The sequence below is a fragment of the Phalacrocorax carbo genome, chromosome 1, assembly GCF_963921805.1.
Source record: "Phalacrocorax carbo chromosome 1, bPhaCar2.1, whole genome shotgun sequence".
NCBI classification, from domain to species: Eukaryota; Metazoa; Chordata; class Aves; order Suliformes; family Phalacrocoracidae; genus Phalacrocorax; species Phalacrocorax carbo.
In genome coordinates this window covers 87,351,731-87,640,088 of record NC_087513.1, presented here as the reverse complement: position 1 = coordinate 87,640,088, position 288,358 = coordinate 87,351,731, and the positions used below count along the sequence as shown (strand labels likewise).

The 288,358-nt window shown below is 41.4% G+C and overlaps 3 protein-coding genes and 1 long non-coding RNA gene across 10 annotated transcripts; 2 read left to right on the top strand and 2 right to left on the bottom strand.

Moving 5' to 3' along the window:
- Positions 1-24,650: 24,650 nt before the first annotated feature.
- On the bottom strand, positions 24,651-51,516 carry GDAP2 (ganglioside induced differentiation associated protein 2). Of its 4 annotated transcripts, none has more exons than XM_064465252.1 (15): positions 51,373-51,516; positions 49,652-49,898; positions 47,981-48,120; positions 43,637-43,790; positions 42,035-42,123; positions 39,604-39,680; positions 38,357-38,516; positions 36,504-36,654; positions 35,494-35,570; positions 34,033-34,109; positions 33,343-33,482; positions 32,703-32,757; positions 32,241-32,333; positions 26,147-26,290; positions 24,651-25,453 (listed from the first exon to the last, which is right to left on the bottom strand). In XM_064465252.1, exons 2-15 carry the CDS (start codon positions 49,825-49,827, stop codon positions 25,406-25,408), a joined length of 1,581 nt encoding a protein of 526 aa, XP_064321322.1. In that variant the 5' UTR covers positions 49,828-49,898; positions 51,373-51,516; the 3' UTR covers positions 24,651-25,405. The 4 variants fall into 4 exon arrangements, with proteins under 4 accessions (XP_064321322.1, XP_064321333.1, XP_064321325.1 ...); XM_064465263.1 differs by having other exon boundaries at positions 49,652-49,888; positions 51,369-51,507; XM_064465255.1 differs by lacking the exon at positions 51,373-51,516 and adding an exon at positions 50,474-50,550.
- A 55-nt stretch (positions 51,517-51,571) lies between these two features.
- WDR3 (WD repeat domain 3) lies at positions 51,572-73,777 on the top strand. Its single transcript, XM_009513010.2, has 26 exons — positions 51,572-51,888; positions 52,894-53,103; positions 53,526-53,644; positions 55,279-55,357; positions 55,693-55,788; positions 56,219-56,329; positions 57,373-57,474; positions 57,594-57,691; positions 58,621-58,716; positions 59,042-59,272; positions 60,107-60,200; positions 60,573-60,674; positions 63,001-63,086; positions 63,533-63,668; positions 64,239-64,295; positions 64,982-65,082; positions 65,232-65,343; positions 65,459-65,593; positions 67,176-67,226; positions 67,903-67,968; positions 68,835-68,927; positions 69,516-69,563; positions 70,837-70,880; positions 71,363-71,491; positions 72,285-72,378; positions 72,978-73,777. The coding sequence occupies exons 1-26, from the start codon at positions 51,718-51,720 to the stop codon at positions 73,131-73,133; spliced, it is 2,817 nt and encodes a 938-aa protein (XP_009511305.2). The 5' UTR covers positions 51,572-51,717; the 3' UTR covers positions 73,134-73,777.
- A 1,842-nt stretch (positions 73,778-75,619) lies between these two features.
- Positions 75,620-191,118, bottom strand: SPAG17 (sperm associated antigen 17). 4 transcript variants are annotated; one of them, XR_010375159.1, is made up of 49 exons: positions 190,684-191,117; positions 181,949-182,089; positions 181,493-181,552; positions 166,726-166,857; positions 162,754-162,958; positions 158,519-158,713; positions 150,137-150,318; positions 147,231-147,386; positions 146,432-146,513; positions 145,948-146,066; positions 145,063-145,200; positions 144,872-144,985; positions 143,241-143,391; positions 141,355-141,585; positions 139,391-139,479; positions 138,612-138,728; positions 136,906-137,060; positions 132,272-132,351; positions 130,408-130,502; positions 128,917-129,153; positions 126,157-126,268; positions 125,470-125,598; positions 123,399-123,512; positions 119,484-119,692; positions 115,179-115,299; positions 112,122-112,492; positions 111,039-111,168; positions 109,612-109,832; positions 109,170-109,314; positions 107,891-108,045; positions 105,881-106,057; positions 103,572-103,699; positions 102,373-102,503; positions 100,770-100,897; positions 100,195-100,377; positions 97,844-97,957; positions 95,664-95,709; positions 94,001-94,103; positions 93,503-93,556; positions 89,975-90,077; positions 89,303-89,399; positions 87,131-87,229; positions 84,654-84,805; positions 83,997-84,163; positions 80,782-80,842; positions 79,452-79,606; positions 78,112-78,239; positions 76,733-76,799; positions 75,620-75,757 (listed from the first exon to the last, which is right to left on the bottom strand). XR_010375159.1 is itself a non-coding variant. In XM_064465217.1 (48 exons), exons 1-48 carry the CDS (start codon positions 190,792-190,794, stop codon positions 75,732-75,734), a joined length of 6,531 nt encoding a protein of 2,176 aa, XP_064321287.1. In that variant the 5' UTR covers positions 190,795-191,118; the 3' UTR covers positions 75,620-75,731. The 4 variants fall into 4 exon arrangements, 3 of the variants coding, with proteins under 3 accessions (XP_064321287.1, XP_064321296.1, XP_064321308.1); XM_064465217.1 differs by lacking the exon at positions 76,733-76,799 and having other exon boundaries at positions 78,130-78,239; positions 190,684-191,118; XM_064465226.1 differs by lacking the exon at positions 76,733-76,799.
- Positions 191,119-209,929: 18,811 nt separating this feature from the next.
- LOC135315581 (uncharacterized) lies at positions 209,930-214,454 on the top strand. Its single transcript, XR_010375068.1, has 3 exons — positions 209,930-210,109; positions 213,792-213,933; positions 214,203-214,454. It is a non-coding gene; the product is annotated as an uncharacterized LOC135315581 (long non-coding RNA).
- The last annotated feature ends 73,904 nt before the right edge of the window (positions 214,455-288,358 follow it).

The window sequence follows — 288,358 nt, the reverse complement described above, 5'->3', positions numbered from 1 at the left end:
CAGGAGAGCTCAGAGAATGGAGAAGTGCAGACTCTTGGAGAGGTCTGGCCAAGACAGAGCACAAGGAAGCTGGCCAGGCTAATCTAATCTGTAGCAATAACCCTCTTTTTACTGATATACCCCTGTAGCTGGCCTGCATGCTTCAGGAGACCCAACAAACATCCAAGGCCTGAACGGCTTTGGGGAAATAATCTCTCGCTGCACTCCCAGCAGGCAAGTGACACTTTGGTGCTGCAGAGGTGGTCTCACTCTCAAAGCTGGAAAATTTCCTTTCTGATGTTATGTAGTTTATTGTAGTCTGTGTTTCAGCATGCGAATGGCATGACCAGGCAGTTCATGTACTCCTATACCCCTGAAACATATGTTAACTTTATTCTACCTTTTCTTGTAGCAAATCTGCTTCAGAAAATTGTGAAACTTGTGCTACCCAGGGATTATACTGTTTGCACCTCAAGCAAAGGGAAAATTGTCTCCCCTGCAAGCGAATGGTTGAAGTGTGAGGCTTCTGATTCAGTCACTGCCCTCGTGCAGCAAGGCAAGTCATCTGAGCGTGTCAGATGTGTGGCACGCGAATTACACCCACAGGCTGGTCCCTTTGGCCCTTCTTGCTCCAGAATGGACTGTCCACTTGCAACAATTCCCTTCTCCGCCCCCTCTCTATCACTTATTTGAATAACTTATTTTGAAAGCTATGTATCAGTGTGCCTCCCAGGTCTTACCCTAAAGGTGCTCAGTAGTGGCAATTCATCGTGTACTTGGAGAACCTGTTCTAACATTTGGTTGTGGTCATTATTGAGAAATTAATTCATATTTCCATATCGGTCTTTGAACTTCATCTTCAACCTGTGGATTGCTGTGTCCTTATCAACAAGGCTGAAAAGTCACAGTCTGTCTCGTGCTATCCACTAATCCCTTCAGCTCTTGGATGAACTGTGGAAAATGAGCACTTGAAGCTTTATGTTGTATATATTGGATTCAGAAGCTGGAAACCTTTTCTCTGGAACTTTGTGGTTCCTGTGCATCTCACAACCCAGCACCAGTTGCTAGTCCAGTGTTCTACATACCACAGATTAAAAACAGTGCTAAGATTGCTTCTCAACCTCTTGATATTTGTGTCCACAAACTGTGCCTGCTGTTTTTAACATGGTATTACGGCATGCCTAGGGCTCATGCTGAGTCAGTTACTTGCAGTGATTTTTAAAGTCCATGTGCTGCTTCTCAAGGCAGTCTCTCCCATCTGGTACTGACAACATCTGTGCTCCTGGTTTCCAGATGTAGTATTTTGCATTTGGCGGTATTAGAAAAACATTTTGTCTGAATTCTGTGGGCAAATAGTCACAATGTAGATGGACAGAGTAACTCATCCTTGTTATTTACTACCTGACTAAGTGTTGTGTAGCACCTGGAGATGACAGAAGTGCTCACAGTTTTGCTTTGTTCTTGCAGACTGAAGGGTACACAAGGTTGTTGTGGGCACATTGAAACCAGCAGATGGTTTAAAACCAGCGTCAGCACAAAGTCCACAAAGGTACTGGATGCATGTTGTTTTGGGAGTATCTTTTTTTTTTCTTCTGCAAATACAGGGTAGAGACAGCAAAGAAAGCTTATATTCTGTCACTGCTTAACAGCAGCTCCTCAGTCCTTTCCTCTGCACCCCTGCATCTTAAAACACTATGGTGGCAAGTATCCCTGGGACACGAGTTCACAACATAACCGAAGCAAAGAGCTCCATGTTTCTGCTCTTGCCCTCACATCTGCTAGTCATCACAATCATCTGCCTGTCTATTTTACTGCTTGTGTGCGTCTCCCCAAATGTTGTGTAGTCCTGACTAATTGCCAGGACTGATATAGCTCTCTAGGCCTCATGAGCTCCTTTCCACTTTCTCCTCCTGGGTAACTTTTCTGAAGACTGGGGGAAAGTAAGTTATCTTTGGGAAGAGACCCTGCCACCACTCCCACCACCTGAATTCCCTGTGACACCGGTGGGAGTTCGCCAAATGCTATGAGGGATTTGCTAATGCCTGGCAGACCTGAGCGACTAGGGCTCCTGCATTAATGGCTGTTCTGCTGCCCAGCTGTGCTGGAGTATGCTTCCATAGCCCTGTTTGATCGGTGGGAGCAACATGTGCAGATGGGGCTCAGCCTCTGGCAATGAATCCAGGGAGTTACTCCAGAGAAATGTTGCTCGTAAAAAAAAAAAAAAAAAAAAAAAAAAAAAAAAAAGTGTGTGTTTTGGAGCAGAAGAAACTTTGAATGTGGAGTAATATTCCAGCTAAGTATATGCATGCTTCAAATTGGTGGTTAGCCTCCTTCCTTGCAGCACTTCTCTGACAGAAGGAGGATTTTTATTTACTACCATTCCCCAGACCAAAAAATGAGCCCTGAGGAAGGGAAGCAGCACACTTAGGTAATGCACGGACTTGCTGGCAGGGCCAGGAGTAGCTATTTTGGAAGCCCTTGCATATTGACGGGTTGGGAAGGGAAGGTGGAGTGGATGGTACTGGGGCATTTCAGAAATGGAATACAAGGATGTGGGTGTTTAGAATGCCACACGGATGAACTGGGGAGCTGCAGTTTTGAAGTAGAGGTGTACCATCTTACAGGCATGTCCGATTTAAAACTGCAGCAGTGAGCCAGCAGAACTTGCAGAGGGGCTGTGTTATGCCCATGTTTAGGATCCCCTGTACATGTAATTTGTAACTTCTTGAAATACCCAACTGCAGTATAAAATCATGGTGGTAAATGTGCTTTTTGTTCTGCGTTACATACATGGCTCTCCTCAGCAGTTACAGTTTGAACTCTGGCCTTCGGGATTCTCAGGCAGATTTTTGTTGTCTGGTTAGAATTAAAAGATGGCTGTATGGGTATAACTGCAACTACAGTCAGGGGTTTCAGCTGACCAGAACTTGAATTTTTCTTTTAATTGAAGTACTGGTTGAAAACATGGATTTAGTTGAAAAATTATTTCATAAATAAGAATTCATTCCCTAGCAATGTGACATTTGACAGAAGTGCTCTTACCTTTAACTGTAAAATTTCTTGAGAAGTTAGGGCTTTTAATTCCAGAACAGCAGCTTTTACTTTGAAGGTGCTTACTGTCTGATTACTGATTTTACTTACTGCTAATAAAGAATAGGTAAGTAGTGAAAGGGTTCATCTCAGGGATCCTTTGACTGACTTGCAGTACTATAACACCAGCTCATTTTCAGAGTTTGTGTCCACTGCTGAAAAAACCTCCAGATCACAGACTTCATGGAAAAGTAGTAGTAGTACTGCTATAATGCATTATACTGGTCTGTACTTGAAGAAGAGAAAAACTGCAGAAAAAAATAAATTTAAACCCAGTTTCTTTATGATGGCTGTTCTTGAGGCTGTTTCAGGCATGCTTGATAGACTACAAACAATGTTTAAGTTGTAAGAGGGACCATCTCAGAGGAGGCTGTTCAGTGCTATATATATTACAGTGTAATATATCACAAACAGGCTGCAGTGTAATAGCACTGACTCATGGAACTGTTTGAAACAGTCTGACCTAGATAGCTAAATTTTATACCCATTGAAGTGACACTACTTTTAAAAATTACATCAGAGGACTGAGAAACCTGTAGAAAGATATTTAGGGTTTGGGTGGCCAGAGCTGTCTGGAAGCTAGTGGTGCCCGGTCTGCATCTTGAGGAGAGGATTTCTGTGCTTGGGCCATTTCAGAGAGGACCTGGGGCAATGCTGAGGGCTGAGCAGCAGCATGGGGCCCTTCAACCTCCTGCCGTATTCACTGCATAATGATGTGAATTTAGCGGGAGTTAAATCTTACCTCCAAATTTAATCGGGCTCCATGGCAACCTAACATACTTTTTTCATTTTTCCAGTGGTTTAATTTCCTTTTTATTTCCGTAGCGATGGATTCTTGAGAATCCAGACATGCCGGACTGCTGGCACATTACCTAGACTTTAACCAAATCTTCATTCTCACAGTATAGAGTTAGTAGAGAACTGAAGCACTGAGAAAATAAGGTGTAATTATTGTACAAATGTTGTAAACAAATATTTGAAGAACTGTTTTTAAAGCTCAAATGACTCTTATTACTGAAAATATTTTAAAAGAACTAACATCTTTTATTATGTAGTTGCCATTTTAATTTTTCTTTGGGTAGGTGCCAGCTGTAGCCTGGCTCCCCAATATCACCTGGAGGTTCCTGTTGTTCTTGATAAGGACAGAAAACTGTAGGTGTGAATGTTATTCAAGCTGATGTTTTGCTTCTTATGATCTACTGTGAAGACCAATTTTTCTTTAAAAAATGGCGAAATATTGCACAGGCTCACAACAATATTTTTCTTTCACGAAAGACCACCTATATAAATTCTTTTCTAAAAAAAAAAAACACATTGGAGCAAGCATAGGGGTTTATTTTGGCCAAGGGTTCCTGATGCACAGCTACCTAAAATAAGCTGCTGATAGCATTTCACGCAGTGTTGCATCCTGTGCCCAGGGGGTTACTGTGAGATGAGGCAGCCTGTGGTGCTGGTGCCTGGCTGCAAAACCTGCCTGGTGCTTTTTTGCTCATTGACGCTTTGGGTTAGCTGGGGTCCAAACTCAGCCTCCAGTTAGTCTTTACAGCATTGCTTCTACAAGGGGCTGATGCACCAGGCATTGGCTGAGGTCAATGTGGCATGGGAGGCACGAGGGTCTGGGAAGAGAAAAGCTGTTTGTCATGTCAGGCATACCAGGACAAGCCGTGACTATGTTAGGGTTTCTGTGCATGTCTTGTTTGTTGGGAGTATATTTTTGAAACCTTTGCTCAACCCTGTCTTCTCTTCTGACAAGCTGTGCTGTAGTGTGAGATCACTGGGCTCTAAAAATGTCCATGTGTCTCCAGCAACTATGAAGAAATCCTGGAGCAACTGGCCCAGGTATCTACAACTAAAAGGATCAAGTAGAGTCTTATCCTGAATGGCTGGAAATCAGACAAAAATACCGGGGATTTTCTTCCAAGCCCACTGGAGCAATTTCTTCCTTTCTTGTGACTGTTTTTGTGATGACAGTGTGGGTCTGTTCTTGCAGGTTACTCGAGTGTCTTTCTCCACTACATGGCAAGCCAAGTGTTAGCAACTTTTCTAGCCAAAGGTCTGCAGGGAGAAGGGTGGAGACATCTCTTGCAGGGAAGAGAAGCCTTTGCATGGTCTTCCACTCTCCCCTAAGGCTGAGTGACCTCCTTGTCTCGGCATTTGTTTTTCCCACATCTGTGCATGTGCCAGGAAGCCCTGCTGCGATGGCAGGAGCAGAGGATTCAGGTGAAAGTCTGACTGAGAAACCAGAGCTTTATTGAAGAACAGTTCACATCTTTTGAGCATGTTTAACCCATGCTCTTAACCATTTTTCTCCAATTATCTTTGGTCCACAGTTGGATGAAGTCATTGTCAGCCCTGTGGACTTCAAGGACTCCCCTGTTTCCATGTGAAAAAGACTGCAAAATTACTCCAAAACATTTAGGACCCAGCAGGAGAAAACCAGTCAGTGCTGAGAGGTGGCTGGTGACCATACAGATGAGACTGGTTCAGCCAGGACGGGGTTCAGGGTTCTGGAAGCTGGACTTGGACTATCCAAGCAATAGCCTTTAGGATGTGAAACAGGGTGTTCTTGCTAGTGGTTTGATACGTTGTGGTGTGTCTCTAAAAGCCTAATATCTCAACAGAAGGAAATTCTGAGTAAAACAGACCTGGAAGAAAACTTTTCAGAGGAAAAATTGTTTTGAAATGGGGAAAATTTGTTAGGAAGAATGTATTAAATAGCCAAAAAGCTATATTTCCACATTCGAGAGAGATGATAGGTTTAGCTAAAAGCTGTTGTACTGAACTACAATGAAGGCAGCAAGTAGAAGCAGATATGCAGAACATTAGATACAGGGGGAAAAGCAGTAATAGGTGACATCTGATGAAAGTTAGACTTCTGAAGTACAAAAAACTGTAGGGGTGTGTGCGCTAAAAAACAGCTAGATACATTTTCCTTGAAGATAACAGGAAGATGTTTCAGTTTTGGAACAAAACTTAGTGTTGAGGGTATACTAAAAAAAAATATGTGTAAGTCTGTTAATAAAGATTCAGAAAGATGGAACTGCCTATTTTTTTTCTGATGAATGTTTGGAAGGGAGGGTTTTCTGCTTAGATGACAAAATACTCTTGAGCCCATTAGCAATAGGGGGAAAATATTAGAAAACAGCAACCTGTGAGAGGAGTCGGATGGAGAGCATTCTGGTCTGCTGATATTAATGTTAAATCTCAAAATACTGGGTAAATTCCAGGAGAATGAAAACATATGGCTTCCATCCCAATATTGTAAGAGGGGATCTAGGAAGAATAATATAATTCCTCAACTCTGACTCAAGGTCTTCAGGTTAGTGCAAGAAATGCCTTGTACATGTGAGGGAGTGGTCCTGGCATGTGAGGTGAATAGGGGACTCTTTCCCATAAGCTTTTTAACATAATATGAAGTGAGGTCCAAGGTAAAGCATCATATTTACCATAAAAGATAAGAATTGGAAAGATGTCCCTTCTTTTTCTGCCATGGGCTTCTTGAGGGTGTTGTTTTGGCTGCAGGCAAAATGACCTTCCCACCGCACAGCAGAGCAGTCCTCACTTGATATAGCCACATGAGAGGATCTGGAACCTAGTTGATGAGGTTGATACAAGATATGCCACTTCATCTTGTGGCACCAGTATAACGGGTTCAGTAGCTATGACTGGCCCTCTCCAGTTTTGGCTAGCGAATGCATGTACCCCCATCCAGCCCTAGTTAGCGCTCAGGAAAAGTCCCGTAAACCCACCCAAACTTGAGATCACACACTCCATGTGGCTGAGAACAGGAAACCTGGTGTCAGCTCTAAGAACCTTTGCATAGCTTTGTTGGGCTGTAGGGCTTCACCCACAGTAGCCCACTCCCATTTATCTCTGCCCCATTTAGTAGCAGCAATTAGGGTGCATCCAATAGCAGGCCAGCCTCACCAGTCCCAGGAATCATCACAAGGTGCATGGTGCCTCTGCTGATGTAAGGCAACTTCTTTCTTCTTTAATTCCATCCTATGTAGAACAGACCTTCATGGAGACAAAAATAATTTTTCTCTAACAATCCTTTAAAGACAATGGGAGTCCTCAAGAGACCAGGCACTCTGCCTTAATGGAAAGACAGGGTCTTTCTATGGGTGTCCTCACCCTACCCACTAGCAGCTATCCTGGTGGACACTACTGAATGAAAATCAGAGAGTCATTTATGTTGGAAAAGACCCTTCAGATCAGTGAAGGGTCTGAACCATTAACCCAACATTGCCAACTCCACCATTAAACTATGTCCCGAAGTGCCATGTCTACATGCCTTTTAAATACCTCCAGGGATGGTGACTCACTACTTCCCCGGGCAGCCTGGTCCAATGCTGACAACCTTTCTGGTGAAGAATTTTTTCCTCATATCCAATCTGAACCTCCCCTGCTGCAACTTGAGGCCATTTTCTGTCATCCTATCACTTGTTACTTGGGAAAAGAGACCAACACCCAACTCGTTTCAACATCTTTCACATTGACCCTCCTGAATGAAAGAGTGACACCTGAGGACCTTCACAAGTGTCTTGATGGATGCCAGCCTTTCACATATGAATGGTGTTGGTGCATATTTGCCACTCAGTTTGATGACTCCAGTTTTGAATGTGGCTTGTACAATTGGAGATATTAAAAAGCCATCTGGACATAGTCCTGGGCAACCAGCTCTAGGTGTCCCTGCTTGAGCAGGGGTCTTGGACCAGATGACCTCCAGAGGTCCCTTCCAGCCTCAACCATTCTGTAATTCTGTGAATCTTGATAGCTTGACTGAGTCCCATTGCTAAAGAAAAAGTGTTCCTTTATGGCAATGAAAAAGTGATTGTGCATACTCGCTACTTTTTACATGGTGTTAAAGAAACACAGGGAAGTGCTCCTTAGAACAGTTCTAGGTGGACAGCTTTAAATAATTATGGCTTTGCAGAAGAGCTTTCTAGACCCATCTTTAAATATGAGAATCTTTTTTTTTTTTTTTGCCTTTTGTTCCTACAGCAAGGTTTTGGTGCTGGGGAAGGTGAGGCATAAATGTTGGGAAGGGGAGTGTGTTACTGTAGTTCCTTGAATTACAGTCACCTTGGCCTCAAAGCTTAAAACTGTGGTGGGCTGCTTGATCTTTTTCTTCTGATGTAATCTCTCATCTTCTTCTCACTTACTGCATTCCCTGCCCCACATGGAAGAAACAGGACATAGTAGATCACTGCACTGAGCAATGAGGCTGGTACATGAGAGAGACACTGCCTTACACACTCAGCTTTCTCTGCCTACTTGAGAAATAAACTGGATTTGGAGCACAGAAAGCCTTATTCTAAAATTTTGTAAGGCAAGAGTCTTTGAAAATGCTTCAAGTACATGCTGCCTGTATTTTAGGCTGACAAAGTGCTTTGGAGAATGTAACTCAAGGCTGTAAGGGCAGTGTTCCCATTAGGAAATATACATGACACCATTTTTTCTTGACCTTTTGTCTTCAAAGACTATTGAAGAGATTTCTTATGTGTTTAGTGCTGTGGGTACTAAACATCAGTGATGATGCAGGCTTTTTCAAAGAGAAAACAAAACAAAGTTGTTGATCACTGATGTTCAGATCCATGATCCTGTCTGTAAAAGTGGGAATGTATGCCCTGTGATTTAAATCCTGCCCAGATTAGCCAATAAACTTTATCCCCTGAGGTTTCTAAAACAGTTCCTGCTCTCTCCAAACCCAGTGCACCTCACCCTAAATAAATATTACTAACAAGGAAAACTTTTGGTTTTAATTTCTCATTTTGGAGAAACATGGGCTCTACAGGTGAGAAAGGGAAGAGAGGCAGGTATTTAAATGCCCATTTTTAGGCTCAGAGAAGTCATTCCCTTCTCTGTTTTGCCTTGGATTAATTGCCACAGTGAACGAGCTGTGACTCAGTCTACTTGTGCATGTCTGCTGTGTTCTTTGGGTGAATTCCTCAGTCATTTTCTGTTACTCCCTGCCACCTTATATAGATAGCACACACCTGTTCAGCAGCTGCACGTGTCTGCTTGGGACAGCCATAAATGGTCCGCCACTGCCATGTGTCTCATTTTATGATTTGTATTCATTCCAGGTGGGAGAGAGGCCTGGAAGGACTGTAATGGTAAATGTCTGTAAAGAGGCTGGCCTGTTGAAAGCTGTAAGAGCAATTAACTATGTATCCTTACAGAAGCAGTTTTCTGAAACTCCTCAACCTCTACACTTTTCCCCTGCTTTTCAGGCTGCTGCAAAGTTCAGCAAGGCACCCTCTCCTTCAGTGGCTAGGGAATTTGGTTTGGAATATGGCTTGAGTATGTTGTGAAGTACATGGAGGACTGGGTCATAATAATCTTTTGCTTTTAGGCTTGGATGATGACGATACCCCTGAGCCGGTACGCAGTGGAGAAAGTCATGCTGTAAACTAATTTTCCAATATTTCATTCCAACCCTTGTGTTGTTTGTTGGGTTGTTGGTTTTGGTTTTTTTTCAGTTTGGTTGGGTTTTTTTCTGGATTCCCTCCTCACTGTCACCCGGCTTCACCCAAGGAACAGACACTTCCCTTTTGCCGGGTGGTACCCCGGTGTTGCCGTCCCCCAGAAAGCCGCGCCCAGCCCCGCGCCCGCCCAGCGCCGCGCTCAGCACCGCGGACAGCGCCCGGGCCGCCCCCGCCGGCGGCCGCCGCGGGTCGGGGGGCGGCGGCGGCAGCTCCCGGGCCGGGACCCCCCCCGGTTCTTGGCAGGGAAGGGGTTGCCAACCCCCGGGGGCACCCGCCGGAGGCCCGGGATGGCCCCATGAAAGCTGGCGTCGTGAGACAAGTGGGGTCTCGAAGGGGTGTATGTGAAGTTTGGGTGTTGTGCACATCCTCGAGGTAATGAACTCTTTAAAGAACTTCCTCTTCTGATGGAGAAATCTCAAGGGGCAGAGACACTGCGGGATGGTTAGCTAGGGAACAAGAAGATGGGGAGTTCAGCAACCTGAACCGCCGTGTTCCTTGTGATCCTGGTCTGAATGGAAGGCTCTACAGAGGGAGCGCTTATTCTCCAAGCCCTCTTCCCACCAGTTGTTCTGAAGACAGACTCCTTGAGCTCAGGGAGGGCACTGATCAGATAGCAAGTAACTGAAGCTGGGTCTTTGCTTGCTGAGCTAGTACCAGCCTACAGCTAATGGAAGGACTGATGTTGGAGACTTTCCATTCAAAGCGTGTCTGTAAAAACCTTCTCCTGAGCTTGCAGATCATCCTCACATTCTCCTGTGATTAGAAGTATGAAGGCAAGATGAAGGCTCATTTCCAACCCTCTCAGGGCTTTTCTTGTTTGTGCTACCTCGATGAATACTGTGCATCCATCTACTCACAGCTATGGCTCATGTATATCAGCCCCTTAGTCACAAATGGTTAATTCAATTTCATGCAGATCCTTTCACTGTGAGAGTTTTACAAGGACCAATTAATTTGCCTTTTGGCATGAGAGAAGGAAGTATTTTAATTCCAGATTTATTGGTGGAGACCTGAAAAGAGAGGGAAGGAGAAAAAAAATTGAAATAGTCACACAGTAAAGTCCCTTTCTTTGGCACCTTACTGGTTTGTGTCCCTTCAGGCTCACCTCTGCACTTACTGGGAAACACTCTTCCCTGCAGCATGGGCTTGCAAGGATTCCTTCGCTTCTTCCTCAAAAAGCAGAGACAAGCAAAAGTCTCAAGGAAAATCCTGTTTAGTAGGCAGAAAAGATAACTCAGTTCTAGGACTATAATAGAAAAAATATGAGAACAAAAGCTTTTCCACCTCACCCCTAAGTGACGGGACTTAGGTGTTGGCTTGAAAGCCTAAGTGGGTTTGAGTGCCCTTTGACTCCTAGCAGAATTAAAGATCCCTTCAATGGTAGAAAAATAATTGGAGAGGAAAAGCTGCCATGAGATGGGATTGAAGAGAAGAGGGGTCACGGTGTGGAACAGCCTTCCCCAGGCTGGCAGGTCTTGTAGAGTGGAAAATCATTGTTATGACCCTCAGGAACAAGAAGATGCTGCTGATGGGGTACAACAGGGAATTCAGGAGCCCAGCCACACAGGATGGCCTGGGGCTTAGTGCCCTTCCTTTCTTCTCCCTCGTCTCCCAGAAAGCCCAACCCGTACAGCTTCTGCTTGCTTCCCCATGCCTCCCCCTGCATTAGCCTTCCCTTCACGCCCCTTTGCAGGGGCTACTCTGCATCTGGGCTGACTTTAGCTCTGTGCTCTCCCTTTTTATTGCAAATCCCTCTGCAGGACAAGGGCCAAAACCCTCCATCTCTGGGCACCTCTTGCTGTGCAGCATAGGGTGGGGGGATTGGATTGCATGCCAGTGCCCAGCATGGGCTCTCAGCAGCTCCTCTCCAGTTCCATGTGCAGTGCAGAAAGCTCAAGGACAGCATTTGCATCCTCCCCAGAAGCCTGTGTCCCTGCAGTGTGGGGGGATCCTGGCCACCTGCGAGTGCTCCCTGGCAGCCGGAGGGTGGCACATTGTGTACACAGGAGCGTGTGAACTCAGTCAAACTTCACAAACAAGGATAAGAACAGACCCAGGATATAATCAGTGTTCAAATATAGCAACTCAAGGTTTCCTGAGAGGCAAGTGAACAGTGAGGCAGAGCAGGTGTCATGGTCCCTGTGGCTTTCGCTTCCCCTTACCTTGGCTTCTCAGCAGTGAAGCTGGTGCTGGCCACAGGACCCAATTTAGACTACGAGTAGCAAAACAGCCCATCACAGGCAGCCTTGTTTCTATGCAGAACAAGAGTCTTACCGTGCCCTGCATGGTGGCATGTCCCGGTTCTATGCAAGTCCCTTGCCTCTGGCAGAGCTGCTGCAGCCAGCCCCTACCTCCTCCCCATCTCCCTTGCTAGCTCCAGCACCACTACCAAAACAGCCGATTGTGATCCCAACCGCAGTTCTGAGTAGCCTCCTGGCTGGCTCGTGGACCAACAATTATGGGGCTGTGCCCCTCTGCTGCACGACCCCTCCTCCTGCTCTGCAGAATGGGCCAGCAGAGATGGAGCTCCAGCAAGGAAGACAGCTCCCCATACCACAGGAGACAGCAGTGCCTGAGAAAAGGCAGGGTGGATTGAAATAAAGCTCTGGAGCCTGGAGGTTCCCCCTCACCTCCTGAACAAGAAGTTATGCAGCTGGAGTTCTTATAAACACCGGCATTTGACTTGCATTCAGCCCATTGCTTCTTCAGTGAGGGGATAAGTAACTTTGCAACACAGCTACTAGCCAGATTCAGCCTAGCTTGGCCTCTCTGACAGGTCTGGCCACAGCTTTCAGGCAGTGGAAAGATGGGCTTTGTGAAGCATGCTGTGGGCTGGGGGCTCTAGTCTCTCTGTCAGCCCCTGGAAGACGTAATGGGGAGGGTCACAGCTACCTGGCATACCCTCCCTGGTGAAGCGTGCCTTGCTGAGTGCCCACCAGTGCTATCAGGGGTTGTGCTTATGATTGCAACTGATAAATTGCTGCCCCTCCAAGCCCTGAAGGGAGCTGTCATAAGAGATGAGCTCGTGCTCCCTGGCCATCCCAGGCAGGCTGCATGAGGAGAGCCACCTGTAGCTCCCTGTAGGCTTGGGCACAGCTTGAGATGAGGTAGCTGTGTGTCGGCCATGGCCTGAGAAAATGGAAAGGGGAACCTCTGAACCTAGGGCCAGGCTTAGAGCTCTCCTAGGGCTGGATATAGGCAAAAGCTGGCTTGTGCTCAAGAAGGGACCACCAGAACATCAGCAGCCTCAGAAGAAGACCCTCTTTGTTGGAGGGTCTCATGCTTGGCTTTTCTGTTGGTGCAATGGCAGCGTGTGCAGCAGGTACCATGGCCATCAAGGCTGTGCCATTGCCCTGGAGTAGTGGCCAGGTTTCCTGGGGAGCTGGAGCCAAAAGCAAAAACATTCTGAAACAGGGGTGTCCTGGTAACACGGAAGCCACTTGAGGGCTGTCAGTGTCCTGTGAAGCACATCCCTCTCCTGACCTGCTTCGTCAGCTGGGGTGGCCATTTTTGAGCCCGGGTGGTGGTACACAGCAGGGCTTGTGACTGGAAATAACCATTCTCTCAGTGTCCTTTTCTGACTCAGAACAGCAGCTATATGAGATGACACGGCAGCTAAAATGGGACAAAGTCGGAGGGCCAGGTGCAGCCTGCACAAAAGCTTTTGCCGTGTCCCAGGTGCCAATAATGTACTGAACAGGGAAGAGAGAAAAGGAGAGAGAAAAGGAGAGAGAAGCCAGCCGCATCCTCCTATGCACGCACTGCAGCTCAGGCTCAAACCAGGTGTTTCCTGGGGTGCATGGCTACCCCCTTTCTGCCAAATGCTTTGGTCACCATCCTCCTCCTCTCCCCTCATGCCTGCACATGGCATGGGAAGCAAAGCCACCTCTGTGCCCCTGAGATAAGAAATGCATCCCACTGCTTTCCTGTGCTCCTACACCCCACAAAACCACTCCTGTCCCTGGTTTTGTGCTCTGACCTGAGCACTGGTGGGTAGATGGGGGCAGTGGTCAGTGCCGTCACAGCAGGGCTGTGCTCCGTCTCCATCCGTCGCAGTCAGTGTGGTTGCCTGCAGCCACAGGGTTTGATGCAGGCAGGTGAGGGGACCTGCACCCAGGCTGCTGGCTGAGCTGGGTGAGGGTCTCTATGTAGAGGTGGTGTATGATGCCTTCAAACCCTCCAGCTCTCTGGGGAGCTGGTGGTTGACTTGCAAGTGAAATGCCGCGCACCAGCAAAATGCCACATGTGCTGCTGTATCCCTGGGTCAGCCTGGTGATGGACTGAGCCACTGTCCCAATGCTGGATGGATGTCCACTGCTGGAGTGGTGTCCTGCAATGGGGTCAGTGGCTTATGCAGCACCTGCGCCATACACAGCTCTTTAGTGGCCTGGCTGTGCCATTTCCCAAACCTGAATCCAGTCCTCTGTGTGCCCAGTGCTCCCCACACCCTGCTCTGGTGGTGTTCATACCTCTCCCACCCTGGGAAGCCTGGGGCTGGTGGGTGGCCAGGTGGAGATGTTCATGTCCACCCTGGAGGAGCAATGTCTGGGTGTGCATGGGCCTAGTTACCAGCTTAGGAAGTTTCTGAGCTGTTCATAGTCCACCCCAGTAACTGATCAGAAGTATCAGGGTGCATGTGGTCCCTGGAGGTGCTTGCTCCTTTGGGAATGCAGAACAGCCCAACTTGTGGTCCTACTAAAAGGTGTCTGTCAGGGTCACAGGAGGGTTTGTGCCCCCATGTCTAGACAGTACGGCACAGTGGACAGAGCAAACACCACGCTCACTTGGCAGACCCCTTGCAATGGGAAGGGAGTCTCTGAAGAGAAGTCGGAGTTTTTTCAGAGAGTTTGGCAGCTGTGGGTGGCAGCCATGGTGCATCTAATAGAATTCACAGTGCTGGCTGAGCCTCTTGGCTGCTCTGCCTCACACCGGATGCCAGTCCTCTGGTGTTCCTGGCTGGAGCAGCACACGGGACCCCGGCAGCTGCCTCTCGGCATTGCAGGGGAGCCAGCGCTAGTGTGAAGGGCATGCTGTAACCCTGCAGCTCAGTCACTGCCTGTGAGCTCCACTGTGTAAAATGCCTGAAAGCCAGCGATCCCTGCGAAGCAGCAGCACACTGGAGACACAGCAGTGAGGTCGGTCTAAACATCAGCTGTGCACAAGGTGGTTGATGTTTTGTCAGGCAAAGATCCTGAGAAGACCTTGAGGAGGCAGTGAGGCGAGGCTGCGTGCCAAGATGGGACCCTCTCCCCGGCGGTGGCCTTTTTTGATAGATCCTTGGCACATGCATCTGACCACTGGCACTGCTCGCTGCCCCGGCGTATGTCCCCAGGCTTGCGTGACCTGGGTATTTATCCCAGAAAGAGGAGGCAAAACAAGCCCTGAACTTGTGCTGTAGCTCGAGTCATGTTGCATTTTGGGATGCTGCAGAAGCTGTGTCGCCAGGGAGGCAGCAACTGTACTAACCATACTTCTGAGCACCAGCATCCTGGGCTGTGCCTGCAGGCACTGCTCAGGCTGTGGCACCAGCTGGGCAGCCGTCAGCCACCTCTGAATGCACTGGCTCCACTGGTTGCCTCCAGCATTGCTACTGTGGCAGATTCTGCTGGGCAGGTTTTTGCTCAGGCCAGTGCTGCAACTGCACTGCTGCACAAAAACCAGGAGCGATGGTACATCATGCAGCCTGGTGCATCTGCTTCTCACATGAAAGCGCTGGGCTCCAACGGGGCTCGTTCCCAGCAGCTGCTGGCCTGGGCAATTAGGACCATCAGTTGAAATTGGCCAAAAATAATTTTAAAAAGGGATCTACTGAGCTGCAGGGTGCTGCTCCTGCGCTGGAAGAGGCTGGTTCAGTTGGCGCAGCATGAGAGATGCTGGGGTGTCGAAGAGAAACTGCACGTGGTGCTGTCATGAAAGGGCCGTGGGTGTCCCTCCAGCCATGCTTGAGACTGTTCATTTCCAGCCTAAACCAAATCAATCCCATCTTTAGGCTTGCTACCTTAATCACTGCCCTGGAAGCCAAATATTCCCACCCATGTTTCTACCCCACCGCCTCGTCTTGAGCCATGCCAGTGCTTTGCCCCTTGTACCGCAGGAGGCAGGGTGCACTGGGTTTTGCTGTTCCTCAAATATATGGGTCAGGAGCCAATGGGTAAAGTCCCTGTGGCCTTCCACTAGTAAGGAAGGTTTTAATATCTATTTTCATAACCTTTAGGTTAAACAGTGCCAGGCAGAATGGCTAGAAAGGAAAAAAAAAAAAACCCCATGACCCTGTAGCCATACACAGTATTTGCAGATAAACTTACAAAAAAATCTTTGAAAGTCCAAATAAATGTCAGTTCATTCCCTTTTAGCCATTTTTCGCTGACTCAGCTGAACATCCTGTTGGGTTTGTGAGATGTTGTCATTTGCTCTGCAGCAGGCATCCCCTGGCTGCAGTTGGTGGGTTTATGATTTTCAAATGGGTCTTTGCTTCTCCCTTATTTATTACCTCTGGTGATTTGCCAGGTAGAGGTATAAGCCCTATGGGTCTGCACTTCTTTAAAATGGTGGGCTAAAGCTTTATGGAAGCCTCAGTGCAAATTGTTGGCATAAATTAGCCTGTTTCATCCTGTCTCCAACTTGAAAACTTCCTTCTCATTTGAAAAGCAGCATTAAAACAGAAAGGAGGGTTGGCTTTCTAGCCCATCTTGCGAGGGAGAGGAGGGAGGACAGTTGCTTTGTTTGGGAGATGGTTTTTCGTTGTTTGTTTCTTTATAAGCAGACACAAATATCTGCAACCTTGGCAGCCTTGGGTTTCTTATTGTTGTTTGTTTATTTTTTATTTAGGAAATTAGATTTTGATTGCTCTCTTTTTCCTGGAAGACTTTGACTGGTGGTGTAGAAGATGGGTTTGACACAACCCAAGCAAGGGCAAAAACCAAGAGCAACCAATAGGCAAAAATATTTTAGTCAATCAAACAACTCAAAACCTACATGTTTTGTGTTGGTTCCTTTTAGCAGTCATTTGTCTCCAGATGTCTGGCGAGTGGTTGGAAGTGTTTTATGTGAAAATTCAAAGAGCATTTGCTGCTTCAGCTAGCAGTGGAGGTTTCCATTGCTGATTATCCTTATCTAGCTGTCTTTCTGTGGGAAACAGAGAGGGGACAGTGGATGTTAGGGAAAGCAGTTCATGCAAAGAGAATCCAATTCAGGATTAAAAAGCAAATCTGTAACTAAAAAAAAAAAAACAAACCCAACCCAAACCCCTTCTTGGCTACCTTGGGTTCTTATAGACCAGAAGGCCCTGCAACAAATAAAACTCGCACAAAGCCACAAATTGCCTGTGACCTTTTGGAGACTGTGTCTGTCATCACCGTGTCTTTGCCCTGGGAGTGACGTTGCAAAGGGCTGACTCACTTCACAGCATGTGCCCTTTTTCTACCGAGGGAGGACACTTTGGCTTCACTGATATGGTTTGTATCTTGGGAAAGAATGAAACTTCCTTTGAAAAACCTTCTGCCTGTTTGACTGCTGACTTTACCTGGCCAAGGAGCTTTTGCAAAATGCTAACAGAGCTTTGGCTGCTAGAACTCTGGGCGGGGGAAGGGGGACAGCTGTATTGCTGCTCAAATGGTCTTGGAAAAAGAGGCAATTGCATTTGCATGCCATGGGCTGAACAGCTTGAGGAGCCCACTGCAAAAAGTCTGCCCGCCTTGGGGTCCGTGTGGCCCATTCCCACCACCCTCCACAGCTCAGTGCCTCACTGCAGTGCAAACAGAGATGCCCTGGGCATGAGGCCAGCCAGCGGGCACGGCCGGACTCACGGTCACCCCTATCAGTGCTGCCCACCAAAGCAGCAGCAGCTGCTTGGCTTCCCTCTGCCTCAGCCCTGGGGCTGCCCAACCCAAGCCTGGCTGTGCCAAAGCCCGTCCCCAGCAGGTACCACAGCTCCTCATGCTGGGCCAGTTTGGTGCCAAGGGTGGGGATGAGGGACAAAATTCAGGACCATGGTTCCCCATTCACTGTGCTGCCTCTCCTGGCAATTTGGCAACTGATGTCCTTGGGTAAACAAATGGTTTTGTGATAATTTATCTCCCCCCCCCCTTTTGTTTTTTTCCAGAATAGAATGTCAAATCTGCCTTACTTGGCTTGGAAAGTGGCAAGAATAGGATGGGAGGAAGTTGGCTGCATGTGACCTTTCAAAAAGGTGTCTGCCAGCAGGAAAGCAAATGCTGAAGGAAAAAAATAAGGGTTGAAAAAGTGAAATATTTAAAATTTAAGAAAAGAAAAAAGGAATTGCATGAGTATTGCAGTTTGGGCCATCAAATAACATTCTGAAAATCTATTCTTTGGTTGAAGACAACCCTGTGCTTTCTGGCTGGTTTCTGGGCAGTTCCAAGAAGCTGCCCAGGACCTGGCTGGCTGTGCCATAGCAGTGTTGCCGGTGCTGTGCCTGCCCACACTGCAGGCAGGTGGGTGTCTGTCCTGGGACACAATGACAGGTCAGTGCATGGCAGCCCACACAAGCCTAAGTTAAAAGATGTAGGGGAATAGACAGGGATCGGCGACCGGAAGATCACGGGATGTGACGGAAAGATAGACTCCTCCCCATAGGAGTGGCAGGAACAGGAACCGCAAGAGCTATATAAGCGTGTGACGCAGCTAAATAGAGGGACATTTTGTATCCATCATATTGGTGTCTGTGCATCACTGTCCCCAGGGTGGGTAGAGCCCTGTGTCCCGGAGGTATGCGGCCCAAGATAAGTTCTCCCGTAGAAGCGTACCGCTACAAAAAGAAAAATAATAATACAGCCTTTTGGGCCTGGGAAGCAAAGCACCCTGCCCCCCCCCCGCCCCCCCCCTTCCCACATTGCCCCAAAGGGGCCAGGGGAGTTTCTGTGGGCTCCACAGGCTCCTTGTTGCATTTCCTGGTGCTAGGGTAGGCAGCCCCAACATTGCCCCATCCTCCCCACTAGTCCTCCCTGTGTGAGGTTTCTCAACTGTGCTTATGAAAATAACTCGTATGTCCCAGTTTATTCTTACTCCTGAGCAGATGAGGGTTGGAGGCTGATCAGAGCAGAGGATTCTCCTGGTGAGTTCATTCTTCAGAAGCTCGTGTGGGCTGCTTCCTATTAGGGCTTGTTATATTGCCAAGAGAAAAGAATATTTCTCTTTGGACTCATGTGCACGTCCCTCTACCGCTGTCCTGGAGCTGCTACAGCTGCTTCTCTCTTGGGATTTGCCAGAAATAGCAAGCACCAGTGCTGTTTAGACTGCATGGGATGCTGGCAGCTGGAGGTGGAGGGCTTGGAGCAGCATGAGCTCCCAGCTGTGCAGCACTGCCATGGGCACAGCACCCATCTCTCCTGTGGTGCCTAGGTACAAGTACGTGCTTCATTCGTGGACCTTGTGACACATCAAAGAACAGCTGAAGAGTCTAGGGAGCTCCTAAACAGCTTCATTCCTCCCCATCCAAAAAAACCCCAAGCCAAAACCCCAAAACCTTCAGAAGCATCTGGAGGATGGGGCAGGAGGGAGCAATGGGTTTTGCAGGGGACAGCCCCAGAGCCTGATTTTAGTGACTCACTTTGAAGGCTCGTTGCTAACTGTGAAATGTTTCTGCACTGTTGCTTCTGTAATGATTAAGTAGTTTTGCTTGCTAATGATAACAACAATGAACACAGCGCATTGAGTGAAACATTTAAATATGATGCAGCAGAGAATGTGCCTAACTGCATCAATGGCCCTGAAAAGTGTCTAGAAGGGCACTTTGCCCACGGTCACTCCTTCTGCACAAACTCTGCCATCTCCCTCCGGTCTCTGTAAACTCAGTTGTACTGAGTACCCATCCCATGCCCCGAGGCTCTGCTGTCCAAGGCTGGCACAGCAGCAGATCCCACTGATGGCTGCTACTGCACCAACCACGCTGCAGAACATATCTTACATATTGTGTTTTGGCATGATCAGTTGCTGGGGTTTAAAATTGTATTTTAAAAAAAAAAAAAAAAAAGATATTCCTGGATCAGTCCCTTGAGAGTGCTTTGGTATACTGTGTAACAGAGATAAGCTCAAAGAGAGGCTCACGTGCAAACAAAGCTACCACAACAGGACATGGATCGTTTCCCTTTAACGTAACCTCTTAATTGGGATCTGCCAAAAGAAGCTATCCCACCATTACCATAAAATATGTTTGCATTTTTGAAACAGAGGTATACAATGCTTTTATCTGGTCTCATAACAGAGCAGCTCTTCTGCTTAGTTGTCTTTCTTATGGCTCTGGACTTACAGAAATTCCTGTTTAATGTTACTGTTGACTGTGCTGTTGACCACCAGCTGGTCTCTGCTCAGTAGCATCTTAACAAGTTTCATACCGGCTTGTGTACAAGCTTCTGGATGCATTTTTGTAACAAATCAGAGAGGCTCATGTTCCTGAAATGTTGTACTGTCCAGCCACCTTTAGAAGAGCCCTCTGAAGTCCACTGGCAACAGAAAAGAGGTATTGCCCCTGGTGTGCAATGCAGAGCACTTCCAGGGGGATTTTCAGCTATACCCAGCAGGTTTTTTATCAGTTTTCACCACCCTTATAAACTCAAACAGTTTGACAGGCTGGTTGGATTAGGCTTTACTTCCTGATGGCAGCAGATTCAAGTGACCTCAGGGTCTGAGGTTTCTTTCTCCACTCTTCTGTGCTCAGGTGAACACTTGCCAGGCTGGTTCAGTCACTCTCTTTTGGGATCTCCTGTTGCTGGCTTATCTCTGAGTCCTTGCAGCTTGCTGAGAAGGGGGCCCAAAGACTGCTAGGGATCCCTGAATCCACACAGGATGTATACAACTCAGGGCAGAGGTTGGTTACACTTTGCCTGTTATTGTTCCTGGCTGCCACTGAGAAGAGTAGGTTGGTTTGCTGTGGATCCACCTGCCCCAAATCGCACACTTTCTTTTGTGTGCTTCCACCATTTCCCTTGTGTTCGATCCCGCAGGCACATGGTGGCTCACTGCTCCGGCAGAAACCCAACTCAGTAAGACCCAATGAAAAGGATGCCAATGGATCGGTGAGCCGGAGAACTAGCAGAGATAACAAATCAAACGGCTTGGCCAGCCAGCCAAGGGGCCACGTTGCATCTTCCCTGTTCTTTGATGATATCCACTAGTGTTAAGTCTTTGATATGCAAACCCACCTTTGAAATGCCCATTCCGGGCAGACAGGGTAACATCTTACTCACAAATAAGCAAACCCGTTCAGTTGATGTAAATACATTTTTTCCTGCCAAACTATTAGCAATGCCTAAGTGTGTCCAAGTTGTAACACCAGCCAGCTGCTGTGATCACCATGCAAGTGATGAGCTCCTTATCACGAAAACATTCTGGTGAGAATGAGAATTTGCTATCAGCTCTTTCTAGAAAATAAGCACGGTAAACTGCATGGACAACACCAGGCATGTTCTGCAGGACGGGCACCTAACCCCAGCACAAGACACTCACCTACCGATACATCTGTCTGGTTTCGTGCAGGGTTGCTTTATGGTAGGGGTGAGTTTGTTACAGTGTCATGCTAGAAACCAAAGCAGTCCTCCAAACAAGGCTCAGTTGTGACTGATGCTGTTGATAAAGTAGCTCTACTTAGCACTACAGCCATATTTGAAACTTCACCTCCACCTCTTTCTTCAAGCAGAAGGCTGGATTACAGCCCAGTTGCACTAACTACTCAGGAAATGGTGTATCCATGTGCCAGGTAAGAACTGCAGCTCAGGCAGCAGCTCAGGATGATGGTAACCATGAAGACCCTCCCACCCAACGCACTGCCCAGTCATGCCCAGGAACCACCTTTCCTGAAGGTACAAGGCACAGGTTTTTATGGAGGAAAAAAAGATGCAGAACACAGGACATCTACTGCTCTGTGACAGGCCACACAGTTGAGCCCAGCAGAGGTGGTGAGTACATCACCCCAGGGCTTCATTAAAAGGTCAATGATTAAAAAATTCTCCTTATCAACTACTTAAAAATTGCTTTTCGCTGCTTCCTGAAAAAACCCAAACAACCAGCAAGAGCAAAATCATCATGCTAAGCCCTTCTTCTCAGTGTTTGCTATTCATGTACGTTCTCAGAGTTATAGGACCTTCACAAAGGACTGAGATTCAGCCCATCACATTTTCCCTACAGCTTCCTTAATGGGGGATCTGAAAATCATATATGCAGATAGCAATTCAGCTGCAGGCACCAGGCCGAGATGGATCACATACAATGACTAACGTAGGCACAAGGTAGATTTGGGGTGTACACTGCCTTGGGTCTCTAGTCCAGGTCCATTCCCTCCAGACCACCTCTCCAGGACCTGGCTCAGGCTACTCATGCCATTGCTGACTCCCTGGCTACAAAGCCACATCTCACTTCTAAAACCTGTTCCACTCTGAAGCATCAGTGTTAGAGGACACTGAACTGTTGCTTGATGACTCACATGGTCCTCCTCCCACAGCACAAGGGTGGGCACTTAACAATTTTCCTTTTTCTCCGCACCCCCCAAAAAGGAGAGAATAAGACTTCTCCAGTAAATGGGAAGAATGAAAGAGAAGAGGCTCTGCTGCCTACATGTCCCTTAGAGGCTTCTACTCCTTCCTTCCTTCTTCTCCTTTCTTAGGCTTCTACTCTTAACATTTTGGTGAAAGTGTTGAGCACACGCTACACTGAGTTTTGCTGATATTGTACTAGCCACACTGTAATTGCAAGCAGTCCTGCCTCATCTGGACACAGAATCTGGTTTTCAAGGGAAGCACAGCTGAGAAAGGCTTCAAACAGGATCTGATTAGCCAATTAAAAACAGATGCTGTGCTGGCAGACAGGCCACTGTGGAGCATCTGATACAATCCCCTTCCCCTCGTTTTTGTACATAATGTCCTTCCAAGCAAAGCCACCTCCCCCTTAGCTATGTCTAAATTGCATTAGGAATCTTGGCATTTTTTCAGTTATACATGTTGTGAATGGTTTTGCCATTTAAAATATTTTAGAGGGAGTGTAGTGTCAAGTAATTGAATGCTTATCAGAAATGCACCTGGTATTCAAAGGAGGCAGAGGCCATGGGGCTGTAGCATTTTAATCTCTGCAGGCCTTAACATTTCCCATGGGAGAGAGAAGAAAATCCAGTGGGCCAGTTGCCTTAGGAGTACAAGCTTGGCATTGGTGTTTGCCTGCCTTGGCACTGGAGGATCACAAATTGAGTTGTTCCAAGTAGACCAATTCTTAGCCTCTTCCCCAAATGCAGCTGAAAGTTTTTTGTTCCACTTTTTTGCATATTAAACATCTTAATAGCAATGAATATCCTGAGCACTTCAATGATTGCTTGGGGTTTTTTTCCCCCCTCTCTCTCCCCCCACTGGCATGTTACATTTAAAAGTCTCCATTAAAAAAATAAATTGGTCAATTGCCACAACTCCAGGCTCACTGGAAAATGCAGGATTTTTGTAGCACAATGCAGGTCTGTCTTACCACTGAGATTTGCGAGACTTGGGTAAAAAAAAAAATTAAAGCAAAGTCTTTCAAGGGAAAAATATACACAATAAGATGCACAGTGCCAAGATCTCTCTTTTGCTTTGCAAATTCTCTGGAGGCAGTTTCGCACTTCACTGAGCCAAGTAATTTCTTAAAATGACTGGACTAGGGTTTGAAAAACGTGCAGACAGAGTCCTAAGAAGAACAGTTTAGGTTTTATGACTGAGCCATCTGTGAGCTAAAGGGACAGAAACCGTCTAAAAACTGTGAAGCTGAGAGTTTGGTTTTCACGATATGCTCTGAATCACCTTTGATCTGCCTATTAAGTGGACACAGCTATTCTGCAACAGCTCCACTGAAAATGCCATGGGTGTGAAAAACAGCAGATGGTTCCTGGGGGTGGAAAGCTATACAAATCGTTAGAGAAGCATGGAAAATTCATTGCTGGCTATAAAAGTTGCTAAAAAAGGGCAGCTGTAAACAGCTAGGTAAAAAGAGGAGGTAGGGACACGTAGGAGCTGCTCTGTATAGACTGCTGCTATTTCCTTCTCTCAAAAACCACTAGAAACGTGCTGAAGGGAGGGATGCACCTTATGGTCAGTTCACCTGATCCTAACTATTAAGACCAAGGTGGTTTTCCATTGTGTTACAGTTTCCAGCTTTCAGCAGCACCTTGGATCTGATAATGGAATCACATGAGGACCTTGGGGGACACTTAAAAAGCAAAACCACTCGCTTTTTGTATGTTGTATAAAGCATCACTGTTAAACCCCAGCCAAATGGTTATCTTCATCTGTAACTGGCATACCAATGTGCTGAGGATATATGGAGGATAAACACAAAATTAAGCCGGGAGGCCAAAGTAGGAAAGAAAGGAAACTCAGTATGGCTTGTCTTTCACTGCTCTCCTAACTCACAAAAGCCCAAACTCTCAGACTGCAAACACAAACTGTGACATGCAATTGGATGACAAAGACCAAGGCAGGATTTTTTCCCTGTTTATCCCAACAGTTTACAGTACCTTTAAAAAGAAGGGAGATATCTATTTCCGAATGAGTCAATGGGTATGAATAACCACCTTCTAAGATATCTCACGATGACTTCTGCTTATGCTTAAAACAGGTAGTTATTGAGAAGCACTAGGACAAGGAAAACTGAAGTTTGGTAAAGAGAGAGTAGCAGATACAAGTCAGGGCAGGAAAGCAGCTAGAATGAAAACATGAGAATCATATCATCATTTTCATATTCAGTACTGTGGTGATATTCTTCCTAGAAAGGATTCCGTCCTTCTGTATTTAGGACTGCCATCCCTGACTATGTTTTACAAGGGAGCCTTCTCCCTCATCTTTTAGCTTTCCATTGGCAGGCTGAAACACTTTTCACAGCCAGTTCTATAAGTACCCTGTGGCTGAGCTCTCTTACATGTATTGTGTCTGTCAAAAAAATCAGCGTCAATTAACAGGAAATAAAAGGGACACTGATATCTCTAAGAAACAATCTCTGCCACCAGAGGCTGGGGTTGGAGTCACTGCTTCCCCCTCCCCTCCATACATACTTCAGGCAGATGGCATTCATTTCTCATACAAACACATCTGGCCATGTCAAAGGAGAACATGAACAACTACAGTTAGAGAAAAGAAACCGCAAATGCTTTTCAGTTTTATTCTTACTGGGAGGGTAGTGGCATCCTGACATGTCACATCATCCAATGATAACTGACAGGGACTTTATCAAGGCTCCTAGCTCACCTAGCATTTATGGTGCTAAGTCTTGCAGTAATGTTGGCTTGGCTGTAGTGCTTTGTTCAGCCTGCAGACATGGCATTCCCAATTCCAGATACTTTTGCTGGGTCAAGACCAAAGTAATCAGCACTAACAGAAAGGGAAAAGTAATCAGATGTGAAACACAAGAGACCACATGATGAGCAATGCGTCAGGCTGGCACTGTGCAATATTCATACAGACCACTCAGAAATGTGTATTACAAACACAGCTGGAAAATGGTAATAGTTAAAAACGTGATCGAGGGCTTTTGATGGGTTTTCCAGAAAAGAGAAAGTCTGTTCAGAAATAAACATAATAGCTTCAAAAAAGCCCCACCAAACAACCAAAAAAACCAGCAAACCCAAAATAAAATGCACCTAGTGATCTTTAAATCAATTTTTGCATTGGATAAATATATTTGAAATAGTTGTACAGTTCACAGTGGCATAAAGTTCTCTGATTGCTTGAGTGCTTGAAAATATCTCATCAGTAAAAAAATACCAGAGCTGGGGGAGGAAAACCCTCTCTCTGAATTCTGTACATGGGCAAATGCACAGGTTTTGGCAGGCATCAGGTCATTGGATCCACGGGAAACCAGCAGCATCACAGGACTGCAGATCACAAGTCAGGAGATGGAGGATAAGAAGAATAGTAAGGCCCATTTTCCTGCAATAAGAGCAAAACAAGCAGTTGAACAGAACTCTTCTCCAATACACCTTGGTGCAATGGATGATGACACAGGATCACTCATGGCTTTGTCTTCCATGAGTACAGCACATCCTCTTTGAATGTGGTGTGCATCGGCTAAATCATCCTATTCCACTATTTGGGTGGAGACCTGGGATGGAGAAAGGAGGAGGAAGAGGGACCAACACCAAAGGCAAGACACCCTGCTACAGTTCCATTTTTCCCCAATATTTTTTTCCCCCCTCCTCCTTCCTGCATGCTTGTTGATACACGGGGCAGGGAAGATGAAACACAAATAGCTTCCCCTCCCCGTCAGTGTAAGGTATATAGCAGGTATATAACATGAATTTTATCCTGTCCACAGGCTCTTAGTGTGTTACAGCTCTTGGCTGAAGAAAGGTAGTCTGCCTTCTATGCACACAGGAGACGGCTGTATTGGGAAAGAAGTCTGCTTTTTGGCCAAGCCCTCTACTTGGGCTGATGTAGAAAAAAGTTTGAGAAAAGTGTTACTCACAGAAGAAAAACTAGACTCTCCAGGAACCCTCCCTTTCTTCTCCCCATTCTTAACATGTGGAAGTCAGGCCCTTTAAAGGTCTTGCAGAGCAGAATGGGACATGGACAACAACTACACTTAGGAGCAAAGACTGATGCTTGCCACATGAAGTCACTCACCCTGGCATCGTACTCAAGGACGAAAGGGGGAAGATCAATCTGTTCTGGGGATATGGCTGTGAATAACTGCTGAAGGCTTTCCACATAGTGGATTTTGTCCTTTAGCCCTGAGACTGTAAAGGTTGTGAAAAACCATGCCGAGACCTGAAAATAAACCCCAACAAAAACAAATTAAGATGGTGCTGTTTCAAAACCTTCAAGTTCAACATAATACTCCGTAGTTAAAAAGGCTTGAGTTAAACTTGAAACACTAATATCATGGCAATAACGCAACAAGGTCAGGAAGTACACACCACTCTTAGCAAGCACTGTCTTGGAAGCTTTCAAGCTAATGTTTTCTGACTCCACACTCATGTGTCCCCAGTTGCCAGTTTAAGGTCCCTTTCTACTGTACCAGAGTGACAGCCATTCTAATACTTCTCTTCAAAAAACCATCTGTAGAGTGGCACGTTTTCACTTCCAGTTTAGCCAGCTCAGAATATGACCGATTTGACTCTGTATCTGACAGAAGCATTTTCAACCCTTTGCCTTCAAGTTTTCACAGAAAAGGCAATTTGAGGGACAGAAAGAGAAAGACTTTCACCTTTTCAGGTGTCCTAGTGAAGTCTTCTCTCTGCTTTGGGTTGACTGAGTGAGTTCGTCCTTCTGTTTTACCACATTTCTTAACAAAGCCTTATTAACTTATCCTACAAAAATAAGACTTATCAACTTACTCTACACGATTTTATTTTAAGTATGTATACCTCTGTCTCTTTTGGATGTAAACAGGATAAGGAATTTTTGTTTTGCAAAGGCCAGTAAGAGACCATTGATACTCCTACAAGGTATCAAATATTTCTGTTTAGACTGACGGCACAAGCTTTTACTTTTCAACCCATCTTCTCCAAAATTAGGCACTATACTATTTTTTGTAAATTTATTATCTAGTCTTTTCCAGGCAGCCTGAAGGGGAAAAAAACCCAACCAACTTGTAAGAACCTGAGGTTACAGTTCTACAGGCCACAAATGCTCATATTAGGGACCACTCAGATGGTCCCGGGAAACCAGCACTTGCTAACCCTGCTTGAGCAGGGGGGATGGACCAGATGACCTCTAGAGGTTCCTTCCAACCTCAACCACCCTGAGATTCTGTTTGATAGTTGTGTTTTGACTGCAGTAAGATAACAGAAAAAGAAGCAACACCACAAGAAAAGCCTTGAGGGAAGTGGGAGCTTCAAGTAAGCTAAAACTTTAGGTCAATAAAAATGATCTGTGTGAAAACATTTAAAGTTGATGCCTAAAAACTGTCCTAGAGTAACTATGCTGCCCCTTCAACACAGCATAGTTTCATGAGAAAGGAAGAATGAAAAAGAGAAAAGCAGGTAAAAACAGGACAGAACATTTAAGATCAGTTCATTATTTTAAGGGCAGAATTAGAGATTTGCATTAGCATAAAGCAGGGAGACACTATTACTGGCATCCATTATTTACTATACTTTTCTAACAAGACCTCTGAGTGACACTAGATGACAGTTTAATGAGTGAAAAATACCCTCACAATCCTATACCAAAGTAGCATGCATTCTAAGGTCTATTATGAATGATAATCTTTAAACATAATTGCTATGAATGTTTAATGTGTAGAAGTCTAAGAGGGAATATTACTGTAGCCACCACAAAACCTGCTATTTTTATTTCCCCCCCCCTTCTCAGTATAAAGCCTTTGCAGTTTGACACATCTTACCCAGTAACACAGAAAAAAGGGAAAGGGCCAGAAATGTTTCTAGAGAACTATTCTATTATCTCCATTCTCAGTAATCACAGGTTATAGAAACAGAATAGGAGAGCAGCCATCTCCTTATTGGTAAGAGGACAGAGAACTTCAGTTTAAACCAAATCCCTGTTAATGTACAGACAGTAGAAGTTATACCAGAGCAGTCAAAGAAGTTAAAAACATAGTAATCTGCTGAAGTTTTCCTTCATTTTTCTTGTATTGCAGTTCTGAATATGAACAAAAGGCTATCAAACTTACTCTGCCAAGCTAGAAAAATCACAGGGTTAAAGTATCATATGTCTTTCCCTCAAAAATCAGCACATGACAGATAAAATGTGTCACCAATATTCTAACTGGGTCATAACCCAATGAGAAACTTACTAAAATCTGGGAAATTTTATTCAGTTGGAAGGGTCTTGTGTAGAAAAAGCCGTAAGTGATTTGCAACTATCTTTATAGTGGCATCTGATCTCCAGAAACTGCTTTTATGACTTAGAGTCACAGAATCATTTAGGTTGGAAAAGACCTTTAAGATAACCAGGTCCAACAGTTAACACTGCCAAGTCCACCACTAAACCATGTCCTAAGTGCCACATCTACATGACTTTTAAATACGTCCAGGGATGGTGAATCAACCACCCCTCTGGGCAGCCTGTTCCAATTTTTAACCACTCTTTCAGTAAAGACATTTTTCTTAATATCCAATCTGAACCTCCCCTGATGCAACTTGAGGCCATTTCCTCTCATCCTGTCACATATTAATTTGGAGAAGAGACCAACACCCACCTCACTACAACCTCCTTTCAGGTAGTTGCAGAGAGTGATAAGGTCCTCCCCCTCAGCCTCCTCTCTCCAGGCTAAACAACCCCAGTTCCCTCAGCTGCTCCTCAGAAGACCTGTTCTCCAGACCCTTCACCAGCTTCGTTGCCCTTCTCTGGACACACTCCAGCACCTCAATGTCCTTCTTTTAGTGAGGGGCCCAAAACTGCACACAGTACTTGAGGTACAGCCTCACCAGTGCTGAGTACAAGGGGACAGTCACTTCCCTACTTTTGCTGGCCACACTGTTGCTGATGCAACCCAGGATGCTGTTGGCCTTCTTGGCCACCTGGGCACACAGCCGGCTCATGTTCAGCCAGCTGTCTACCAACACACCCAGGTCTTTCTCTGATAGGCAGCTCTCCAGCCACTCCTCCCCAAGCCTGTAGTGTTGCATGGGGTTGTTGTGACTCAAGTGCAGGACCCAGCACTTGGCCTTGTTAAACCTCATACAACTGAGCTTGTCCAGATCCCTCTGCAGAGCCTTCCTGCCCTCGAGCAGATCAACACTCCTGCCTAATTTGGTGTCATCTGCAAACTTACTGAGGGTACACTCAATCCCCTCATCCAGATCGTTGATGAAGATATTAAACAAGACTCGCCTGAATACTGAGCCCTGGGGAATACCACTTGTGACCGGCCACCAACTGCATTTAACTCTACTCACCACAACTCTCTGGGCTCAGCCATCCAGCCAGCTTTTTACCCAGTGAAGAGTATGCCCATCCAAGCCATGAGCAGCCAGCTTCTCCAGGAGAATGCTGTGGTAAACTGTGTCAAAGGTTTTACTAACATCCACAGCCTTCGCCTCATACACTAGCGGGTCACTTTGTCATGAAGATCAGGTCAGTCAAACAGGACCTGCCTTTCATAAAGCCATACTGACTGGACCTGATCCCCTGGTTGTCCAGTACATGCTGTATGATGGCACTCAAGATGACCTGCTCTATAACCTTCCCTGGCACAGATGTCAGACTATAGCTCCCCAGATCCTCCTTCTGGCCCTTCTTGTAGATGGGTGTCATATTTGCTGACCTCCAGTCCACTCAGACCATCCTGGTTAGCCAGGACTGCTGATAAAGGATTGAAAGTGGCTTGGTGAGCACTTCTGCCAGCTCCCTCAGTACTCTTGGGTGGATCCCGTCTGGCCCCATAGACTTGTGTGTGTCTAAGTGGTGTAGCAGGTCCATGATCATTTCCCCTTGGATTGTGGGGGCCTCATTCTGCTCCCCAGAAAGACAAACCAAAAATTGTTCATTGTAAATATACAGATTATGAATATCTATTTTGTGTATTCAGGTATGTTTCAGTTTTGAAACATTCTTGATTCACAGCCAACTTACTAAATTTATGAAAACACAATTTCTCTGGGTGAGGTTTCAGATCCAGCCACTGACACCTCACTCAGAACACACCAAGGTCTATAAAGCTTTGTTTGGAGAGCTCTCAGAAGCAGGGAGCTGAGAGGCTTCCCATGAAAATGCCTCAGAGAGCCCTTTATTTATATATTGGCAACTGTAGCAACAACAAGCAGAAGTACATTTACATGCAAGAGTATGAAGGAACTTGTGATAGCACTTCAAGTTATCTTAATCTAAATCCTGGCAATGACATGTTCATACTGCAAGAGTTGCTGCCAGCCTAAAAAACTGCTGCTGGCCATGATGCAAATCCATCATAAGAGATACATTTCAGCAGCACTACAAGAGAATCAAGGTCACAAATCACATGAACGCTCACATCGAAGCATGAATCGAAACAGATTGTGCAGTGACACACCCTGCTTTAGTTACTCTGTGTCTTAGGACAACTGCTGAACTCTCCTCCCTGCCTACTGAAAACCATGTATTCTAGATAGGCAATTATCCTCAGAATATACGTAATTTAAAAGTGTCACATTTAGAAACCAAAGAATCATCATTGGCGCTATGAAGGGCTTTCAGAACTACTCTTGTTTTCTAGAGGCACAGGAGTTTCCAAGAGGCATGATGAAAAGCCTCTTGATCCCTTTTAGCCCAGAAATAAGCAATGTAACTCTAACAGAAGGCAGACATCCACTGTACCAGAATTTGATACCACAGTAAAATGGACCATTTATATCAGAGATTTAAGAATAAGATACATGTATAAGGGTGATAGATTTGGGAAGCTGTATGAATGCACAAGCCTTTCTCCTGCATTTGAGACATGAGGTATTTTCCACTATTTCTAGGGAAGGAAGTCAATGCTCCAAGTAGGAAGATGAATGTGCCAAACTTTTTTTTTTTTAAAGAGATTTGAGGCTTCTGGGCTATCAATCTTCCACAGGGACAACCCTGAAATAGCCAAAAAAAGGAGGGGAGAGAGAAAAACAGGGAAAAAAATCCCTCTTAGCAGCCACTTCTCCACCAGGACTTTCTCTAGCACATTCCCCATCATGTTTCATAAGCTGATGGTCTCTGCAACAGCCAGCAGCAATCCCACTTGCCTTTCAGTTAGAGAAAAGGCTTGGCAGAAAGACATGGACACACGTTCTCTTTTGCCTCCAGCTGTGCTGCTAGAATAGGATACAAACCAATTCCATTTCCAACAAGTTAGAGTGCCTTACGTCGCTCAACCTCCCTGCTTCCCACCAACTATCTATATTCCCCACAGATCTGTGGAGTCCCACTGCAGTTCCCAAAGTGACAGAGAACATGGCAATGGACTGGTAAGCATGAGTTCTCATGCTCTAACAAAAAACGTTTCTTAACAAACTAGAAATGCATGTTAAGAGAAGAGGGAGGTAGAGTGCTGCTGCAAATCTAAAACACTAGTACTTCCTAGCTTCAACTTCTCCATTCACCTTTGTGACCTTAGTAATGTTCTATGCCAGCTCCTACATTTTCAGGAGCAGAGTTAGAAGCTCTAGTTCTAGCACTCAGACTTCAGATCTGTACCCTGTGGGAATAATTAATATCCTGACAGAAACTGGGAGGTATGCTGTTGGGAAGACCCAGTCTCATCTACATAAAAACAAGGAAGCTCTAAGTCTCATGCTGTCCCAGCTGTGCACACAAAAAGAAAGGACTCCAAAAATTTAGCAAAGAAATTTTTGCTGAACATGTGCAAACAGATGTTTAGATGTTTTTTTGCAGGCATATAATTTTCTCAAATTTGATGTCCACAAAAAGCAGAATAAACACAGAGGTTAATCTGATGTCAACATGGAGGATCACATTTCTAACTGTTTTAATAACAAAAACCTTAGAAAGGATTGCTGCTGACACTTAGTTCATCTGAAGTACTCATACTGCTGCAATATGAGTAGTGTGTATAGAGTACACAAGGGAGTGAGCTCCATCTTCTGTTGCCCAGCACAGATCATGGTCAAGCATAACATCCTACTGCTTGAAGAGTTCAGTTTTTCATCTCCTGAAGGCTTAACAGAATTTTTCTGCACTCCATGTCGTGGAGGCACTCTTCCCATCTTTCTTTGCTACTCTACACTCTATAATCCTGACTAATCTCATTGCTGCTCAACATACCACCCTCTGCCCTTACCAGGGTAGCTCTTAAGTGATGTGCAGCACGCATGCAATGCCTCATGCAACACTTCTTCTGGTGAGAGAGAAGGTGAAACATCCAGGAAATGAGCTACACAAAAAAGAATTTTAAGAGTTTTTAGTCATGGTTGGTCATCCTGCCAACCAGACAGCAGGAAAAAGGACAAAATGTTTCTTCGAAAGAGGTGAGATCCAAAGCTTCCATCTCTCTGTTAAGAGCAATGCAAAACAAGGCACAGACAGTGGTACTGCATTGGGGTTCAACTTATCACTCAGGTTGGAAGACTACAGCTAGATCAAAGATGGGGATGAATTTGAAGTTCTGACAGAGGATCCAGAAGATACTGCCTTATTTTGGAAGTCTTCTATATACCTCCATGTTCCTCATACTGTGGTCTTACGTGCTACCCCACCAACACCCAAAACACTTCTTTTGTGAGAAAATATATATGCACCTCACCTTTGAACGAAATGTTGGATGGACAAAATACAGTGCCTTCAAGTTCCTCTTGTACCTGGTTTAAAGAAATTAAAAACTTTAAAAGTGACTTCTGATTAAGCTCATCTACACAACATAACCAAAATGATTTATGTTTTGACTGTTAAGTGCCTGTGAGGTAATTTCACGAAGTTAGATCTAATATAAGGGCAGATAACAGAAAAGTAAATGTAAAGGGAAAAAGGCAGAATGATTATTTTTCAGGGAAAGACATCAAAGCCTGCAGTCTTTTATGTGGACAGTGAAAGTTATGGGCAAATTATGACTACCATCATTACCCGAGCCTCTTCCCTCACAAGTAGCAACATACTTTTAACAATGCCAGGCTCCAGAAGCTCCACCTCTGAACTCAGACAGACAACACACAGAGTATGCCTCTCTAACAGCTCCAGAATGGAGACTGCACAGCACAGAACTTCCTGGTTTGATAGATGGTTCTGTGAAGGAAAGAAACATATCTTCCTTCCTATTGCCTTTGCTATTTTAGGTCTTTGTCCCAGCAAAACTCTCACAAATAAATGGGAAACCTGATACAGGGAATGATAAACATTTGCATAGCGCACAGGAAGACCAGAAGGGTTCTTTTCCTATTGACACTCACTTGGCATCAACAACATCATAGAGTTTCTTCAAGAAATTAGAGTCTAGTTGATTGTAATCATTTGTGAGCGTATGGAAGTACACCAGGACATATTCCTTCACTGCAATATGATCCATGACATGGATGAAATACAGAAGAGCCTGAGACAGAAAGAAATTAAATTTATATTCCCAAAGAACACTTTCACAGCTGCATTACATTTTAATAGGCTTCCTTTAGTTCAGTCACAAATCAGGCGATGTTTCAGCTACAAAGGCAAGGTGAACATTCCAAATCTTCAACCCGACTGTAGTAATCTAGACGTCTCTTGTCTAGCTGGCCTCACAGATGGAAATAGATTCTTGCTGTTTCCATGAAAAATTAACTTGACTTATTACGTTTCACCCTTCATGTTTTGGCAGTTACAGAAGCAGGGCAAGGCTCTTTCTTCTTGAGAAGAAAAAGGAGTCCATGTTAGACCTGTTTTTCTAAAAATAGTCCAGTTCCTCCTTGAAAAAAAGCTACCCCAACATACACAAAGCTTTATAACGGAATACATTTTTATCTGCCTATAAAAATAGATTTTCTTTAAACTCTCAAGTCTTCTACAGATAATGTCTCTAGTATTAACACTGAATTACCCTTATAATCAGACTCTTACATCCTCAACATTCATATTCAACCCACACAACTCTAGTTTTAAACCCTTACCTTTTCCATGTCTATCAACGTTACAGGGATATTCCTTCCAACCACCACCATCACTGTGCGGCCACAGTTATCTACACCTACAAAAGAAAGAAAATGTGTCTCTCAATTTCTCTCAGTCAAGCCAGATTTTGGAGTTGGTCCCTTTCAAACCAGAAAGAACCGGTCACAGTTCAGAATTTTTGCGAAGTACCTGGTTTGCATCTTAACAACAGAGGAAATACACCTAGAGTTACGGTTCCTACTACACCAGTAGCTATTCTGATCCAAAAAAGGGTGCATCGCATCTGAGAAACTTAAGTCTTAAGGAATGCAATTTTACGTTGCCTGTGCACTCCACATTTACCTAAATCTCAAGTAATAACATGCTTCTTATTTAAAACAAGCAAACAAAAACCTTCACTTGCAGTTCTATCACCAAAGCACACTTATTCCTAGAAACCAAGCTCTGAAGTCTCTAATGCACAGATTTTCAGAGTACACCTTATGGACCTCCTGCAGCCTGCAAGGGCCTTGTCTAAGGCAAACAAAAGAATTTAAAATTGCTGCTACTGAGCAGAAGGTATCACACAGCCTTGGTAGTTGCACAAAGGTCATTGTAAGTATTTGGATGTTCAGGAGGCCAAAGGTTATCAGCCAAAGTGCTGAACAGACTTTCTCTGCAGAAACACAGCTATGCTTTTAAGAGCCTGACTACTTGCCTGCTTGTACCTGTCATGGTGCAAGACAGCAATAAGCCAGTGGAACTATGGCAAGTTTTTATGTCTGAGTATGATGCTACCTAAAGTGCAAAAGTGAACTGAAGAGTGCAGGTTCTCCATCTCTGCTTTCCAGGCTGCAAGGACCTCACAGCTATTTTCTTTCACTGAACTGTCCATTGCGCTGTTGAATCTCTCCCTAATCTCCCCATCTACCGAACTCAAGGTTGCAAGATGTGCTGGCCATGGTACTCAGCCAGTAGTACCAGGCAACACATACAGAGGAGAGCAACACATACCTAACCTGGGGGAAGTAAAGCAAGCCATTTTGTTCAGGACAGCGGTATTAAGACTTGCTTAGGTAACCACGTATTCTCTATATTAATCACCTGAAAGCAACATTCATTTCTTTGAAATGAAAGGGTGGAGACAGTTCTTTTGGTCAGAATTACCTCATACAGAGCACTTTATGCATTGGCTTAATCTGACAGTACCGATTTACATCTAAAGTCACAGATAATTCAGAGTATGTATAGTATCCTCAGATTGTTAAAGCAAAGCAGTTTGGAAGTTTGTCACACAGTCTTTCAAAGCCAAGAGAGAATTTCTGCGTTACTGCAGAGATGTTGCCTAGTCCTTGGCTGGGCTTCCAGCTCAACAACATGACTATATACTGTATACTCAAGTCCAAAGAAAATATTACATTTTTATTTTGTATTATTTACTTTAAGACAATATATATCAGTCATCAGTATCCTCAACTTACCTGTCTGGTACAAGGCTTTAAGAGAAGCAATATCAGAGAGGTCTTCAGCTCTTGCCTGACACAGCCAGCGATTATAACTAGAAAGTTAAAAACATCGAGTCATCCCTTTGGATTAGCATTAGAAGCCTGAAGAGGTATATGGGAAGGGAAGGGAAGGACAAAACAAGCTCTTTCTGACTGAGCCCTTTCTCTAACTTGTGGTATTCTGACCTATGGAGCAACTATCAAGATGTGACAGAAAGAAGCGTTGCGGGGCAGGAAGAAAAAAGATTTTAGTATTTTAGTTACATACCTAGTGATTTCCACTAGGGCAATGAATACACATCAACTAGGAACTATAGTGGCATTGCATTTGGGCTGAGAAGATCTGAGAGTATTTTTTCCATTTAAATACCTCAGTGTAAGTGTTTGAAAAATAGGAGAGGAAAAAAAAAAATCTTTAAAGCATTATGCAGCAACCAGTGTCACATATGGAATCTTTGTTTCTCCCCCCTTTGAACAGCGAACAACTTAGTGCCTCATCTAACAAAACAAGCCAAGCATCATGCCTCAAGTGGACACCAGCATGGAACTGGCTTCTAAGGAAGTGATCATGCACATTAGAGTTAGTGGGGTGGAGGCAGGGGAGATAGAGACACATTTTTGAAAGACACAAGAAAAACGTTTTGCTATTTGCCCAGAGCCTCAGAGCAAGTAGGCAGTATTGAAAGCCGGTGACTCCACTACAAAAGCAGTGACAAAACAGTGACATCTTGTGGCAAAGAGATAAGGCAGCTAGTCAGATGCACTGGGTATGCTAGTGAATTCATCACTAACTTCCCTTTTCCTCCTAATGCCCCTTCCCTTCTCCCTTCAGGCCAAAGATGCTACCACAGTGACTCAGGGTGACACCAGGTTTTAGCTGTATTTCCTTGCCAGAAGATTAGGCTTTACAGATAACAAAATCATCATAAGGGTTGGTCCTCTGAACAGCTAACGCAGAACATTCACACAGACAAGGAAATTCTCACTTCCTCTGATGCTGTTTTTGCAGTGCTGCCTCTGACAACTGTCCCTGAAGAATAAGGCGTCTCTGTTTATCAACATCTCCCTCCATGCGGGCAAAAGCATGGGAACCAATGAAAGACAAATCTGCCTCCAGACCCTCTTCATCTGAAGCATCTGCAGTGGAAACAAAGGTAGTATAAGACGTTCAAGCTGCGTACAAGACAGCAATGCTACTGATGAATTGCTATATAACTCAGTGAGCCAACCCAGTCATCAAGCTATAAGCTAACGCAAAAAACCACCATGTACCATGACATGGCTCTGGTATTTCATCAGTACCACTGACAGATTATAGCATATGATTCATAACTATGGACTTTCCTTACCTGGAAACTAACTGGGCAAGTCCTAATCATCAGCTTGTAACAAAGGGATAATAGTCAACTCTCTCAGAAAATAAGGTCTGGAGAGAGAGACATGGGCTTTACAGTTGTCCTACTTGTCATAGGGGGGGAAGAAATAAGCATGCAGAAGGACAGATGCTGCAGTTTTACCCAGTTTAGCAGCTGTTCTGTAGAACACTTTTTTGTATCACTGACACTGCTTGAACAGATACTGTAGAGCTGGTGGTAACCCAAATTTGAATATTTTTATAGTATTGCTCACAACATGACTGTGTTATGAACTACAAGAGCACATACTTGCTTGCTGATGACAATACCAGAATGCTCCGCTGAACTTAATGCCATCAAGGTATATTGATAAGGCTTCTAGCACTACCTCCCTGGGCAACCTGGATGGGAACTGAGTTTCCCAGTTTTACTGGGACATGCTGTAATAGCAATGGGACAAAAGTGCAGGATTCCACTATACCCATTCATTCCTACATATGCAACACCAGTAATTTCAGATTATTAGCTAGTGGTTGAATGCCTCACACTGATCAGCCTCAGCTGCAAATACCACTCTAACCAGCAGTTTGGACAGGGACAAAAAAAAGAAAAGAGAAAAAGATTGGAGTCTCATCAGCAGGAGTAGGTACATCAGGTATCAAACTGCGAACAGGAAAATTAAGTTGTCTGTATCCTCAATGCATATTCAGCCTTATCCCATCTGGCCATGCAAAAGTAGAAAACCTTTGAAACCCATTCCAAGTTACCGGCTTTTGATGATTTAAGGCTTCACCTGAAGAAGCGTAAAATTTTCACAGCACTGCTTAATAAATAAGGCAGAACATGCCAGCCATGCCCATTTATATATTAAATTGTTTTGCTACATGTATCTCACCTCCTCATCCCTGACATCTAAGCAACCTCTTTACAAACAGGCTTCTTTTCATTGAGCTTTGACAGCCATTTCCCAAACACTGATCTAGTTCCTCCATCTTTTAGGGAGTTTCTGCTAGTTTTCATTGAGCATCTACTAGTTGGATGCACATGCTATACCAACAGAATCTTACCATTTGAGACAACATTTGCTAATATATAAGCAATATTTTCCTAATATATAAGATAGCCATTAACAAAAAAGGTCTTTTTCAGTTAGGGGCTCCACAAGATTCTGAAAAAACCTGCAAAATTCCTTATGACCTTGGGAGAAAATTTGCAAAACTACCCCACGTCTCCCCCCAAGAAAGGAAGAACACAGAACAACAGCTCTACCACATCCTCTAACCACACCACTCTACACAATGAGGCAGAAAGCAGAAGTTACTGCTGTGGAACACATGAAGCAAATAAGGCAGCTTGATAACTCTCTTCTTCACAGCCTGCCTTGGGTGCGGCAGGAAGACATCTCTGCTTGCCGCGTGCCTTTTCTGTTCTGCCATTGACTTTCACACACAGATACTTATTCCAAGGTTCAGATAAGAACTCACCATCCGGAACACCTGGCTTTTCAGTAATCCTGATCTGCCGCTCTGGTACTACAGGCTCCCCTTCTGCATTGCCAATATCTGCAGGGAGGTAAGGCAACGATTGTATCTCTTCTTCCAAGGATCTTGGAAAATACAGAGGCAGCAACTTCTGGTAAGTGGCCTACAAATAAGAAAAATGCGTGAAGGTCTATCACGCATCCTTGCTCTTCAGTTAAGTAACACCTGCCCTTGTAGCAGGGATCTTCTCAGGGGTTTGGAGGCTAAGTACCGCTTTCGTCAATGGCTTATTTTGGGCTGCTACCTTGCAATAAAGGCAGATCACTTTTATCAAGGTTAATTTTCCCCTGCCCCCGCCACTGGCAAACAACCTTGAGAGGACTGTGCTTTAACCTGCATGAACTCAGGTAGATTGCAAATGCTTCAGCTTTGTAATGAAGTTACAATATGCATGGATGACAGACTTCAACAACGGCTGCTTATAAAGTGCACCACTACACAGATCACCTTTAGTGTTCTGACTGGGAAAAAAGAAAAAGCAACAACCAACAAAGAGAGATCCTCCCCATGTGGAGGAAAATAGTGAAAGTCTCTACTGAACATTGCAATACTTCATGTGTTCTCTCCAGCTGATTAGCAGTTTTAGAACCCCCAACAAGTTAGTTATTTTCCTCATCCAGATGCCATAGAACCTGAACACAGTGTGGGTGTTCTGCCCAGGAACAGCCATTAGCAAGTCCAATATACAACAGAAGTCAACATTCAAACTGCTAACATTTGTCTGAACACAAATCATTAAATGTCAAACTTGTTATTTCAACAAGCCCGCAAGCAATGTTTAAGATGTTTGCAGGTCACCTGTGGGCATGATAAACTGGCCTTTTTAAAGCATAAGGGAAGCAGCACTGTGTAAGGAAGAAATCTTGTATGAGGAATTTCCCTTCTGGCTGGCAGATACCATCCAGCACAACTGCATGCTATAACCTCTATATTGGTCCCTCTTCGTGGTTCAGGAACATGGAAGCCAGAAGTGGAAAGATTCTGAACATGTTCATAGTGTCTCCTAAGAACATAAATAGTACTGGAAAAGATGCTATACTAGTAGGAAACAGAAGGATGCTGGGAGACTAGAAGTCTATGTGATTTGAAAGGGAAATCCAAATCCAGTTCTACAATGCAGGAATTAAAACTGCTGCAGAGAATATCAAACATGCCCATGAACTTTGGTGGAATGAACATCAAAGAGATACCTCTTCAAGCTCAGAGACTGCAAATACCACCTTCTCCAAAGTCTCTCCATGAATCTCCAGGAACCTTCTAACTGTGCCTGCAAGGAAGACGATTAAAGGTAGTTAGCAAAAGAGAAGGAGAAAGTTATGCACAGAAGTGAGGAGGTCAGACTGCAGAACAGAGACATCTCTCCCCTCATACAAAATAGCTCCACAGGCTGTATGCAAGTGTGGACTAAGTGAGAGTTTAACACACTAAATGGGTTGTTGGCCATGCTGGAAGTTTCATCTCCACTCTTCCCTGCTTCTCACTTTAGAGATGGATACAAAAAGAGAAAAAGTCTCTGATTTTAGCTTAGTAGGTATTCCTCAGTCTGTGGCATGTGATTCTATGGCCCTGCAAAATCAAGCCAAATCCTTGCTTTACAAAGTCCAGTACAAACTGCCAAAACCAAGTATTCCTAGAACAAGTCATTGTGCCCTCAGTTACATGGAAAGCAGGATGATAAGCAAGACATAGCAGAAGCTGGTACAAGACAATCAGCCACACAAAACCTCTGGGGACAGCTATGCTGAAGAGGCATATAAAAATTATATTTGTAAATCATGAGAGAATTTATTTCCTCTATTACTTTTTTTTTACTCCCCCAAAGCTTTAGCATAATCCAGGGACACAGTCCAGTTCCTAAATATTTGCAGCTGAAGGGGAAAAGAAAAAAAAAGTTTTGTAACCAAGCTCTCAGTCAGACATGTCCTTGTACAAATGAGTCCCCTGAGCCACAATAATCTTGACACATTAGGATTTTCAAGTGCTTTCCTCTCAGACTGTCAAGAGAGAGAGTGTCCAGACAAATATGTTGAACTAGCAGTATCTTATCAAGCAGCATATAGCCCCACAGAGACAACAGAAAAGAGTAATAACGGAAAGAAGTCTACTCTACAGAGAATATATTAGTGAGGGTTCTTCAAGAAACAGCAGTTCAGAGAAAAAAAACAAACCCTGCTATTTTCAAATACTTCCTGTACAGAAAAATCACGTGTAATTGGGTTGACCTGCAACACTACTTTACAGGACAAATGCAGTTGTTCAGTTCCACAGCAAAAAGTTTTCTGAACCTCTGTGAGCAGATGTTCTCAGATGTCTCACTCAACAGGCAGATAGCAGAGGAAACAACAGACAAATCTATTTCTCCAGTGTCAGCACCTCTGCTAAGCAGAGGGTAAGAAAGACTTCTCCAGTCAGCTTGCACAGCAAGAGGAAAACCCACTCCTTCCATCTGCAACAACTTTTCCTATTGTGCAGGAATACCATGCAGGAAGGTCCAGGGACTAGGTGGTGGAAAGCAGACAGGAGCAAGCCAACAGAAATGAAAAAGTCAAAAGAGAAAAGGGAAAAGAACAAACCAGGCAAGTATATCATATTCTTCTCTGAGCACTTTTCTAGTCTAAGCATTTTCTAGGAACTTTTCCTGTTTTGCTTTCTGTAACCTTTTTTTCTTTAATATAGTTTCCTCTTGAACCCAAACAGGTTTGCAAATTTTTAGTATCTACAATGCTTTTTGGTAATAAGTTCCATAAACCAAACAGTGTAAGCATGAAGAACTATTTCCCCATGTTTTTTCTGAACCTGATTCATATTAATATTTTTTGAAGGTTCTTATTTTAGGAGATAGTGAACAGCTGATTCCTATTCACCATTACCATACCACTCATGAGTTTGTAGACATCTATCACACCCCCTTCAAGTTCTGTGTATCCTAGTCTGAAAAAGATTTTAGCTCAGTTGTTTCTTGCCTACCCCTATTCTAGCTGACCTCCTCAGCTTCTGGTTCTACTATATTCTTTTTGAATGTACAGCTTTAAAGGGTGGACAAAACACAGATTTTTAGCGTAACATTCTCAATTTTGTTTTGTCTTCCTTAGCTTGCCGTTTTGAACTCCAGTGAGCTGTTTTCATGGAACTATTATAATCTCAATATTTTGCTCCCCAGGATTAGCCAATCATTTTGCATGCGAAGGCAGAAGCATATAAGGGTGGGTCAGCAGGGGAAGAACATCACTTTACATTTGGATATACTGATGACACTAGAATGGCAAATGTTGCTTGAGGTCCCTCTACAGCTGTCCACAGTAAGGGCTCATCTTTGCTATTCTGAACAATTTTCTATTACCAGTTCATCTTTCCAGTTTATTAATGACTATATTGAAGACTACAAAAGTTCCAACACAGATTCCCATAGATCTTAACTGATGGCCTCTCAAAGAAAGGATCAGTTGTTTTTATCCTTCATTTCCTGACCAACCATGGCAGGCCTTGCCTTTTTACAGTCTCTAACAAACTACAGTCCCCTATGAAAAGAAAAAGGTTTCCTCACATCAACAGTCTGTCAGAGAGATAAGCAATCTGCTGAATACTGCCATCCAGTTTATGTAACTTTCCCCACAAACTTACGCAGTGCTATGTGGGTTGCATCCTCCAAGGGGTAACATCTTTTCAGAGAGTTAATGACACAAAATCCTACAGAGCACATTGCCTGCTCCCTGAAATCCAGAAAAAGAAAAACAAATGAATAAGTCACATGAGAACAGATGTCTGTCAGTACAGTAGGAAAACCTCAGTATTTTTTTCCTGCATCTGTGCTCCAGCAATCCTCTTTCAGGTTTGTGCAGAAGGATTCTTTCCTGGCAAGATGCATACATGCCCTCGTTAAGCAGATAAGGAGGGAACCATTAATGATTCCACACTGTTTCCTCTTGTGTTTGTTCTCAGATTTCTCCTACCTCAGCTACGTTGTTCCTGCAATTTCTCATATCCTGAATGAAGAAGTTCTTCCCTCAAGCTTCCCACAATCCTTTCCAACATACTTTCCTTCCTGTATAGGATTGACAGTGAGGAGAAGGAGGGGGAAAGAAAGGGCTCTTTATTGCAAACATTTTCCTGTTCCTCCACCTGACCCATCACTTGTTTTGTTAGAGGTCTGGACACAGAGGGGGCTTACTCAATCTTAGGTATGATCAGACAATCATTGGCCTGGAGTAAATACACACTTTAAGATCAGTAAGATGTTTCCAGCAGAGAGCCACATTTTTAGAAGAGTAAGGCAGAGGTGTTGCCAACAATCAGAGGAGTTTGAACAGGCTCAGAGTTGGTAGACAATTTCACAAGTGTCAAAAGTTATTCTAGAGAATAGATTGACTGAAAGGCACTCAGAATTCAGTAAGCAGACTTATTAAAAATATTTAATTGTTTTCAACATGTTTCAATCCAGAACTAACTTTGCTTGTTACTTCTGAGGTAGAACAAAACTGACACATACTGGAAGCCTTAGCTGTAATCTTGATTATGAAACAGTTACTATTGCACTGTAACACACAGTCCAGACTTGGAAGAACTGAGCTTCCCAACCCTAAGAAATTAAGTATATTTTCTGACACTGCTCCTATTATTCTCCTGTCATGGCTATTGTAATAGAATACAGGAAAGAACACAGAAAGATAGAAAGAAAAAAAACCTTAGCTAAGAGGAAGTAGAAAAGACCACAGATGAAAGTGGAAAAACTACAAACCCATCTACAGCAACTGTGGATTTGGAAATAGCCTTGCACCCTAACTCAGAATTTTAGATGGCTGTTGTACGAAGGCAAATATATGAACTGATACAGCAGTCAGATCTGCCTGTGGGTATGTCCATGTGGCTGCAGAGACACATGAAGTTGCTGCTTGAGCAAGCTCATTTAAAGCTTTTCACAGTGCGGAACCCAATATAATTGTCAATGCTGCTTCTCCTCACAGTAACTGAATGCTGCACAGCTCTAGCCGTGCTGTTTCAGGACTTAGAACCAGCTCAGATCTCTCTGCACATTTTATCTACACTACCACACAGATAACAAAAGGCATGAAGTATACCACGAAGCCACTAACGTTCTCATATCCTTAACCAAATCCAGTATACATGAGAAGATATTCACAGCCATTTGGCCTCTGTGCAGACCCAAGCATCTAGAAGATATGTGCCATGGATAGCAAACCCTCATGTAAGTTGTTGTGCACTTACTTTGCAAGCTGCAGGACGTTGCGGTAACAGCTGTATAGAGAACTCTCGGCTGCTGTGCGATACCGGCTTTTGTATTTGGGTCCCACTGTGTGAATGATGAAACGTGCAGCCAAATTAAATCCTTTGGTGAGTTTAGCCTCTCCTGTCCTGCACCCTGAAAAAAAACCAAAAAACCACACCACAAGGATAAATGCCAATGTCATGATAAGCTAGAAGTATTCAAGCCCTTGACTTCCTCCAGACTCAGCCAGACAGCTCCACTTCTATGAAGTCAGTGTTTTAGACATCAAATATTAAGGATAGCATTCTATGAGAAGGTGAGAGCTGTGCTCATTTCTCTTAATTTTAAAACTATGCATGTAAGGACAAACCAGAAATTGCTAGAAATGCTGTCTTAATTGCAGTGCTTACTATGCTACACACAGAGCCAAAGGAAGAACTGATTTAACAATGTGTAGAGAACTGATGCACAAATATGCTATAAAACCAGCAATAAAAAGTCCTTCTGAATTTAACAAATTGGTTTGGGGAGACTGCTTTTTGGATAAAAGGACTATGAGGCTCCTTAAACAAACCCACCAGTTGTTGGCAAAGCTATTAAAAATAAACAGATCAAGCGCTTGTTTCATCTATGCTCCCAGAACAAGGTAGCTTTCTTTGTTTTGCAAGTTTCTTCATATCCACGAGGCAGAAGTATGATTCTCATGGAGATCATGCTTTCTTGACAGACTAGGTGTCTAGTCTCAAAGCAAGGAAGTTCAAACAGTACATTTAATTCTTCCGTTCACAGCACCCTCCAGTTATATACTCCAGGATCACTTACTACATGCTAGCATACTTTACATCTTTACCTCTTTTTGGTTTTGACTGCTCTTTGGCTATCCCATGCAAGTCACTCGTACATAACTCCTGTAATTTTTCACAAGGGAAGTCAGTTTGTCAGAATCCTTGATGACATCCATAGACCTCTCTCTTCCACTATCAGAAATGTATTGACAAACTGAAAGGAAAATCCAGGAACAGCTACACTGTTTGAAGTCTGTTTTTTCTTCAGCACCTGGAAGAAAAAGTCTAACTCTCCCCTTCCTCACCCAAATCTAGTCCACTCCAGTTCTAGGCAGCTGACGAAGTACTTCTAGTCTTTCTCTTTCCCTACCCTCAAAGACAAGCATTTTCTACCTTCTTCCTTCTGCTTGTACAGCTGCACTTCAGCTTTCTGATCTGGCTGAAAACTAATATTTTCACTGGATTAGCTTTCAACCTGATCTTATAGGTTGTTGGTGAAAGGTTGTTCATGAAAAAGGAATGAGACGCGAACAAGCGCCTGCTACCACTCTTCTGGCAGCAGCACTGCAGTAGCTTGGCATAAGTCAATCACAAAGCTGCCCACTGAATAGGAGCATTCACCTCTCCCACTCCGCTCTGTTCCTCGCAGTGCTCAGGCAGGCTCTCAGCATGCATTAAAGTATATTTTACGGCAAGCGACATTCCACGTTGACAGTCTCTCTTACTCAAAACTTGAAGCATGTCTTCTTAATGACAACAACACATTGCCTTTAAGCCAACATCTTGTAAACTTTCTGATCCGATAAATCACATCATTAAGTTCTATAGACCTCCACCTTGTTTCTTCTGGATTAATCAGAAGGAATAATAACAGCATACTAGAACTAAGCATATTCTTCCAAATTACTACGCGTCCTCTAAGACACTTCAGTTCAAGAGAGCAACTAAATAAGCACAATACGGAATAAGTAGAAACTAAAAGTGAAACACTTAATAGATCAGATTATCAAGTTACTATTCTTCCTCCGTGGTCCATCTAAGTCACACAACTTGAAAAGGGCAAGCAAAGACCTGTAGGAAAAACCGCCTTGCAAAAAAGAACGAAGCAAGTTTGACTGAGGTATAGTTGTGAATTCAGTAGGGAAACTAATAAATTCAGACAACCAGATGTAGCATCAGTAATCTCTAACTACACTTATATCACACTTAGTACTTCCCAATGCCTTCTGCCTGAAGATCACTACAAAATTTATAGAACTAAAGCAAGCAGGCAGTATTATTCCTATTTTAACATACAGGGTGAGGTGAGCTAGTAGAGTGAGCTGCACAGGTCAAGATATTGACTGTGTTCCCAGTTTTCCCACAGACCTTATTTTTTTTAATCCAATGAGATTTCAAACATTAGAACAGCTTCTCTCCAAGCATAAAATGGAAAGTCTGAAAACTCCATATAAAGTGTGCAGCAGAGAAAAAGTCTCACTGGAGTTGGAAGACTACTATGTATTGCTGTTACAGAAGGTCTTTATTAGACTGCAACAAGTATGTGTTGATAGGCAAGCATATATCAATAGCACTTCATTTGCAAGCATGGACCCTTGGCTGTAGTATTTGCGTTAATCAAAATGACACACTGTTCCCAGGAACGCACAAGTTAGCTGAGCCTTAAAGAAAGCACAGGCCTTTGAAAGGTCAGCACATCACATGCTTTAAGATCATGATTTTTCTTGGAGTCCATGAAATATGAATACATACACCAAGCAGTAGGAATAAAGCAGGAGAAAACTAACTGAAAATCACCACTGCACCTATTTTACAGCTTTAGAGTAAAGACCATGCATTTTTACTTCTTTTTATAGGAGGACATTTTTTGGGAAAAGTTCAAAGTTCAATGTGAAAGAGCACAAAAAGGAGGCAGAGGTGACAAAAGAATCAAACTTATTTCTTAACTAAGCTCCCTTCCACTTCTGCTGCTGTGACAAACACATTAAGGGTGCACAAAAGCCAAACTGTAACCCAGCCTCTCTTTCCTCCCCCACGCAACACGCCAGTAGAGTGTCACAGAATAACTGATTTCTGAAAAGCTCTTGTCACAAGATTAAAGGAAACTGTCATGCATAGGGACTCATGAACCTGCAGAATGCATTACAGAGAGAAGACATCAGTGTCATCACAGGGTGGAAGATGCAAAACAACATATAACTGAGCGTGGTAAAGGGGCATTTAGGAAGCTAAGCCCAGCTTTTACAATTAACTCCCTGTGCAGCTGACAGATTTCAAATTTTAAGGACTTGAAATGTTGTCCCTCTCCTCCCACCTCGCAGTACACACAAGAAACCCAAGTGTATTTTAGAAGAGTTCTGGCGTACACAGCAGGGTCCTAACTATTCTGTAACATTAACATTTTAACAGTTGTTTCCACTCAATGGACACACTGATTTTTCCCTCTCCTGGTTACTCTTCCTCCTGTTTCACTTCCAGGTTAATCACAAAAAGCAAGCTGAATCAGCAAAATATGATTTTATAAAAACAGGATGTCTATTCAACTGCAGTTTAAGCTATGGAAAGTTGTTTTAGAAGTATTACGGCTCTTCTATCCGTTTTGTTACTACATGATAAGGAGATAGAGCTGTTACCCAAGAGAGTAAGCAGTACTAGTCAGGGATCAGTTGGGTCTCAAAATTCAGCTCAGTACCATAGTTGCTAGAAATATGAATTCTTAGCTGCAAACTCTATCAGACTTTTGTATAACCTTAGATAACTATAAACTCTTTGTTCCTCGCACACAAAATAAGGAGAGTCTTCATCTAACAGGGACTGGAAATAAAGCTGAGTATTTGTAAATTTAATTATCATCCATAAACCCTGTTAATAAAGAATCTAGGTAAAACAAATCTCATCCATTTCCAAATAGCCTTCCATTAGGGATGGTCTTGTAACCTGCTAATAAAACCTTTTGTGGTGCAAAGGAGGCAAATGAACTGAACAACTTAAGTAGTCACTAAGAGTTTATTTAGACATGTAGTGTTTCATCATCTATTATCACCATAATAGATGGCAATCCAGCCATCAGGATGACAGTCCTGAAAGACTGCGTATGTATATTAATAGCCTGACAGAGGATAATCAAAGTGTATATTAGAAACCACTTAATTTCTGTAATGGTGAACTTCAGTTTCTGTCTTCCACAGTGTACACACACTGAACAGGATAAGAGCAAAACCTAAAGATGTACAAGACTGGTCCCTTGAGTAAAAGCTCTGATAAGCTAACCCCTTCAAGTGGCTTCAGATAACAACAGGAAATATTGTACCACAAAGTAAGGGCTCAGCAACTTGAATATCTGCCACAGATTTTTTTTAATGATCTGTAACCTGAATAGCAAAAAGAGAAGACACTAGACTGGCAAGCATTTCCTCCATTTATTTCACATTAACACCAGATGTTGGGGGAGGGAGAGAAAAACTATACCTTGATTTTAGTTTATGCCCAAATCCTGATGCTCTGTACTATGCAAGGACAGTAGATGTCAATAAGGTAAAACTGTCTCCAGCCACTTACCTCTGAGCTTCTGGAGTTCATCCCTCAGGTCAGGCCCAGCATGCATGAAAATACTTTCAGATACTGGATTCTTATCAGTGAGAGACTCATTACTGGTATTTACTATGGCTGTGCAGTTCAATAATGCTACATCTCCTTTCCTGAGGAAACAGGAAACAGTTTATTGCAGGCTAAATGTAAGATTAAGCAGGATATTCTCAAATAAGTACTGACAAGCAAGGAAATGCCCAGTTAAAGGACAAGCATAACAGTACTCCAGGGCCTACATAGCAAAGTGTACCCTGACATGCTCACCATGCAGAATCATCCTTTGCCTCTAACTGATGAAGGAAGACCACATGCAACCCACCATTTCCTTAAAACCTCCCAGCCTCAACAGTAACTTAGAAAAGACAGCGTTGTAGTTGTACATAGGGCAGTTTAGCTAGCAGAACATGCGAAGCAGTGTGCTAAACTGATGGAGTGTAATGTGTTAAAAAAAACCCGTGTATTCTTTCTTGGAGATAAGAAAAGGACAGTCCCTGTGGTACGTTACTTTCAAAACTTCAACCTTTTTGCAATGTACTTTTTTCAGTTTGCATCCACACTGCTCTTCCTCAGACCACTGAGGATCTAGAGCGACACTGCAGCTAGACAAGTTTTCATTGCTTTTGTTCTGAAACTGTGAACCCACAATTTGATCACATTCATTCTGCTGTTCAAGGATCAGACATGCAGAAGATAAACAAAGCAGAGATGCACAAGAGACAATGCAGTACCAGAACTCTGACCTGCTTTTTGTCACAGTAGCAGCCATTATAGATTTTGGGATCAAAAAGCATAGGAAGGGAAATAAAGATTCCCACGCACAGAGAGATATTCAAGTAACAGTTTAAATTGCACGCATTTACTGTACCCAAGCCCAAGTCATAAGAGATGTTTAAGCTTTTACTTTTTCTTTACTTAATCAGGTTCAGGAAATCCATGAACAGTCCCATTTCCTGCATGTATGAACCAGAAAGAGGTTCAGGCTGATCCCTGAATCTGCGTCCCTGAGAAATCCTCCTCTCTTCTTATTAACAAAGAGTTCTAGAGAGCAGGTTCAAGTATCTGAGCTACAGGAAAGAAAAAACTGGTGGAGTAAGTTCACCTCAGCACACTGTACTTTATCAATAGATTTTGGTAGAAAACCATGGAGAGAGAACACAGAATGGAGAGAGAAAAGGGGGGGGGGGAGGAACCAACCAAAAAAACCCCAGCAAACCAAACCCAAAGCAAGCCACAAGAACCACATGAAAGAAATACTGACCTAAACTGGAAAAGGAAAAGCAGAATAAAGCCAGCAAAGAAAGAAAAAAGCTGGTAGTCAGCAAGTATATTTTTTAAAAATTTAAAAAATTGTATCAAAGTGCCCAATTAGGTTTAGATATTAACCACAGAGTATGACAGTATGAAGTCCAGCATCAAGGAATACCAATGAACATGCAATTTATAACCTACAATGGAGCAAATCTCAGACTTGTAGATTTACAGTGAACAAAACTATTATTTTCTTTCCAGACCTGTAACGTTTGATCAAGAAAAAAGGGCTTGAAGGCTTTATTCTATAGCAGCAATTGTTATATGAGGCAATGGCATCCTGCAGTAAATGGAAAAGTGCTGACAAACACACCAGAGCCACATGGAACTCACCATAAGACTATTTTCGCATTGATGTCTTTCCTGTATGGAAAAGGTGATCTAACACCAGCTTGAGCTTTTTCAACAGGATTTTGGTGAGAGTCCAGCTGCTTAGCCTCATAGGCATCAGCCCAGCCTGGCAGACTGTCAACATCCACAAATTGGGAAGGAGCACCCAAGGGATCCATGAGATGGAAACAACAACTCCTTTCCTCTGCTAACTTGTCACACTCCAATTCTCACTGGAGTCTTCCAGGTGCTTTAGAGGAAGAAAAATCAAACCAGGTCACCAGCTGTTCACTAAAAGCAATTCCTGTCGAGCCAGACATTTCACAGACTGCAATGCAATTACAGCTAGCAGAAAACAGAACAGATTTCCAACTCAACCACACTCTCTTTCTGTTTTGCTATCTGTACACAAAAAGGCAATGCAAATACTTGCAAGACAATCCTTTTCCAACAGTGCAAGATGAAAACCTCTATTAAATCAGTCCAACTGACTTGTCTTGCATTTTGAAAATGCTGAACACAAATTCCCAAGTATAGAAAGGACCTTGGTCTTTTAAAAAAAATTTATTTCTTTATCTAAACAAAAAGCACATTTGTAGCAGGGTACATATAGTCTATCCCTTCAGAGATTTTGATCTAGCCCTGGGTAATACTTTCAAAACAAAAAAACAACCCCCAAAAGAAAATACACCATCCTCCAAACAACCGTGAATCCTAAATGCAAAAAAATCCTTACAAACAAACCAATGAAAGTATCCTCCCTCCTCCCAAATCGTACAACCCTTGCAGTTCAGTGAATTCCAAAGCACGGCAAATAAGACTTACAGTTGCTTAGTTCTTACAGTCGTGCACTGAGGTACAAAACCCCTTCACCCAAATACGTTTTGCAAGAAAGAGAGCAAAGTCGTAAATTTGAACGCTGGCCCAATGAACACACAGACTGAACTCCACCACCTGACCTTTTTCATTTTTTTAAAAGGCTGACATGACATAGCTTACTAGATTAAGACTCAGGCTTGCCAAAACGTACTGTTCAACTGCCAGCACTTAACACCCCGACTACTATGTTTTTATTGTAACTGCTAAGCCATGCTAGTGAATTAAGTTAGAACAAATGCACACACATAAGTAACTTCAGTTTGTTACATATTTAACCTTTTTCAGAAGTTCACAATTAATAATAATTTTGAAAAGATAGCATCCACAACCGGTAACTCCGAAATGTTAATTCTAACATATATTGAATGTATGAGTAATACAAATATAATATTCATTAACTAGGAAAAAAACCCCACTCAACCCAAACAGCTGAACTCAAACTGAGGGGGTCATAAAGGCCGACACTAGGACAAAGACAGCCAAAAGAGCACCTAAGTAAGAATTTTGCCATAAAGAGCTGGGAAAAAGGGAACGAAGAAGGTAAGAGCAGCTAGAATGGCTCCAGCCACGAATTCATCTGCAACAGTGCCTTCTCTCCGATGAACAGCCAAAAATAAGCGCCGGAGTACGCGGGTAAGAGGCAGACAGAAGAATGGGGTGCACACAAGCTCTGCGCGCTGCCTCTCCCGCAACCCACCGCCCGCACCCACCCGGGCTGCGGGTGACCCGCGCCGCAGGGGCGAGGCCGGCGGGCGGGCAGCGGCTCCCCCCGGCCCCTGTCAGCGCCAAACCGCCAGCAGCAGAAACAGCAGCCTCTCCCCTAGAGCGGCCGCGCAGCAACTCACGGGCAGGCCCCGCCGCCGCTGCCACCACCAGCCCCGCCCGGCCAAAGGATCTCGGTCGGCGCCGGTTTGGCGACATCACCCAGAAAAGCGGAGCCGCCGCCGCCGAGCGCTTCCGCTTCCTGGAGTAGCCCCGCCCCGGGCTGCCCGGCCGCCGGCTTCACTGCCTCACTTCCGGCGAGGGCTGACCCCGCCCGCTCCGACACACTTCCGGCCTCGGCGCGAGTCGGGGGGCGGTCGCTCAGCACGTGTGGCGGCCGGTTGTAACGGGCGGGCGGGGCGGGACCGGACCGAGGTTCCCCGTTGCCTTCCTTCCCCCCGCAGCCCGGAGTTCCCCTCGGTGCCGCCATGGGCCTCACCCGGCAGTACCTGCGGTACGGTCCGGCCGCGCTCTTCGGGCTGGTGGCCAGCGCTAGGGGCAACGCGGCCTTCGTGGCGCTGCGAGGCGAGCGGGGCCGCTGCGTGGCCGTGCCGGCCTGCGAGCACGTTTTCGTGTGGGACACGCGGAAAGGAGAGAAGGTGAGAGCGGGGCCCTCCCTGGGGCAGCGGGGTGTGTGGGTGTGTGTGTGCGGGAGGGGGTGGGGAGTGGGGCATGTTTTTGGACCACCTGAAGTAAAGCTGTCTGTGTCACTGGGCTGCCTTTTAGGGGAAGCATCACCTCTACAGCTTCCCCCCTTTCCTGTAGTCTAAATGCACCTTGAGGTTTGCTTGTGGTGCGAGTCTGCAGCTGTGGGGTGTGCCCTGGCTGAATCTCGCTGTTGATCCTTTGAGATTTGCCGTTGGTGCCTCAGTTGGGGAAGAGTATTTGCTGCCACGGTGACTGGCAAGCTGTTCCCTTTTTATCTCGTGACCGGTAGCAGTACTATGTGAAAGTTCTGGGATGAAACAGGGATGTTGTGGAGTTTGTGTTTTGGCTGTGGAACCGGGCTTCCCATGTGAAAGTTGTATTCCATAGTGGGTTTGTGAGCTGTAACTTTAAGGACTTTGCCGCATGTTTTCTCCTGTCAGATTCTGAAATCATTGTAAGTACTACTGTCCACCACAAACTGAATTCAGCATTGGCTTTATGGCCCATAGACTGGTGACTGCCAGCATGTTGTTTCAGAGATGTTTTTATCATTCCCAAGCTCTTGTGCAGTCTGTTGAAAAGCAGCTCTGTTCTGAGACAGTCCAAGCAAGAGAGGATGGGTCAGGAAGAAGCTTTCGGACTTTACTCTCAAACAATGTTCCTTGCTCTCTGGAACTTAAAATGCAGGGGCCTCTGAGTTCCAGGCCTCATTCTGCACCAGTTTCCTGTTTGATTATGAGAAATTACCTCCCTTTTAGCTGCTGTCTGCCTTGTAAAATGGGGCTAACGACACTGTATTCGGTGTAGGAAGCTGAAAAATGAACTTCTAAAGTGGCAGAATTGCTCAGTTGCAAGTTCAGTAGAAGAGAAGAATATAGTCTTTCTGGTGCGTAAGTATCTGGCTCTGACATGCTATTTATCAACATTATATGTGTTTTGTCTCCTAAAAATTGCAGGTTCTTATCCTTAAGGGTGTCAAGCAGGAGGTCAGTTGCCTCTGCCCCTCTCCAGATGGGTTGCACTTGGCTGTTGGGTATGAAGATGGATCAATCCGTGTCTTCAGCCTCCTAAGTGGAGAGGCAAATATCACTTTCAATGGACACAAGGCTGCAGTTACAACCCTGCAGTATGACCATCTGGGTGGACGGCTGGTATCTGGCTCAAAGGTGAGGGTTGCACATCTGGAGGACAGCCCTTTCATAGACACGCTCTGTGGAGAAGGCTGACCTGCACTAAAACGTTCGGTATTTTAAGTGGGTTATGTGGCCGCTGCCTGTAGTCAGAGGATGGCAAGGAGAGGAGTTAGGGCTGCAAGATGGCAATGAAGCTGGGGAGCCCAGGGCTGGGAGAGCAGCGGGGACCACAGGGCAGGAGTGGGGAACTAGAAGACCTGTTAAAGGTGAAGAAGCTTGTGAGGCAGGGCAGAGGTGCACCTCAGGGGAATGAACGTCACTTGCATTAATCATCCCTAACATTCAAATTCAGAGTGAGAAACCTTGCTCTCAGGTAACCTTTTCCATCTCATAGCAGAGCTAGATATTTTGCAGAGACAAATACCAGTCCCTTGGAGACACTCTGTCTGTTCCAGGATACAGATGTCATCGTGTGGGATGTCATCAATGAGAGTGGTCTGTACCGGCTGAAAGGACATAAGGATGCTGTAACTCAAGTCCTTTTCTTGAAGGAGAAGAACCTGTTGGTCACCAGGTGAGCAAGGTTAAGTGTAGTGGTCAATCAGGAAAGTAGCTGTGGTTTTACTTGCAATTCAGACATCCTACATGCCACAGCTGTTTGACTCATGATATCTCGGACCCACTAGCAGCTCAGAATATGATTTTGTCACGGCTGCATATCTCAAAAGTCTGGTGTCTGAATCCAAATGTGTTAAGCGGAACTGAAATGGCTATCCTGAAAAACAGTGTTTGGAAAAAGGTTTAACTTGCTGGTAAATGTAGTAACTTAGAATTATTGTAACAAGGCATAGTGATATGTTCGTTATGTATGTAACCATTTTTGCTGTTTCTTGAAGGATTAAGCAGGCTTACCTTCTGTGCGTGTAATTCACACAGCAATGTGACAGAAAAATTGCTTCCTAGCAGGCTGTAATTATAGGCATTAATTAAAAGGTGATAGGGTTTTTTTTGAGTTAGTTTTTAGTTATTCAACATGAGCTGCTGGTTGACTGTATTCCTTTAATAATCAACAGTTGACAGATGATACTCTTGCTCAAATATCAGTCAGTTCAGTGCAAAATTATAACATTTTTTGGTGCTTTTTTGTTGTTTTGAATGGAAAAAGTAGTATTTTGTTGGCTTGATAGGTGATGCCTGTTTCTTAATGCAATTTCAAGTTTTTGCAGGTCAACTTTAGAAATGCTTCTTAATTCTCTCAGTAACTAAATTGAGATAAAGAATTCCTCTTTTTTGTTAAGAGTACAGATGTTATACTATTTTTCTGGAGATGCAAAGTTTTTTTTCTTACTTAAGATTGGGTTTTATCCCCAAGCAGCTAACTGCAGTCCTTTGTGTACAGATTTTTTTTCAATATTTTCATATGTCCAATTTACAAGTACCTTTGGATCCTGTGTAATGAAAGAGATGGATTAACAATAAGTATCACTTGTAATCAGATTTTTTTTGTACTGAGGCAGCTTAGTAATGGAACAACAAGTTTTATATTTTGATTTAGTTGAGACTTATTGAGGAAAATAGGCTCTGACAAAGTTACCAAAATAAAAAAAAAATATTAATTGTTGTAGGGTGTACTGAAATAATCTGTATAAATGTTCAGATTACTTTTCTCAGATGTTCTTGTAGCATCGGGGTAGCATAATATAGCCAGAAATACGTTTTCAAGGAGGTCTAATCCTATGGGGACTTAGAAGGACTGAAATAGCTGTAATTCTCCTTTAGGAGGAGCAGCTCCAAATCACTGCTCAGAATGAAGGCCTCTACTTTTCTTGTAGCCTGGTCAGTGCACAGGCATGGCACAGGTTGAGAATGCGGAGAGGGGTTTTAGAAACAGCTTTAGAATTCATCAGCACTTTGCTTTTATTGTTCTCACCCTAAATAAGTGAGAAAGGAGGCTGTGTGACACTGGGGCTTGCAGCTGAATCCAGAAGAGGAAGCAGTTTTCAATGACTTGCTAGATACCTTTTTGCAGCACCTTTGTATTGCTACACTTTGTCCTTGTATAGCTTGTGGAATTCAATGTCTGAGCAGCTGCTCTGTGATATGTTGTGGCATCTTTTAGATTTTTTTTTTTTATTTCTACCACTTTTCTAAGCGCATGAGCTCTGGCAGTCTCTCCTCATGTCTTGAGTTCTTTCTCCTTTGTTCCAGCGGCAAAGACACATTGGTGAAATGGTGGGATCTGGACACCCAGCACTGCTTCAAAACTCTGGTTGGACACCGTACTGAGGTAAAGAGGATGTGTGGGGAGGAGGGACTTTGGATTACATGTCATGGCTCACTTGGTGCTTTCCCTGCTCTCAGGAGTTGTAAACTGGCACTGTGATATATTTTGCTTGTCATTAGGCTTTAGAGATGAGCAAATAAGAAACTTTCAAACTTTCCAGGAGCTGTCATCAACATGCAGTGGGTGACAATTCCAATATGGATGTCCCTGGAGGAGGTCCCAGCTAGATTCAGTCTCTTCTTGTTTGCTGTTTAAATAAATCAATCAAAGATGCTTTGTTTTTGTTACGATAGTTAAAGGAGCTATAAGCCAATTTTTCACATTGTGCCTCTGGACAGGTTTGGGGGATGGCTTTGGTATCTGAAGAGCAGCGTCTGATCACTGGGAGTGCTGACAGTGAGCTGAGGGTGTGGGATATCACTTACATCCAGGAGGTAAGATATTCCCTCTATAACCTCTCATAGTCTTGTCCAGCTGCTTGCCTTTGGCTAAGATGGGTCTGGAACACATTAAATCTGAGTGACATTCTAGGAAACAGAGCTGAAGCAATGTCTTTGCTGTCTGAGGGGTCCAGAAGCTGCTCTTGGGATAGACGTTGCTGTTTTCTGTGTTTTGAGCTTTCAAGTGAAGCTGCGAGCACGTCCAGAACAAGATTTCCAGAATGTGTCAGAACTTACTGCCTTCTAGGTTATGGCTAGAGAAGGCAGTCCTGTGGTTAGATGAGAAGCAGGGGAGGACAATGGAGTGTTTGGTGCCTACAGGCATGCTGTAGGCCACTCCTTTGTTGCCGCATACGTGGAACCGTAACACTGTAGCTTGTGTGTTTTAAGGTATTCCTTATGGGTTTTTTTTGTCTGTGAACAGGTAAAAGACCCTGATGAGCCAGAATCCAAGAAAAGCAAAGGATCTTCACCTGGAGCAGAAGAAAACACTGGCAAGGATGAGACCCTAGAGTTGGATGAGAGTCCCGAGGAAGTAAGCTCCGTTTTCCATGCTGTCTGTGGGATGGTGTATCTAACCCCATTTACATGGTGCTGCTTGCAGAGCCAGCAGGAGTTTGAAAGTCACTCACACATTGCTCCTCTGCATTGGGTTTATACCCTGAGTGTCATATTTAGCCTGTTAGGGAAAATGTGGTAATTCTTGTCTTGCTTCATAACATCTTCCTCAGCAGCAGTTGCTGCCCCATCTACCTACAGAACATCATCAGAAGTATGTGTGCCAAAACACATACATGTGTTATTGTCCACTGAAAGCTTTTTCTTTGCCTATGTTTGGGGGGAACTAGCAAGTGTTTAAAGTTCAGCAGTGCTAACAGTGCTCTTTCATTGAGCAACATGGAAATAGAATAGTCACTAGCTGGCTGGCAGCTGCTGGGTTCAGTGCTGATGCCCAGCTTTGCAGGTCAGTAGCAGAAGCCGAGAGGTCAGAGTAACCATAATGAAATATGGTGTGAGATTAAATTGCGGAAAACCGTCCCCGCTTGTGCTGCTGGTGGAGACTTTACTGAATCTGTCTTTCTGGTGCAACTCTCTGGGGTCCTTCTCAGATTTCAGATTGCTTGTAGTTATAGTAGAAGATACCTGACCTTATAAATACGTTTCCAACTTCCTCTCCGGAGGATTTCTGTCCCTTCAACGACCTGTTTAAGAGTCTCTGTTCTCACCTTCTCTGCCTCTTCTAGCAGAAGAACTGATCTCTGCTGCCTTTGTAGCACAAAAATTCATTTCTGTCTCTTAAATGGCTGTGGTTTGCCAATGAAGTTAAATTATTCTTCTGCTGAAACTGTCAATGATTATTTTCAGCTAAAATGCAACAAAACATAGTGAGATAAGCCTGTAGCTTACACAAATGCTTGTTTTGACCCTAGATTATCCTTGCTAGCTGTTCTATCAGGACCCTGAAGGTTCATTTCCACCTCTTCCCCTCTTGACTTCCCTTGCCAGTAGATTTCTCAGTTTGCTTGAGAAGATCACTTGACCTTTCAGACTTAAGTTCTTCTCCTTCTTTCCCTATAGCGCCTCATAAAGTGCAGCAAAGTTGGATCCATCATGCGGGAAGGGAGAGACCGAATAGTTACTCTTGCCACAGACCGAACAGGCAAGATTTTGGCCTGCCATGTAAGTAATGCAGAGCTTTGCTATCAAGCTGTAAAGGAGGCTGTTAGACACCTTCTGTAGTTTCTGTAAGGGCCAGCCAGGGCTTTGTGTGCCTTTGACTTTGTTTGCTCTGTCTCTAGGGAACAGACGCTGTTCTGGAAGTGTTCTCTATCCTTTCTGGAGAGGAACTCCAAAAGAAATTGGAAAAGAAAATGAAGAAAGCAAAGAAAAAAGCCAAGTAAGTAGTCTTTTTGGATGTATTTGGATGCTGTCTGTGTCCAGAGAACAGATAGGAAAGCCTTTCAGCAGCATGACACAGTGGTTGAACTCCAAGCTGCTGGGCATTCTGTCTGTGCTAGCTGTTGTATTTTGAGGTCGCTGTTCCTGTGCATTCTTGGTGCTTGTCTGAGCAACGCTGCTCCCAGAGACTGAGGAAGTAACCTTTCTTTCTGAGTCTTCCCCCTGCAAATAAACCTAATGTGTACAAAGGAATGGACATAAAATGGGTTTTTCAGAGTTGCTCACTTCTACCTGACATTCATATTTACACTGCTTGGTGCATCAAATAAAGTCCTTGATAGGACATACAGGAATGAGAATTTCATCTGAGAAGCCAGAGCGACTCTGATACTTCGTCTCCTGTTTTACAGTAGGCAGAGATACAGATGAAAGCTTTATTAATGCTTACTTTGTGTTAAGTGTCTCTCTGGGTATCCTGGCACTTAACAGGTGCCTCACAACAGCCCTTAGCGAGAGGTCTGGATCCATGGTAGAAATTGATGTACAGGGCACATAAATCTGGAGATGCATTTTGGCAATGGCTGAGGACTTCTGGTCAGTGGTAGGACATAAGCAGAAGCTGATTTTGCACTCAAATGCCGTTTTCTGTTGTCTGTTTTGTATCCATCTTTCTAATGTGCCTTGTTCAAGTGCTTTGGCTGTGGATGAGGTTGCCTTTTTTAGGACAGTTTGTCTCTTTAGTAGTCTGCATACCAGCATGAACTTTGCTGTCTCACCCTGTTTTTAAATGTAGTTAGTACTGCTGGGCAAGAGGGCGTTTGTTTACATCAGGCTAAGCGGTTTCCTTATGTTATTCTCTATCTTTGTATTAGTTTGTTTTGGCTGTGCTGGATTATTTGTCTCTCCTCTGTCGTCTGACGTTTTTAGACAGAATTCTGAAGAGGAGCCTGAAACCAGTGTGGAGCTGAGCCTGCAGGAGGAGATTCAGCGGGTCACTAACATCAAAGCTTCTTCTAAAATCAAGTGAGTGGAAAGCCTGTTGTAGAGGCTGATCTGTGGTTATGCAGCTACCTGGGGAGAGCTCTGCGCAGCTCAACGTGGGGAGAGATGGAAGAAGTTTCCCCCTTAACATCTGTTCAACTTGGAGCTGGGGAGAGGCCTGCCATGATCTCCATTCATACCTCTTCCACAAGAGTTCCCCTTTGTGCACACCTCTGGCTTTGTGTGCACTTGCTTGTGGCATGCCTCTGTCTATATTCCTCTTTCTCAATTGTTCTTGATAACTGATCCCTCCTACATTTTGTGTTATTGTCCCTGTGTACAGCTCTGATTTTGTCTAATCAAACAGGTCATTTGACTTGATTCTCTCTCCAAAAGGAGAGCTGAAGATTGTACTACTGCTCCAGAATAACATCATTGAGTCATATAACCTGAACCTGTCCGAACAAGTCCCGCAGGCTGTCCGTACATCCAAGATAACCATTGGAGGCCACCGCAGTGATGTCAGGACATTGGCTTTCAGCTCTGACAACATTGCCATTCTCTCAGCAGCTGCAGAGTCTGTAAAGATTTGGAACAGGTAGACAGTCCAGTTGTGTACGTCCCCTCTACCCTATGTGTGTCAGTCTCACAGAACTCGGGGATGCTGTGTTCAGAGAGGCAGTGATAAGGAAGAGGGGATGATGGAGAAATATAAAATAGTGAATGAAGTAAAGGAAGTAAACAGGAAATTATTTTACTTCTTTCATTGTTAGGGAAACTGAGAAGCCATAGAGCTAAAACTGCATATTAACTCATGGAGTTTGATGTTGTAAAGCAGCACTGAGGCTAGGTTTAGTGGCAGGTATAAAAGACAAATCTCTAAGCAAAGATCATACATAGCCGTCCAGTATATGGACTGTATTTTGTTGTGGGTTTTTTTTGCTTTTTTAATAAGGGCTAGTAACTGTTACCCTAAACTTGCTACTGCCTGTTCTGTAGGGAACACCTGGGTTTCTTGGCATCTTATCTGAACGAGCTGGTATTAGACTGAGTAGGCTACTGTTTTGAGCTAGAGTGTTGTCCCAGTGTTTCCTGAGTGGCGCTGATTTCAAGCTCTGTTTCCTTTGAGTGTGCTATCTTACACTTCTCCCTCCTCTCCTGAATGACAAGAATTGCTGTTGGAGAATCAGAGCTCTGTCTTTGCTCGTAACAGCAATAAGTAATTATGGCAAACTATGTAACTGCCTGTTTTTACGGAAAATGTTCTTAGCAGTAATGCTGGATAGCATTTGGGTTGTAGAATGGTGGTGGTGTATCTTCTAGCCCCAGCTGAAAAGACAGCTGCGGGCAGAGGCCACTCTGGAGCACGTATCACTTAGCAGGCCAGATTTTGTGTGTGATAAGAGGTTTTGGGCTCTGTCTTTGTCCACAGATCGACCTTGCAGTGCATCCGGACAATGGACTGTGAGTACGCACTCTGCTCGCTCTTCGTCCCAGGAGATCGGCAGGTCATTGTTGGCAGCAAGGTAAATGGTGTCGCTTCTGCACTCCAGACTGCCTGGGTCTGGAAATGTTCTGAAAATGCAGCCTTACAGAAAATGCGTTGTGTCTCCTGATCTGGAGCACTCTGTTTTGGGTGTAAAACCCTCTCCAACAGTTAGGTTCTGCTTTGTTCCCAGATTCTTTATGTAGCTCCTTTGGCTTAAGCTGGACATCCGGGGAGAGCTTTGGGAAGTCCCTGATGAGGAATAGGAGTTTGGCCATCTGTATGTAACAGCCACCTAATGAAGCTGGCTGTTCAGGAGTTGGGCGGCAGGGTTGCTTTCTTGCTAGGAGCTGTTGTGTGTTGCAAAGGTGGAGGGGGTGATTTGTCCTCTCTGATGTATCTCTCTCTGCAGACAGGGAAGCTGCAGCTTTATGACCTGGCTTCTGGGAGTCTGATGGAGACACTTAATGCTCATGACGGGGCGGTGTGGTCCATTGCTCTTTCACCAGACCAGGTAACTCAGCCACCCTTCTAAGCATCATCTATTGCATGTTTTTTTCATTTAGCTTCTTCCTATAGTGCTGTGTTTGCACTACTGATTGGAGCATGGGAACCCCTCATCCTGGGAGGTGGAGGATGCAGCTGGTAGCGTCTAAGAACTTTAACTGTGGATGCATGCACAGCTTGATGAATAAACCCTCTAGTTATGTGGCACATGGCAATGAGTCTTTGGGCTAAAGTGGGACCATCCTCATCTCCTCATCTGGCTTCTGCATGATTGAGAACACTCGGACAGCCCTGGTGGAGTCCATGTGTGCAGCAGTATGTCTTGTGGATGTGTTCCAGCTGTGGAGAGCTTCAGCCCCTCATAACAGGCTGCAGTGGCTGATTATTCTCCTTGTTAAATTTGCTGCTTGTCTGCTGGATTAAAGATCTCATTAACATAGTGATGTTTTTTCTTCATATTGTACTCTTCTTGAGTGACCAAATCACCCTCCTCATCTATCTGATGGTCATTAGGCTGAACTTCTAGTCCCTGCAGGATGTGTCTTCCAGGCTCTTAAATGTACTTTTTAAGTTACTGTAGTCTTTTTTTTTTTTTTTTTTTTTTTTTTTGCTGGTGGCCCCAGGATCTGCATGCACTGTGGGATAGGAATTATGCCAGTGCCTTTTGAATCCATCCAAGGACTTAAATAGCTCTTTTGGCGATAGCTCTGCAGTGAGAATGTGCGTTCACATAATAATCCAATGTGTCCCTCAAAACCCATTTTTGGACACTGCTTTGCAGAAGTCATATACGTGGGGCTTGCATCCTTGCTTCCTAACATACAGATTAATGTTTTGGTTCTGTTTGGGCACTGTTTTTCAGAGAGTTTTAATAGCTCTGACATTATATAGATATATTTAATTGGTTATTTTTCTAGTAATCCGTAAAATCTGTAAGCAGCATAGTGTCAAGTTATTAGGTATTTCTCATTTAAAATTAAGCTTTGAAGCCTCTTAGCTGGTCTTTAATCCATGGAGTACTTGCTCTATTGAGCTGTATTATCCTTGTTTTGTAATGAAAATGTAACACAAGGCTAAGAGGCATGCCTTGCTTGAGCAACACTGTTACTATTATCAACTACAGCTTTATTAAGGGAAAGGATAATCCCCATCAAATTAATTTCCTGTAAACTCTTCCTATTCAGTTTAGTTTGGTGGAAACTGCAATTATCTGTTACTTCTATTGACCATCCTCATAGTTACCAGGCCTGCCTGTTTACCCTGTTTGAATTATGGTGTTAAACGTACTTTCTTCTTGGATCTCCCTCAGTATTTTTGAAGTTGCTGAGAATGGACATCGACAGTTTGGAGAGTACATCATTCAGCTCTGTAAAAGTCTTGGATTTAGGGGATCTGAACCATTGATTTATAAATGTCTGACATAGGTAGCTGCTTTTTGACAGCCTTGTGAGTTTCTGGAGCAGTTTTTCATCACTGTCTTGCAATGTGAATACAGTATGTAGTTTTCCCCTGAGCAAAACAGATGAGAAATGTTTACTGAGCATTGCTGTTTAATAGTTCTCATACTTCCTTGTAGAAGTGGGTCAGTACTACTGAAATGATACTTTTTTTCCTAATGTTCCCGTTTTACACGCACATACTAACTCTGTTTGGCCTAACCACCTTGGCTGTAGAAATCTGTTTGTGTCTCTTACTCCTTGTATCAGTTTTTCTCCATTACCACAGTTCAGGTTCATATTGGTTTCCATCAGTTTCCACTTTCTTCTGTTGTGTGTGCTTTTCTTATTTTTCTTACATGGTAATGTGCTAGAAGCTGGAGTGGTTTTTAGTGGAATCTAAACCATAGCAAGTAATAACCTGCCTGAGATTCATTCACCCTACAGATTAAAACATCTGAGAGAGACTCTACCCCTGTTCTTAATGTAAAAGGGATAATGTTGAACTGCTCTTCCTTTAGAAGGCTGTGCTTGTGGGCTGTTGGTAAGGTGTGTGTGTGATCCAGTAACAGTGAGAGTGTCAACTTGCCCACAAAACACAAACACATCATTACCTGCAGCTGAGATGACTTCTTTCAGCCCCAGAGTTTCAGCCCATGTCTTGATTTACATTTAGAGTCTTTGTCTTAGACCTTCCTGCCAGAACTTTTGAAATAATTGTTGTTGTTGTTCAGCCAATGCTCCTACCAGAGCAAGTACTCTTGGTGGTGTCTGCTTAATCATTAATACTGTAGGAATGTGGGAGATTTCAAAAGCTTCCTTATGTGTTGGCATTTCCTGAAGAATTTCTCTGGGTTATGGCAAAACTGGTTTCACAATTTTTGTTTTCCCCTGCAGCGTGGCTTTGTAACAGGAGGTGCTGATAAATGTGTCAAGTTCTGGGAGTTTGAGCTTGTGAAGGATGAGAGCAGTGTTCAGAAAAGGTGAGAAAATAAACCTTTCTAGACTACATTCAGCTGCGGTATCCATAGTCATTGATGGATGCTTTGGCCTTTGCTGTGCACAAGTGCCCATGACATGTATGTGGAACACGTGGAGAAGAGTGTGAGCTCAGTGCTGTGCTGTGAAGGCCTGAGCTTAGCTGGGGAAGAGTACTTGCCATTTTCTGACCCCTTGCTTGTGTGTGAGTTTAGCTTCTAATCACAGGATGGGCCTCCAGATCATTAAGCAGTAATTCAGTAGTGAAGTTTATCAGCCTGCAATCCCTGCTTATTTCCAGTCCTGTCTTGTTCAAGTCGTAAGGAGGAATGAGATGCTGTGTGTTAGAATTAACTTGCTTTCCCAGGGTGCCATGTGGGAGTTGTATTCATACCTCTTCCCCACTTGTTTGTTTGGGATAACAGTTGTTTTTCCCTCTTTCTGTTGCCAGGCTCTCCATGAAACATGTGCGCGTTTTGCAGTTGGATGAAGATGTTCTTTGTGTGCGGTACAGCCCCAACCAGAAACTGCTGGCTGTCTCCTTACTGGATTGCACTGTGAAGATTTTCTACATTGACACGCTCAAGGTGCATGACCAAATGGGCAGTGAGGCTGTGCAGGGAGTGATGTAACTGTAGCCTGAAAGACCAGTAATACACAGGAAAAATGTCTGTCTATTGCGTGACACTAGTAAGAATCAAGGAGAGACCACGCATCCCACTTCAGGTGTCCAAATCTGACAGACCATGGCTAGCCCACACTTTCATTTTTCAGCTGGGAAGTATTGTGAACCCGCAGGTGGCAAGGTTCATTCTAAACACTGCAGGCATGGTGGTACTCCAGAACTACGAGGCACTGTAAGGCATTAAATAGGGCATAGCAGAGGCAAAGCCTGGGGGAGGAGAATCTTCCTTGTGAGCAGTGTGTGGTGGTTTTGTGGGTTGTGTGTTAGCATGTGCCTGTTAGAGAATGACACAAGAAAGACCAGCACTGACAGGCAAAGAGAAGTAAACTCCATAGGCAGTGGTGGTTAGCACCAGAGTTAGCAGTGCTAGAAAGACAGAGCTCCTGAGGCAGAGCAGAACTAGCCTGGAGCTTGAGATTTTTGCACACCTCTACCGAGCATGTCTAACCAAGACACCTTTCTTCTGCTTTAGTTTTTCCTCTCTCTGTATGGACACAAGCTGCCAGTGCTGTGTATGGACATCTCCTCTGTAAGTATCATTAGAGCTGTGTGTTAGGTGGGACCGTGGTGATAGGGATGACTGTGAGAACCTCTGCTGGCAGTAAGGCCTCTAGGGCAATGCTTTCTTGTCACCTCCTTCCTCTCGACTTAGCAGTTTCTTGATGGGACACAGCAAGCCCCTCTTTATCCCACAGTCATGGGAGGGGTCGTAGAGTAGTGGTTGTGACAGAACTGAACAGGGCGTTTTGTGAGTGAGTGGAAATCAAAATGCTGCGGTGGTTCCCTATACTCATCTTAAGAAGCACAGCCTGCTCTCTGCTAAAGTTACTGTGTGAGAGAAACCTGAATTCTTCGTTAGTGGCAGCAGAGAGCAAGTGCTGAGGTGGAGCAGCCTCTTCATGCCTGTTCATACTTGGGCTGCATCTTGCTCTGGGCTGTCCTTGGAATGCAGCTCATTGAAAGCCAAAAGTGTCCAGATACAACTAAGGTCTTAAGTGCCTGCAGAGGCTCAGAAAAAAGCCAGGATGCTGGCAGTGGGCTGTGCCAGTACCACAAGAATGGGCCACCCTGATGAGAGGAGGTGCAGGGATCAGGAGGGCATGTTTCAGGAGCCAGATATGTGACTACTCAACACTACTTAGCCACTGGTTCAGCAGCAATTCCTCATGGGGCTGCCAGCCAGCTTCCCACACCCTCCTCTTCGTTGCTCTGTAGGATGGGACTCTAATTGCAACTGGCTCTGCTGACAGGAATGTGAAGATTTGGGGCTTGGATTTTGGGGATTGTCACCGCTCTCTCTTTGCCCACGATGACAGGTCAGTCAAATCCTATAGCATCTCTGGGCTGTGGGCTACCTTATCTCCAAGGGGTTGTGATACAGCAATAACCCTTTTGCCCAGCATAGGATGGGGGGAGGTCTGCAGTGTTCTCCAAGTGGGTGAATTTGAGCCTTTTTCTCTTCCAGTGTGATGTATCTGCAGTTTGTGGCAAAGTCCCATCTCTTCTTCACAGCTGGGAAGGACAGCAAGATTAAGCAGTGGGATGCAGATAAATTTGAGCACATCCAGACACTGGAGGTAGGAGGCTGTGGAGGCTGTTAATAGGAAGCATTATCCCTGCATGAGCAGCACTTCCCTCGGGGGCTGGGAGCTGGGTGGTGGTCGTGTCTTACCTCTTCTGTCTACCATGCAGGGGCATCACCAGGAGGTGTGGTGTTTGGCTCTCAGTCCCAATGGAGACTATGTGGTGTCAGCATCCCATGACAAGTCCCTGCGCCTCTGGGAAAGGACGAGGGAGCCACTTGTTTTGGAAGAGGAGAGGGAGATGGTAAGAGCTGCATCCTTCCTTCCTGTCAGAGACAACTTTCAGACCTGTTTCTTCCTCAGAAGGCACATTCTTCATTTTTCACTGTAGAAGTCTGGCTCCACACTTGGCAGGCTTCTTCATTAGTAACTGCAGCCTGGTGTTGAGGTGCCCAGGGTTGACTGGCATTTCTGCATGATGGGGCTGTGGCCTGAGCTGTCTGGAAACAGCACTGGAGATGTTGCCTGTGCTTGCCTGTCTGTACTGCATTAGCCTGGCTAACTTGCTCTACGTTTTGCTCCTCTCTTGCTTCCCAGACTTTCCTCTATAGCTGTGTTTTTCTACAGGTCTGTTGGCTACAGTCTTTGGCCTTCTCTTATTCTCTTGTGCTCTTTTCAACTCAAGTGTGCTTTGGAGGCAGTTCAGCAGGTGACTGCTGTGGGGAGTGATGGAGAGCATTGCTCCTGTTAAATGCAGTTTGGTTTTATTTCCTCTTTTCCAACTGTGAGAGGTCCATTCTGTCTCAGGAGCAGACCCCAGAGCTCAGGGATACTGGAAGACGCCCCTTCTACTCCATTTGAGTGGGATCCATATTGTGTGGGATCAGACTCACAGAAGGTCTTCAACAGGAAGATAACTAAGGGTCTCTAGTCCAACCCTTTGCTCACTGCATGATAACCTTAAAGCTGTATCAGGCTGCTCAGAGACTTGTCTTGATACATGAACATCTCCAAGGAATGAGATTTTCTAGGCTGTCTGAGCACCTGTTCCAGTGCTGAACCACCCTTGGGTTTGGCAGATGCACTTGTTTCACATATCCAGTTGGAAATTTCCTTGGAACAATTTGTAACTCTTGTCTTTTCACTATATCCCTCAGAGGAGTCTGGCTCTGTCTCCCCTTTTTAAATTGGTTCTCAAACCACAGTGGGGGAAGCATGTAGAAACATGTGCAGAAGCAGGAGTGGATGAGAAACCTGCAATTTATTTATTTTTTTTTTGTCGCAGCCTGTTTGCAGAGAGCTGAGATGACCCATAGGCAGCATCTTGATGGCCAGTAGTTGGTGTGCTAGGAATGATGGTGGCAAAAGGAGAGATGGAGATAGCTCCTTTTCCAGATGCAGAAAAATGTGATTTGGGTGAAATTTGAGTATTGAGATGGGCATGAATGCACCAGTAGTGAATTGCACACTGGTGGGGCCCTATTTGTGTGAGAGATGCCAGACAGGAGGCTCTTCCCTCTTGCAGACTAAGACAACCCTGCGACTTTTCTAAACTTGTTTCTTCTGTGCCATGTGCCAGGTGGAAGGCCTGGTGCTGAACTGCTGTTGTCTGTGTCTCAGCTTTGTGGGCTGTCTAAGGGCTGTTCCTGCATCCAGACAGAGACCTTGATTTCTTTCTGGGAGATTCCAGAGTTCTCCGTGGGGCTGGGATCAGGGACAGTTGGGCATTTTGCACTGGCATTGTTGATCTCTGCTGATTTGTACTGGTTTTGCAATGGGCTGCATGAAGCTGCAGGCTCCCTTGCTCAACCAGTATGGAACGGACTTGTACCCTTGCTTGCTGCCTGCTCACCTGTGTTAATATGTTGTGTTCTCATCCACTGTAGCAACGAGAAGCTGAATATGAAGAGAGCGTGGCGAAGGAAGAGCAGCCTGTGGTGAGTTGCACCATCTGAGTGTGTGTCAGTCTGACTGTACAGAGTCTGGAATAACTGTAAAAGGCATAGAAGAGGTGTCATAGAGGACTGTTTTTTTTGTTGCTTTGAGGAGGTGCAGGGGGTAAGGTGCAGCTGAAGCTGTGGTTGCCCTATGGTGCAGATGACTCTGGTACTTCCTATAGACAACTTCAGGAGTGTGCGTGGAGCTGGCCAAACTGCTACCCAGTAGCTGTGGATGCTAAAACCTTGCTGTGCTGTTGCCCTTCCTATCTCATCTCCCCAGTTCATGTCCACACCAGCTCTGTACCAAGGCTGGGCTGCCTTCTGACAGCTGCTTCTAGGTCCACATAGTGCAGGACAGGTGGGGAAGCCTGATCCCTCTTGCTCAGATGCTTGGATTGTGTTGTCGATAGTTTTGACACGGATTGGATTACTCAGTCTCTGTTGGTAGAACAAGAGCTGTGTTTACCCTTCCTCCCAGGGCTCAGTATTAGCATGGTGCCTCTGTTCCTGAGGAAAAGCTGTGCCCTTGGGAAATCCTGTATTTCCCCACATAAATGACCAGTTCAGGGAATGGAGCTGATGGATTTTCTTAGTATGGAGTGTGATAGGATGCAGGGGGCGCCTACGTGTATCAGCTGCTACTGGAGAAAGCTGCAAACTCTGTATTTTGTAGGTGGCTGGAGAGATGCAAGGAGAGACGGGGCTGGCAGGAAAGAAGACTATAGAAACCATCAAAGCGGTAAGATTGTGTGGGTCCCCCAGCATTGTTTTGTGCCTTATCAATCTCACGAGGAGGGTGGCTGCCACAGGGTTGGAGCATCAGTTTGAATAGAAGTAACCTGTGCTGTCACATAAGGGCAGAATTGCCCCTGCCTCCAAGAGCAGTCTGTCCGGCTCCATGGCCAACAGGGAGGGGTCTGACTCTGGAGACTCACCCACCAGGAATTATCTCCTCCTGAGATCTCTCCAGCGAACAAGGTGTGAGGTTCCTGTAGATATTCAGGCTGCAGATTTCTCTGCCTGTCATGCGTGGGAGTGACAGGGCTGCTCTTGCCCTTTGGGTTTTGCAGCCCAAAGGAGCCCAAGGTAGCTGGATGTTCTCTAGGCAGCAGGCCTCCTTCCCAGGGGCTTCCCTGTCCCATGGCATCTGTGGCAGGTGGAAATTTATTGCAGTGCCTAAGGTGGGAGGTATACCAGGAAGGTGTGGGGGTGGGTAATTTCATGGCCACAGATTTCAACAGTCTGGTGCTCTTGTAAATACAGAGGAAATCCTCAGTCTGAATACTCAAAATGGCCTGACCTTGGCTTGTGCCTTGAAGGGGCACTGCTTGCCTGGGGTGTAATTCAATGTCAAGGCAACAACTGAAGCTGCACTGGAGAGCATGTGGGGCAGTGGGGGAACGTGGATGGTGTTTGACATCTTCAGGACAGGACTGATGTGCTCAGAGTAGTGCTGCAGTGTGGGGTAGGGGTTACCTTTCTGAGTGAGATGATATGTGATGCTCCGTGTCAGCCCTCCTGCTTCGCCCTCTGTTTGTCCAGTTGGACTTGAGCTTTGCTTTGGCTTGTCTGGTCTCACTGATGTGCCGTTCTTGTGCTGCACAGGCTGAGCGGATCATGGAAGCTATCGAGCTGTATAGAGAAGAGACGGCAAAACTAACGGAGCACAAGGCCATATGCAAAGCTGTGGGAAAAGAGGTAAAAGACTGAGGAATGTACCAGTCCCAAAGTGTGTGGGTGTTTCCTTCCAGCTCTGTCATCTGGGTGGAAAGGCTCAGCATGCAGATAAAATCAGGACAGCTGGACGTAGCAAAGATTTGCTGAAATCTTTTGGAGAACAAGATGGCACTGTGCCCTGGGGCATGGTTAGTGGTGTGTTCATTCTAACAATCTTTACATTTAAAGTCACAGTATAGGATATAACTTTTGTCCCTGGAAGAGCATGCTGCTGCGCATTCATCCCAAAGCTTATTCTTTGCCTTCATCTCATCACTCCTTGCTAAATAAGGGGCTGTGATATAAGTGGGAAAAGTGACAATTAAGAACTGGAAGAAAATTCATACACGTTTGAATTAATCATATACATCTGAGAATGAGATTGTGTACTGGCTGCAAATGAGGCCTTCAGTGACGTTCTGGGGAGGGTGGAGAGGTGTGGGAATTGCAGAAAGACACTTGAAAAAAGCTCTCTTCTACTGTGGGTTAAAGTTTTCTCTGGGAATATGCATTTGTACACACACACACACACACCCCTCTGCCTCATTCTAACCCATTCTGTGTCTCCAGGTTCCCTTTCCTGTCAATCCCATCCTCCGTGCCTATGGAAATATTACAGTAAGTGGAATGCCCAGGCCACAGAGCCATTCTCAACTGTAGTGGGGCTGTTCGGTTTGCTGGCTGAGCTGAAAGACTAGGTCGCTGTGGGGAGGAGGACTACTTGGTTCAACCTGAAATGAAAACTGAGCAGTTTTGCTTGTGCAAAGTTAGCACAGTTTGGGCTTTTTTTGTTTGGTTGGTTTGTTTTACTTTTTTCCTTTTTTTTATCTTGCATATGTGTTACAAAAGTTTAACCCCATCAGGGTTAAGCATAGCCATGATCTTATCATGTACCTTATCATGAGCCAGCGGTTTACGGTATTCTCAGAGATAGGGGAAAGCTAGTTCAAACCTTTCGTGTGCCTAAGGGCACATCTTCCCTCTGCCAGGAGGGTGCACTTGCCATGCTATAGTATATTCCAGAGGAGCTGTGCCATCTAGCACAAAATACCTGAGCATCCACTGGAATGGGCAATTGAGAACCCTTGTCACTGTGCCCCTCACCATGTGACATGGCTAAGCATTTAGCCAGAGCCATTCTCTCCCTTCCTCTGTGAATATAGGCATATTTCATTGCAAGTTGAATAGACTGAAGAGGGGTAAATGAAATCCTATGGACTAGCAGCTAGCAATTTCTTTGGAGCCAGGTGATGTTTGATTGAATCCCACTGTACAGAGAACGGATTTGAACCCATTCCCAAGGTCCTGGAAGAATGCCCAAGTGCTAGGCCATGGGGTAAAAACACAATGGCATGTTATTACATGTCCTGTTACATGGTGAAATGGCCACAATGGGCATTTAGTATGTCAGACCATGAACAAAAATACTTTGTGCATTGACTGTTATCCTCTTTCTTGGGAGAGACTTCCCATCTGTGCTCTGCATGTGCCAAACACTTTCAGCAGATAAACAGGAGTAGCAGGAGATGAGATTGTATAAGGTTTTGTATGTATTTGGCTGTGTCACCAAATTTTTTATCCAGTTTGTACAAGATTCATTGAACTGAATATGAGATAATTTAGCTGGCTGACTATAAATTAGACTTTTCACAATATTTTTCATCAGTTTAGATTATTCCAAGAAGGCTGGGTTTATGTTTTGTGGAGGGATAACTTCCCAGACTGGCAGCTGATTGAAGCTGAAGGGGTTTCCTCTTTATTATATTCAGCTTGATATGTCCATCTCACAAGACGTGATTGCGTGTTTCTAACTGGGTGAAATGGGCCTTAAGGCATATGATTGCGTTGGAATGTTTCTTGATATGCAGAGCTGGTGTCTCCTCTGTTACAGCCTTCTGCATATGTCCTAGAAGTTTTCAAGAAGGTCAAGTCGAGGTGAGTCCCAAGAGCCTTACTGCTGAACAGGTTTGTGATCGAGTATTGGATTTCTGGGCCCAGGACTGGCAGGGTCCTGGGACAGTCTCCCGTGCTGGATATGGGCAGTGCTGGGGAGTCTGGAGCTACTGTTCCTGGCAGCCACTTTTGGACCATGCATGGAATTGGGGAATGGAAATTGTTCCTTCCATGGGGAGCGTTGGGTGAAGCCTGTGTATGTGTATGCACATGTATTTGAAGAGCAACTTGGGGATGCTGAGGAGGGAAGATTGTGTGCCTGCTCCTTGTGCCAGAAGATGTCAGCTGGCCTGGGCTCTGGTCTGTGCAGCTATGCTGTGCTTTGTGGGCAGTCACAGACCAGCAGTGATGAATGCTTAGCACAGCTTTTATACCAGAGCCTTCCTATACAGAAGTGTTTTGTGGTCATCTGTCGCAGTGTGGTGACTGAGACTAATGCTTCTGTCCCTTCACTTTCCCCTTAGTGAGTTGGAAGAGTCTCTCCTGGTGCTGCCATTCTCCTATGTCCCTGACGTGCTCAGACTCTTCAATGAATATATTCAGCTGGGTTTGGAGGTAGAACTCCTGTGCCGAGCTTTGCTCTTCCTGCTCAAGTGAGTCTTTCATCTGCCCAGACAGACCTGCTAGTCATAGCTCAGCTGCTATTGCTGTCTAGAATCTGGACCTGAGGAAGCCCAAAGAGGGCTCTGGTCAGTAGTAGGCCTGCTGGTTCCTCTGTGCCCCTCGTGCTGGTGCATGTCATGAACTCACTTTGCGCCAGTTACGTGAACAGAGAGGTACTCCTTGCTCCTGTGCTGCGAGACAGTGCTTTGGGACAGCACGGAACTGAGGAATGTACCCCATCATCTGGAGCTGCAGGAATGGTGTTGCTTACCATGAACCTATGTAGCGTAAGAGCATGAGGAAAATTTGGGCATTGTCATATGTCTCTGGCTCTTGGGAAGCATCTTTGGGAATAAAGATATGGTCTCGGCAGGAGATAAGTAATCAATGCAGCCCACAGTGAGTGGTGTGTGGGAATGGACTGATCAGATGCAGAGTACTGATATGCCCAGATGGGGTTGCTAGTCTTAATCCCCGAAGTCTCATCGGTATGAAAGATCCTGCATCAAGGCTGAAATGATGCCTTTCACTGGCACAGTCACTGTAGAGTCCGTGCCCTCAGAGAGAACCCAAGAGAGACCTTCCCCTTGAAGCACTATGTTAAAGAGAAGCTTCAGGGAATAGCTTTTTCAGATAAATCTGCCCATGTCTGGTGTATAAGGCTGATCTGGGGAGGCCTAATTTAAAAATCCTATGTCCAGAACATACAGAGGCTCAGGAGAGGGGCTGTCTTATATTTGTAAGAACAATGCTGCAATACATCACTGCCTGCTTTGTTCCCAGGATACATTTTGGGCAGATCACAAGCAACCACATGCTGGTGACAGTGATAGAAAATCTGAAGAAAACCACCATCTCCAGAGTCAGTGAGGCCCGGGTGAGTGTTGCGGCCTCCACTTCTCCAAGATCTGGAATAACAGGATGGCCCAGAGTCTCGGAGCATGTGTTGTCTGTGGTGTCCAGTTGGTTCTGGGTTTGAGCCCATTTCACCTTCCTCCTGTGCAAACAGGTTGCCTTTTCCTTGTTTTTCCTGATGTGAGACTACCCAGTGGTGACCCTGTGCTCCCTCCCTCATTTACTCTAGTTTTTTTGATATACGAATTTGGGCTTTGGTTTCTAAATATGTAGGAGGTAAATAAACTCTATTTCTCTTGGGCTTTTCTGTGGGCCACTAGTTTCTCAAATAATGCAGACTGTGCATCTTCCCAGAGGCAACTTCAGGTGCCTGCCAGCAACTTGTCTTTCAGAAAATACAGCAGATTACAGCTGCTCTTGAGAGAGAACTGTGGGGAGCAGAGTACAGGGCTGATTGTTCTACTCAGATGAAGTTTACATTTAAATAATGTTGCTTTACTTAAATCTGTGGATTGTTTTCCTTTTATGACTTCTTAGTAGAGGGTGTGGCCAGTGCAGGACCCTTTGCTCCCTAACAAGCTTGAGATGTACCCAACAGTGTGGTGCTGGCTGTCTTTACAGGATGTGCTGGGATTCAACATGGCAGGGCTCCAGTACCTGAAGAGGGAGATTGAGGCCAAGGATGAGGTGATGTTTTTTGCTGATGCTACTGACCGTTTTGAGGAGAAGAAGAGGAAGAGGAAGAAGAAAGAGAAGATGGTTCTTGCAGTGCTCTAGAATTTGCTGCCCAGGACCCAGAACACCTGGATGGGGTCATGTAACCTCAGTGCTGGCCATGGAAGTGTTCTTGTGGCTGAACATTTGTGATGATGTCTATTGACTGGGATAAAGTCTGGCCCCTCCCCATGTGGTATAACCCAGCACATAACCCCAGCTCAGAATGGTTGTCTTGAGATGAACTCTCTCTAGTCTGCTGCAATTGTATGCATTTGAACTATTTGTGAGGTGGCTGTCAAAGGTACATGCTTTTCCTCCAGCAGAACGCCCGTTGGAAATGGAGTCGATTTTCTCCTGTGGAAGAAGTCAGCTCATTCTGGCAGTGTTTTAACTGAAGGGAGTGAATCCAGCGCATGGACTGCTCATGGGATTGCGCCTTGTCCAGGGAAGGCAGCTGGCAAGATTTTATCTCTCTTGACACCTGCTGGTAGTTTGTTACAGTGCTCAGAGCCTCTGGGCAAAGGAACGTGAGTTCTGACAAAGTGTGAGAACTTGGTCTACAGCCACTTGTTTTTTAGTGGGATCGGGAAAAACATGGCTGCACTCTATTAAAGGTGTATTTATACATGCTTTATGAGACAACTTTTTTCATGGAGTTTTGTCCTGATATTTCTCTAGTAAAGCCTCTATTGCCTTGCCCTGTGTGTCGGTTCTCAAAGGATTTTTTTCTTTCCACTGTATAAAATGTGTGGGAGCAAATGAAGGGGCTGCTGTCCAGGATTGTGCTATTCCATAGAGTTGGCAGAATGGGCATGAGAAGTGTGAGCTTGCATTGTACTTGCTCGTTCTTAGAAACTGCACTGAATTGTTGCAATGTTGTACTTGTCCTGTATCAGAGCATGTGATTTCACAGTGGGGACAGTGGGGCAGGCTAAAGTGAGCACGTCTGGGTAATTTACAGCAGCACTTCATGCTGCAATTCCAGATGGATCTTGGACTCTTTATGGAAATAGCAGTCTTTATACAGCTCTTCCAGTTGTTTCTGGGTGCCTCTATAATTTTATATTTGTCCAGATGTGGATGAAACTTGTGATCAAACAGCTCCGCTCAAACCTGTCTCTATCCTGTCCTGTTCCATCTTTTCCTCTGTGTCTCTGATTTATATCACTTGTGACCAGTCTGTACCAGCAATAGGGCTTGTCTCAGTGCTCAGAATGCACTGCCAAGGGGATTGATGTCAGGCTGTTGCCTCTGTCTACAGAAAACCGAAAAGCATCAGGGCAGAAATCAGCACAGTCAGTAGCAAAATCATTGGTGTTGAAGAATCCAACACTGCAAGAAGCAGTGGGTAGGGCTTAAAGTGTCCACAGCTGGGTATCTGTTTCAGCAGCTTGTGGTCTGGCTTTCAGCCTTGATTAACAGGTCAGCTCTGACTCAAAGAGCTAATGGACAAATAGTCATTTCTGGTGGGGCAGTGGAAAATACCAACGAGTGCTCAGATGGTTACAGAGGGTGGTCAGCATATGCTTTAAGTAGAAGAGGCCTGTCCTGTGCCAACAATCACTGATACACCAGAATTCTGATATCCTTAGGTACCTCAGCTTACCCTTTCTTAGGTGAAATTCCCTGGATTTACAAACCTGAGCAGGAGAGCACTTGCAAGTAAAGGGCCAGCTTAAAATGTTTATAATTAGAAGATGTGTCTCACCTAACAGTGTGGGTGGGAGAGTCCAGAACTTGCATCCATATTTCACACTGGTGAAAGCTATTATTGAATCCCTAGTCATGGGATTCTCAGTCATCGTAAAGTGTTGAGAGACTAAGTCATCTGCATGTATCACAGAAAATTCCCCATCAGGATGTCATATACTGGAAAAAGGATGAAGCACAGAAAGCAAAGGACAGGAAAGCACCTTATTGGAAATGAGTTCATAACAAGAAAGCAGAACTGCACCTGGATATACAAATACGGTGTCTCACAGGGAGACTGGGATGTTTATTTTAGTCACTACTGTGCCAGTAGGAACAGAGGGGGCAAAAAGGTCACCTCTAAGTGGCTCAGTCTTCCACTACGGAGAGAGATGTGCACATGAGCATTTGAAGATGATGTGATAGTGAACAAGAGGATATAAGCAGAATCCCTCTCTGTCAAGCGTAGCTTTGTGTACTCGTAATCCCCCTCTGGTGTCTGCAGCTAATTAAAGGCAGGTGAAGACACAGAAATCTAAGCCTATGACTGAAAGCAAACAAACTTAGGAATTAGAAGACCAGAGCACATCAGCAGCTCTTTCTTGAAGAATCACAGTTGACTTCGGTGAAACCTGTTGCATGGTCAGTACTTAAAAAAGATTTCAGGTGCCTCAGCACAGGTTATAGAAACCTAACCCCTTTTAACAACAAAATAAACCTGTCGGGAACCATTCAGCATTCTTCTGAAGTGCAGAGTATCAAACATTGGGGTTGAAATACAGTAATTTTTCCACTGTTTGCATTTCAGACAGCCATGTCAGAAGGCTCTGCAACTGTTGGACCACCTTTCCCATTAATAGGGGACAAAGTATTTATTCACGTTAATCTGATTAAATAAATGAAAAAGTCTACATTGGGATGTTTCCATTACATTGGACAAAAATTCAGGTATTCCAGTATTGCTTATCTTCATCTTATTCTTCCAGGGCTCTGACCTGTAGTGAAAGAGGAGAGAAAATTAACATGAAAGGAAAAAAACAAACCCCAACTCTACCTTTGTACAGTTGTTGAAGCAAACCAAGTAATTCTGTCCAGATTCTTTGCAAGTGTTTCGTGAGCACTGTGATTGCTGCAGACTGGCTCCAGCAGAACTAGCCTCTGCTCTTGCTGTTGGAAGGGAACAACATGAGAAAGAGTTCTTACATGGGTTTCAACTAGAGAAAGCATTTGTTTTTATTTCACAGATTGAGTGGAATAAAAACAACCACTAGTTCAGGAGGGGCAGTCTACTTAGAAAGCTGCCTGTGAAAGCCTTCAGTATCCCTATGCAGTATTTAATTTTGGGTATACTAAGAGAATCTTTGTGAAATGTTTTAAATATAAATGAGAAATAACTAAGAAAATATACATGAGAGAAGACTAAGTTCAGTCAGGTGATGTTTCATCAGTGATTTTTGCTTGTTGATGGCTACTATGAGGTGTGGCAAATTTGTGATAGATCCTAATGTTGCAGGGAAGTTTCTAGTCTCAATGGAGAGAATCACTGGCTCTGGTGATAATCACCTGGGAAAGGTGACACAAACTTAAAAAGTTGTCACATGCCTCTGCAAAGATTCAGCTATTTCTATTCTGGATGGCTGAACAAGACTATTTAATCAAATACAGGACTTAACCTAGGAGTGTCAGTGTTTCATGTTTTGAGAGACTAAACCAACCAGTCCAGAGTTTCCTGACGTGTTTGAGGTGGACATGGTTTTGAGTCCAGAAGATTTTGTGGGGAGGAATGTTCAAAGAGGCATTTGAAAGAGTTGCTTGGGTAGCATGGGGTAGCTGTAGCCAGCTTCAGTAGGAATTATCAATCAATTCACAAAAAGACACTGTCAGAACAGAAGGGAGATTTGGCTATGGCAATGGCAACTAGGGAAGCAATCCCCATGATTAGCTGGATTAGCCATGTAGGAGGAGAATACCATGTAGTTAATTCCTCTCAACGTGGAGCTTCTAATGGGAGATGACATCAGAATTTCCAGGACTTTCCTGCCAAAAAAATAGACTGGTGTATAGTCAGTGGACAGAGATGATCCAACAGCCGTATCTTAGTGCAGGGCTGTAGTAGACCGAATTGGGACAGTGGGGTGTCTCACTGAAATATGAACTGACTGTGTGAGTACTTACTTATCTTCCAGTTCAAAACAAAGCAAGAGAAGTTTGTCTAAATTGCCTTCACTGATGAGCTCCAGGTTGTAAGCCCCTAAGCTGGAAGGCATTAAATTTTTTGTTCTTCTAGACTATAATTGTCTCTGGGGATAAAATTTCACACTGGAAAAGGTAGGATGATACTTAAACAGGAAAAAAAAGCTACATTTGAAGTACTCTGGGCAGTCGTAGAGCAGATGCAGCAGTCAGAGGTGTGTGTCTCTGCTATGTTTGAGAACTGACTGATGTGGGTGCTCTTTTTCTCCAGAGGAGAGGAAAACAGATAATACAGCAGGGATTTCTTTACTGCCTTGTTAGATAACGTGGCAGAGTTACAGATGTTAAAGTTGAAAGAAAAAGTTATGTCAGTGTTACGCATATGAAGCAAATGTGGACTCTTCAGCTGAGGAGAGAAGGAACATCCATAGGGTTCCTGTTTATGGACTGTCACCATTGATTGTATTGTAGAGCACCAGGGTTCATGTCGGTGAGGTGAAACACCAGCCTAATGTTAAACGTGATGGCTGGTGGTTTGAGGAGAAACTCCCAATAAGGCTTTCTTGTTGGCAGGGAAGACTTATCCATTCTCTCTATAGAGTCTGATTCTCTAAAGTTACAGAAATGTGCTGTATGAAACAATGTTTGCAGAGGGTTGTGTGTACTTGAACTTATGTTAAGGTTGCCCTGTAAGGAAGACTCCCATCCCTTGTTAGACTTCTTGTCAGTGTCAAAGGGTCAGCAGTAAGACTTGGTTTCAGAAAGTGAAGAGTGTTAAAAAGAGGCTGATTTATTAGGGCTTAACTGCACTAAATCTAGCCTCCTGCAGCCAGGAGGCTCAATGGCTTGTTTAATGTGGAGACAGTTAAGTGAAGTGTTTGGGGAGGACTGGGGAGGCTCTTCTGTGCCTGCCTCCACTGACCTGAGCAGTTGCAGTGATCTGTAAATCTCTTGCAGTGAGCCCTTTGCTTAATGTCATCCAGTGCTTCCCTTTTCTTGTCTTAGGTCTGGGTGTGCGGGTTGGACATGTGTGTGTGATGTGTGCATGACAGCTTTCCTGTCAGTTGCATGAGGTTTGTTGATGATGCGGACCACAAGAGGAGGTAAAACAACAGTGACTTAATTTACAGCTGGTATCACTGCATGCAGTACTCACATTAATTAGAAAGCTTACGGGGTAGTGTAATCCGGAACCGTGGCTTGGGGCTTGTAGGAACGGCCTGGACTGTTGCTGCCATCCCACCCTTAGGGTACCCTTGTGGGCGGCACTCGTAAGTGTCATTGGTTAACACAGGTGGAATATCATGTTAAGGATCTAACCATTTCTGTACATTTATATAGCTAGAATAATATGTGTGGAGGCTGGAATGAATTCTGGAAATAAGGCTGTGAAACAACTTGAATCTGGACAACTACCCTCAGTTCTAAGATTAAAGATCAGGTAAAATATTGGGGAAGGGTATATGTTTTAGAGGCTGGTCTGCAACTGTGTTTCTGAGGGCTGGGTGAGTGATAACAGAGCAGGAATTGGTTTTGCTGCTATGTCACCAGCCCTGTCTAGCTCAGCTCTGCAATAATGGGCATGAAAGACTTTTTTGGGTTACTGTGACGTAAATTTGGGGACCTTCAATGTCACTTCCAGAGCATATAAAGCCTCAGTGGAGTTGCTGTTAGCTGTACTCTGGTCAGTCTCAGAGGACCCTGAAGTTCTTCTTTCTTTGGTAAGGGTGGCCTTTACCAGGAGTGGAGTTTCTGTTGTGGTAATTAAAAAAAGTGTTTGGATGCCCTTTGCCTTGCTACTTTTTCTATAGGTTTCCAGAAGACTTCTATTTCCAGGTTTTAAAGTGTAAATTTGATTAAAAGTCAAACAGAACTCCAGAACTTCACCCTTTCTTCTGAATTTGCCTTTAAAAAAATAAGCCTGTAATTTTATCTAAAAAATAATTACAGTTTCTGGAGCACAAGGGAAAGAGAAATAATAGTTCTTGATTTTGCTGTTTTCTTTTACTCTACCTCTGTCCTCAATTAAACAACTGAAAAGCCCACTGAGAACCCACACAGCGTTCATACACTCCTGTGCTTCTGTCTCATTTGTCTGTTTAGTACCCAGGATGATACATGATTTTGTTGCTCATAAGGCTGTACCATCTGGTGCTACCACAGGTTCAAAAATGTTATAAAGGATTTCTATTGGGGGTGGTGGGAAAGAGTTCCTATTCTTTTCATTTATTCTTTAAAAGCCACATCTTTCTGGGCTTATCATTCTTCCTTTCCCCACTTCTCAAAACCTTGTTACTGTGATGTAAATTGCTTTTGGGGTCAGAATCTTAAATTTTTCGTTTGTTGTGCTTTTGAAAAGGCCTGTTTGTGTGTTTCTGAAAAGGACAGTGAAGCTTGCTACCTCAGCAGCCTGCTCTGGAAACAGTGCTTAAGGCTCCCAACAGGTGGCTGGTCCCCAGGGTTGATGCTAGAAGCTGTGTGTGGGAAGGAAGATAGCAAAGGATATTTGCTTTCACAGGCAGGAGAAGAGTCTCTGTTTCTGTTAATATTTCAATATCATGGGAAATTTCTTCAAGGCCACCAGTATCTTCCCCTCCAATTACCATGGCAAAAATCTCTATCTCCAGTTCAACCTGCAAGCCTGCTGCCACCTAGGAGAGACAGAGGGTGACTCACAGGTAAGGTGCATGTTCCATACATAATCCTCTCCAGCACCACTTGCAGCTGGTTCTTGTTCTGCAATGTAATTGAAGACTTAGTGCCCAGCACACGACTGTGCTTGCCAGTTACCCACTATCTGTTTCCCTAGAAAGGTCTGTACAAAACAGTGTCTCTTCACATTGCAGTTTGAAAGAAAACTGCCAGGTGTTTCTATTTTCTTCCCCATAAATTTCCTTTTAGGTTCCAGAAGGAAAAGAGGAATTGGGACAGTTGGGAGAGAATAAAAAAGAGAGGTGGTTGATGCCCCAAGCCTGTCAGTGTTAAGAGGCATTTGGACAATGACCTTAACTTTAACTTTTGGTCAGCCCCAAAGTGCTTGGTTGGACTTGGTTGGATCGTTGTAGGTCCCTTCCAACAAAACTAGTCTAGTCTAAAAAGAACATAGAGGTAGGAAGAAAAGGGAGATCCAAAAGGGATGGATGTGTGGAGAGGAAAAGAGAATGGGAATTATTCCAGCCATTTTAAGTGCTGGGTTTTGTCTGGGGCTCTGGACTAGAAGGTTTAACTTGCATTCTGGCATTGCCTCCTTGCACAAGTCATTTGTTCAGATATGATGTGCAGGTGAAGAGAAAGACCGAACAAAAGCAGGAAGCATGAAAGCTTCCTACTTAATGGGACAGTTATAGTGCTTTACTAGCTAAAAGACTTAAGGTGGAGAATAGATGCAAGCAGAAGAAATGGTTGGAGCAAGAGTTTACTAGGTTCAACTCTTGAAGGTATCAGGACAGGAGAGAAAGTCTAGGCATAAGACAGAGCACATACAACAAATACCCTAAACGATAGGAAAACTCAGAGTTAGTGGTAGAGTATCCTGTTTGCTTCAGAAAAGCTCCCTTTAACCTCAGTGGTTGAACTGCTGCTTTCCTCTGAACTTAGCACGTTTATCCCTCTGCATTCTGGTGCAGGCTCTGAGACTCAGAGTGCATGGGGTGTTTGGTTGAATGCAGCAGAGGGACAGCAGAAGGCAGCATCACTTTCAAATAATTTTAAACAAATCAGGTACCCTGCCAGCTTTATTCCCAGACAGCTGGTGCAAGAGGACCCCTAGACAGCCTGAGGGCCAGCTGAGTCTAGCAAAACCCAAAAGATCATCTGTGTAACCTACAGGTCCTGGTGTGTACGTCACTCTCAGCCCTGTGTGAGGAGGTGGTTGTTTCACCCGAAACCTGTCAGAAAGAGAAGAGAATTAGTTTGCCAGAAACCGTTTCAGGCAGGCAGAAGGCACTGCTGGGAAGCAGGCTGGCTGCTCCTCCTCTGCTTGTACAAACAGCAGCAGAATTTTTTTAGCTCATCCTTCCCGTCACAATGTACAACTTGGGCTACAGCAGTATTCCTTGGCTTTTAGCCAAGGCTCAGGTTTCTAGCAAAAAAACCCAAAGGAGCAAATTAATGGGCCAAAGTAAGTCTCCAAAGAGCCTGGTCCTTACAACAGACTGTGAAGCATCAGCATTCTCAGCCTGCATACACGAAGGAAGCTGAAGTACAAACTACATCTTTTTGGCAAACAGCTGTGGGTTGCACACCCAGCAGTCCTTAATGATTTTTTTTAATGTCCTTTGCTATGATTCTTTTGCAGAAGGCATGATACTGGTATAAATTTTGTGTAAATAATCCTCTTTCTTTAATGTCATGGTACCCACTAAGGCAGTAGTTTCACTTCTTCATTTCTCACTGATTGTTTCACATCTGTACAGTCCTTTTGTGCACACAACTTCCACTGTTAAGATCTCTAAAGATCATTAGAGCAGATATGACCTCTATTTTTGCATGGCTCTGCACTTTATCCTGTGATTTTCATTTCTACCTGAAGAACAGTTACCATCATGCACTTGCACCAGAAGCTGTTAAAGGAAACGCAGTAGCATTCCTAGTATATGGCTCCATCTTATGAAAAGCTCTGGCAGAATTATAAATGCTGTCAGAATTCCTGTGCTTTCTCTGGAATACTGGCTGTTATGAGAAATTGGACTTGATATTTGTCAGGTTGTCCCAACATGTGGGACATGGTACAGTACGGGCAGTTTGGAAGGCGCATAGTTAACTACTGACACTGTCGTGGAAAAGTTTTGGCTTCAGAGTGAGGTAGACATGGTTCAGAATTGCCCACCATTGGTGTTACCTCTGCCCTCAGCATGTTCTGCTGTCATTCAGCAGCTAGTCACTTAGCTTTCCTCTTAAAGCAGCTAATAAAAGGCTTAAAAGAAAAGCTAGATTTGTCAGAATCATGGTGGTATTTTCCTTGACTGGCATGAAAAAATAATTAAAAAGAAAAAAGTAATGTGTAAATCTTGAGCTCTAGGATGCTGGTATGGGATCTGCTGATTTATCCTGGCATGTGCCATGATGTGCATTAAAGGAAAAAAAAACGTCTCTTTCAGGCCATATCTAACTGTGCTGATTTGAAAAACAAACAAACAAACAATTATCTCTGCCATCCATCCTGATGGAAGAAGATGTACAGTAGTCCCTCAGCTGGCACTTTAGAAATCTGTTCAAGACCTAGCTGGCTGAGTACTCACAGAGATCATGATGATCCCAGCAGGGTAAGTCTCCTGTGAGCTACTCCCTTGATGATAATTAGCTACCCAAGGAGGGAGAACAACAAATGTCAGACATAAATGTTTATTTCATTCCAGCACTGTGGTAGCATAGTAAAGGGATGCTGTGACTGCTGATGTAATGTCACTGTGACAGCCCTCTCAACTCTCTTTTTAAAGAGGCCACCTGCATCCAGAAGGGAATTTTGGCAGGTGCTTCCTCATCTGAAGAGCGCTCCAAAGAAACAGCACCCACAAGCAGCACCACATCAGGGTCATGAGACTTGCACACTTGAGCCCAAGAATCTTTAATGCCCTCCTTACTGTTTTCTTTAACTATTGCAAGTGTTGCAGGAAAACCCAAAGACCATTTATCACCAAGAGGAAGAACCACCTTTTTAATGACCTAGGCAACATGACAGTATTTCCATGCTTTCAGTTAGCCTCCCTCTCCTGGAGCCTGTGGTCTAGCAGAAAGAAGGCCCATATAACAGGAGTGGTCCAAGCCTGCCTGGCTTACTCTAAGTTTCTGAGAGAACAGTATATAACTATCCATTAGGATAAATGGATGAGATTGGCCTAAACAGCAGCTTTCATTTAACTCCTAAATAAATGAGCTGCAGGAGGTAATTGAGGATAGGTGGGATTGACAGGCTGGTATTGGAAAACTTTGGTGGGAATAGCTATCTTAGAACACAGGAATTTTGAAAGCTTGGTTTTAGCTTTTGGGCTTTTGAGCCATCTGAAATGAAAGCTTCCCATGAAGTACTGCAATTCTTGAAACCATCTGGTGGGATTTTAACCATTCAAATGAAGGTCTTTGAAGTGACAAACCTTAGGTGGAAGCCCAGAAGCTGTAAGGACTTAGAGACTGTTGTTGCAGGCTCTCCTTTAAGCTAAAGAGCAAGGTACATATAGCACAGCTAAGGGAAGTGCTGTTGAGCAAACCAAGTGGGAGGAATCTGCTTTGCCCTCTTTTCTGTCACATGAATGGCACCTGGGAGGACAGGGGTCATAAGCACACCTGCCTGAATATCGCTAAAGTAAAACCGCTGGAACTGTGCTGGTGCAGGAATGACTGAATGAACATCTGTTCAGTCATGTGAAAGGGGAATCGTAGCACAAAAGAAAGAGCAGTCACAAGTATTTACTTACTTTATTTATATATTCTCTACACAGTGGCTGGGTTAATGTGATAATTCCTTGTGATTAGTCTTGCAGTGCAAGAGACAATCTGCTACACTGCAGACCTAGAAATGGACTTACTTATGCTCACCACATTGGAACATGTGTGCATAAATAAATGCTTTTTTTCATCCTCATCCTGTGCTTGTTCCCAGTGTCAACACTGAATCTGTTTTTCAGTACAGCTAAAGACATGTGGCTGCCTGAATACAGCTGTGCCCACCATTTAGCTTGATTGGCAGCATTCAGCAGGATTTCCCAAAGCCAAATATAATACTCATTACCATGAGGGAGTTTGGGCCCTGAACCTGAGAAGTTCAGTAAGAACCAGTAAATAATCTGCAGTGGACCAGAACTATGCATATAGGACCTCCTGTTCCTTACTGGTTTCCATCTTCCTAATAACACTAATATGCAAATAACGCTGAAGTATTTCTAATATTATCTCCTCTTCTATATCTTGTCAGTCATTATCAAATTATTCCAAATATAAAAATACCATTTGTTATTTCATGTCAACCTTCTGCTCTGATTAACAATTAGCAAGCAATGCGTATTTGGACAGTTAAAAACCAAGGCACGAAGAAATAAAACTAACCTGGAGAAGTTCACACCAACATTCTTCAGGATCACAGTGGTTGCATAGGTACAGCCTTCCTTCAGTACTCCAAACATCACTCTGGGTGGAATGAGATGGAAGCCACTAAGATGCTGTCTTGTTGCAAGAGAAGATGTGTTGACCCTTCCTGCTACAGGATCTTCTATCTTTGGAAACAGAATTAAAATATTAGACAATAGATAAAGCTGGTGGCCATCAAGGTAGGTTCAGAGGTATTTAACCTGTATTTGATCTCTGTCCACTCATCCTGAAGGATTACAAAAAGACATCCTAATTTGAGTAAAAACCAAAGAGGCACTTTGAATATTGTCTGCAAATTTATACTGGTTTGTGTTTTCACATATATTAAGCCATTGAGATGTATCAGGAAGAATGGGGAAAGCTCTACTCTTTTAGAAATCAGAGCTTTCATGTGGGTGTCTGGTGCAGAACTATGCTTTTGGCATATGAGTTTGTCTGAGCAGTTAAGAGGAAAGGGTCTTTCAGAATTGCCCGTAAACTTACGTGTAAATTGCAACTGCTATTGTTTCAGTAAATAGATTCAAAATACCTTATGGTGTTGCTTCAGAATGAATATTTCATGCAAAAGAGATGACTGAGAGAATATTAGCATCAACAAAAAAGATGTTATTTTACCTTTTTATTTGGTATGGAGTTTGGTTTTCTCCCCTGAAGGGATGATGGTAATTTCACTGTCTCTTTTCTTGGCTGTCCTGCAGCATTCACCAGCAGATTCTGAACTTTACGTTGAAAGGGTATCTCTTGTGACCTTGCAGCCTTGTTTAGGTCTGGGAAGGAAAGATTTCCAAAAGCACAAAAATGAAGCATTATATTCAGCCTAATCCCAAAGTTCTTAATCAGATAAGACTTTTATTTTCTATGAAAGCATTTGATTAGCACAAGGACAGAAGAACTGGCCTCATTTTTATTTAAGAGGTTAAGAAAAGCATTAAGAAACTCCCTAACAGTAGCAAGTAATTAAAATCTAAGTAGTAAATAAAGCTGTACTATAATTATTAGAACTAATTAGTTGGAAGTACCTCAGTGGAAACTTGTAATGAACATATAAACACCTGCTGAAAATTATTAAAAGCAGAAGAGGTACAAAACCCCCAGCACTAAAATAAAAATCGAGGTCATTACTGTTCCAAAGGCATGCCTGCACTGCACAATGATCAGTTTTGCAGAAACACCAAGGCTGGTCAAATCTAATCTGTATGTCCATGTAACAACAAATGCCAGTCCAGGCGCCAAAGCAGTACAGCCCTGCCAGCACAACGAATTAGGAAGCCCTGTCTCTGAGCAGGATTTATTGTCCTGAATGCAATAATTCATTCATACCTTTGACCTGTACGCTTCTGATTCTGGGCTTAAGATGATCTTAGCTACCTTATCATCTTTGAAATGTGCTCCACTGTATAATGTAGACAGACTGAGCAAAGGGATAGCCAGAGCAACTTGGATCTAAATACAGCTTCTTTTGCTTGACACAATTAGCTTATTGTAAACTCTGATAATATCCATAGGGAAAACACAAGACAATTATGATGGTTGTCTTCTCACCAGGAGTCAACCTCTAGATCAATGTTTTTTACTGAAGGGAATTGTTTTTTCTCAGTTTGCACTGCAGGCACTGTCTAGCAGGAATGCTAAGTCTGGTCAGTTAGTCATTGTGAGGAGGCAGAAATTTTATTTGAGAATAGTATCTTCTCTAGATTCCCCCTCTTATTTCCAGACAACAGAAAGGCAGGTGGTAGAGAAGGACTTCCCACCTACACAGCAGATCATAGAATCATAAAGGTTGGAAAAGACCCTGAAGATCATTGAGTCCAACCGCTAACCTATCACTGCCAAGTCCACCACTAAACCATATCCTCAAGCACCATATCTACACTTCTTTTAAATACCTCCAGGGATGGAGACTCCACCACCTCCCTGGGTAGCCTGTTCCAATGCTTGACAACCCTATCAGTGAGAAGTTTTTCCTAATATCTAATCTAAACTTCCCCTGGCAAAGCTTGAGGCCATTTCCTCTCGTCCTATCGCTTGTTACTAGGGAGAAGAGACCGACCCCTGCCTCGCTACAACCTCCTTTCAGGTAGCTGTAGAGAGCGATAAGGTCTCCCCTCAGCCTCCTCTTCTCCAGACTAAACAACCCCAGCTCCCTCAGCTGCTCCTCATAAGACTTGCTCTCTAGACCCTTCACCAACTTTGTTGCCCTTCTCTGGACACACTCCAGCACCTCAATGTCCTTGTACTGAGGGGCCCAAAACTGAACACAGTACCCAAGGTGCGGCCTCACCAGTGCTGAGTACAGGGGCACGTTCACTTCCCTACTCCTGCTGGCCACAGTATTCCTGATACCAAGCCAGGGTGCTGTTGGCCTTCTTGGCCGCCTGAGCACACTGCCGGCTCATGTTCAGACGGCTGTAATGACCCAGAGCATATATAAAGAAAAAACCCTAAGCAACAGCTCTTGCAGAGCCCCACTACTAAGAAAGGGTACCAGTATGTGTGGAAGGGAAAGAAAGGGGAGAAGGGAAGATGTAACCATGGGTGCAAGGATAGATTTTGCAAGTATGCGCTGCCAAAGCTCAGCTGGTGTGGCATTATGTGAGAGTCAAAGGTTGGGGCTAATTAAAGCAGACCAGTGTTCTCCGGTGGTGATCACCCAAGGCTGTCACCACAAGCAGATGCATAAACACAGTGGACGACAGCAAACGTAGCAAGGAGAGCAAAGCTGAACAGGGATGTTTAAATGGCAAAGACCATTTAACCACAGCAAACTCTGTTCTAGAGTCTTCTGATACAGACCTTAATGAACAGGAAAAATTGACTTGTCCTTTTTTTTTTAAGTAGAGAAATTACTTCTTGGCTTTGTCTGCAGTTCTACATTCATCCCCATGTTGTTATAGCAGTCTCTTAGGGTGAAGGAGGGAATCTCTCCCATTACTTTTACACCTCCCTCCATTTCTGCCAGTCTTGCATTCAGATGTATTCAGAACACGGAATGAGGTAGATGGATTTAAATTTCTATTGTAAATATTTTGTCAAAAGTTATGAGAAGATAGATATTAACCTGCTCCAAACTACATTCTGGAAGGCAGCTTTACCTTTTGTGCTGCTGGAACCTTTGTTTTGTTTGGAATGAGCCTGCAGCAGAAGGCCAGGTGAAGGTGAGGGATCACTCATGGTATTGAGACACTCAGATGCTAAAGGGAAAATAATGGAATACTGTGACAATTGTTTTTCATGATCATCATCATTTTCATAAACACATTAAAAAAAAAAAATCACAGTCTTTGGCACTTTAATTTAGACAACCTTTCAAAGCTGTCTATGTAACCAGGAGAAGCTAGATAAATTCTGCCTGTGACATTTTGCTCCACTAGGTGACAGGGATCAAAAATGCACTTCTTGTGATTAGTCATTTCTTGTTCTCTGGCTAACTGAGCAATACGCCATAAAGGGCTAATGGACAACCCAACACAGGTCTTCTGGTGATTGCAATATGGTGATTGCAAAATGAGGAAATATGGGAATTAGTGGGGGTCTGATAAAGCCCCAGGGAGGACTGCTTTCCTGATATGATTCTTTGCTGTGTATGACTTTTAATCTCTGTCGGGGACTAGAAACTTGTCTCAACCTTGTCGGCAGGCAAGTTTCACTACTAAAGCCTGATCACTACGGCAGCTGAGCGGAACAGTTTAATCACCAAGGTTGACCCGACAGGAATGTGCGCCCCATTATCTCAGAGTACTCGTCCTCCGTGCATGCGCCTGGCCCAAGGCCGACGGGCAACATATGGGTGGGGGGCTTGGACCCTCTAGAACTTTCGGGCAACCCCTAGTGACAGTACTGGGCATGCGCCCCACCGCCGAGTGGGGGGCAGGGGTGTGCAGACTGTTGCCGGCTATGCAAGATAGTGACCTTATAAAAGGGGAAACCAGCAGAGACGACGGGGGCCACGTTCTGGAACAACCCCACCCTCCATTGGCTTCAAAGATGCATCGGACACCTGGACTCCCCCCCGGACCAGATGGACTGCCGCAGATTCGTGGTGATAGCTATCATAACAGTGCCACTCTCTCCCTCCCTCTCTCCCTCTTGTTCCCTTTTTCACCTTTTTTTTTCTTTCTTTCTTTCTTTGCTTTTCTCTCCTGTACCTATTTCTGGCCAAATAAAGTGACTTGGCACTGGACTCCGTTTTGAGTCTTAATTCTGTTTCCGAGAATGAAAAAGGAACCAAGCCATGATAACATATTGGAGTTAATCAGAAGTTAAGTCCAACCGTCCCCAACCTCCCACAATTATCTGAGGTTGGTTGGAAAGCAAGGGGGTTTAACCTCTGCCAAAATGTTCAACCCAACAGTGGATTGTGACAATCTCACTATGTGATTTCAATAACTTGTCAGGGCTGCTTTTGAAACAGAACTGAAGTATTCTTCTCAATGCTGTAAAGCTCAAACCTAAGATGATGGTCCATTCTTTCACTGCTTCCTGTTGTCCAGTCACTGCTTTCCTCCTATATCCTCCAAACTATCCTTAGCCTGCATGTTCCCTATTGCATATCGCTTTTGCCACTGTCTCCAAGATGCCCCTCTTACCACTGAGTTTCAGAATTCTATCTCCCATTTTTCCTCCTACAATCATACTAGTCTTTTTCTAAACTTGGCCTCCTTAGTTCTTGCTTGTCCACCCCTAACTATTGTTTATTCCATTTAAGTTCTTCTTGAGCGTTTTGCAGCCATCCACCCTTCGTTCATAGCACAATTCTTCAGCCTTGCATCCAAAGCCAATGGTGCTTCCACATTCAGTGATGTCTGCAAAGGCTCCTTTAACACACTAAATTTAGAAATCTTACAGTCCACATTGATATTAGTGCACTAAACAGGACCATTCCCAGATACTGGAATATGATAATCTATACTGTTAAATTGTTAGAATCCTGGCATGATATTGGTTGTACCACCTAGCAGTCTCCCCAAAACCACTCTCAGGTACACAAGTTTTGGCCAGGGGAAAGGCCATTTTGTTTTGGGAGACAATTTACAGAGACTACTCCATATTGGTGGATCTCAATGTCAGGGAATGCTGCTGGGTATGTTTCTTGTATCAGGATAGATATAGCCATTGTGGTTAAAGCAGTTCATGTGTCAAAATGACTGGGAATACATGGGGTCAGATAATGTAATCTTAAATTTAACTGCAATATGAAATAAGACAAGTGGATGAAACAATGAAGAAGATGCTAAAATGTTACCAGGCAGAAGAGCTCAAATTACCTCTACTGGGTGTTTTCATCATCTCTAGAGGGAAATTCCTGCTTTGTTTTTTTTTAAGTGGAGGAAGTTCCATAGACAGTGCTTCCACATCAGGAAACTAGAAAAAAGTTAGAAGAGGGCTTAGGTCTCCCAACTAAATACTTAGGAAAAAAAACCCAGCAGACACCACCCCCACTCCCACCTCCCCCACCTAAAAAAAAAAGAAAAGAAAAAGGGGTGCAAAGGAAACAAATAAGCAGTAACAAAAGAAAAAATCTAGATAAGTATACCTAGCATTCCAAAGTACATTTCTGAGTATGCTTTCTGCACTTACAGCATTTATCAGGAAACAGGAAAGTTCCCAAGGCCACCTTTAACCCTCTAGTTAGCAGACAGAGGTTTTTGAGGGGTAAGTGAAAAGACCCAAGGTTCAGTTTCTGCTCTGGATCAGACTCTCTCCAGATTATATGTAAGGAATCTACAGTTTGTACTCAATAAATATACACCACCTTCAACATATGTTTCCTTTGACAAGGGCATATAATTTCCATTATTAATTCTGCCACAACTGTCCTCTGTAACGATTTCTTGAGATAAGTTGAGGCTGAGATGTAAACCCACAACTGTTTTTGTGGGAGTGTGGCAGAAACTACCTGGTCTAACACAAACTCATCCAGTTTTCAGCTACATTACCTTTTTCAGGAAAAACTGCTTGCTGAATTCTGATTCAAAATATGGAGGAATTACTTTGTTTCTTATTGCCATTAAGGATTTCTTTTCTTCATCAAGTTCTTTCCTAAGAAATTTTTAACATGTTGATGTGGAGAAGAAAGAAAAAAGCATTATAACTGAGTTAACCCAGCTTTTCAGTATTATGTCTGAAACATGGAGGAATGGAAGGGGTAAAGGTAATTGGCTTTTTCTTTCTGGTTAATCACATTAAGCGATAGTCTTGTAACAGGCAATTTTCTCAGTGATAGATCAAGAATGGGCTGGTCTGGCATGCAGAGAAAATGTCCTCCTCAAATACTGATTTATGGAGGAGCTGATCAAAATGCATATTGACTGGGTTGGCTGCTAGAAAGAGCTCCTCCTCAAAACATGCTCCAGTTCTCTAAACCTTGTGGAACATGTCTGAGACTGCCAATAGTGTCTTTCCAACCTTGCAACAAATATTTAAATCTGAAAATTGGTATTTCAGATGCATTGCTAAAATTTTTAATACAAGATTAAACTAATTTCCTTATTTTATCACAGAAAAACTTGATGGTTCTGTGGATACAGAAAAAGCTGTTCAAACTTCTGAAGTTGAAATCCACCACAGTAAAGATCGGTTATATTTTCAGCTTGATTTAGCCCAGTTTTACACTACTATAGTTTCAGTGGCTTGCATGGTCTAATCCCAGCTATGAAATTATCACTCTTAATCATATTGAGAGTTTTGACACTGGCTTTAGAGCCAGAATTGCACATGATGTTCTTGGGTGCTGCCTACTCAGACATATATATTTAAAGTCATTCTTTAAACAGTATGCAAAACAGTGTAAAATACTGTATTAAAATATAAATCTGAAATTATGAAAGTTTTTTTTATCTCATGTAAGCCAGAAAGTAATTAAGAAGTAGTATGGAAGAGAACTTAATTTTCAATTGCTATTTAACCTTTCACAACAATGAGAAAGAAAAAGCAAGTTTCTGGTCATAATATCGGTTATATATAATAATTATGTTCATAACCATTTCAGGTTATTCTGTTCAATCTAAGTAATAGTGAATGACCTAAATAGTTGTCAATATAATTATTTTAATTCCATCGTGAATGAATGTATGTTACTGATAACTTTCTCTGTGTTAATCCTAGCTCATGTATCAGGTTTTCTATTTCTACATAAATTCAATGGATATTTTTAATTATTTAAATTCAAACAGTCATGCTTGGATTACACTGAGGAATTTGACAGTCTATCAGATCCAGAAAGTCCTTTTCTTTAGAACTGAAAATTATATTGGTTTTAATGCACAATGCTTAAATAAGAAGTTTTTTGAGTGGTACTAAAGAATTATATAGTGCAGGAATATAATTATTTATCTCCACAGAATAATTTACATAATAATACTATATAATAATAAAATATAATAAATTTACTTCTCAAAAAATCATAGTTTTCTCTCACTTAATAGTGACTCTGAGATTACTCGTATTTTTTTTCAAACGCTTTTGTGACTTGCCATATCTGCAGATTGAAATCCAGGGACTTTTTTGATTTACACCTGAGTAGAAATTCTCCTGAAAATTCATCTATCTGGTTGTGACATACACATTTTAAGCAATGTATGCTGTTTCAAAGCATCTATATAGATCTTTTTCTTGAACTCATCAAACAGCTTCACCATTCATCAGTGGGAGATAAAGGGCAATTTTTTAAAAACTTGGAAGCAAGTGAAGTAAAGGGGATTAGAATCAAAGTTGAGGGTCAGCCTTAAATACAACTTTAAGGTTGCAAAGATTTTTATGTTTATACACATACACACTTCCTCCTGTAAAACCACTTCTAATCTGAAGATTATAGCACCTTCCTCAGGACTCCCATGAGAAATACTTCACAAACAGGAAGCTGAGATACAGGTAAATCCCAAAGTAGAATGTTCAAATGTGGCAAAATGGGCCTTGCTTTAGTAAGGCATTGATTTTTACAATAACCCTAATCTTAAGGCTCTTCTTAAAGATAATGAGTTCACCTACTGTCCACATGTTTTACCTCCTAAAAACATCCTTGGAAATGCAGCTGCATTTCCAAGGTGTAAACCATGAATGCATCCTGCACTTTATAGTGCACTCCACAATGAAGTGGGGAGGGAGAGAAGCCTCAACAATCAAGTGAGAAAGCAGTGGATGTGGCAGGCAAGCAAAGGGCCTGGGGTGATGTGAACATAAGGGACACCACTTTCAACAGAACAGGGCTGAAGTGGGGCTCACACCAAGCATATGAATATAAATAAGGAAATGCCTATGGGATGGCATTATGGGGAATCAGCATGGCTGGGTGCCTCTCTGAAATGCCTGTACACTGCTGCATGCAGCACAGGTAACGAAGAGGAGACGTTAGAAGTCTGTGCACTCACAGGGCTGTGACCTCACTGGGATCACAGAGAAGTGGTAGGATAGCTCACATGACTGGAGTGCTGTGATGGATGGATACAGGCTCTTTAGGAAGGGCAGGCCAGGAAGGCAAAGAGGGGAAGTTGCCCTGTATGTAAGAGAGCAGCTGGAAAGCATGGAGGTTTGCCTTGGCGTGGATTCTGAGCCAACTGAGATCTTACAGGTTAGGATTAGTGGGCAGACCAACATGAATGACATTGTTGTGGGTGTCTGCTATACACCAGCTGATCAGGAAGATGAGGTAGATGTGGCCTTCTTCAGACAACTGGAAGAAGCCTCACATTCATAATTCCTGGTCCTCATGGGGTGCTTAAGCCACCCTGACCACCGATGGAAAGCAGCCCTGCAGCGAAGGACCTAGGAGTCATGGTGGACACCAAATTGAACGTGAACCAACAGTGCACCCTTGTGGCAAAGACGACCAGCAGAATCCTGGGCTGCATGAGGAGGAGTGTCGTCAGCAGGTCCAAGGAGGCACGGTGGTGAACCTTCCCTTCTACTCAGCACTAGTGAAACCACATGTAGAATACTGTAGCCGGTTCTGGGTTCCCTGATACATCAAAAGACATGGACGCAAGTCCAGCAAAGGGACACAAAGATGATTAAGTGCTTGGAGGATCCTTCATATGAGGTGAGGCTGAGAGAGCTGGGACTGTTTTGCCTTGAGACACTCTGAAGCACCACCATGTGCTATGGTTCTATTTAAAAAATCAGCCGGGATTTGTGGAATACCCAAATCTCGACCTAAAGCATCAGCATTTGAAAATATTTATATAAATTATTTTCCACAATGGTGGCAAAATTAGAAACCAGAACACATGATTTCTGACTTCAGCCTTGTTTTAAATAGCATAAGTTAACAGTAACATTGCCTAGTTTTGAAAAAATGACAGAGAATGAAACCATCCATTCAGCATCTCTGTTGCAGAAAACACATGATTATTTGCTAGCAAACCACAAACCATTACCCAAGACCTGGTGAAATCAGGAACAGTCTTTCCAAAAACAGACTTAAGTCAGCTTTTAAAATAATTAACTTCCTGTCCTACTAATACTATTACCTGTACTCTTCTAGTCTGCTCTGCCACTTGGACACTGGTGTTACTCCTTCTGGGCTAAATGATCAGGGAAGAAAAAAGTTGTGAAAATGAGAAAACTAGTATAATGTTTTATAAGCACAAAAATATTTACAAGATAACCCTGGAAAGAGAATGCTTTTTATGAAAGTATTTTATATTAATATCTCAGGTGACTCCTGACTGACTTGTATGGTTTGCAGCAAAATTGTTGGCTCATATCTGCATTTTTATTATATTATTCAAAGAGACCCTCAAAATCCTTTTCCAAGAAACTTTGAAGTGTCTTTGAGATAAGGAAAGATGAGGCACAGAGGGACAAAATAATAACAGGAAAAGCCAGTAAAACATGGCAATATGTATCTAGAGATCTAGGTAACCGGTCCTTAATGACAGTCAGTTTAGTACATTGCCTTGCCTGCATGCTTGGTTCCATCCTTTGCGTTACTTACATTTGTATCAGTTCTCACTGGTCTGTCCTACCTGAACCTCTGCCGTTGGTCCTCTCTTTGGGTAGCGGTTGTCTTCTCTGTGTGACACTGGTGATGAGAAGCCACTGCCTGTTCATAAAGCTCAGTTATGTGAGCTGCAAGATAAAAAGTATTATTGAATGTGCATGTCCTGCTAAGCACTGCTAAGTGTTATGAATAAAAACCATAAAAGGATATATTTTTAATGCATCTTTCTGTCACTTGATGAAAACCTAACAGATTGTTACTGGGAAGGAAGAGGCAGAATCAAGCTCAGAACATTAACAGATAGGAAATTAATTCAATTCAATGTAGAAAGAACCAGAAGCAGATTAAGTTCATACCCCTACCCTCTATTTCCTGAAATATCTTGATGTTCTTTTAAGATACAAATCTGTGAATAGGAAAAGTTGCTGACGTTCAGCCACTTTCTGACTGGGAAGCAACATTTCAGGTCTCTATCTCCAGCCAAAGAAAATAATGTGGGCTTTCAGGGACCTTTGTTACTTTCAGCTTACTTAAACTGTGCTTAATTGTGGCTGTGAATGGAGAAAAGACAATCTTTCCATATTTAAGATGGTGACCAGCCTTGGGGCTTTACTAAAGAGCTTCCCTGTCCTCTATAAAATGTGTCGCTTGTTTCATGCCTCACACCTGAACTGTGAGTCCAAGGAAATTTCCTTGGTTGAAAATAAATTTCCATGGGAAAATTTAGGAGATCTGAATACTTAAGATATGATCTTATTTGATTATGACATCTCTTCGTGTTTTGGGAACGATGTAATTGCAAACTTAAAAATTAATTGTTTGGTCTGTGTTTTTTGTAAGCTTTTTCACCATAAAATATACTTTTATTTTCCATCTTTTTCTATTTTTGTCTATCTTAAAGAGCTTCTTTTTCACACTATCTCCTTCATTACTAGTGGTATGTTACAAGTACATCTCCATTTTAATTACAGTTTTAAATCAGGAAAGTGTGTAGTATGAATTTGTTGCAGCAGTTTCCATTTACTTTGCACAGTATGCTTTTTTTATCAAGCAGAAATACTCTTTACAAGGCAGGAAGGGCAGAAAAATAACGCTTTAAAGGAAGCATCACTATGGATTGAATACTATGGATTTTTCTATGGAAAAGACTTACGGATTTTAAAAGAAAAAAAATCTTAATTTTTTTGGTACTTATTGAAAACATTACTAAATGTTAAAAAGTATCTTATGAAAGCTTCAACAGAAATCCACAAGGAAAAACAAATACATTTTTCCATCTTTCCCTCAAGCAAGGTTAATGTAACCAAAATACATGATTGTCTGAGACCGGATTTTCAAGTGTAATAAATAACCAGGACTTATCTGGTTGCTTTGAAAACTTGTCTGAAAAGTTGATACTTGTATAAAAGTAACCAAGTACTGTCATAGTTCTTATACCCAAGAAAACTCAAAATGTGAAAATGTGAGTCAAAATGCCAGATATACATGCTTAAATACAGGAACTGTATTTTAGAGGTACTGAATCATTGATGCTAACAAGTTCTAATCACGTGAAAATCACACAGAAGCACATACATAGCACGCAGATGAATTCACCTTTATGTTCCTTCTTTAAAAATAACATTACAGTACTTAAAAACTTACTATGATATTTTACAATTTTAAGATAGATATTCAGTTTTTATTACCTCTATCACTGAGATTTTCACTTGACTTCTCTCTGTCAGGAAAGGACTGCAATGAAGAAGGAATAACTGTGACCATGTCAGAAACAGACCTCAGACCAACAGCATCCTGTTCAAAGGATTTCTATCCTAAGCAAGTGTTATTTTGCTACCTGACAATGTGAGCACAAGGATGGAGGTGTTTCAGTGTGTTAGAAAACATGAGCTGGTGAAAAAGGAAATGAAGTATAATTTCCAGGGTCTAAACTGGTATTTGTTTCCTTCTTGATGACCTACTTCACAGATGGCTTCGTATTTTATATGGTTGCTGTTTATTAAATCAACTAAGACAGTTAATATTCAAACTCAAATCCTTCTGCAAAGGATTTGAACCAGATATAAAACTTCTGGTCATAACAAGAAGTCAAACGGGAAATATGTTCAGGAATTTGTAGGCTTCATTACTGAGGAACTCTCTTGTGGTTGGTTTGCAGTGAAGTGTTTGAAGGGCCAGAGACTCTAAACTAAGCTGTTTCCTTTATTCTTATGCTGTCCCTGTAGCAGTTAACTGGCAACCAGAGTTCCTGTGACCAGGCAGTCTAGGTTCTAACAGAGCTGGGGAACAGGGGAAACTTGGGAGGAGTGTGACACTATTCCTGGGTTGCAGGAGGTCCACAGTGAAGCTCTACTGCTCAGAAAGATAGTTGTCAAATGTGAAATCTGTACTTGGAAATGTGCTTATGGTAGCTGGTACAACCAACAATATTCACTAGACAAGTCCATTGGAACTGAGCAGCATGTGAGATTCAGCACCTGGATCTCACCAAAGCAAATAATAGTCTGCCTAGAGGATAGAGGCAGATGGAGTTACTGATAGATCACTTCTCTGTGTTCCTCTTTCCAGAAAGGTTGTGAGTTCCTTCCTGGTTTTTTTTGCTAGATATTTCTTTATTCTCTTTTTAAAACTTGTATGTCTCTTGAAAGTACTGAGCAAGAATATATACAGAAGCTTGTTATATATAAAAAAGGCTTTAGTTGAGCAAATGAAAATGTCAACTGGGCTAAAAAGTCCAGAGACAAATTCTAGAATTACGTGGGTTTTTTAAGCTTGTAAGGAAAAAATAGTAAAGTTATAGATCTATCAAGAAAGCTAGGAAAGGAAATTAACAACATTTACAACTGGAAAGATCTCATGCCTAATGTTTTTGCATGTTGAGACAAGGTTTAAAAGATAGACTTTAAGGCTATGATGATGTTTCCTTAGAATGCACTCACTTTTGAAAGGTGGATAGATCATCTGGTACTGAATATTCAAATTAACATGTCTAGATCTTACTTTTCAAATGACAGGTTTTTTAATTCTTTATGTTTGAATTCACTATATGCTTCTTATTTGATTAAATGGCAAAAACCCTATTTCTTAAATGAGACTAAAGAAAGAAAACAGTGTTCAGTAACTACTAAAAATCTAGCGTGTGAATTCACATCACACAAGGTACCAAATGAAAGGAAGCTGTAGGAAACAATTTAAATAACTAAAATAGAACAAACTCATCACTCTTTACATAAGATGTAAAGTGTTTCTCTCATTCATCCTAATTCATCCCACCCACTTTTGCTGTTTGAACTTTTCTAATGTTTTTTACCATTCACCTCCCACTAACTTCACTGTTTCCTGACCTCTACCCCAAGTCCCTCTTTCCCTATTTTCCCACCTTTCCCATTCCCTATTCCCCCCCTTTCTTCTCATGCTCTAATAAGCAGTAATAACAATATGCTGCCAGATTGGTTTTGGAATATCCCAAAAGCAGGGTTTAAACTCTCACTATGGAGGTGGTTGTGGTTGAAATACAAGTCATCCAGCTGCAGTGACAACAGACTGGAAATGGTCTCGTCTTAATGTTGGGGGATATACACATTTCAGTAGTTTTGTCCAGTCTGTTTGGGAATGTATCATTCCATAGAGCCAAACTCCTAAACTGTTCTGAGCACTGCTTCCCCAAAATGGCAGTAGTGCCATTCAGTAGCCAAGGTGAATGTTGAGTGTGGCTCTGCTTTACCATTAAACTACAGCAGAGCTGGCACTGTGCTACCCTAACATTTGCTATTTTAGTAATGGATAATGCTGTGTTTCGAGGCTGACGCTTCCAATTCAATACAAGGGTTTTGCTGGAAAAAGTAGTTAAAAACTGTATTTTTCTCACCGTAACCAGTTCAAGGAGACTTGCAGCATTCTCCTTTTCCTCTTCTGTTCTTGGTTCTTTTACATTCATCTCTTCCAGCTCATTTTCCTGCTTTAAAGTATTGTCTATATATTCCTGGTGGAACAATGAAAAAGAACAGGAAAGATGCAGATGTTTTCTTTGCAGAGGTAGACTTAAGTGGCACGTATATAGAGAAAAGAGTTTGTAGAAGTAATGGATGTATATGCTTCTTCTTAACATCACAAAGGCCCATTCTGTGAATTTGTGTGAATGGGTTATACAGAGACTATATAGATAAACCTTATCTAAAGGTTTGCATGGAGAAATAGTTTTTTAAAAAACCCAACAGATCAGAGGAGTACTTGTGGAGAAGGTAGCAGGTGAAAGCTTACCAATGACTAATCAACTCTGAAGACTATTGAATCTCCAAGAACTGATACACTAAGTCTGCTGAATCTCTACCAGGCCACTAGCACACATGAGCATCCACAATGAACTGTGACTTGGACCACATCCAAAAGCTATCTAGACGCCCCTGCTGCCTCAGTGTGACCCCCTGCTTCTAGGTAGGCAGGTAGGTTTGGCCTCCCACCTGCTGCACCAGTTGGGCAAGTATGATTGAGCATGCAAGTGTCTGAGTAAACTACGTGAGTGCATGAAGGAATGTGCTGAGTAAATAGCTGCTATTAATAATAATCAATTATATTATTAAGATCAGCTTAACGAATAATAAAAGGTGTTCTAACAAACATTGTGATCTGTATCTCCCTCCTGATGATCTCTTATTAGGGAAAAGGAAATTTACAACATCATAATTGAAGAATTAGGTTCAGAAAAAAATCCAATGCTCTGTTTTTAGACAGATGTTTACTTTGCCAGAATCACACTGTTACAGAAAAGAACATTTCCCCACACTTTTTTATGCTTTAGAAGACCAGTTGGATTAAAAAAAGGGTCCTTACAGAAGGACACCACTCTGCTAGAAAGCTACATCCAGTACCAAGCTTTATGAATAGACAAGGTTTGCAGAAGCAATCTGTTTCCCGTTCCAGTTCTTTTTCATTCCTTTATAACTCTTAAATCTTAAAGGAGATGAGGGGAAAGGGAGAATACCTTTTTCTTTAGATCTTGATTTAGTTCTGACAAAGTGAATATTTGGCTAAAGACTTAACATAACTCATTCTGGAAAAATCCATTAATTAAATATTGATATATAAGCAATGAGGATTTTTCCATTGCACATTAATGCAATTATTACAAATGTTTTCTCAGTGTCAGTAATTGCAATTCTGCCTTCCCAACGTAACAAACAGCATCCTTTCTCTAAAAGCCAACAACAGATCTGATCAATGAAGAGGCTTGGATTTTGGTGTGGAACTTTTTTGATAGCATTGCCTTTGAAAGATCAGTATGCAAATTAAAGAATCATTTAAATATATTTACAGACTGTAGAAGGGTAAAATTTAATTCTTATGGACTGGCATGTCCCAAACATGCCAGGGTTGAACAGCTGTCAATACTTTTCTACTGCAAACATGTCTTTGAAATGTAATAGGGGGGTGGGGAATCTAACTGAAGTAGCCTACAATACGCCACTACCTTCATAAATGTCACATGCTGTTAACTTTCAAATTCAGTCTGCAATGTCATCATCAAAATATGTTAAATGAATAAAATATAGAACACATTTATTTTGTAATTCTTTAATTGGTAAGGAACACCGAGTTTTTACCTCTAAAATCTCTTCTACGAGCATCTCCACAATGTGAATTAAATAAATCAATCTTTTATACCAAAACTGAGAACTACAAGGCTGCTGACAAGGATCAGTTGCAGAACTTTCAGATTCCATCTCAGAATACTTGCACATGAGATGCAGCTTGCACCACTCATGAGGGATGGACACACACTTTATCAGAAGGTGACATAGCTATTTGCTAGACATGGACAGAGTCCATGAGTTATGGTGAGTTAGAAATTCTTGTACAACTTTGTAGATTTATGTTTTTAAGGTTTTGTGAAGGAAAACAAACCCTAAGCCAAGTAAAACCAAAGTAACAGATATCAATATTGACAGAAATGAAACTATTTGTTAGTGTACTAGCTGTGATGTGTACTAGACTGGAACCCATGTGTTTGCACAGAAAAGTAGGTTCAGCAAGTGATGAGTAAAAGCAGCTGAGCTGCTTCAGAAATACACTTTTCTTAGAGCACCCGCCTATGTATGAAATGCTGGTTGTTTTTCAAAAGTAGCAGAATTTCTTTCTCAGGCATATACTGCAAATTCATGTCACCCAATTTGTCTGTTCTCTGTTGCCTACTGGAAGAATGAAGAAATGTGATTCTACTACCTTAAGGGAAAGCCACAGCTTTTCTCTTAGTTCATCACCGAGAGGCTCATACTGGAATAGCTGACGGATTTGCAGTTTATTAGGACATTTTCGCACAGGTACTGGCAAACACGTCTGCTCTTTGGATCCAATGCAGAGACCCCTCCAAATATGTGTTCTGACTGAGGGACCTGTGATCTTCCTCTGAACAGAGACAAGAAGAAGCAAAAAGAACAAGAGGCTACTTAGATTACTGACTAAATGCAGATATTGGCAATATGCATCTCAGCTGAAAAGCACCTGCTCTCCTTATAGCATCACTGATCAAGGCAATAAAGTCAATAGATTCTCAGGCACAATTTATCTGTTCTAAAACTTCATCTTGCAAGACAAACTCCCCTTAAAATTGCTACATCACCTTACTAAGAGTAGAAGCAGCCCAAGGTGACTACATTTTCCCTGACACAGCCTGCCCCTTGCTTTGCTTGCTTAATAAGCTGGACTTAACAATGTCACATTGTTTAGAGCTCCATTTCCCACCCTGTGACAAACACCTATTGCTTAAGCAGCAAAAGACAATTTTGAGAAAATTATACCTCAAGAGGAGCAAATGTGTCCCTGGTCCTTGACTGAAGATTTGGAGGAACAATACTCTCTGGTTCTTTCTTCATTACCCAGGGGGAGGCTTCAGCCAATGGGCGGAGGACAGTAATACTTAAAACACCTGGTTCAAAGACAGATTTTACTAAGAATCAGTTTGAATTGAAAAAAATGCTGGACAAGTGTCTCAAGCCTCCAGAAAAATATACTTATCTAAGTATAAAAAAACCCTTATTACTAGGTGGTACAACTCCATGTGAAGATGCTCATGGCTACAGACAATATTGGGTCACTAATATGATTATAGAATTAGTCGGACAAGTTCAGATTACTCAGACCATGTTTAACAACAGACTGTCTATGCTACTTGCTTTGACCCTTGGGTAACAGCTCAGTTGTATAGTTTATGGAGTATCCCAAACAAGGAAGAACAGATCCATGTTTACTACATACTAATTTCAGAAGTACATCATATTCAGAACATGCATAATTCTTCACATTATTTTATACTTTACAGTCTGATCACTGGATAGATCAGAGATTATTTAATTATTTCTTTTTATTGTTCTGATTAATTTTAATGTTCTTCAAGATATTTTTTCCAACCCAACCCAAAGACCTACTTAATCTACCATTCTACCATTATCTACCCCACAGGCAGCATTCAAAATGGATCACTGAAGTACTTTGACACAATGATACAAAATTGTAAAGCCTTGGTGTCAAGGCAAATAGAGCCAGTACTGAGAAAGGTAGAGTATGAAGTCTGGAAAAGCAGATGTGCTACTATTACAAATGACTTGTGAGCAGGTTTTCTTGACTGGGATTTTCACTGGGTATGTATTTTCTCCATCTTCCCTATATTTCTGTCTCCCTCAGTGCCCTTTCTCTTTTCCTTTTCCCTTGGAAAAATTGTTTTATTCAGTTTATTCAGTGGGGAACCGGTCATTATTGTGAATAGAAGCAGCATTTAAAAACGTGGAAAACCTGATAAGAGTAGTAGGTGGGAAAGCTGTTCCCCATGCTTATGATACAAATCTTTGAGAAGAATGTCTTTGTATTTTATGGCTTGAAGCAAACTATCCTTATAACCCCTGGTATCCAGGGGAACCATACATTCCTGTCTTTTTAAAGATATATTTATTTTCTTAGGATTTACCTGTTACACCACAGTGTATTTTATAGAAACACAGTATCTCCAACTAACATTACAATCATAACCTATCATTTCAGATGTAACTTCTTGTATTGTTACTACAGGCTGGTTGGTGCCATGTACTTTTGACATCCCCTATTTCAGCCGTATTTTTCCAGTTTCTTAATAACATATATTTATCCTTCCAACAGCCAGACTAAGGGTCAACACCAGAGTATCGTCTTCACTGATAAATAGAACTATATGATTAATGAATACTGTAACAGATTCATTTTTGATGGTAAATACACAGAGAATCTATGCATTTGGTAATCACTTTTGTTTGCGTATCTGAGAGCGGATAAAGACAGTTTTTTGTTCACATATCCCTTCACAGTGTCATTCAGTTAATTCTTTGCTTCCCAGAGTTTTCTTTTGTTAGCAAAGAAATAAAGTTTTCCTACCTGGATGTTCTTGTACAGGATCCTGCAAGACAGCAGCAGCAGGATCACCACAGGCTTCGGCAAGATACTTGTGTACATCCCTGCTCCGCAGGAGCTCAGTTCCAGAACCATCTGCATAGATGATGAAGAACCTGCAGAGTCAGTCACACACACAGGACTGTATCAGGCATAGGAGGCAAGGTCTTGGCAGTGGGGGTCTGCAGGGTGGTCATTGCAAGGAGAGGCCAGGGGCTCCCCTGTACTGGACGTAAATGGTCCCAGCTGGCTCCAGCAGACCTGCTGCAGGACACAGCTGAGTCCCTTGGCCAAGATGGTGGTGCCTCAGGGAAGTGTGTGTAAGAAAGGGCAAAATGCCACACAGGCAGTGATGAGTGATGGAAAAGGTACAAGAAGCAGCCTTGCAACACCAAGGTCAGAGAAGGAGGAGGGGGAAGAGGTGCTTCTGTGCCAGAGCAGAGATTCCCCGGCAGCCTGTGGACAGGACCATGCCAGTGCAGGCAGGTATTTCTTGAAGAACTGCTGCCCGTGGAGAGCCCACGCTGGAGCAGGTTTAACCAAAAGAACTGCAGCCCATCAGAAGGACCCACAATAGCGCAGGGGAAAAGTGTGAGGAGGAAGGGCCAGCAGAGAGGAGCTGTTATGGACTAATTGCAACCTCCCATCCCCTGCGCTGTGGGGTGGGAAGAGGTAGAGGGATCAGGAATGAGGCAGTGATGTTGAGCCTGAGAAGACGACGGGATGGGGGAACGTGTTTTAGTTTTCATCTTTTGTTTCTCACCATCCAACTCTATTTTAATTGGCAAGAGATTATATTACTTTTCCCCAAGCTGAGTCTGTATTGCCTGTGATGGTAACTGGAAAGTGCTCTCCCTGTATCTTGACCCATGAGCTTTTGCATCTTATTTTCTCGCCTTGTCCTGTTGAGGAGGGGGAGTGACAGAGTGGGTGGGTGGGAGTTTGGCAGCTGGTTAAGGTCAACCCACCACACTGATTAAATCCAATGGATTTCAAATTACATTCTTCTCTAGATGACAAAAATGAAAAAGTACTGTGATGACAAGTAAACGGAACTCCAAGATGACGACATCAAACGTGCAAATACAGAGGACTGAACAAAGGAAGGGCAAATCTACAAACCCTGTACAAATACAGTGTAGTGAAGAAAGAAAGTGTAAACCTATGAATCTGGTGCAGTTTACCTGGGGACATGCTCATCATAAGTGATAGGTTTGTTAACTTCCAGAAGTGCTGACGCTGAACTTCTGTCTTCCTTGTCATCAGAGCCAATGCTAGGAACACACACAGATGTGCTGCCATCAGCCATGACCTATAACAGAAATTATATAAAATTACTTGAGTTACATGATACATTAAAACAATAACTTGCTGCTGAACTGTAACATGACCTAGCCCAATGAAAGAGACAGAAAAAACATATTTCAGGTTGAGCAACCTGGAATTCCCAGGAAAAAGAAATGAAGGAGAAAACTGAAAAGACTGAAAAAAGCAAACCAAACATTTCTAGAATGACATGCCTTATCATAAATGCTAGTATTTAATAAATGCTCAAGGATTGTTAGGTGTCAAATGGGGCCATCCATGCTTGTGCTCCCTCTTCAACATATACATCTGTAGGCATCAACAGGCAACTTCACACAAAAATACTCACTTGCTGGTCAAGCCAGGTAACTGCATACTTAGGTACTGATGTACCTCTGTGAGGTATATATGTATTTCTGTATACACACCTACGCACACAGATACACACAAATATATACATAATTATATATGTGTCTATATGCTAATATATTACTTAATAATTACATAGTGCATACATATATACTCATATATAGGTGTATATTTAAATATAAATGTGTCTATATATATAAAAATGTGTATATAGATACAGGTGTGTGTATGTATATAGGTGAATGTATGTATAAACACATGCCCCTGTATATACACACACTTATATACATGTTGACATATGAAGAGATATAATTGATGCATATATGCATTATATATATTTCTCTACCTATATATACTTGATGTATATATGCATGTATAAATATACACACACATCTATATATATGTTGATACACAAAGAGATATAGATAGATATAGACACAGATTGTACCTATCTACCTATATATACCTATAGATATATATACAGGTATACATGTATAGAGGGGTCCCTTTCAGGCATTTTTTCACTTTAAAAATATGGTCTCAGATAATCTTATGATAATACTGAGTGAATTTCTTTCTTGTGTATTGAGGACTCCTCCTTGAGTATCTCCTTCTTGTGGTTATTAACTTGCATGTCATTGACACATGCACAGAAGGTATAATAATGCCTCTAATTCTTAGTGTAGACAGTTGAAGGACAGATGCCTTTGGAAGATACAGTTTAAACCAGAGCGATTCAAAGGGCAGTCCATGAACTGAATCTGACACACGCAGTCCACGCTCATTTCACTGTAGTCTCAGGTGTGACTACGACACAGGAAGAACCAACCCTTTACACCTGTACCTGGTTGCCATCCCTACCAACCATTTATCTCACCCTTCTAACTACACGCCCCCATATCGCCTGTGATCACTGCTCCCACAATACCTTCAACTACTCCACAGCCTCCTCAACCTCCTTCCTTTTTTCCCTAAGTGTCAGCCGAGAAAAAGCAGGATGGGCTGATGCCAAGCAACTTCTGTGCTGCTTTGAATTGCATTGATTTTGTAGGAACTTGATATCTTTGAAATTTTTAACCCCCATTGATTAGTTCAAGATCTGTTACGGAGAGATTGACCAATAGCTTAGATTTATATAAGCACTGTTTCTGCAACCTAGGAAACCAGGTTAAAAACTGTATTGTAATGCATACGTCCAGTGGAACCTCAGTGCTGTTTCACAGGAATCTGGGAAAATGGTAATAATTACAGTTGCAACAATAGAAAGTATAGTCTACGGATGTCACATTTAGAATCTGTAATTAGAACCTTTAATTAGAAAACAGTAGGTGGATCACAGATGATGTTTCCTGAACGCAAAACTAAGTAGCAACCTAGTTCAAAAATATCTCTTGGGTGTGAATGGGTCACAGTACAATCAGCATGACCGTAAAGACTTAATAATTCCTTTTATTACGATATTTGCCTTACCAGGCAGATTAGAGTGTTTCTATGGACTTTCTTAAAAGTCAATATCTTCTCATTTTTAATCCTCATTTGCAGAGATGATTTTTTGCTATAAGACAAGTCAGTTTACAGGTGAGGTAAACTGTAGACCATGTATTTTATTTCAATCTCTCTAAAAGAGAGGAAATACCAAAAAAGGGAAACCCATCACTTCCTTAAGAACATTTCAGAGACTTGATTGGGGAGCTGCTCCTTCTGGCTAGCTAGGCTACTTTAAGAATAAGTACTACAAGGCTACAAGCTAACTTTGAGATATTTTTATATGACAAAATTACTTAAAATGCAGAAACTTGTTTCCTTCTGTGTATTTTACCTTGAAAAGATTTCCTTCGGGATCCGTCACCTCACAAATAGTGCTGGAAGTGTGTTTCATAATGTATCTCCCTGCTTGTTTCTCTTCTTTCTTCCTGATAAAATTGTAAACATCATGGGTATAAACTGCTGAGCAATCTTCATCAATGAAAAGAGAGCCTGTTTTGATGGGTAAAACCTATCACAGTAAGAAGAGAAAAGGTTCAGTCCTGAAAGGTGAAATCTTCAGTTTAGAGGTACCATGAAAATGAAGAACAGATGCAAATCAAGAGGATATCTCTCAGACCTTTATTACTGAATCATTCAATTTTAAGAGACTAGAGGAAGTGAAAGAAGATGAGGTCCAGGAGTTAGACTGATGTTAGGCTCTATAATATTTTCTTTAACTTCAGGAAATATATATTTGTGATTTAAACATACTGTATAGTTGTAAGGAAATATCATAGAATCCTAGAATATCTCAAGTTGGAAGGGACCCATAAGGATCACCGAGTCCAACTCCCTGCTTCTTGCAGGACTATCTAGAAGTAAACTATATGACTAAGAGTGTCGTCCAGATGCTCCTTGAACTCTGACAGGCTTGGTGCTGTGACCACTTCCCCGGGGAGTCTGTTCCAGTGACCAATCACCCTCTCAGTGAAGAACCTTCTCCTAATGTCCAATCTGAACTTCCCCTGATGTAGCTTCATTCCACTTCCTCATGTCCTATTGCTGGTCACCAGAGAGAGGAGATCAGCACCTCCCTCTCCGCTGCCCTCCTTGAGAAAGTTGTAGGCTGCGATGAGGGCACCCCTCAGCCTTCTCTTCTCCAAGCTGAACAAATCAAGTGACCTCAGCTGCTCCCCTTAAGTCTTGCCCTTGAGACCTTTCACCATCTTGGCTGCCTGCCTCTGGACGCACTCTAGTAGTTTGATGGCCTTCTCATATTGAGGTGCCCAAAACTGCACAGTACTTGAGGTGAGTCCGCACCAGTGCAGTGGCGGACAGTCACCTTCCTCGATCAGCTAGCTATGCTGTGCTTGATGCACCCCAGGACATGGTTGGCCCTTTTTGCTGCCAGAGCACACTGTTGACTCATATTCAACTTGCCATTCACCCAAACCCCAACGTCTCTTTTCCATGGGGCTACTGTCCAGCCTCTCATCCCCCAGTTTGTACATATAATCAGGATTAATGCCTCACAGGTGGAGAATCTGGCACTTGGCCTTGTTAAATTTCATACAGTTGGTGATTGCCCAGCTCTCTATCCTTATCTCTTTGTAAGGCCTCTCTACTCTTGAGGGAGTCCACAGCTCCTCCTAGTTTAGTATCACCATCAAGCTTACTTAATGTACGTTCAAGTCTTGCATCTATTAAAGAACATTGGCCCTAAAACTGATCCCTGGGCAACCCCACTGCTAACTGGCTGCCAGCCTGATGTAACCCCATTTACTATAAGTCTTTGAGCCCAACCCATTGGCCAATTGCTCACCCAATGTATTACAGACTTGCCTAGCTGTGTGCTGGACATTTTGTCCAGAAAGCCACTGTGAGAGACAGTATCGAAAGCTTTGCTAAAACTAACAAAAAAACCCCCACATCTACTGGCTTCCCTTGGTCAACCACATGGGTGACGTTGTTGTAAAAGGAAATTAAGTTAGTTAATCAGGATTTTGCCCTTGTGAACCTCTGCTGGCTATGACCAATGACTGTGTTGTCTATCGGGTGTTTTTCAGTAACTCCTAGAATAATCTTTTCCATCATTTTATCAGGCACTGAAGAGAGACTGACAGGCCTGCAATTACCAGGGTCTTCCATCTTACCCTTCTTGAAAACTGGGACATTTTCCAGCTTCCAGTCGACTGGAACCTCTAATATCTAAATAATGGCAGAGTAAAAAAGAGATGGAATCATAGGATTTGTGAAGGCTATAGAGAAGGGACTTAAAATACTCAAGGTGAGAGACATTTATGGCAGGGAACTTGGAACACAAAGATACATTTCACTGTCACAAACTACAAATAATTCTCACCTGGTATGTTCCCTGTGGCTTTGCTATAATAGATGTCCCATCTCCAAAGATGGTACAACAGGTACCATCCTCACAATTTATTATAACAGTAGCGAACTCAGGATTCTCTACTTGTATGCATTTCACCTTCCTTGTGATGGCTTCTGAGGGTTCATCTAAGAATTAATACAGAACAACTAGACAGGAGCACATGAACCACGGAAAAGTCTTAGGATTCAATTTGCTTTTTCTCTCATAAGGCTGGACCTTTATCTCCTTGGTAAAAGACCCTCAGACTTCATAATGTCCTTTATAAAAAAAAAGTTATGTTAGGTAAACAATATTCAACCTTCAAATTTTTGGACAGTGCAGTGACTATAAGAAAATCCAACAGCAAAAAGTGCCTGTAACCATCTGTGGCTGGTGTGGTCAGGAGAGTACTCTCTAATTTATCAAGTACAGTACTAACTGTAATGATCTTGATATTTGTAACATACAAGTTGGACCACTGAAATTTTTTATGCCTGTGATACAAGCTCTAGGATGTGAAGAAAGTAATTTTCAGCAGCAGAAGTCAGGAAAAATAAATCAAACTGATATGTTAATCTGGCCATTGCCTTCTCATTGAACAGACAGACCAGTTCAAGGTCATTGTTTTGATTTTTAAAAACTTACAGGGAAGTGTTCCACAACCAGAACTTTATATTGTGTTTGAACACAACAGTTCTGACACCAACACAGTAAAACACTTGATGTTAACTACAGAACTTACCCAGCAACTGAACTAAGCATGCAGAACACACTGCCAGCCAGAAGAAACACAGATGACCACTAGCTCCACTTGTTTCAGGCTTATGTAGTTTCAACTTGTATGAGGTATGCTATTTCCCATGGCCATATTCAATCACATTTTGAATACCTCTGAGGTTGGTTAGTCCATGGCCTCTCTGGGTAATATGAGGATGCCCTGGTCTTTTTACACCTATTCAGTCAGGACTCAAATCAGCTTGGTTGTTTTATCAGGGTAGGTGAAAAGTGGGCAATGAACATATTAGAACTTGGGCACTGTGGTCTCATGGGGAAGGTGGGTCATGTAAGTATATACATGGAAAGAAGGAAATTTGCTTGTTTGCTACAATGCAATTTTTCTCTAAACGCTGATGAAAAAAAGACCAAGCAGACAAACTAAGGTTAGACTGCACTAGTGGATTTGTTACCTAGGCTACTGATATGAGCCTTCTTTAGTATTTATCTGCTTCACAAGATATAGCAGAGATAAGCGCTCCCCTTTTGATTTTACCTGTTCCCTCATTATCCTCTGGTACAAAAAGTTCTTCACAGTTTTGATAAAAAGTTGTGATCCTAGTACCATCAGTATGATCTACTACTCTGCTACCATCTAGCTTCTCAACAATTATCACTTCATCTTCTCGTACAGTCATAACCTGAAAGAATGAAGGAATACACATTTATATTAGCTCTGTGATACCTGTAACAGCAACAACAGTAAAACAAGGCATTCTATACTAAAACTCTGATGAAGCTAGGCTACTGCAACTTCATCTACTTCAGAAACCAAGCACTTGCATTTTCTTCAAAATCTAAAGCTTTTGTGTTAGTAACCGTGTAATAACACAGCCTGAAGGATATATGTTCAAAGAACAAATCCTACAACTTATATGATGGCAGTCCTGTCTCCTAGCTTAGTAGGCAGTGCTATAGCAACACAAAAATAGTAATACCATTCCATTAGCTGGGTCAGTTGCCTGATAGATTAACAGTGGTTTCAGATTCATCCTCTTTGCACCCTCAGTGCCCACTTGAATGCCTGATGGAGCTGTTGTTATCCAGGTTCCTGCCTGGTTCTCCTTAGGTTGCTCAGAATTAACCAGACCCTGCACAGTATTTTCAAAAAACCCATCCTTGATTGGGTGTGATACACTGTTTCTGTCACTGCCTTTTCCTGCAGAAACAAAAATTTCTGTATCAGACTTGGTATTTCCTCAGGCAAAAGACAAAAACAATAAAGTGAAGAGTTTTTGTGAGCATTGGTTTTGACAGAATTGAAAGAACTATTTATCAGGCTGGAGGAAAATTACAAGTGATGTTACTCAAAGGTGTGCCCTTGAACTAATCTTATTTAATGTGCTCATTAATTTCAGATAAAAAGTAAACAGCATGCTAATGACATCTGATTATGACATGACATTGGAAAGGAGTATCAATGTAGAAGAAAATCTGAATGTATTACAGAATAAAAAAAGCATCCAAAACTGTCCCATGAGCTTGAAGATTGAAGTAATAGGAATTTGATACAGCCCACTTGAATGAAATTTAATGCACAAAGGAATAAAAATAATTTATGATTCAGACAAGTTTGCAACAGTAGAAGAAAAGAAAGACCTGGAGGTATCATTCATACAGAATGACTACAAGTCATCAGTGTGAAAATATGGTGACAAGAACGGCAAACATAATCCTATGGTGGATCAGAAGAAAAGGGATGGAGATTCCATTGTGAAAGGTAATGGAGAAATTTTAAGAATCTTTCAAGATTCAAAGATAGCTTTGAATCAAGATTCAAGATTTAAGAATGTGATAGAGAAGTCTGGTCTCCCATATTCAAGAAAAGGAACTAAGTGTATGCAAAAGACAACAGCATAGTCCACTGAGGAGTCTAAAAGGCTTATGGCATATATGTCCTAGAAAAATAAAAACCAAACAAAAACAACAAAAAAATCCAAATAAAAACCAAACCAAAATGATACAAAACAAAAATATATACAATGAGAAAGAAAAATATATTAAGTCCTCTGCAAGAGAAGCATTTCATAATACCAAGACTAAAATCTGTGTAACACATAAGTAAGGATTTGACACTACTGTAGTTACAAGGATTTCATTTAAAACACACTGTGATGAATCAGTCTGCTACCAGCGTAGTTCTTACATACCCTTTCAGAGTCCTAGCATATTAGAAGAAAAAGAAATCTGGAGTAGGAGAGAAATTATTTGATATGAAGGTAACAAATTAGCAGTGTGCAGCAGCTGAGTACAGGTAAAATTGCATTTTCACACTGGCAGAATTTTCAGACTAAAGAAATATGCCCTTTATTAAATATGATCAGCCCTGCTAACTTTAAATCTGCCAAAACACTGGAAATGTTACCTTTCTTAGTACTGGTCTCAGGTGAAGGCTCGAATTCTGGTAACAGTTGCATGTTATCTGGAATTGTAGGTGGTGGTAGGACAGGGCCAGAATCAGGACTCCTACTCACTGTGCCATCAGCAAACAGAATCTGCAGCAGTCAAGGACATACTAGAGGTTAAAATCACTTCAAAACCCAATAAAAACCAAAAGAAAGTCTCAAAAGAATGTGTCACAAATGCAATAGTCACTAGAATATCATGGATGATGGAGGGGGAAAAAGTAAAAGACTCCGAGAATAAATACAAGAAATAAAAAATGCTATCTCAAAAATAAAGAACTGCAAATTGCTGCACTTCACTTATATAATTAACAGAGACTCTAGTAACAAATAGGCATTATAAAAGTAAACAGTAAAGATTATTCTTTGACTATTTAAGTGGTCAAAGGTGTCTTTTTTTGTAGCAGTGGTAACGCATCTGTACCACCATACTGATCTGTATTCAGGTATTCAACATGTCTAGGATTGCTGTTAATTTTTTAGCTATCAAGACAGCTAACAGAGAGAAGTCATAAAGCTGGTTTCTGAGTTGTATTGTCCATTACACTCAAGTCTTCATATGCATGTTCCCTGTGTAGCAGGGAACAAGTATCCCTGAATTAATTTACAGACACAGTACAGGTGCTTTAGGGAGAAGACAGTACAATGTGGAAAACAAATGGACAAAGTACAGAAACAACTCAAGAGTTACAGTTACTGTAAGGTAATTCACTATATACACAATTCACCAAAGCCCAACTAATTTACACTTCAGATGTTTAAGTCCAGAAATGTAGTACTCAAAACCATTCAGCTATTTCCTAATCCCAAAATGCCCAAAATCTTCACATGCCGAAAATTTTCATCATTAAAGTTCCCTATGTGCCTTAAGTTCTGATTCTGAACAAAGCCAAGAGCATTTTAGTCCTGACATGGCTGCATAACTTGGTGGTTACCTATCTCTTTCATATACAAACTGGACACTTCTCTATCTCAGTTGACAAGCACAAGTTCAAGGGTAATCACACACACAAGCTGCTTTCAATGAATTCTACTAAACATACCTGGGTAGATCCATCCATCATGTACTTTATGACAGTTCCTTGACTGGTGATGACTCTTGACACCTCTTGTTCTGTTTGCCTTGCCACAGATGTATACAGATGAGAGTTCTTTACCTTTTGAGGATAACACTGCCTAACCAGAATTTCCAGAGTAGGCTGCTTGGCCTGTTCTCTTGTGTCCTTGTGCTTTATTTCACCTTCTGTAACCTCATGTTCCTTCTCTCCACTTTCCATAGTCTCTTCCTCCTTCGCTTCATTTGCTTTGGTCTCACCTTTCTCAGCCTCCTCTTCCTTGGCTTCATCTGCTTTGGCATCACTTTTCTTTAATATCTCTTGCTCAGCTTCAGCTGTAGTGGCTTCACCTTTCAAATCTGAAAACAAATTCTGAATTACTTAATACTACAGAGTACTCATTCAAACAGTTCTAAATACCCAGCATCATGGTGTCTACACCAAGTATGCAACTTCAGGTGAGTAAGACTAACCCTCCTTGGCTTCCTCTGTAATCCACAGAGTAAGGGACAGATTCTGTTTTTCAGAGAACAATTCAAAGCAGTCATCTACTCAGAAACTCTGCAGAGGTGTCTGTCTTTCCAAATGAAAACAAGGGAAATATGAAGATGGATTTATTATGGATGATGAACTTTTGGAAGACTGACATTAGGTGAGAGGAATTTCCTAGCTGCCCATAAAGGTGAAAATAGATACTGAGTTTCACCAAGTTTGAGTTTGTATAGAAACTGAAGTTAGATATTTTGTCTACTTGAACAAATACGCTTTTTTGAGCAAATTATGGCAGTGTGTTCAGTGTGCTAATGGGTATAATTAAGGTAATTGTGTCAAGAGACTACATGTATGTGTCCATAATTGCTCTGTTCACCTCATCTGTTCAGCATTCCAACTCATGCTCCTTGACAAACTATGTATGTTTGAAAACCCTCTGCATCCTCTTACTACCAGATTGACCAGAGCACATTTATCCTAAAATGGCAAAATGTGCCAAGCTGGCTGCATCTGCAGGGCCATTACTGGCAGAGACAGAGATGTGATCATCCCACTCTACTCTACTTGTTAGGTCTGTTCTCCAGCGATGTGGCTCGGGGGGACCTCATCACAGTATTCCATTAAAGGGCAGCTACAAAGATGACAGAGGCTCTCCCTTCACAAGGGGGCACATGGAGAAGACGAGGGACAATGGGTACAAGTTGCACCAGGAAAGGTTTCATCTTAATTTGAGAAAGAAACTTTTTTCAGTGAGAACAATCATTCTCTGCAACAACCTCCCCAGGGATGTGGTAGAGACCCCATTGCTGAAGGTTTTCGAGATGCAATTGGACAGAGGGCTAGATAATCTCATCTACGCTCCCTGTCCCACAAAACGTTGGGCCAGATGATCTTTTGAAGTCCCTTCCAACCTGGGCTGTTCTATGATTCTGTGATTTTGATATTAAAAGGAGAGAGATGTCCAAGAAGAAAAAATGAGGGAAGCTTTTACTAGAAATTCAGATCTAAGTGGGGAAAAAAAAAATTGAGACATTCCTCTCCCACATGGTTATAAATTTGTGCTGGACCCTTGTGTACCATACTACATTTATTAATGCTATTTAATACAAATTTCTTGGTTTTTATTAATTTATATATACTGGACTTACAACTTGGCTGGTTTTTAAGGGGTATGTTGTTTCATCAGTTGCCAGGAAGACAAATTATTCTACTGGTTTTTATGCAACAACTCATCCTTGGGATGTGTTGGAATTACTGCTAAAATGTACTTGGTGTATGTGATACATCTGGTTTATTCCTGGATATGGGCGCCTCTGCAGTTGTGCTGATCTAGTTTCACATACTCAATAGCTCCAATACAGCTTGGCCTGGACACATTTATTGTACATAGGCACTAAATGACATCTGTAGGTAGCTGTTTTTGAAATTGACTGGATGTCAACAGCAAAATTTGCATTCATCTGCTTCAAAACTTAATGGCATGATTACAAAAATCCAAGATTTACTACAATTTACAGTATGACAAGATGAACCTCATACTGGTTTTCAAAAACACTGGGAAATGGAATCATTGCAGAAGGATGTCACACACAGAAACTTGTAAGTATCTAAATAGCCTATTGGTCTTCAAAGGGAAATTCAATAAGGGCAGAAAGGCTTATTATGACTGTTTTCTCTGTATGTACTGGATGGCATAAAATCAAAGGACTTATGTGAAGTAATTCCTGTTTGAAACTGATCATATGTTTTAGAAAGGCAACAAAACCTGATTGTAAAATATCTAGTAGCAGAGTCTCCTGGGTTAGTTTTGTTAATCATTCTTACCATTAAAAAATTAGTATAGCTTAAATCTAGCATAAAGTACTACTTTTCAGTTTCAAGCCCCTGAGATTTGTAATACCTTTGAATACTGTGTTTACAAGCTCTCTGTTTACAAGCTCTCACCAAAATTTTGTTTCCTTTGTACTTCCAGGCTGACACCAGTCACTCCTTTGACCTTTTCTTTGGTAATTAGAGTTCTCTGGTGACATAAGCTCACTATAAGATACATCTTCCAATGCTTTAATCATTATTGTCACTCTTCCCTGAATCTTTCAAAATATGAACATCTTGTTTTGTGGTCTTAAGAACAGTACATGCAATTCCAAAGGAGGTGCAGATATAGGTAATAAAGCAATCTTACAGTTATCACCTAACATTCACAATATATATGCATTTATGAATTGAATTTGCTCATTTTTCTTTAGTATTCCAATATACACACATATTCAACTGATTATGAAACATGACTCCCAAGTGCTTTTAGGGTTGCTGCTTCCCTGCCCCCAATCTGTTATGTCCAACAACTTGCAATTCTAGATTTTATATTTGTTTGAATTACAACACATTATTTATGTAGAAAATACAATTAAATACACATTATGACAGACTTAGCATCTGAGATGTTAAAAAATTCATATTATTACATCTGAAGTCATCAAGGCAGAATAATTTTCTTCAGTAATTTTAACTTCTTTTAAAATTCCTTACTTTGCAGTGGCTCAGAAAACTAACCTCCAAAACTTTCACCCAGGAAAGTTAATACTAGTCCATTGGGAGAGGAGACATTCAAACTTTGGAAAGCAAGAGCGTTTGACATCACTTGTGTTTGGGAAGCTAATTCTTCCATTTCCATCTACGGAATGAAACAGAATGAGTTTTATTCCACATTCTTAAAAAATAAAGAAGAAATTATACTACAGATTTCAGCCGTAACAAAATATTTTTTAAAAAAGTGCTTTCTATCACTTATTTTTAACATTTTTGAGAGTTTATGGATTCTGAAGTGGAAACATTAACTTATTTTCTCTGATTATGCTATCTTCTTTCATTCCTCTTTATTAACCCTGAAGAACAACTCTTCCTAACTTTATTAATTTTGCTGAGTCATTAGGCTATCTTGCACATGGTGTCAAGAGGAGATGACAATAAACGGATAGTGTGAAGCAGAACAGCATGAAATAATTCTTGAAGTTGCGTATCAGTTATTTTATCCATAATCATTAAAAGATCACAAAAGGTAAGTAAAGCAGTACTTCCAGTCTGCTGCAAATACAGTACTGACTTGAGAAGGGGACAGGAAGGAATATTTGGCAGTCAAAATGTGTAATTCTCTTTGCACTGCTCTGTAGTGGAAACTTTTCTGGTGACTAGAAAATAAGAGGTTGACCTAAGGAATGTCTGAAGACCCTGGAACATTTGTAAAAAATACAACAATGGACCCTTTGATATCATCCCCCAAAAAACCTATGTGACAATGAATTTAGTAGTCTTAATATGAAAACAATTTTGGGTGGCAGACAGAGGTAACAGAGAGAACTTGTCCTTATATTACCACATATTCTTGACTTCTAGGAATAGAAATATAGGGAAAAATTGGCAGATGTTTTGCCACCTATTTTTCAGCATAAAGGATGCTTTACATTTTATGGTTACTTTACACAGTATTACTGGGTAATTAAGGCTATCCTCAATACCCTAAGATTGTAGTCAAAGGGTCATGGAGTAGAAGTCATAGAACAGGGTAGAAGTAACCCTCAGTTGTCACCTACTTCTTCCTTTCTAATGATAAAAAAAGTTCAAGTATGTCTATGTCGTTAGAGAAAACTGTTAACATAACCTATTCCAAAAATTTCCAGGACTGGAGGTTTCCTGGCAATCTATTCCAGTGCTTAACCTTGATTAATCTTACTGACATTTTCCTATTGGTTAGCCTGAATCTCTCTTGCAAAAAATAAGTTTACTTCTATTTCTTCTGATTATATGGGTAGCATAAGAGATTATGGGGTCCCTTTAGCTCTTTACAGAAGGCTGTTCTGTCTTTCAAATCTAGATCAAACAAATTCAAACCGAGTTTTTTAATCTTTCCCCACCAATCAAATTTTCTAGACCTCTGATCTTTCTTGGTGCTTTCCTTAGAACTCTCCAGTGTGGCCCACATTCCTCTTGCAGTGCAGCATCTGTAACTGGACACAATACTTCAGCTGAGGCCCTATCAGCCCTGAACGGAAAAGAACTTCACATATGTAGCAGACTATGCTCTTGTTTATTCACCTCAGTGTGGTCTTTGCCCTTCTCACAGCAAGATGGCATTGTTGACTTATGTATAGCTTGTGATCCACTGCAGCTCTCAGACCTTTCTCTGCAGAACTGTTACTGTTAGAACTGTTACTCATTCTGTACATATATATCGATTATTTATATGTAACTGTAGAACCTTGCATTTATTCTACTAAATTGCATCCTATTTTCCAGGCCACATCCATGTGAATTTGTCACATTCCCTTTGGATTTTAATCCTGTTCTCCAAAATACTTGCAGACTCATGCAGCTGGGAGCTGTACACACTAATATGGATGCTCTTTCAGAATTTTTATTAACACATCAAAAACAGACTGAAGACATTCTCAACAAAATAGCAAAATGCCTTTTGGAAGAAGAGGAGGAGCTTAGATGTCCTCCTGACAGAATTTTAATGGTAGGGGAATTTGTTTGTGTAGGGTTCATTTGTACCACACAATTGTTGTACATTATGTTGAGTGGTCCCTACTCCACTTTACACACTCATGCTCTTTAAATACCTAGCTAAACTTGTTGAAATTAGGTCAGCATGGCTTTTTGTGGATATGGACAGAAATCATGTTGAAACAAGAGCCACAGCATTACTTCATCCACTAGGTACCATGGATGCAGCACAGCTATCTCATATTCAGAGAGTCTTCCAGGCTATTCCTGCAGCTCTCAGTATGTGTTCATTCTAATCTTATTCTTGTTACTCTCTCTTCTCATTTGTTCTGTAATAGAAGCTATCTCCTGTTCTGAATAAACCTGAACTGCATTTAATCCTTCATTTCCATATTGCCCACTCTACCTTTTAAAATAGTTCATCCCAGCTCTGTCAACAGAATTAAGATCTCCATTCAACCTCCCTTGCCAAGTGAGCTGAGAATATAACTCATAAACTGCTCCTGAGTATATAGCAAGAGTGATTTTGGGAGAAGTGGCCAAAGTAACCAGAGTAGACAAAAGACCAATTTTTCAAGACATACTTCTGAAAAAGAGACAATCAGATCTTTAGACTAGAAGGTGGTGAGTTTTTTCAGGGAAGTGCCCTAGAAAATGGTAACAAGAACTAAAGTTGAGTTTCATGAAATGCCTCTGGAATTGGAAGCCACTACAGTTGGATAGTGTTAATATTCCATGGAGAAAGTCTGAGGAACAGGACAAAAGAGAAAACAGTGCAGAAGAAGATGGCAGACCTGGTGCCACTCGTGTCCTCTACATATCACCCACCATCCTGTGGGATAAGCAGAACATAAGAGGGAGGAATGACTGGGCTAATGGAAAATAATTAGTGATTGAAAGTATTATATGCAGTAGATCAGACTTAAATTTGGCTCAGGGTGAGAACCGGGACATTCTATTAGTGGTTCTTTCTGCATCATTTCAGCCGTACTTGATTAAAGGGGGAAAATGAAAACACTACTATATGCTTTAAACATTTTTGCAGTTAGCCTGGAAAGATATTAACAAGCACATTATCTAGAAATGCTACTCTTTTGTAACTTGAGCAGGTTAAAAAGGGATAGCTTTTTACCATAACTATAATTAAAGAATTTTCCCAGACAGTATATTTTAGAGCACTAGCATTACAGGAGACTTTTATGGACCTCATTGCTTTGTTTTCTGATTATGCCTATTTTCAGAAAACTGTCTTTTCCTAAACTGAAGATGATAACTAAATTGGTTTTAATACTATTCATGTTCATTTCTATCCTCCTCTCAGAGTTTGTTTGTATTTTAATTGTGTCCATTTCTGGGACTCTGCTGGTTGGAGAAAACAGTGATAAAAAAAGAAATGAGGTTAAATCATCTCAAATAGCAAACTCCTGCATCCTCTTCCACCATCCCGCTAATATTTCCTCCCATATTTCTTTGAGAACCTTTCCTGTAACTCATACCCTTCCTGGTCTGTGAGACCACTGGATCAAACAAACCTCCAGTGGTTACCTAAAATGTTCTGCCAATAGTTAGCTAATGACTTGAAATAAGCTAGGTTAGTCATTTCACAGAGGGGGAACTGTGACCCATTTCTGAACCGATATGGCCTCCCCCACTGACACGTTTTTATGCCAAAACAGCTTCTAATAGAGGTTTGTGGGAGACATTCAAGATTAAATGCTGTGCATTTCTGATGCACATGGTCCTGTAATTCCTACATTATTCTGTGCCAAAGTATTCCATAACAGAAATTCAGAATCTGCTTTTGAAATGTCATTCATCCTTTCCAAAGGACTGTCCTGTGATAGAAATACTTCAGTTATAGGCAAAAGTAACTTCCTCAAGTTGCTGGTCCCTGGCTTGTGATCAGCTGAAAAGACCAAATTGCAGAGCAAGCTTTTGCAAAACTGTCTCTGCTAATTTATTGATTGATTAGACTTGCCAATACAGGTTTTGAAAAGCACAGAAAAGTTCTCCTAATTGGTTAAACTAAAAATTAGTTTCTAAAGCAGTTCTAGTCACTGAGATTTTAATAATGTAACAAGGTGTAACTACAAAGCCAAAATTGACAAAAGTGTGTGGACCACTGCTTTACATCATGGAGTTGTAAAGCCTAGCTTTATTCACAGCTGCCAATATGTACACCTGAGAACAACTCGAAGAATAAAGCATATCCTTAGAAGCACCATAGTTATGAATTTGTTAAGGCCCAGCATAAAGCCCTCTGAGAAGAATACATGGTTTTGTTAATTAAGTTTATGTATTTGAATTTTTGTTTGTTTCCTTTCTGTGTTCACTGGGTAATATCTATTCTCTCACCTTTCCTTCTTCTTGCTTTACCATGTCATCAGGTGGTGGAGGGTCTATTTTTCTACGGCTTGCTTTTGTAGAGGGCAGAGACTTTCCTGATTTTTGTTTGACAGACTTATCTTTTTTTCCTGAAGCTGATGTAGCAGGAGAAATTATGGTCGGAGTATGAACAGAAGGGATGTTCAGAATTCTTGCTAAAACAGGATCTGTTTCATCATCTAAAAAAGGGGAAAGCAATATTTTCATAAATCTAGATGACCACATCTTATTTTTTAAACAAGATTTTCTACACTAGATTTTACCTTAGAAACCTCAGTGCAGAAGTTTATTATTTTACATAGAGGGAATGAATATATGAAATTATTTAGACAATCATTACACAGACTGACTACTCGCCAGCCTAAAAGGCATCTTGAAATTATTGTTTCCCACAGGTCATCACTTGTCTCTCAAAAATAGAAAATATAATTTTTAAAATGTTCTTTTACCTCCAGAATACTTAGATAGGTGGAGACATTTTGAGTCTAATATCTAGGAAATGATCACTATTGTTATGTTTTATCATGGGCTGATCCAGCATGGACTGACTCCAGCAGTTTTGCACTACATTGCTCTAGTTTGCTATAATGATTCAGAAAGATTCTGATGATGTGGACTTGCTAAGTCTCTCCCAATTCTTAAAGGCCAAGCATTAGGGCAGCCTGTTAAACATGACAGGAAGTAGTCATGTTGCCTTCCAAAACAGTTTCTTGAAAATAAAATAAATACAAACTAAGATTTTCTGTAAAACATTTTTGTTTCAATGAACTGACATTTCACTTCAATCAGAAAAACCCGGCCAGCTCTAACCTTAATGCTTTTTTGAAAGAGTTTTTTTTTTAATCATCTTTTCTTGCTTGAAGGCAGCCTAAGTCCCACACCTACCACTCATGAAATAGCACCTTGTTTCCCATCCAGGCAATTTAAGCTATTTAATTCTTGTCTCTTTTGGAGAACTTGTTACCCTAGACAGAGCAACTTATTATCCACATCTTAACCACACCCATTTATATAAGAACTCAGAATACCAGGGAGCAAAACATGATGATCTCAGAAACCATCTTTTGAAAACCTTTTTAAAATAAATAAAGCAAGCTTGATTTGCTTAGTAGTTTCTACAAAGTATGAAGTTTAATGACAAGCCAGTCATTGCAAGAATGTCTTTAGGAAGACTCCAAAATCCTTCTTTGTTTTGGTAAAATTACATTTTAATTCTGTTTCTTCCAATGAACAATATTGTTTAACATGAAAACTGACACATCAGGCAAAGAAAAATTAAATAACTCATTGACAAACTGCAAGCCAGATCGCATTCAAAGAAGGAAAGAAATGCATCTGGAAGTGTGCTAATAGAACGATTCTGGTGTGAGATCACAGCATTTTCTGTAATGCAGATGAAGTGTTAGTATATTTTTGGCTGAAAAAGATAAAAGGTAGGCCTAAACGCTACTATGTCCACTGTTTCCAGAAATATTTTGGCATAGATGTTTTTAGCTCTGCAGATTACAAAATGCAGAGACCACCTTAAAACTAAAGTTCTAAACTGCTAGAAAGGCTGCCTGTATGTTCATTTGTCTTATGAATGATTCTGGATTTCTGGCAACTGCAAAGGTGACCCCAAATTTAGGACTTTAAGGCTATGAGAAACTGTTAGACCATCCAGTGATAAAGTCCTATTTAGGAGTCCATGGATAACAAGCCTCCCACCTCAGTTTTTAAGCCTTCAATCTCAGTTTTTGTCTTGGCACCAGCATTAAGCAAATGCACTGATATCTGAATATATTAATGACCTTTAGCCCGAAAGGGAAATTTATATCACTACAAAGATTTTTCAAATGCTCCGTTTCATTAGTTGATGCATGAGAATCTGATGCCTTGTTAGGTGTCTCTGCTTTCATGTACTGAAATTTATGCTGTGTGGTTTTTACAGCTTATTGGAAGTCTGACGAAAGGTGAACCAAGCTGTTTTATTTGTAATATGCTAGAGAAATTCTCAGCTAATCATATAAAATAGGAAAGTTTAAAATTCTCCACGGGGTCCATTCTGATACACATTTATTAGACAGCATGGCCATGGAATAAGCAAGTAGTAGTACCCATCTCCAGGTGGATGGTGAGAAGAAACAGCTGACTAAAACTCTGACAGAGCTAATGCTCCATTGAGAAGTAGAATATCTGGAATGAAGGATTCTGAGGCAACTGTCCAATAAAATCGTTAGTGATTGCAATCCATCTTGTCAGGAGAATATAAATATCCATGTGTACTCTCGTGATTTCATCAAGGCACAAAGAGCAAGTGCAAAGGTTCTATAATACCCAGAGAGGAAAGCTCCACAGGTGCTCAGGCAGTGCCAGATTCACAAAGCAATGAGGAGCTTACTTCTAAGTCTGATTGTAAGATGGCCTGAAGTTAGATTTTGGTCATGCTAGAGAAAACAAATAATTCAAAACTTAAACAAATATTAACATTTAACCAAGAAATTATAAAGATGCATAAAGCTGGCAAACAGCCTGAAGCCTTTTGTGATCTTAGCTTCCCTAAATGGAAGACAGAAGAGATAAAATCAGAAAAACAATACGAAAAATGAGAAAAACAATAAGATTTTTTCCAATTGTTTTGAGAAAAACAATAAGAAAAATGAGAAAAACAGAAAAATGAGCATTAGAGAGGTTCCAAAAAATTATTTCCATAATGCAGGGAAAATGAGTAATTTACACCCAATTTAATTAATCAGTGGAGAGAAACTGTGGATTACATGGCATACTGTTCTACATTAGGGATGGGTGGCATATGAGAATAGTCTAAGCCAGAATATTTCTGGTCAGAATTTGTCTGAGTACTTATGATACAAACATCAAAAAGGGGAATTAGGCATGAGCAAGTGATTGCAAAAAAACTGCAAACAATCAAAGAACGGCAGTCAGCAGTGCTACACTAAAGCTCAGCGTGGCAAGGATTATTCTAATGTAGAATAGGATGCTTATGGTAGATGTGAAAAAACCTGAACATCACAGCTGACATGTAGGTGTTTAATTACACATGTCTCTCTTCTATGACAAAATACAAATTTTCACAGTCCATTACACTGCAGATGCTCTCTTGGCCCAAGTTTTAGAAGTCCTTTTTCAGTAATTAATTTGTAAAATGTATTTGAGTAATTAAAACTGATTCTATAGTTGAATGGTTTACCACAGTCCACACAAAGATGCATTCAATTAAATGTTGTCATATTTTAAGAGCTGAAAAATGCTGGGATTGTTTTCTGATTAGAGGAGGGGTTCACTTTTATACGTATGATGGTTTCAGTGGCCTTTCAAATGTAATGGAAACAAAAAGCTCTTGGTAAAAGCAGATGCTGTTTTCACTGTGGTTTTGTGAAGCAATTGCTTCCAGTTGGTGAATGTGTTTATTGAAAGGCTGAGAGAAATCCCTCATTATGTCTGTACAACTGTAACCTAAAGTCCAACTCCTAACGTAAAATGAAAGTTCCATAATCACCTATATAAGTTTACAAAAATATTATTTCTTGGAAAACCAAGAAGGTTCCTCAGCAAATCACATTTTCTTTGGCTCAAATTAATTGGCTGATTTTCCTGGGCTACTTAATAACAATACTTGTAAGTTTCTCCCTACACTGCTCTGTTTTCACAGTAAGTAAAAAAGCACAGAGACCTTCCTCCATTTCGAAATCTGAATCACAGAATATTCTTGACAATGTCATTTCATCTCGAGCCTTGCTGAAAATTCCCCACCATGTAGTAACAGCTGCTGAGAAAGGCAGAATTGCATGCAACAAATTATTGGGTTAAGGAGTGTATGGAGAAAAAGAAAAAAAAAAATCCCCCTATGGTTCTCAAATATCCTGTTCTATTTGCTTACTTTACCTGCTGTCTTCCCTGTAGGTCCATAATAGCTCAGGGACAGCTGGATTCCATTTTCCAAGGTGGCTGAAAAAGATCCAAACTTGCTCACAGCTTTCTTTTGATTTTTCAATTCTCCTTTAGAAAAAATTAGAATGAATTTTAAAGATAGCAACACATGTCAGAACCACCTGACCTGCAAAGCAATGACTGGTGTGAACAGTGGCATTTCAATGTGGATGACTAACCTGTAAAATAGATTAATAAAAGACAGGGAAAATTTTATTATATACTACTGTATGAGTGGAATGATAGTCAGTTTTGTGATACCGCTATGATTTTTCATGTAGAAATTGCATTCTAATTAGCTAGATATGTAAAAACACGTTTAATAGCAACAACTAGCAAAAGTCTTTGTGAATTTAAACTGCAAAAGAACCTAGTCCTGGAATCAAGGATCCTTGTTTCTGTTCCCTACTTGGCTGACAAGAATGCTGAACTGCTCATTTCTATCAGGCATGGCCTATGCAGTAATAAAAGTCACTGCCTCTAAGGTACTGTCACAGGCACTGTATCTTGAGAAGAAAGTAAAAGAAAGGAGAAAAAGTTGAGAAATTAGATCCAATGATATGCCTGGCATTTGTGAAAGCAGATCAGGAGACAAGCTCACTTAGGGATGCAGGACAAGATGTCATGTGATGAGTGCTTGATCCTTGAAAACCATGTGGCCCATGCACAGTAAAACCTCTGAGACAGTGACACTGGGTCCTCCCTTGCCTCTAGTTCAACTCCTACTGCCTTAAAGGAAGAGTCTGCTGGTAAAAGGAAACCCTTGGGATTTCCAGTATGGGGAACAGCTTCTTAAAACTGTGAGGAGCAGCAGAGAAGACAACAAAAGAAGGTTAAGGCAGGTGCCCAACACCTAGCCATCTCCCAGTTCTTTCATCAACAAGGCACAGATGCTGAGACTTTGTCTGCTCCTATTTACTGCCATTGCAATGTTTATCAGTGACTACCACCTGCAGCATGCTGTTTTGACATTTTGACTGCATTAAAAGCTCACCATTGTACCATTCAGCTACTGCCAAGTATCAGAGTTGGATTAATTCTTCTCTTCCTTACTGCCTTTCTATAATGTACTCCTGCCTACACAGGAGGAAAGCATCTCACTTGTGCCAAGTGAATACAACTTGCCTCAGATGCTGGCACACTGGTGATTTAAAGTACTATTTGGCAGACCTCAGATTTCAGAAGGGCACAGAAGAAACATCTTATCTGCAGAAGGGATGCAAATTTTCTATTAGACAACCTACAATTACATCAGTGGTGGCAGCTGAAGCCAAGGAGAGGAGCAAGGGCAGGATGCTTTCTGACACTGATGAAGATAAAAAGAGCTAACACACCTAAAAAAGTCATACTTTTCCAATACTCTCCTGTTCAGTGAAGGCAATTCCATAGTGTTTTTTGCAAACATATATACAAATCATTACGGACTGGATTCCTTCTTGGAAACACTTTCACCTGGGTTCAGAAAGGATTTGGATTCAATGCTTTCTGAGTGTTAGTAACATGTCAACCAGCACTAGAAGCTGCTGAACTGCAGAAAGATCTGTTTCTACAGCAAAAGTCTTGAGGACGCACTAGTGATATGGTCACCTGACCCACAAATGGAGGTACAGTTCTGTGGGGGAAATCTTCCCTTTCAAGGGCAGACATTTATTCTGGTCACAATGGACATGATTCAGTTTGCATCTTCTTAGGCTTTCCCAGGCCATGTTAAAACCTGAAGGAGTCCTCTACTAAATAAGAAAATTATTTTCTTAAGGAATAGTGACTCTTTTCATTGATTTCCTTGCTTTGGAAAAGAGACTGGTTTGCACCTGTTGACCTGTACTGTGGTTCTACATCTTTGTAAGATCTCTACATGGTGTTTAAGTCAGCCAACTGGATTTTTACTTCTGTTTACAGAACGCTGATTTTATTTACTCTCTGCCATTAGTAGGGATTTATTTTATGTTAGTTGATAAGGTTTGCATCCAGTTACTAAATATGCCAAACCATTAATTCTTTATATCAGTGATGTCAATCCACTAACCTGATCTAATTTTCTGTTCTTCATTAATTTCTTGCACTTCAATTTCTTTTAAGTTTTTCTTGGGGTCTGTGATATGAATGAAGAAATTGTGGTTGTCTTTCATCACTTTCACCTTTACCAAAGTTACATCTGCAAAGCAACGGGATATTATTATTGCTCCCACCAGGCTTCAGGACTGCCCCACACCCAAAAAAAACCCTACACCTGCAACTATAAAGCACACAAAACCCAAAATTGCTCAGAAGTGGACTGAATTGCTTTGTGGTTGACCAAGACAACAAAATTAAGGTTAAATGAATTTAGACTAAATATTCAAAAACTTCCTGACACTAAGATCTGAGAGGCTGCAGAATAACCCCATTGCTTAGATATATTGCACGTCACTGGACAAATTATTCGAACATGCATTCTTGGAGTACCATGCATTGGTTGCCATGGAACAAAGAAATATGAACAGATTTTTCTCAACTTCTAATCCTCTGGTACTTTATTTATCAATTGTTAACATACTACAGGAAAACATAAACACTAGTAGTGATAGAGGCTAATACAGAATTACATGGTACTCTCACAATGTCTTTAACTGAACTTCTACTACCGAGATGTGAAAGTGCATTTATGGATCAAGAAACTATGCCATCAGTTAGTAAATGAGTCAAAGCAATGCATAAAGAATTAAAGAATCACCTTTTACAAACTCTATCTTCTCTACTTGAATCTGTCCTCCATCAGATGGGAAAAGATATCGAGTGGTTCCTGATACTTGAATGAGATCCTCCCCTGTATTGTAGCCAAGAAACTGGAAAAAAGAAGTTTTAGATTATGCATAAATGAGAAAGAGCGAGCCATGAAAGAGGCAAATGAAGGACAGATCATCAGGTGCCCACTGTTCTCATCAACATTTTTTGCTTAGATGTTTAACTAATGTAATAATGATTTTAACAAATAGGTAGTGTGTTATTCTCATATCCAAATGATTTCTTAGTTACTAATTGAATAACCTGTTACACATGAGAGCAGAATCTGGTCCTTCACTGGTATGGAGCCATCATGGAAACTGAAGAATAGCAAGTAGACTAGTGGCTTAACGTATAATCACAGAATCACAGAATGGTAGGGGTCGGAAGGGACCTCTGGAGATCATCTTGTCCAACCCCCTTGCTTGAGCAGGCACACCTAGAGCAAGGGGCACAGGAACGCATCCAGGTGGGTTTTGAATGTCTCCAAAGAAGGAGACTCCACAACCTCCCTGGGCAGCCTGTTCCACTGCTCTGTCACCCTCACAGGAAAGAAGTTTTTTCTCATATTCAGGTGGAACTTCCTGTGTTCCAACTTGAGCCCATTGCCCCTTGTCCTATCATTGGGCACTAATGAAAAGAGCCTAGTCACATCATCCTGACACCCACCCTTTAGATATTTATAGGTATTGATGAAATCCGCCCTCAGACTTTTCTTCTCCAGGCTAAACAAACCCAAGTCTCTCAGCCTTTCTTCATATAGGAGATGCTCCAGTCCCCTGATCATCTTAGTAGCTCTCCACTGGACTTGCTCAAGGAGTTCCACACCCTTAAACTGGGGGGCCCAAAATTGGACACAGTACTCCAAATGTGGTCTTATCAGGGCAGAGTAGAGGGGGAGGACAACCTCTTTCAATCTGCTGGCCACACTCCTTTTAATGCATCCCAGGATACTGCTGGCCTTCTTGGCCACAAGGGCACAGTGCTGGCTCAGGGTCAGCTTGCTGTCCACCAGCACTCCAAGGTCCTTCTCAGCAGAGCTGCTTTCCAGCAGTTCAGCCCCCAGCCTGTACTGGTGCATGGGGTTGTTCCTCCCCAGGTGCAGGACCTTGCACTTGCTCTTATTGAATTTCATGAGGTTCCCCTTGGCCCAGCTCTCCAGCCTGTCCAGGTTTCCCTGAATGGCAGCACAGCCTTCTGGCATATCAGCCACTCCTCTCAGCTTGGTATCATCAGCAAACTTGCTGAGGGTACACTCTATCCCATCATCCAGGTCATTGATGAATATGTTGAACAGGACTGGACCCAGCACAGACCCCTGGGGATCACCACTAGTGACAGGCCTCCATCCAGACTCTGCTCTGTTGATCACGACCCTCTGAGTTCTGTTGTTGAGCCATTTCTCAATCCACCTCACTGTCCACTCATCCAACCCACGCTTCCTTAGCTTGCCCGTGAGGAGGCTATGGGAGACAGTGTCGAATGCCTTACTGAAGTCAAGATAGACAACATCCACTGCTCTCCCTTTGTTGGCCAGGCCAGTCACGCCATCGTAGAAGGCTATCAGGTTGGTCAAGCATGATCTTCCCCTGGTGAATCCATGGTGACTACTTCTGATAACCTTCTTTTCCTCTACATGCCTGAAGATGACCTCCAGGATGAACTGCTCCATCATCTTTCCAGGGGTGGAGGTGGGGCTGACTGGCCTATAGTTCCCCAGGTCCTCCTTCTTGCCCTTTTGAAGGTTGGAGTGACATTTGCTGTCCTCCAGTCCTTGGGCACCTCTCCTGTCCTCGAGAGGACAGGAACGAAATGGGAAGGAAAGAAGAATTCTGGCCAAGTGCAAAGATACAAAGTACAATGCCATGGGATCAGATAAAGGGCATATAAAGATTCAGCTTTCCACCCTCTAGATTTTGGAATTCAGACACTGTAAATCTGACTTTTAGATTGCTGTGCCTTCCAAAGAGCCACAAATTGGCATAAGTTAGGTGAGTGTACTCAGGTTCAGACTGAAATGTTGTATATTTCCGAGTCTGAAGTTTATACTCAAGCAAGTTTAGACTAAAAGATATTGACCTACACAAGTTTTGAATGCAAGGCTTTGACGCTGCAAATATAAAGCAGTGCAAACTGCCTAAAAACTGTTTGGATACAACTAGTGAAGAGCTCCCTCTAAGAAATATCCCTCTATTAATGTAACAGGCAGAATAGCTGCCTCCAAGAACATGAATTTTGTAACAGGAAATGGAAGAAGCAGTGAACTCCTTTTACTTGATTTCCAACGTAGACAGACAAAAGTTCAACTAGGTCTAGCAGTCCCTGAATACGGGATTTGGAACAGGTCTTTATGTTCCCCTTTCCTACCCTCTCCCATGAAAACCACATTTTTAGGCAAAATTCATCCCATGCATGTATTTTTTATGGACACAAAACCACGATCAACTTACCTTTGTGTTCATGTCATATGTGCCAAAACCCATCCAAGTTAAATAGTCTTGTGTATGATAATCTTAAACATAAAGAAACTGCTTTCCAAAACTTTTAGGAAAGGATCTGCTGCTAAAATGATGGAGTTGAACAAGACCTAGGTAGGCTTAATTTGCTCTGAACTCCAATTTCACAACGGATAGTATCTTTGCTGTAATCTTGACTCTCTGTATAAATAGTTAGTGCTTTCCTAACATGGTGCAATAATATGACTCCTTACCTTATAAGCTTTCTCAGAATGTGGTTCTGGGATGCTGGGATCCTCCTGAAGTTCAGGGGCTTTTGCTGGCTCATCTTTAAACTTCTCTTTGGAGGGTTTCTGGTTGGAACCTTTACTTTCTTCATGTATTATTATCTCCTGTCCTTCCTTTTTACCTCTTGAATTTTCTGTTTTTCCTTTTTTTGCTTCCGTAAGTTGTTCTTCCTCTAGAAATCGGTCCTGCTCTTCCTTCCAAGCCTATGTAATATGTTAGGAATTCAAATTACTGCAGTTCTCTTTGTATTACAAGATATTTCATATGTGCATGCTGAAAAGAGTACAAGTAAGCAAACTCAAAGGAACCAATGTTCTAAGCCACTCTCACTCACATGTTTTCCAAATGCGTCGACAGTTTTACAATATTGCACACTATATTTTGCATAAAATTACTGACTCATTCAATCCATAGGATCAGTCATTCTTGACCACAGGAGGTATATAAAATAATTATTTGTATTTTACACATTCAGTAATAAAAGGATTATTTTGTTGTGGACTTTTCCACAACATGTTTATCATGAAATCAGAATGCATCACTGGCATTATTTTATTCCCAAAATGCAACTGTGAGACAAACTGATTTTATTCTTCTACAGAAAGAGGAATGAGGTATCAATGCCCAGAGTTAGAATTACCAATTTTTATCAGGAAGACAAGAGACATCCAAGATTTTCCAGATTATTTAGGGCTTTGTAGCATTTTATAGTCTAAGCATATCAAAGCACAAGCATTTATGTGGAAGAAATGGCAAGCATTCACAGTTACAAGTTAGCATTAGCCTAACTTGAGCCGTGTCATCTCAAGTTGAGTACCCAGGAATTGGTGAGGAGTCAAAACAAAAGCAGGTGAGTATAACATCAATTAAGCTAGACTTGTGCAGATTAATGGACAGTGCCAATGCTAAGACTTAAAAAAATGTGTGCTTAGCTCCTACCTTAGCCAGAAACTTACTGTGTGAACCTAGCTGACTCAATTGATCTGTAGTGCACGACAGTGGTCTACATCTATAAAATGGGATTCCCCATTTCCATCACAAGGGAACTCTGAGGTACCATATTTACATTCCTTACTTTCAAAGAGATGTAGATCGTGAAAGTAGAACTTGGGTACGTAAGCAGTTCCATGAACCTGGATCTTATGCTTTCAAAATTTATACAGAAAACTTAAATGACAAGTAGGATATTATCCATAACTCTCGTTTCCTAGTTCTGCAATTATGAATTGCTTTTGGAATGTCTAGTCTAATTCCAGTCTTCCCTTAAGAAAATAACATAACATAACTGAATCAATAAGAAATAAATTAAAGAAGACAAGAAATAAAGTATACAAAAAATAGCCAAGAGCAGAAAAACTAAGAGGACTAAGTCAAGTCTACGTAAGAATGAAGGCTTACCTTCCGGGGAAAGCAGTGTTATTTAGTCAATTTCAGAAACATACATATTTTTGCCTTACCTTTAGAGAGCCTTCTCTGATAAAAGGACTTCTTTCCTTGTTGGATTGGGATTCTGGAATAGTCTCCACTACGCTCTCAGGTCCTAACATGCTACCTTTGAGAAATGAAAGGGGAATAAATGAGGTTATAAATATATGAAAATGTAATAGTTTTTTTAAATGGAAAAATAAAAATAAAATAATTGCAAGTAAATAAAAAATATATATTTGTAAATAGTAAAAGTATAAAAGTAGAATAAAGAAATTGTTAAAATATTTTTGGAGAGAAAATAGACTGTTCAGGTTAGAAGAAACTTGTCTAATAACTAGTATTACTTGATAGTCATAACTGGGGACCAAATATGCTTAACAATATGTCAACATATTTAAAGAGTCACTCTGCTTCTTGCTATTGAAGGCTTTGCTCCTGCAACAAGATTTTTTTTTTATGCAGATGAGCAATGCGGAATAAACAATAAGCAGTATTTATTATTTTTGCTACTACCACTGTTCCAGAATTCAATCCAGTGCTTTAACCAGCCCACCAAACACCAGAACAAGCTAAATACCAGGATCATAGATATTACAACCTTTCAAGTAAAAACAGTTAATAAATGCTGTCTGAACCCTCAAACCTTCACTAAATAAACACCATATCCCCTGTTTACTATTAGGGCTTTATAGCATCTATCACTCATGAAAAGGGTATAGATAAACCCCTATCAAGGGTTTTATATTGTGGTTGGATAACCAATATTAACCTACTAGAAAAAACAAATTAAAGTACACTATCAGAAACTTCTACTTCAATTACTTTGTATTAAAAAGTAAAAATTGCAGTGTGGGCTACAACACTGCCAGTGAAATTGAAATCACCTACATGCACTGTTGCCCATCTGCACATCCCAGCTAGAGGCGATTATCTCCTTTCAGCAAGTAAACTTCTGTCTGAATCATATCTGTCATGAGGCACCAGATGGGCAAGACTCAATCTAGTTCCTGTGACAGCTTGATAGGTACAAATTATGCTTTAGAAGTCATAACCATCCTTTCAGTTTCCAAACTATGATCAGACATGTAACTGGGCTGAGGAAAAACATTCCTATTTTTGTAAACGCTAATTGCTAGTACTAGAAGGTTTCGAAGTGCGTTCTTAAAGAAGGTGAACAAAGCAAAGGCTAAATATCAACAAACGCTTGTTAATACCATTTAAACACACAAATAGACAATTTGGACAAAAGTTCTCTTCTGTCAAAAGGGGTTTTCAGATTTTGCTACCTGCTCAACAGTTACTGTATGAACTGCTTACAATTTTTGCTATCCAAAATGTTGCTTGTAATTAAAGTTTGCTCTGCTGTCTAGTCAATTCCAGTTTCCAGTTTTAGCTTCTAGCCCTCAGCTTCTGACTTCCAGCTGTTATCCTGCCCTTTTAAAAAGGAATTTTCCTGAACCATGTTGCCAACTGCAACTACTGCTCATATCTTCACATGTTCAGTCATCTAACCAGAGATTCATATTTGTATGTAATCCTTGAAGTAATTCCATTAAACAAACACAGGTGTTGTAACTTGACATTAGAGGTCTCAGTTTTCAGAACAGGGGATGATGCAGAATATTTAAAGATGTGTATTTAATTCACATCAAAACATATTTAAGTCTATACAGATGACAAAACATGGTTATCCTACGAAAAAATATATGCAATTCTACTCTGAACAACTTTGGGTCTCAACACTCAACATGAAAGAGGAATTTCCTAGGATAAAACAAAAAGATGCCCATTTTTGGTTTTCTCAGGGAAGCCAATTTTTTTGACAGCACATGCAGGCAATTCCAAAGGTCCTTCTGCCATAGCTTTTTCCAGTTTAAGAGACTATTTCCTTACCCATTTTCTCTTCTTGGTATTTGACTTCCTCTTCTTTCACCCAGTCTTCTATTGAGTTGGCCACCAGCTCAAGATAGTTCCTGAAAAGCACAACATTTCTCTATTTACCATAATACAGTTTTCACTAATATGATTTCAGGTCAAACAAGATCACTTGGCTTCTCAGCTTCTTATGCAAATATTATTCTATAACCTTTGACAGAAGGCTGGCATTTGATGGGGTTTCACTCAGTTTTTACAGGTACTTTTGCCCAGCTGGTATTTGCTTGATATATTTATGTTTGGGATTTTGGTTCTCCTTTCTATACCGATATGAGAAATTTGTCTTCCAAAGAATGCCTGCCTTCAAAGAAAATCCAGAAAGTCAGAAAACAGAGACATTCAGTTTAAGAAAGGTTGAGACTAACTCTCCTCCTCACTGTTTAACCACCAGGATAACTTATTTGCTTAGCTGCTCTTAATTTATATTGTCTTTTAGAATATCCTTCGTTTGTTCTGCAACTGCGGAAATGTTATTCTATCTAATTTTCAGCTCTTCTGTATCAGTATGACAAAAAAGGTGCTTGGAAATTGTCATCCAAATCCAGATTCAAGAGTGGACTGTAGCCTGGCATAATTTTTGAATATTCACAATTAACAGATGAAGTGAACACTGAATAACAAATTGATCCAGAGCTTGCAGTTGGTATTGATAGTTGCATTGTCTCACCTTCCAAAGGTGTCAGAAATGACTGCTATAGTAGTTCATTGTGAACAACTGCTTCCAAGGCAGGATGAAACCTGCAAGTCTTATATGCAGTTGCCACTCAACCCCTTGCTTGGAGTGTTACCTTAATTCTTTAAAGTGAAATTCTACCTGTGTGCAAAACTAAAAAGGGCTTTTAAAGAATGCATGAAGTTCAGTTGTCTTCACAATGCTTTCCACCTGTAAGTTCAAGATGATTCAATTGTACCCAAAAGCTCTGTATGCATTAGTTTTTGGTTGTGAACATGTAGGCAGGACAATCAAATCTTGATTTCATGACAGTTTCAAAGCTCTTATTGCAGTATTACATTGTATGACCAAGAGAACTGACATGTAGGCTACCTACACAGACTGGAGATGTGTACCTCTAAGCTGTACACAAAGTGTATACAAGTCTCTCTCAGCTCCTGCAATGTATGCGGAGCCTGCTTTGGGAAATGTGCATGGAGAAACTGTGGACCATTTACTCAGTAGGGACTAGGTGACTCGTCTTCAGATAGAACCAAAGCTATAAAAACAAAGGTGTTGAAAACAAAAGGCAAAACTAGGCTGGAACCTAGAGTTGCCAATATTGGAATAACTTGAAGATGAATATACGTTATAAATAAAAAAGAGATTATTCGTGTGGAAAATATTTAAGGGCAATGAAACAGTCATTCAAAGTCAAAAATACACATTCTATTAATATGTATTCTGATGTCACTACTGCCAATGTCTGACTCAGAATCATTTCTCAGAAAGGATTATTCTTTTCCAGTAACTTGTGTAATGTGTTTACCATGAAACAGTAAACAAATGTCATTAACTTTGAGCAAAAGAATAGTTTTGATAATGTCTGAATTCATTTGGCCTCCTGTTAGAGTGGCTACTTATCCTAACCAGAGCTGAAATGTCTTATATGCAAGTATTACTGCAGATACATGTGTACCTGCCTTTGGATCCCCCTAGTCAGTAGTATCCATTGGATTTCATGGGCAGCCTCCTGCTGCCTACCCTTTGAACAGCACAATTCCCAAATTTTGGATGTTCTACATGAATTACATGACCTGATATCCATAGAGAAGAAGGAAGGGTAACTGGGATCTCCAGGAGCAAAAGCTGCTGCAACATAAGAAATTTAATTTTCCCCTTGCATGACAATTTGCTTTAACAGGCCCCACTATAATTAACTCATTAGCAGGTAACGAAAGTATATTCCAGAGAGCAACTATGGAACAACCTACAAAGTGGGTCTGTGGTCTATAAGATGTCACAATAAAAAAGTAACAACCGAACACAGACAGAGAACTCCTAACAGAGAGACAGTCAAGCACAGTATGTGTTGTGTATTTGTAAATCTCCTGTAGTGAATGTGTGACCCTTAAACATATCCCCAAAATTAGAACGACAATAATTTTAATAAAAAGAAAAATCAATAAATTTACTAAACTCATCAGGAGCCAGTTATTTCATACAAAGGTGAAAAACAGTATACTACTGCTTAATTAGTAAGTAGGGTTTGTGCCTGTTTCTGGCAACTCAAGCAGGATCTGGAAGCTAATGCAGGCAACAGCTTGAAGTACTCCAGGTATTTAAAGGCTGTCTTCCACAGAAGTGTTACGTTGCTCGGAAACAAACACTAGCAAATATTTAGGATACTTTGTCTGGAAATCTTAAATATATTTAGCAAAAAGGTTGAATAAGGACAGAAATCGTGCTGATTGTTTTGCAGAGAAAAGGCACGTACAGATGCTACATAACAGAAGCGAATGAGAGCCCATAGCTCTTCAAAGACACTAAGTAGCTTACATAGCAGTGACATTGAATATTTCTATGAAACAAGAGCAAAGCCAAACTTTGTTAGCTTTCATGCCAGTTTCTGTAAGAGCACCTTCCTGCCTTGAAACAGAACCCAATGAAGTGTCACTGAACGAAGACAGCTTGCCCCAAGCAGAAGCTATCTTTAATATCTAAGCCTTGTTTCCAGTGTATGTGGAAGGGTAAGAAGGAAGAAGCATATAGCTATTCCATCCTTAACTGAATTATAATGCATCTACCAGAGAACAAGCTTCATTCCTTCTTTGGATGTAAAATTAGCAACTTTTGTTTTACAGGTATCAAGAGCTGTTCCCATCTTTCAACTGGCCTTGAATTGACTATTTCAGTGCCCTTTCAAGGTAACCAGCCAAATTGTTCTAGGACCCCACAGATGAAAAGTTGTTGCTTCAAGGATAAACACTTCCTGAGGAGGTCTGGTTCCTCACTATCTGCTCCTCCAGACAACATGACAACATGCCATTGGAATGAGGCGTTACTCAGTGTGCGTAAACACCAAGTGACATCTTAGATGTACTAGGATATGTGACCTGGTCTCCAGTGTCTGTTCCAAAAGAGTATGGGTCTCGCGTCATAGGTGTCAGCCCTGTGCGGACATTTCAGATACACCAGGCAGCTAAGCTGGCACCAGGTGTTTTACATTTAAGCAACCCGAATCAGGCCCTTAATGTCCAGTGCCCCAAAGAAGAGTAAGAATAGCTGGCAAAGCAAACAGCTCTGGGCTCCAATAGACTTGTAAAACAGACTTTGACACCATTCACCCTCTGCCTGGGTCTATCTGAATGCAAGACCCAGGTTTACTTGAACACACAATCTCTCACTATCTTTTGGGGAAGATTTCAGCTGTTATACACATGCAAAAAAAAATGATTGACCAGACATTTAGTGGATTTGCCCAACCACAAAACAGCCAGCATTTTCTAGAGGGAACTTTTGTGTTTCTGCTGGTAAGTCTCTTCTGGCTCTGGTCCCAGTCACTGCTAATCACAACACCCATTTTTAATGGAAAATAATTTAAGTCCAAGTGCCTGGAAAGCTGAGATAGATTCACACAGAGTTCCTTGACTGAGAGCAAAAAGGTACAAAATACAACCCAAAATAAGTCTTTAGGAAGGCACACTTTTCCTATTAGCATTCAAACCTGTTCAAATACATAGGTACCAACAAAAGTTGCTATTAAAAGATTCCCATATTCTGATAAATGAGGCCCAGCACTTAGAAAGGGATGCCTGCAGACAAGTTGGGGGGCAGAGGCAGGTGTTTTCCACTGGATAATTTGCTTGAAGTTCTTTTTGATAAATCAAATCTAATTAATCCACAGAGCACCAAAGTGACATGGTTAAAGACAGCTCAATTAAAGTTAGCTCAGCTGTCTCTCCATGGCATTGTAGCTTCTTTACATATCAGTACACGGACACATATTCTATTCTCAGTCCATTATTTGGAATAGCAGTTGGATCCACATAAACCTATATTGCTCTTTCAGTGCAAAAATGTATTACAAAATGAATAGGTCCACTGACAAAACCTCTATTGTGGACACATCATCCACTTGCATACTTCTAACTGGTAAGGAGATAGTGACAAGGAATTAAGAACGTGGTATTCTGTGGAAAAAAAAACCCCACATATTCTAATGTATTCTAAGGGTTTCTAGCTTTTCTTGAAAATTTTTCCTAGTGATGCTCACCCAATTTATGTGTACATAGTTGAAAAAACTGGCAATTATATTCTTAGAATTTTCTTGTTCACGCCCCTCACCTGAGGTGTCCTTCAACATAATTTTCTTGATGTGGATATCCCTAATATGACTTTGCGTGTGTGTGTGCATTATATGTATTTTTATAGTTTGTGATAAGGAGCTACATACAGTTACTGCATGGTTCTCCTTGCTCAGAAAAGCTTTGTCTCAATAGAATTCTTTTGATATAGCACTGTTCTTCACCTGTGTGACTTGATTTCTCATGTGTTATGTCATGGTATCTTTTAATTTCAAAGCTTTGCCCCAAGCATAGTCATGCATGTTTTAATTGAAAATGACTGTGAATGAGACATGAAAGATAAAATCAGTTACCTGAATCCAACATTAGAGTGCAATGCAATATCCCAAGTCTCTTGGCAGAAACGATACTGATTCATAGGATTGTGAAGAACCATTAGCAAAGAGTTATCTTGGGTATGATAAAAGGAATCTATACATCTATATTCTTGGGATGCAGTATGAAGAACCTGAAAAGGAAAGAAATAAAGGTACACCCTCCCTGCACAGTAGCATACGCACAGATGCTACACACCACAGCTTTTAGCAAAAGGTGCTTCAGAACTTCACTCTCCTACAAGATGCATGCAAAGCATTTGGATTCCAGCAATCTGAAGTGTTCAGGCAGGTGGAAATTAAAACTCCACTGCTATTCAATATTGAGAAGAGGCAGTCACTATGCTCCACCTTCTGAGACTGACCATGAATTAAATAGTTCAGCTAAATAATAAACAAATTAATATAAATATTAAACAAATACTTAAACAATATAAATTATGACGTATTTAATATTTAATAAATAATAAAAGAACTATGATATACCAGGTAAAAAATAAATTTACTTTTTTTAGCTCAGTTAAGTTTACTTGCTATTCAATTTGCTATACTATGACCTGCACATCTCTGAGATTTACTGTGTTCTACATTATTCCACTCTGTTCTGTACTGCCCCATCGTTTTCAGTGTTTACATTGTCTTACATAAGTTTGTTACTATAACTTACTTTACAGTTATAGCTAGAAGAAAGCTTTCTTTGACACTATTATTTTTACAGAACTATGCAACTGAGGTAAAATTGAAACAATCCCATCTCAAGAAATGTTCTCATTAAGCATTAGTATCAGCAAACCTTAACATCAGCTGATGTAAAAATTATGTTCAGATGTGACATGTATAAGGAAATATGGAAATACTATTACAAAATGTTATTTTTTTCTTGCAGTTATTTTCCATCAGTATCTTTTGACTACAATCACTTATTATTAACAGTTCAGTTACTATGAGTTTTTTATGTTGCTTAAGAAGGAATTCCCCATGTACTGAAATGTATGACCGGAATTTACAGTTGTAATGCTAAAGTGGTACTGAAAAAGTCCAAGCAGCCTTTCCTTCATCCATGTATAGCGCATGTCAGAACCAAACAATAATTGCAGCATAGGATGCTCAGGACAGCACAGGAGCTAATAATCCACCCCTCCCAGGAGAATGCCTACCAACTTAACTCATCTACACTTGAACTTATCTTTCACATTTGTTCTGCCTTTCTGCAAGATGAATTTTAGTCTTTAGCTTGCAAGATTCTATAAATGAAGCTTGTAGCACTAAAAGCATGAAGTACCATTACAACAAAATTTTCTATTATTTGCCCATAAAACATATACTGCATAGGTACTTGAAAAGTATGCTTTCACATACAGTGCACTAATGAGTCCTGTAACTGCCAGTGAGGATCACCCCTAAGGGCAAGATCTTTTTGTCTCCATCACACGTTTAGCTAAAAGACTCCCTACCAAAAAGGGCAGCTGCAGTTTGGCCAAACCAGGAAACAAAAGCCTTTTACAAACCAAATTTCACACAAGAAACTGAAAAGCAGCTAGAGAACAATGGGTTTTGGTAAAAATGAAAAAGGGATAAAAATGAATTCATTATCTAGCAAGGGAATAACCTGTACTCTGCTACTAAGTCTCTGTACAGCATTCTGAGGGGAGACTGTACGTATAAGATTGTCAGTTCAAAGATACCTGAAGAAGAACATGGGGTTTAAAGTGCTCAGCAAAACTCCAGTCTGTCAAACAACGCCTCTGTGTCTTTTTTATGTCTTCTAAGTTTGGTCCTAGGCCATAATTTTCCAGACTCACCTCAAAATACACCAAAACAAAATAATGACTATCAACATTTCAGTGTCAGTTGTATTAAATTAACTATAATCTTGTTGACTTAATAGACAGCATCCCATGTTGCATCACAGTTAATTGCATAATGCTGCACATGTGTAGACCCGTATGGCACTATTTAATAAAAAACACAATTACTCCCAAAGGTTTTTGGTCTAGTCTTTTTTACAGCAAATATAATCTAAATATTTTTATTATTAGGTTATATGTTTTTGAGTTCTGTAAGCAATTATGAATATTTAAACATGTCCTATGAAGTAATTTTAAAATTGCTATATTTATCCAAGGCTGTATGGCAGGCAGGTGTTTCTGAAGATGCCAAACTACACAGTCTGTTAGCGTGACACAGTTTGGCAATTTCTCTCAATCTCTCATGCTAGTATTTGACCTCTGGTAATCAGTGAAACCAGCATAGAATTGTCATTAGTAGCTTCACCAAGACCAATCACCTTAGAACACAAAGAAAGCGATTTCATAGAGCTTATGGCACTATTCACCAAACATTACAGATTTAATATTTGCATGCAGCATTGCAAAGGAATCCCCAGTAACATATCCTGGCACTGATCAGTATCTTCTGCTGTCTCATGCTATAGAGTACAGTTTATTCTGTTCTTTACACTTGCCATATCAGAAATAGAAGGATCCAATTCTTTATTCAAAACAGGATCAGTCAGACCATGTCTTCCATCTTTGCCATTTGTTTCTGTATGTCCTGGAAATTGAAAACAGAATTTTAAGAAACATGCCAGAAATTTCAGCCGTAAACTCTAAGGTTGGAGTGATGCAATTTCCTTAACCTCCCTGATGAGATTGCCATCAAGTTGAAGATTCCTTTTATGACATTAGTCCAACAAATACACGATCAGCTCTGCCACACTTCTTTCCTAAAAGAGCACTTTAAAACCCAGGGACAAGAAGTGCCAGATAGTTCATTTTAAAAATACAAAAGACAGAAAGGGAAAAAAAAGGGCGGAAAAGGAAAAAAGAAAAAAGCAGAGAATTTTTTGTAAGACCCACTTAAATCATCCTCTTATTTGTCCTATGCTGGCCTTGCATGGTCAAAAAGATTAAAAATGCTCTAAGAAGTGTCCTCAAGACTCATACATGAAGAACCATTTTTCTGCTTACTACACAAGAGAATCAATAACAAGCATTCCTTTGCACAGACGACATAAAAAAGAAGGCAAAATCAATTTTGATATTTTCATACATTTTTGAAAAATGCAAAATTTTAAACTTAAAATTAATTGGATTTATAGGAGTTCTACAAGCTACTGACAGCATATTACTTCCGCCAAGGATCTGACCAGTCATTCCTGATAAACTGTCATTGTTACAGTGGGTACCTGATATGAATAGGATCCCATGGAGAATAACTTCTATGTTCTCATAATTTTTTGAAATAATTTATTTTTAATAGAATTATTTATGCACAGAGTTAGTGCAGAGGTCAGTAATATTTGATCAAAATTCACATGTACAAGGAAAATACTCTTCCTGTGAGAAAATACTTTGGAGAGGGTTAATTTCTAAGTGGCTCGTAACCAGCTCAGCTTCCAGACATATATCTGGCTGTCCTTCTATAGGAAATTAGACCTGTTTACTGACTGCCTTTAGAAGATCTGAGAAATCTGAAAGCAAAAGTTTTCTCTTCCAGGTATTTGCTTTAGTGTTGCAGAAGTGATGAAATGTTGGAGGCTATGTTTATAACTGCAATATTTAGTATTGTGACTAGCATAAAAGTAAAATAAACTAACACCCAAAAAGTTCCCAAAATTCAGAAGAGAGGCAGAGAAGCAGAATTCATTTCGTCTGCTCCAACCTTCTAAGGAAAGGATCGCATCTAAGCTGGTTGCCTAGGCATCTGTATTAGGAAAGCATGGGCAACGCCACGAATCTGATCCTTCTATCTAAAATGTTCCCATTTTAATATGAATGAGAGAGTTATAATGGCTCAAATGTCACATAGTAACTTGCTAAAATATACTAATTGCACAGACTGCAAATGAAGAAAGAAAAAAAATTACATGTATGGATGTATGTGTAACTACAACGTATAGCACACCTTTTTAAATTTTCAACATTTTATATCACCTTCTGGAGTCCCCATGTGTAAGTTATATATCCTTTCCACTTCCTAATACTCATTCACTAGTAATCATCTAATTAACCTTATACATCACTTTTAATTTCACTCAGTGGTTGCTACTGACTTTGTAAAGACTCGGCTGCCACCGTAACTCATGAGAGCCTATATTCAGAAAGGTATTTAAGCATGTCTTCAGTACTTTACGTCTCTAAAATATATTTGACGTCATTAGCAATAAAACAGTTTTCTAGTAAATACTTTTCTGCAGATATAATTTTAAAGAGTTGCTTAAATGAACTGTTAATGTTGTCATACAAAGTAGCTAGCTTTGTCTTTATCTAATAATCCTACACAGATAGGCAATGTACAGACTATACAATACTTGAAATTCAGTAATTTGTACAGGTAAGAAAAATCACAGCCCTGAAATAGCAAGTGATACAGTAAAATAAATAGATTTAAATTCTTCAGGAGTAATGTAAACAGAGGGTTTTTTACCAGAGCCTCTTGGAGATTTCCCACTAAACTTCTTTTCCATAAGGAATAGTTGTCTCAGCTGTCTTGCAAACTGGGCTGGATTATCCCAAGGTATATAAGACACTTCAGAATCAACTCCAACCATAGATCCAGAGCTCTCCAGGAGACCAGAGTCACTCAGCCCAGTCAACCTCAGGCTTTCAAAAGTAAACACTCTGAAGGCTCTTTCTACTTCAGCCCAACACAGTTGTTCTAGAAAAGTATTACAATCATTAACTGAAAATGTCCTTACGGCTCAGCAGAAGATAAATAGAAGACTCTGTAAGTGTATTGTTCTTGGCAGCTCTGCAAAAGCCAACAACAATTTCCTTAATGGTATTGAATCAAATTATGTAAGATACATTTTACACTGCATTCGAAGCTGAATGCTTTCAAATTGCAAAATGATATGCCTAACTACTAATCCATCTTAAACGAAGTGTTTCCTACATCTGAATACCTCTTGGCTCATTAACTTTACATAAATGATGTTGATTTTAAAATACTGAGTTGACTTTATCAAACCTGTTAACAACTCTTATTTTTAGTTCATGAAAAGGCTTCCATTACCATAAACTTTGTTATTACCTGTAGCTTGTCAAACAAAGGATCAAATGTTTTTTTTCTCTTCAGACAAAATTTTACACATAATTTATACAAAAGTACACAAGGTGCAAAGGCAATAATGAATCCTATTTATGGTTGCATGCATTGGTATTCACGAACAGTGACAATCATGAGAAGGACTGAATTTTAGGACAGGTAGTTCAGTGCCCAAATCATACAAAGATTATCTTCAGTTTGAAATATTTTCTCTTTACAGTAGTTAAACACCCAAGCACACCACACATCTTGAAAAAGGAGATCTCTCATCTCCTGTTCAAATCAATCACCTTCTTGATAAGAGCAAAGACATTGTTAACAGTTGGGAGAGTTTGGCAGTATTGTGAGGTCCAGTGAAGACCATCAAATTTGATACCCATCAGCTGGAATGCTACAGCAATATGGAATGCCTTAATAGCTTAATGTCTGAAATTAACATACCAACAACTAGAAACAATGCAGCGAGTGTAAATTAATCCAACACAAGGGATTTCAGGACTGAATAGCTGGGAAAAGTACCTTCAAATCCTGTGCCTTATATGATGGCATAAATGTAACCAAAGGGATTTGGATGTTTATATTTTTTAGCAGTCTAGAGTAAACTTTCAAAACTACCTAAGGGTATTTATGCAGTCTTTGAGATTGTTTCACAGTGTACTTCATGGTGGTATGCACACTCCAAGAAAAGTTACCTACGGAAGTGATTATGGTTGAAGAAGTGAATGTGTTCTTGGTTTGATAAAGGGACTGTTATAGAAGCTATTTCATTAACACCAACAGCTTGTACAGAATACATTCTGAAAGACATTTATTGTCCAATAAAAATCTTCTACCTAAGATACATGTGCTCCTCCACCAAAAGGGCACTGGTAAATACACAGCTTATGTCAGCGTCTCCCAAAATGCATTTTACATCCCAGGATCAAAATAGCAATTTGTAAAACTATTTTTTTTTCTCTCTCAGATTTAGTATGTGTTTTTATGGTCGTGAATATAAATAAATGAGTTCTAACATACTTCCAGCTCTTAGTCATGCAATATTTAATACTCATATAGTCTTGTCCATTAACCATGAAACTGAGGTCTAAAGTTAGCCCTAACTTGTATAGTAGGCTAAGGTATAAGCAAGAATGTGAAAATGGGAAATTCTGCAAAGGTTTTAGGCAGCTGAGAAAAAATTTGTCCCCAGATTCCTGCTATTTAATAGGATCATCAAACAGAAGGAAAAATTGAAGTTATATCACTGAAAAAGAAAATCAGTTTACCACTGGTACAATAATGCATGAGCTCGTGAACTCTGGCCAGGCGTTTAGTGTTCTTTTCAGTTGAAGGAAGGGTGAAATGGGTAAGTTTTGTAAGAGGCAGTTTATCCATCATTTCACGTTCTATCTTTTCTGGATTTAAGTTCTCCTGGACCTGGAACAAACGCCAAAGTACCAAAGTTAAAGTGAACTTTCACACCATGTCTAAAAATTATGTTTGAATAAAGAAATCTTTTTATAGCAAAATGCATAAGCATGTGCTTAAGTCAGTTGGACATAAACTTAAATTTGAGCATGTGCTCACAGTGTATTGTTGAATCACGGTGCCAGATACCTTAGGCAGAAAAAAAATGAGATACATAAGAGAATAACTGATGGCATAAAACCAGACACTTGTTCAAAGATACTTGCCTGTGCTAGCTAGACTCAAAAATTCTGGAATACAGAAGTATGTACTGGTCTATTCAGTCAGGCAGCAGGTACCTTCCATGTATCTTTCAGCTGGTCTGTGCTACTTCTCATAATAATGAAGTCTGTAAACTCATTGATTAGTCTGTGATTGCAGCATCCCTATACATTCAAGGATTTATCTTTTGAGACCTATTGGTATCTTCCAGCTTTGTCCTTTTTCTAGTATTACGCACTTACAGTATGTTTTTCTTGGACCGTATCTTCCAAACATTTTTCCTCTATCCACGCCACAAACGTTGCACTATATTCTGAATTTCCTCTGCAGTAAGTATATCATACATATCAAGCATATGCCTGCCAAGAGCATCTCTGTTGGTGATTGCTCAGTCCTGCCTTCTTCTTGAGTACCTTCAATGTGTCAAGCTCAGTTTGTTTTTGAATACTGTTTTAATCAATGGTCAATCAATAATCAATAGTCAAAGTATTCCACAGACAATTTATAATTCATGAAGCCAGGCAGATATACCTTAGCTGTGAAATCTAGAACTGTATTATCACTTGTATTGCCTTCTGAGTATTTTCAAAGTTTAATGGTAAAACTACACCCTGGCTTTGAAAAAACTGAGGAATTCACAGGGGTTTTTTTGGTTCAGAAAGTCTGGAAACTGTTACTTTGAAATAATCCCAAACCTTGCAATCTCTGACCCTTTCTGCCTTTGTTAGAATTTGGCAATATCTTACGTATACACTATACTCCAACCATTTAGCCAATCTGAGTACACTTCTTGTGTTCACTAACAAACTCTGTACCCTTTCTTATACTTCTCTACATCTTAGTATTTAATCTAGTCTACATGCTAAATCACTGTTATCAAGTTAGTAATTAATTTTCTGCAGCTTCATCAGTGTTTGACTAGAGTAAATCAACACAGTTCTGTAATATCTCCCATCTATGCCAAAGGCTAAACATTTTTATTAATAATGCACACAGATCACTGAAAGTAATATAATGCTCTACGTTTGTGATGTGCTCTCTGTCAGTAGCAGTAACCCATTGCTTCTTAAGCAGACTAAACACATGTGTTAGTGCATCTATCTCAGAAGGAAAAATCTAGGCTATGATGTTATGCTCTGTAAAAACACCACTCCATCCTTTCTAGTACATTGAGTGTTCACTGCCTGTGGACTTTAGAACTGTTTATATATGATAGGTAGTACTATACCTTCAGCAGGTGCAACCGCTGAGCCAGGGTATCATGGTAGTTAAATAAGAGAGGGTATTTGGGGGTGACAGTTGTTTTTTCACTGTATTTTGGAGAAAAGTAGTCATATAGATTCTGTTAAAAAGAAAGATGTATTAAACCCCAATAATCAGATTTGTCATTTTAGGAAGTTAACAAAAGACAACACAAACCTTTTTTTCACTCTCAGAAAGTGGAAGAGAAGGAAGGACAGAGGCTAAATGATCTGCAATGGTATGATGTAGCCCATCTGCCCGGGGCTTTGGCACCACCAGACTAGGTGGTGTAAGGTCTTCTTCACTTGCAATAACCTAGCAAACACGATATATGTTAGCATGGTTTACAGTATGACTGCTGCTTAACTCATTAAAACTACCAAGCAGATCCTGCTATAAGCTAAACACACATCCATGAATTTTGTCAGGAAAGAAAACCATAAATTTTTTCTACAAGTAGTAAAAATGCAATTTTCCGTGTTAGTTCCAAAATCATATTCTGAGTATTTTTGCCCAAGTCTATTTTCAGATTAAATTGCAAAAAGTGCTGACATTTTATTTCTAAAAGAAGGAAGATTTCCAAGTAATACTGTGGGTCTTTGCTAACTCACAGATTGTGCCTGAAATCAACAAAAGTTAAATCTGTCTAGCATTAGCACCGATATACACCACTTCTATGTCAGGCTTGCCCTAAGACCTTTATTCTGAGTAAAAGAGTAAAAGTCCAGTATCAATTACATTGTTGCAGGACATGAAAACTTGTTATTGACTTAGCTAAGAAATTACATATTTATTTTTCCTCATTTCATTATACTGGATCTGAAGCCCTGAGAAAAAAATTTTGGAATAACACTGTATATACAGTGTAAGTGCACAGCATGAAAGAAAACCAGAGGTCAGTTTTGAGTTGTGATTCCTTTGTATTGAACCTCCTTGCTCAGTACCTCCATGCACGATCTGTTATTTTAGGCTGAAACAGATGGATTTATTGATCTTTGATCAATTCATTATACCAGGTCTAAGCCTAATTAGCCACAGGAATTATAAAGAGAATATTCCCACCTGTTCTAACATGCAGTTCAGCATTAAGGGTACAGAAAAGTATTCCTCCGGAATCTGACTCAGCAAGTCATTGTAATACCTCATGTCCACAGAAGCAGCCAAAGTAGAAGCTTCTTCCTCTGTTGTAATAAGTGATAAAACGTTAAGATCAATTTCTTCAGAAATGTCCGTTTATACTATCAACCAGTTCAACCTTCAGACAACTTTTCCTAAAAAAGACTAACAAAGGCCATTACTGTAGAGCTCTTAAATCTGACTGTGACTAGGAACAGATGGAAAAAAGTGACTTTCTAAAGAACTTAGTTATCACCACTGCAGTCTCCAGAGACTTCCACCATATAGTCACCAAGAAACTACTCTCACAACACCAAATCACATCTTCAGCTTACTGTGCAAATAATTTCAAGGATTTGTGCAGTCAGATGAGTGAATGGTACAACAGAGTGAACAGCTATAGACCAGTGCTTTAACCCTTTAGACATACCCTGTGACAAAATAACTGTTGGCAGAATTTCTTCTCCTTGCCCTTTTTTCTTTGAAGGTGTAATCTCTGATGCTGATTGTACCTAAAGGAACAAAAATAAAGATGGAACAAATGAGGATTGAGTAACTAGATGGGAGAAATTGATTTCATTTAGCTTTGGTTACTTACCCTAGACCAGATGCTAAACTTTTATATGGCTGATATTAGGGGAGGCAAATCCCACCTAACTGAATGGAACAAGATAGTAAGAAAGTAGTTTTATGAATGCTTTAAATAAGCATTCAGTAGTACTGCTACAAATGGAGTAAGCCCATTTTTTCCCTGCCACTAGTTTATGTCCTATAAGACACTTTCTTCTGCCCACTTAAGCTTCTGTCTACCATAAACAAAAAAAAAAACCAAACCCCAAAACAAATCATGGATAGAACTAATAATCTTTTTTGGATAGTTCACAGATCTGCAACAAGATGTAGTAGCTCCATGCAGGCATAGTGATTTTCCAGACATAAGAAGGTGTCAGCTGAAGCTATTTAAGTAATTTTTACACCTGTGATACTTTATGCCGGCACCTGTATGATCCTTCAAATTTTCCTTTGTTTCCCCAATGCTCTGCTATTTTTTTCCCAATTTTTTAGGTTTTAAATGCTGAAGACAAAAATCCCAATTTCATTCACAAAAAAATTACACATGGAGTGATGGTCCAAGGTGAATTTCTGAGCACATAATTAAAGTCAGGCAATTTTAGCCTATAACTAGTTATTCTCTACAAGAAGCATGGTAAAGCACAAAGGATCCTTGCCTCAGTTACAGGAGGTTGTGTCGATTTGCTCTCTGATAATGCAGGCACATTAATAAATTTGGTGTTTTCCAAGTAATTACAATGCTGTCTTCTCCAGTCCAGGCAGTCATACATTAAACACGCAATGCTTTCAAACAGTGCAGTGCCAAATGCAAGCTATGACAGAAAATCAGATACAAAGGATGAAGTTTGCATACAAAAGTGTCATGTAAATTAGCCACGTGAGTCATTAGCTCTCTAACTAGCAGATCTACAACTGTTTAAAAATCTTGCAAGGGATTTTTTTTCTCCACTAATTCAAAACATTTTATAGAGTTATTCTAAGAAAACAAGGCCTCCTCATCTTTATTTGCCTGAACAATGCCACACCGCAGTATGGACCGAGTACTGCCCAACTGCTTTCATTGTTATAAAGTCTAACTTGTCCTAACAGTAACTATTCAAGCTCTGGTCTCTTACAACCAGAATTTAAGGTTGTTTTTTTTTTTTGATAGGAAGGAACAGGAGAGGTAACTTGAAATAATTGTATTATATCATATGTTCATGTTTCCACTGGTGATCAACCTGCAGCTTATTTTCAAGGTCAACTATTCTCCTGCCCTAGAAGAATAAAAATAATTTTAAAAACCACAAACAAGCCAAAACTCAACTAATAAATGTCATCTCATATTATTTTCTTTCTTTCTGTTGCCCTTTTAAAACAAGGGAAGCCTCAAGTACTGAACTATGAATTCCATAGTTGTGCAAGCAAAGGAATGTCAGCATACCAGCCCAACGCCCAAAGGGAGAGTGCTGTATCTCCAGAAGTCTGACAAGGAAAAAGTCAAGGTTCTTGACGTGGTGTATTGTGTTTTTCACCAAGGCATGGGTGCAATAAAAAGAATAAAACCAACTTCTATTTTAAATGTGAAACGCTTTCAATTACCAAAACCCTATCTAAGACCATTTACCACACTCAAGTTTCAGTGCCTTTAATGGATGTATTCTTTCCCTGTACATCCTAGACATTGTGGAAAAAATGAAATTATTATAATTTTTTAGACAATTTCCATCAACAGCGCTTCTATGAGTGATTATTTCACTTTTGGGAAAGTAGGGGAAATCTCTTGCATTAAAAAGTTTGCCTCTTAAGAGGTGGCTATCAACACTGGATGTCTCGATTTTAAGTGTCCTAAAATGAATCATGGTGAAGAAGCACAACTATCATTAAGGACTAAGTATATTAACTGACCCTTAAGAAGTATTAAGCATCTGCATTCTTCAACTCAGAACTTCTTTATGGTGCTTTAAAACAAGCACCACAAATCAATGATCAGTTATGGAATACTTGTCTCAGTTTTCATAACATTTAAAGACTAGAGGAGATATTGGGACAGAAGTTCTATTTGTGAAAATTTGTGAAAACCAGAATTTTCAGAGATAATATTCTTGCACCATTGTTCTTCCAATTCAATACTCTTCTGAAAAATGGGCTATTAAAAAACCTTCCATTCATATATTACACACTAAAAATCCAGTTAAATTATTGGAGTGTTTTGAATGCACAATCTTTTAAACAAAACAAGAACTTTTACACAGTTACAAGTAACACAACCTGGCTCTACTCAATGGGACATATGCAAAGTTTAGCCACATTATATGTATAGCCTTATTACATGTATAATTTCAGTTATGTGATTCAATTTACTTGCTCTCTCTTCTCATGACAGACACAGATGCTTGTCAAAAGTTCTCTGAGTCTAACCACTAGTGAGTCTTCAACAAAGGAAAAAATTTTAATATTTTCCTTTAGAAATAATTATTTGAACATGGCAATTACTTGCTGTATATAATACTCTATCTTTCCTATCATTGTCTAACAACTTGTCACACGAGTTTTCCTTCTGCATACCTTGGACTTCAGGGATGCAGCAAGCTAGGACTCATACTCCACGAAGTCCACTAGAACAGATTTACTCTATCCACCTATGATTTCACGATCAAGAGTATAAAGATAAGTAATGTTATAAACAGCAACCCAACACGTTTCCACAACTGAGGCATTTTTAATGCATGCCTTGGAAACCACTGTGGATTTAGCTAAACTCTGTTCTGATCCCTTCTGGATCAAGGGTACTTCCCAGCTCACCAGACTGTTTATATACAGGATTTAATGTACTATAAATAAGTGTTAGGAGTGTGTAGCCTATCCTTTAACCCTAATAATATAGACTAAAAAACCAGTAGGTTAAATCATGGCATGTTACTTTCTTTTGTTTTAGCAGTTTATATTTTTTACTGCTGTCATTGTCGATTGAAAAATAGTAGACTTTGTACCTCACTAGACTTGAGAGCCTAGGTTGGAAAAAATTTCTAATGGTTCACTTTCTCTTCCAGTGCCCGGTAATAAGCCTGACTCAGCAGGCTATAATGAGTAATGAGCCAGAGCCATGTTTTGGGTTGGGCAAAAAGAAGCAGTACTGGGTATGCTAAAACAACATTTTATAACAAAAAGCATTCCTGCATTCATTTTAATTTGTTCTCATGTGACGGTTCTGAGATACAGTGAGTAGACCTGCTGTTATGAGGACAAAATTTTTCTGTTATTTCATACTGACATCTGACCCTGTAATGAGATCCAAATTGGGTCTATGTAATGATGCTGAAAAAATTTTATACCTCAAACTGTTTTAAAACTCTGCTGCTGTGGCCTACAATATTAAGAAACTCCAAGTCAGGTATTTTTAGTCACGGGACTCCTTGTGAATACATGATGAATAAACTTGTTGGATACATAGGAAATATACTAACTACTCTGATTCTGTTTCACAGAAGACTAAGCTAAAATTCCTGTCATTTCTAAATTGGTCTTAAATGTTAACAAACCACAATGCATGTCACGCGTTGTGAAAGCAGAATCTACTGACCAACATTTCTCTGTCAGACCAATCAGGGGGAAAGGCACTCTCCTTAACTAGGTGATGAAGTCTGGCAACATTGAAGAGACTTGATCCATGCTTTCCACTGTTCAGAAGTGGCTCCAGGTATCTCCAAAATGTTTCCAAGTCTTTGATAGCTTCATCTTTCTTTCTTTTCTCTGCTTCTACAACTAACATTTATAAGTATTAGATAAATCATGGTACAATGCCTCCTTACAGAAAGCACAAATCATATATTAGTTTTCCATATGTTAATATAATCCCATCTTCAGAGTCTCAGCAAAAACCTGACAAGTCCAGGAAGATAAAGCCTCAGTAAAACACAGTTGCTCTTTTAGAAGGAAAAAAAAGCCAAAACCAGAACCACCCCCTTACCTCTTCCCCCCGCCCCAAGCTAAACAACAGCGTTGAGTATTTGAAAACTAGGAGATATAAAAATCCCAGGTTGCACTTTTCCAAATCTGCCAGCACTACCTTGATGAACCTGTTCCTTAAGTATAGGGTAAGCAAGCGTTATTATCACAATTTTATCGGTGTAGAAATTGGACTGAAAGGAAATTAAGGCATAGTATGACTATGAATTGCAAGCGTAGAAGTTGTATTATTTCTGTTTTTACTGCGTAGTAATGATCAGTTTTCAAAGGTGCTCTAGCTACAGAAAAAAACCTAAGTTCTCAATTCCAGTCTTACAATCACACTCTGGAATCCAAGATCAACCATAGTTTTTGTAGCCTAGTTTAAGAGATGTAAGGACACTAAACTTGCAGTGACTTGCCTTCATCTGGACTTATGGATGGTCAGCACTTCCAAAACCTATGTATGAAGGCCAAATACCTCACTTGTGTAATTCTAGTATCCCCATGGGTTTAAAACAAAACAAATCAGTGAGGCTGTGGATTCTTCCAAAAATGCTCATCTCCTTAAGGTTTTCTAAGTCATATATGCCTCCTGTAGCAGCCATCAGAAATGTTCGCCAATTAACTTATAAAATAGTTTTATCATGATTTGGAAGATATGTCCTGTTAAGTGACTCTAGAAACTGGGCAGGAGACCTGGGAACTCTGCCAAAAGATCCTGTAGGTATAAGACATTCTCATGAGTTCAAGGGAAGACTGAACAAGTACTTTAGAAAACAAACAAGGTAAATCTGTTGAGCTTTGCTAAAAAGACAAAACCACATCAGGATCAGGAAAATCCCCTGACATGAAAATAAACAGTGGCTAGGTGATATATGCATTGAGAAGTTACATACATGCTTTCCCTACTACTCTTTTCCTTTTCCTTCCATTCCTTTCTTTCACCCTCCCTTGGGCATCAGTTTGTGAGCACTTCTGGAGACAGATCACTGGCCTAGACGGCCCCTTGATCTTAAACAGTCCTATGCTCCGTCACAGAATCACAGAATGGCAGGGGGTGGAAGGGACCTCTGGAGATCATCTTGTCCAACCCCCCTGCTTGAGCAGGCCAATGGATTAATCTCTGCATTTTTGCATGAAAGGTGAATGGCACTGTATTAATAGCATTGTAGCTAGACATTCCTCTTTTACAACAGAATAACAACATTTTACTAACTCCACCCCATAGTTTAATAATAAAAAACACATTAAAATGTGAATGACACTTAGGCTTCCCCTTTCATAGAAACATCATGGCTTGCCAGGATCAGATGTTCTACCCTTGTCTACTGCATCCCCTCTTAATTCTTTTACCTGCAGTCCTAAGGCTTTTCCTTCCTCAAGTATATTTTCATCATGTAAACCCTCTCAGAATGAATTAACGTGTTCATGGGTAAACCCAAAAGAAGGTGCAGGAGCTGGGAGAAACTGTCAATACAGAAGAGATTTGGCACAACCCCACAGAGGAACTGAATTACCTTGAAGTCCCACTAATAGAAATGAGGCAGTACCCAGCAGCATACTACATGATTTTGGAACAACAGCAACAAAAATCTGTTATCATCATATAACCATGGAAGAAAAGCAGTTAGTATATACTAACACATAAAATCTGTTATCATCATATAACCATGGAAGAAAAGCAGTTAGTATATACTAACACATAAAATCTGTTATCATCATATAACCATGGAAGAAAAGCAGTTAGTATATACTAACACATTGCACAGTGACTTTGAACAATCATTGGGAAAAAGAAATCCTAGAACCACTAGGATGTGTCAGGTCACACATTTCCAGCAGAAATGGAGAAAAATTAATTCCATTTTGTCAGGATTGGTCCGAGTTCTCTCATTAGCGTGCAGAAAAGCTGAATTAGTAGTAGAGTGATTGGAGGAACAGAAAACTAACCATATGAAAGGGTAATAGTAGTGCTTGACTTGGTAACATCACAAAATGAAAGCCATTAGGGGATGCAAACACCTGGGAAGGAAAAGGACATGAAAGCTGTGGTCCCTAATCCATGATTCATGTGCTTTCATGCTAGGAACAACAGAAACGCTGTAACATAATTGCATTTACAGGTTACTGTCTTCCTTTCTAAAAGTACCTCTATATATTACTGAAATTATCAACCATGATCTATTTTGTAAGTCATTCAACTACAAAATACTTGAGTTAATACCTACTCCAAGGCACAATTGACTATACCTGTATTTGCTGCTGACAAATGTTTGTCTTAATATGACCTTAAAAGCCTCAAAGACACAATAGTACTCCTACACTGTCTACTTCAGTACTTCACTAACCTCACCTGTAGAATGTTTCTTCCTGCTAAATTTTATTTTCTCTACTACAATTTAAACTCACCATTTTCTGTTCTAGCTTCTTACAAACTCGAAAACGTTTATAATTTCTCCGCTACATCATTCAGCCTTCTGTTCTTAAACTTAAGGTTAACAATGCAATTTTTTTTTTTCCTCACAGGTAAAATTTTATAGAACCCTAATAATTAGCTTTCCCATAATTTGGAATTTTTCTGATTGGCACACATTTTTTACCTCACTATTGAGTTGCATAAGATTACTTCACGTATTTTTTAGGACATATTCTCATTTATAATCTGGAGATGGTATTTGATTTTTAGTGGCATAGTGATATCGCTGACCTATGTTCATTTTTGAAGTCAGCATGATAGCTTATTTTTCAAACCTGTCACCTAGCCATGTTTCCTTGGTTTTATTTGTACATTTAATTGTTCCTATATAAGCATACTATATTGCCCATATTAAACAGAATAGTCCTTTTTACAGATTATTCTTCTCTATTCTGTCAAGAACATTTTACTTTTGAACCACACCCCTTTATTCCAATATCCATGAGAATATCAAATAATACCAGACCCAACACCAATTCCCTGGAGTCTGCTCCATGCATCCTTCTATTTGATAATAAACCTTTAACATTTACTCTACAGAGGCCAAGATTTTTGAATGAAACTGCACCTACTATATATTTATGTAGACCTACCTTGCTCACTGTGGGCCATGTGAAACAGCCTTCTTAAAACCCAAATATACAACAGACTACTCCTCTGCTCAGAAGGCCAGTACTTCGTTTTGTAAGGAAATTAAACTTGTCTGACATGATTTGGTCTTGAACAGCAATCTCTAGCTGCTATTCATCTCCTCATCTTCCTTTTAAGTGGTTATAAATTATTTGTTCCAGTATTTTTCCAGACACAGAAATTAAGCATATTACATCGCCTAGGCTATTTATGTTCCTTCCCCTTTTCCTCACAGCTCTTTTTCCACTATCTCACTTGCTCTTTATAGGTTCTCAAATATAACTGAGAATGGCAGGCAGATCCTTAAACAGAATATATTTTAAATTAATCTGAATCAGCTGATCTGAAAAGTTCTCTCCCTTACTTAAGTAGCACTTGGTAATTTTACCTATCCCTCCACAATCTGAAGTTGAATCTTTCTGCTACACAATCATAGAATCACAGGTTGGAAGGGACCTCAGGGATCATCTAGTCCAACCTTCCTAGGAAGAGCACAGTCTAAACAAGATGGCCCAGCACCCTGTCCAGATGACTCTTAAAAGTGTCCAATGTGACCGAGTCAACCACTTCCCTGGGGAGACTATTCCAATGGTTGACTGTCCTCACTGTGAAAAATTTCCCTCTCATGTCCAATCGGAATCTCCCCAAGAGCAACTTGTGTCCGTTTCCCCTTGTCCTCTCCATGTGACTCTGTGTAAAAAGGGACTCTCCATCTTCTTTGTAACTACGCCTTAAGTACTGGTACATGGTGATGAGATCCCCTCTGAGCCTTCTTTTCTCAAGGCTGAACAAACCCAGTTCTCTCAGCCTATCCTCCTATGGCAGGCTTCCCAGTCCTTTGATCATCTTGGTGGCCCTTCTCTGGACCCCTTCCAGCCTGTCCACATCTCTTTTGTATAGCGGGGACCAGGACTGTACACAGTACTCCAGGTGTGGCCTGACAAGCACTGAGTAGAGCGGGATAATGACCTCTTTATGTTTGCTGCTGATGCCCTTTTTGATGCAACCTAGCATCCTGTTGGCCTTCTTGGCCACAGCAGCACACTGTTTGCTCATGTTGAGCTTCCTGTCCACCAGGACCCCCAGGTCCCTTTCCACAGAGCTGCTCTCCAGCCAGGTGCATCCCAGTCTGTGCTGCACTCCTGGATTATGTTTTCCCAGGTGTATGACCTTACGCTTGTCCTTGTTGAACTTCATAAGGTTCTTGTTGGCCCACTCTTCCAGCCTATCCAGATCTTCCTGCAGAGTGGCTCTCCCTTCTGGAGTGTCTACTTCCCCACTCAACTTGGTGTCATCCGCAAACTTCATCAGGCTACACTTGATCCCACTATCCAGACCACTCATAAAGATGTTGAATAACACTGGGCCCAATATCGATCCCTGGGGGACTCCACTAGTGACAGGCTGCCACTTGGAAAATGAGCTATTTACCACCACCAAATGCTACCAGCATTAATTATGGTTAGTTATAACTAGCACCTATCTGCAATGGTATTTGTAATGAAAACAGATTAATCACCCACAACACACATGACAGCAAGGAGTACCAAAAGCCTTGCATCCTTATATCAGAGGTCCACAAAGAATGCATGGTTTAGCCAAGCTGTTTTCTTGCTATGCAACCTATCCTTTCTTAGTAATGGGGAAAACTTGCGTTACTACCTATAATACTACTTATAATACTATATATACTTATAATACTTATACATGATACTACCATGCATATTTATTTCCTCACAAATTTTACTTACTACTTATTTAAGTTTACTGATGTCTTATGTACAAGACAAAGAAAAGATAATATAACTTTGGAAATATTTGGGGAAACTTGCCCCTGCCCCCTCACCCCCAGCAGGTGTTGCAAATAAAATAAACCCATGCTTCCTGCTCTCTGCACTTTCAACTACTTTCTACTAAGACATTACCTTCAAATTTTACAAGTTCTAACAAAACTATAAGCTGGAAATTATGTTTTCCTCTCATTCTTTTCCCAGAGATAAGATTGCTCATCAGACAAATTCAAACATGACATTAGTTCCTTGAGTCCATCAGTTGGTCTGTGATTGCCTAACTCTTAAAAGGTTAAATCTATGTGATTCGTATTAACTCACCTTGGCACCTTTCAGGACAGATTCCCTAGTGCCCACACAATCTAACCTGTAGCATTTGCCACGAAGCAATATGAGCAACTCATTCTGTCAACATGAATGAAAAGGAAGAAATGGCATGCTGAGATAGTTCTGCCTGCACAACACTATAGATAAATGGTTTGTATTCATCAGTGGTCAGAATGGCAGTGAGTCACAACATCCCATCTATGCCCTTCAGCACTCCAACATAAACAATCCTCATAATCCTCTCCCCTGCTCAACATACCCTGGACACCATTCCTCTCATTTACTGGGTTGCTCATGCTATCTCAACAGTGTCACAATCCATCTCAAGGGATTTCCCAGCACCACAGAGAACACTGCAGAAAGTCAATATGCACAGTTATAATTAGAACCATAACTATTAGTCAAAAAACACATGTATGAACAATTACGGCTAACAACTCAATTTTCTCCCCTATGCTTTTTTATCACCAGATTTTGACTTAGATTTAAAATAATTCAGGTTGGAAGGGACCTCAATCTCTTACTTGAAGTATAATCAACATGAAATTCAAGACAAAAGGCTTGGGGCTTTAGCTAGCTCAGTCTTGAAAAATCTCCAAAGACAGAGATCACACAACCTCTACAGGCAATGCTTGACTGTCTTTGGGGTAATTCCTGCCCACCCTATATCTTGACAGAATCTTTTATTTCAGTTACAGAGTCACAGAACGGTTGATGTTGGAAGGGACCTTTGAAGGGCATCTGGTACAACTCCACTTCTCTCACTTTGATGAGATCCCTGTGTGCCTTCTCTTTTCCAGGGTAAACATTCCCAGCTCTCTAAGCCTCTCCTTACATGAGAGGTGCTCCAGTCCCTTAAACATATTTGTGGCCATTTGATGGGCTCTCTCCAGTAGCTTCATATATCTCCTGTACTGGGGAGCCCAGAACTGGACACAGGACTCCAGGTATGGCCTCACCAGTGCTAAGTAGGAAAGGAAGGATCAATTCCCTTGACCTGACACAGCCCAGGATACCTTGTTTGCTACAAAGGCACACTGCTGCCTCATGTTCAATTTGGTGTTCACCACCGCCTTCCCCAGGTTCTTTTCTGCCAAGCCTCTTTCCAGCTGGTCAGCCCCCATCATGAACAGGTGCATGGTGTTATTCCTCCCCAGGTACAGGACTTTGCCCTTGCCCTTGTTGAATTTTATGAGGTTCCTGCCAGCCCATTTATTCAGCCTGTCCAGGACCCTCTGAACAGCAGAGCAACCCCCTGGTGTTTCAGCTACTCCTCCTAGTTTTGTATCATCAGGGTACTTGCTGAGGGTATATTCTGCTCCACTATCCTGATCATTAATGAAGATGCTGAGCAGGAGTGGACCCAGTATTGCTACCTGGGGTACACCACTAGTTACTAGGCTTCATACCACTGATCGCTACCCTTGGGGTCAGGCCATTCATCCAGTTTTCAGTCCACCTCAGTGTTTGCTTATCCAACCCATACTTCATCGGCTTCTTTATGAGGAGACAGTTCTAAAGGTCCTGATGAAGTCAAGGCAGACAGTATTCGTTGCTCTCCCCTTATCTACCAAGCCAGTCATTTTATCATAGACTTTATCAGATTGGTTAAGAATGACTTCCCCTTGGTGAATTCATGCTGACTGACCCAACACTTGTCCTTCATGTACTGGGAAATTGCTTCCAAGATTAGCTGTTCCATCAGCTTCCCAGGCATCGAGGTGAGGCTTTCCTCCAGTCCTCAGGCACCTCTTCCAATTGCCATGATAATTCAAGACTTATTGAGAGCAGCCTCACAGTCACATCCAAGCCAGCTCCCTCAAGCATTCATGGGTACATCCCATCAGGTCCCATGGACTTACATGTCTCTAGCTTGCTTAAGTATTCCCTGACCTGATCCTCTTCCACCAAGGATATATCTTACTTGCTCCAGATTTTCCCCTTGTCTCTGGGGCCTGGGATTTCCAAAGGCCATTCATGACCACAACCGCTCTTCACTGAGGTACTTGGAAAAAGTCTTGCTCTGTGATCTTGGTAACCTTCTCAGAGGTGTTAGAAGGATGCTATGAGGTGGCCCATAAGCCTTCTCTTCTCCAGATCAAGTAAGCCAAGATCCTTCAGCTGCTCCTTACAGAGTGGCTGTCTGCTGGACTCACTCAAGTTTATTAGTATCTTTCTTGTACCGAGGAGCTCAGATCTCTGGTCACATGAGAGCAAAGTAACCAGCAACAACCACTTCCCTTGATCTACTGGCTATGTTACTACAGCTCAGTATGGTTAGCTTTCATTAATGACTCATATTTAGCCTGTTGTCAAGAGAGGTGTTACAGCCTGGGGGCAGCTGAGTACAATTGCAGGGTGTTAATCTGTGGCGTATTTGGCCGGAGCCACAGCCCCAAAGTAGCCAGCTGTGCACTTCCCCTGAAATTACCAAATGAACCAAGTTTGCTTAGCAAAACACCTTCCTAGCTAATGACTGACAGAAATATGCATTTGATAAAATGTTGTTCTTTGGTGGCTACTATGGAAAACTATGGCTGGAACCACTGCCTGCTTAGTCAGTCCCTCTTTCCACTGTCCAGCTGAGTCAAGTTTTTGCACTGACAAACCATCTGGTTTGGTGACCAAACCAATAAATGGTAATACCATTTTTGCACTGGCAAACACAGCTGTTCACAGGTAACCTGCACAAACACAAGGCACAGAGAGAAAAAGCACAGCAGGAATAGTCTTTACTTGGATAAAAAACAGTCCCCTTTCTACACAAATTTTGTTCTTATGACCAGATTACCTTCAGGTGAAAGTAAAAATTGTTCCTGAAGTTTAGTTGCTTCCAAGTATGTCTGCAATGGTTTATAATTCTCAGAAGAAATTCTAATTACACTTGAAATGTTAATCCCAAGATCACACATCACAGGCAACAGCTGAGGGTTATGGAAATCCAAAATTATAAAGTAATGATGGGCACCATCATCTGGTTCATCATCTGTTCAAAACACAATAAAACCAGATTAGAGCAAGGACATTCAACAGTTAAACAAAATTCATTTTTTTCTTGACTATACAGTGATATTGCAAATTAAGGTCAGAGAAACAGTTCTTTTATAATCTCATTGGGATAATTACACATAAATTTCAAAATATCACATGCATTAGACTGAAGTTTTCTGTAGGAAACCACCTAGAACTCAGCAGGAAGAATATAAGTCAGAAGTAAAACTTGTTTGGAGAAGCACCAGGAGAAAAACTGGAGAACCTGATTATAACCAGAATGCTAGTTGTAGCAGCATTTCTGTAGTTGCTTCTCTTAAAGGAATTTAGTGTCAGGACATACTCACATGCTCTAATGGTAGTTTAAGCTATCCTATTTCATTCAGCAGAAAGCTGGCCAGGGAGCCCACACAGAATAAGCTACAGTGTCTTAGCTGAGAGATGATATTAACTGTAACAGTTTTGAAGGATTAGCTGTAGGTATGAGCTCACTCACTGGTGAGTGCTGCCTGCCCAACAGGTTCATGCTTGCTAGATGGACTCCTGTCAAACCCTTATCAGCTGGCAATACCAGATCACACTAGCTCTTTCAGCTGGCAAGGGGCATATCCAAATTAATCCTAAAGTACAGATGAGAAGTTTCATTGAGTGCCTGCTCCGTTTGGGCTTATTACTTCTGTAGATATATGCATAACAATGTTTCAGTACCAATGCAAAACATTATGTAAGTAAAAACAAGCTGCCTAGAAGCTTGACTCTAGTCCAATTTAATTGCAGAGATTCCCTTTACTGCCCATGCAGAAATATAGGTATTCAGACAGGTATCAGGTGATTTAATTCATCCAGCATGGCTATTTACCTTAAGACAACAGAAACTGCCTGCTGAAGTTCTAGTATCTCTCCATTGACTATGGAACATATACAATTAATGCAGATCCTGCACTAACAAGAAAATATGGGTTTATATCCTATTTAGCATTGAGATTCTTCCTTATGCCTACTAACACAACACACTTAAGTGTCTTTTGGGCACTCCTTAGCTCACGGGACTCATTCATCCATGGGAGAAAAAAGGATAGGAAAAAAGGTATCCTGGCATTGACATCTGCCTGTCTTCAGGTATATAGCCAGGGCTGCGCAAATGCTGCTACCACCCGGAGCAGCAGGCTGGCAACACTGTTGTCTCTCCTCTTATTGTAACATTAGGTAAATATAAAAGAACTTATGAATTTGGAGAAAGACTGACTGAGGAAGCAGCCACCACAGCCCAGTATATATATTGCAAAAGCAAAATCAAAACCAGAAGAAAACTAGTCCATTATATCAGTGCTAGTATTGAAACTGAACTACACATTTTGATGCCTCAGTTACTGCAGGAAAAAAAACCATGAGCACATAAAATTACTGAGCATTAATGATTTCTAACAAAAAAGACAGATGTCTGCATAGTGTCTTACAGAGATCCCAAAATTCCAATGCTGATAAGAGTGCCTGCCATTCAAGAGTTATACTTATGATTATGCTAATAACCATGACAAGTTAATAATAATTAGTCAGCTCTAATAATCAATGACTAGTTCATATTTAAATGATGAAAGCCATCAATGCAAGTAATCTCAAGATTACTCAAAAGCAGAAATATTCAATTTCAGAAAGGTGATAACATACTAGGGGTGAATGATAAAATTACTGTTAGCTACTAGAAACAGATAAAGATTGCCTTTGAGTTCAAGACATTGTCATATATAAGCAATAGCTCAGACTACTCTTAAGTGAAAATTGGGGCATTTTTCTCTTTTGGCTTTTTTTTTTTCTTGATACAGCTATATTAGAGTGGCCAAGAATGCTGAAAAAAAAATTTCACTATATCAACTTTAAGGATCTTCATGTCTTTTGCTCACTCTCATAAAATACGGAAAATGCATGAAGTACTACGCTCCTGGTAGAAAAGTTTCATAGATGTACATGTTCTTGATACCAAGAAGTAGAGCTGGCACCACTTTGTCCCAAGGCACAAAACAAAAGCATAGTGTGAGGTACTTCAGAACCTCAATTGCCATGTTCTTGAGGAAGGACAGAAATTACTGACACAGTTGTTTCACCACACTTAATGTGCATTTAGAACGATCTCCAGAAGTTTTGGCAATAGTTGACTTAATTTTCTCTTGATATGGACTTCTAGGTGGAACTGTCAGGAAGAATGAAGAAACAATTACCTCTCCATAAAACAATAGTTGTGTTTTTCCTGTAGCCAAGGGTGAAGGGTTTGCGGGGTGTTGCCCCTTCTTAGGGGGCTATAGGTTCCTCCTCACTGTCTTCCTCAGCACAACTAAATGAAGTAGCAAGGTCAGATTCCCTTCTCCATTGTTAGGTAGTTCCTTAGCTGGACCAGAGATATATATCCATGTATACTTCAGACTGGAAATTAATCCACTGAATACAATTTTTTTGTATGAATCAGAATAAATTTGGTTTTTGTTAAGCCTAACTGTGCGGATGCACAGTGAATGTGGTAAATTTCTCAGAATGGCTCCAGCTCTGCACAGTCATGACTGTAAAATCAAATACAGCACGAGTGACCAAGCATATAATACCTCAACAACTTCTCCTTGGAGGCAATCTGCAACTATTGCTATTTTGTAAATATCCTTGGGACTAATGAGACAAATCCCAGTGAATAATATCATAGTTTAACAGCAGTACTAGTAGTTCATGATATAAAGCTACAAAGCATACTAAAGAAGGATACTTTTCATGGCTGTTGGTTTTTGGAAGTAACTTGTATTTTCCTTACTTTGTCTTCTCATTAGCTGTGACTAACAAGGCAACAATGCACGGGTATCTTATACAGGTACCTGATGTTTTCTGCTCACGTCTCAAGGCAGTAGGGAGAAAAAATGTTGGAGCTGGTAGAATTGTTTCTACAGGTCCTAATGGAACACACTCAAAGCCACTCTCTACTGTACATTCTGTACCAATTTATAAGATAACATGAGTTCTCTGCATTATTTCAGCTTGGATTCTTACAAGCATGAACGTTCCTTTGAAAACTTATTTCAGGCACTGAAAAACCTTAAAATTATTGAAAGAATGATGGCTATGCCAAGGCTTATCTGAAAAACGAGGAGCTATGCAGAGATAGCTACTGTTCTATTCTTGTGTATTTTTGGCAGCTTCGCTAGATTCAAGATTTGCTCTAAACACCTGGACCAATGCTTTTTAAATGCTTGAAGAGTACCATTGATCTCAACTGAGATGCAAACAGAGGTCTGATGAAAGAGTGAGGAAAGCCTGCAGCAGTTCAACCAGGGAGTAGAAGGTACACATAATGCATCCAAAAATCACCAAGTGCTTCTCCAGCAGGAGAGATCCTGTTTATGTAGATGTCGCTCAAACACATTACGGTCCAAATTAAATGTAACTGTGATCTAATGAGGAGAGCTATGCACATTCTCCAATATTTTTTGTTCTAGTGAAATTTGTAACCATGGGTGCTACGTATTAAGAATAAAGATTTTCTCAGCACTAGTTAGTATATTATTCCTTACACTGTATAGCTCATTTCTGGAGTAGATTTCTTCAGGTCTCAGTTCTATCCACATGTTTGTACAGTAAATGAAATCATATTGCTCTTTGTACAGAACCTGGCTTCATCCCAGACAATGGCAGATCTGTTATACTTTATACTACAAGGAGAAAGCTGCCTTGGGATACTGACACAAATGCGTTTAGTTATTCTGAAATCCTTCTGTAAGAAAGGTTTTGTTTTTGGCACTTTCTTTTAGTCTTACACATGCTAAAACATTTTTGATGTTGACATGCTACATATACCTCATCTTTATTTCTTGGACTGTGCAATTTGTCCTAATACTGAGCCGAACACAGTGCCCTCTTCAAATGCAAAGTGGCAATGCTTTAATATTGCCAAATAGATCTTAGCTTTTCAACATGGAACAAAACAAAGTATTTGGTGAAAAGCTAGGTTGCAAGATTTCTAGCAAGTTTATCAGGAGTAAATCTACGTTTTTTACATACCGATGCATTTGTTGTCTTCTTCCACTTCTCCCCGTCGCTTCAGTTGGGTGTCCTTTTTAACAGTGACTGGTGCTAGAAAGCCTACTTCTTTCTTTTTTCCTTTCCTTTCTTTCTCAGCTGTCTTGGCACTAGAGAGGTTCTCTTTTCTGGGAGGTTTAGCTTTCTCTTGCCCTCCATCTTTTTCCTTTTGTTGCTCTTCTTCTGCCTGACAAGAAGAATAAACTAAGTTCTCATTGTCGCCTTGGTGCAGACAAAGGGCAGACTGCTGTAAAATTTTAGTGGTTCAATTTTTTTATTTGAATACTTTCCCTCTCAGCCACTATAATGTTGATGTGGTGAAGCTGTCTTGAACACTCTGCTTTATCCTTCTCAAACACAGCATTTAGTTTATTATATTCTTACTAAATCATAGTGCTAAGATTTCACATTAAAAAGGAACTCAGAGAGGTAGGCAGACATTATACCTACAAAACTAATGAAATGCAAACTGGTAGAAAGACAACTAAAGGACCCTTGTGCTTTAGTTACTGCCACTACAACACTTGCATCAGCCAGAAACCTTCCCTGGACTGAAGGGAAATAAGACAAAAATTCAATTTCTGTTAAGTATTTAGCATCTCTGTTAACACTCTTGAGTATGGTGTAAAATGGTACCAGCACTATTTTTCTTTGATGTAAATATCTGTCTACTATAAACTAGAACCAAGAGTCTTGTGCTCATTTCACACAGGATATTACTCAGCCATTCTCATTATTTTCAAACAAAAACACCTAGATTAAGGTCTGTTAAGAGTAAAGAATGAAAAAAGATTTTTTAAGTATCCCAAAGCCTCACACTATAAATCCAGAAAGCTCAGAGCCAGCCTAAAATTAAAATAATCAAAAATAAATTAAGGTAAAGCAAGGTGTTGTAAGAGTAAGAAAATCTCCACCTTATTTCTACCCAGCAGCAGGATGATGCACTAACTATGCAAGAATAATATTTAAGGATTGTAAACCTAAATTAAATACAATAAAACCATATTAACTTCACTTACTGTTACCATCCTGCTGGTGTCACTTTAAAGGCTATTAAAGCAACAAGAAAAGCTTTCCATGCAAATGAGATAGGGTGGTTGACTCTACACAGTTGCTTTGCCTAGATTCAGCTGGAAAAGCAGACTCTCCAGCTGTAGAAGTTGCGTTTAGTTCAAAATCAAAACCAAAGCAGAAAATTTTCCTGCTTTCCCTTCTTCATGCATTCCTTTTCTGTAAAATGTAGAAACAGAGATTCTTAAAACTATTTGTGCTGTGAAATGGGGGATTTGGATGCTTTCATTATTTTCTTTCTAATTTATTCCACTTTCAACATTTCAAAACAAAGATTTTGATAGTACTACTTTGATTCTAAACGGATGAACACATGAAAACAGATGATACAATCATCAGGATATGAAGTTCGCATCAGCTTTATCTACTGCATCTGTATCATTTTATGTAATTAAGTCTCAAATAAGCAAAGACATTTCTGAAGTTGCCAAGATTCCAACAAAGAACACTAGTTGACCTTAATACCTCAGGAAGTAAAAACCTCTCATTTCTAGGACTCTTTCCTTTTCCCCTCAATGTCATATTTCTCTTTCCCTACAAGGTGTGGCTTTTCGTGGAGTTTCTAATCTTCCATTAGCTTCTTTATATTCTGTAATTTTATTATTTTAAGCTTCATATTACAGAATCTTACTACCTGAAACAGTTTTCTAATTCAGAGATGCTTCTTCTCTTCTGCATATTAGTTTAAATGCACACACCTGTCAGTTTATGACAAGCTTCTGCTCCTACTGAAATACAGAAATTTCATAATGGTTTATTTTTGTTTATTCACTTGCTGTTTTACTTCTGCCAATCCATTCTATTAATGGATATCTATTCTAAAAAACAGTGGAGATTTATGCTGGCTTTCTGAGAACTGATCTGCTAGTAAATCCTGGTATCAACCCCCTAGTTGCTGGCAATGGAACCTGTGCTGTACAAGATACTTGGAAAGGATTAAAAATTCTATGGCAGACAATTCAGAGTTGGAATTCTAAATTGAAAGCCAGTTTCTGCCCGTCCTGTACTGCAGATCATCCTCATAGCCAACAACCATCCTGATTCTTGACTCTGTCTTTGTCCTTCAACTGCTGCTCTCATGTTTGCCTGTCACGCTTTGATATAAATATAATCCAGAGGAGCTGACAACTTTGTCCAGACTGCTTGGCTAAAACAGAGGAGAAACTGTAAATTCCAGAGATTCTTCAACCTTCAATACTGACTATCCTCAGATTCTCCAGGGAAATAAAATTATACTTACAAAAGTAATCTTGCCAAATCAAAGCTAAAGGCTACCTTTTAATATTGACATGCCTAATCTTTAAACTTCAAATTTTTGTTTTAACAGTTTACTTATCAGCAGTGACTGATACCTAATAGAAAAGGAATTTTTTCTCCATTCATTACAAAAGTCTGCTCTGTAGCTTCAGCCTCTCAATTTCTCTTCAGCTTGAAAATGCATTTTTTCTTCTCAGATTCTTTATATATTTCCGTGGCTTACACTATCATTTGCTAATCGGTTCTGTAATTGACTTGTACGGGAACAAGACACAACTTTAATTTATAACCTAGCATTTAGGATTCTTGAACTTGTGCACTATACTTCATCCACCAATTACTCCCACAAATAGAATTACTGATAAAGAAATTTACAGACTTTTCAACTACAAAACATCTATGAAACCATTTTCTTCTTGTGTCTTTTATATGCATGGACTGCTTAGGTCTCCATATAATCACATTTTACTTCATAGTTTTTGATCAATTAACAGTGCAAACTATTGCAGCAATTTTATGACCTTCTGGTAACGGTCTTCAGCTGCATGAATGCTTGCTGGAAAAGGACTATAGCAAAGACCAACTGTTCAGTAAGTTGTTGAAATGTATCAAGAACTATTTTTTTAATTACAGACATTAGAAAGCAGTTAGAGATCTGATCTGATTGTGATTCTGTGCATGCTTGGTGAAATTCCTCCTAGAAAGCTTAAGTAATCTGACGGAGGCAATCTTGGATCTAGTAGGCATGATCCTGGACAATATGTGGAAGTGAATTTTGGGAACACTGGAAAATGTGGTACCCAGTTCTGAGAACCAGACTTCAAGATACAAACTATTTGGAGAGAGTTCAGAAGAGAGGAACAAGCATAATCAAAACCTAGAAGCCATGATGTATATTTGTGGGTTTTTTTAGTTAAATATGTAATATATTTCTGCAGAATGAAGATAACAACTTGTCCCCATACACAGTGAGAAGCAAAGCAGTAATGGGTTTAAATTAGAGCAGGGCTGATAAGGTTAGGAACTTTTTCCAAATGGCCATGTTGCAGAGATAGTTGAGCAGTAATACTGATTGCTGTAGAAAAGTGAAAGCACAGGTTCAAAGAACATCTGCCAGGAATAGTTTGTGTGCATTTTTTTCCTGCCTTAGTGCCAGAGGATGGAATAGATAACTCCTAATTTCCTCCAGAGAGGTGATTCATGATAACTTCATCATAGTGCTGCTCTGCCTCTGTCCTTCATACCTCCCAAGTAATAACCTCTCCCACCTTTACTTCAGTAGTGATACATTCAGCTGAACCCAGTTTCTAGCTCTATTTTCTATTGGTTCTAAGACTCATCTGAGACGTTACTACTCTAGCAAAGAGTTCTTGCACAACATTTTTTTTCTTTTTTTTCCCCCCCATCTTACCTGCATTTGAGTAGAGAGCTGCTTCTCCAAAATCTAATTGACTTAAAAAGATAAATTTCTATTCACATTTCTCTTCAGTTACAGATCTACGAAGTTAAGCATGAGGAGAACGCTGAATTTATGCAAACAGCAGTAGAATGGAAGTGTCTTCATAAAGTTAATTAAGCATCTTCATAAAGTTAATTAAGTATCCTCCCTAAGGCATACTATAGTACCTTCTTTTCAGCTTCTCTTCTCTGAAGGTCCTTCTGTTTGAGACAAAGCAGTTGATATTTCAACAGCTTTCCAGTTAGTGTTATGGGAATTTCTGCACCACTATCCAGAATGGCTTTGGCTACCTCTATCACCTGCAGAGAAAAAAAAAAACAACAAAAAAAAACCCCCACAAAATAATTATTACTTACATAATTTTAATAGTGCATTTGACACACATTTTGCATGCTGCAATGAGGAAGTGCTAGCTCGCATTGTACAATGCTTTGGTCAAAATGGCTTCACTTTCAGAAAAACAACATTCAGTAAAACAACATTCAGTAAAACATACAGCTATTTGGTTCCAAGACCTCGAATGAAGTTATATCTGCTATAGTATGAGATAAAACTAGAAGGGAGAAAACTTCTGTGATTTATGTAAAGGTCAACAGACACACAGTTCTCACAGTATAATGTCATTTTTTTTTTAGGTTTTAAACAAAGAAGCAACATTAAGCAACTACTTATTATAAAGTAATAAATTAAAATGCATTTAACAGATAGCAAATCAAGAGGAACAGTTTGGAGTACTGTTTACAAAGTGACTAGTGTCTGAGGCACTAGCCTTGAATGAAAGATAAAAACTTCTTGAAGGGAATTTGAGAGGGTCTGTCTTGGTGAAAATACACCCCCTCCCTGTGTAATTCTGATTCCATTGGTATGCAGCCTAATTGGGGTGAAATAAGGCTATTGAGTTTTCTTAGGGTGATGACAGCAGCGGGAACATACAGCTGCATTGTCCAGATGTGTGGCATTGACAGGCTGTTTTATGACTATGTTTTTTACAGCTTGTTTCCACTAAATTTCATACAACTCACTAACATCTGGGACGTTTTCCTTGGAGCCTCATAACCACTTTATTTACTGCGAAAAAAATAAAATAACATAAAAATACCATAAAAAGTTGTTATATGTTTCTTTTCACTTGTGTTGTCTCTGTAATAAAGTTCACCTATGTAGGAAGCGCTGTTGAGGAATAATATAACCATAATATTTTCCTACTTTTGTTTTTAAGCAACCATCAGCTTTATTTATAACCATGGGCTGAATTAGGTGTTACTCAAATGTTCTGACATGTTTCTCTTTTCCCCTCTTGGAGCAATTACAGTTGGGCACATATGGTGTCAATTTTGCTTGCTAACATTCAGACAATGAAGGTGCACACTGCATCTCACTGAACTGTGTCTTGTCTAATGCAAACACCACCATTAGCTTTAAGCTTTCATAGTTTCTTGCCCAGCTTAGAAATTTTCACTTCTGAAGTAAAACCTAGGTAAGAAAATGTAGCCACTAAAAATGATCCTCTGAATACAACAAAGCCAAAACAGAATCCAGACTATTATACACCAAATGATTGTTTCATACAAATGAAAGCAAAGTACACAAAAAGAAATATCTTGAAATTCTTATTTTTCTGAATCACGTAACAGGGAGACCAAACAACCAGCATATTTGCATTTATAAACCCTCCCAAAACAATCCTGCCCCTCCAACACTAACAAACCTGATGATCTCCTTAACATACACATTATGGTTAAGATTACATGATGGTTAAGAAAATACATTACGGGTAAGATTAGTTCTGCTTTACATCTTTCGTATTCAGAGTAAGACTACTTACGGGTCACTGTCTCAACAAGCCAACCATAGAAGGCTTACTGGAATGACTCCCATTGACTTCAGAGTCACAGCAGAAAATTAAGACTATGATAAGAACAGACTTAAAAACTCCCACAGACTGGAGACACACTGGAAAATACTAGCTATTCCAGCAACAAACAGTCGCCCAGAGCTAGCTACAGAAAATCCATGCTCTGAAAGAGAGACTTTGGTAGAAATACCATAGTAATTTCCCTTAGAGAGAAAAATTCTCATATAGGTTGGGATTTTGTTTGGTTGTTTGTTTGTTTTGGTTTGTTTGTTTTTTCAGAAGTGGTGTTAACAGCCTATGGAAAGGGATGCTTCCCAATTGCCTAATCTAGATGAGTTGCACATTTCTTGAAAAACAATAGAAGGGAAACGGAGGGATTCTGGAAGGATTCCTGAAAAGCATATATATAGTAACACAGCTTGATGGCAGTTGCTGATTTACTGTTCATGGAAGAATAAAGGAACGCTTAGACTTTTTATAACCCATTCTTCCTGAGAAGTTCAAAGCATTTTACCAGGCAAAAGCACCGCATCATGATTATTCCTATTTTGTAGATAAAGAATGCAGAAATGAAGAGACTTGTCCAAGGTCTGAGTGGGTGGGAAGGACAAATTTTCTTACGTGAGGTGTTGAAGTACAAACCAAACCCTATTTAACAGGAGTATATTCCATGACTGTGGAGGGAGGTCAAGTAAGAGAAAGATATAATGAGCACACTACATTTGGCAACATAAAGAAAGCAAACAGTTTTTCATACAGCAATGCAAAATCTGCTTTATGCCTAAGCAAATAAAAAACAATCCCTCATCACTGCTAGTTTCAAGACAGAACATAGATCAACCCAGGCACAGTAGATAAAAGAAATCAAATTTATTACACTTATGCATGTGTACTTCATTTGTGGTCCTGTGAATTATGTAGGCACCTGGCATAAACAGTTAAGAATCCACAGAGCCTCAATAAAAAAAAAAAGTGCTGAAGACAAAGACTTGGTAGGAGTACAGAAGGAATTTTTTGGGATACTATGAGGTGGATTCATTTCAGATTGGCTATACTTCATCCCACCAGTGACGACCTTTTTCTTATGTGAGAAACCATGGAAACTTGGATGGACAAACTCAGTTAGGTAGGGCCTCTTTTCCTTTAAAGGAAGAGGAAACTTAGCATTCCTTACACAGCAGGGGTCACATTTGTGAACTGCAGAAAAGCTTCAGTGATGCAGTATTTGATCTCATATGGTGGCAGTATGAACCATGCAGAGATTTAGCTGCCTGGTGCAAAGGGCATGTATTTCAAGCCATTCAAACACTGCATGAGTGCATGTAGGTGACACTATGATACTGGCAGATGCCAGCGCCATTGAGATTGCAGTAGCATCACTTGCTATGAACAGTTGTCAGCCCATTTCATAGTGTAGTTCTCCCATACCCAGGGTGAGCTTTCTAAATCCCTGTCTTCCCTCCTGTTCTTGTAAGTGTAAGAAATCTGGGGCATCAAATATATCTCAGACTCACATAACATTTCCTAAAAGAAACATTATGGTTCGCAGAACTCCTCAGTAATTCAAATTCCTTAGCAGCTGACACAGTTCAAGACAATTTGAAGCAGGAGAGCCATCAGACAAGAGGCTACATGGATTACATGTACCAACCAAGTTATTATTTACTGTTGACATGTATTTTCCTGAGCAAGCTAATAAAAGCAGGGAAAATAAGAGCGATCTTCACTTATTACAATCTAACATCGGTATTGTGAACCCCTCACACGCAGCTTTCAAGACAGACTAGGGAACAAAAGCTGTACGTGTCACACTGATAAATGTCTTTTGTCCAAAGAAGACTTCTTTACACATACTACTAAATATATTTCTGAACCTGCTGATGTCATTTCACTGACTATAGCATACTATGATCAATCATTTTGAAAGAATACCAGGAAGGCACTGAGCCAACTCAACTTCTTTCACATCACACCTGCAACATGTTGAAAGGCAATTTAGTCTCTACTATCAGACCATTCATCTAATTTCGTTTTTCCTCTCAGAACCTATTCTCAAGTATGATGTCAAAGTATCACTTGCTTAATCATTATCCTTCATTGGTGAATTAATGACTTACAATTCAAACTGAGCTTAAGGACTCATGTAAATCAGTAAATCGATTGCATATCTGAACTGGGCTCCATATGGAGCTTATGTATCCACAAGGTAGACTATAAAACTTAAGCTATAATCTTCGTTAACCAATGAAGACTCTACCAACATGTATTCCAGATAATTTAAAAAAAAATTAAAGCATACTTGATGACTCCTTTTCAAACAAATCTCCTAAAATAATAGGACACTTTCACTATTGAGCAATACTGAGAAAATACATATGCTGTTCATGTACTAAATATCTGCCTTTCTATTGTGAGAACATTTCTCAAAGCAGAAGCAATGGCTGCTTGTGCACTAGAAAAATATGTTGTCACTCATATGAGTGAGTCTGTTTTTTGCCAAATCACAACACAGCTTGATCTGGTTAGCAGAAACTTAGTCAAAAATATCCATTGTAAGGAAGTCTGTTCTTTAAAACTTTCTCTACAGAAAATGTGCAACCTGAGGGCATACCTTAACTGGTTTAATCTCAGTAATGCAGAATGAGAACTGTAAGACATGTGTACAACGTATGTGTCTTAGTGTTACAAGTACTTAAATAATGTTTTAAGGGAAATACAAACAGGTGAATAACCTAATTTAAGTAAAAATAAGAAAATACATTACATAAAAATTAGGATGACTTTTTACCTTGGCTTTATTAAAGAGCTCATACAAGAGCTCTCGCCATCTATGACACATAGATCCCACAGCTTCCAGACCACCAAATTGCTATCAAAATGAACTGCTTTAAGGGAAGACAAAATACAATATGAATATTCAGTGATTCTAAAGATCAGTTGTTAGCATTGCTATCTCAGGAAGGAGGAGTTTTATGCATAGGAAAGGTTTTCTCATGTGACCCTTAAGATACCTGTTTCCTTTTAACACTCTCATTGGGGCGAGATAGTTGAAACAGCATTTAAGTGATTTCTGAAGAACTCCTACAGAACCCAGACCTTTTGAAAGACAGAGGACAGGCCAGTCTGCTCTGATCTGTGCTCAGAAGAGGAGATATATTGCTAAGATCAGATCTTGAAGTGTTTACATTTCAGAGTTATGAATCTGCCCAGCAAGTCTTTCCATTGTGGAGTAGAATATTTTATGCTTCCGAGAAGTAAATTGTCTCCAGCAATTCCAGCCAACTGGATGCACACAATGAGTATTACAAAGCTAAAGGATTTAGTCACGCTTCTCTAACATTGCATCTGGCTAGGAAGAGAACCCAATCAGAGGTGGAACAAAAAGATAAATCTTTCTTTTTTGAGAAGCAAATGAGAAGGAAAGCTGTCTTGTCAACCCTTGTGCTGGCAGAATCTATCTAGGTACCTCCTGCCAGAATTTCCTAAGCTGCCTCAGAGCTTGTAGGCTAGGAATTCCCAATGGCCTCATGGGCTTGCACCACAAAACTCCTAGGCAGGATGTTTCCACCTTGGTCCAGCTTTGCAAGAGGACTTCGGGCATTTTTTTTCCTTTGGTGACAAAGGATTCTGGGATTACTTGCTCTACTTGAGAAAAAATGTCTTTTACTCTATTGTCCTTAATTAAGCAATTATAGTCACCTGAAATTTTTGAAGGCAACAAAACAGGAAACAGCATTCCCTTTGGCTACTCCAGAGGGTCCCTCTACCAATTTGAGGACAACATTCTTACAGGCATAACTGCTGTTTCCTCTAGTTACACAGAGGTTTCAACAAAACCTGCACAGAAAAAAGCAGGAAATTTTATACCAAGCTGCACGCATGCAGGAAACCTTGTAATCTAGGAAGGAAAAACAAGATCTCACCAGTGTTCTAAAGCAGGTTTTAGATAGATAGATGAATTTCAAAAGGTATCAAGTTTCCTTCCTAGAAAATAAATCATCAGCAATTTTGAGTTTTATGATTGGCCTCAGGCCAAATAATTACAACTAACCATAGTAAAATAATAATACATGCAGAGAGCATTGCTTCTAGAATCCTAGAATTAGGATTATGAAGAAGAGTCATTATTCTGAAATGGAAAGAGAAGATGAACATGTTCGATTGTCTCATGTAAATAATAGAATCCAACCTCTCAGATTTTAGGAAACAGAAAATTAGAAGGCACAGACTGTTTTCCTGCAGGAGTTCAAGAGTTTTTGCCCCAGTTTCAGCATTTAGAAATCCTGGTACTTCTTAACGTGACATATTGTCCTTAGAGGCATCCCTAGAAAGTGATACTGAACTGGAGAGACTTTAGAAATTGAGAAACAACTACAATTTGTAGGACTGATCAGTTCACATCAACAATAGTTCAGTCTCATGGAATAAATAAATCCCAAATGGAAGTCATGTAATTTGATAACTCAAAGGACTACACATGCCGCTACTGGTGATGCAGTGACAATGGCAAAGGCTGATGCAAAGACCTGGCAGTATGTCTCTACTCTGGGTAATATTTTATTTGTTTTAGGTAGTGTGAGTTTCCTATATTTGAAATAAAAATCCCTTTGCTGTTATCCAAGGCTTAGAACTATTTATCCAATCACACACATGCCTCTAATACCACTAGGATGACCTAGGTCATTAAGACATCAATACTGAACTGGCATATAGAGCACAGAACTAAGCAAGATCTTGCTGTTCTGGAAAGGCAGCTGAACCCAGGTGAGTGCTTCTTTTGTCAGAACATTTCCTTCTGTTTCCATTTGGCCAAGTTATACGAAGGCATTTGCTGATGATATTCTACTCTCTTTGATATTGGTGCTAGCAAGGCAACTGTCTGTCCAAGTAATTCAGCAAGCACCAAGAAGTCTCCCAGTGAAAGGCATTATGAAGGACAGGTAGAAGCTCTTGTAGCTTCTTCTCAGTGACTTCTACTAAAATCTTCAAGATGCAGGAAATCCTGGAATACCTTAACATTATCTAAGAGGAATGTGCATAATCCGAGTTTGCAGTTCATCTAAAAATGCCAAAGATTTGTGGCCTAGGTTGTGATGGTGTCTGGAATAGTTTGGCACAGCCGTAAATTGTCCCTATTCAGTTGGCAGCAGAGCAAACTGAATTGCTTGTAGAGGTTTCCTGTGAGATAAAGAGGGGAGTAAATCTAACCTCAGCTGATATGCAGACACTGGTACTCTTCCACAAGGTTCATTCATATTTATATTCACAAATTGCTGAAGACCAGTGGGAGCTGCGAAACTTGCTAAACCTAAACTAATAAATTTTTTCCTTAACATCCTTTTAAGTAAACTGACCTAAATATTTGGGCCCAGGAGGCAGAGTAGTTAAACTCTCCTCAGAAGACAAGACAATATCTCAGGTAAATGTACCACCTCATGCAGTGGGATCATTTACAAAACATACTGTATTCTGTACTATGATACACCTGGTAGGAGCTTGGTAACAGATACAACAGAGCTGAAAACAGATGAGTAGATAGTACCCAGATCAGGATTTAAAGTCCCTTACCCTTCTCTGGAGCCAGTACCTCCCTAAAAGGCATCTTCATTTAGCAACAGTTGCCAAGTGTTTCTTGAACATTAATCCTCTGCATATCCATACACTATAAGGGCCAAGTCCTTCCACAATAAAATTCTCTTAACTTACATCCACACAATAGCACTTGACAAAGGCTAACTGGAGAACTTTTCCATTTTATTATGACATTTAAGACTGCTGCATTTGTTCTGCTCTGTACTGGAATGAAAAAGAAAATTTTTCTATCCTTCTGACCGTTCGGCGTGGCTGCCAAAGTTGTTTTTACTGTCAAACTCTCTCATCAAAACAATGACACCAGAAAATTTTTGGCTCCTGAACCATACCATGTTACAACTACTTTTAAAATTAATTTTGTTCTACAGCAGACTGAAAACAAAACCTTTCTAACTTTTATTACAAAATAGAATTCTATTGACATACGTTTTTAGACTGAGAAGGCTGGACTTCAGTACAACTATTTCTACTTTTGAGAAGCCTGTTTTTGATCACAACCTTTCTGATGGCATTTTGTCAATATCTATACACTTCCACAAAAATATTTCACCTTTACCTATATGTTTCCACAAGAAACCAAAAGGCTTCCTTAAAAGTGCTCATGACTAGCATTATTTCTGAAACTTTTTTCTTCAGTGACACGTATCCAGGCTACTAACCAGTCTTTGCTCTCCTCCAGAGGCCACATGACTCGCAACAGCTTCTACCTTTTTGGGTGAAAATACTCCTTGCCACAAGCAGTCTGTCTGTGACATTAAGAGTTTTGTTTTTACACCAAGCTAAACCCAAAACTTTTGATATTTCTGCCCAAGGAATTTACTATAACATCCTTAACACAAAATAAATGCATACTCCTTGTCCCTAGAGCTGCCCTCCCTGTTTTTTTAAACTGAAGATATTGTTAGAGACATTGATGAGAGAATCTAAAAGAAAAGTAGCATATGACAATAGAAAGGTATATGGTAATAAAAAGGTGTGAGGTAATTCAGACCTACTGAAGAGAGGACGTAAGTTATTTAGAAACAGAATAGTTATTCTTAACCGGTTTCTTGAATGAAATTCATGCCATTGGGGTGAGGGAGTAATAGAATAAGGTAGCTTTGAATGATTATGCACATATATTTTAAAATACATACTCAAATATAATCACATATAATCAGATAATAAAGACATACCATATAAAATATATGCATAATATTTATATATATATAAACTTCCATAATACAGTCATAGCACCTATTCCAGGAACTACATGCTCAGTTCCAAAATAAAATGGACCTTCTCTTTACATCATGACATGAACAACACTTCAAATAGTCTTAGCAGCAGCAACCCTCACTTTATAAGTCTACATTCTACACACTTGTAGCAAAGTATTAATTCACAGAAATGCTTAAAGACTGCTTTTAATCCCTTGTTTCCTGGCTAAATTAATTCAAATTTTTCCTTTTCAGCTTGTTCATTGCTATGTTTTACTATCCCACAGAAGTTCTTAATATCTTGGGGTATGTATTTTGTGTTGGAAGTGACAGGAGAGGAATGTTTCATTTACACCTAGAAAACCCAAGGATCATTCTGTCTCTGCTACAGCATATTGCCTATTAAGGCAAGAAGTACTGTGAACATTACACAATTTTCCAAGGATTCTGACAGCATGAACTTAAGGGGGAAAAAAAAACCAAACCAAAGAAAACAGCCATGTACCATATAAATAATTTTAAAACAATGCAAGATTCTATTTCTAACCAATAACCTTTTAGCCCTCAAAATGCACTGTGCAAAGCATGAATTAAGATTTATATGCAAGCACTCAACTGAACGGGATTTTGATGGCAAAACTGTGTATATTATGGTCAGCAGTAGAAGGATTCAATCTGGGGTTCTCTCTGGTTTGTTTGTTGAAACTGCACAACTAGGTTGATATCGCAATAAGCCTGGTGATATGGGTTAAAAAATATCATTAACATGGCATTGGTCTGGTATTGTATGGAAACAGTAGAAGAGTCAATAAAGTTGTAGGAAAAATAGGGCTAATCAGTGATTTTTCTGCTCTTTATTTGGAAAACCAACAGATAATATGGTTGCATCACTTCATTAATAAGCAGTTATTTCCAACTGTATCACTAGAAAGTTGCACAAAGGCAGCTTTTAAAGCTAGGCATACGAAAAACCAGTAGACCTGGACAATGTAATCAAAGAAGCATTAAAAATAGGTAGTGAGGAGCTCTTGATATGATGAATAGAATCTTTAGGCGACTCTTGGAGAACAAAGGCAGTTTTAAACTAAATAAAAGGAAGCTGATATCACAACAATGCTTTAAAAAACTAGAATAACATATGTATTTTAAGCACTGGCAATGTAATCCTGATCATTGCAGAATAACAGAGGAGCTGGTATTATTTCCTTAATGTCCTAACAGAGAATTCAGTGAACAACTGAATAGAAGGAGGATAAAATTATTACCATCAATTCAATTTTGTTCTTTTCAGGGAAAAAAAAAAAAAACCAAACCAGAAGAAAGTGGCCTATTCGCAAAGAGAATAGCTTTCTCTGGTAAGACTGTAATTCTACTCCAAACAGATAACAACTCTATTATAGTGATATATACTATATATAGTGTATATATATACAGATATGTATATCTGAACTCAGATATAGTGAAAAGCACAATTCCCTAGGTATTCTTTGACTATTGATTTAGAAACAAGCATTTATAGTTAATAAAGCAGTGACAAAAATTAAAACTCATCAACTGACAGATTTAAAAATGCAATTACAAACAAAGAGACATCATCAAACAAGTGAGTTTCTTGTTGGGTCTGAAGCATTCAACATACTGAGACTACTCTATTTAAAAGTTAGTGAATGATCTGGGAAAAGACACAGTGTCTTCAACTATAAGATCTCCAGAAGACACAGAAATTAAGGAATTAAAAAACAAAACATGAAGGAATTTGTTATACATTGCAAAATAAAGAGAAAAAATAAGGGCCAATTTAAACACAATCTCGAAGTTTCTAGACAGAGAAGAGATTATTTGCAAGATTTTATTTAATTTAGTAAATATGGTTGTAAGCCATACATTGAATCATATATTTACACTGAAACTAGAAGTAACTTTTTTCAGGAAATGTCCTTCCCAGAAACAAATTAAGTTGTATCACATTCTCAATTGTTTTCAGTCATTTAGAAAAAAAATCCAATCTTGATTTAAAAAATTTCAACACACAGATTATTGTTGAAAAAAATATCGTAACCGGTGGTACAGGTCACCATAGTCTCTTGCTGATCAGATCCGTCTATCTACTAATTTCACAGAACATAAAACAAACTGGTGACAGCAGCATTGGTAAGAAAGCCAACTCTTGGATACATTGTTTACAATTTTTCTTGTCAGTAGCCTTTCTCACCAAAAAAGAAGAATCAAAACAATTTAGTGATCTTACTCTGTGCATTTTTTTTTTTTGTAGCATTCACTGTGGTCTCTTGTGAAAACAGATCACATTTACACTTGAAAAACAAGTCCAAAGTTTTCACACCCAACCAGAAAAGTTAGCTCTCAGAGAAATGATGTAACTGCCATTTAAATCCTCTTGTAAACCAGAACAGTGTAAACCATAACAATGTAAGCTTAAAATACGAGGCATTTAAATATCAAGCACTTCTCAGCCTAGACTGAGAACACCACAGAGATCATTGGGGCAGTTTAACTAGACATGAAGGGAGAAGGAAAATCTTCAGAGCTCTGTGTCTCTCAGGGGAAGGAAAGATGGAGAGGAGAAAAAATGCATCATTAAAGAAAGGGAGCAGGATTAAAAAAACCAACCAACAAGATCACTTGCAGGAAACTTTCCTTTCAACCACATCAAACACTTCCCTACATCTGAGGTCCGAAGCCTGGATAGTCCATTTACCTTTCCCTTTCTGATATGAATGACTTCTCCAACCACCCCCTCCCCACAGCCCCTGCAAGTTATGAGATTTGCTGCTATCAGAGACTTTCACTCCACTTGTGTAATGGCCTCTTCCCCTGGGTTGTGCCCATCTTTTCTACTTAAAGCATGCTTCCACTCTTTCACAGCATACTATACAGAGCCTAGACGAAGATTCATTTACTCCTTAGGTTTGTTTTTATATATATATGTGTATGCGTATGTGTGTGCATGTGCACGCGTGTGTGCGCACACGTGCATGTATGTGTTCTATATATATGCATATGTTTTATATATATTTGATTTGTATATTATATATAATTTTATATATTTCTATATAAAATTCTGCCATGCCTAGAAGCTTTTCTAGCTTGCATTTACCTATACCTGTCCTCAAGGAATCATAAGGCTAGTGAGGATTTCTGGAGTGCAGCACACTCTGTTTGCGCTGCCTCCTATCCTCAAAATGCAGGAGACAGCAGTACAGTTAGCTATCTACACAGTGATTAACAGCTGGGAAATACTTATTTACAGCTGATTTATTCCGCTCCAGTCTCACAGAACTCCAGCATGAGAATGGGCCGGGATGCAGATTTGGCCCCTGACTTGAAAATATTTTTCAATTTAACAGCTATAGGTAGGAGCCATGCTGTGAGAAAGAAGAATATACAAGTGTTTGCAGGTAGTGGAATAAAGATTATGTATAATTGCAGTCAAGCCTTTTTGGTTGCATGGGATGGCTTGTCCAGGGGGTGAGTCAGAGCAGTGTGAGGAAGGATACTGCTGTGAAAAGACTTCAGTTTTGCTGACTTCACAAGTACAAGGACACATTTTGAAGGCAGTGTTCTGGAATCCACATCCAAAGAAAACTACTCTGGTGTCTGCCACTTGCATTTTTTTCATTTCTCCGCAACCCTTTATCCCAAGCATCTCAGCTGAACTGAGAGAACTACAAAATTGTTCCACATCTCTCTCCCTTCTGTCCCTCTCTCTCTCATGGCCATATGGCTTATTAGCTGTCCACCTTCAGCAACATCATCTACTTCCATCCTGATCACATGAGGGGACTGTATGAGGCTCCATCTTCTTTCATAGTCTTTTCTAACTATGGTACTACTCCACAGCTCCAGCTTATGAGTATGGGACAAGAATCCTTCTCAAAATTTCCTGTGTAACATAAAGGCAACTTTCCTCACCCTGTCCCAATGAGTGCAACAAAACTGGAAAACAACCCTTACAAGGAAAAAAAATTCCTTCCATCCACACAGCCCCTGAACTCAATCTCATCAGAATTTTCAAGAAAAAAGAAATCAGCTTCATCTAGTATGGGAAACTTATGCTTGAATAGATTTTCAAAGTTCAAAGTTTGGAAACTAAAACACTATCATATTAAGTAGGGGTAAAGCACCTTAATTACACATGACAGTACCAACCTTAATAGAAAGTTGACAAAACAATCAGGTACATAAATTATAAGAGATACATACCTTGCTTATAAAATGCATATATTTTTTTTCAAAAATACTGTAGTTTGGTCCTGTCATTTGGAAAAACTATACATGATAATTTAACCTGATTCCTTGTAAAATCTGTAGATATTTTACAGGAATCATAACATTTTCCCTTCCATATACAAAGAAAATTTTTTCACAGCTTCTTTATGAGACCCTCAGCCTACCATCATTTAATTGAGCATGGTCACTTAAGAGACAGAAAAGCTGTTAGACACCTAATTCTCCTGGATTTGGAAATTTTTTAGCTACATATTCACAAACCCTGCCCTGATCCTCTTCACTTTGTACAATAAGAGTGATGGGAAATACAACACAGTAAGATGATAGAGACCCTGAAGGGAAATAATTTAGAATAGACAAAAGGAATTATTTTAATATGATGTATAATTAGTTTGCAATACACCAAGAGCAGTTAAGTTTCTTGAATTCAAGCAGGCACTGCAGACTGCTGCACTGAAATTTATCTAAAACCCCGGCATTTCACAGTAGACACGATGTGCAGGACCAATGACATGGGTAACAATGTTGCTATTAATACCACTAGTAACCACATTACTATGCATGTCATCAGTCCCAAATTCACACGCATGTACATGTCATATGTTCAAAGACCATTAAACCTCTTATTAATCTTATTTACAGTCTCCCTAGAAATGAATATGTGCTTGTGGAAATGCCAGTGTGTTGAATCCTACCAGAGAGGAGAGAACTGCATGCAGTGAAGATACAAATGCTCCTCTCAGAACATTTCACATCCCTGTGTTTTGTGCTAACCTCATATATGTTTATCCTTACTGCAGTGAAAGCTTTGAATGCACAAACTGCACATGGACTTTAAGTGAATGCTCAGGAGCAAATTCTGCCCAGAGAGGCAGGATTTTAATGCTTGTGGCAACATGATCAATCTTTTAATTTGCTACAGCCAGAACGGAAACTGAGTCCAAGCGAAAGGTCAGAACAGGCATTTTATATTCTCTGTTAAAGGAGCGGAGGAAAAAAATGTCTTTGAGGAGTAAAGTAAGTAGCTAATGAGACACAGCACTGACAGCTGGAATTTAATAAGTATCCACTTCACAAGGAAAATTGCTCTTAGTAATTAAATACAGGTATCATACAAAGCTTCTGCTTAGAGCCAGACTTCAAAATCCTTCTGTCAGTGGGACTGAAGGGGTTTTACATCCCAGGTAATATAAGGGTGAGTTTGCCTGGGAGGCTAGTCCTAAACGAAGAGGGTTAATTGCATAAAATTCACAGTCATGTCAGTGGTAAATAATTCCAAAGGGACTTGTTCAGATAGTAGTCTGGCATTACTGAAAAACAGACTGCAACTAAAAAGACCTGTTATAAAGTCCACCAAAAGCTGAGACACATAAAAAGTTTATTAGTCATTGTAGAACTAAAATGCAAACAAGATCTTTTTAGAGGGATCCAAAATTCTTTATGCTCCAGGTCTGTAGGACCATAAAACTCTACCTGAGAAAATTTTAAACAATCTTCTAATTAATCACAGGATTTTATAACCTCTCACAAGCTGTAAGTAAAACATTAACAAGGTAGGGAGAAGGAAGTCCTCTTTGTACTAAGCATGATTCCTAACCCCACTGACATACCCCACTACAGGAACCAGGTTAGAATTTAACATCAAACTGAGATTATAATGGATACTAGCACACAGAGATGGTGTTTCATTTACGGGACTGCATTCCCATAAATGAAGGTATAACTCTAAATTACTGGAAGAATTTGGGAGAGCAGAGTCTGATAGTTTTTCTGTAATTTCTGACACCACCATCACCACATAACTTAGTCTTAACATAATAAAACACAACCTAAAGAGACATCTTGATCCTCACTTAATTAGCAGTCCAACAGAACACTATATCACAAAAAGAAAGCAGTTTAAGTATCTAGATGGTTGAATGTTTTGACCAGCTACATTCAGTAGATTTGCATTTACTCAGGTATGCGTAACACAATTACACAGCTGTATTTATCACTGTGTAAAAGAGCACTGACTCTGCAATACATGTTTTAACCTACCTCATAGTACATAGGCACATCCTTAACCTTTTTTCCCTTTTGATTTCCAGATTCTCTGATCTGTAAGGAAATAAAGCATTCCACTGTGAGAAGATTTTAAGTTTACACAGATTATTTTACTTGTTACTCCCTTTTGAAAACACTACACTCACACTCCAAAATAGTGAGGAATCATCTTATGGTACCCCTGTACCTTAGGGAGGGAACTTTTGTGATCAGCATCTCGAAGAAAAGTCTGTGACAAAATCTCACTATTTCTAGGAAGCAGACCAGCTCATACAGTAAGCTTTTCTTTTTCCATTTTTAACTCCTATGAATTAGTGTAATTTTTAAAGCTTCCACAGAGTAGTTCAATTAAATAAAAAATTTGTAGTTACCACAGACCAAAAGTTAGTATCTAGAAATGAGATCTAGGTTTTGTTTGGTTTGTTTTTAAAAGTTCCATTCTTGGAATACCTGTCTGAAAATGTCTTCACGTGTAACCACACTGAAGAGCTTCCGCTGTGGCACCTGCACAGCAAGAGACAGGGCCTTGGTATGGATTTCATCCTCAATTTTGGTCCCAACAACGAAAGCAATGCTAGGCTTCCAGTGATCCTACTTTCCAAAATAAAATATTCAAGGTATTAAAACACAAGCAAACAAAAGCACTTCGCCGCCATTTCAAGGAGTATTCCTGTAGAGATGGCTTCTCCCTTTAAGACATATTCAACAGCACTGTATTAACCATACTGAAATGAACTGTATACAACCCGAAAAAGCACATACTACTTTGTCCCAATTCTTTCTGCCATCAGGTGGCAGCATTATGCTATGGAAAACACAAATGCCTACTAACAACCTATACAAACCTCCTCACAGGCAAACGCTGCATTAGTATCACACAAAGATAAAGTAACTTTTGAATGTAATTTGCAGATTTGACAGTTCAGCATGCAAACAAGAAATGAATGTTGAATATAAATATTATCAGAATTGGATATAGGCATTACTGTGTTTATTTGCTGTAGAAAAAAGATAAACAAATTTCAGCTTCCTCGTCCTGAGAATTACTTAATGCCCAGATACTATTTTGTGAAAATTGTAGCATTATTTCTATGATGTTTTATGAGGGTATATTTAAGCATACCATGGTTCTTACACAGTTTCAATCTATATTCTCAACTAAGAAAAAGTATTTATCAATGGCAAGTTATATTTCACTACAGTATTGACAAATGAAAAATGCGAGCAGTTTTCAAACTTTTGCACTAAAATACACATATTTTTGTGGAAAAACCCCGTCTGATTTCAGCATTAAAGAAATGCAGAACAAGAGAAGATTGGAACACGTTATTTAGCAATATACATCCACAAGAGCTTCAAAATGGTGTCATTTAAGCAACTTTTACTGGTTACTCTTCTATTTCTTCTGCTTTAACCTACCAGAATCCCTTTCACAAAGCAAGTGGCTATCTCCAGTACATATACATCTCACTCCAGAGTATCCTCTATCAGCATCAGTGGTGCCTGAACCATAAGCACTTACAATGGTTGTGCTGTACACTCTTCAGGAATTACCAAATTGGTTTTTTTCATTGCACATCTGCATGTGTAAACTGCAAGGATATCAATAAAGCTGCATAAAGGTAAATATGGAAAGAGCTTCAGTAAGATCAAGGTGGTCCCAAGACACTGTCACACTAATCAGGACCAGGCGAAGCAGAGTCACAAACCAGTCCAGTGTGTATCATAGCAGGGAAATATTTTAAAGACAAATTTAGGAGAGGATGGTAACTTTAGGATTTTGATGGAAATATTTTCATGTGTGTATAATACATACAAAATCCTTGTGGAAAAGAGGAACAAAACCTGAGTCGGTAAAGTGAGGGAAACGACCATTCCAAAAAAAAGTTAGATATAAATGATAAAATGAGAAGTTTCTTTTTCCAGTTTTACTGTACTCTTTTTCACTTGTTCCCTCTCTTAGCTGAAAAAAAAGCCTACCTAAATGTTTGCAGTTTGACTAACTGATGACTTGGGATGGGAGAAATCAACAGCCCACGTCAGTTTCAAACAAGTAAATGCTTGCATGGAGGGAAAGAGTTTGTCATACTCTTAAGGTTACAAAGCATAACATCACATGAATATGGCATGACATGATTATACATACATGCCCCTTTTTTTTTTTTCCACAGACTATTCAGAGAAACAAAAAAGATGGAAAGATCACCTGGGTCACTAATTGTACTCTTCTGAAACTGCAAGTAGCTAAAGACCAGATTCCTAATCTAAAAGGGTCCCTATAGTTCCACACACCATAAACTTCCTTGATGTTTTACAGCAGCACAAAATGAACCTTAAGTTTTTAAAATTACAGAATGCAAGAGAGTGCAAGCATAACACTGATGCTTTAAGAACATGCAAACATGAAGGAATTTATGAGCGGAGAGTGTCCAGCTGACCTAGGGCAGCAGGCACTGCTCAATGAAGAAGCAGTGGCAGCAATGGCCTGTATGGGGAATGCACCAAGTATACTGAATTTCTTTTTCCCCTTTCTAGTTGTGGGGAGGATGGGGGATGATACCTCCTCCTGCCTAAAGTTGCAAAGAAAGCCACCAGTGCACAGCACTATGAAAGAGCTAGGTATTCCAATGTCATCATCAAATCACGTGCACAGGAGTTGCAGTTAATCTGAATTCAGGGTAACGTTATCACTGTATGGCTGCCAAGAGCTGTACACAAAGACTTTACCATTCTTTGAACTGAGAGCACTTAGATGTCCGTACTAGCATGCCAATGCATAATTTTCTAGGCTTTTAGAACTGAGCTTTAAATGCCCTCACGTGGCAGTATCCTGGTGTTCCCAGGGCTTGCCAGCAGAGACAGAGCCTTTGGAACAACCATCCACCTGCAACATGAGGTAATGAAGCGACCGATACCACTACACTGTCCTCTTCAGTGAGGACCACCAAAAGAGGGGAACAGGCCCAGTAAGTCTCATAGACAGATGCTGACAGCACAAGAAGAGCAAGACTCAGGAATGTCAGCTTCTAACCTAGATGCTAGGGGAAGCATGGTGCAGCAGAAATAAAGTGCCTGCTCCCACAATTTCCTGCAGTCCTTCAGATATGCAAAGAAATCTCCACCAGAGAGTCCCGAAACCTTATGCCTTCTTCAGTTCCTCCTTAACACATGCTGATACCTTGATGCCCACAAATTCAACTGCTTAGCACTGATTATCATCATCCTGCAACAAGGATGTCTGTTAAACCTGTCTTCCTCACAGACCTGCCTCTTCTTGATCTTTCCACCCCTTGGTCACAACTGTCCCTAGCTCACTTCTCGTTCCATTTCAACTCTCTGTTCCTCATCTAAGTTCTACCACTTCTCCTAATGTTTCCTACACCCATTACTTGCTCCCCTTGCTTTCATCCTCAGTCTCCTTGTCCAGCTAGTCCCTAATTTCATTATCTGATCCCATTTCCAGCTTTCTCCATCCTCAGATTCCTTCTCCAAATCCTTATCGTCTACCCTCTCTAATACTTCCCAGGCACTTTGAACAATAAGACTTCCTCCTTCACGATAGTTGTGCATTCTCTGGGAAGGCTCTAAAAGCAATGGAAGGAGAATTTCCTAATTTCCACTGTGGTGCTCACCTTCACATCAGCCTGTAACAAAGCACCAAAGCAAAACATCAGGGTCCTGCTTGTGAAAAATGAATTTTTCAAAATACTTAGAATTTACCCAAACACAAACATTCTCAGAAAAAAAGTACGCCCTCAGCAAAAGACACACCCTTGGCATCAGTGTGGCACATCTTCTCCCTCCCCAAATTCTCTGTTTCAAAGAAACAAGCTGCTAAAGTTTCTCCACAGAACAGCTATGAGAAGATTTATAGCATAAGCAAAAGACTAGCTAATATATTAAAAACAAGACACATGGAATGACCCTCTACAAGATAACTAGTGAAAATTACAATCCCACCTAACTCAATTCTACAGAAGTATATGCAACTCTACGCAAGGTCTTTTGTGTAAAAATTTAAACAGATTAGAGATAGCCCTTATCTCCCTAGCTGCGAAGTGAAGAAAAAAATATTCCTTTTGTAAAAAAAGGTGCAATACTTGGGAATTGGAGCTAGATAAATACCAGAAAGAGCTACACGCACTTTAACAGGGAACAATGATCCAGAATTCTCAGAGTCACTAGTAGCATGTAATCTATTTCCAGACTGACCAATTTTGAAGCCCTCAAAGTTAATTTTTCAGAAAAGCTCAACACTGAGAACAGCTACTGAAGTCAATGACAGCAAACATGCAGCGTTAGTACATAGTTTAAGGTGTTTAATTGACTATGCTCTTTTCTGACCTTAAAAATCTATTATTTTTGCAATACTGCTCTTATATTATCAATACTGTAACAGTATCCATAATGTTCAAGGCACTGAAAGGACAGAGAAGAAACAGACCCTATTTCTACAGCTCACCACCTAAAATCACAGCATAAAAATGAGAGAAGTAGTAAAATGTATATGGTTACTTTAAAAATATTTTCTCCCTCAATATACAACTGCTCCTCTACTGAGTTCAATTCTTTCAAATGTTATTGTAGAAGTGAGACCTGAGAAAGGATCTGAAAGAGGATAGATTAGTGACCCTAAGGCTACCTCGAATGAGGTTCCCAGCTTAAAGAACAGGATAGGAAAACCATAAAAATAACTACTGGAAAAGCACGGAATCTGTCTAGGGAGGCTGCCATTGAGAATGTAATGCAAGCACTACTTACTGAGAATGCAGAAGATAAAAATGCAGGGAGTAGATAACCCACAGAATCAACAACGCTGGTTCAAACATGAATGAAAGAAAAATTGAGGCTGAAAATGTGGCACTGGTAACTGAATACTCCTTTAACAATCTGAAACAAGCTCCAATTAAGAGGAGGCCAGACCACTGTACCCTGGAAAACATCCAGTGACAATCCTTGTCACAAATGACACTGTGTGTTGTCCCCCTCCCCTCCCCATTTTATAACTCTTGACCATGTCAAGGGTTGAAATGCACCAAAGTCTCTTCCAGTGTTAGAAATAACCATCTACATGGGAAGCTTGTATGTCCCTCAGGTGAAGAGGCTCCAATCCTAGCAAGATCCACCTAACTCTGAAAGCTCCATGTAAGCAGCTAGCTGTTTTCCAAAATCCTTGTTTTCACAAAACACAGGTGTCTCATCATCTCCTGATCTTGTTCTCAAGTCTCCATTGTGTCCCTCTGTACATCCCCGTGATTTTTTTCTAACCGTTAAAAAACAGTACACATAGCCTACACACCTTATTTGTCACAGTGGTACTGGGATAGCATAGGTATGTTAAAAAAAATAATCTCTAACTTCAATTCACACTGAAGAAAAAAGCAGACGTAGCTCACAAAATCTTGTTTCCTTTTTAAGCATATCTTGTTTTCTCTGCTTCATTTCCTAGACACAAAAGGGCAGCTGTTCTAGAGAATACATTTGAAAAAGTCATGTATATTGTTTACTTTTGCAGTACCAGTTTCCAGATCTCTTTGGCCAGGAAAAGCACCAAGCAGCCACCTCACCCCTCCCCCTTTCCAGGCAACCTAAGCATCTGTCATTTTGCATCTTTACTTTTTCTTGTGGTATTAAATGGGTTTTGTGTTTTTTTGGGCTTCCCCCCCCTTAGGGCCACAACCAGTAGGTTCATTTCATTACAGCACAATTTCAAACTTTACTGTAATGGCTGAAGAAAAACATTTGGAAACTTAAACTCCAAACACTTCACAGCAGCAAACAGCAAGAGTTCTTTTATCTCCAGATTTTTAAGTATTGCCTCAGAAATAATGAGATTTATTAGGGCAATATTACCTCTAGCATTCTTTGCTTTTAACAATGGGGGAGCTTGTAAACCAGTAAATATAGCTGGCATTACTGGGAAAGGTTGCTCATCAGCAATTTTGTAGCCCTAATGTAGTGACTGTGTAGGGCATCACTGCTAAGAAATCTGTAAGTCCACTTGCCTTATCTGCTGATTGACACATGCCTATATTACTAATGGATTCTGATTTTAAGAGCCTGAGCTTTTACTGTATGATCTGGACAGGTGAAAGAGTATCAAAATTCAACTGACAGTTAATTCCTCTTCAAAGAGGAAGCAGTATGAATAGTAATCAAAAGCGGAGCCATCCTATTCAGAACATTTTAAATGGTTTTACAGGCTTTAATTTCAGTTCAATTTTCAGGCCATAAAATGCCAGTAGAATGAGAGAAACCATACTGATGGCAAGTCAAAGCAGAATGTGGCTTCCAGTTGCTATCCTTAGTTATACTAGCTAATAACAAAGATAAAATAGATTACAATTATTAAAATTATTATTTCAATTAAGGGCTGTATTTGCCCAGAATTCACCTTTGACTTAGCAAATAATGCCTTGTAACTACTTAAAGCATGCAAAGTTTAAAACTAACTAAGAATCTTAATTTATATTTTGTAATTTAGCTCCGCAGTGAACCCAGCCAAAATACCTTGACAAATATCTGAAGGCAAATACAACATGCAGCTCCATGTTCGCCTGCATAGCACATTAGAAAGAAAAAAAGTACATAAACTATAATGTGAGGCTCTGCAATACGCATATTTCCTCTGTACGTATTTTTAAGTTGTCTGTTTGCCAGTTTTCACAGTGCATTTAGTAAAAGCAATTATTTGGTTAGTAAATATCATTTAAATCATATTTTAGTTAGCATACCCATCCATAAAATCTTAACACCACTGGTAAAATAACTGCTTTTCATAGATCAGACTAATAAAATATTGTAAGCCATAAACACACATTAAAATGTGAAATTTCATTGCTCAGTCTATCTGGTTCAATTTAAAACCAGTTCTAGTAAATTCCCTTAGACTCCACTAAAGGGAAAGCATATTCTCTAAATTGATACAATTAAAAGATTTAAAAATTCATTATATATTAACCACACGGAGAGAAATTTTTTTCATTGATAGGAGTTCCTGTCATCTCCCAAATCACTTCAGATTCATATGGTATATCATATACAATATTTAGGAAGAGTAAGAAATAATTTTGTGCAGTATGTCTGGTGACACTTAAAGTTGCTCAACACTCTCTTTTACAGGCTGCTTTCAGTATATTCGAGTTTAAATCTTGCGTGGGGGGAGCAGGGAGGATATTGTGGTTAGACTATTTGCAGAATGAGATTTGACTTTTAAAAATAATTTTTATCCTTTAATAAAAAAACCCTATATGATTAAGTAATTAAGACATTCAATTCCCGCCGTGTTTGAGAGGAAGGAACTAAAATCTGGCAGCACAGCCATACTTGTGTCAAAGATGTTCTTTTACAGAGCATGTTTATTTACATTATGTGTACCCACATTTGGCCATAACTTGATGAATCTTGATTCACACATGCTCAGAAGAGATTTGCTGGCATTTGACAGTTTTGCACTAAGTCTGCTCCTGCCCATGACTGTAAGAGCTGAGTAAATTTTCCTGCAATAAGACATTTCAGTGGCTGCCCAGCATCACAAAAGCCTGAGTTCAAGCTGACCACAGCAGGGAGACAGTTTTTCCTGTGTTCCCAAGGCTCTGCCTACTAACAGTGAGACAGAGAAAGTAGAATTAGCTTAACTGGAACAGAAAATGGTTGGACAATACCAGAAATAAGGAACCAAGGAATCTTAAGGCAGTCCCCATGGGTATAGGCATTACAATAATCATTAATTAGGCGATCACGTATTTTTTCCTACAGAATTCTTGCCACAGTCAGTTAATGTATTCAACATTTCCTTCCATCTGCCTCAATGTGTGGTCTTGAATGATATTAATTCTGTAATTTCCCAAATTTTAAGCATTTTTTCCTACTTTTTAAAATACTTCAATACAATAGTTCGCATTTAAAAAAATGTAATAAATTAAACATAGAAGCAGCAGAGCAAACAAAGCACTTTGTTCAGTGAATTCACTGGACAATATCCACAACCACAATAAACACCACTATAAAAAAAATAAAATCACTAATTGGCACCTTGCTAGTAAGCTCAGGAGAAAGGTCAGGAATTGAGTAGGTGATGGAGATTGAACCTCCACCCCCTTCTCATGCTTCACAGGAGGTTCTCCTAGAGTAGGGATGAGTTTCACAAGCAAGAAAGAGCTCAAGCACCTTTGAACTCTACTGAAAAACTGAAGTTCTAGGGAAAAATGGGAAACAACAGTCTTAGCTGAGCAGCTTACTTCAAAACGATTTTGTTTGGCTAAATGTGTACTATATGGTTACTACCAAATAAAAGTAAAAGCAAGTAAGTATTTCAGAGATTTTTTGGACATCTGTGGCATTTTTTGGAAAACTGATTAGCCAGTTTAAAAGCCTCCTCCTGAATTCAGAAGTCCTCATACTTAACCAGAACTGCTAGCACGTAAAAAAAAAACTAAAACAAAAAAAAAACCAAAACAAACCCAGAACACAGCAGCAACAACAACAAACACGCTCGGTTTTTTAATAGAGCACAACAGCAACCCACCAAACAAAGAAGCCGTCGAAGTCATTTGTCTCACTTGCAGAAGCAGCGCTAGATAAACACATGCTAGATAAATATTATTGTTTGCTAAACTACTATGCTATTTTGAAACCAAATTCTCTCTTGCAAGTCAAGATTTATTAGAATTACACTGCTTACACAGAACCTGGAAACCTAAATATGCCTTTAGATCCTCACACGCTATAAAAGGGGGGCGGGGGGGAGGGAAGAAGTTAAAAAGTGCCTTTAGCTGCACACACTCAAGCAGGAAAATTACAGCCTCACATTTTCAACGCTACAGTTAATGCTGTGTCAGCACCTCCATCAAACCTCGTTGTTCAGCAGTTTATAAAAAGTTCACTCCGAGCCAAAACTTGGCACCCAGAGCCCCAGAAAAGTGCCGAGGAGGAAAAGCAAGTAACCCGCTGGGCTGCTGCTCGGTGCCGGGGGGGAGGGGGGGAAGCAGCTCCTCCCCACGCCGGGACGATCCACCGGCGACCGTGGGGACCCCGCGGAAGGCCCCAGCAAGGACAGTGCCACAGCCCCACAGAGGAGCGGCGAGGGCCGCTTCGAGCCCGGTGCCCCGCGTCCCCAGGTAGTGGCGCCCGCCCACCCCGCTGCTCCCCGGGCGGCCCTTGCCCGCCCTGGCCCGGCCCGGCACCTCGGCGGCCTTCACCTCCTCGAGGTGGGCGGACACCAGCGCGGCCTCCCAGCTCTTGGCCGCAGCACCCGTGGAGGCGACCCCGCCGGTCTTAGGCCGCTTCGGGCCCATGGCGGCGCGGGCAAGGCCTCCACGCGTCGCCGTGGCGACCGGCTCCTGCGGGGTGACGCCTTCCGACCGCCCCAACCGGCGGGGCGGCGGCGGCGGCCGGCTCGTGTGATACGTGCTTCCCTCCCGAGGGCAGCGACCGGGCCCCTCCGCCGGGGAGGGGGCCTCTGTGCCCACCAGCGGAGCCGCCGTGCTCTGTAGGGCTGGGTGTGCGTGTCCCGCCCGGGCCCCTCCCGGGCCGACGGCGGCCGCCTCGCCAAGCCGCTGCCAGAGCGCGCTAATGGGGCTTCCAGCGGGTGGGCAGGCACGTTGTTTGCTGCCGGTCAGCCGCTTCGCATCCTCTGCGACACGGGTGGGCAGCTGCAGCCGCCACGTGGAACCCGCTGCCCAAAGGAGAGGCTTCGCGGAGGCCGCACAGGAGGGCTTCGGGCGTTTGGCGGGGGGCATGGCAGCGGGCCGCACATGGTCATGTAGACACCAAATCCAATGTCACATCCAAAGGGCTGCACGAAACCAGCCCGCCGGCAGCTCTCGGTGTGCCCGGGGAGGAGGGCAAAGGCGTGAGCTCACGCCGTGGTGCTGGAGTGTGACCTGAGTGCGGCCGCCTGCAGAGCAGCGAGACGGGGAGCGCACAGGTGTGGGCAGCCAGGCCTGCTCCCAGGCCGAAATCACTCTCCAAATACTACCATATGTTACAGCACTGGGACCAGAAGAGGAGAGGGAGGCACAGTTGGGAGAAAGCAGGAGAGCTGCCAAGATAAAGAATTCATTACAGAGGAGTCATGTCGTGATCTCACACTGGAGACGAGTGAAATATTCTGTGTGATTTAACATTTGGTGAAAATATCCCAAACCACATGCTGCCCTTCCCCCACCCCGTTTTACCGACTAGGATTGCTCAGAGCCTCCAAGTCTTTATTTTAATTTTGTCGGAGCCTTAAAGCCCTGCTGTGCAGCACATTATTGCTTTAGTCAGGATTTCATTCTGGGATGATACTGACCTAGCATACGTGCTCAATAAAACACCTTTACTTACACGGTTTTAGTAGAGAAGAAAGAATTTACATTCATAGGGGAGGTGACAGGCAAGCCTCATATCATCTTAGTTTGCAGAAGGGTATCTTCCCTGGGTTTGCAGACAGTGATGTAGTTTATAACATGGGAAAGCGGCACAGTAGATTTGCCAACATCCATAAACATTTTCCCCCACCCTGTTTCTTGGCTGGTGTCCATTTTTCTCTTTTTGAGGTTTTCTTTTGTTGCCCAGAAAAAAAAATCAGACTTCAATTGTTCACAGAAACAGGCAGTGTGACATTCCCACCATACCCTTGTTCTTCATTAAAGTTTTGGGTATGCAGCCTGTGCCTGCTAAGGTGCACTGACAGGGTATGGGAACGAGGAACAGGGCAGGATCAGCAGTTGATGCAGAACAGGACAGAGGTATGGGCAGAAAGCACAGATAATGGTGCCAAACATCCTTATGAACCACCCTTCTGATTTTTCAGGAAGACCGATGGGAGAAGGTTGTGTACCCAGGTCCTGATGGTATGGCTGGAAATATGCACCACCATGATGTCCATGGGAGATGACAACTGCTTAATTATGCCCACACCTGGATCTGTATGCTCAGAGTCGTTCGGAAGGTTGAGAACCAGCAAGACTGATGTCAGCATACAAACAGCTCTGAGTACATGAACAGTAGCTGTGAGAACTATGAACTGGCCTGTTTATATCTGTTGTGTGTTTGCTTGGATAAATAACGATTATCTGAAGGAAATTGTTTTGTTCTGCTGCTTACTGTCTTGGTAAACGCATCTAGATAACGTGCTGTTTATTGTTGTTGGATGTTGCAGCAAATAGTGAGTCAAGCTGAAGTAGGACTGCAGATCACTGGGAGCTTATAGCAGTTCATTTAAAATTACCTCCACCACTCTCCCGAACAAAAGAGAGAAATAAATTGTATTTATTCCCTATTACAAAGGGCCCTAGCGTATAGTTCTAGAATAGGTACTCCAGTAGTGAAGTCAGCTAAAGATGTCTTCTGTTTGGATGCTTGTCCATGTCCATTCGGTTGTGCTGCCAAAGATGCTTGTAGGCCAAAGATGCTTGTGGTTTACAACCACATCACTTGAAACCTTCTCAGTTAAATCCTCCAACAGACAAAAGAGGCAAATAAAAAATATTGGGAAACTACAGCCTTTGTTTCCTCCAAATGGTCTGGACTACAAAACACCCAGTTGTCTCTGAGCCATCTGAAAACCTCCAGCTTCCTTCTGAGAACTAAAAGATGAAGTTGCTGCAACCTTAAAACTTGTATTACCAAAAATGAATGTAATTTAACTATATTGATAAGCCACAGGTGAGAAGAACAGGCAAATTAAGGCTCCAGACAGACAATACGCGGTCTGGGGTATCTTCTACACAAAAAAGGGACTGCGTGCATCTAAGCCTGACATTTCCATGTAGTGAAACTGTGTCCACTATTAGTGACAAGAATATTTATGGTTAGGTTTTCAGGGAGACTGGCAACCAGAAAATCATAAAGTCAGCTTTTTATTTTCTGGCTTATTAGAAAACATAGTGTGTGAATACATGAACAAATGAGAGCGGAGTAACCAAAGCCACGAATTTACAATACACTTCCAATTCTAATAATAGTCTGTGTAATTAAAAGGCAGCTTGCCCTTCCCTGGGAGAAGGGTTAACAACCCTGTGTATTCCGAATTTACAGAGCAGGGTAAGAAAGTGTGTGTGGTTAATACTGCAGAGTAGCTAGATGCAATAACATGTTCCTGTGTCCACGTTTTTAATAAAAATATAGAAGGAATATTTAAAAATTAGGTATACTCTTTACCTCCTTCGGGAAGAAGAAACATTGGTTGCCTTTTATTGTAGGGTGACTTAAAGAACATTTGCGCTTACTTGCTCTCCAGTAAAGTGTGGGGAGTGGAAAGGCATTACTAGTTGTAAAAGTCATGTCTTCTCTACTTGATATTTCCTGAAAGACTACAGATGACTAAAGAACCAGTAAAGGGTTTAGATCTTAAATGATTAAAGCTGGATTGACTGAGAGGGGAATTAATTTTAATAGTGCTTCCTTTTTTTTTTTTTTTTTTATTTAATACTTATTTTAAATGCTTGACAAATATTTGGAAAAAATGATCTTTTCAGTAAGAACCATCAACTTCTCGCCTTCAGTTGAGAAGTGAGCAAAGAGTCCTCTTTGCTTGAGTCCTTAAGAACACATTTAATTGCTTTATATTGCTTTCATAAGATTTAAATGTTTCTTAAATGGGGAGGCTTCCTGAATTATGGCTTCAGAAAGCTGTTTCCGTTTTAGAAAACTTTCCAGAGGTTGTCTAGAACAGCTAACACAGCCTTCAGCACTGCTAAGGAAAACAGTCCTTCATATTCCTTGTATTTCTAAAAGAAGAAAGGTCTTTAAAAATAAGTGTACTTTTTGTTTGTTTGTTTTAAGAGAACACTGTCCAGTCCTTTTTCCCCTCACAAAGGAAGAAGGCGAAGAACATAAAACTCACTTTGCTTTCCTTTGCAGTTTCTAGCACTGCAGCATCTGGGCTGGGAACAGCTTTTGCCTGAAGTTTGCAACCCCCCACAACACAACCGTCTCACCAGTTACACGGATTTGGCAGCTATGGCATGTGTTTCCACAGCCTCCCTGAACTCTCAGATACCAGGCTGGATGTAGGAGGTCTTTGCCCACAGTTGCTGCTCTGGCCACCAAACGATTCCTTACAATTTAGTTCTCAGTCTCTAAATTTGTTTATATAATTTGCATAAAGCTTCCCACATGGACTGCATTGGCTTCGTGGATGCGGACCAAATATCTGTCTTGGCTTTAGGATCTAGAAAGTGTATTTCTTTATCAGTAAATCATAAGTGTGTGTGCCCTGAAAGGGACAAAGGTTAAGCTAAGCATAAATATATTAATGCGCTCTCCTTCTCCATGTGGAATTGTGCGCTTATAATTTTTCTAGTGCCAAAGATCAATATTTTCTTAATTAGACCAAGTTCTAACCATAATGAAACCATAAAATCAGCTCTCCTCCTCAAATTGTAATGGGCCTTCCTAATAACATAAGGGTCGCTAGATGCTTGCTGAACTGTGAGAACATGCAAGGATGGTTAGAGAGAGAAGGAACAGCTAAACTGTAAAGACAGTACAATTCAGCCAAGTCCATCTGTCACATACATGGCAAGGCCTGCCCTCTGATGCTGGCCCACTATAGGCACAAAACAATAGACCTAACCTATTTAAGCCTATCAGTCTAATAATGTGGCCAAAACCAAAGCAAGTTGTAGATAGTCCTTTCTCCCTCTGGCTCTAGCATCTAGTGTTGGCCTGGCCGGTCATTGTTTCTTCTTCACTTGAATATTTCTTGTCAAGCTGAGTTAGAAATATATGTAGCCTCTGTTGTTTATCACAAGTGTAACACACAGAACAGATCAAACTTCCTTTATACATACAAATAAGTCTACATTTAAGAGTCTTCACACACACACAGAATCACAGGTTGGAAGGGACCTCAGGAATCATCTAGTCTTACCAACTTTGTTTTACTGGGGGGGACACACACCAAACTCCAAACTTACAAAGCCCTGCATTTAATTTTGGAAAAGATGCTTTCATAGCCTGCTCTCTCCCACGTGCATGCATGTGCGAGGAGAATGCCTTTTCCTCTCTATAGCAAATGGTATAAGGATTCCTGGCAAAGCTCAAAATGAAATCCATTATCATCTGTCAGTAAAGTGACTTCCAAATTCCAGCTGGATGCTGTGCAACAGCCTCTTTAAAGGAAGACTCCCTCTGCATTTGGTATTGTAGATCTACTGTCTCTAGGTAACTGAATTTTGGAAGCAGTTCAGTGCTGCCAGTCAGCAAAAAAGTCCAATTTCAGATATCTCAGGCTTTATTCCTACGCCTTTCCAAAACAGATCACAGGGCTTTATTCTTTTCCCTGAAGAAATAAATCCAAAGAAAACATTTCCCACCCTTGCAGGAAGCCAAACTCCCCACCCCATTCTCCTGCACTTTCAAATCCTCTTTGTCTGCTTTTTTTTCTGGCACAAAAGGAATAGTTTCTCTAAGGTTAGAGGGTTCTCCATGTAGATCTGCTTCTGCAGCCCTCCTCACTCCTGCCACCATCAAGAAAGGGAGTCTTACACAGTAGTGCTGAGCACTAACCACCAACCTGTCTCAACAGCCAAACAAAGCAAAGCCTAAATAAGTGGAATTTGAAACATTATACCGTTACTGGTGCAAAAATAAAAGTGTTTCCAATCCATTAAAACCGAACATTAACACCATGGAGGGTAAACAGGCCTGAGATGTATGCCAGAATTTGCACTGAAAATGTTGATAAGTAGTGGTGGAAAGATATGGTGGGTTTGTTTATTTTTTTTTTTAAAGGAGAGGAGGTTATTTATAAAAATGCATGCAATCTGAACTAGGATTGGAGTAATGGTAATAAATGGCCATGAAATGGTGAATTAGTAAGTGGCTAGAACCATACTTCTTTGGCCTTGGTGTCCTAATTCTGTGAACTCATACTTGGATGGTTTTTAACTGAATTTTCTGGAGGTAATGTCTACTTGCAGAATAACTAAATTGCAACAATATATGCTATTCTGTAACTGTTGCTTCAACTTTAATTCCCCTTCCTTTCTTTCCAATCTGTTTCTCTGAGCACATATACTCCCCAGTATCTAGTTCAATGAGTAGGTTTTGGAAAGAAGTACATAGAGTAATAATGGCTATTTCCTGCCATATTTTGGCACCTGTCTCTCTTGGTCATACTTGTGCCCAAAATCTGCTTTAGATAACAGCCACAATTAAACTTCCCAGTTCTAGGACTGTATCCCAAAACACTGTCATCCCTTACCCTATCATCCACTAAACCGTTTATTCTTCTGTAAACCTGAAGGCTAACTAATAGTCGCCTTGCCTCAGACCAGAGCAGCATCCTACACCTCTTGCTTTCCCACCTGCACCATTCATACTACTTCACAAGCTTTTCTCATTCTGCACCTCCAAAATTCGAGCTGGACCCCAATACCCTGAAATACTACCCCCTGGCCGGCACATAGCCCTGCCTGGGTCAGCAGACTGTGGCACTACAAGGCCTCAAAGCCAGCATCTCCCAGCAGCAGCAGCAGGAGGAGGAGGAGGAGATCTCTCACATTTGAAGGACCAGCATCTCTCTCCTGCCAGCCCTTGCTTCTAGATGCAGCTGGTCCATGGGATCATGATACCTGCCAAGCCCACTCCGACCCCCAATCAGCTCCTGGCATGGTGCTCCAACAAAAGTATTTATGCATATGTGGTCCTCTTCCTCATCAGCTGTGCTGGAGTGACTCCTTCCTTGCACTTCATTGAACACACCACCACCGCCATTTCCCAGATGACATATGAAATAAAAGAATATGGGAAGGCCACGTACGGCAGTAGTTAATGAGTTGAGTTCAGAACCTGTAATTTGGCCAGCCATCCTACAGAAACCTAAATGATTTGAAAGTTTGCTTATTCCTGAGGGCATCAGGATTTAGCCCCCTGCAAGTGCTGTAGCCTCAGCTGTTATTAGGAAAAGCCCAGTGAAAACTAGGTGATGGGGATGAGCAGGCTATGAGCAGTCTCTGCCTGCCAGGGCCTCATCTCGCACCCTTCTACTGAGATAAGGGAGAGGTGGAAGTTATTATGAAAGGTAGCTTACCTTTGTGGAATTTTCTGGAACAGTGTATTATTCCTCAGCTTCTTCAGGTGGACACTACAGATTTAAAGAGCAAATGACATAATTTTAGGAAGGGTAAAAAATATTTTCATCCCTATCAGATGCTCTCACCTGCTTTAATGTAAAAGCTCCACTTACTACTGACAGGTGTTGTGTAATAAGTAGAAGTTGCAAAGGACAATTGGTAGCACCTTATCATCAATATAGTACAGCTTCTGCCATGACCACCCATTCATTTGAGTTCACTAACCTTTAAGCAAATAAAATGCAGCAAGAAGTGTTTACATTACATCATTACACAGATCAAATTTAAAAGGATTTCAAATTAGCACTTTTCTTAGTTAACAAACTGTATTAGCACTAATTCCCATCAGCCAAATTCCTTAATTCACATTAACATGACTCAGAATGAAAACCAGGCCTTTTTCCACCTCTCTCCATCTCATTACTTCAGACAAAGCAAAACATTTACTGTGGCAGGGTTGCAAGACGCTGAGGGCCATCAATGGAAAAGGGTCACTATTAGTTAAAATCTGGCTATGCTCCCACTGTATTGGCCTGCCTGTGCCAGTGTTTTCAGATCATGCCATCCTTAATGCTTGTTTTGTATCTAGTGATTTATAAGAGTGGTACTAGTCAGCATTTGCAAATAATGTGGAGAGATTTGACATAAACAGATGAGCTCAGCAGTTTGCCCCAACGTACCGGCTGTGGTGTCTAAACCCTAGTTCTTCTCTACACACATATATTCTGAGTACACAAACTTCATAAAGCGTTGTGACTGTCTGTCATCAGGTATGACAAAGTAAGACTGGGAGCAAAATGAAAGAAAACAGGATTTCTTAGCTTTCTTTAAAATACATGTTAAATGCCAACAGAAAGCTTTTTTTGGTGAACACATCATCTTCCATTTGCCTTGAATTATCTTTGCTTTTCTTCACCATCCCACAAAATCCTATGATGACTAAGCAATAACAATTTAAAGAAAGCACTGATGAATTAGTTATTTTTACTGCAAACTCCCGACAGTAAACTTTGAGTGTCGTTACTGCCAGCATGGATCAATGAAGTGCAACTTGTCTGGTTCCCTGTTATACAAAAGTCTGACATTTGCAAGATTTATTTGAACTTTTTTTTGCATTTTGCAACACCAACTATTGCTTTCCAGGACAGAAAATTAATGAACTGAAATTGAAATTGAAAGGCCGTCTTCTGGTCTAATGATGTTTAGACAACACTAGAAAGACAGAGCTATGCCACCAAGAAGTGTGAGAGTTTGAGTGTATTAAAAGGCTACCCTGAAACTGAATCACTTCTAGGGTAGTTTTCATTTCGGAGGTGATGGAATTTTATTTCGGAGATCATAACGTAGCTTTTTCACAAAAGGTTCAATCAGCACTTTATGTTCCTTTTTAGAGCTCAGTGCTTGGGATTCCAGGCTGGTGCAAATATGTTGCTGTTATTTTGGGGCAGTAAGCTAGCTGTGGGAAAAGCTGATCAGTTCTGAAGCAAGGAAAAAATTGACTACTAAAGTTCAACACTTACCTCATTCAGACCTTGCCATCAGAGTTAAAGTAATTCTAGATGCTTCGAACAACAGGCTGAGGCCCAGATGTGTAGGCAGTTAGCTCCCCAGATACCTTGAACGATCTGAGCTTATGTACCTGGCTCATACACCTTCAGCCACACATCCTGGATTACTGGAGGTATATTCACATCTAATTAGAGGGCTGTCTATTAGGGCAAAACAGGGCAGACTGAGCTGGCTTACCTTTCTTTTTGGCCCAGAATGAGTAGGTTATCAATGTGTAGTAGATACAATTGGCAGCACTTCTCATCTAGTGGTTCTAATAGATTTTAATGAAATGTTAGTCAGTTGATCCACTACATGTACTAGGATGCTGTTCAGATCCGAGATTTGGAGATCTTTGCTGCCAAGCACGGTGGAGTTCCTGTAGGAAGCGCTATCTTTTTTGCTTTTCAGAAATATGGCAAAATTATGGAAAGCTTCATAGTGCTGTAAACCAAATTCTTTGCCTAAGCGTTCATGAGAAAGGACTACTGATGATGCAGCCTGGCCTTTGGGAGGCATTCCTCAAGGCTGCCTTTATGCCATCATCGATTATTCCATGAACTAGACAGGAAAAGTGTGGTTTTTCTAAAAGAATTACTACCTTCCTGTTCCTGATTTTTCCTGCGGAGGGAATGTGAAGGCATGGAGAGAACACAGGAGGGACAGAGCTCAAAATGAAAACCCTGGGGCACACTGCATTGCTGCCGCTACACACAAACAAGCAGTCCGTGCAGCTGGAAGTGTGAGAAGGCTGAGAAGGCACTGAAATGCAGGCATTTGAAGCTGGGAGAAAATAATTCCAGTACTGTCCATGCAAATATGCTGCTGGTGGGGCATGGTACTGGTGGGGCATGTCAATATTACCACTAGGGACTGCACTATGTATTTAATGTCTCTTTAAACTGAGATACCTTGACCTGCCTTAACCCATTTGTTTGCTCATCCTCCCACACTGGGCTCTAGAACTCCAGTTATATATTTGGAATGTAAAGAATTGTTGAAGGGAGGAAACATTATGTGTAGACTTTCATCCATTTGTTATCCTCAAGCTGGTGAGGAAATAGAATGTTACAACTGAGTTTTGAAAGGCTCCTGACCTAGACAGGAAGCCCTGGAAATAATTTGCATTAGACTATTTAAAAGAACAGCTTATCAGTCTGATAAAAATCAAGCTGGGGATGTCTTGCCCAGATGTTTTCTGGGATATTTATGAGGATTTGATGGTGGGTGCTTCAAAAAGCCTGTGGTGGATGGGTTGGGTTTTTTGGTTTTTTTCAGACATCATAAGGACAATTCTGTACAGTAGTATGTATAAAACATAATTTGAAGAAAGAAAGATAGAATAAGACAGTAAGAAGCTAGTTGTAATCTTAAATATCCATATTATCTGTGTGGTTCTGTATGCATTTGTAAAGCTGGAGCTGCAAAACTCAGGCTAGATTCTTTATAACAGTTTTCTTCACACAGTGAAGCTAGCAGATGCTCAGTACTTTGTATCTATGGGAAGAAAAATACAAGCATAGAAGTGCAAACCTCTGTCTGGGAGACCGCAGCCTTTCCTAGGTAGAATAGGTAACTAGGTTCCTTCATGGAAGAGAATGTACATGTTACAGAGTTATCCCCTGTGCTATCAAAGGCTACCCACCTGGACCAGAAACGGTGGGATGAGAGCCGAACCATGAAACTATAATATTTCCTATGTGATCATTTAATTGTTTCAAACTTACACTCACAACCTAGAGCTCTGGAAAACACTCATAATTATTATAATATTCTGCCAACTCTGGTGAAAGGCAGTCCTGTTACCTGAGATGGAGCTTGGGGTAATGTTAGCTACCTCGATTATTGGCTAGGTGGCAGTAGAGGTTATTTATGTATTAATACATGTGCTCTATTTACCATATCAGTTTGAAATTCAGCTCACTGCACTGGTGAAAAAGTTCCTGTTATCACAAATCTGCTCAGTCCTATGCTACTGCTGCTCTGAGCTCTCTCACATCCAGCAAAAAGCAATTTTCATAAGGATGGCTTACTATTAAGCTGCATGCTTCTTTCACATTTATGGAACAAAAAACCGAACACTGTTCACTTGGCCCTTTTCAAGAATAAAATCCTAATTAATGTTATACAAATCGACTAGATGCCTACTCCTCTGGGACAGTGAAAGCTTGTTTTCTCTCAGCTCCTCAGCAGACTCCCAATTTATGTATTTCCATTGGTCACTCTGCTCACTTCCTACACCAGTGGGTTTGAGCAGGATGAGGGCTGCTGTTTGCTGGTGTAGTGATGTGGGCTTACAGCATGATAATCCTCTTCAGGGTGGCACCGGTGGGCAGGCAATAATCCTGGGAGGAGGAGTAGCTGTGCCAGCACCAGGACTCTAATGTTCACTCAGGGAATATCATTCAAGATGGTGGTTTAACTCCTCCAGCAGAAGGCGGCCACCTGTCAGCACGGGAGTCTCTGTGTGGACAGTCACACTGGCAGAGTGGCTGTAATTGGATGAAGATCTGCAGGTTAGACAAGGGAGTCTGTAGGAGAAGTAGGGGAAGCTCTAGCAGCCGAACCGCGTGATTCCCTAGAATGCCAAGGAAAATGGTGGTTTGGAGACCACGTGAAGTACAACCGTGGCAGGACCACTGGAGATGGAGCTTGTCCAAGTGCTGTGATGCAGCACCAGCCTCCAGCCCACCAGATGGTAACAGGGTAGGGGTAACACCGCCCAGCCTGGGCCAAATATCTTTCGGAGAATCAGGCAGTGTGCTGACCCCACCATTGAGTCAGAGACCACCAGGATTATTTGGCTTTCGACCTGTAAAAGGAATTGATGCAGCTTAATGAGAATGTGCGACTCCTGTCTCCCTCAGAGAAGGAAACTGCCCTTCAGGGATCTCTTCACAGTGACCCTGGCCTCACTCCACAGCTGGGTGGGAAGACAGGTTTCCTGGGGCCTCAGGGAATGGACACACTGATGTTTAGGCTTGGATCTGGGGAACCTGAGGCCCAGAGGAGCTGATTTACATCCTCCATCTCCTCTTCCTTGGTCTGGTGTTCACAGCACCCTGTGGAGCCCTCTGCCATAGCTGGAGCTGGTGCCCTTCTGCAGTGGCAGCTGCCTTCAGTCCTGCTGCTTTGCCTTACCACCTGTTGGTAGATGCACTCTCACGCGCAGCCTCGAGCCTAGGGAGATTAGACCCATTCATATCTGAAATGACTCTGTGTGTGTGTGTGTGTGTGAACTGTTGAAATGGCTCAGCCTCCTCCATGCTGCTCCCCCATGGACACCCCGGCCCCCCTGAGCAGCTGCCCCCCAACCCCTGAAGCCTCTTGGAGCAGCTGCTGTCCGTCTGGCTGCCCTGGCCTCCTTGTCAGCTGTTTGATGTCACCCATCAATCTTCCATCTTTCCTGCAAATCTCTGATGATCGAGTTTCACATTTCCAGGACTCCGGCTGTAAAGCCCCTTTCACTGGTATAATTAGTAATTAGAAGAAAAATGTTAGCAAACTCCTCTTGGCATAAACAGACACTCAATCCCCATCTGTCAGGTCAGGAAATTCACATTAGGGTGAAGGCCCAATACAGATTTTTCTATCTGAGGTGAGTGACCGCACACGCTCTGTGCTACTTAATTAAGCTGGCCACGTGACAACAAGTGAGAGCTATTTATAAGTGACCACTTCGATTATAAACAATTTTCAGTGTTTTGAAAGTCATCATGTCTTCCCCACTAGGAGTCCCCATGGGCTTTAAAAGAGATGGGCTCTGCCAGCGATGTTCTGCAACCCTTGGTAAGGTGGGGGGTCATTCATGACTGGTGTTCAAGTCCATGTTCTTTCACAGAGCTGCGCTGCTGAGATGACACCATTCAGTGGAGTCATTCTCTCATTCAAATGTCGCAGGTACAGCAGAATGAGGACTGGACCTCTCCAGTACACTGGACAAACACATGATGATATGCAGTGGACAAAGATGAAGACAGACTGGTTCAGACTGGAAACAAGGCCCCACATATTTAATGTGGAATGCAGCTAATTGCTGGGGACAATTAACAAGCGTTATGATGAGCATCCTTATATGGATATTTTCCAGGCAAGACTGGATGTTTTTTCCTCCTGTAACAGATGCTACAGCTTTAAGATAAGCTAATTTAGGCAAGTCTTATGCCTTGCGTTATGCAGGAGTCTGGAGCAGATGATCACAACAGCTTCTTCTGGCCTTATCACCTATAATGGAAGCAAATGATGCCAGCCAGGCCATGCCTAATCCATAACTTGGGCTCCATGCATTGTTTCCTACAGCACATTCTCTGGTCTTGTTTGGCTCCTCTTAAGAACTGTTTTTTCCCCTTCTGCAGAAGAGAAAATTCATATATGACTGAGGATCAAACCTCTGGTCCTTCCATAATTATCTGAGGGAAAGCCAGAGGTTGTACGGTTGGGCATAGGCTCAGCAGCGGTTAAGCTCAGAGTCCCTTTTTTTGAGGTTTATGTTTCATTTATAGGTTTTCATGCAACCAAAGCAAAGATAAACAAGCAAAGTCAGTGGCTGTGTTCCACGCCTGGAGTTGGGCAGCCTATAAATACAAAACCCCAGCACTGCAACCAAGGCAATTCTTATGTGCCTGAAGTTTCGTGTTGCTCTGTAACCCAGTCTTGCCTGGTCTCACCAGAAGACAAGCAATCTGTTTCGAGGTTTCTGAGGCAAATTAGACATAGCAGCACATAGTTGTTTCAGGTGTGGGCAGAGAAGCTGGGCTTGCCTGAGCTATGCTCAGGTAAGGAGCAATTACTAAATAGGAATTGGAAAATATGATCCGATTCTTCAAGCAGTATTTAACTTCAAAGTACCCAGGCCATTGTATAGCTTAACAGGACCTACCTCAAGGAGCTTGAGAGGGACAGGGTGAACCACAGCTGCTGGAATGGGAAAGGAGGAGTTTCTAGAGAAGGAGAGAACCCCCAGAAGCTGTATGAGATGTTTCTTGTCATAGGCATTTTCTCTGCAGGATGTGTAGCTGAAGAAGGGCACAGACACTTATAGTTTTGTAGGAACCATTTCCAGATATGCTGAACACTGTGTCTCAGGGTACTAAAATTCATCTAGCCATTGAGTTTACTGTTAGATAAAAAATAGAAATTAATAGAGCATCACAGGAGAAATTGTAAGAAAAACAGAGTTAAATTCTTACAGTAGCAAAACCTCATACTTTTGACATGATGCATGCCTCACAATGCTGACCTTATTTTAAACAACTTTAAAGTCTTTGACCTTAACAGCTTAATAGTATTATCTTAAAATATTTTCTGAGTTTATATTCCTAGGCCTCAAAGAGGAAAGGTGAACTGAAGGAAAAATAAACTGGTTATGTAGGATCACACTGACATCCTTAACTCTACAACTGATAACTTAGGATCACTTTCAGCAGCCCCTGTCACTTGAGCTAACTGGAATAACTGGTAACAGCAGAGGTTTGCTATTTGGTAGGTGAATGAGCATTAAAAAGAGGTGAGGTCATACAATCCTTACTACCACATACTATTGGGTTTCGGAGAGACTCCATGGCAGGGAAGGAGCGGTGAGATGTGGACTCCATTCTGATGAGGGCTGTGATCAAAGGGGATTCCCTCTGCCAGCTCCAAACAAGCTATGATCCTTGTACCCTGTCGCTGTTCCCTGATCCTTGCTGCAGTTCTATCTTTTCCCCATACTTAGGTACATGTTGTAGTTCAATCCCTTCTCCCCATACTTGCTCTGGTTTCATGGCTCAGTTTGTCTCTGACTCCCTTCTCTGATTTGTGTCACCAGCATTGACTAGTTCCTTGATCAATCTGGTTTTATGCCTCTCTGAGTTTACAGTAATTTCTCCCTACCTGTGTTTCTTGCAATCTTTGTTGCCCTGTACTACTCCAGCTCCTCAGACTCTTCATACACCCTTGGTGTTCACCCTCTTTTCTGCCTTCCTTACACTTTGCTTCATCTCCAGCCTCTGGGTTTAGCTAGACCAACTCCTTTACCTTGGACACAACTCCTACATTGCACTGATCTCTCTCCTGCCACACCTCTTCCTCTATCAGGTTTCCAGTATAGCCTGTGGCTCCAGCCTTCCTCTCAAACTGAGTCTTTCCTCCTCAGATTCCTCCTCCTCTTTCTTTCTGAATGTAGCCTTCCATTTTCCTCAGATCCCTGCCCTGAGCATTAGCCAAAGAACTCCTGTTTACAATTTCAACGTTCCAGTCAATTTCCTGCTCTGTATCAATTGATTTTTATTCTTTCCCTCTCTCCTCCACATCCACTTCCATTCAGTAGGTCCTCCCCACCATGTTTTCTGAGTCCCAGTTGCAGATCATTGTAATCCTGAGGGAGTCTGTCCTACCACTATTAACTCTAGGAGCAGTGTCTATAAGAAGCAACCTACTTGACTTGTTATGCATGCAAAGCATGCACAAAATTCTTGGAGACTTCAGCTGCACAGCTTTGACCTGTGCATGTCAAAATGAGACCTTTCCAGTTTGGCCAAGCTTTGATAGTTTTCACAAAGCGAGAAAGAGGAACACTCCTGACTCAAAAGCCATTCCCTCTGACAGGACCACATTTTCCTTTTGAACTTTAGTACCACTACAGCTTCTAAAATAAATTTGTCAGGATGTATTGTGTCAATATGAGCAAAAATAAAAATGTCCATAATTTAATTTTTCAATTTTTAAATTTTTAAACTTTTAAATCCAGACAAGTGGTTTATCATTAATATGACAATGACCAGGGCAAGCTAGGGTAAGAGAGGGTGGTAGAAGTCTAAGTGAAAGGAGGCTTGAAAAGGAAGGAATATATACCAAAGATGTCTATGTCTTTTTTTTATCAGCAGCTGCAGTAGGTCTTTAACAACATAGTTATGATATAGTACTCTTTTCACCCCTCTGCTTGTCTTGTCTTCTCCTGCTTCATTCACTCCCTTCTCTAATACCTTGTCCCCAACATCTTTATTCTTCAGTTCTGTACCTGTTTCATCTCCTACTCTATTTCCTTATACTCCATTTGCACCTCATCTTGTTTTTCTTTCCTACTCTGCCTCTTAATTATCTCCTAAATCTCTTCGTTTGGCTCCTTTTCCCTCATGTCAGAATTTTCTTCCCCCCCCCCCCCCCCCCCCGCCTCAATCTGCTCCATGGAATAACTCTGGCGGGGAGGGGACGGGGGGGGACCAAAATGAGAACAATAGCTGTAAGGCCAGATGTCTGGACATCAGTGTTCATTTGTACTCTTATTTTTGGTCATACACAAAATGTGCCCAGCTGTTACACTAAGCCCTTTAAGCAATCAACAAATCCATGGTCTGCCTTCCCTGGATATATTAATGAATAGGACCCCATCTGGAATTGCTCATGTCTTCTCAGGTTCTCTTAAACTACCTTATACTTCTGGGTCTGATTGAAGAAATAATTTTGAAAAGTAAATTTTGAGAAAATATGAGGAAATCCTATCATCTTATTTGGAAATCTCTTCAAGTGAAACTATGTTTTCCATTGTGAAAGCTGGGTGTTCTCTGTCCTCTCTATCTGTCCCTCCCTTGCTTCATCTCCATTCCTCCATATGAATGCTGGGCTGCAAATTTGCTGGAGAATGTGTCTGGTTTGTCTATGTTTGAAAGCCCCAGGCTGCTTAGTGATAACACCTGTCCAACCCGTTAGAGAGGGTGCAGATCTAATGGGGACTGTGAAGTGAGGCAGAGGCAGATCTCTCCATGTAGCATGACACTGAGGGTTAATAGAAGGAAAATATTGGTGTTTTATTAAATTACTCCTATAGGTCAGATCATATAACATGCCCAAGATCTAAACAATGATCCTGTTCTGGAGGAATGTGAGGTTCAGACTGATGAGATAAACCGTTTGCTGGAATATCTCTGAGTTCACTAAATTGCTTCCCTTATTTAATTACAAATTAATTGAAAACACTCCTTGCCCAGCGGAACAATACTTAAAACCTGATTTGTTGATAGTATCCTAATCCTTCTTAATATTCCTGTAGACTCTCCCATGATTATGTCATCAATTTTACACTTTTTTTTGTCTTCAGTAAGATCTTTTATGCAGGACTCATTAACATAAATAAGAGAACTAGCTGCAGCCCTGGGGTACACAGAGCCTCATTAATCCCAGCCAGAATGATGCTGACATAAATAATAATGTGGCACACTTGCAACTGATGTGAATTTGGTAGCAGAGACAATATCAGAGCTCAGAAGGGAAGGATGTAGCTCTGTTAGCAGTGAGAGGAGATTAGTATTCGGACAGGAAGCAAATGAAATCTATGCAGGAAGAGGCTGAGTTACGGAATTAGTTGAATTTAAAGCGTCTAGAGGGTCACATGTCTTCTGCCTTTTGCACTTGTAGTCTTCAACCAGTCTAGTCTTCACTTTACTGCACTTTTTAGTGCTTAGCATGATCTTTCTCCTGGTACTCCAAGGGAGGCAGAGTTTGCCTGAATCAGACTGCTCCACTGTGTGGTAGAAACACCTGGTCTACAAAGAGAAATATTTGAGTTTACTTCCAGTCTCCTAGAAGCAAGTTGCTAATTTTTCAGCCAAGGCATTGGCCTCTTAGTTGGGATGATGTCTATTTCTATTTGCCTACTGTGAAATGCTTTGTGAAAAAATAGAAATTCAAATACAGCAGTGATAAAGTACTGCGCAATATCAAATTCTTACAAAAAGGCCTGTCAGCCAGCATCATAAAGTATTCTTAGTCCGATGGCCCAACACTATAAATCCAAACTGCTGTCCACTGTCCTTCACCCAGATGAAAGCTCCTTCTTTCCCTTCTATCTTATAGCTGACCTTTTTCCTGAAACACTAATCATGTAAACAATTTCTATGATGTACCAAAAAGGCTGAAAAATCTGGGCAATTTTGGTCACCATGATGGAGGAAAGATAAAATAAGGTCTGGAGATTCTGAGTCTGGATATGTCAAGGCACCTTCTTTAGCTTCAGTGGGGACAGGACGCAGGGAAGAGCAGATGCTTTATGCAGGTTGGTCCTGGCTATTTTGAGTCAAAGGGAAAAAATTGAAGTCTAATAGGCATGTGGTACAAATCCCAGGGCCCTGGGGACCTGTGAACTCGGGAAGATGCTCCTTGAGAAGGCAAGTACTCACTTCATACTCCCACCTCTGCAGATTTTTTTTTCAAGTGTAGCCCCCTCCCTAGCACATAACAGTGATCTGCTTCTGAAGTAATGAAAGTATTAATTGTAATGGCTCAGTGGCTAGGTCCCTGCAAAAGTCACACCCTGATGTAGGTGGTAGAGGCTGAGAGTTACTACCATCATATGAATGCCAAACAGCTACAGAAGACATTTAGCTAGCTCACAGATGGCCATAATTCAGAGGCTTCTCTGAATTATGCCCATCTGTGTTGTAGATCTGGAAGGCTGAGACTACGTGTGCTGAGTTTTCCAGATAGCGGGGTCTTACCAGACACACACTAGAGGGTATTGTCCAAAGCTCTGCATTTCATTGGGCTATTTAGCCATGTTCCTGGGCAAGTAAGATGGTAAATATAGCCTGGGGTGCTATGTAAGCAAGCAGCTCCACTTTTAATCAGCTAGAGCTTATTGCAAGCTGGCAATATCCATCATAGATACAGTTGACTGTTCTGGTAGTGGGTCCAGGACCCATCTGGGTCCACACTGATGTGGACACGTTAATCTTCACTAGCCCAAGGAAGTGAAAGGCTGGAGCAGCTCATCAGAAGTGACCATCAAATTAATAATAATAAAGAAAGGAACAGTGTCTGCTATTTTCATCCTGCCAAGGGGGTTGGGGGACCTCCCTCCTCTCTGATGGAATTGGTGGTGGTGGGGATGTGCAATTCCTGTGTGGTGGACACTCTCAGTTACCTCCTCTATAATTCCAGCTTGTCAATGTCCGCATGCATTAACAACATCACACCATTTGCACTTGCCCCCATCAGCCAGGGAGCTTAATAGTGCCTTTTCCTGAAGAAGGCTGCTCAGTGCAACTAAATTCAATTCAGCTCCTGAAAACCACACTGAAATAAAAATCACTGTGGGCTATGTACCCAAGAATAGGGATCAGGAGTCTGGGATTGCAAAAAATGCCCAGGGATGTTTAGGTAATCAAGTAACAGAAGTATTAATGTATTGATGAGTATAGTGAATAGAAAACAGTATCAGTGAATATAACTACTAGCCTCAAAGGTTTCAGGATAATGGATAATACAGTCTTGGGTATTTGAAGTGTCCCTTTGGGTTTCAAGATAAGTAAAACCCAGCAGAGGTTCTAACCAGTGGCTATGGATCAATGGAAAAGGTACAGGCAAAATGACCTGGGATCTTCAAAGATCATGTGAACGTGTAATGGCTAGATACCTGTATCACCACCTATGTTTTTCTAAAAGTCAATTTACAGCTTTCCTAACTTCACTCTTCCTAGGGCTAAAGTAGTCTTTTACCGTTTTGACGTGGTTGGAGTCACTTTAACAAAAATGAGGATGATTAATTTCTCTTTCATTACAGTGAGAGGTGGGGATGGAAGGGAGCAAGAGACCCAAAAGTCATAAATTAGTTAGGGCTGAGAGGGAGGAAAATGTTCACAAACTGCTGACAAGATTAATATGCAGTTGATGGGAAGCGCTTTCACACCAGGGTGCCAACAAATAAACACAATTCAAAAATATCGTTCCGGCTGCAGTGGATAAGGGTGGATTCCCAGCGACAGAGAGGGAGGGAGAGAGGAAGGGAGGGAGGGGGAGATATTTAGAGAGGGCGGGAGACCTGTTTGCCCTGTGAAGCTTCGTGCCCAGAATTCCTCTGGTGGAATCTGATAGCGGGGGGCTAGCTGGGCCAGAGGGTTACTGCTTTCCGCATTAAAAAAAACAGGGAAAGGAGGCTTGGGCAGGGGAGGTTGAGGACTGTGTGTGAAAACCTGAAGATCAAGGCTGTGCACAGCTGCTGTGGGGCTGGGAGCTTCCACCTGCTGTGAGTACTGGGCTAACTTCATGAACGCTGCAGGATTTGCAGAACGCAGAGACAAACAAAAGGGTAGAGTCCTCTCCCTGCGTGACACACTGTGGGATGTTGTCTCCGATTTAAGTAATGCAAAAATGTCCTGCTAAAGCAGGTTGCCTCAAAAGATAAAAAAATACTTGGGGGCGGGTAAGTTAGAGGAGCAAGAGGGGAGGCTCTTCTACAAGCTGAACAATGTGCTGCCAGATTAACAGTTTACAATCAATCTACAAAGAAAATGGAGGACCTGATTGTTTTTCCCTCTCCATTCACCTTTTCTGACTTCTTTCTCTGCTTCATCTGTCTCTCTGTAGTGCTCTCCTCTTCCTTCTGTGCTGCCATATTCTTGTATTGAGGGTAATGCTGCCGTTCCACTGTCAATCACCCATTTAAAAATGCAATTTAGATAATATTTCAGCTAAGCTGGGATGTAATTGCCAGGCCTGCCAATTGAACAACACTGGATTATGTGTCTATATATATCATCAGAGGAGGTTTAGTGAAATCGTTCACTAATGAAATCTTAGCTTTAAGACTTCACATCCCTTCCGAGAAATGTGATGGTAAGAGCCCTCTACCTCTGTTATGACCGAGAAGTTGTTACTGTGACAGCAGTGTAAACAAAATGATAAAAAAAAAATTGCTGTAGTCAATGGGAATGCTACCAGTTACTTCAAAAAGGAGAACTTTTTAATGCCTGTGTTCATCTTCTTATGGTTAAAAGCACAAACTTCTTAGTCCTGTCCTGCAGCTCTTTACTGTTGTAGTCCTACAACCTCTGTCCTACTGTGCCACCCCTGGGGTCCCCACCTCAAAATCTGCTTCACACGCCCTTCCAGCCTTGAGCCATTCAGTGTCTAGTGCAGGCTTTGCACCCAGCAAACGACACAAGAGTTTTGTGATGCTCATAAATGGAGACTATGAAGGGCGATAAACGGAGTCCCTCTCCTTGCCTGTTTGAATTGGAGTGTTTAAATCTAGTTTCCAAAGGGAAAAGGCGCTGGAGTAAGCCATCACACTGCACTTAACCTGCACCTCTAAACCACTATTGGTTAAGGAGGGACAGTTTTACTTCTTGGACTGATCTAATTGGTCTTGTAACCTTTCTGTTCCCACTGGAGCATGACAGCTCTGTCTGTGTAACAGCTAATGCCTCTCAGTTGACCTCCAGGGTCAAGGACATTGTGCTGATCTGGGGATGACAGTAATAGTTCTGTTGACAGATGCATTTCACCAGCTGTACAGCCGCTTGGTGGGACTTGAAGTTAACCCTTCGTGTGCCACCTGACCCTGATAGCTCAAATGTAACTTGCATGAGACAGATAATCTACAGCCCCTTTACCCTCCATGAAGTATAAACCTCTCCAAAATAAATTGCCTTATCATTTCAAGGAAGAAATATGGAGGCTCCAAATACCAGGCTTTCCCTACACCCTTTCCTTGTCCTTGATGTAGTCCATCCAACTTTATGCCTCTTACCCCTTCCCTCCATTTGCTTCCTCTCAAGTCCCTGCTTGATAGTTAAAATGCTCCCTTAGACTTTGGGAGCTCCCTGTCACTGAGACCAAGTCCTCTCCTGATGGCAAGACTGACTCAACTACTGCACTGAGGATCCTGGCTGATTGTTGTTGATGGATGTCCTCCTTGCTCCTTTTCCAATTTTTGTAATTGCTTTCTCTGAATCTTTCGTCTGTCCACCTCTTTCTGCCTCACCTGTGGTGCCCAGTCCTTATGTTGAATGACTTCACTGGTTGCATAAGTGATGTTTTGATATGAGTGTAGCTTTCTTTTTGTTTTCATCCTCTTCAGTGCTGGCCCAATGCCCTTATTCACCCACTCAGCTGCTCTTACAGCACATTTTCTGTGAAGTACTGCCTTCTTATAGCTCTTTCTGTAAGTTTCTTTCTCTTTATTTCCATTTCTTCCTCATTTGTCTCTCAGCCTTTTTAGGATCTTGATGGGGTCTTCTTCCCTAACAACCTCTCTAGCATCTGTGCTTACACCTACTCTGCTTTGTTTACCTTTGGCATGTTTTTTTTGTCTTCTTTTCCTGTCGACTCCTTCATTGCCCCAAATAAGTCTTTCTCCAGCTCTGTTGTCTAAGTCTTCCTTAAGACTTGTGTAGGTGGGTCAGGGAAGGAAAGCTTTTCACTGCCCTCCTCACCCATCAATTTGTGTCAGCGGCTGTCGTACCTGCAGTGGCTTACCACTTATTGAAAACCACCAGAAACACTGCTGCACTGTCCTCGGCTTCCAGGAAGGCACTTGAGACTGCGTGACAGCTACACCTGAGCCCAGACCTCCTTACCTCACGTCTAACTGATTCGTGTACATGAACAGCAGGATGAGAGAGCCCCCCAAAAGGGCTGCAACCTTTGGATCTACAGGTCTAACAGTCCCTAATTGCAATCATGTAGGATGTAAGCATGCCATTTGTGTTTCCAGACTGGCCTATAAAAATCAAAATAGTTGGTAATTCTGCATCTGGTAAAAAAAACAGTCTGGTGCCTTCTGACATCTCTCACCCCTAGACCCTTTTCTCATGCCTTCCCACTCCCTTATTTTAAAGACTGAATATTCTGATAGAATTGAAGGCTCATCCTTAGATCACAAAAGTGATGTTGGAATCCACTCCTGTGGATAGGAATAAGACATAAAAGGTGAAAAAATACACAGCTGAGAAAAGAGAAAGAATGGTAAAATGTATAAGATCTTGTGTTTTAAGAACTCTTGCAATGCATACAGGATCAGACAGGTCAAAACACTCTTCTGTTTTTTACTTCTGATTTTAAGATCTTGATTCCATTTTAAATACACATTTTCATTTTTACTCATTTCTGTTTCTGAACCCTTTTCCCCTTATACTTAATTTTCCACTGACTTTACTGAACTACTTGGACTGCCCAGGAGTTTTTATAGAGTGAACTGGCACATCGTGTCCAGATCCTAACAAATATATATTGGCCACATGCCTAAAATCACCAACACAGCCTCCATCAGCACACACCACTCTTCCTGTCCTAATCATAAGAACAATCCACAACTTAATTTCCCACTGAGACTGCAACATGGCTTAACACCCATTTTGATAGAGGATTTGTGAGGGGCTTGAACTACCAGAATGATATGGATCAGTACAGGCACCCTTCCTCTGCCCCTCAACTTTATTAGATTAGGAAAAATCGATCTATCTCCAAAGATACTTTAGGTTAATTATTGCCCTGCTCTGGATTTAAAGGAATAGTGCAGATCTCTCCATAGTCCTCACTTAGCCACAGCTGATTCATTATGTAAAATTTTCAAAAAGTAGTCAAAAAGAGATGATAAATTTTGAGACATTTATATTTGTGTGTGTGCAGAATACACATTTTTTAGTGCATAGCAGTGAAGTGTAAGGTCTTTCGGAATCTAAATACGATGTTGCAATATAATTTTGCTAGTAACCCTGATGCTTGTACATCCCTTGTAGTGAGTTAAGTGATAAAAACTTTTCTCCTCTTCCCTTGATATATAAGAAGATGCTAAGTTTGGCTTGGTTTTCTAAATGAATGAATCCCAATTATTAAAAAAAAAAAAAGCCAAACCTTTCCATGAGGTGGGTTTTGCATTTAATCTTAATAGTAGCAAAACTGAACATTCACTTTTGTTTCACCAGGCAGCAAAATTCTTCAGCTGGGCCCTGGTCCTGGCCAGGCTCCTGCTTCCCATGGTCAGAAGCCTCCCTCTATCGACCAACAATTCACTGTTCAAGAGAAGGAAGCTTTGATTAGAAGCAAGAGGAGGAGCTGATCTGCCAGGTATCTGGGACCTCTTGTAAAAGGGCTTTGAATCTGCAATCAAAATAAGACAATTTAATAAATGTACCTGCATAGTTTTTAATTGTTTCTATATTGGATTCTTTTAGTTAATTAAATGTATACTTAATGCTATTGAAGGAGTTGGTCCAGCAGGGCTAAGAAATTAAATTGGTTCTTTAATAGGGAATAAACTATCTTCCTGCCATTGTGTCTCTGTTTCTAACCATAGTGAAAAAAATTAATTTGGTCTACACATTTCTCACCTGAAGGGCCTTCAAGCAAGAGCTGTGGAGAACTGAATCATCCAGGTCTAGCATTCAGGGATGACTGCATAATCTGGGCTGTACAAACGTAGTTGACATTTAAAGTCACTCAGAACTACTAGGAGAAATTTCCTGACCTGTTATTTTATAGTTACCTGGGGGAAGCACTCAGTATACACTGATATGTACAAATAGCCATTTTGATGGCTCCACAAATAAAAGGCAAAAAAAAAAAATCCATTAAATTCAATAAATAAATGCTTTGTGGGTTTTATTTTTTTCAACCAAGGTTATCGGGGAATTATAAATTTGCAGGATCATATGTGTTTACAAACTCCAGTGTACTACACAACAGAGAAGCAAACTCAGGCAGGCAGCTACGCAGGACACTTTCTCAAATGTGCATTGACCTGAGTCATTGTGATGATGGAGCAGATCCTCACCCAGTGTGAATCAACATGGTGCCGTTAACTTCAGTGGAGCATTGTTGAAATACAACTGGATGCCTGACTTGTCTGGGAGAAACCCTCAAGGTTCTGGGCTTCATCATGTGTACTGACATGCTGATTTATTATTAAAACTTAGGGGTGCGCAGGAGAACTGGACAAGGTACACTGCGTTGCTATTTTGAGTTGCTTAGGACGGCTGCAATGTGCACCCAGAGACTTATTTTAACAGGGTTGCTCAGAAAGTGCAACTGGGGAGCATGAATTAAGAAAATGTAGAGAGTGAGCAAGCTGAGGGAAAGAGGCAACCTTGAACATATTTCTAGGCTCACAAGACTACAGCTGTGGGAATAATTAAAAAAGCACACTTTTTTGGATAATTTATTTTTGAAACTCTGCAAAATTTGTCAAATCATTTATTTGATGAGCATTATTTGACCAGCTGTACAGGGAGCCACACTGGAGTGCTGTAATGAGTGCTTTGGAATGTGACCAGCGTTAATGTGCCTGTGATAGCTGGATAATTCTTTTACCCTGCTCATTTCTGTGGTTTGCCTGTAACTATGGCCCTGCTTGATTGCTGTTATGATGTGAGCTTTGAATTCTCTCTCTCCTTTGGCCTTTTCCTTTTGGCTGTTCCCGCAGAGCTGAGCCCTGATTAGAACCACAGCAGGTCATTCGATCTTCAGATGGCTATAAAAGGTCTGTGCAAGTGACCATCTCGCTTCTGTCCCAAATGGATGATCACGCATAGCGCACATTGCCACACTCCTGGCATGACTTCAGTAAAACTGGCAAGTTTTCCTTCCAGAGCTAAAGCATAACACAAGGTACAAGGAGCAATTCCATTAAACGCCCCTTTAAACTGTCAAATTTAGCAGGAACTTTAAAACAGAGCAGATTTTAAAGTGATGAGGGAGAAGTACCGTTCCCCTGCTTGAAATTGCAGCTGGGTTTGTTACCATCAGGTGTGATATGAAGTCAGCATTTTCCTTGATGACTTTTTCCTTTGCCATTGTTGCAATCTGGCACTGCAGATCAGAGCCTCATTCCAGGTTTTTAAAGGGAACCATTACTTTCCTGAAGGATTTTATTCCTTGTCTCCTTCTAAATGGATTTTGTTATTTTGTAATTTCTCAAAAATAGGTGAATTTGATAAAATCCAGATATTTGGAACCAAGATGGAGAATTCAGATAATAACAGTTTTACTGCAGAAAAAACAGAGGTTTAAATACCCAAGCTATTAAGTCAAGTCTACAGTCATGTGCTGCTCTCTTTCATTCATGAGGTTCTTCAGAATATTGACACTCTTTTTTCAGGCACTTGCTCTGTTCAGGTGCTGGTGGCATTTCCATATGAAACAGATAAACAGATTCACCTGGGCTATGCTGGTTAGCTTCATGGGTTGGTGGGAAACACCCACAAGAGGGATCTCCTTTTCTCAGGACCTGCATGTACCTTGCTTTGTTCACAAGACACATCCTCTGGAGCACAGGCTGTCAAGTGCTGGACAGATAATTGTTTCTTCAGGAATCTCAGCCTCTTACACAGTCACAAAAGACAATGTTTCAAGAATTCACTCTGATCAGACATTGAGGCAGAGAGTGAATTTTTCTGCTGCTTGCACAGCTGTTGTCTTCAGACAGTGATGCTATCAAGGGCTGAAATTTGTAATGGAGAAAGTCTTCATATAATTAAACGTCTCCTTTTTTTGCTAAGTGTCATCTGGGGATGCCTGGTGCAGGAACAGTACTATTTATTGTTCCATTTTTGTAACCATGATTTTAATAGTGTTCAAATTGCAGATTTCAGGCCAGAAGCCTGAAGTCTTATTCCCAGCTCACTAAGAATACTTTGGATGCAGTTTGTGATTAAGTGTCCCAGTAGGAAAGAAATATTACTTTGCTGTTCTGTCATATTGTCCTTTAAGATATCTCAATACACTCTACATTAGCTCTCATAAGTCTGATCTCAAGTTGGAAAATGTTAATAGCAAATGGCTTTTGAGTTGGAAGTAGCCCATTTTAGTTTTTTTCCCCAAAAGTTATTTTTGTGAATACTTTTAAAAAAGATAATTCTTTAAAAAATATAATGGAATCAAATGATAACATACAGAACTTTTTGGTTTTGGTATTTTTGGTCAGCTGAGGTGTGAGTATTCTTCAAATGAAGGTTCTTCCACTTTCTTTGTAAAAAATCACAGTAAAATTGTTTGAGAAGAATGACCAGCTAAGGAAATGTGATTCACAAGGTGCCACACAGAAAAGTGACTGAGCACCGATATAAACTCTGTTACTGTTCGGTTAATTTTATATACAGATAATTATCATGAACATTAACACTTCAACATGTCAGGATAGCTTATAAATATCAAGATGCCATTCTTACTGTCAGTGAATTAATTAGAATTTTTCATGTTTCTTTTTTTTTTTTATATTGGAAGCACCCTACCTCAGCTCAGTCCAAACATTTGTGCAGAAACTAAAAGCTAAATACTGGAATGTCCACACAAACCCAAATTCCTTTTTTATTAGTATTCAATCGCACTTATATTACACAAAGTCATATCACAGAGTTCTGCCAGATTTCAGGGAACAAAAAAAGCACACACTGCCAGGTGAGTAGAGGGCAAAGGCATCTGTGTTGTAAAGCCAAAGGCCAACCACAGAAATATCTTGGCAATAGCCTTCACCTGGGGGATTAGGTGTCTCTCCTGGAATGCAAGCCCAGCAGTACAGCAAGCACAAGGGCTTCATTTGATGAAGTACACTGAATGTCTGCTGAGATGGCCAAAGGTACTGCTTTTATCTGGCATTTCTGCTTGGTCCTTTTCTGGAGACACCACCTTTTTTAGCAGAATTGGAAGAATAGGAAGCACCTCTATGCCCAGATGCTGCTGTTCACAGACTGGTGTTTCAGGCTGGCCCAAAATCTTGAAAGCCAGGTTGTGATGGGTAGTAGGAGCTGACATAAAGCCTGTTCTTCCACTTCAGGAAAAATTCAGCAGAGCTCCTCAGTTGGTTATTAGCAACCAGTTCCCATCAGAAGGAACTGTAATTGGACTCTGTGTGACACACCAGAGTTATCTACATTGCAAATATTCTGGGAGATCCTAGTATTTCAATATGCACTTTGTTCCCAAATCAAAACACAAAAATTTAACCACCAAAACTTCTCCTGTAAAAAAAAAAAAAATTCAAAACATAGTGAATCTTTATTTATTTCTTTAATACCTTGACCAAGCAAAAACCTTGATGCATGCCATCAAATTGATGAGGTTGGTTTGTTGAACGGACATGGTTTGTTCTGTGAAACATCAACTCATGTTACGCTGAATTCTGCCCACTAAAGCACATGTTGTCTGGGGAGTTGCTTGGCTGATGCCTGTCTCTCACAGCTCTGCGTGCAGCTGAATGGCTGGATTGCAGCTGTCAACTTGAACCTCTGATCAATTTTTGGTCATAAGGGAAATGCTATGACATGAAGAGGAAGGCAGCTCACAGGGAACTTGATTGACAGAACAGACACCTGTGAGTTCAAAGAAACAATTGTCTTATAGGGAAATGCAATTAAAAAATTTTGGGGAACTGAGGTGGCAAAAGTTATAGATAACAAGACCCCAAAGGAACAATCATCCTTGCATCACCATTTGCTAAAGCAACAGCTCCCAAACGACTCCCATTGCTTATCCAGAGATATGCAAAGTAACGGGACCAGCACAATAGATTTCATTCAATTTGTATCACTATTATCATTTTACTTATTACCTCAGAGGCCTCTGTGATGGGACAAAGATGTCTGTATGCTACATGTCATACAAAGAACAGAGAATAGTCCCCTTCCAGATAAAATTATGACAGAGACAAGAGGCTGGAGGGAGGAGAAGGGTCTTATCTGATGCAAAGACTTGTTACCTGAAAGTTGTATGTGCTTAGGCTTCTCTCTTGGGCCTCATAGCCTGCTATGTAAGATTCATTTTGGATGAATTGTCAAATATATAAACTTTCTTACCTATGTTGTAGTTATGTTAAGCTCGAGGCCATCACATGATCTGATTCCAGATGAGGCATTTCAGGAGTGGATTTACTGAGGTGCGCTCCACTTCATTAGCATCAGCCACGCTACTTACTGCTTATGCAGCTCCTTGCACCTTGTTCAGATAGGACCTGTAACTACCCCAAAAAATGTAAATGAAGGTATAATCTTTCCTTGCTCAGAAGGGATGGGAATCCAAGGAGGCATGCCATAGACAGTGCCAGAGATGGCTCGGAGAATGCCTGGGTGAAGGAAGTGATCCAGAACAGTGAAGATAGGAGTGGAAGATGATGCTGCTGGAAGGGAAAAAGTTGCTTCACAGGGAGAAATGCATTTATTGTAATTTTTGTTTATTTTAAAAAGTTAGAAGAACATACTGCTATGTGTTTATATTAGAGAAGACTATATCAAAAAGCATGACAGGTATGTGGAACAGGAGATGGTAAAGAAGATATTAATCCTAATTTCCTATATCCTGATTCTGGTTTTGCACCTCTTTAGAGTACACACCCAGAGCACAGGGTGACCAGACATCACGTCTCACAAATATGTATGGATGAAATGATAGCCTGCTCCCCTCTGTATGTAGCTGGAATTTCTTATGGGCTAAAGGCTTCTTCACAAAGTTTATGACATTGCTATAGTTCAGCCATGTGATGACAAAGACATGGCCAAGGCATTTTCTGCTAGGAAAGCCTTCCAGCTGCCCATCAGTAGGAGGAAGTGCCACTTGAAAGTGATTTTGGAGGTGGCTGGAGAGGGAGTGTGTTGCAGCCTGGATTAATTTTTTTGTTAGTTTCTTCTTTGCTATCCTCTTTCCTGAAGTCCCCACAGCCTTTCCTTCCATCAAGTGACAAGGACTGAGCTGGTCACGTGGCTGAATATTATTCCCCATTATGTGGCTGTATGTGTGCCCCTCACATGATGTGGGATGCTGGCATTTTTGGCATGTGATGGTTGTACATCTGATCATATGACAAGAAAAGAGGAAAGGGAGAGCCGTTCTCCCATATGAGGCTATGTAGCTGGCCCCACGCTTCCCCTATTTAAAACTTCACCTTGGTTATCTGATAGGGAATGGAGAGTGGAATTTTGTGAAGGAGGGTAGCAAGGAAAGCTCCTGGAGAAGATACTGTGGGGAAACATTCTCTATGAGGAGAGGTGAAGAGCCTGTTTGTTTATTCAGATTTTGAAAATCTATTTACCCAATGTTCAAGAACCCAATGTAAATTCAGAAAGCACAAACTGAACACCAGTCAGCTTTTCTCATTTCTTCTTTATTTCTTCTAAAACACAGATTCTTGGTTTTCTCAGAACATGCATGAGAGATCTGGCATTGCTTGCATCAGAACCTGTCAGTAAAACCAACTCCTGTGGTACTTTCAATGTTCTCACTATGAACAGAAAATCTGCTTGATACAGTAGGCCTTACTAAAACTGTTTCCACCTCAGTTTACATGAGGCATCATTTTACTTGTCTGCTGTCTAAAGAAAGGAACAGTCTTCAGCTCACAAAGACACTTGCACATCAGATTTCTATTTTGATTACTTGTGTCACAGGATCTGATTTACTGCTGGACAGAGGCTTGATTGAGATCAGCACAGATCAGTTTAGCTTCATCCTGGTGAGCTCCCTCCCCCCACCCTTACGCAACCCTTTCGGACAAGTGTGACCTGCTTAGCATGACAGTGAGTCATCAGGTTGGCTCAATTTGTCTCCCCATACCTTTGAGATGGATGATTAAGATCCAATTGCAGGGCCAATAAAGCAACTTGGTTAAAGCTGAAATGAATTAATCAGTGAAGCATCCGAGGACTCTATCAGGGATCATACACAAGTGTTCACTGCTGTATCAGTTTTCCACCCAGACACATTTATTTAAGTTGTGACTACCTGTCAGAAGGAAATAGTAGCAAAGTTTTCTTAGGCATCCTCTGGTAAGGTTCTGGTTATTCTAAAATAATGTGCTTTACTTCACAGAAGAGCCCTAAATGCCACCTTGTTTTTGCAGAAGACCATATACCAGGAGTATGATACTAATGAAGAGGTATCAGCATCTGATGTTCAGATTTAGGAGATAGGAGTAAGGCTACTGGGCATTTATGCTTTTCTCTGAGTCAGTATGAAGGACTTCCAAGAAAACTATGCTCCTGACTTTACCTGTCTAAGAAAGAGGGACAAATGATGCCTCTTTACTAGGTATTTGTTATATATTTTATTATTAGTCTCCACCCTGCCACTCTATCTACTGATCGTCGTTGCTCCACAAGATGATGGATGTCCTACTACAGCCCTCCCAACAGCATGCTTACAAAATAGCATTTCCTTGTGCCACTGTGTACCAGGATTGTGAAAATACTGACTTGGTCCTCTTCACAGAAATGCCAGAATTTCTCACATGAGGTCAATTTACAGCATAAGGTTAGGATTAGTTGCATTATTTGCTTAAATTAAAAAAAAAAAAAAGGACTTTCTCCCACTATATCTAATGGGAATAGAAATGTGAAGGAAGCATATGGTAGAAGATGAAAAGGTAATAGCATGGAATGATCTTAAGAAAACATATGGCTTTTATTCAGGCTCTGTCTTTCCTTTGGAAGCTTGGCCATAAGGTGAGAAAAGAATCTGACATTTTACAGGGCCTCAATTTACTTTTGTATAGCTTAAAGATTCATGTTATCTGCAGTACCAACAGGGAGTCCAGGTGTATGTCATTTGAATAGTGATGTGCAAACCTGAACAATTATCATTTACCTATTCCACGTACTACTTACAGAAGTAAGAGAGAGTTCTTGGGTTGGCATATTTAACTGTGAGTATCTGGATAAAGCCCAGCTTGTCAATGGCAGACCAAGCAGACTGCATAGGTATGGCAGCTTCCTCAGAATTTAACTAAATCTAAACTTAACACTGCAATACAGGGAAGCTATTCCTCAAACCTCCTGTGAGGTGAGGGATTTAGACCTGTTATTGAATCACCAAACTGACTTTTTGTGTCCAATAACATCTGAGACATACAAAAGAAAGAAAGACCAGAACCCGAGAAAAGGCCTGCAGCTGGATGGTGAAACTTTTTTAAATTGCTCTGTGGTATAATGGGGAAGTTTTCTTTGGCCATCACTGATGTTTCAGGAGTTTCTTGAAGGGCTTCTTTATAGGAACATCTGGGTTGGCTGTAGCAATTTCATCATCAGCTCTATAGCAATATTTGCAAAGCTGGTTGTCTCCATGGCTCCAGAATGAGTCATGTAAAAGAGTGCTGAGCTTGTCCTCTCTCAGAGCCTCCCATGTGTGACAGATCCCCTTCTGCTAGCTCACACACCAGACCCCTATTTCATGGTTTTTCCTCAACTTTCATGGTTTAGTCACATCACAATATTCCTTTACTTGCATGGCAAAAATAACATCTGCAGGAGCTTTCCAACGTCCTGTGATTGAAAATAAGATACAGCAGGGATTCTGTGTGGGTCTAACATGCATGTGAGGATAACACAAAAGAGTGCCTTCTCACAGCTTTCACAGCAGGTCATTTTGATTGACGTATTTGTAGAGGCTACAGGGTGGATTGTAGATTCAGCTGGTATGTCAAACCAGATGGGAGAATTCCACCGAGTACACAATGAAATGAGGAGTGCAATTCTATGGCTTTCTCTGCTTCTAAGAGATGGATGGAAAAGTAAAATACCTCTCCATAATCTCCTTTTCTTTCTGAGAGCCACCTCTATTCCTCTCATCACCTTCCTCCCCTCTTCCCCTTCCCCTGTATTTTCCTTCTCAATTTGTGTATCCCTTCAGCTTCTCCTATTTTCTGACTTTTCCACATAACCATTCTTTTCTTTGTCTTTCCCTCCTTTGGGTCTTCTTTATTGCTCTTATTATTCTATGACCATAGGTATTCCTAGTAGAGAAAGAGCAGACAATACATAACAGGATGTGCAGCTCCAGAAGGGGCTAGTGAAACTTTCTAACCCAGTGTGGAATGAGAAACACAAGATCAGGTCAGAGAATGAGTGAACCTTGTGGCATTAGAGGTTTGGCAGAGTTCTCTTGCTATTTTGGGAGCTTGTTGAACTAGATCCATCTAGTTTGATAAGCCTTTTTTTCTTATAATTTTATTCCTTTTTTCCTTTTCTTTTGGTGATTCAGTTAAGGAATGCGAAGATGATTTCCTAGCTCAAAGGAAGCCTTTTTAAGTGTCAGAGACAAAAGAAGTCCCCCATATGCTGGGCTGGTACAAGTAGTTACCCTATATTATAGCTTTCAAACCAGCAAAACCTATCATTAAGGTTATGTTTGGACTTTTATTATAATCTCCCATTTCAGTGCATGGTCTCAGCTCTGGAGGTAAATTTTTTTAGAAAGTTTGACCACAATCCTGTTGTAGTTTCTCAGTTACGCAAGTGAAAAAAAAATTCCCATTCTATGACGTATTTGGATGCTTTTTGCTCAAGGAATACTAAAAAAAAAATTTAAAATAAAATAGAGCTATTTTGAAATGTGAAATTAATCCTAAATCATACTAAAACAATTCTCTGCAGCTAAAGCAATTATCATGTTTTAAAGCTTAGTCTTCTACCTACTGGGTGCACTTCCCTTCCCCAGCAGCACATAACTGTCTATATAAAGAAGGTAGCTGAAGGAAGCAGTAAAAGCATCTTTCTCTTTTCACAGTGCTGGACAGGCCTTCTACAAGAGGCACCAACATTGCTATAGGGCTGTTAGTGTATCCAGCACATTTTACTTTCAAACTTAGATATCCCAATCCAGTCCTTTGAGCCATGCTTTGGAATTTGATCCTGGACCTGTAGAAGTGAGGCTGTGCATAAATACAGGAGATCACACCATCTACAAGCCATTAAATGCAGTAGAATTGAAAGAAAAACAAAAAGAGGTGTGTTCAAAAAGCCCTGATCATCAGGGCCAGAATTGTTAAAAATATAAGAAGTTTTCTTGGCTACAGACTAAAGAGAAGGACCTAGTTTACATTATTTTTGGCAGGGTGGAAGGAGTATGGTAGAGCTGACTGCAAATCTTCTGGGAGAAATAAAATGCACAACGGCCTCCTTTGCCTCTGGGAAGCCTAAATGGCTGGCCTTGGATCAGGAAGGAGTTAAAAGAAGCTGGCTCCTTTGGGCTGCCGAAATGCACTTGCTACTGGTGCTGAACTCCCCTCAAATGCATCCCCACTGTACTGAGCACCACTGGGGGCTTCCCACCATCACGTCCTGCCTTGCTTTGAGCTGTGGCTATTTCAAGAACTTCTCCCCTCATCCACTGTCCCTCTCTTTGTGGCCATCCCATGTTTCTTCTCAAATACTGACCAAGGCTGTGACAGGAGAGAAACCAATGGTAAAGTCTGCTCAGCAATAGGCACTGTGTTTGTGCCTCCGCTCGCTGGCAGCCTTGCCCATTGCCCTGCAGGGATGCGAGCTGATTCACAGGGAGCCCCTCCAGGCTGCCCTGTGCGGGGACTCCCTCAGGGTTTTGCACCATGGAGGCAGCAACAGTCCCTTTTCAGTGTCAGAGGGAGGGCGATGAAGGCGGGACAGGTGGCCTGAGGAGGGTTGCTTGGGCTCCAGGGAGCTGAGGACTGCAGCATTCCCTGGTGAAGGAAGGAGCCAGGCAGGGGCAGCAAGGAGGCGATATCCCCCTCTCCTCCAGCTGTCCCCACACTGGCTCTGCGCCCTGTGACCGCCCTCAGGCTGCCAGGGCAACATGGCAGCTGGGCAGGGGGCAGCAGTGTGGCTGATGCAGGAGGAGCAGGGGCAGCCCTGGGGGGCAGAGGCAAGGCCCAAGCCTGGGGCCACCACATGGGCTGTGTGGGGATGGTCAAGTGGTGACAGCTCCCCTGGCCCCAGGGCTCTCTGTAGCCTGGGGTGGGCCAGTGGGAGAGAAGCCACAGTGGCCTCCACACACTGGCCAAGCTCACTGGCCTCCTTTCAGGGGCCCCCGCCATGGGGCGGGAATGGAGACCACCTGAGGGGATGCCTGTCAGCCCCAGTGTGGGGGGAAAGGTGTCGAACAGTACCTGGTTTCTGGAGCTGGAGTGGGGCTTCAGTGTGAGGTGGACACTGAGCCATTCTGGCTGAGCCGGAGCAGGGTCTGCACACACATGGAGATACCTGAGAAACTTTAAGTGTTAAAACCTGAGCTGTCTCTGGAGCTCTGACTTCAGCGGCCAGACCCCCAGTTTTCATTCATGCAGTCTTTCACAGGTGCCCTCTTTGGTCTTCATGCCCATTGACTGGAAGAAGGTCTTTGTGAAGGCCCAAACAGTCATCAGAAGCATGAACGTGGGGCAGAAGTTCCCCCATGAGCCACAAATACCTCCAGATACCTCTGGCCCTGCATCTCTCATGGCATCAAAAATGCAAAGAGCATGGGATCAGGCATGTGGCAACAGACAGCATCGCAGCCATCATTATTTGTTCTGAAAATCGTTTAGTGATGCACAGCCACCTCACTGTTGCTGCCTAATGACATTGGCAGCAGCTGAATCTGTTTTTTCAGGCTAACAAATTTAGACTCAGATGCCACTGACACAGATGATTCCCTACATCTTTTTACGGATTGTCCCCAAAGCTAATGCCTGTCCCAAATGCTGTTTAGTACTTACAACTTCCCCTGCAGAGAAGTTTCAAAACCTAATAGGGTTTTGCAGAGTTCATAAGCTCCACAGGAGGGAGTCTTTACCTATATTTAAAAACTACACCTATCTACTGAAGGTATTTGTCACCTACAGTAATGATTGGTAAGGGCCAATTTCTGCTTTTTCTGCAAAAGAATAGTGGATCAAATGGCGTTGCACACTCTTTGGTCAACAAGGTCCAGGTCTCAGGATTTGGGTCTGGCAAACTTTGGAAAGCCTATGAAAAAAATAACACATGCACACAGTAACATCACTGGTTGTTTTACAGTCAAGTGTCAAGCTCAGTTTTCTTCTAGAAATTAGAAAGTTATTGCTTTCCCTTTTTCCCCCCATGACTTCATGAGAGTAATTTAACTTTGCCATGTGTTAGGTAAAAGAGAATAAGCAAACCCAAAATCTGGCTAAAAGAGAGGAGTCCTGGAAATAGGAAAAAAAGCCTGGGAGATAAGAAGCAAAGCTCCTAAATGTGGACAGTTGTGGATATTTCTGAGAAGAAAACAGCATAAGAAAACATCTAGCCTCATGAGGGTTAGAAAGCATTTTCTGTCAGCAACATTTGGCTGTGTAGTGCTGACCTGGGCTGAGAGGCTGAGCAGCAACAACTGCTTCAGATGTTGCAGGTGTACATGCAGCAACAGGCAGTTCCAGTGGAAGGATGCACAGCTGCTTCGTCCACCCAGTAAATCAGCGTTTGTACCACAGAAGCCTTCCTGATTCATGGATGAGAGACAATTAAAAGCAGAGTTGTGAAGGTGGAAAAAAAGCACATAAACTTACTGTGCAAAGGCCAAAGGGGCAAGAGTTAAGCTCGAGAGGGCTACTGAAAACAAGAATCCTGGAGTGCAGGAACCAGGTTTGATAACTGTAGCCTGCAGTGCAGCTCAGGAAAAGAATAGGTGGTGGATTTGAAGGACTTATGAGGCAGCCAACATAGACTGATTGAGAGCTTCCAAATAGGTTTGGCTGGGGAACAGGTCCAGAGAAAACAGGGAGCTCATGGAACATTCATGTCTCCTGAAACTATTGATTTGAGAAAGATTATAAAACCACCTGTTTTGAGGGCAAAGCTCAAGTCCCATCTCTTCACTTGAGTTTCCTTTGCCTTTACTGAGACAGTAGTATTGGAAAATTAATTTGTATGCACATTCTTGATATGAATCAGAGAAGAACAAGCAGTAACCTTAATGACCTATAAACTTATTGGTCAGTACAAAGGTTTTTTAAAGAGGATTTCTTAAAGTGGTTTTCCATTTCTAGCTCCTCTAAGTCTTGGATAAACAAGTGGTTTTCTTTATAGATTATCAGAAGTTCCTTTTCTACTTGCAGGTTAGCAAATATATATGATACATAAAACCACTCCATTCCTATTTTGAGTGCTGTTAGCAATGGAGCTTCCTGTACAGGGAAGTTATAGGGGCTTGACAGTACAAAACAGGTTTCTCAGACTCTGCATGGAATAGCATAAGACAGAAAGCCCAGATGCACAGTCTGGTGGTCACTGCAATAATCAAGCATAGCTCCTATCGTATCTGCCTGCTCTGACAGCCAAGATCTTTCTTCCCCAGGCATCCTATTGTATACTCTGATAACTAAGCAGAACAGAAGTGGTATTTCTCTCCCTGAAAGGCCTCCCCTCTTCCCTCTCTCATTTCTCCACCTGCAGCTACTCTTCTGATAGGCACTTCTCCTTCAGCAGAGCGCTTTCTATCAGATCAGGTTTTGCTGGATGCCCCTGAGAGTAGCGTAACCCCTGCCCTATGCTGATGGATTGAATAAAGCCACTAATCGTTAAGTGAAAGTTACACCAGACATTGAATGGAGTGAAAGGAGGGGGCACAGTTTTCTGCCTCTAGGGCTTGGCAGATTTCACAACAAAACAGCTGGCTGTGAGACATGGGTGCTGATGGAATACATTAATTACTGTCGTCAAGGTTTTAGACACACTTGTGTGCTGCTGGTAATACCAGCATGCAGGATTATCAGAGAAATTGCCTGTGAAAAAGAAAAAAAGTGGGGAAGGAAAGAAAGAGAATTGGAAAGAAGGCTGTCTGATTCAGGCTGGTGCTGTATTTGCATGGGCAGTCTCATCCACTTTGACCAGTGCATTACTTCATCTCCCCATAGTTTTCACAACAGATGCATAGAGGTTCTCTGAACATAGTGAAGTAACTCAAGGCCTTTTCTGCCCATATCATTGTATTTATACAACAGCAGAAGTCTACTGGATGATTCATAGCAACATAAATTAGAGCCAGCCTTCCCTGTTAGACTTACATACAACTTAATGGCAGCTTGGCTATAACCTGTAAAAACAATAAGCAGTGGGGAAGGTACTTGTGGATTTTGTTGTATAATGAAGAGATCATAAACTGTATTTGGCTTGTTCTTGGCTCATTTTAGTAAAATCTGATTTTGTACACTGATTTTAGTAACATTATCAAACCAAGTCACTAAGTAGTCAATATTTGCATTCAGTTTGCTCCTTATAAGACAGAAATTATCACTAGCTTAAAGCCATGTTCACTTGAGCCTTGTTCTGTTCACCCAGTAACATTTCTGAACATCTCACACTCTGCCATGTATGTTTTCTTGCCCTTGAGACAGGGCAGGAAGACCCAAGGCTATCCCTACATGGCCCAGTGCACAGTCTGGAAGAGTCAGGTGAGAATCTGTGTTCAAAACTAACTCCAAAACTAGCTAAGTCAGTAGATAGGATAGCACCAAGCTAGTATTTCGTGCTTCTTGGCAGCACAATAATGATTTTGGTGAAGCATTGCCTTGAGGTAGCTATACTGTTTCAAATGCTTGTGAGTTTCATGCAATGTGCCACCTAGATTTACTTTGGGAGATTTTGTCTACATTTACATTGTCCTTTTCTTGTTGTTTTGGGTTTTTTTTCCATGCAAAAGAATAAGCCATGTCTTCTGGTCAAGTGGTGCAAGCTGGCCTTCAGCCATACTGCTGCAGGACAGGACCTACTAAATTGAACTGTTCACCCAAAAAAGATTTTACAGCAGCACAGTAGGAGGGGTAGTGGATGGCATTCACATCACTTCACACTGCTGCCATGATGTTCTTGTGATCATGTTAATCATAAGGAATATATAACTTATTTTGGATTACTTTGGAGGCCCATAGCCACTGGCACCAGTTACAACAGCTCAGTTAATTACATCCATTCTAATGCAACCTGGGACAGACATGACCAGGCCAGTAACCTGTCCTCCCAAAGAGACGTCAGTCAGCATGGCCCTAAGGTACCCGCCTATGATTTAAGGAATGTTGCTTATGACCTACTGCCCTGAATCATGCAGCTGTCTCCTGACCACACAGACTCATATGCCCTTTGTACTTTGGCCTTGAGCTCCTATAAAGCAGAGGTAGAGTATACTTTTGGGAGCAGACACATGCTGCAGTACCCTCTAGAACAAACTGGATCAAGCTGGATCATGACAGTTAGTGGCACCAGGCATAGCCAGTATGAGAAGCCTGGCAGCTTTTTCCAAACAGAGAACATGAGGACTGAGCCACTGGTCCATCTATTCACAACTTGGCTTTGCTGCTGGTTGGCTTATGGGACAGGGAATGAGTATACATTGTGATGCTGTGGTGACGTTGTCTTTGTACATGAAAAGCAAGGTTGGCATCAGAACAACATGACACTTGACACCTGGATTCTTTTGGACAAAAGTGAGGTACACCTGGAAGGTGCTCACAGCCACCTGTTGCCCTCTCAGAGGGTTTGGCTCTTAGCTCCTTCAGGATTAGCTGGGCTGGAGGGCTGTGCTGCCTGAAGATTTGAAGACACCTTTAGGACACAAGCAGCTTGTCCATCCTGGGTGAAGGACCACAAGCTCTTTGGGAGAGGAAGATCAAATACTGAGCAGGGGTGTGAACATCCCCTTCCTTCCTGCTGAGAAATCCATGTGGTTTTCTCCCAGCAATCATTCTCTTCCATCGTCCATCTTTACATCTGCCTGGGATTACTCTCGCAGGCAGACTGTCTCTGCAGCTCTCTTCATCACCTACTACCTCTAAGTGCATTTTTGTAGGGCGCTGGAGTAGGGAGGAGACAGCAATGAAGGTATAGCTGTATCCAGCTTTCATTAGACTGACATGTGCAGGTGAAGATACTGTCTGGAGACCAGTACACTGTCCTGCAGCCAATCAGCAATCTCCTGTATCCCACAGCCAAACTTTGCAGCTTTATAGGATGATGCCTTGTCTAGATTTTTTGCTTGTCAGAGCAGGTTGGATAGCCTGGAGAAGAGCTCTGGATAGGATAGTATGCCAGAGAGTATGGAAGTTCCTCAGCAAGAGGCAGATGATAGCATGCTAGGTGAATTATTTCTAGATTGAGAATTTTGTGCTATTTCAGGTGGTACCTCTTCCATCCTTATGGCTGAAATATGTCTTGTATGACATGTTGGATAATTCTTGGTTTGGAAAGGAGGAAAGGGAACTTGTGCTGTGGGCACACTGTGGCTTGGGTTGGATCTGAGGATCTGTTAGAGGGATCCTGTGAAAAGGCATGTCATGACAACCAGCTCACCATTTCTAATGTGTTTTAGCCTCGTTTTTCCAGGCTGCGTAAAATGTGCCTTTCTTTCATACTTTTGCTCAGAGCAGGCTGCTGGTTTTTGCTAGGTAAGAATTTGGCTGGCACCAGATTGAGTACCTGTTAAAGCTGTCCAACTGGTGGCTGGTGCTTGTGTCACTGGCATGGTGGAGGTAGGGATAAAGCTGAACGCTACGAGGTCAGGCCCTTCCAGCTCTGAACCCGGTTATGATCTGCAATGGGTTTCCCAAACATGAGGGACAAGACAGATGCTGGAGTATTATAGCCAAGCTGAGTTACAGTTTCTTCAGTAGTCAAAGTAGGTTCTAGGCTTCCTTCTGCAGTGTAGTAGAACTTTGTGTTTCTGTCTCATTTCTACTGGGATCTTGAAATAATAGGTGAAAGTATTTTTATCCTCAATCTATACAGAAGCAAGCTGAGGCAAGGCTACATTTGAAAAGTCATTCAATCAGCCAGTGGAAGAACAGGGAGTAAATATTACAAGTTTCTGGCATTCAGTCCACTTCTCTGTTTGCTAGACACGATGCCTTATCTTTGAGTTCAGAGGCGAGTGATGAGTCTCACACTTTTCCACAATCAGACACAGGCACCTGGTGAGGCTGAAGGGAGCTGTTAGCTTTGTAGTTCATGGTAAGAGTGCCTCTGCTGCCCTGTGGACTAGTTCATTACTAAGCTGAGCTGCCTCTTTTTAAGCCCCACCTGCCACTTTACGTGCAGCAGGGTAGAGGTCAGGCCACAACACTCCAACTAGTCATTAAGAGAAAAAGCAATTGACCTTTTCTGCTTGCATTAACTTTGCTGATCTCCAGCCCTGAAGTGTTTATTTTGAAAAAGATTCTGTCACTGCTACTGCACCAAGGAGACAGTATAATGCCGTTAATATTGTTTGTTTTGGTTGGAGGAAAAGCACTCTGAACCTCTAACAAATATCCTCTTGTTAGCAATTGGAAACGTATAATTAGGACAGACTCTCCAGTTATTTTAACGAGATTTTGGTTTCCTCTCTCTCTCCCTCTCTTGCTGTTGCTCTCTTTCCCATTTTTAATGAGATACCAATTTCCTCCCTTCTCATTTGCAGACGCCTTTCCAATAAAACGGACAGCTTTGATTTTCATCTTAGCATGCATTCTTAGCCTTAATTTATTCGCCTACATAAGTTGCCCACCGCACTCTCCATGTGCTAAACGGCTGTTAATTGGTGAAAAATTAACAAGGTGTTTAACGCCAAAAAAAAGGCTAAAAAAGTCTTTTTCTTGTTAGGTGGAAAGACTTGTATTTTTCTCACATGGCCAAAGCTCAACTAATTCTAGGCACTGAGGGCAACACAGGAGACATTTTTGCAACTACACCCTATCTCTCCTCTGCTGCACTGCTTCAACTCTGTACCTACTACTCTATCTTTCCCCAGACCTCTCCCCCAGCCTTCTTTCCTATAAGCCGGAAAGAAATCCTGCACTTTCCTTTTGTAAAATTGACTCTATGCCAGTTTATTTTAATTGCAGAAATGCTGTCAGTTTGTGGACAGTCTGGCAGGCTGTGGAAGATTTGTAGGTGTTGAAGGCATGAAGAGAGGGACCTTTCTCAGTGTGGCTGATTCAGTACAGACAGTTCTTCTCCTGAGGTTTGGGGAGATGCATCTCTGGCAAGTTTGGTGAGTAAAGTATTTATTTATGAAAAGTTACCCTTATTTCACTTAAATAGTTCTTTAAGACTTGCAGAAATCCTGAAACAGCATGGAGTAGAGATCACCTTGTGGCAGAGTCTGGGCTTTATGTTTTATTCAGCCCAGCTGCCAGATGAGATTTTCTGTAGGTTTGATATGTCATTTCTGATATCCGAGATGTGCCATCATGGAGTGCTAACATTCTAGTTCTTACCTCCATAGAACTGAGATGGCTCCATGTTTGGGTTTTATCTCATGTCCAAGAAAGATGGTAGGTGTTGCAGTTAGTAATTGGTAGTGGGCTGTGCACAACTCCTGCTGCTGCATGATGCTGAAAATGCTGCACTACAGAAAATGGTCCTGTTGACCTATTGTGGAGCATTTTCCCTCTCTTACTGTGATATAGAGGGAGAAGTGGCTTGTGCTCATTGGCTCACCTAAGTTTTACTTGGATGTCATTCTACTATGGCATCAGAAAAGCTTTTGCTCCTTTTGTTTCTAAACAAGTATCTTCTGTAACAGTCCTCTTCTTGGCTGATATGCCTCAGTCAAACCAAAGTCACTGGACTCTGCAGAAAAGTAGCAAGGTCATACTCTGAAACCTTCCAAAGTTCTGTGTATGAGATTGGACAAATGGCCTGATTCCTGATCTCAATTCCGTGCATTTTCATGTATGTTCCCATGTCTTCATCTCCATTTTGAATTTGAATCAGCCTAGGAGGTGAGCTACCAGGAATCTCTACACTTTGACCAGTTCCCAAAATGAACAGTACTCAGGATTTGAACTTAAAGTCTGTAAGTCTTTAATTCTGAGGGACATATCTGCATGAATGAAAATTATAGGGAATAATTAGCCCACATCTGATTTATCAAGTCAGATGTAAAACCTATGCTGCCTGTGGGACTGAATTTCTTGGAGAGTTTGGTCATAGGGGATAAAAAATTGCATTGTTTTTCCTAGACCTGTACAAATCTACTTAACCAAAGCACTAAAAATGTGTTGGCAAATGCCTAGGCCAAGGCAGGTGCATTGGGTGTAGAGCCTCAGCTGAATAATGGAGCCAAGGAGAACAAGCCAAGGGAAAAAACTACCTGTAAGATCTCTGAGCAAGGACAGAGAGATCAGCAGGGCAGAGGAGCCTGCAAGGGGAACATTGCTTCACTAGGAGTTATCTAATGAACATAACATCATACTATGAAATCATTGTATTTCTTCATGCTGCGGTACCCAATTTCTGCTTGTATCCAAAAGATCCTTTGTGAACAGTGAACTTACTTATTATGCAACCCCTTTACTTAGACACAGTTGTTCTGTTGCTTTAGTTAAAGTTTTATCAAGTCCCTCACTTGTATCCATGCTATTAGGCTCCAGAAAGGGTGCTAATAGCTGGGCAGGGTGAATGGAGGAAGCAGCTGTGCAGCTGCATAGCCATTAATGCACGGTGTGACCCAGGAGAGCACAGACTGTGGGTGGTGCTGCTGAGGGCAACACCTATGGTAAGTGAGTCCACACCTGTTTCTACTGGTGTATCTTAGTCCTTTACTGGAGGAAGATAATCTCTACCAGGATAAGCAGAAAATATGACTGTATCCACAACTGAGGCTATAATTCAAAGGTAAAAATAAAGTCAAGCCTCTAACCAAAACAGTTTATACTGGTACAGAAATGTATGCCCAACAATGCCAAATGTGTAAACCACAATGAAAGATTATTCTTCTTATTATTATTATTGTCAATACTTTTTAGGGGCTTAGGATGAATTCCCTTCTGTTCTGCATGTGGAAAGGCTTTTAGGAGGAATCCTTAAAACCAAGATGCTGTTTATTCAGAGTAGGCATTAGTGTGAAACAGGCATATGTACGTTTCTATAATAACAAGTTCACTTAATAACAATAGTCTTCTGAAGAAAACTGCTGCACTGTCCTCCTTTCTGTACTGGTGCATATATTCCTCAGTGCCATGCCTTCTAGCTCCTACTCTCCATGAAAATGAACTCTGCGTATAATTGTTCTCCTTAGTACAGATAATTGGCATATTCTGGATGAAAAGAACCACAAAAGTAGAACAGAAAGAGTGGTAATAATCACTCATTCAAAATTCATTTTTCCTCTTTTTGGCTTTTTTTTGCTGGAAAGACAGGGCACAAAGATTGAGGTCCCTTGAGATAAGGGGAGAGGTGGATCTCTGTCAGTCATAATGGGCAACGTTGGGTAATTCTGAATAATCTTGAGACCTCTGTTTCTGTCAAGACTGCAATACAATAGTCAGACAGCTTTAAACTCTCACAGTTAGTATAAGGTAAGTGAAAACTAAGGTATTAGTCAAGCAGAGTTGAAAATAGAGAATTTTTTAATGCTATAGCAAGAGTTGGTGGCTCAGAGTTCAGGTCACTAAAATTTTAACCATGAGAATAATGAACCATTGTAGCACTTTACCCAGGGACATCATAAATTCTCTGCTGCTTGAAGTCTCTTAATGGAGACTCATTGTCTTTTTAAAAGGTATGCTTTGATTCTGCCACAAATTAATGGCTGAGATGAAGCAATCGCTTGACAAAAATGTTTTTGGTATGTTATATAGAAGTCAAACTAATCATCACAGAGTTCCCTTCTAAGGTCTATAAATCTATGTGAGCCATCCACATGTACTTCCAGCATGAAACACCAAAGAGGGTAAAGTATTACAGTTTGAGTAATGAGATAAATATGAAGAAACCAAAACATAGGTGGGCCGCTGACAAAAAAAGTCATTTCAGTGACATTTATTAGCTGTGGAAGTCTGTCTACAAGAGATGGTGAGAGCCAGTTCTTGAGTCATTTGAAACAGTGCTGCATTTAAAAGAAGTACAGAATTGCTGAATATAGCAAAAGAAGTGTGCCTTCTTTGGTTCCAATGGACTATTAAAACAATGGACTTTTCCAATTCTACTCCCATGATCTTTGTGACACTGTGCAAAATTTGGAGAATATTAATGGAGAGCTAGCTCATGGGAAAATTATTGCTGATGGCTGAACATGCATGGGCAAGTTCATGTTCTGGATCCCTGTAGTGAACCTTTGTCAATAACGCGAAAGCTAATATCACCCCCAATTTTTTTTTCTCCTTCCTCATCTCATTTGCCACAGTATATCAGTGAATGCTGGTGATCACAAATTACTTGACTGTTGTGGACAGGCAGAGAAACTGATCACTCTGTCTCTCAGCAAGTCACTACCTGAGACTGCCAGGGAGAAGGTTTGCAACTGAGGACCTGACAACATCTCACCATCGCTTGGTACCCAGGAATTATCTAGCTGAATTAATTGAGGCCATCACTCCAGGCAATGTTAAAAGAGATTCAGAGGATAAACTTTAAGTGACTTCTGCACTTAATGTATTTTACAGGAGATGATAATTTCTTGGTCAGAATACTCCGTAAGCATGGCTAGTACATTGACGTGGGGACAGTGGGATGCCATGGTAGGATATGAGGGCAATTAGCAATGGTTGGCTGAAATTGTGCCTTACATCTCATATTTTGGAGACTTGCTGGGCAAACGAGAAATACTAAAAGGCAGAGAAGCATAATTTCTGTGAAGGGGGCTGTCAGCTTTCTGTTTTTCCAAGAGTGATCCCCAACTGGTTGTGTTACTTTAAGTTGTCCTGTACTAGTATTGGAAAGGCCCAGGCTCTTCATTAACAGTTAATTAAGCCACAGTGGCCCTTCCTTCCCATCAGGGGTTGCCTTCATTTGAGGATTTAGTTAAAGGGATTCTGTCAAGTTGGTTAGGCTTATAATGTGACTGATCTTTACAGCTGCATAGTCCAGCAGGAAATGCCCAGAATGCACCCCCAGGGCTCTGTCTGTCTCTCCAAACTAAAACCCATCCTTCAAAAAGCACAGAACTGCTATTTTTTCAAGTCACGTTTTATAGCCCCGGGAGTGAGTCAGGATGTGATGGATGCTTACAGGCCACAGCCTTGTGCTCTGAGTGCAAGCACTAGCCGATATTTACACACGTGTGGTAGGCAGGCTGAGCCTATGTTTGCCTCTCTTGTAAGTGCAGTGAAATACTTATACTTGAATAGGACAGTCAGAAAAATAGCCCTGCAAATGGATGCAGGAGGTGCAGTAGACACAGTTTTATTACTGGGGAGCAAGTGGGTTTTCAGACAGGTGGCTAGGTGCAGGCTGCATTCAGGCTGGGGTAAGAAAGGCAGAGGTTCAGAAGATGTGTAACTCTAGTGGGTTATCCACTGAGCATGCTGGCCACTGTTGGAGTAGCAGGCAGGGAATAAATCTTCTCTTCCCTTCTGCTGCTAGTTAATGCTGAGAGGAGAAGCAGCCTCTTTTGCAGAAGTTCATACTTGTTATGCCTCTTTATGCCCAATTTCATAAAAATATTAAAAATAATAAAAAACCTAAGAAGCTATGTATTCAGAAGTTAAGAAATCCCAGGATTAAAGTTACCCACCCAAGCTTAGCTCAACATTTTTGGAAACGTGTTATGATGTTATCTGTGTTAACTTCATTGTTATTCTACTATTTTGCAGGTTACCAGCTTCATTCAGTGCACAAAATAAAGGGGGCTTAGGGACTGGATCAGGATTATGTTGTTAAGGAGGTACCTATCAATGCAACTTGGGCCTCACTTCTTGTAGATGGTGGAAGGTGGACAAGAGATTTCGTAGTCCCCCAGGTCAGGCAGTTGAATGCTGTTGAAAAGGAGAAAGCAGGGTAGAGCCTGGGTAGAAAAGATCGATGAAGCACTGTGGTAGTAATACCAAGAGCTTGCCTCAAGTTTTGGACAAGGATTGACAACTTCGTTCTTATCTGAGTTTCTGATGAGTAGTTTCAGCTTCCTCCATTGTCCTCGTAGAAGTTTCTCTCTTATTCTGTGCAGCATAACCAGCACAGAAAATTATTTTTTTCAGCAATAGCCAGTATTCTCCCAGCATCTGAGCAACCACTTACAATTTTAAGTCATTAGCTGTTTCAAAGCGTGTGCAATTTTAAGTTTGTAATTCATCGGAACACTTTCTGCCAAGACTTGCTACATGACAGAACAAAAGACTAACTGCTGGTGGTTCTGTGAGCACATCATGATAAAAGTGGCTTCTTGGGAAGGCAGGAGTTCATGGATACACACGGTCTTTGATACTGGCCAGTTAACAACATTGTTCTCCTGTGGTGGTGAAGATAACAGCACCCACTGGAATCCACCACAAAAGAAGTACTATACAGTCAAGTATGTGAGTGGTGGTACTGGGTGCCAAAAGGACATCCTCCTGCTACTGTGCCAACCCTCCCTGCCATTTTTTAGGCTACCTTCTTGTCAACCCACTGACCTAAGAGTTTATTTAGTTTGTGCCTTTTGCATTGATGTGAGAGGACTGGTAATTCTGTAAGAATCACTCTTATGCACCACAAAGTTTCAAACTCAAGTCTGCTACAAATCCATCTGATGTCATCGGTTATCCTAACCCCGAGCAATCCGGCAGCATAGCACTGTTGTTTTCCTGGCAGTGTGACAGCAGATTAGCTCAGAATGGCCCAGAAAAAATATTTAATAACATAACAGTGGCCAATGTGCAATTCTGGACATTTCTCCTTTAGTCTATAAATCAAACAAATGACTTATCAACTCCCCTAGCCTTAATATATTTTTTTTGAATATAGGTAGCATGCATATATGGGAAAGCCTCTAAGAGGCTTAGTATTGTCCTGAAGTTTTGCTTGAAGTAACTTCTGTACTATCCTGTGACAACATTACAAGCTTGAATTTTTTCCCCATAATAAAATGTCATACTTAATGCAAAATCTGTGAATGTTATTTTGAGAGAGGGAAGTAAACTTGCTAAAGGTGATATAGTGGGTCATTGAAAAGAAATAAAACCCTGCACTCTCCCTTTCTTTGGAAGTGTTGCAATAGATAGCTTATTGTCATAGATGGTGACATATAATACCTCTTCCCGTAGCATAACTGTAGGTTGAAAGACAGTGTAGTAAGTGGTTTTCCAAAAACTGCAAGAAATCCTGACCCATGCAGTTCCTGAAATGGGTACTTATTTCACTATAAGTGGTAACATCTCCTGTTCACAATGGGTTTCTGCATGGGCCTCCGTCTTAACTGACACGTACCAGAAACTTTCATATGGATCAATACCAGTTAGAGTTGAGAGACCTAGTAATGCCTTGTGATTTTTGTCAGATGTGATATTAGGAACTCAGGAGGTCATACAAAGCAAAACTAATCCTTAACAACAGGACTCCTGAGCTGACATAATGGAGTTGGATGAAGTCCATCCTTGTGATTGGTAGCCCCGTACTGGTGCCTGCTTTCTCCTCCTTCCCAAGCTAAAGTGCCCTCCTCACCCTCAGATGGAAATCTGCTACAGCAGTTTACAAGACCCAGCAAGGACAGGCCTTTAAAAAACTGTTTTCTTTAGAGCCAATTGTGGCAAAAATAACTTCTTTTTCAGTATGAAAACGATATCCAAGTGATTCAATATTTTGTACTTGAATGTAATTTCCTCTTTTGGGCCAAATGGCTTACCACATCATCAGCACGTTTATTCTCTGTACACATGGTATTTTGAGATGGAAGCATATCTAGGGGAACTGTTATCCCTTTTTTCCTGGCTTGTTCAACAGCCCAATTTTAGGGCATTTAAATTCCTCTCATCCTTATGTTTCTATCGCTGTTTGGAAAAAAATATGTAGGAAATGATGAGTGACAGGTAAAACTTCACAAAGAACAGATCTCAAAGCCAGTGGCATCCTTGGCGCTGACTATTGAATACTCCATAAAGAGTCCTGCACGAATGCTGGGACAACATGATAGCTTTGGTTCATGGACATTAAAATGAGATAATCAGTGATCTAATCACTGGAGCACAATTCTCTCATGACTTCACTCTTTTCACTGACTTCTGACTTCAGCAAATTGGTACCATTTAATGATTCACCAAAAGTTCATTTGCAGGCTGACATGACATCTATATTTAATCTCCAGGTTTAATAGAAATGATTCTTTTGTAAATAATTATTCTGCTCTGCCTGTGCGTGCATATGTACTTTCCTGGCTGATCACAGTGGTTCCTTTTGAACTAAATACGACCATAAGTCAGAGATAGTGGAAAGAGTGTGTCTCAGGTTATACTGCTTTCAAATGATTGTTCTTTAATGATCAGGATGGCTCTGAAAACACTTCTTTCCTGGATTAGCCTAATTAAGGCTGAAAAAGAAATCAGTTATATTTGCCTATAAAGGTTTCTCTTGAATGTCTTAATTACAGAAACCCATCACTTTAGGGAACAATTGCAGATTTTAGTGCATGCAAAAAAAGGATTATATATGCTCCTTTTTTTCTTTTTTTTTTTTTAATCTTTGACTGAACAGACTGCTTTATGCAGACATGAATGTTACAAATAAACACCCTGTAGCCTGTCTGGAGAGAGCTGCTGCGAGTCTGACTGTAAAGGGATTTTTTATTCCCAAGGCAAAAAGAGATGAGGCATTCTGAAGTGAAAAGATTTTTCCTGCTCAGTGCTTTATGATTCCCTCTTTATTCTGAAAAGGTTACTTGTTTCACAGTATTATATGTTTTTGAGTTTCTTTATGTCAGTGCAAATATCGTTTGACAGTAGCGGAGACTATGCAACGTGTCATTACATTAAAACTCACATTTGGGTATGCCTGTTTCTGTGAATTTGTACTGCACACATGTGACTCTATTCAACCATCTCTATAGATGCTTCTTATTTGCAAAATGGCTTATTCACACTTTTGACAAAAAAATTTATTCTAAGCTGTACTCCCACAGATCTTTACAGCAGAATTAATAATTTCTAAATGGGAACATTTGTTCAAAAATATATTAATTCAAATGTATGAATGTAAGTGTTCAATATAAGTTTGTGTGATCTTCATGTTAGTAGCTCCATTCACTTTAATGATTAATTGTAGATCCTTTGTATCCTTCTTTTGTAAAATTACTGGCCAACACGTAATGTTAAACCAAGTTTAGGTTGAGTGTTTACTTGTAATGTAGTAGCTGAAAACATTTTAAGAAACATCACAGCCTGAATTGTCTGAGTGACTAAGTTCTGGATTTGAAAATTAATACAGAGACTTTGAACATTTGAGGGGACTGCAGGCCAGGAGCCTGTGGGCCTGTGAAGAAAACAGAAGCAGTCCAAATTATTTTGTTCTAAGGTGGTGACAAGAACCCTCTGAAGGATACTGCTAAGATTACTCCTCAAGAGCTGTATTTGATTTCAGTATTGACTCAGAGAATAAAGTTGGAATATTGAAGAAGGTTTGAAAAATAAAAAGAAAGAAGTCTGGAAAACGTGCCTTAAACTGAGAGACTAAAAGGTCTTATTTTGCTTAGCCAATGAAAGAGAACATTAATGGGTAAATTAATCATGATCAGTAGATATCTCCAAAAAGGAGATGATGTATGTCATTCTGAGACCCTTTAATCTAGCTGATGATAATTAGAATTGGCACCTGGAAACTGAAGTTAGAAAAATGCAAATTGGAAAAAACATACAACTTCTCAACCATGAGTATAATTAATCATGAAACAGTTATCAAGGGAAGAGCTAATTTCATAAGGGGCTGGAGATTTCAAATTGAGAATGTCTGTGTATTTTAAAGTTATTTACCCACTCAGTCCCAGGTTGCTGGGCAATTCCAACATGAAGGCCTTCTCCGGGTCATGGAAATGGGAGTCATTCACTCATTTCAATAGAAGATAATACATCAATAAGGACACAAATCTTTGAGTGAAGATGTGTTTTGCATTACAACAGATTCAATGGTAGCAGTCTTTCCGGTGTTAACGCCTGTGAAATATTGCAAGGACCAAAGTGGCAGGTACGTAGTTAAGTTTGCCCAAGAATTGCATTCTTGAATGTCTTTCCAGTTTCTTCTACATTTTAGACCATAACTTTTCAGACCTAGCTCCTTGCATAGGATGAATTTTTGAAGAAAGCAGCGTCCATGTTGTAGAGCAAGGAAGAGAGAAGGTTCCCATTTTTAAACATTTCTTGCAAATGTTCATCACAGCCTAGTACTCACCTGATCTGAGATATGATGTGAGGAAAATAATTGATGTGGCTTTCAGCGCTATAGTGAAATTCTGTCTTGGCTGATCAACTGAAGCATCTTTGCTACAAATCTGTCATACTGGCAGTGTGTCACCTCCTGATGGCATATGCTATCTATGGGCCTGGCCCATCAGTGTTTACTTCCCAAACCCCTCCAAAGCCAGTGCAAATTGATTTCTGTACTTACTGATGAGCATGCAATCCTATAGGCTTCTTCCCAGCTGAATCCCCTTGCCTAATGTCATAGGGAAAGACAGGGGAAGCAAGAATGCAGGACTCAAAGGCTGGTTCTTCCATTCCTTTACTATACAAGCAACTACAAGAGATGTGTCCTGTGTGGTTTTGGTTCCTTTAATGGCCATGCCATTTGCTCAGGATGCTTTTGGTTCACAAAAGCTGAGAAAGCAGGTACTCTGTATTTCCTCATCTTGCTCTCATGGTCATATGCTTTTGTGGTTGCTGCACCTGAATCTGTCCATGGGCTTCTTAAAATACAGAAAACATCATTGTAACACACCAGAAATGAAACACAGAAAAAAATGTGACATCTTCCGTCCTTCCTATATTATGTAGTTTCAGTCTACAATGTTTATAAACTAGTACAGTGTTCAGCTGAAGATGCCTAGTCAGAGAAGTCTTGGTGTTTATTGATTTTTTTAAAAAAACCTTAAGTGTATCGTGCATACAAGTCTTGTTTTTCATGATTGCTAAAATTCTTAGCTGAAAAGACATGAGATGCTAATTACAAATTCTTAACAGAAAAGATACGTTGAATTGTTAACTAAAGTGCTTTTCTTTGAGCTGATGAATGGAGCACTTCAACAAGGTGAAAGCTGACAAAATCAAATAGAAAACAATCTTGTATACTCGGAATAGAGCTTACTTCTCCTTTCACCCTTTTTTGCCCAACTATTTTAAGTACTGCCTTTGCTTAGCAGCTCTCTATGTCAAACCCAACAGGCAAGGCATGGGACATGAGGGTCTACTGTCATCTCTTCTGCTGTGTCCTTCTGGGTGTAGGACAAATAATTGACCCATTACCCCTAACTGGAAAGGCCCCTGAACTGTGGGCACTAAGGTGTGACACTAGAAGTGTTACAAGCCACCTGTGTTGGACTGGCACTCCTGCTGCCCCCAAAGCCCTGTGTAAATGGAGCACTCCTGCTGTGCTTCAGGCCTTGTCTTAGAGGTGAATCAGTGACATGCAGAGTCCTGATGGAATAGAGCCACAGCAAAGGTGGCGCAAGAGGAGCTACAAGGGGAGGCTCTCTCCTGTGAGTTTTCTCTCTGCAGGAATCTTCAAGGGCTAAATCCCACCACTTATAGTCCATTTCCTTTCCTCTGCTTCTCAATACTTGCTTGGCTGCTTAAAGCTGATTAACAGGAACACCAAATGGATGCAACAAGGTGGAAAGGGCAGTGGCAAGTCTCATCATTTCTCACAGGAGGATGTTCGGTGGCATGAAGGAGGAGGAAGCAAATCACCTAATTTTTACCACAACAGGGAGCTGCCCGATAAGGTCTGAAAAAAGGAAACCAAAGCACCTAAAAAATCATATTATTATCGTGGCAGCCTTGACTGTTCTGTTTACCATGTGAACACATTCAAACCCTCATGCATCCCGCAGAAGCCCAAATGAGTGCACACTGTCCCTCTGGGGCTGCCAGCTCCAGGGCAGGCTGGATGCTTATGGAGCCCCATGGTCCAAGGAGCTCTGACTGGTATGTGGGCTGTGGACTTCCACTGCATGTATATTTCCCATTTCAGCCAAAGTGAGAACAGCTTTAATGGGCATTCTCTGGAATCTGCTTTTTCCCATTCTTTCATCTCTCTTGTCTTTGCTGTAAATCTGTGAATCCAAATGAGACAGATTTCTCTATGACACCCTTTGGTCTGTTGGCAGAACTATGTTGGTTCCTACACATGCAGAATGATTTCAAGGCCGCTTGCTCTGCTAAAGCTGTCTCTGTCCTCAACAGGTACAGGTAGAATCAAGCCCTTTTCTTTCCCTATACTGCAGCATACCCGGTACTTACAGAGCACATATCGCAGAAAAATATCCTTTTCAGTGAAGAAATAGGAATGCCTAATGCTTCCTTCTTTGTCCTCCCTTTTGTCTAGCCCCCCACCCAGATGTTTCAGATTCTGTCGTTCACACATAGCCAAATAATGCTCTTGTTTTTGCACAGCAGGAAAGAAAGGGATTTTGAAAATGGACACGTAACAGTTCCTTAGGTCTGTTGCTTATCAAATATTTCCTGGCAACTCTCTTTAATCACTGATCCTTCTCTCAGATTTTCTCTCTGAAACAATTGAAGCCTGATGTTTCATACTCAGCTCTTCTTCCAGCTGATAGAGTTCAGAGGCCCTTTAGTGGAGATCTTGCTAAAACCAGCTATGTTTGGGTACCCTGCAAATAACACTCAACCCTACTAATCAAGCATGTGATATAAATGAATCCCCTAGTTCACTCATTATTAAACATCATCATCTCACCTCTGCAAAAACTAAAAGCCATGCAATTTTACATTTTTTTCAGTGATAATTGTTAGTGTGTACCCTCATTCTTTAATGAAAAGCCTTATAGGGAAGACACTATATAACTACATTCCTTATTTTTCAGAGGACTACAGGGCAAGATTTCTCAAGCTGGTTAGATGTCTAAATAGCATTGTATATGTAACCCATATTCTCCTAACTCTACCTATGGTGATGAAAGATATTCCAGTTGTCTCTCCTTTTAGAACGGTTATTAAAAGATCTCACTGAGCATATCTCACCTACTAGCTATCTTTATTCCCTGTGATTCACTTTCTTCAAATATAGCACCTTTGTACTACTGCAGTCTAAAGCTGACAACTTACCCTGATGAATTAAAGAAGTTTGTGCTGGTATGTTGTCAACTTTTCCTAGGTACCTCTTTGATTTTACAGATTGTATTCCTTTGGAGACTTTCCAACTGTTTAGTAAGAGAACCATTAAACTACTCTACATGTACTTGGTTTAAAGCTTTGACAGTTAGGAGATGTGGCTCAGGGTTTTTCTGTTTTCACTCTTGTCTTGCTTCCAGCCTGAAAGCAAAGACTATACTGATTTTCTGATTGGGACATTCCTGAGAAGCACTGAGTCCTTATCATCCCAGGCAAGCTTGAGACCAGTGGCAGATGAGTGCATTAGTTTTTTGCCCTTTCCAAGCGACTCCAATGTCATTCTTCATCCTCTCAAAGCATTTGACCGGCATTGCCTACACTTCTGGTATGTGTTTTGACCCTGTGTGGTATCATGCCAAGACACTGCAGTGTTCAGGTTTTATTCAGTCATGACCACATAACGTTCGGTATTTTCATCTGGAATTAGAGTTCAAATTTTTATATAAGTGGTCCCACTACAGAATTATTTATTGTCCCATCTTTTGTTTGACACCTTTATTTAGAATAAAATAAAACAGAAGAAGGATAATCTGTTTACATATTTAACATTATATAATATTCCCATAATACCTATATTGCCTGACATATGGCATAATGTGGATTTTTTTAAGGCAGCTCCCTGTAATATTGCCTGGGAAAAGGCAAAAGGTTTCTTGTGGCTAAGAAGGGTTGTTTTTTCACACCTTCAAAATGTGTGGAATTTTGTGTATAGTTTCTGAGTGCTTTGATGAAGGTGTAAATGTAAGTCATTCTTGAAACCGAAGGGCACCATCTTACCCTCAGTTGTTGTGGTGGTGTTGGTGTTTAGACAGTGTGTTTCCATCCAGCCAACCTGCCAGGCTAAATTCCTCTCGCTTCTTGCTGATGAGTGCAATGACCTTTTTTCTTCTGCTCTTATGTCTTGACTGTGGGTTTGAGGGGAACAGGTTTATCTGTGCTTCCAGGGGAAAAAGACTATCTACTCTTACAATTACAAACAAAGTTTTATCTGTTTGACACCTGTGACTTTTTTCCCAGGATGATATTTCTCCTGAGAGAAGTTTGATCTGGGCCACTTCTTGTTCAGATATCACACCCCTGGGACATGGGTCAAGGCAACTTTTGGCTTTTCTTGTCCTTCTTTTTTTTTTTTTCTATTATTCTTTTCACTGTTCCTGGCTTTGCTTATGCTGAAGCTCTGAGCACCAAAAATTCTCACCAGTGCCTTTCCAGGGCATTTGTCTACATAGTGTAATGAGTAATTTCTGCAACTCTGAATGAATTCTAGCGATTTTAACAGCGTCCCTGTTTAATTGGCTGTGTGTTGGAGATGAGGTCTTCTTTTTAATGGATAATTACTACAACCTTTCTGAAAGGAAAACAAAGTCTTGTGATTTTTGAGTGTGCCATGCCTGCTGAAACGCCTTTTTGCGTAGTCTCTGACAGTTACTCTTGTAATGTCTAGCAGTGCACGTAGGCGCTAGAAGTCTCTGTAGAGGTTAACAGTAGCAATGTAGTTTGTATGGATTCCTGTGAAAAAAAACTTCTGCTTTAGTGCAGTGCTCAGGACTATACTATGTGTTTCTTTTTTTTTTTTTTTTTCCTTCTGCTTGAACTGTTTTCTTTTACTGTCTACAGCTCTTCAACAGTTCCAACTTGTTTCTATTCCTGAGTTATGTGCTCCCAGCCCTACGGTTCTTTTCATAGCACACTTCCTGAAAACAGAGTTTCCTGAAGCTGTGTCTGCATGGCACGGTGCACTGAGCTAGTCCTGCGGCCCTGTGCTTTCCCTGACATAACACGGTTTCTCAGCACAGTGGATAGGCCTGCATGGAGCACCATGTTAGTACGCACGTGCTAATGCAGAACGACCATCTCTGGAGCCTGCCTTGCTATCTCTCCATGGCACTGTCTCCTGTGTTTGCACCCTAAATTCTTGTATGTTGTCATATGATAGTGACCTCTCCTGGAGATCCACTCTCACTCTGTCATTGCTGCTTCACTTCTGTGGAGACTTTTCCAGCGGCACTGGAGGCTGATCTTTCAGTCAGCTAATTATACTTCAGCACATGGAAATACTGAATTTCATACAACTCTGGTTTTATTTAATCTCAGTAGATCTTCATTTTAATGAATTAATTTTAATCTTAATAGTAATGCTGTCTCACCTTGTTTAGTTGCTGCAGTCACTGACTTCTTGTGTAGGTAAATAGCTTAATAACTCATATTCTTAGTCTTAAATGGACAGTATTTGTCATTATTTGACATTCAGCAGCTATAAAGGTTATAGTTAAACCAATTGCGTCCCTAACTGCGTTTAGGGCACTGAATCTGCACTGGAGAATTTGGGGATATTCTCAAGTTCTTCTAACACCTCTGTCTGTGTGTAAATGCCCATTACATGCAAAGTCTTATGGATCAGCCCCGTGTTGTCTCAGTTCCTCGCAAACTCCCTCCAGATGTCAGAGTAACCTCCTGCTTTGTAAAACTAATCAGAATCCACCGTGAACCACGTCCCCCCCAGCAGACTCCAACTGTTGCTTTTTGTGCTTGAATGGCTGATTCTCTCCCTCTCCCCTGCCTCTGGTGTGCTGCCTGGCACAGGTAACAAATGCTTCGTCACTGACCCGTACGGGTGTGAAGGCCCCTGGGTTCAATTAAATGGAGCAAGAGGCAGTAAATAAACCGCATGGGCCAGGGCATTAAATCACTCAGTGCAGAGAAGAATCAGATGCTGAGGAGGTTTTGTTTGGAGGTGGGCTGCGTGCACTTGCATCCATGCTGCAATTTAATACCCTTGCTGCAAGTTAATGACAATTGCAATCAGGCAGGGTGATGTCCCCTTTCTTCCTTCCACTCCTGCTTTTTTTTTACATTCCCAGTGCTCTCCCCAATAAATTAAAGCCTTTCTCCCCCCTGCCCCCCACCTCCTTTTCCTATTTTGTTTTACTGCCTTCATGCTGTTCTCCTTTATTTCCAGCATTTTATTTCAAGGAGTGGGTTTGAAGTGCTCTCAGCCCATCTGCTGGTTTGGTTTAGAACAAGGACTGGAATGAGACGGGGGTTTTGGAAGTCATGAACTATTTATAGCGTATTTGTTCTTTCACATTGGCACTAAACTTTGTTTATAGAATCACCTGCAGTAGAACCTGAGCCAGGGGACCACAGCTCACTTGATCTAAAATTGGCTTTATTTCTTGGGTTTCTTAACAGAGACCATATGTGTGTGTCTGCTGCAGGCCAATGCATGTTTGATGCTTGCACACATGCCGAAAGCACATACACAAAGTGCCCATGAGTGTGTGTGTAAAGTGCTTGGAGTGCACCCTTATGAAATACTCTTACAAATCATGTGTGTACGTGGAATAAGAAGGGATTTGTACATGTGCATTACCACTGTCTAGAAAGTAAGGGTTCCCAAGAGAAAACTTGAATGAAAATTTTTCATTACAATTTCTCCGGTTGGTTTTCATTTTCTCCAAATAGTATTTTTGTCTTGGGTTGGCCCGTTGAAACACAACGCTCATTTTTGTTTTCCTTCTGTGTTAAATATTTTTTCTTTTTTTTCAATATGAAACAACAATTTAAATTGAAACCGAAGGAAATCTGTCATTTTAAATTGCTGTTTTGACATAAAAGTATTTCATTTATTTTTCTGACCAAAAATCGACATTTTAATTTGAAACAAAACAAAATTTTTCATTTACTTTCAAAGTATCAATTACAAATGAAAATATTTTCATTACTTCTCTTCAGAAAGTCAGACTATTTTGTGCTTCCAAAATTTCAGGTATGTGGGTTTGCAATGTTTGTGCGTGCATAATTGTGGTGGTGTGACTGTATTGTGTAGGATGCGTGTTGAGTATTTGCAGGTGTTACACATATATACGTTTTGCAGAATGTACCCTCATCCGTATCATTTGTACATTCACATTTGCACAGTGGTGGTAAGATATGCACACATATGCTAAGTTCATGCCAGTAATATCTACATGTATTTATGTTTTTAGGTTTTCCTTGTGAATGTGTTTTTAATGTGCATGGGCTAGTTGCAGTGTTGCCAACAGTGTTAAAAATTATGGAGCAAGACTGAGTAAGTCATAAGATTGGGCAAAATGATAGATTTTGGTTTCTTTTGTCCACTTTCTCTTTTTTTTCTTAGCTTGTCAGATTCATGGTTTTAATTTGATCTTTACAGCTTTGATGACAGAAGAGCACTGTAAAAGTAGATTCCACAGTGATCGTTTGGTTGTAAGAGCTGAGGATTAAGAAAAGGCATGAAGAAAATAGCAGGACCCGCATTAAATTCTGGGAGCTGGTAGAAAGGGTTTCTGTTTCTGTTTGCAGGGTAGACATCTGGGCTTGTGCTTGTATTAGCTGTACCATATACTCATGCTTTGTGCGTGTGTGGATCTGTAGGATAACTCAATGTTTATGTGCTTTTACCACATGTGGGTGTGTATAATGTACATTCTAGCCATATTAAAGTTCAGCTTCTAGTCTAGATCAGCCACTTATGCACTTCATAGTAAGTAGAGAGAAACTTTCAAAGCAAGCAACTTATCCTGGCCTAAGATTCATCTCCTCCGAAGGCGAGGGCACTTTAGACAAGACTTCTGTTTAGACTAGCCATCTAAGTTTTAGGTATGGAGACTGCGTGTGTTCAGGAGGTGTGTTTGCTTGTGATTTATAGTTATGTTGGAGTCCATATGGCAGTTCTGTTTGTATGTGCAATATGCATGCAGACACTTGTGAAATGTCTGTGTACATATATTTGCATGAAAAGCAGTCGGCAGTGGTTTTTGAAGAGCATGCTGTGAGTATGAAATACTTCAGTCTTCATTCCACTTGGATCATACAATTCTGCTATGCTCCCCTTACCTAAAAAGTTTTCGAGCAGCTCGGTAGAGCATTAAGCCAAATGCTGGTGTTATAACTTAGCCTGTTAACCTTTTCCCAGAGCTAAGCTCCTTGAAAGTCCCCGTTTCCTGCAGTGCTATACAGGTTTCTTGGTGCTCAGTTTCTGCCTGGCTCCAGAACATATGAGCCAGCCAGAGAGAGGGAGTGTGATCTCATCAGGGAGCATGGCCCTTTGCAGAGTACCGAGGACGTTAGGGTACAAACCTGCAGTCCCTCCGAGGCAATTTACCGCAATGAGGCAATGTAGATTCACAGCAACATTGATGCACATGGAAGTGTTTTAATTTGGGCAATGTTGATGTGATATGTCTGCACTGGAGAATATGAAAACACAGTGTTCTGCCATTTTTGGTAAAAACTTAATTTTCTTTCTCTGAGAAATGTTAACATTTCCACTACTGAGCTTGGATAAAATAAGAAGGTGAGACATCAGAATTTTCTCTTGGATAAATACTCTGAATTTTGCTTAGTTTTGTATTTACAGGTAGTCTGTGTGTTTGAGCTGGTGTATGAATATGCTATATTTAATGGGAGCACTTGCGGTCAACATAGCAAATACTTTCTGTGAGCTGAATAAAAGGTATGAAACTAGAATGTGCCTAGTTACATACCTAGACACTTTCTAGTTTGTGAATATTCATGTTAGCATTTTGGGGATCAGATCCTAAGCAAGCGAGGATTCGTGTAGCTCCACTGACTTCATTTGACTCTGTTGACTCCTGCCAGGTTGGTTTGTGGCCTGGAAAACATGCTTACTATGAGAGATTAGAAGGGATCTATTTGTTTCACTTGTAAAAGAGCTTAAGAAACGATTTAATCATGTTCTATAATTACTTATGTGAGGAGAAGATATCTGATATTACAGGGCTCTTTGGTCTAGCAGACAAAGGTATAACGAGATCCGACAGCTGAACAATTCAAACCTTATATAAATTTTTTAATAGTGTAGGTACTTGAGCTTTGGGACAGATAAGCAATAGATAAGGTAAATCCGGCATCACTCTGAATTCCCTAAAAGATGTGCTGTGGATTGACTTTGACCTGTTGAGTCAGAAACTGAATTACTGGGGGCAAGATTCACAGCATGTGCCAGACCAGTGAGAGCTGAAAGGGTCAGGCCATGATTGTCAGATATAAAAACCTAGCAGGAGTCAAATGAATGAAAGTCTCAATGATCAGTTAACTATTATCAGATCAAGCTTATCTGTTTGCATCAAACGAAGAACTGCCCCTCGCTCCTCCATGTGTGCATGCACATGTAGGGCGCATGTGTTCATATTTATTTCAGGCTGTGACGTGTGTTTGCTGCTGGCAGCCTGGGGCATGCCTCTCGGGGTGCTCCCATACACAGCGTGTTGTGAACCTCTGCCGGTGGCGGGGAGAGGAGCGGAGATTTATACAGTGCCTCCAGGAATCCCCAGCAGGGCCCCTCTGGTGAACTTCGGCTCCCTGTCTTGCTGCCAAGCATTAACTACAATACTCGCACTTGTTTTTGACAACAGCACGCAGGTTGTATTTCACCAATTGCTATTTTGGTTTGGGAGCTATGGCAGAAATGTCTCTGGGTACTCAGCTGGTATAAGCAGAGCAGGAGATTTACTCTTATTGTGTAATGTCACCTTTCAGTCAGTGCTTGGGACAAAAATTATGGGGTGTTCGTTTGCTCTTTTTATTAAATTTCAAGGGTGTGCACCTCTTGTGTGGGAAGAGTGTCCAGGAAGTAACTCCAGCCTGATTTTGCCTACAGGGGAAGCCTTAGCTATTGGGCACCTTTAAAAATACAAATTAATCCTTCTTTTCTTTTCTTTTTGTCAGTAAGTTGGGACCAGCAGCAGCAGTTGCCATCTTCCAAACTGCTGCCTGTGATGATAGATAAGTTTGGCCCTGGAAGGAGAGAGAGATACTGGACTCAGCACAACACAGATGTTGCAATGCAGCCAAATTAAGCTTTAGTGGGAATGTGCAAGTTGGGTCTTAGTCAGAGTATCTCATGCCTGCCTGTCTCGCTGAAAATCAAGAGCGAAATATTAGCAGCTGACCTGGTGGGATATACACTTGCCCAAAATATTCTGTTACTGGCTGCAGATGAACCAGCATCTGATCTGCTGTGTGACTTTCCTGGGGATCTCACAGCCGTGGGGTCGGGAGGCAAAGGAACCTTCCAAAAGAAACACTGATTTCTGCAATCTTCATGTCACAGTTCCCCATAAATCACAACATAGGAGATAAACTAGAGATGTTTCAATGGCAGGTCATGCTTATTCCTTAGACCCTGCTTAGTATACCACAGGAAACAAACCTGAACATTATAGACTATGAGAAATATCCCTGGGAGTTCTGGGATAAAATAGAAACAGGTTGCTAAATTAATTAGTAAGATGGAGATTCTAACAGTGGTTATGGCATAAATTACTAGTCTACACAGATAGTAAGATGAAATGGCTAATATTATTCCTTAAACCAACACACCAATAAAACTTAATAAGGAAGTGTCTAGAGACCCATGGTTATAGATGGCAAAAGCTGTCTCTGAGTGAAGGTCCTGCACAACACTTTCAGCCTAATAGAGGGGAAAAGCAAAAAGGTAATGAAAAAGAGTGGAATGTGGATACAGGGAAAACAGCATCAGGAAAATTAAAAAAAGTTCTCAATAAGGTTTCATGTTTCAGAATGGTTCAATGTGAAACGTAGTAAAGGTGACAGAGGTAAGGAATGAAGGGATTATTTATTTTATCAGCCCCTTTATAATCTTGAGATAGTAATCAATGCATTCTTGATTTTAATGTGATGGGGTAACCCAAAATTAAGAAGTCATAACGGACAAATACATCTTGCTGTCTTTCTTAAAAATAATTTTATTTTTTTCTCTAGCTGAAGATAAAGGGGAGGGTATACCAGATCTTGACATTTCTCCCTGGTAGAGGAGTGCAGTCCTGGGGATGTCAGTCAAAACCTCCTGATAGGATATAACTGAATTGCAACAAGAGGGCAGAGGGGATCTAAAAATTGCCTGAAAAGCAATTCTTCCTTGTGACTAACAAGAGGCACAGACTGTAGACAAATATAGTTTCTGGAGGGTGAAAGTTAAAACTGGATCCGATTGCCAAACTCAAAACTCTGCAAGAGACTGTGTAAATAGAAAAATACAAATGAGAATGTGCTAGCAGATATATATTCTTATTTTATATGACCTGTCTGTTCCATGGCTTTGCCACTCAGCATATGTGAAAATAAAACTGAAGGAAAATTGATTCTTATGTACTCCTAACATTCTTATGGACATTCTTCTTTTTAAAAATCCTCCCCATTTAAAGAAGTGTATGTGTTTAGGTAGGGGTAGATATGTTTTCTGTTTGTACAATAAAAAAGTGAATCTGCTGTAGGCATAAGGAAGGACAATTTCCACTCAGACTGGATTAAAACAGAGTAGCTTTGAATTTACCCTTTTCGTTCTTTTCACTGCACAAACATACGTGTGGATTAAAGCTATTAGAAAAACATCAGAACTATTTCACACAAAAGCCCCAAATACAAAATTGTTTCCCCTTTGGGTGAATAAAGGTAGAAGGTTTTTCAGTTCTTAGTATTTATACACCTTTTTCTATTTTTCCCGAACACAATTTTAATTTTACTTGAGGCTTTTTTTTTTCAGATCACTGAAAGCAAATACCACTGAGAATGTCAATGCTATTATTTAACTTTTTAGTTTTTAATTTTGCTTCATATGGCTTTTTAAGACAGTGTCAACTAAGGAAAGCTAGTTTATGAAGGAAAAAAAATGAAACTGAAACCGCTAACATGCAACTTCATCAGATTTGAAAAAGAGCAACTGAGTTGTAGGTTTTTTTCTGTAACTTTTCTAGTACTGTAAACAATTTGAAAAGAAATAAATATTGAAAAACTGAACAAAGTAAATATCAACAAAGCTCTAAATATAATCCAGTCTATTGTAACACACATTCCAGGATTTTGAAATATTTTGCTTGACAGAGATCAGAAAACTGTTTTAAAATCACGTTTTTAAAGAAAGTTCCTCTTCTAAGAAAGGGTTATTTTTGTGCAATACAAATTTCCAATAGGAATTTTTGATCAGCAAGAATTTAGTGTAATTTTTAAAATAGCTAAGACAAATCAAAAGAGGATATTTTATTCCAAAATTTGCATTTTAAAACTAGTCTCCACCACGACTCCAGAAAGCCAAAGAAATGCATGGAAATTTGGTTTGATTACTCTGGTTCAAGTTTTTTCATGGGATCATAAGACACCTCTGACCATGCAGCAATATGACGTCTGATGTGACAGTATTCTCGCACAGTCTCTGGTCCTGTTGAGCCCACTCGGCTGTTTTTCTTCTTTCTCCACTTTCTTCTTTCTCACTCTCCTGCCAAGTTTTCCCTTTCAGTCTTCCTTCTTGTGAGGTGGGTATAAAAAGCTTAGTGTACAAAACCTCACATAATGACACTCTGAGGGAGAATTATGTCCTTGCTCCCCTAGGCAGCTCAGAGTTGCCTGGAATACAGGAAAACAGTGCAGATTTAGGCTCTAACAGTAATTTTTATCGCTGCTATTTAGGAAATGGTTCTGGAGTCTCTTCTTGGCAGCCCTCTTTTACATCCATCAGCAATGCAGCATAACCCTACCATCAGCACTAAGTATGAATTCTCACACCCTGCTGGGGACTCAGGACAAGCCTCCCACAAATAGCTTTCCATTTCCATCCTGAATTCAGCAGTAGCCAATTTAGAGGCAATATATGGCTCTAGGAATAGGCTGTCATGTACAGTATGCACAAGACAGCTCTCCCCTAATCTCATCTAATTGGCAACAGGAGTTGCTGTCATTAGGCTCAGAGTGTGAGAGGCATTAGAGTCATTAGCATTCATGCAGCTATCAGAGGGAGGTCAAATGTTTGGGGAGATTCAGACACGTTCCCTAGAAAAGATGTGGCACTCCTGAATTACTGCTTCCACTAAGTGAATTCCTCAGGAGGATTGCATATTTACTACAGTACTATGTTCATGAAGAAGAATGAGAAAATAAAGATTTTTAGCTCAGACTGATAATAGCTTTGAAGGATGTGGAAAATTGAATATTTTTTACAATTTTTTAATGTAGGAATTTAATACATGAGGATCCACTCCTCTGCCTCTGAAATATAGATGCTCCTTGTGAAATAATATTCTGGAAAATGTTCATTTCAGATAGCTCGAAACATTTGATTTTGGCACCCTCTTTTACAAATATTAAATACATATATCCGTACACCAGAAAGAAAATTACAGAAAGTAATTTCAAGGTCACAGCCCAAGATTTTGTTCAGAGGAACCCTGTCCTTTTGATAATGTTAGACTATCTCCTCCACCTTTACCTCTGAAGCAAAACCTCTGTGAAATAGTCAGACTTGTGAAACAATTCCACTTCAACGAAATTAATTCCCCAGTGATAAATAGTTCTGCTAGACCTCTTCAACAAGCGACAGTGCAATTTGGCCATAGTTCTGGTACCTAGACCAATATAAAATGCTGACTTGGCTTTTGAGAGAGGCCCCAGTACTGCAGAAAGCCATTTCCAGCTGAGAGTATGATTTCTATGTACTTAGTCGGAAAGGTTTTGTTTTCATTCTGCTGGCAGAACTGCTGCCTGCAGGTCGAGGTGGGGACACTGAATTATCCCATGTGGTAGCACCAAGGACACGCTCCCTCAGGTCTGAGCAGGGGCCGGGAGGTGTAACGGTTAGCTCTGCTCCAGCTTCAGGTCATGGCTCATCTCCCTATCTCCGAGACACTGACAGCAACACTGGCTGTTTTCAGCTGTCCCTCCTGCTTCCCTGGTCATCCTGTTCAGCCTCCCTCCCAGGTCACCCCAACCTCCCCATCCTTGCCCCACAAGGCTTCTCCCTGCCAGTCCCGCAGAAAACTCCTTGTCGCTTTGCATTTATTTAAGCGGAGACTGTCTCACCACAAACACCTCATTTGGGCCTTTTCTTTCTCCGGATAATTTGGGATTCATGCAGGGTTGTGGTTCAAGGAAAATCCAAGTCCAAGCAGAGCACTCGGTCAGACTGTGGCTCAGACAGGCGGTCTTCACTCAGCAGTAGCATTTCATCCTCCTGGCCACGGCGCCTTCACAAAGACAGAGGAAAACGTGTTTTTCTGTGAACACAGCATTCCTCTACCATGCTTTTTGTGTGCACCGAGCTCTTTTGTATTGCAGGCTGTGAACAGAAATAGCCGGGTAGTTCAGTCTGCCACCAGCAAAGGTTTGCAGCTGCTCAGTCTTCCCATGCATCCTCCTGCTTGAAGTTCCTTCAGGGCTCTGTGCAATACAGATGATATGGCAATAGATGAAAAGCCACTGCATGTACCAAGATGTTACTGAAGATGTATGAGCTGTGAAACTTTCCCTGACGATGCAGTTCCCTGGAGCACAAGCAGGAGATAGTGCTAGAGCAGATAGTGTGAGCTGGAGCTGCCGTAGGAAATAGCTCTGGTCTTGTCAGAGTTGCAAAATTAGTCTGAAGATGATAATAACAACAGTAATTGCTGTTGTGAGAGGTAACATTTTGGACAAATGCTATTCTACTGTGACTGTAGGATGTCATAGTACCTTATCGTGGAGAGAAGCAATGCTACATGGTGAGACAACGGTGAATCTACAGCTAGTGTCATTGCAGTGCAAGACCTCTGAGGCAGGTGAGCAATGGGAGGTTAGCGTTATTTCTTGCCAACACTCCCAACTCCATACCCCTAACATGGAAGTAACAGAGACAAAGTACCACTGAGCTCCCAGTCCCTGATCAGTTTGTCTCCAGAAATCCCTCCCATGAAATCCCCAAGCATGGCAGGCAATGATGACTTTAGCATATCAGCTTCTAACTCTTTCCCCTCCCTTCCTGGCCTCATTTTAAATTAATTTGAAAAAAAATCATGAGTGCTGCTTAGCCAGCACATCTGGGGGGGTTAGCTAGGACATCAGCCACAGGTGATGAGAGTGGTCAGTGCCATAGTGAAGATAAAATAGATGGATGTTTTCCCTGGTGCTGGCTAACAAAGCATTTTCCTGTCGCTTCTCATTAAAATCAAATATTAAAGATGCTTAAAGAGGCATATTAATGGTGGGGCAAATAAGGCACAAGTCCTGTTCATTGGAAAGAAAGCTATCTAACGGAATGATGGTCACACTGGGAAGCATGACAGATGTATGTGGCTCTGCTGCAGATGTCATTCAAGCGAGCCCATGTCCCAGCTTGGGACATGGTATCAACACTTGCTTTACAAGCAGGCAGTGAGCCAGCCCCCCACACAGGTCCTGCCTTGTCCTTTTCCTCATACCTGGACAGCTCTGGTTTCTTTGCCTTGCTCCAAGTGTGGGTGCACAGATACATCGGGTAGCACAAGGTGGGGCGCAGGATGGAGGAAGCGTTTAACACGTGGGGCTTGCTGGTTTTGCAGCAGTGGCAGCTTGTGTCCACCTAAAGCATCAACAGCAGGTTGATGGTACTATTCCAGGTTGCAGCTAAGCCTAGGACACAGCAGTTGGGGAAGGTGTTTGTGGGGCCTGCTTCCTTCTCCATGCCATAAATGTTTTCCCACTCCTGTGCTCCTGCTGTTTCTTTTACATCTCTCTGGTGTTAGTTTGATCCCACAGTGCTGTAGGCAGTTTAAACACCATAATACTGACCTTACCGCTGGGGTAGTTGTACGAATCGGCCTCCAGTGGGTTCAGGCAAGCATCAGGACAGGAGCAGGTGACAAAGTGTTGGGACTGGTGCAGCCAGGAAAGGGAACTAGGACCCAAGAGATGAATGCCTTTCAGTAGCAGATAGGCAAACTGACTTGGCCATAACATGAACTTGCCTAGATCTCTGTTCTTCTGTTCTGCATGGGAAATTTTGCTTTTGAGTAAACACTTTCTCCATTCACTGACATTTACACCTTCTGGTGTTGCCTACCTCCAACTCTCTTGGCTCCAGAAGAATTGAAGGCAGTCTTCCCTTTCACTGCTGTGTCTGTGTAGAGAGGAAAAAGGCTGCTAGGGATGCCGTAGGTGAAGCTGCTATGGTGGGAGGCAGAGGAAAGGAGATGATCTCTTGAGATTCTGTTCAGGACCATTTTCTGGAATTCTCTGGTTGTGCGGGGTAAAATGATGAGCTGAGTATAGAAGACCTTGAGTCCATCCTGGTATTAGATGTCTATGACCCTGAAAATAGTTTTCATTTGTGGGAAGTGACTTATTGACACCAGTGCATTGTTTAGCTTAAAGTATCTGGCAGAAAGAATTTAAACAGATATCCTACTTCAAGTATTGTTTTAAACAGCCAAGAATGGTATATTCTAAATCTGAAAAATAATTAAAAGTAGCTGACGTAACACATAAGTGGAAAAACCAGATATTTTTAAAAAAGTGTTCCGTTATGTATTTTTTCCTCAGAAGACGCACACAGGAGTACACACTGTTGCACTGTACAGCATACCTTCCCTGTGTGCCACAAGGCACTTAAATAAGTGGAAGAGACAGTACGATCACCTGCTGTTAAGAGATCGCCCAGAGGCTTCAGTGCAGAACAGAGTCTTGCTGTTGTGCAAGATGAACAAAGTCCGTTCGGCTCCCAGTTCCTAGTTGCTTGCCATGGTTATAGCATACAGGTGGAGAGGCCAGAGGAGGGAGAATCAGGTGAGCAGGAGTGGGACTTGGTGCTGACACAGGTCCACTCTGTATCCAGAAAAATATCCTGAAAACCAGCAATTCCCACTAGCTGCCCTGCTGATCTAAGCTGGCCATTTATGATGGGTGTCAAAGTAGATGTGGGACTGGAGGTGAGACCTTCCACTGAAGCTGTATCAGGGGTTAAGGAAATAGGCAACTCCCTGCTTATGGCTAGGATTTCTAAGAACATATTTGAATGTGCAGTTGGCACTGATTGAATTATTTCAGCACAATTAAATTGGCAGAGCACTCCCTAACTGTGGATACAGTTATTCCAGTACAACTATGTCATACTGTTGTTGACATAAGTTCTTGTACAACACACACACACGCATTCAGTGGTGTAAGGCATTGGTGTAACTATCTGCTCTATAGGGACCATAACTTGGCTGTTATAAAATCCATTTGTTGAAGATGGAGAGAAGAGTGGCAAGAGTCAGGACGTTGTACTGGATCTTATTATTTCTGCTGACGAAATCAGCCAGGTCATGTGCACAGGGACAGTTAAATGAGAGCACACAGATGGGGAAACAAGGTAACCAAGAAATAGCTGTATTGTAGGTTACTGAATCATATTATTCCTGTAGGTTCTGCTGGTACTTAGCAGCTGGTAAACGATAAAGAGCGTTTATGCTGCTGATATAAATCAAAGCAGAAAAGAGCCCCAGGACTCCGCCAAAATGTGCTGTGTGTTCCTATGGGAATCTGTCCCAGCATTTCTTTCATCTGAATCCTCCTTTGTTTATTTTGCAAAACAGAAAAATTATTCTGAAGGACTTTTGGCTCCTCCAGCTCCTGCTTTGGATATTCCAGCTTCCAATGAAAATCAGACACCCTCTGGCTCCAGACTAGTAACTCCCCACTGTTTTCCCTAACCACTAAGAGGTCTAGCATGAACAATTTTGAACTGAGTATCTAAACACAAATAAATTTAAAATACTGTGACAGACTACAAGTTGTGTTTTTTTAATCACAGTTATAATTTTTGTATCCCGTTACCCATTAGAGGTGTGGAAACTTCCATTTAAGCTTGAAGAAATGAGTTAAAAATTATGAAACATAATGGGTCGCTACATAGCATTTAGGACATTTGAACTCAACTGGCAAGAAAAAGCAAGATTAAGTACTTTTTAGACTGGTAACTATTGTCATTATAGACCAAAACCCAAGTGAGGCACTGGATTACCAGTGAGAATAAAATTGTGGGTTAGCAAAACAGCTTTCCTACTGACCTCCGAAGTCATATGGGTTAAAATGAGACCAATAGGGAAAACCTTTGCAGAGGACATTTGATTTGGTGAGAAAAGAACAGGATTAGGGACTTAGAAAGAAAACTCTGGTCTCCTCCTGGATTTCTCAGGTAAACATCTGCCAGCAACCAGAAGAGAGACAACCCTGACTCTCTGATGCACCTGTACCACTGACACATCCCTGCCTGTCTAGATTGGGGTGTGAATCTTCTTAGTAGTGCTTGCCAGGACTGAAATTTTTAAAAAGAGAACAGAGTCCTCTCAGAGGGAGAGTCTCTCAGAGGGAGAGACTGTAAACAACACAAAACGGTAAGGAGAAACTGTAGCCAAGCTGTCTCCTTTTCACCATCTTTCAGGGCATTTTTAGATCCTTCCACCCAAGGGAAAGAGGAGCTTTTACAGAAGAGGAAGTGTCCTAGCCATTTCAGTCTGGTGGTGGTGGTGGCCAACCATTCTTTTGTGTAATTTTTAACACCCTAGGGCAAAGACATCCTGCAGATGACTGAATTCAGAGGTAACTTTTCTATCCTCTGGCCAAAGCCCAGTCAGACTCAAGTTTCTTTATGAACCTGATCCTTTCTGACACCTTTTTCAGTGTAAAGGCCCACAAACTGCTGGTCAGGCACAGGCACAAATCCATCAACTGTCTCCACACAGAGCACTCCACGTAGGCAATTCACGTCACTGCTAGAGAAGAATCTCTTTCTCTTCCAAGTTAAAATCTCACTTGTGTTAGCTGCACTTCTTCATGTACAGCTAATTAATATTTTAAATTCAGGTTGACAAAAGCTCACTTTCTTAGTTCTTGGGGACAACATTGCCATTCTGCTGGTCACTCAGAGTATCCATGAGCAGAGTCTGTGGCTCATTAATCCCATCCAGACCGTATACACACTTTGCACAGTGTGACAGGTATATGAGCTTCCATGTACACAGCTAAATTCTCACCCAAGTTCTGTCAGTTTGCATTTTCTGTTCATAGCCTGCCACTGTGATCATGTCACCTTTCATTTGCAGCCTTCCTCTGCTTCTTCTGCACCTCCTGCATTAAGTGCAAGGAGCTAGTCTTTCCTTTCTAGCTGTCTGCAGTCAAATCTTATACTACCTATCATCTCTCATTATTTGGACAATATTGGATCTTTGGCCAGCCTATGGTGCCATACCATAGTGCCCATGCGTTACATTTTCAGATATAATGACCACGTTTTCTCCTTTTCTACCCCTCATTCCTGGAGATGTTCTCTGTAATCATAGACAAAAGCTGCTCCACGAGCCTCTTTCAGGCTTGGCTGGCTGGAAAAACTGTGACGGAAGTGTTTTCGTGGTTGCTGGCATGTACTGGTTTGCTGCAACTGGAAGGTTGTGCAAGTCCTGCGCGAGGCCAGCCTGCCAGGGGAGGATCTCTGGCGGGGCGTCCATGCCCCGTCTCACCCAACGTTGCACCAATTCCGGTGTTTGTTCTGGCTGGACTGCCACCAAGTGCTGAGATGCAAATTCCTCTGCAAATCAAATGCCTCTCTTGGCTCAGTTCTCTTTCCAATTGTTTTTCTTCCAGTGATGCCGACGGTGACAATGGTTAGGTTGCAGCTCATCGCACTGACCAGCATTGTCTCTCTGTGTCTGTGTGCTTGTTCATCTGTCTGTAGCTCCCCATTGTCTTTTGTCTTATGATCACTTTGAGGGGCAGAACTATGTTTTCCTTTTGTCCTGAGACCTATGGGACTTTGGTTTAAAAACAGGCATTTTATGCCCTATGATAACATAAGCAAGAAAAAAAAAAAGATGTTTTCCTTCAGCAAGAGGACAAATGCTAAGTTCTAACTCAGGCAAATTCCCATTAGTTATAGTGCAGCTGAATGCTGCTTGAGTAGAAAGATGGAAAGAAGCTAAATATTTGGTTCAAGAGAAAATAAAACATATACTGTGCTCAGCCTTGTTCATATTGAAACATGTGCTATCTGCACACTGGCGTAATGAAAAGCCCATTCTTAGCACATTGTAATCAGCAGCCAGACACAAAGGTGATCATCTTATGGGGAGTAAGTGGAAAAGAAACTGTCTTTTTAGTCATGGTTTGCACAAGATGTATACCAGTATTGCATGTCCTGAAGCATGTCCTGCGCAGCCACATGGTGGACCAGTTTGTCAGTCTTTGACGTTCTCAGGAATAGAAAATGGGAGCTATAGACTATGTCAACCCTAAAAAAATAAAATGAGCAGTGAAGGAGAGTGACATACCTACCGTTGCCCAAAATGCCTATGGAAAATACTCAGCTGGCCTGTACTATTCCTTAGGCTGTGTTTTGGCTTTGCCTATGGGAGTCCAGTTGGCTTAGGGAAACTGTGTCAAGGAGTGTACTAGAAGAGAACATTACAGGTGATTGTTGACTAGTTCTTGAGCAGGTGTTGCAACTCTGTTTAGTTTATTAGTAGGGATGTAGCCATATACATCAGAAGCATATGTATACAAAAGGTGAGGATGCAAAAGAAAACTGCAAGTTCATAGGGAAGGTGTATGCATAAAAAAACCAAAGAAGTAGATAAGAGCCTGGTTAAACTGATTAATTAAATAGCTAGTTTTGAAATTCATAGGGTCCCCATGCTCTGTCCAAGATAGGAATGCAGCACTCCTAGGTGCTTCATAAATCAGTAGTATTGGATGTTCCCTGTACTTGACAGCTAACAGTCTGATTGCATAAAGTACTTCAAAAGGGGGGAAAAAAGCCAAGAGATAAATGAGCAATTTTTAAGTAAACCCAATGCTTAGTTTTGAGTATAAGTGTATTTATGCTTGTGTTTTTTGAGAAACTGTGCAGGAATGAATAAATACCTCATTGGATACATTTGCACATTCTTTTCCAGGAACAACTAAGGTTAAAAGGACTGTGGCAGTACGGGTCTGAGGAAGCCATCCCGTAAATTTGGAGCCCAGACCCTATTAATTAAGAGATGTCACAAATCAGAAATTTCAGTGACTTGAGAATGCAGATGATCTCCCTTATTGCTTATTCTGAAAATGCTGCTTTTATTCCATGTACCCCTGAAACAGATGATGGGGTACAAATTCAGTGATTGGCAGGGTTAATAAAGGTCAGTAAATTCATCCTTAAGCAATGATCAGGAGCATAGTTACAAAGCAAATAATATGCTTTCAGTGTTTGCAAGTAGAAAGAAACTTAACAAGTTAGATTTCATACAAGTTTACCAGAAGGTGGAGCTGGATAGTAAATCTAAACAATAACTGGCAATTAATACATTCCAAGGATTATTCCAGTACAGAAGAATGGATATCATTGATGTACCTGTAGTCTCTGTGTGCTGCAATTCAACTGCTACTGATCAGAGTAGCCAGAGAAATGTGTCTGAATAATATAGAGGTAATACAAAGAAGACTGCAAAAGTGTGGTTTGAAAACTAAATGCTAATTTTAACTCCAGTCCTCCCAAATGTTTAAATATATGCCTGTCTTTGGGCCTATAAACAGAGTTACTCTGTCATACACGTGTTACCCTGAGTTAAAGTCTTCTTCAGGAAACTTCAACCTGCATTATATGCAAGAGGTATTTAAAAAAAAAAAAACCAAAACAACAACAACAAAACTCCACAGACTTGAAGTAACCAAAATCAAACCCAGAAGCTTTTAATCTATTAGAAGGGTACCTTTACTTTAGTGTCACTCTGCCACAAGCCATTCTTTTCTAGACTATGATAGAAATATATAGAAACATTCTTTTTTTTTTTTATCTGCTAAAACTTCTGCATGTACTGATATCAATTGAGAGACATCATAGCAATGAAAAAAGGTAATGTAAGAAAACCAATGTTATCCTCTGTAGGGGGTTGACATTAGCCATATATATGTCTTTAGCCATAACCTCATTTCTGGGAAGTCTTTGCATTTTTGTATTGCGAACAAATCAGAGTGACCAACATGCACAGGTGAAGAACAAAAGGCCTTAAATTGGGGCTGTAGGGGAAAGTAACCTTCGGACAATAACACACATATAAATAGCCTTATCAGACTTACCATGGGCTACCTCTTAAAATTATATCACAGTATATTTCATGTTGCCATATTCCCATCCCCTGCAGATTGTCATATTTCCATATAAATATTTCTTTGGGCAGGTGAGGCAGATATTTGACTTCATCTTTTTGTCCCCATTCATGAAAAATCTCCTTGAAAGGGCATCCTTTACTTTATGGCAGGCCAGACTGCTTGTCCATCCCATAGCTAGGCTTACTAAGTCTTATAAACTGTCCCTGGCTGCAGGCATTTTAGCCGAGACTGGAGCTGGGGTTGTGATGATATGAAAGCCTCAAACCTGGCAGTGGTATTCATAACCCATGGTCAACCTGCCAAGCATGCAGCTGCTCTCCAGCTGATTCCATGGCTTCTGCAGGGTACAGCACAGACCTCAGCTTTCATCTGGATGACATGGCTTCTCAGAGCAAAGGTCAGGACCAAATGTATTGAACTGTTGGTTTTGTACATGAAGAACTGTTTGAGCAGGTTTGAGAGACAGGTGCATGCGCTGGCTTCCTCCTTTTAGAAGCATTTCCTTAACCACGCATTATTTCCCGGTGGTGCTGGGCATCAGAGCAGCATGATGTGCCCCTTCCTTGGTGATATTTGCAGTAATGTGTAATAATATGCCAAAGGATCCCCCAAAGATAACAAATAAAGACCAGCATCAACCACAGATGAAGCCCAAAGTGAGGAGGACTGAGGTGTTCTCTCAACGATCCTATGCTCTCTTTTCCTTTTTGGCCCATCTGCAGATTACGATGGAAAACGGTTTTGGTCAGGAGATCTAACATATAATGAAGAATTGGCACCAGGCTCAGGGCACACATTCAATTCGTTTCAACTGCGGGGAATCTCAGAATAAAGGGCTGTGAAAACCTGGCAAAAGCTGTTTGAAGAGTTTGTTCAGCAAAATGATTTTCCACAGGCAGAAAGAATATGGTAAACCTCTTCAGTGGAAGAAATAATAAATACAGAGCTCCATTGTGTTCCACCACAACTGACACAAGGCTTGTATGATTAACGAGTAATGCCAGCCCAGTAAAGCCCTCCCAAATATGCCTTCCAAAGAAGGAGGAAGGCAGAGGGTTTAGGTCTTCAGCTGAGGTACCTGAATTAATCTAAATATGATTGTATCTCACATGCTTGGTCTTAATTGTCTCCTCCTGAAAATTCAATACCTGCATTCATGCTCCTGGACTCCAGGGATTCCAGAGCACCACACTGTCCCCACTGAAAGGAAATGAAAAATCGGCTGATGCTAACCAGACCCCTTCAGCAACTTTACCCATTTAAGTGCTGTATCCTGCAGAGTGATTAATGATTTTTTTCCTTTTACATCTAACAGCAAAGAAAGAAGGAAAGAAAGAACGTGTACTGTCGTTCACCTTCTAGCCAATAGACTACAAAGGCATAGTTTGCCACGATACGCACTTTCCTTCTGTGTGAGATTTATTTTTTGTGTGTATCTGACGTTGCCTCTTCCATGTATATGGTTGGAGCCTGCAGCATCTTATCAGCAAAAGGTTTGGCTCATTCTTGTATATGGCTAGCATTCCGCTTTCTTTGGGCCTTTTTAAAACTGCAACCTGAACCTGTTCACCAGCCCTTTATTAACATGTGTTTTATGGTACAGGTGTAATAATTAATCCAAATGGTTAGCAGATGTGGCTGTCTATCTCTGGGCATGTCAGTTCCTACACACCACCCCTTAATCAAGCAGTGCCCAAGCAATGCCAAAGTAAATGAAAGAAAATAAATTCCACCAAGATATTTATGAGGGCCACCTGGACAGAGAAATACCTTGGCCTTTGCCTGTCCCCTGCTCCAGGTGGCTACAAAAGACTGAAGTCCCTCACTAAACACAGGTCAAATCAATCTTGCAGGGAGCTGAAAATGAAAAGCTGTGCTTGGCTCCCTCATTTAACAATAATGAAATTTTGTACATGTGCTCTAAGGAAGCCTGCCCACTTCACCTTATTTATTTGAAATTTCCCTTCTTTTTACCAGTGCCAGCACCTGCTGGACTTCACATAATTCAGGCTGGTGGTTCCTGCCTCTGTTTCTGGCAAGCCAAAGCTAAGGATCTTCTTTGTGTTATCAGCTGGAATCTGGGTGTTGCTTTGCAAATCACGAAGGGAGATGCCAGATTTTTACACTCCTGCCATTTTCACATCTCTTTTCTCAATTATTTGTAATCTTCACATGGGTAATTCCTGGCAGATTTTCAGCACATTCAACTTCTGCTGGGACAAAAGGCTTTGCCTGTGAAGGGGTGGCTGTTCCAGCCTGCCTCGGGGGGAGCCCATCCCCAGTGGGAGCTGCAGCCTCAGCCTCCCTACAGCACCATGGCAAAAGGCACCTCCTGACACATAGGAAGCTTACATGCATCTGCTGCATCACATCCAGCTGCTCCTCCCAGGAAACAACCAGTGTGAAGATACTGTGGATGGAAACCCAGATCTTCCCTCAGGTGGGCAGGAGTTCTGCTAAGAAAGGGTTGGAAAATGAAGCTTCTGAAAATGGGCTTTGAATACGCCTTACATCCACGGCCATTGAATTATCAGTGAATGAGAAGCATTCAACACTGGAGGAAAGATGTGCACAACAGAAGAAATCAGCAGATATCCTTATAGCTGTAAATCCATTTTATGCACACAAAAAATGCCGGTTGCAGTTGCAGGTAGTTCTGTCATGGGCACTGCTTAGTGTAGAACAATCATGATGCCAAGCTACATAGGTAAAACAATGTGCCAAAAATATTATGCAAATAAATTAAAGCTGATAATGGGTGTGTACCTTGTTATTTTAAAATGTAAGGTCATTTCCTAATCAAAGATAGGAAAAAATTTCCTGTAGGTTGTTGCTTATATATTTGGCAAGTTTTGCCTATATAAGCCTGTATATTGACTGCTGCCAGAGATGAAAAAGCAAAACAGATGGATCATTGGAGTGAAGCTTAATGCACCATTATCCTGATGCAGTTAAAATATTTATTGAAGACTGTCATGCAAACACAAGGAGAATCAAAATCCTTTTCAATTTGAACTACTACTGCTTAAATTTCCCCACTATTCAGTCAAGCTAGAGAGAAATTACTGAACAAAACCAAGTACATGATTCATGATTAAATCCGTGAGACCTGTTAGCTATCAGCTTTCCATTCACCAGTCTGAAACTCCATGCCAAGAAGTGTCACAGTCTGCTTAGAACAGCAGTGGGGCCAGCCTCAACCAAATGGCAGCAGCAGCTAAAAACTCCTGAACTATGCTGATTTCATAACATACCTCCCCATATTTTCATCCCCTCTGTGCAAGGTCTGAATGCTGGAACAACTTATCATTGATAACATGGAAGTGCATAATAGCCCTAGGAGTCCAGAGTCTCCTCTTTTAATCTTAAAGAGGTTTTGGAATATGAATGTACACAGGAGTGTGTTAAATGGATTATGCTTCCATAATTTTAACTTGTTTATTTGCAACATGAGAACAGCATGAAGTAAACACCTGGGAAGTTTCAGCTGGCAAAGTTCAGATGTTCTTTGGTTATGAAGGCACAAAAATAGCATCTTTTTAGAACAAGAGCATAAAAAACTATTCAGAGAAGCCATACATTCCGTAACTTGAAAATTCACATTTTTCTTGTGGCTTCCAAAAATATCCACTTCTGCACCGAGACTAATGCCTCTTACAGTTTAGCCAAAACAGGGTCAAAGCAGGTGGTTTAAGATTAAAGTCCCACATCAAATTAACTATGATATTTGATATTTGGTAAATACTCTCCAGGGCAAGTTGGGCAAGAGACTTTATTATGCGTAACAGATTGGAGTAAATAAAAAGTGTGAGGCAAACAAAACACCCACTCTCTGTAATAAAGTATTCCCTCCACAGCCCGGTCTCGCGGGAAGAAAAAGACAAGGAAGACCAGTGGTCAGAAGAAATACTTCAGATGTGAAGGAAGCATGTGTCTGGCAGCTTCAGACATGCACATGAAAAGTAGACTGTTGGAACCAAAGGGTTTCTCCATATGTTGAACTCTGAGTCTCCCATTTCTTCCAGAAATGATTAGCTAAGGATATTTTCCACTTTTCAGTCAAAGAGAAGAGAAGAGAAAATACTACAAGGAGATGTTAGATGTGCCACTGGGAAACGTACATCTTCTTATCTCTCTCTACGAGTATCTCTTCCAATCTTTCCTCTCCACCTGCTCCAGACCCCGGGCTGCTAAGCCAAATTTCTAGGGGATTATAGTTTCCTGAGTCTTCCTGTTGATCATTTATAATTACTGGCACAAGATTGGCTTTTTTCTCCGGTTCTGTGGAACATCCTCAGGAATCTAAGATTTATTTAAAAGCTTTGTCAGTGGCTCAGAAAAATCCTTAGCCAATTCTTTTAAAACTCCTGGCTGCAGTGGATATTTGTTCTTTGGTATCCTAAGGACAAAACTTATATGTTAGAGGTGAGAGGCATGGCACAAAAGCAATGTCTGCAGCTCAAACAGGGTCTGTATGTCATGTATCGATGGTAGAATACACGCAATTTACACAGCTTAATCAAAAATTAATATCTTAATTTGCCTCACAAAGCTGTCAGTCCTATCTCCCTACCATGTTCTTGCACATCTGAAAAAAGGTCGATGGCTAAAGATGCAGTTGGACACTGTGTGTGTTGCTGTCTGCCCATATTTCTACTCATTCAGTTATTTTCTCAGACCTGCTTTCACTATTTTAGCTCCCCATTCATTCATACATGTGAAATGCACTTTGGAGATACGAACAGAGGAATGTTTGTCTCTCTGGTCACTGTACTAACCAAACATGCTGGTACTTACACGCCAATACAGATGTTCCAGATTGTTGAAGATTTGTGCTCTGCATGGAAGATGGAAATTATGCAAAAAGCCCTCCTTGGCCAAAGGTCCACAGTAAAGAGCCTTAGAGATGAAAGGGAGAATTATGGACTTTGAGAAGAGGGCTGTAAACTCTGACAGTCTTTAAAATGCAAAATATGTACATATCTGTGTAAAAGCTTTCCAACAACACTGCTTATAAAAGGAAACTAGGGTGACTGAAATAGTCAGGTGCCTGTCTAAAACTGGTAGGCAAAATAGCAGAGGCTGAGACAGAGCTTCTGTAGTCAAAAATTAGTGTGTTCAAAGTAGATTTATGTGAAATAGATCTTGCCCAAGTAGCCTGAGATATAGGGGAGATCAAGTTCTATATATAGTGCAGAAAGATTAGTATGTCAATAAAATGGTCTTCAGTACGGAATCTAACTTGGTGTCACTATGTGTTTTCATTCAGAAACTGGCATAATAAAAAATTAATGCAGTATATGCTAAATGTTTTAAAAATGAATTGATGAATTGGAAAGCAATACTATAAATCTGGAATCTTTGTTAAATAGGTGTGTTTTATGTGGAGCCCCGCATGGGTCAGTTTTCAGATTTCAACTATTTCATATTATCATCAATGACCAGGAAAAATATGCCGTTACCACTGACAAAGACTGGATATGACACAAAGATTATGGAGTGAAAAAAAAAAATAGAAAAGGGAAGAAGATAAAACAGTGATGCAGACCAGATTGCCCGGTGAAACAGATGCAAGCAACACATTAGGAAGTAAAGGCATTCATTTGGAGAAAAGAAAACAGGACATATTGACAGAATACACTGTACATGTACTCTGGAGGGTGCTGGGGCCACAGTCAGTATGCCGTCAAATAGGAGCTCCCTGAGGACCTCCAGAGAGGGTTACAGAGGTGAATTAGAAAGCAGAAAAATGAATACAGGTATGGTATTTGGTGACAATGTGGCCATAACATCTATATTCACAAGTATCCACAATCCAAGGTGCATAATGAATAGCAGGAAAAGTCTCATAGGAGAATCAAGAGGATAATTGAAAGGCTGGAAGACTTATACTGGAGTAAAAGACTCTAAAAGAGCTCAGGCTCTTAAAGGATGTTATAAAAATGACTGTCTGTATCTACCTGCACTGAGAACATTGTTTTGATTATTTTGGTCTTTTATCTACTAGAGAAAGGCATTGCCTTTATCTACTGGAGAAAGGTATTTGTAAATACAAATATCATAACTTCAGACCAAAAATAAGGGGCACATGTTTTTACCAGAGAAGGACAGCTAATAATCAATAGAACAGATCTGGTGGCTATGCAAGGTTCTCTATCACTGGCAATTTGAAAATTAAGATTGACTGTTTCACTTAAAGATGTGCCTTACTTCCAAAAGGAAGTAATTCAGGGAAGAAATGGTCTGGCCTGTGCTATCCTGGAGGTCAGGATCAACGCGCAGGCTGCTCCCCTCTGGCTTTATAAACCATGAATCAGTTCCTTAATTCTTTCAGGGGGAGGTCTATGCTTTTGGGGTTTGTTTTTCCTTTTAAATTGAAATTAGACATTATTGCATTTGTAGCATTAATTCTCCCAGACAACCAATAAATCAGACACATATTTTGCCTGGGATGTTTAGTTCACTTTAGCCACAAAAAGGCTAAGGAGGAACTTGGACTGGAACATGTGTATTACAAAGGGAGGAAGAGATAGCTTTATGGGCTGTGATGAGATGACCTCATCCAACATTGGCTTTCTTAGATGTCAAAACCCTAATTATTTGTGATTGTTTTTCTCTATTTGTTGTTTGCTTGTTTTCTTTTAATAGAGGCTAAACTTAAAAGAGCAAGAAAAGTCACAATGGAGCCAAAGCAGGACAAGCAGTCTTTTTTTTCCCCCCAGAATTATCCCAAGATTTTAACTTGAAGTGGGTTTAATCTAAAGACTCCAACCTCCCTGTAGCCACATGTTGAATCAATTGAAAAGCAACCAACAGGTAAATATCTCTAGCACGGCACTGCTAATAATGTAGCAGACCTTTAGTAGAAGAGGAAACCCTTTTGACCCCTCTTGTGAAAGCTTTTCTGTGGCTTCAGGTTTGGTTGATTTTTTGTTAAACTGTCTTTACAAATGCAAGAAGCAGACACCTGCAAGAAGCTGATAACTTTACATACATCAACAAGGGAGAAAAGCAGAGGCAAATAGGTTTTATTTGGCTTTAACAGAACACCAGGGAGAAATACAGAGAGAGATTGACTGACAAGGGCTTCAGTAGAAACCCGTCAGCTCGTAATGTGAGAAAGTGCTTGTAAATGTACAAAAACTCTGTGGCCCTTTCCGAAAGTAGGACACTTTGCCTGAAATATTCTACTTTCCCCCCATTGTTTCCTATCCTCTTGTGTTGAAGTCTAACCACAGAACAAGGCACCACTGACCCTCACTGCCGTTCTGTATATCCATCTGGAACCTGTCAAACGTTGGCAGCCTGCCCCTATGCAAAACCCTGGAAGGGGAAGGAGGTAACCAGTATGTATTTTTCAAGCAAATAAATTCTCCTGTGTGCTATGATTCTGTCAGATTTCGCATCCTAAAAAGAGACAGGCTAGGGTCACCATGTAAATAGGGAATTTACAAGAAACCTTGAGGTATTAGAGGAAGAGTGTCTGAAGAAGATATCAGAAGCTGGGAAGATAACATGCTTCTCTTGAAGTGAAGGACCAATGCAGTAGGGTTTCTGGACATGTCCTCTCTGAATTTAGACATAAAACTCATCTCCTGCTTTTTTCAGGGCAAATCATATTAATGAATTATGTCATTTTTTTCACAGCAGACAATTAAAGAAATTATAAAGAATTTTGTTCCTATTACTTGAATGTGTCTCGTCCTAAAACAAGTGGGACCATTGAAGATTTTACAGAGCTATTTGCTAAAATTAAAATATTAACTTCAGTCTCAGTCAAGTTTTACCTCATACCATCTCATCTTCTAATTTTACTCCAATCAGACTGGGGACTTTTCACCCTCTGCCCTATAGGGTTATTGTGTTTCATAACATACCTCCTAGACCTTCTCTAACAATAGAGAAGCATGTCCTTCAGGAGATACAGGTAGTAACTGTTTTGCCTGACATGTATATTGTAATTTTATTTGTGCTTAGAATAAAATTTAGGTTGTGGTTGTTGTATGTGCATTATAGTGCGTATCTTACGTAATTCTTATGCTCTCCTTGAAGTTACTTGTTTTGCACATGCTTAAAAGTGATCATATTTCAGTTTCTTAAAATGCTAACATTTTATTTATGCTTCTATACTGTCTTTGATGCAAGAATAAAACATAGAATAGTTTGGACAAAAAAATACTGATCAGTTTTAATATAAACAAATATTAAAATCTATTGGATCACTTTCTAGAAAAGTACTGGCGTGTTTATAAATGAGTTCCACAGTTTAGAGGTGCTTTGGGATATTGTTGTTGCTCTTAGCAGATTAAGATAAGTGCTTGATGCACTTTTCTGAACCTAAAAAGACAGTAGACTTAGGAGTTTCTTCCCTATTGCAATCACTGTGAGACACATTCTCAGAATCTTTAAATTAATATAGGATCAGCTTTATAATGACTTAAAATATTAAGGGACTTTTCCCCTGTTTTTGCAACAAGATGGTGTCAGGCATCTGGCTACTTAGGTTGATTCTTGGAACCTAAAATCAATAGCATAAAACCCATACCAATTACCAACGTTAATTATATGGAATAACATACCTCGTGAATTTCCCAAATTCATATGGGAAATGACAGTTTTATTTCTTGAGTAACAGGAAAGCTCAGGACTTAGAGACAGTTTATCTAAGAGAGCAGTTTATTAGCTTTTGTGCTTTACTTATCTTGGTAGTGGAAAAAAATGCTTCACATACTTTCACTTTTTTTTTAGTTGCTTGAGTTGCCTCAATTTTTTCCCATTGTTGCTGCAATTCCCTTCCCTCGCCAGGCATTATTATAGCCTGAAAAGTCAGAAATATCTAAGAAAGCAAAGAGATGCCTAAGATGCAATGCATATGTAGAGATTTAATGCATAAATATTGAGAAGTGGTATTCTGTCCTAGTGGATTATCAGAGCCACATAAGGATGTTCACTTAACGCAATTTAAAAATAATGTTGACAATGCCCCTAAGAGTGACATTCTGGCTTCCATCAGTCCTGCAGTCAGAAAAAAAAAAAAAACTAGGGAGAGATACATGTGCCTGTTGTTAAGCTGGATAGGAAGATGGGAAAAAGCATAAGAACATCAGAAGAAATAAGGGCACTTCACAGGTACTCTCTGTGTGGTGAAACTTTTCAGGAAAAATACAGGTTTCCTAGCATTTCTTTATACAGTTACAAAAAAAGTCTATCCATTCTTAAAGAGGCTGAAGTTACGTCATTATTCTAGCACCTGTTTTTAGGGAAGTTAGAAATAAAACTCCTGAGTCTGTGAGAAAACACTGAGATTCACAGGACCATGGGAGGCTTTGTGCCTTAAATATTTTTTCTTTTTTCTTTTTGTTAAAAAAAACATATTGGAAAGTGTCATTATATTATCAAAGACTGTGAAGTTATGACAATTTGAAAAAGCTGAGGTTTTGCTCCACAATGTTTAGTTTTTTATCATTTTACAGCAGCGTGAGTGATGTATTGTGCCAGGGTACTCTGACTATTGTTCTGTTTCTATGAAGGAAAAATAGAGATTTATGACCCCCCAAGGTTTAGAAATGTATCACCTTCTCTTATGGCTCAATGTTCCTCCAAGGTTTTACCTACAGTCTAATCTAATGGGTTTGTTATGTTGGGTTGTATTTGTTATCGAAATGACACTACTCCCTGATCCCCCCAACCATTGACTGGTGTTTGAGATCTGTATCTGGCATATTTTTCTATTTTCATGAAAGCCACTGTGTTATTTTCTCTTGCTCAGCACCCAACAAAATCATGTAAGTGGTAGGTAAGGTGAATTGAGAACTGTTACTCTAAAAACTGCAAAGGCACATGATGAAACTAGTAGCAGATAGCTTTAAAACAGATAAAAGAAAGTACATTGTTTACCTGACAGATGTAAACTTCTGGCATCTGTTGCCACAGGACATTGTAGAGACAGACAGAAATCAGGATTTAGGCAAATTTGTGGATAGCAGGTCCATAAAATGGAATAAAAGGGCTAGTAAGGGATGTACTCTCTAGAATTCTTAATTCAATGATTGTGGATCCTGAGGACCACAGATAGTGGCTAGGTTTGTGTGTTACTCCCAAACTGCATATCCTGTAGCCACTGCCAGAGACAGCTACTGGGTTGGAAGGACCTCAGCTCTGGTCCCAAAGGGCATTCATTATACTTGCAAGAATTTTCTCAATCCAGTCTGTGGTTCCAGGCTTTATTTAATCCAATCTTTAACACAGAAAACTGAGATTTCTCCCTGGCTTTTCTTTGGTGTTACTGTGAATGGCTCAATATTTTATGTCCCCCAGAAACAGGTGAGGGGAGTCTGAGAGCTGCCTGCTTGCAGCTGGATGGAGAAGATATAGAGAAGGCAGAGCGAGGACTCCCAAGGATGCCTGCTGGCTGCAGAAGTTCAGCTCTGGATGCTGGTTTTTCAGAATACTCTAACATCTCAGTTCACTTTATTCGTTCAAATAACAGTTTGCCACTTTTGTCCACTCTTCATTTGAGTGAAGAAGCCCTTTGGTTCTTTGTATAACCCTGCTGGGCTTCATCAACTGGAGCACAGAGAAAGAAAGCAGAGACTGTCTTCCAGTTTTGCTCCAACAGATGTTACCTGAGCAGTCTCTGGCAGTAGGGAGAAGTAGCTGCACCAGAAACCAGCCACCACCTCTGCAGACCCAAGTTCAGGTGTACTAGCTGGCCCATTTGTTTCGAGGAATGGCTAGAGTAGGGGTGGCAAAGAGCTCAGATGGGGAGTACTGAGAACTACAGAAAGATCCTCAGAGACAATAAAAATAAACAGCATTGCTTTCTGCCTGGGGAGTGAGGGTATGTCCAAGCAGTGCAGACAGTGCAGCCAAAACACCTAAAAATTTGTCATGTCTGAACAAGGAGGAGCAGCAAAGGTTCACCTGCTGCATGCAAAGGTTTATGAGGCTTTTTGCTGCTCAGTGGCAGCTTCAGCATACACATTCGTGTCTATATACAGGAGGGATCTATTGTTTTTTGTTTTGTTTTCAGAATGTAATTCTGAAAGTGATATATTTTCTATTTGTTAGAGGATTTTCTATTCTATTCCTATTCTGTTTCAAATTTTATATTTGCTGACTGCCATGTCAAAGCTGTAAGGCAGGTCAGAGAAGAAGCTTCATAAATAGCCCCATAGTGCAATTTTACGTTTGTGAACAGTTCTTTTTCACTGTTGTCATTCTTATAATTGAAAGACAAGGCTGAAAGTCTAACAGACTGGATAATATTACAATGTTCAGATTAATTTCATTTTTATCATTTTTATGGCTTTGCACCTTATTGTTTGGCAGTTAGTGGGAATAGATCAACTTTCCTCCAACTCTGAAAGCTGATTATCTCCTTCCCTCTTTAAGATAAGCAAAACCAATTGCATTTTCTTGGATAGCCCAGCCATGTGGTCTAGTCTTCCTATAAGGCACTCCTTGTTTAAGTTTTTGTGCCTATTTGTTGTATATGCTTTTGCACAAGTTATCAAAGGCTGGTTCTTCATCATAAGCGCTAAGTAAAATCCATGATTTTAGGGCTGAGATCTTTTGCATCAGTAACAGAGTTAAAGAGGGAGAAAGAGCATCTGAAGAGCAATGAACAAGAGCTGCTCCTCTCTCATGTCATCTTCTGCACCCACCTGGAGGAACAGATGTTAGGGCACTGTTTAAAGTGTGGTTTTGTCCTGGCGAACATCTGTACAAAGAGAGCTCATGCAGATCTTTTTCCTTTGCATGTCAGAGCTGTACCTGCTCAGTACAGATGCACCATTTACAGCGATGTTTTATCCTTGCTTACAAGCAGTGCCAGCACAGTCAAAAGAGCAGCATTTGGAGCTGGCTCCTCCAGAGGCAGCAGCCAAGTGACTTGCTGAGGTCTTGCTGGCAGCACCTCATCTGACCCCCAGCTGCTCATAGGACTGCAGGTGTGTCCCTGAAGGCATAACTGCTGTGCTGTCCCAGACACCCTAGTGCTCGAGAGCCAGTAAGCATGGGCTAATAAAGCCTAGACTGCAGCCTTGCACAATGTTCTGGAGGGACGGTGGCTTTTCCCTGGTGCTGAGTGATGGGATCCAGCAGTATCTGCAGCACTGTAGCGCCCGGAGCCAACATGGAGGTGTGCAGGCATGCAGGGTGGAGAAAGAGGTCCTAGTTGTCCCTATTGCAGCATTTATGCTCAGACTTTGGTCTTCTTTGCTCTGGAAGAGGTTTGCTGACCCTGTGACATACAGTTCAATGTGCAGCCCACCTTCTGGCGAGGGAAGGACCCAGGGACAAGGCGAAGCTTTGGGGCCATAGAGTATGCTGCTTGGAGCAGCTTTGGCAGCCTGCACTTTCTCTTTAAACAATATGAATTAGTAGTTGTTATTAGCATAAAATCACCAGTTAAAACACTCTCAGCTCATTTTTTAACAGTGGAGCTAATTGCCCTTAAGTGCCTGAGTTCCAGCGAAACGAAATGGCACCTTTGTGCAGAAACCCCCAGTGTTTCCCTGGTACATCCATAAAGACCTTTAAAATAAGCCGTTACAATTCTGACATGGTACCAGCCTGACACCTTGGGCTGGGATTTAATTTTGAGTTATGGCAGCGTTAGGAAAACATATGATGTGGCCGTTTGTTTGTAGAAAGAAGGGGGAAAAAATCATAAAACCCTCTTTTTTTATGAGCTGTCGCTTGATTCGTTCCTGGAGCCCCAAGTAGCAAGCGTCTAAATCAATGCACACAGCTGTTCTTGCTTCTCGGAGCCCAGCAGGTGTACTACCCAATGCGCCTGCCATCTCCCCCCACTCACATAACAAATAATAACGTCTTACACACACCAGCCATCCATCACAGTTATGGCCGGCCCCGGTGAGGCCGCTGTTCTCAGGGTAGCGTGGGGATTTTTTTTTTTTTCCTTTTTTTTTTTTCCCTGTGCCTTTTTACTGTAGAAATACCCTGCCCATGGATTATTAGTCACACTTTCTGGAGTCCTTTAATTGAATAACCTTTGGCTCTTGTGGCAAAGAAAAAAAAAAAAAAAAAACAAAAAAAAACCCAAACCCCACACACCACAGTGTTTATTTGTGTTAAAAAACAATAGGCATATTGTGACTGGCGAAATCAATTAGTCTTCCCCTGCAGTAAGGGTCCACATCTGGTGTGATTTAAGTTAATGTAAGGGAAGGGCCGCAGAGGCCCGAAGACCCTGAGTTCTCATTTCAACAGGTGACAGAGAAGGCATAAAAGGCTAATATATACTACAAGTGCGGAGGCAAGGCTATAAATACTGGAAGGTTTACTTAGGAGGTAAAACAAAGCTAACCAATAATGCAAAAATAAATACCTTCCTGAGACAGGCTGTCACCTGGCATGAGTGCAGGCAGGAGGAGCTGAGGACTGGGGGGACAGGAACAGCTTGGGTGGCACAGGGCACCGGGAAGAAAAAAGGAGGTTTGCTGTTTGGCATTGGGTGCCTTCCTTCCATAGGGAAAGAAGATATGGGGACCCCGTTCAGCTCCTGCATGATTTCTTTCAGCTGGGGTCTAAAGGTGGTTGCAAGAGCCCCTGGCTCTGCCTGCATGCAAAGCGTTAGCCCTGGGGGCTGCATCCAATGGGAACCGGAGTAATTCCTGCTGCCCATCTCTAATTCAATCACCTGTTGCTTCAGTTGTCCTGTTTGTTCTTTCTCACTTGTGCTACAGTGACACAGCACTCCTCAAAAATGCCCTGGGTGTATTTCACTGAGAGGTAAAGAAGATCGGTGGGGTGGATTTTTTTGGCAAACTGATTTTGCAGCGTTATGGTAGGATCCATAAGCCACTGAACTCACGAAGTCTGGTTTCTTATCAGTTTGTACCCTGCATCCCTGCAGCTCTTCTCTTATTCTGCTGCTGCAAGAAGCCAACTCCCTGCCCCTCCCTTGGCAGTACCTGTGGTCCTCCTGGCCTATCCTAGACCTTCTCCTATTCCCTCCACCTGACCTCAATGTCCACAGCTCCTTCCTATGCTGAAAACACTAATGTGGCCCTTTCTCCTTACTCAGCTTAACTTACTTAACTTACCTCAGAGCCATTCAACTCTCCCTCAAATTTGGTTGCAAATGGCCTTTAAGTTCAGCAGGTCTTAGGAAGGGACTGACATGCTCAAGAGGATGAATACTGCAGTCACAAAGGCTTTTTACTTCATAAAGTAGACTGAAGGGTGTTCTGTAAACACCATGTGTGGATTTCCAGATATACATTTCTGCAAAGTTCATTTGAGGCCAGAACATTCAGACTGATGGTTTGACCACTTCTCTCCAATGCATTTCTGTAATGCTTGGACCATTTGCTGGTGTGTCTGTCTATGCATCCTGAATTTCTGTGGCCACCCACCCCAGTAGTTCTGGCACAGCTGGAAACCAAGACTCTTTGAACCAGGGACAGTCCTGGAGAGGCACCAGGGTGGGCACACATGAAGAGGGCAGAGGCTATAGGCCCACCTAAGGAGTGTTGGAAGCCTTGTGTTGCCTGGTAATGGAAGAAGGCAGACTTCTCTGGAGCCATTCCTGGTGCTGAGCACCACCCACCTCTTTCCACCAGTGCTGCATCTGCACAATGTACAGCAGCACAGTAGGTCGACTGGATAAGATGTATGAGGGGAGATTTGCTTTCAACAAGATGCTATTACTATAATTATTGTACCTGAGCTTTTAATATCCCATTATTAACAGCCATCTAGGAGGGTGAAATGTGTATATTGTATGGTCTCTGAGTATAAACCCTACTGGAAAAACACATCCTTGGACTGAATCACTGTTGCTTTGCAGTGGGATTCCCAGGGATTGTGTTTGGGTTCAGTAACTCCAGTGACTTGTCCAAGTGGGAAATCTGATGATTTAATTTTAAGTTCTTCACACCAGTGATAAAGTTAACCTGCAGCCACAGTCTCCATTGCCCTCCTTACAGAGACTATAGGCAGGTACTGGGACTTGAAATAATATCACAATGATAATAAAGGTTTTTGTTGTGTTTTTTTTTTTAAATCAGTTTCCAACAGCTGGTTGCCAGTTGCCCTCTGACACAGACACATAAAAGGGAAGTAGTGAGTCCTGTACCAGCAGGGATCACTGGAAGAAATGCAGCCCTCATAAATCAAGCCAGCACTGTTACATAGCTTTCGTGCAATGAAGTGCACATGTGCAAGGGCGACTGAAGAGGGACCCCACTCACTGGCTGGGAGCAAACAGACCTAAGTCTCAAGGAAGGGGTATTCTTGCCACCATAGCAAGTGCTGGGGAGGACCTGAGGCATGCTTCTTCTGGGATCCTTAAGAAGCAAGACAGACTTTGGATGGGGCAAGAGTCCTCATTGCAGTACTCTGAGGGGCAGATTGTCAGGTGGTTTCCAGTGTTTTGCCAGTTAACAAGCCCACAGCAGTGGAGTTATTACTCTTTACATAGAAGATCAGGTCACTACTCGACACACTTTCATGGCAGGATGGAAAATATCTTTCACTTGCTTCAATATATCCCCTTGCTTTCACTCATATCCACCTAAGTCACCTTCATCAATGCTACTTTCTCCCTACAATCTTTGAAGCCTTGGAGGAATTACTAGTGTCATCTCATCACTGCAGCAGAATCAAGCCAGACATGCTTCTTCTTTTAGACTTCCTTCAGTTGATTCATCAACTTTAAACACAGAGTGCAAGCTCGGCACATAACACTGCATGCCACTGGCCAGAGAATGTCAGCAGTGATTTCTGCACTGAGCTAATAACTTAAGGCTCAAATAGGCTAGAGGTGCCAATTCTTTTTTAAACAAAGAAGTCACAGACATTATTCAAGTAGCAGGGAATCATACAAAGCTGGACTGGGCAGGCCCTGTATGTATGACATTTCCTACAGTTTTCTACAGTTCAGGTGTCTAGGTTATGCATCCCTTTCCTTCTCATTGCCTGTTCCTTGAGTTTAAAGAGCCCCTGGAAAGGTGCAGTCTGGGAACAGACTTCTACCGCAAGAGGAAATGATACAGGGAAGGTTTTTCCTAGGTGACTTCTTTCCCAAGGACCATTGGGTTCTCCTGCATCAGTGCCTCAGTGAGATAGAAGTCTTCATCATGCCTTTCAGGGTGTCCACTATGTAATGGAGGGATCATTCTGGCCACCTGGAGTAGGCAGCTACCACCAGTTTACCCCATACTCAGGAGAGGGGACAATCCAAGGCATTCCCTAAGCAGTTTGAATTGTTTAGGTGCTCTGCTCCATGGATCACCACTGAATTGTGTCATGTACTTTGAAAGAAATGTAGTAATAACATAAGGACTTCAGGAGCTTCAGGACTTCAGGAGTCTTCTGCATCCTATGCTCATTCCAAAGGTTAAATATTGCATGTTCCTCCCAGTTTAAATTCAAGTTACAGTCGCTGGATTTTGTTTCATTTGCTAGATTAATTAATACCAGACATCTTCTCCCAGATATTGCAGAATCACAGTATCACAGAATCACAGAACGGCAGGGGTCGGAAGGGACCTCTGGAGATCATCTTGTCCACATCTTGTCCCTGCTTGAGCACAGACACCTAGAGCAGGGGGCACAGGATCATGTCCAGGTGTGTTTTGAATGTCTCCAAGGGTGGAGACTCCACAGTCTCTCTGGGCAGCCTGTTCCACTGCTCTGTCACCCTCACAGGAAAGAAGTTGTTTCTCATGTTTAGGTTGAACTTCCTGTGTTCCGACTTGTGCCCATTGCCCCTTGTCCTGTCATTGGGCACCACTGAAAAGAGTCTGGCCCCATCCTCTTGACATGACACTTTAGATATTTATAAGCATTGATGAGATCCCCCCTCAGTCTTCTCTTCTCCAGGCTAAACAGGCCCAGGTGTCTCAGCCTTTCTTTGTAAGAGAGATGCTCCAGTCCCCTGATCATCTCTGTAGCTCTCCCCTGGACTCTTTCCAGTAGTTCCCTGTCTTTCTTGAATGGGGGATGTGTGGGGGGTGTGTGTGTCCAGAACTGTATGCAGTACTCCAGATGTGGCTTCACTAGGGCAGAGTAGAGGGGGAGGATAACTTCCCTCAACCTGCAGGGCACACTCTTTTTAATGCACCCCAGGATACTGTTGGCCTTCTTGGCCACAAGGGCACAGTGTTGCCTCAGTGTCAACTTGCTGTCCATCAGCACTCCAAGGTCCTTCTCAGCAGAGCTGCTTTCTAGCAAGTCAGTCCCCAACCTGTACTGGTGCATGGGGTTGTTCCTCCCCAGGTGCAGGACCTTGCGCTTGCTCTTGTTGAATTTCATGAGGTTCCCCCTCGGCCCAGCTCCCCAGCCTGTCCAGGTCTCACTGAATGGCAGCACAGCCTTCTGGTGTATCAGCCACTCCTCCCAGCTTGGTATCATCAGCAAACTTGCTGAGGGTACACTCTGTCCCTTTGTCCAGATGGTTGATGAATGTGTTGAACAGGACTGGACACAGCACAGACCCTTGGGGAGCACCGCTAGTTACAGGCCTCCAACCAGACTCTGCCCCCTTGATCATGACCCTCTGAGCTCTGCCATTCAGCCCCTTGTCTACCCACCTCCCTTGTCCACTCATCTAACCCACACTTCCTAAGCTTACCTATGAGGATGTTAGGGGAGACAGGCCTTGCTGAAGTCAAGGTAAAAAATGTCCACTGCTCTCTCTTCATCTACCCAGCCTGTCACACCATCATAGAAGGCTATCAGGTTGGCCAAGCCTGATCTCCCCTTGGTGAATCCATGGTGACTACTTCTGACAACCTTCTTTGAAGAGTCCAAAGTTAGCTCTCCTGAGTCCAGGGTTGTAATCCTACTTGTTGCCCTGCTTCTACCACACAGGATCCTGAACTCCACCATCTCATGGTCACTGCAGCCAAGGTTACCGCCAGCCCTCACATCCTCAGCTAGACCTTCTTTGTTCGTTAGTATAAGGTCCACCAGCACATCTCGCCTCATTGGCTCTTCCACCACCTGTGTCAAAAAGTATCCTCCATGCTCTGCAGGAACTTCCTGGACTTTGCACGCCTCGCCATGTTGCTTTTCCAGCAAATATCAGGGTGGCTGAAGTCCCCCATGAGAACCAGGGCCTGTGATTGTGAGGCTACTTCCAGCTGTCTGCAGAAAGCCTTGTCGACTTCCTCTTCCTCATCAGGTGGCCTGTAGCAAATGCCTACAACTGTGTCACCCCTATTTGCCTGCCCCTTCATTCTTACCCATAAGCTCTCGACCCATTCTTCCTCCACCCCTAGGCAGAGCTTGATACATTCCAGTTGCTCCTTCACATAAAGAGCAACTCCCCCACCTCACCTTGCTGGCTTGTCTTTCCTGAAAAGTATGTATCCATCCATGACAGCATTCCAGTCATCTGAGCTATCCCACCATGTCTCTGTAATTGCAATCAAATATACGCTGTTTGAAGCCCTTGAGTGATTAAATCCTCCCTGTCAGGGAGAGAGGTAGAGTTTAACAGGGAGGCTTTTAACTGTATAGATCAGTTATACAATAAACTCTTGAGTGGTCCAGTCGAAGCAATTAACAGGGATGACACAACAGAGCTTATCAGTACATTATTATGGAGACCTCAGTTTGGGACATGTGTTTAAGATTTCACACAGCCAGCAACTGTGTATCAATAGCATTTAAAAACATACGTGTTTTTTTTTAATCACAAAATGTAATTCATCCAATATTGTTGTAGTTTGACCCCCACAAGCACCCTCACAGCCACTTGCTGATTCCCCCCATGCCAGTGGGGCGGGGGAGGTAATACAAAGAGCAAAAATGAGAACACTCATGAGTTTTCTTCTTTCTTTTCTTCTCCAGCAAAACAGTTTAATGAGTGAAAGGAAGAGGAAACAAACCAAGCGATGCAAAGGCAGTCACTCACCGCTTTCCACAAGCAGACCAATGTCCATCCAGCCTGACTCCAAGCAACAGCCTCCTCAGAAGGCAATAGCTACACCCTAACTTTTTCACCTACCTCAGTTCTTATTGCTGTATATCTATTGCTATATATTATATAGTATGTAGTGTCCCTCCTGCCAGTTCGGGTCAGCTCTCCTGGCTGTGTCTCTTCCCAACCTCTTGATCACCCCCAGCCTACTCACGGGCAACTGAGTGTGTGTGTGTGTGCAGAGTGACATACAGAGAAAGCCTTGACACTGTGTGAGCACTGCTCAGTAATAGCCAAAATATTAGTGTGTTATTAACACTACTTTAACCACAAATTCAAAACACAGCACTGAACAAGCTTCCATGAAGAAAGTTAACTCCATCCCAGCCAGACACAGTTCAAGTACAAAGGACATAGAAAGTAGTCTGTTGAAGCTTGTTGAGGACTAGTGATCCTGGGCAAAATGGCACAGACTGGAAATAATGAGAATGAAAATAAATCACTGGGAAGTCTAGGTTACATGGCAAACTGGGGCCATTCTTTTTAAATTAACATACAGCCAAATTCAGTCCCATAGGTAGAAGAATAAGAGATACTTTTGAAAGAGAGATTGTATTCTGGCACACTGAATAGATTTAAAAGTCTTAGTGAACAGGCATTCAGCATGATCTCTGTATAGACCGCTGGGGAAAATGGGATGGGGATAATTCATTCAATTCCAGGTTCTCTATTTTTAAATATTTTCAAAACTGAAAAGACAGCAGAGAAGAACCATAACAATTGTTTGGGTGCTATAGAAACGTCAGTTATATAAAACGTGGAAAAACTTTGAAACTCAATTGCTTTTTTGCCTTGAATAGACTATTCAGAGTTGAGTATTACAGTGTGGAAATACTTCCATGAAAGCAAACACTAAACGCTCTAGGGGTTTTGGTCCAACATAGGAAGCCATAATTAGCACAGATGACAGTGAGCTAAAGCCAGACGCCTGCACCTGTTTTGGGGCAACTCCTGGTATCAATACAGGCTGGGGGATGACGTGGTTGAGAGCAGCCCTGCCAAGGAGTTGCGGGTACTGGTGGATGAAAAGCTGGATACGAGCTGGCAATGTGCGCTCACCACCCAGAAGGCCAACCATATCCTGGACTGTATCAAAAGAACCATGGCCAGTAGGTTCAGGGAGGTGATTCTGCCCCTCTCCTCTGCTCTGGTGAGACCACACCTGGAGTGCCGTATCCAGCTCTGGAGCCCCCAGCACAGGAACCTGTTGGAGCAGGACCAGAGGAGGGCCACAAAAATGAATAGAGGGATGGAACACCTCTCCTGTGAAGAAAGGCTGAGAGAGTTGGGATTGTTCAGCCTGGAGAAGAGAAGGCTCCAGGAAGACCTTATTGCGGCCTTTCAGTACTTAAAGGGAGTTTATAAGAAAGATGGGGACAAACTTTTTAGCAGGGCCTGTTGTGATCGGACAAGGGATAATGGTTTTAAACTAAAGAAGGGTAGATTTAGGCTAGATATAAGGAAGAAATTTTTTACAATGAGTGTGTTGAAACACTGGAACAGGTTGCCCAGAGAGGTGGTAGATGCCCCATCCCAGAAACATTCAAGGTCAGGTTGGACGGGGCTCTGAGCAACCTGATCTAGTTGAAGATGTCCCTGCTCACTGCAGGGGGGTTGGCCTAGATGATCTTTGGAGGTCCATTCCAACCCAAACTATTCTACTATTCTATGATTCTATGAAATCCAAATTGAAAATGGGCACATATTTTGGTAGTAAAGATAGTCATTACAAATTACCATGAACAATGCTGGTACTCTCTATGTCTTCCTGTCTTTAGATATGTATGCTAATGAGCAACACATAGGGTTGAACTTCAAGGTGTTGTGATAACCACAAGGTGCAATTAGATATCTGAATGCTCAGTAGCTCTCTGAGATTGTGAACTGAGTCAGCTCTTAATTTTATTTTAAATAAACCACATTGATTATGGCTTTTACAGTAAGAGATATTGGAATAAAAATATGCCAAGAGATTGGAATGTTTTACCTGGGAATTACTGTTGCATCTCCTTTCTCAAGTTTTGTAACATTAGTGAGTTCAGACAGATTCATTGTATCAGTACAGACACCAGGTAGATGCTCTTAGGTTTTCCAGCAGTCTTTTGAAGCGGAGGCAGCAGAAGCTGCACAATCCTGTGTGTAACACAATGGTTTATCACTCTTCATAAAGACTTGCAGAGCACCTCCTTTTCTCCACTAAATGCTTCCTGTAGATATGTTAGTTGCTGATTTAACATGCTTATTATCTTTCATTTCTTGTCCAGTTATACAGGCTCACCAGGTTTTTGGACTTGTGCTCCCAACTCAATGTCACTGAAAATCTTTCCTAATGAAATAGACTACATTTACTGAAAATCAGGGTGTCTGTGAAGCTGTAAAAAATCTGAACTGAGTGGGCCATACGTTTTCTCTTCATGACTTACAGCTCCTAAAGTTTTTCTCTTATCAGTTTCCTGCTTAGGCACATTCATGGATTTATTTTTCCCAGAAAGTTACCAATTGTAGGTTACAGTATATTTCATTTTCCATGTCTGTTTTGTCTCCTTTTCATGATGAGATGAACTGTGAGTAATTACTTTGTGCAAGCACGTGAAGCAGAGTTTAAATAGGTGCTAAATGCTTTCAAACAAAAGCTGTAATAAATGCCTGGGCGTCTGCATGCCCTGGGTTAAGCATTTAAAGGAAAGAAAAATTGGCATACTACTAGATGATGGAAAATTATTAGAAAGGTTGGACAGGCTGTGGGACTGGGTCATAGGAGGGGGGTTTGCTGGCATGTTTACAGATGCTTTTCTTCCAGTTCAACCAGCTGTAACATATAAACTGCTGAAATGTGTTTCATACTGTTCCATAAAAATGTGTGTCGATTTGTTTGTCTTAGAACAATACTTGTGAACAAATAAGAAATAGTTTTATAAATCATTTTAAATAAAAATAGAAATAAAGGACAAATACAAAATAATCCTCTTATCTAGTTAGTAAAAAGAAAAGCCACTGAAGTAAAATTTGAGGAACAACACTCTTTTCAAAAACACAGTTAGCAAAATACACCAATGAGCTACCCCTGGACTCTCTATCTTTTGACTGGCCATAAAGTAGTATTACTTTTAAAATTAATTCCGGGTAAAGGAACGAGTAGTGGTCCCATACTTTGGTTTGTCAGCATGTATGACAGAGATGAATATAAAGCTGTGCCTGCTTCAAGAATAATCACACTCTTCCGAGAGGACAGTATGTGGCTGCAAAACTTAATATGAGCCTGCATGAGAGTGTAGAACTAGTAGAAACAGTTTTTTATTATTATTTTGGGTTAACTTGGGCTACAGACATCCCTTTACAATGACTATTTCCCAGAAGATGTCGACAGCTGTGGTTTGGAAGCTCCCAAGGTAAATAAAACTGCCTGTGTTAGGAGTGCTGAGCTCTAAGTATGGTTGATCATGCTGTAACTCCATGTTCAGTGCAGGTGGAGTCTGCAAGGTTGGAGAATGTAGGCTTTTATTTATTTTTTCTTCTTCCATATCTTCTCAAGCAAGGGAGAGATGTGGAGTAGTTAGGGCAGAACAGTGGTAATGTGTCCTCCTGCACTGCGTTATTGTCAGCTCTGCAGAGCCGTCAGGCATGATGCTGAGCAGGTCCTCACCTGCTCTTGCTGCAGGTGGCAGCACATCAGACTATTCCCCATTCCATAATGGCCCAAACCACATTAGCAGTGTTTCAGCAGTGATGCACTAAGCGCAAACCACTCCAAGTAGTTTGCAGACATTAATCAACTGACTGTGATTTGTAGCACTTTATATGGAATACAATCATAAGAAGTGCCTCCATTTACTTATCTATAAATTACCTACAGCTATCCCCTGTCTTTCCACATCGGAGTGACAGTGTGCAGTTAATTGATTCATGGGGGTAAAGAGCTTTAAGATCTTCCGATGAAAGACATTACAGAAGTAAGTGGTGGTAAGCAGAAGTGGTGTTTTGGCAGGACAGCAATGTGCATTTCATGCCATGGGGATGGTGTAAATGAGGTATTCGCTTCGCATTCTTGGGGTCTCTCTGTGTGTGGTGCAGGGAAAGCAGTCGCCCTCCCTGAAAGCGGGTTTTATGTTGTGTGACATAAACGCTAGAGACCACTCTATGTGCTGGGACATATGATACAGCTGACTTGCGGGCAAAATAATATAACCCACACCTCACTGCCATGATGGGGTAAATCCCAGAGTGCACCTCTCGGAAAAAGCGTATCCTGTCGTGAATGTCAAGCAATCAACATCAATAAATAATGAGTTGAAAACAGCAAGGTGGCGTAAAACTGCACAGCCCCGCTTGGCAAGGTAGGGAAGCTGATTAAGTGTTATTTCCTGATCTGTAAATCATCAATTCCAAACCTCTTTGTGTGTTGTCTATAAAATATTGGCTGTGGGCCTTTTGTTATAAAAAGGTAACTAATTTTTATAGCAGCCCCGTAAATAGTAATTAACGTGCCACAAACTGAACAACATCCTGCTGTAAAAAACAGGGAAATGCTGTGCCTATTTTTAAGAGACCTTCATTCGTGCCTGGGTAGGGATGAATACTTGTTTGCTCCTGTTTGGGTGGGTAGATGCACATGCACTGCTGTGTTGGAAAGCTCTAGACTCTTGCTTTTGTCCTTGCCTTAGGAACAGCCCTTAGGAACAGCTGGGAAGGACCAGTGATCTGAAGTCTACAGTCTCTTTTTGGTGCCTGCTGTATCAGAGGAGGCGGAAAGGAATGATGGAGTAGACGATTACTAAATACATCATTTTTCTTTCCAGCCTCTATCACTTAATGTTTGGCTTATGCCCTGAAACATGAGAAGGACTTAGATCTCATCTCAAAGCATTTTTTCCAAGTCTGTCTAATAAAACTGTATATGCTCTCCTTATCCATATAAATCCCTAATCCCTTTCTGAACAGCAACAAACTGTTGACCTCAGTGATACAGTGAATCCCACAGGTTCAGCATTCATGCTTAAAAATAAGAAAACCAACCAACCCCTGACCTTACCCCCTCCACTCCTTCAGTTTTAAACTAATAATCTTATGGGTGTAGTCAGCGCCCCTTGTTCCCTAAGGAAAGGGTAGTTGGGCATGTCAAATTTATTGCGTGTGTAACACACCGCGTGCATGAACCATGGGAGGGACTGGAGCTGGGAGGAGAGGGAGGACTGTGCAGCCTGGCCGGACCCATGTTGCATGACCTACAGTATGTGCACAGCTCCAGGGGGTGTTAACGGCCTGCAGCAACAACAGCCCTGCTCCTTTTGCCCCCTGCTGCCTTCCTTTAGAAGATTTGCACCTGGCCACATAAATGCTGAGAACAGAGACCTTCAGACACTCCTGCTGGCAGCTACATCTTCATGTCACAGTGACAGGAGCTGTGCACAGAGCACTCAGCTTCTTCTGCCTTATGCACGCCCCGCTTCAAGAGGGAAAGGAGGCAGCTGGGCTGCTAAGCCATTACCCTGGCTTCTTACCCTGTGTGTACAACTAGTGGCTGAACTAGTTGGTGCTACATGTTAAATTTATTTCTGAATCCAACATATCTATTTGGTAATTCTGGCATTGGCAGGGCCCTGTGAATTAGGGGATGTTAAAAGCTTGCATTCTGGTACGTGGCCTTATCTGTTGTATGTTAGTGAAAAAAAGGAGAAGAGAGATTCAAACATCACTAAGTGATTTTTGTCATTTTTGTTTGTATCGCTGTGGATAATGAAGGCTCAGGGCAAGGTAGAGCTGTATCACACCACTGTTGCTCCACATCTGTGATGGCGTCTTTATAGTCAGTTCTCCACCCAGTGCCTCCCAACTCCTCTGTGTTATCTGTAGTCTTTCCTGGTCTCATGGCACATCTCAGTCTCTTCACTTGCTCTGCAATCAGCAGTGTTTAACTCCTGCTCTGCCCTGTCTTTTGATGTTCATGTACAGGCACACTGTCATTCACACTCCATGCACACCAGTGCAGTATTTACTCTATAAATCTTTACATCTACATTAGCAAGTAGCGTGGCACAGGAGGAGCAAAGAAACAGATCAAAAAAGCTTGTGCTGAGGCCGCTACATCAACACTGTACATATTTCAGGGCCTTGGCTTTGTAGTAGAATTACTGCAGCCTAACAGACCAAGTGCCCCTGCTACTCATGTGGCTTGAAGCTGTCAGAGGAGAAGCCATGCTATAAATATTTGCTTTCAGGCTGTGTGCTCCTCAGTAAGCCATGCCCAGGAGCACCACACTGCCTTTTTCGCAGTGTCATGCAGATGACGATAGCACGTCCTCTCCTCCTTCCTGCCACTGTTACCCACAGGACCTCAGGCAGGGGAGCAAGTCTTGCTTCTGTTCCTGGTCATGTTGCTGTGAGGTTGCTGTTCCTGTCTTATTTCTGTTCCCATTCCTTTGTGAGTGACACTTGGGTGCTTACTGCTCAGACCTGCACTAGCACCTACCGTCCTGAGCGTACTTTTGTTGGAGGAGGAAGCCAGGGACGATGACTTTCTGGGAGTCTGCTGATGCAACAGCTTCACCTGGTTCAATTGAAGGCTCTGGTCCCAGGAGAAGGGCTCTGATGGGAGGGGACAGCACTTTCCTTAGGACAGTAGCAGGTGCAAAATTCTCACATGTGGTGAGTAAGAATGGCAGAACATAAAAAGAAACAAAGGTTTCAGCGAGGTGGATAGAACAGCAAGAGAAAGTAAGTAAGCCAGGTAGAGAAGGGGAAGGATGCTGAGGAATGAGAGGTAAGGTCATGATGCTCCTGTGAAGAGAAGCACTTGACCCCTCTGTCCCCCTCCATGCCACACTGTGCCCTTGTGTTCACTCTTACTTACACAAACGTTGTCTTCACCATGGATTAGAGTCAATCACACC

Bases quoted from the DNA above. Each gene is read 5' to 3' on its own strand.
- GDAP2 (XM_064465252.1), bottom strand. From the start codon at position 49,827: ATGGATCCCTTGGGTGCTCCTTCCCAATTTGTGGATGTTGACAGTCTG. The intron at 48,121-49,651 runs GTGAGTTCCATG...CTGTTTCCTCAG, and splicing joins AATGCGAAAATAGTCTTATG to GAAAGGAGATGTAGCATTAT. The intron at 32,334-32,702 runs GTGAGGTGCATA...TTTTTTGTGTAG, and splicing joins ATCCAACATTTCGTTCAAAG to CTCATTTCCTGGATGTTTCA.
- WDR3 (XM_009513010.2), top strand. From the start codon at position 51,718: ATGGGCCTCACCCGGCAGTACCTGCGGTACGGTCCGGCCGCGCTCTTC. The intron at 55,358-55,692 runs GTAAAGAGGATG...GCCTCTGGACAG, and splicing joins TGGTTGGACACCGTACTGAG to GTTTGGGGGATGGCTTTGGT. The intron at 64,296-64,981 runs GTAAGTATCATT...GTTGCTCTGTAG, and splicing joins TGTGTATGGACATCTCCTCT to GATGGGACTCTAATTGCAAC.
- SPAG17 (XM_064465217.1), bottom strand. From the start codon at position 190,794: ATGGGCCCGAAGCGGCCTAAGACCGGCGGGGTCGCCTCCACGGGTGCT. The intron at 141,586-143,240 runs GTAAACTGATTT...ATACTTTTCTAG, and splicing joins CATGCATTATTGTACCAGTG to AACAACTGTGTTGGGCTGAA. The intron at 138,729-139,390 runs GCAAGTGTAAAG...GTGTATTTTGAG, and splicing joins ATCCTTCTATTTCTGATATG to GTGAGTCTGGAAAATTATGG.